Raw genomic sequence first — 288358 nt, forward strand, 5'->3', positions numbered from 1 at the left:
ATCATGGTTGTGTTTTGTTTCGTCTTTCATTCAAAGGAGTTTTGTCTTTGTTCGTGTTCTTGATTTAAAATATTTATGAGTTGGCGAAACTGAGTTAATATTTGAATTTCGAAATTGGAATCGAAGTGTAAACTGTGAAACTTGAAAAAAATATGGCTGTGTTTTGTTTCATCTTTCAATAGAAGGAGTGTTTATTGTTTGAGTTCTTGATTTAAAATATTTTTAATTCGCGAAACTGAGCTGATTGATGTTTGAATTTCGAATTTGGAATCGAAGTTTTAAACGGTTTGAATGTTTAAAAACTCCGCGCTTGTTATGGATCGCTTGTGAGCTGTGCGGGCGCATTCTTTCGGGGTGTCAAATGTATTAGTGATTGTTTCGCGGAATCACAATTCGCTTAAGGTTGGCAAACGTTTAGAACATAATAAAAACAAATCCTTATTTTTACATGTGAAAAAAGGAATAGACAGATACTTAGATTGCATGTCAAAACATTCCCAAGTATTATTTATAAATATTAGGAAGACGCAAGGCATTGTAGAAAATACAGTTTTTACTACAAGAGCAACATTCGTGATTATTTTCAATGCGACAAAATCGCATTCCTACAACGTATACCTATTTGTACCACGTTTTTTCGTACTCAACTTAGCGTAACGATCATGTATCAATTTACTACTATTATTAAGGAAAACTTCATTTGGCAATACATACATTTTCAATAAAATCTATTTAGACCTAATTTATTGTTAATTATAAATAAAGTAAATAAAATTAATAATATACCTATGTAATATTTTGTTGGTATTTTCGCGAAAAACGACTGTTGCTTTTTTACCACATTGCCAAATAGAGGTACATAAATAAAACATTGAGATTTGAGATGCTACTATAGATTTGTTTCATAGTATACAAATAAAACAAAATGGTTCAATTGCAATGCGATAAGTACATTTCATCAATAAGTGTTATAATTTACCTACATACAATACAAATAAAGTTATGCATTATACAAGTACCAAACCAGTTTCAAAATGTTCGCGTCAGCAGCCCTACAGATCATAGCCGTATCACGTACCGCGACATAGCGATACCGCGCGTGATTGTATGCGCAGTAATGAGACCCTCTCGGTTTATAATTAAGCGTTTGTCCGTTTATACAATGTGCTATACTATCATTTTGCATGAGTGTTGGGGAAATTTTACTTTCAATAACAACGTGATATGGGTTAAATGTAGGAAAAACTTATCGTATTTTATTAGCTGGTTACTGCGCCAGAAGGGGGGTTGTTAGAATAAGTTGATGCCAATTATGAAAAAGTAACTTCGTAAACTGAAATACAACAGAAAATGCTCGATTAAAGCTGAGAGAGCCCGCACTACAACGGAAGGGCACAAGAGTTATACTCTTTCTTTTTTGCGATTTTGTTTTGTCATGTCATGTTTTTGTTAAATAAAGTTATTCTTTTCTAACAATTAACATTAACCAATTTATATTTATCCAATGTACCTACTACATGATGCAATGAATAATGAATTATGAACATTGCTAAGAGGAAAATAAAGAATGTTATAATAATTTTTGTACTGCTTTTTTTGTGTGTGCTATAAAGTTATTAAATAAATTAATAGTAGTCCTAATCACTGATTCTAAATAGTTCGATTATCTTTAAATTATTATCAGAAACCCAATCGAGCGGCATCGTAAGCTTTGCTAGTGCAATATAAGTGATTAAGTGCCAGTAATAACAGTTTGTGAGAGAAAATAATGCTCCCTGACCCCAACTATGGATGATAACCCTTGATTCTAAATGCAGCTGCTGTTTCACTAGTGTAATTCCATATTTACAATGTCATTTTAATGTGTAAATTAATGAATTTTAAATTGTTCCTACCTACTATGACACTAAGGCCGCCACGCGTCGCCGCCGCTGTCAAATTCTGTAGAAAAAATTGAGGGCCAGACACTTCTCCGCTCTGCTCCGCTTTGGTGGAAACCGGGCCTTATTATCTAGTCACAAACTTAGCCTCTACTATGGCTACTAAATAACAGATGAACATAGTCAAATATTTCTAAATACTCGTGGTATTGACTCTAACATTTGCCCCCAATGGAATTCGAACCCGCTAAGTTCTCCTACTGACATCGTATCATTGATTGTTACACGAACCACCTGGTGCCAGGCCAGGCGACTATCATAAAGTAGATTTTAGTGGTAATCATGTTTTTACACACACGTCATTAAGTTTTTACATTAAGGATTATTTTCTTCATGTTTTTACATTAAGGACTTATGAACTTTACAATATCTCTATGAACTAGTCTTTTTGTTTAATAAATACATTGTCTGACAGCAACATCTCTTATCTCAGTACCTATTAAACGTTTAAAATAACATACAAACGCCCATAAATCTCTATATTGTTTACGTGTGCTATCTTCATGCTTATAATTAGAGAAATTATTAGCGAACATGTACCTAATTATAATATTTATTGCTAACTGCGACTTGTACTGCTTGTTTGCGCATCAGACTATACATTTTCATTGGAAAATTGTCTCTATTACCAGGAGATAAGATACACTGTGTTTAGCTTGATTTGCTGTAGTTTGTAGCTCCTACTGATGGACCAAGATAGCAAAGTGAAACTCTGTTTTAGCAGTTTCCTGTGAAAGCGTAGGATATTCTGTACCATTCGGAACTTATCTTAATCTTAACTAAGAATGAGTTATTAATTTCACAATTTTACGAAAACATTTAATGCTGCATGCAATGAAAACATTTAAGCATTTAATACAGTGTCTAGACAAACCTCAAGAGGATTCGAGACACTATTTAAATCAAAGATGTAACGGCTAAATAATGTAATAATAAATAAATAAAATAATGTTAATTTAATCTCCTTCATTTAAACTCCGGTTTAACTCTGAGTCATCGGAGAATTGAACAATTAACTGATCCATTCTAAGGGTTAAGGGGGGTGAAGTCTTACAATTAAGATATACTCGACTCTATCCGTTTCATCTACTCTAGCAATGCAAGCATGTGTAACAGAGACAAATAGACGTACCTACTTATAGAGTGCAATATCCTCTTGCAGAATACTATGTATATCAGCCAAATATTTTTCTTTATGTATGGTTCTAGCATTGACCTACATATAAAGGGTTTATTTATTGATCTTTATGTATTAAAGAAACATACAGCCTTATTTTAATGCATAACTTCAAACGAAATTATTTTTTGTCGGCATCGTTTGTCATATTTTAAAATAAATCAATTTTATGATCGGCAGATTCATAATTTTTCATGAGCAAGCTATACTTTCTATCAAGAAAATTGACTGCACATTTCTATGTCTCGAAGTTGACTGATTAGTATTTTGCTTTCTTCAACATTACTGCTCTAAACTGCGTTTTATAAGCATAGCATGCGCATGCACATCTCACTGATCTAAAAAACCGTCCGTCCCAGTTGACTATTGGAGGGTAGAAGACATTTCTGTTATGTTGATGCTGATCTGAAGATAATATGACATAACTGTATTAAATTATTGGTAGTATCTGATTTTGTGCCGTTTGTTAAGTGCTGAAAATTCTACATAATTTTAACATACTTGTACATCATGCCTTAAACCTCAACATACTCGTAAGTATCTTCCAAAAGAAGCTTCTGGAATCTCTAATTTTTGAATCGGTAGATAAATGATCTCATCTTTGTATTTCGAAATCAATAGGTATACCAAATTATGCACGAACTTTCATATAAGTTAAGGTAATAAATAGCAAACATAAAATTACTATCATTTAGCAGTAAAATACAAATAGTCATAATTATGTAATGTGATATAAATGGTGTCGCTTCCGTATAAACATGTGATAAATCATTTAATATCATAAGTATCCATTAATTACTATGAATGAAACTAAACACTGTGTAAACAAGTATCATATTACATTACTTCATCCATCCATGTTTACTGGTTTGGGTTAGCAAGCACCAATTTGTTATCAGGAAAAAGGAAAGGAGTTAATGAATATTATGGGGTTTTGTCCAGTCTAAAAAACAGTTAATTAAAAAAGGCCTAACTCTACCTACTCAAATAAGAACGTTTTGGTTGAGCTTCCGAGCTATATTTTTGTTCTAAGGTTTTTTTTTTTCGGGTTTTTGTGTTTACCAACAGCAAATTGTCAATATATGTAATTTTCTCGCAGATGCATGCACAATTGCATTAAAAATATGCAACAAATAAATAAAAACATATTACTAGACAGATAATAGACCATTCACAGTTTGCGGTCAGCCTTCTTGTGTGGGAGTACATTATTAATTCAAAAATGCGATCTACAAATCTTACATTTAACCAACTTTCTCCATGTTAACTTCAGCATTTAAACAAATAGGTATTCTACTTGCATAACTCAAATGATTCATACCAAAGAAAGTAAAAAAAGTATTAGATTTCACACACAAATGCGTTTCGTTGCGTCACAGTAGATGAATAAAATAAGAATCACGTGGGCTGCGTTCCAAATTCGTTTCAGATGTCGATCGTTTCCAAAATAAGACTTAATAAAAGCGGATCAAATGGAGACTACGGAGAGCGGGAACCATGGACAATTTGTAGGATATAAATCTTCCTTTTTTAAAGAATAGGGAAACAAAAAGTGGAATAGTTAATAATTAACTTTAAAAAAAAATAAAACCGACTTCAAATGCGTGAACACAAAAAAAACTAAAAATTGCGTATAAAAAAGTTCATCCCCAATTTTCCACCCTTGGGGGTTGTTTTTTCTATTATTAAATTTAAATGGGACCACCCTTGAGGTATTACCTATACGCCGAAAAAAGATTTGTTCAAATCGGTTCATAATTGGCGGAGTTATCGCGTAACAAACATAGAAAAAAAAAAAAAACATACGGGTCGAATTGAGAACCTCCTCCTTTTTTTGAAGTCGGTTGAAAAAGTAAGTAAGTTCCACTTTCCAAGTTTTTATGTGGCATCCCGGTTGATGAAAATAAACACAAAAAAAAACATACGGGTCGAATTGAGAACCTCCTCCTTTTTTTGAAGTCGGTTGAAAAGGAACTGTATTGGACATGCTGTCGGGAATGTTGGGGGAAAATTTGATGATGATGATGCGTTTTAAATGTGAGCACTTTAATTCGGTTCTATAATAATAACTTAACAATAACAATATGGTCTTGCTCTTAAGTCCTAAATCTCTAGTATTTTTGAGGGTGTAAATTTTTTTAACTAGACGGCACTCCTACTCGTAATATTACAACTACATTACTATCCGTTCGCTTTAAGTTTGCCGCTGGCGATATGACGTCCCTCGAAGGGAAGCGTCTATAACTTTAACAAACTATATTTAAAATATTGTGTATTTGCGTAAAATAAGACACATTAATTGCGTTTAATCACTAACTAATTGCTTTTAATCGCGGTTGGGGGAGGGGACGCATTCCACGGACCGGCAAACTTAGCGCAAACGGGTAGTAGATCGTGTATTATTGCAGTCATCTGTAGATTCAGCGTCAAATATTTATGACACCTAAAGTAGAAGAAAGAAGTTCGCAACACGTCTTTGTTACAATTGATTAATTGAAAAGGTGGTGTTGTCAACTTTTTGACCACTTTGAGAGTGACAAACTATTTGACGTTGACTGTACATTCTGAGGGCCTAGTGTGAGTTTGCATCAAACGCTCTCACTAGTGAGCGCGTCAAAAAATGACATTAAATGTATGAAGGATTGCACAGCGCCCCTAGCAGGAAACGTTCAAAAACTAAAATTTTCATACATTTTGTAAACGCGCTCACTAGGTAGCGCGTTTGATGTAAACTCACACTCATCCCACTGAACTTCTTCTCTAAAGAGAATTTGAAGACCTTTGTCCCAGTTTTCCATCTCAGTTAATGTTAAACGTCTGGGTTAGTACATCGAATGGGAAATGGCGGACGTGCCTCATAGCAGCTCAATAAATAACTCCCGGTTCTTCTGTCGGTGGCCTTTTTACCTTTAAAGTATTTAACCACTCGGACGGATTTATTGCTGCGAGTTTTTTTATCTGTGCCAGCATCTTCGTGGTCTGTCTAGGCTGACTGCATACTAGTGCTTCCTGGGAACGTAGGTTTATGAAATTGACAAGTCCGATAAAACGTGCAGAACTCGATACAAAGTCAAGCATAAATTAAAGAATGTGACTTGACACACCTGGATATTCATCCAACAAGGGTCACGTATATCAATTCCTCTGTTGGGACAGTTATGGGATCAATTTTAGTAGCTTTTATGCAGAATAGTAGTAATCTTGATAGCTTGTTTAATTTTTGGTCAGTTTTTTTTAATAAACGAGTAACATCATCATTCTATTGGTCATTACATACATACTGAAGTTCTGAATTGGGTAGATAGTTAAGTATAATTTTAAAAAGATTTCAATTCTAGCTGCATAATACGTATGTGAAATTATGGTTTAACTCATAGAAAAGTGCTTCGCTATAAGTTAAACTCATCACTTACCATCAGGTGAGATACAGGCCAAGAGCTTCCTCGTAGTGGATAAAAAAAAACATTATTTTTATCCAATAGATAGACCAACTAAAAGTTGTATCATCGTTCAAATGTGCACTTAAGTCGTCGACCGAGTGTGCTCCCCGCCTACTTAGTTCAAGCAACTCTATCCGACAAATTGAGTGACCTCCTGTGCATGTAGCCCTTTACAGCTTTTTCAAGTCCTTTTGGTCCTTTATATTATTAAGTAGGTACTGTTCAACTATCTTCAGCATCAGACTAACCAAGTTCTTAGATCCCATAAACAATATACAAACCAAACGCCATATAAGTAATCGTTTGCACGTGCACTTATCTCGACTACTAACACCCGTATTCACAAACGATGCTTGCTTAAGTGAAGCAGAAAATCGAAGGCACAGCGTTGAATAGAGCTCTGAGCTTGGTTCGTGTGTCACCCTGTGCGTCCACGCGCACTATGAGACCTCATAGTAATGTTTGTGAATACGGGCGCTAGTGTCTCAAAACAAAATGTTTTGTGCCAGTGTGCTCCCCGCCTAGTTCAAGCAACTCTATCCGACAAATTACTCCGGCGCAAGTAGCCCACTCTGTATATGGCGTATTGAATGGGCCACAATAATGCCACCTCGGCTACGGTCAGTGTAACGACGTTCGCCATTGATGAACTGACCGCTAGGGAAAGTGCTGATCCAATGTTAATTAATCAAATGACATAAACCTGTAATATTAGGATTAAATAACATAATGCCCCTGATTCGTCAGGTCTATTGATAAAAAAAGAAATAGGCCTTAATACATAGATTGCGTGGGACGTCCACCCACAAGGTGGACCGACGACTTGATAAAGGTAGCAGGAATTCGCTGGATGCAGGCCGCTGCCAACCGTGCGATGTGAAAGTTATGGGGGAAGCCTATGTTTAGCAGGGACGTCCTGTGGCTGAAATGATGATGATGACATAGATTTCTAGTTTATTAGGCTACACTATACTACTAATATAATAATGTAAAGAGAAAAGATTTTATTGTTTGTTTGTATTTAATAAAGACTCTAAAACTACTAGATCGATTTGAAAAATTATTTCTTTTTTCTAATAAGTTAACGTAAACTTAATGAGATATTAGTCCGGCACATATTCTTAGAAATATAAAAATTAACGCCTCAACGGGGTTTCCGCATGATAGCCGAATTTCAACAGCACATGTTAAGTAGATATTAATCACTAATTAATGGATTGCTAAAATATGCTAATGCAAGCATTAATAATAATTAAAAACGTCGAATAAAACATAAAAAAACAGATAACACATCGCTGTTAACGAACAGTTAACTAACACCTCGTTTAAATTTCACTTTAAAAACTTCTACAGTTAGTCGTTGTGCCATAGAAATGATAATTTTGACAGGTGATGATAACGCTTCAATTTGGACCCGATTGATGACTAAAACCCTGTGTTTATTGATGTAACTTCAAGATAACACGTCATTAGACCAATAAAATGATTGTTACAGTAATTACTGCTAAGTCCGTAACACATACCATATCGGTCATTCCAAAGCATACCAGCACAGTGGAACGTAACAAAAGGAAAGCCACTTTATGTAACGACTTACCAAAGTTACCGAATAGTGATAGATAATCTGTGGCCGCTCTTTACATGACAATTGTGATATTGACATGAGCGTGATCATTATGATAGTGCCCATTGATCTTTTGAAAGTGAATTATGACTGGCGTGTCTCAAGTTTGGCACTTGTGTTTGATCACGGAGGCGGTAAAGCGTGGATATTATGTTTCATATCTTTTTGTTGTCATCGTTTTATTGCAAATAACTACGAGTATAACGAAAGTATGTTCATAGTAGGGTCAGGCTTTACTTCAAACAACAAAAATATAGGATTTCCCATTCATTTATTTATATGAGTAAATTACACTTATGTTTTTGCACCTACGCAGGACTTGTCGTTTAACGCAAAAATAAATAGAAATATTAACTACCTGTATGATAGGACATATCATGACATGATACCAGAATGATAAAGATTGATACAATTAAATATGATACCCAAAATTATACACATAGAACAAGTGTCTTATAATCCTCTCCAATTGTTCCAGATTATGTTCCGCGGCGGCGTCGTGGGCGGGTTGGACGCGCGTCGCGACGCAGCGCTCGCGCGCGTGCTCGTTCGCTTACAAGCGCGCGCTCGCGGGCTGCTCGCGCGCAGGCGAGCGCAGCGCTTGCGCACGCAGCACACCGCCGCTCGCTGCGTGCAGCGGAACGTGCGAGCGTTCCTCGCCGTTCGCGACTGGCCCTGGTGGCGGCTGCTCGTTCGCGTTACGCCCCTGCTCGCCGTGCATCGGACCGAGCATAGGCTTAAGCAAGCTCAGGTATGTGTACCTTTTATTATATGCTCATGGTTAAAGCTCACATCTGCAGCGAAACGGCATCAGTGTAGGACTGCCAATTCGAATAGTTTATCCCAGATTCGTCGTCAGACTATTATGATGAACACACTCCTGTCCCAATTAAGCTATATTATTATGTTTAGTTTACTATAGGGGTTACCGGAAGGTTTAACGTTATGGATGAACCGATCCTTTATCTAAATCAGTTTGACATGAAGTGACCTGTGTAGGCGAATAACAATGTAAATGACCCAAAATGAATGAACTGAGACATAAAGTCAAATGTTAAAACAAATAGGCTAGAAAGAATTCAACTCAATATTTATCAACAGTTTACTCCTCCACTCCTAGCTCCACTGATAACCTTCGAATTGTGCCGAATTACCAAATAGGTCCACATTTCGTAACCCGAAATTGAGAGAACTCGGTCACAGGTTATCCTATGTTCGAGCACAATGTGCGTGTCGCATCACGAGTTGTTTCCTGCTAGAGATGTTCTGGTTTTATCGATTATTCGATGATCATGATTACTTAGTGATTGTAATCGAGTTTTGCTCAAAAATAGTTGTGACAGTTGTGTCTTAGCCAGAAATGAAATATGTAATAGGTAGGATATATTAACTCAAACTTTTTCACTTAAATTATTAGGATTAGGATATCTAATACATTACTTACGTACAATTTCCGGGAGAAATACATATAAATTACTCGTATTAATTAATTTTGCTTTTACTGTAAACGTAAAACATTGTAAAAATATGCGTTATATTATCATCCATTAATCGTTACGGTAAAAGGTTTTCTTCCGCATTCCACATTCTTCATCAAAGAAACGAACATCCCTACTTCCTGTCCAGTTAATAGGCCATCGACCCACCATCCAGTGATACGGCAAGAACGTAGTCCAAGGGTCGAATCTTAAAGCGTTTCACACCACGAGTGATTCGGACCACGCGCACGGTGTGAATCGCCCAAGAACTTTTTGTAGCGTGGTATAGTCTCATGTACATAAGTACAGTACATATTCTAAGGTATGGGTGAGAATTGACCCATTATAACAGATTCTTCTTAGTAGGGGGAGGCCGCGATGCTATGGGGATATTGGGTGGAGGTACTCAACCGGGTATAAGATATTATCCTCCTGTACATTAATTAATCTGCCGCGCTTCAGTTATTCCCGAAATTCACTCTTAGGCTCCCCTACCATTTCTGCGGCGATTCGCACCGCGCGCGCGCTCGGTCCTAATCACTCGTGGTGTGAAACGCAAGACCCCAAGGGTCTTAACTATTATTTAATGATGCTTCTTAATGATATACTTAGGAACTTATCTGCTGTGAGAACACCTCTCGATGTGCTGATAAAGCTGTGTACATTACAACGGCACATCAACATAATCACTGTAGCATCTTATGTAGTTACAATAGGATCTATTTTGCAATAAAAATTTATAAGCTGATGTGCTGTCTACTGTCAGTTTGAAATTAATTGTAGTAGTTTCACACTAAACATGTGAACGCGAACATTCGCTGTCTTCACGATAACGAAAACAATTTCATTGAATAGATATTATTAGCAGGTGTAAAAAGTAGTGAAATATAACTTTTTATACAAATTAATAAATAATTTATCGTTTCATGTTCATTGTTTATGTTTCATACTTACGATTTATACTTATAACAGCTACTTAAATGTGTTATTCGCTTCTGACTTTTATAATAAGTGAAAAATATTAATCTATGACATTGAACGGAAAGAAATTTGGGATCCTTACAAATAAAACAACAAAAACAATTCCTCCTATTTAATTTATTTATTAAAGATAATCTAAAAATGGCCTATGGAGATCCAGATAGGTGTAAATTATTTGGATATGAGAAGAACGATTGCTTCATTCGTTAGTAATTGAATTTATTTTTAATAAATCTCTAACAGGTAATAATAAATTATACTTTCAAATAATTAACTTCAAAAATCTTTAACAAGTTCGTTTTCATGTACCTTTATACATATAAGATTAATAAATTTCTGTAATAGTGACGTACGGGAATAACCTAATGAATGATACATAATTTCATACCACGAGTTTTTCATACTTTTAATTAATCAAATTAATTGTGTCACATTTGATTCTTTTATCTCAGAGCACACACAAAACGACAATACGTTTCTTCTCCATATCAAAAGTTAAATGTTACTAGGGAATGCCTTACTCAACTGCAACAAAACTATAAAAATACAGCAATACTATAGAAAATAGGTAATGTTGGTATCTCTCTTGAGATCATACCCATATGAATTGACAAAAACGTATGAAATCCTCAGCAAGAGAGAAACTCACACGTAATGATATATTTTGCGGATTTCTTTCTTTTCTTGTTTTTTATTTTGTGGTGTACAATAAAGTACTTAATAATCTATTTATCTATTCAATTATTGCCCATAGCAAATCATAAACAAGCACGATCTTGCGCAGCTGTGACGTTTCTAACGTATTTTCTATTCTTCCGGCGACAAATATACCGTGAGTGTGAGATAATTTTAGAGCACTTCCAAGAAAGTTGTAATGAGACGCTTTGCACTTTTTAATGGACCGGGCTTCGGATGCAATGGCATTCATGCTAATTAATTTCAAAATTATATTTAAAAGGTTATATGTATACTCATATACTTTGACCGTGGCTCTGTTAGCTTTTCCCATCTCTTCTTCACTATATTGCAATACTTTTGTAGCTAAGATCTAGAGCCTATAATTGTAGCAATTAAATGATAAATTGAATTGCCCAAAAAAAAGTAGAGTCATTAGAAACTAAAATCCGGGCCTTTTCAAGGCGAGAGTGAATAGGCACTTATGTACCATTTATGTATCATCAAATACCTGCCTTGTTATGCATAAAAAAAACGCAATGAAGAAAATAGGAGAATTTATAAGCTAAGCATTGCCCTCTCTGAAAAACAAAGCGGATGGAATAAAAAATAACATAATGCGTAGATTTAGATTTTCACATGCGTAGCAAGTAAATCTTTAAAAAAGTTTCTTATATGCAACTAATTTATTGTATCCCAACAATGTGTCATAATTGTTACCATTAATGTGCTATGTTGTCATTTGTCAACATCTTGACGACTTGCAGACGCGAGCCTTAATTCCTTTCCTGCTATCGTTTACTCGTACAACTTAATTGGACGCTTAAGTAAGCGCGCCAACCTCTACAACTTATTAAAGAAAGTTCTACACGATTTTTAATTGCGAGAAAAACTATAGGTTTTGCGCTTAGCTCAGTCAGTGCCTTTTTTTTATGTGATAGGAAGCAAACGAGCAGACGGATCACCTGATGGTAAGTGATTACCGTCGCCCATAGACACCCGCAGGCCCAGGGGCGTTACAGGTGCGTTGCCGGCCTTTAAGGTGAAGATACGCTCTCCTCTTGAAAGCTTGCAGGTCGTATCCGTCCGGAAACACCGCAGACGACAGTCCATTCCACAGTTTGGTTGTACGGGGCAGGAAGTTTCTAGAGAAACGTACTGTTGTGGACTGCCAACCATCTAAGTGATGGGGGTGGAAGTGCTGTCGGGAATAAGTCCGGATAATTCTTCGGAGCACTCCCCGTGATACATGCGATAGAAGATGCACAGTGAGGATACATCTCTACGCAGCGCCAAGGGGTCAAGCCGATCCGAAATGTCCTGGCAGTCAACTATTCGAGCTGCTCTCCGTTCAATGCGGTCCAGAGGGAGAAGCTGGTACTGGGGCGCACCTGCCCAAAGATGAGAACAGTATTCCATATGAGGCCGAACCTGCGCCTGAGGTGAGGAGCGGCACGGGAGGGTGTTTTTTGTCAACGTCAAACATCAGCGTGACTTCAGCTCTTCTTCAGATTTATTGAACTGGCTATCTTACCTCTAACTGCCGGAACACAACAATGCTGTTAACATTATTGTTATGGCGACAGACTTAGGTAAGATGGTGGTAGCTAGCCAGGCGGACTTAGAACAAGCCCTGCCACCAACCAAATGCTCTGTCACGTCATAATACATATGTCAATGTCACGCCTCCCGTGCTGCTCCCATACGCCAGACACTGACAGAGTTGAGCTCCTAGACTATAAATCGGCGTTTTTCTTACGTTTCATATTTCTTTGGTTCCTTGTTAACGTGAGCTTAGGGCTTAGTTCATCATCATTTGATCTACATGATGTCCACAGCTGAACATAGAAAATTGCCCTCCAGTTGGTAGCGGCCTGCATCCAGCACTTTCCTGTAACCTTTATAATGCTTAGTGCAGCATAATCTTTATTTTCAATTGCTAAATTAACTGATTTGTTATTGACTTCAGCATTTGAAAATAAGCCTCAGATGAAACGTTTTGGCACAATACGTAGACAGAAATCACAGCGATGACACTAATCATGGATTGTAAATTTAATAAATGAGTTTACAAACAGGACAATGAATATTTTAATTTAACCCGTCTTCATACTTCTCGTTGTTTAATTTAGAAATTAGTTTTCCCACCGCTGCAACTCCTGTGTAGCCAGAATCTACAACTTGACCGCCAATAAAAATCCAACCAGTGAAGGTCAAGTTTTGTCCCGGAAAGTTAAACTGTCATTGGACCCGCAACGACATTACCTAAACTAAAGATATCTGCAAAATATGCGCTGGTTTTTCTTTAATCAAGTAAGTACAGGAAGAAGTTAGTTTACAACTACTAGTCGTGTTGGGTGGTTCTTTATGCTTCGAATCAACAAGTTTTCTAAAGCGACTTAGTTGAGAATGAAATGTTCCTAGATAACGTGGAAGTGTAAGTTTTTTACTCGCTCGAGGCAAAGGCGTGCACAACCGGTAGGCTTCGTAATACGTTGCATGGGTAAGTACGAGATGTAATCAGCCTTAAATAACCACAGCAGTGTAATCCTGAAGGGATTTATATGGGACGTGATTTGTCAGTTGCGAATGTCATTGTTATTTTTTTATAGTGTCATTTGTTTCTGCAATTGCCTGTAGAAAGTAAATTTTGAACTGACAAATAGTGTTATGTGAAGGTTATTTCTGATTGTTTTTATAGTGTAATTGATTAGATTCTGCCCGAGGAATTGCCCCAGTACATTTTGGACGACAGAAAGTCTTGATTACCTACTTAGTCAACTTATGGATATAAAATATACCTACTTAGTACCAAATATTTTATTTATTATGATGGGGTCTCTAAGCATATTACTTTTTACATTGTTATACAAAAAGAACAATATTATTAATTAACTCTTTGACAAAATTAAAATAGCTCTACATATAATAATTTAGCTAAGAAAACACTTCAATATTTCTCACAAACAGATACACACCTGGCAAATAACATCATATTATTATGTATACACCTACAATGTTCAAGTAATTGATCACACGAAACGTCCACGAAGCAGTTATTGTTGCTGTCAGTTTGATAAAGTGATTTGACCGACTATTTCTAAACCAGTCGTTATTATACGTTTACAAGTAGATCGGTCGCCGAGCGGTTAAAATAGACCGGTAGTCTATTGTCAACCACATAAGTGTGTCATCCAATGTATCGATTATATGTATGCTTGTTGTGGAAAAGTCCCACCTATGACTTAGTTCAAAAGGCTATTTTATTGCTTAGCATAGACACAAATGACTATATTGAGCAAGCAAAATAATTTGTTGGCTTCAAACAAATAATAAAAACTAGATCTCAAGAATTATGGGATTCTTCTCTCGTGATCATTTGAATCTAGACTCGTCCTTCTCAAGCTTGTGTATTGATGTGTGGTACTCTCCCCACCAAGAAGGTGGTGCCTATCTAAGTATCTACTAAAACCTGATGATGTCATTGGTAGATTAAAGATGGAACCCCAGAGGCTAGTAGAGCTAACGGGACTATTCCCATTTCCCATCTCTCGTTCCCACCGCGCGCTGCAACTCCTGTGTAGCCAGGATATACAGCTTGGCCGCCATAAAAACCCAACCAGTGAAGGTCAAGTTTGTCCCGGGGGAAAGTTAAACGGTCTTTGGACCCGCAACGAAATTAATCAGAAGTGGCTAATACCTAGAGCTAGACACATGGGTCAAAATCATGTTTTGGCGACTATGTTTTGTTAAGTGATATCAAGCGCCGTCCTGCTTCAAGAGGAGTAGAACCTCTTCCCGTTTTTGCAGCTTAACTTTAATTCATATCTGCAAAACCTGTAGGATGCTGAAATAAATCCGATAAAGGTAAAAATCGCTTCATGTAAATCCCATCTCGAATGACCACCCAGTAGAGCTTTTTCTCATAACACTTACTTCTACCTACCGTCGAGCTGTTAACTACCTCCGACGACGCGTTGAATATCAAGCAGTAAAAAGTTTCTAAACGAAGAAAATTGCATTTCCATACATGAAATTATAAACATTATTGCTTTAGGCTATAAATGAAGCTGCTTATTGCTGGAAGTGTAAGCTCGTTCGTTCTTTAATGACCATTATTTAAAATGGATGTATTGACAAACAAATAAACTCGTAGATATGACTGTAGACCTTTAATATCTGGCTATTCTCAAACAGACAAAGTTATGTTATTACATAAGAATAACACAACGATACGCCATCGGATAAAAATTTAATGATATATGAGTTTCAATTAAAACGATCAGTAAAAGAAATCGACATGGATGTTTGTTGTTAATTTATTTTCACTCCAATGTCCGTATTACAAAACAGCTGTCAGAATTAGATGCAATCTCAGTCCTTAGATTTTGTCCCTGTGTTTGGTCTGAAAATTTCAAATTCAAATTCAAATTCAAATTATTTATTTGCTCAAAAAATAGGGTAAATACATAAGTGGTGTTGGAAGTTTATTAAAAGTGCATTCCTATTTGGCTAATGTCAGTTAGCATGCAATTAAAATTCAACTAAAATCCTGAAACTATGCTGACTGAACTGAGTTTTGAGCTTAACCCTGTAACGGACCTATGACAACATTTGCGCATGACCGTCAGTTTTCACACCATGACGTCACAAAGTGATTTTCCCTGAAAGTATTTGTTATCAATCATTGCAAGTCAACGAGTTAATATGGCGGCCGCAAAAAATCACCGGCGCGTGCCACACCATCCATCATTGCTAATTAGGTATTGAATAAAGATATATTCAAAATTGTTGTGTACAAACAATGTTCATAGTACAAGGAAAACAGACAGCTCACTGGATGTTCGAATGCCAAAAGCGTAGTAAATAAAATTTATTGAGCAGCTAAGCAGTGTTTACTGATTAATGTCAATTATTAAAGTAATACATATAATTGTCAAAAAATCAAATGCCTGGTACAAGTTAGATCTAATCTAAATTTAAATATCTTATTCAGTTATTGATCTTTAGATGGCAACTAAGAAATATTGTTTCTGTAGTATTCTGTAGAACTTTTTAGGGAGAGAATAAAATTCACATTTAGATTAATATGACTTACGACAATAACAAGACTTTTAATTAAAGCTTGTGTTAAAAGGACNTGTGTTAGTAGTTTGTTTTTAAGATCATTAAAAACATCTAATTATCTCTTCTTTCCATCGATAATAACTAAATATCACTTTGTAACACGGCGCGCCCTTTTATTTACTTCGAGCGACAAACGCCGAGCCTGCCACTACGTCACAGCGAGGGGACTACGCGCGCGCGCAGCCGGTTTACCCTGCCCCGAGACCCCGCACGCCGCCGCGTACGTCACACGCGCTCACCAGCTGGCTATAAAAGGCGTGCGAGCCGGCCTAGAAGTCAGGCTCGTTACACCGTACTCGCCGNGGGTTAAAGTTTTATTACTTCTTAAGGGTTTGCTAAAGCGAATTAACCCACAAGACCCAATAAGTCCACCCACAAGATGGACCGACGACCTCATAAAGGTAGCGGGAAGGCGCTGGATGCAGGCCGCCACCAACCGGCCATTGTGGAAATCATTGGGGGAGGCCTATGTTCAACTGGACGTCCTATGGCTAAAATGATCAAGATGATGATGATGAAAGCGAATAAAGGGCTAATAGCTTGGGTAGTTCATCGTAGATATAATCCTTTCCTTTTCGATGCTTCTGTTAGTTATATTAACAGATTGTAGTCATAATACATACTCGTATACATGGATGATTGTGTTATACTTTCATTATAATACTTAATGGAATTACTGCTTTCAAAACGTGAATTAGAACTGGCCCCATAGCAGACATTTTCCTACATCTAAAGGCCTTTTAAAATATATATTGGTTATGGCTATTGGAGCGGGTACCACTTTCCATACATTTTTGCCCATCATCCTTTAACTATTCCTAAGTCTAAATATAGGTATGTACATGGCTGTTCTATATGTGCTGTGGTAAGCTACTTGTAATAAATTAATCATAAAAGAGAAATTGTTTTGTCAATATGTGTATCGAATTGGAATATAAAAACTGGACTCATAAGGAATATAAAATATGTAGAAACGTACTCGTACACACTTAAACTACTCGTAATTTTGAATTTCAACATTTGCAATTTTATTGTTTCCTGCACTAGTTTTTATAGATTAAACAATATTATTTATTGTAAGTTTATGTAATATTCATGTTTCTGCTATTAGGTTAGAGCGGCCGTTTTTGCTTAAACGTAATATTTTAATTTAATTAAAGTGAAATACTCATTTATTCATGTTTTTATCGTGTTAACGTGGTAACATGCATGTGTAAGTATATTAGTATGCCACCTTTGGTCCTGTTTCTCTAATTAACTAATACAAGTTTATGAAAGTCGATTTCGATGTCGAAAATCGCCTAATATAAAACTCGAAATGGATACCTATCGATCCCGAATGCTACATTGTCCATAAAAACAATTTATAATTGCTAATACTCGTAATTCCCTAGATGTTTTCATTTTGTAGTCATTAAATTGATAAAATCTAAAACTCTCCATTTCAATTACCCAAATTACCTAAAAAATATAAGAATTAAATTAATTAAGACTTTTATCTTAACATCTCTGTATCTTCATAACATTAGTTATGTTTGAAATCTCCCAAATTACGCCCACAACCACATCATGTGTTAATTTTAAGGCCGGTTGTACACGCTAAGAAAAGTCGCCGGGCCTACGCAAGAATTTGTGTCGTTTCTACACTTGAACCGTGTACATTGCTCTGCCGCTGACCAAGAAATAAAAGGCTAGTTTCCTAAAAAAACTTTTAATCTGTCAATTATATTATAAAAAAAGATTGGACACATATTTTTTACTTGTCAATAAAAAAAGTTGAAGTTCTGCTTGACGTCACGAAGACTACACTTTTAAGCACTTCTTGACGTCACAGGCTTCTTCTTTGGAACTTTGGCACGCTTTATCTCTTTACATTTTCAACAGTTTGACAAAGTGAAAAATACGTGTCGAGTATTTTTTGATAAGTTAACTGACGAACTAATTTAAACTCTTGCTTTTTTGTTACCCAGAAACATCCCAACCATGTTTCTGGGTAACATTCGTCGCGTTGCAACGCGCAGTGTGTAACAAATTTTCATAGCTAGGTCCGACGAAATTCTTGTCTTGTCTGCGACAAACACTATTAAATTTCTCAGCGTGTACAAGAAGCCTAATGGTTTATTTATGATAATGAACTTGATCCCATTTCCTCCTCTTTTTGGAGTCATAACGCACTGGGAGGAGAGATGTCGCGTCACTCTCACGTTCTTTGAAGAGGGATCAATTCAAAAAAGTCCCACCCACGTAGGTAGTTATTATTGTTTTGTTTCTGTTGTGGGACTGAAATTATTGTGATTGTTTTGTCAATTAAGTATCCGTGAGTAAATTGAAAATAGTAGAAAGAATGTATAATAATATTGTGTAAAAGTTTTATACAAATTAATTTCCAATAGAAGTAAACAGGAGCTCTATTTGTAGATTCTAAGTTCTCTTATTGATCTTAAAAATCATCCAATTTATTCGCTGACTAACTTTTCGACAAATCGGACTGCAAGTCTGTAATTTAACATAATTTTATGTCACCTAGATAGTCTTTCACTGAAAGACAATTCTTGTCTCAATTTAAGCAAAGAAAACAAATGTAGAAAACGTGTCAACCGCACAATTTTCTTATTTTTTCGTATTTTTTGTCTCACTCGATCGCCCCGATGACCGCGACTTGTCGCAAAGTGCCGCTAATAGGCGCGATTTCCGCGCCATTGCGTGCGGCGCGTGCGCCGATGCGTCTGCGATCGTCTCCATTAGTCGATTTATGTCACTTTGATAGCTGTTGGATCATTTTTGCTTCATTTCGACGTGAAGATGCGCAGCGATGAATGTTGAAATAAAAGAAACTTGGCGACTCAGTAGTTATAGGTAGATCGAGACACAGTGTATACTGTCTCTGATTTCAGCGGGTGCATTCAGCCGTTGCGCATCTTTTCAGTTATTTAGCAGCTGTAGAATCACTTCATTTACCTAGCTTTAGAGCTCTTTCAAATTAGGCCTTTTGAGCCGGACGTTTTTTTTTATCCACAACGAGGAAGCTCTTGGCCTGTATCTCACTTATACTTACAGTATTTTATCCTGTTTGTCGTGCGTCTGTAGGACACCACACGATCAATTGTATGACAATTGCGTCGGAATAAGATTGACAATTACTAGTAGTTAATGTGCGGTCTTGCAACAAACGTCTGGCTCAAAAAGTCTAATTCGAAAGAACCCTTACTCAGCACAGCTTTGATAAAAATAGGCTAGATATCGGATGGAGCGAGGAATTTGTAGGTACATACAAAACGTGTGCAAGAGTAGTGTCTTTTCATAATAATAACGGGGCTGAAATTGTTAAAGGCTTTTTAACCTGTTCAAATAATCAGTCTTAAAAGTTAATGATTATTAGCTCAGCCTTAGTGCGTCGTTAACCTGAACTGAATTAATTATTCGCTCGCCAAGTATTTAATTTCACAACAGTCCAATTTCTATCTGTGCGCGTGTGCGCGTACGCAGCCGAGATTGCGCTGATAGCGAAAGGCAGTGCAATTGAGAGAAACGCATTACGGAATTATTGCTCGGACGCGTTTCCGGTTGGGCGCGTCAAGGGCTGCCTATTTTAAAGAAAGAAAGAATGAAAAAGAAAACAAATCTAAAAAAAACTTACATTACTAAAATCAGGACGACACCAAAACTCAAAAGTATAAAATTGTTTTCTCAGTATTTGTGGTCTAGATCGAATGCCACCTTTTTGCGGTTTAGTCGCAGAACAGTCGACAGAACATCAGAGTATATCTACATACATTTTTGTTGCAAACTAGCACTTATTACAACTAAATCCTTGATGAAAGTTGATAGCTACATACATTGAGATGTATTTTTATAGACGAACTAGCTTTTGCCCGCGGCTTCACCCGCGTGAAATTTAGTTTGTCACAGATCGTCATCAATTATAGCCTATACGTTATTCTGGATTATAAAGAATAATACTGTAAAGTTTCATCTAAATCCGTTCAATAGTTTTTGCGTGAAAGAGTAACAAACATCCAGACATCCAAACTTTCACATTATAATATTAGGAGGAAGTAGGATAAAGACGAATAAATAAAAAAGTATGGACTCCCATCTAGCCCATACTCTCCCCATCTACACAGAAGAATAAGTTGTAGAACAGTAAAATAATTGTGGAATGTTTGTTGAATGTTCAGATGCATTTTCTGCTCTTTTTTAAATCCATTTTACACCTAGTACATGTGTTTTACGCAGCCCTACTACATCCCAGTAAGAACTTGCCAGGCCTTATTAATAGTGCATCCACAGGTCAGGAGGATGAAAATCGATAGATCATTAGGAAGCTACATCGATTTCATTCCCTTCATGCGCAAGCGCATAATACAGCATAGCAATCAGCTAACATTACATCAGTGCATTATGAAATGGTTACAAAAGATTGGTTATTGTTTTTAGTAGTGTTTATTTGCTTTGAATATTTATCAACTAGGTACCTCCTAGTCTTTATTTATCAATCGTCATCAAGTCATTTAGTTGCCACTGGAGATGGCCCTCTCTAATTTACCAGAGGAAAAAGGCAATTTTTTGTCTACACTCCCTACGCTTGCTTCATAGGTTGGGGAGGCCTGATGTTCGCGTAAATTTCTCTTAGTCGCTATCGTCGTCGTCGTTTCAGCCTAAAGACGTCCACTGCTGGACAAAGGCCTCCCCCAAGGATTTACACAAAGACCGGTCCTGCGCCGCTTGCATCCAAGCACCTCCCGCTTTATTTATTTAGAAACTATACTTGATTTTCCCAATAGCAGCGTTCCATGAGATAGCTCACGGAAAATTTGCGCGAAGGGCGTTAAAATCCGACCCATCGCTCGGGGTCAAGCACATCCTATATCTTAATACCTTCGTGGCCACTAAATAAGAGCTATATTCGCAATACAACTGTCACACTTGACCTGCCATCACCAGCGCTAACGGAACAGTTCCCACGACAACCTCGAACGTTTTTGCCCTCCAGAATAGGTGTTTCGATCGCTGGAACAACGCTAGTTTTATCGCTAAGACCTCGTTGCGTGGAGGTCGCGGTATATCGAGTGGTTCTAGATAGAATAAGAAAGAGGCTGTGTATGAGCTGGTTTTTCTCGTGACTATAGGTCGCTTAGTAAGAGTAAGATCCGGTTTTTAGAACTCCCATCTTTTTGAACTCACTTTTATTGATTTGCACGTATGCTATGATGAAAACCTACTTTTTCATCTTTTCGTATTTTTGTTAGATTACTCATTGATGTTTCAAATATAGGCCTAAGAAAACAATCGTTTAAAAAAGTTATTAACGTGGGCGGACAATGTCATAAATCAAATTGCTATAAAAACTTTCAAAATTTATCGTGGGAAACTGTTACGAGTAACAAAGCTAGGCAAACGCAATAGGCATTTATCAAAACCAAAACAATTAATATCCGACTGATTTCATGAACTTTCCAATTGATTAGAAGTAACATGAAATGAAACTACTACTGTGGCAATGTCAATAGTACGTATATTTACACTAATTAAAATGATAGTTGACAAAAATATGATCGTATTGCTCGAATAATATGTGGAAACTCTTTATAAAGTCACTCGACTCGATAAACTCCATTAAACGTCGAATTTGCTTGACTTTAGTTAATCTGCCTTGTTTTATATCCGCTCTACCGAGTGACGTCCACTCACTCCCTATTTAACGTCGAAAAATGCTCAGTCCCTTAAGTTGTATTGAGTTTTTTACATATAGATACAAATCAAACTATAAATAGCATATTCAATGTAGGTGCATCATTGAGGCTTTTCAAAGTAAGCCACGCCATAGCACAACATACTTTGTCATGGAAATGAGCCATGGCAAATAGAGCGAGAAAAGTGATTTATACATCATGACTGTCGGAAAAGTCTTTGTTGGTGATCATTCATTGCCTGAGTGAGTTGATGATGTGTGAAAAATGGTATTGACTTTTAAACGGAAAACAGATTTTAATAACATAGATGGGTTTTCTCGGGGTTATTGTTGAAATAAATTGTAGATACTGTACTAATGAACTGTTACCAAGAAATTGTGAATTTTAGGCTGAATTGCACCACCTAACTTGAAAGTAACTTTAACGATAACCGGTGTTTTTCGTATGAAGTTTGGCAAATTTTGACGCTTGTTAAATTCAAAGTGAGATGGTTCAGCCTTTAATGCTACAAATCTGTCATGTTAAAAGTTACTGAAAGAATGGGTTTAAAACGAGCTAACCTGTTTAGACTGAAATTCAGAATAATATCTTAAATTTTCATCCAGGAACGATTCTGAAACCAAAAACTACCTACATTTTTAGTGTTATTTCACAGAACACCTGTTTATAAACACGTGATTCAGAAATACAATCCTTAACGGCCAACCGCATATAGCATCGAGTTATTATGTCAGGTACCTAGTAGACATAACTCGCTCGAGTTACATTGTTTCTACTAAGGTTATATTTCACCATCTGATACACCTACCTGACTACTGAACTATGAAAAAGTCATAAAAAAAACCTCACTCATTTATTTTTACAAGTAGGCTTTTAAGACGCACTTTTACACGTTCGTCCTAGTATTAACCCTAAATAAGCCAGTACTGAGAAGAAGCAGCGCAAGAAACTCAGTCACTATTGTCAGCCTCTTTTTCAAATTCTATAACTTCAAATAAGTAAGGAACAAGAAACCTGTCCTTCTAAGCTGAAAAAATAGGCATACCTACATACTAATTTAAGCCATTTCTAGCCTGATGTAATTAATTTGTGTTGTGAACCCCATTGATCATTCAAAAATATCTCAATGCCATTGTCTTTTTACATTGCTTTATGTTAATGTTATATTTCAAGATGGAAAGAATACAAAAACATCTCAAAAGAAGGAGTCATTGTGCAAAACGTTATATCCTGACGTCAAGGTTAACCCAGAGTTCAAGATTATTGTTTTTGCGCTAAAACAAGAGAAATTTGCATATAATCTGATTGTATGCTTTTTACGTAGAGACAAATATTCGTACTCGTACAGTAGGCCAGTAGAATTAAACACAAAAATGATTAACATCGGAAATAATTCCTACTAAAGATTTTAGTGCTTTAATGGCTTCATTAGTTGCCCATAAAGACTCTCCTAGGTTTTCGACTTCGACGGAGTTGTGCTTAAGTGGTGGGGGCCCCCGAAAGGGGCGCTTTTTTGGTTTTCCGGTTATACCGCTTAAAGGACTTACCCTATCGAAAAGTGGTCTTCCTGACGGTTGAAGGGAATTTAATCATGCATTAAATAAGACCAAATTCGCCTCTATTAGTCGTAGAGTGATTTTATATAGTAATTAATAGAGTATTGTAGTTTAGTCTTAATGGGAAACCAATGAAGCCATTAAAGCAATAAAATCTTTTGTAGGAATTATTTCCGATTTAAAATCTAATTCTACTGGCCTAAGTCAGCGTGAAATAGTTCGTAACGCCCATAGTATATTGACCAAAAAGTTGACAATACAACCTTATTCCAAGTAACAAAGACGTGTTGCGAACTTTATGACTACTTCGGGTGTACATATACATGAACACATGTAGTACCTAAACTTTCTTTGGCATTTATACAATTAGTTTAAGGGCTGATTATTTCAATTGCCGGATAACTTTTAACTGCAGAATGAGCTTGGCAATGTTTCAGTAAGTATGGCAAATATGTCAAAAAGTATTTTTTTTTAATCACAACGTATTTATTATATTATCTTCTTCAAAAGATATCCGACGATTGAAAAATCAGCCCTAAAAGTTATACAATTTATGTTACTTTGGAATAATGGATCATGCATGATTCGTGGTAAGAGTAGGTACGACTGGCGTTTGGCGCTATGCGATCTTGGCGCTTTCTGTACGAGTTTTGGCATACAACTGTATTGGCAAATAGTTACCATAGTTCAGCATTGTCGTTAATGTGGCAGAGTTAATTATAGCGAGCTTTTGAACTAGATCGAATCCGAATTGGTTAGAAGGCAACTAACTACATAGAAGACGTACCTATCTATTTTACTCGTAGAAGTATTGAGATCTTTTCTTTAATTCGTTAGAAACAAACATGATACTGCAAGGATTCTTACAAGTGTTTTATGTATACCTACTTTATTTTACACTTTTAATTTATTTTCTAACGCTGCAGTTAATGTTTTCTTGAAAATATCTTCTCTGTCGCTTGAGGGCTAATTTTTCAATCGTTAGATATCTTTTAACTGAAGAATAAACTTGTCATTTTGACATTTTTCCCATACAGAAACTGTCAATGTGTCAAACTTATTCTTCAGTTAAAAGTTGTCCAACGATGAAAAAATCAGCCCTAAGACAAATGAACTTATTTCATGAGCTATTTTAGTAATGTATCTTTCTTTGTATAAAAGGGAAGAATAGTTTCGGAAATACAAACGTTAAACTAATAACATAATTCGAATGTATGATTCATCTGACAACTTTGCTGTTGTTAGAAACCGAAGACAGTCGCAAGACCTTGGAGTTAAATGGCTTTTAGGACACATAATGTTTTTATTTTTAAATACACTATCTAATTCACTGAAGCAATTTAAATACGAATTGGTTTTAAGATATAAGTAAACACGCACGTATTACGTTTTTGCAATTAAATTAAGATATTTTTTCGTCTTTAATTGAATAACAACGTTTAATTATAAAGAAACAAAAAAACATATTTTCACTCGTAAATCTTAGCAAAAATAACAGCAATTAGAAATACATTAATTGTGTATTTTGTAAGAGTTGTAGGTATTTCTGATTCAGATTGTTTAGCAGGCCAGTTGCCAAATCAAAGTCGTATATCATCAAGTGATTTTCTTAGTCAATGTTCTGTGTGTTTGTGTGTAGCAAATTCATTCATGCGATATAAATATTAATTGCCATATAGTACTGCGTCGAAATATCTAGTATATAGTCAAAAGAAATGGTTTAAGTACAGTCGGGTACACATCGGAATATAAATTTTGGTGTAAAATAAGACATATTACACAACTAAATAATATGTCCTGTACCTTGATGTAAGTACTGTCGTCTCAAATACTCGGAGATTCTATTAAACATTGTATGTTTTCCAAATAAAGAAAATAAAATAAAAAATCAAATTTGCCCGTGTAAAACTGCACTCTTTCGGTTTTCTTCCAATAATAGCATTAAATTCAGCTCACTTAAAATTAATGTCTCTATAATTAGTTACCAAAAAACGTGCAACAATAGATCTTTCTGATACACATTACTTAATTTCTTTGGCAAAACCGACTAATTACCGATCAATGCATCATTGCCCGCCTAATCAATTAAATGATTAATTAACAGCATCTCTTCTGTATAATCTGCATCGCATTGCGCTAATGCTGTGTAATATCTCGGCGTTACTCGACTGCGGCAAGAGGTATGCGTTTTTTGCTATGAATGGATATCAGTATTAGCAAGAAGGTTAGGGTTGCAAACACATAAATTAGTTTAGAAACCATATGTGCACATAATTTACACGAGTATCTACGACAAATCTAACAACAATAATAGAAATGAAACGCAATATCTTAAAACCAAATTACATTAAGGACATTAAGGTATACCAACTTCACTTTGAAATATTCACCAGTATAAAATAAACATAACTGATTATTTAATTTGTAACAGCTTTTATAATTTCTGGTTTCGAATTTAATGCTTTCTTACAAGGCGCTAAAGACAGAAACACTATAAAAAAATTGCAATTTGCGGCTATCCGCCATTGCGCCTGTTATTTTGATCTGCTATCGTTTGCACACCTGCCGGGCTAGGATGCGCGCCGTGATAAAATCTTATCGATCATTTTAGACGACAAATGTATGGGCTTATCGCGTAAAATCGATAAAACAGCGTGGTAAACGCTTATCGCGTCGCGCATCGGTGTGGACAGCCCTGCAACTCCGGCGCATCTTCCGCATTGTATGGACAGTGGTATGACACGTCGCTAAGGGTTCGGACAAACCAACGCGATCACAGCGCGATCAGCCGGCGTGCAGCGATGGCGACCAGACCTAAATGCATTGATCGCCATCGCTGCACGCCGGTTGATCGCGCTGTGATCGCGTTGGTTTGTCCGAACCTTAACGAGAACTCATGCTCGCGATCAAGACCAAAACGGAATATGTACGCGATTGCTAACCTGTTCCAGCTACGAATAGCTATCCGTCTTTAGCTAACTATACTTACTAGATTTTATATTGTTTTAAAATCAGTTACTCCGTGATCATGGCGCTTACAACAGTGCGTAAATAAAAAGGTACATACATGGTAGCAGGTTTCGCCCGTGTGAAATTCATATTATCATATTATGTAGATAATTTATGTTATTGTAAGTTGGGTTAGCTACGCCAAATCTCTCTAGCACCAGGCAAGGCACAGTCAGTTGTATCAATTTAACAAAAGGAGAATGTTACTCGTATGTTAAAAGATCAAAAATAAGTTATTGACAAAATTGGAGAAAGTAACATCAATTTTACTTCTAGTTACGCTAACAAGAAGCTAACATAACAATCACAGTCCAAAGAGAACAGCATTACCTACAGCAGGTTATCTAACTTGATAATATTATTATTACTTAATTATTTTTTTTCTTTATTTGGAAACGATGTTCGACTTAAAGTCTTATTACTTTAAGTCGAACATCAAAAATAATGTAGATAGAGTAATAAAAGTAAAAAGGGATGTTTCTTTTTTTTCTCTTTGTGTTGTGTTGTTGTTTATAAATTGTGCTCACTGTGTTCAAATTCATGTCCATTCTATTCTATTCTAATTTCCGAGGAACATTCTCCGCGTTGGGAATTTTCTCAGGAACAGGAACAGCACACTTATTAGCTCTACGCGTGATTTTGCAGTTGGAGAGAGTTGTCTCATCTCTTCGGACTGTGGCACAATATCGCTCGTCTCGTACAATCGACAGCACATACTCCACATCTGTTTCAAAATAGATCTTATTCCAACTGCATAAAACACTACTTGATGTTGTACAAACATAACAAGCCCGGACGCGGTCCGTCGCTCATCTCGATCACACATTGGTTGCTTTCTTGAAGATTGACGTTTTTGTCGTGTTGCTATTCTGTAAGCAATTGTGCGTTAACTCTGGTTGACTTGATAGATCTGTAGGGTTGTCATGTCAATAAGTCAAGAAACTTACCACATAACCACTTACCTTTTTTTTATGCTAGACAAGGCAGGTATTTGTCCGCAATCGCACCTGGTGTTAAGTGAGATGCAGTCTAGGATGGTACATAAACTGCCCTGTAAGTGCCTATTCACTCTCGCCCTGAAAACGCCCGGATTATATAAAAGTAGTTTAGACATCATTAGGAAAATAAGATAGAAAAGGTTGAAATAATGTAACTAAATGCATAACTGAAAAGGTTTCAGTGGGTTAACATTTTTATTTTGTCTGTAACTTCTTTGTAACAACTCTAGTTTTAAGTTTGCGGTTAAATGGCAGTAAACAACCATTTATTGGGTATTCCAGCTATTTACATACCTATGTAGTTAAGAATGTAAGAGAAATCAAATACTAGCGCGACAGTCGATTTTATGTGCGAAGTGGTTAGAGGATGTTGATAGACTCTCAACAAAAAAATTTATGCCATGATGGCCATACAAAATAATTCCTTTTGGTTTAATAGTAGTTTCGCACGGAATTCGTTCGCACGAATGTGCGAATCGTCCCCTTTCAATAATAATTTTTTTTTAGTAGGCGTTTCGCCCGAATGTATTAAAGTATTAAAATCGCGTGCGAATTGACTCCTTTGAGAACTAGTAGTATATATGAGATTATTAGTTCTCGAAGGAATCGATACATATTCGTGTGAACGAATTTCGTGCGAAACAAGTACTAACCCTTCCTTTTTAGCTACCTATTTGTATCTGGCATTAACTTAACATAGTTGTTACTTAACTTAAATACAAAACTAGAATTTTGCGTGTTATGTTATTAGCGTTCGCAGAAATACGAGTAATTACGGTATTTTTATAATTATAATTATTGTATTTCTAACAAATATTTTCTCTTTGTTTACAGGAGGAATTGGAGACGTTGCGTGCCAAATTGGACAAAGTGGAAAACGAGCGAACACATTACAAGAATGAGACGGGAAAACTCGAAACAAAGGTTAGTAGTATCACTGACTTTTCTTGTGCTAGTTGGTGCCAGAATTGACTCCCATTATTGTTTAGAAGCAGTGGTAGAGTGCGGTAATTCAAATTCAAATATTTTATTCAGTACATAGGCCCTTTCCAAGGCACTTATACACGTCCCAAATATAGCTTGCCCTTTGGGACAACATATGGGCTGGTGCTAAGAAGAAGTGGCTGAAGAAACTCAGTCACCTTTTGTCATGTTAAAACAATTTATTGGGACTTATGAAAGAGGAACCATCGTCATAAGTATGTAGCAGTATACTGCTGGATATAGGTCTCCTTAAATTCGCACTATTTACCCTTTCTACGACTTGTCCCATAGACCCTCTACCAGCGACTCCGCAGGTGAAAAACTTAGTCGAGCAAAAATAACATTTTGATGGCTCTACAGATCAGTCATTTAAACAGTAGCCGAAGCGTACCTACTCGATTTTATTCACGAAATGAAAAGTCTTTTTAAATCGATGAAGCATCCACACAGCATGCACTCTAATCTTAGAGCTGAATAACTTCTTTATGCCTGCAACGTCACTGAGGGAGTATAAACCCTGCAGTATACAGGGTGTCACAAAATTAGCACGTCACATTGACACTTGACTGACTACAAGCTAAGACGAATCAAACAAGTCTATTAGGTCCATTTTTTAAAATAACTAAATATGTATCGGTCATATCTCAAAACTTATGAAACTTTTCTACGGACATATTGGGCTTGTTCGATGCGTCTTAGGGCAGCTACCTCCAGTGTCGGTGTGACGTGCTAATATTGGGACACCCTGTATACTTTATTGTATTTACTCTTACCTTATACTCCATTTTCTTATCATGACAATGAAACATAAACAAAATGAAACGAAATGTTAGCTTTAAATATCTGTGACGTGCGAGAAATTCTGCGCCAATTCAATTAAACGACGTGTTATATTTCCATGTTTTAAAGTGCTTTAGTTGTTAATTTAATTGCACGCGTTACGCTCATTAGCGTCCTTCCTGATTTTATCATAAATGATCCATGAGTCTTACTTTATTGTAGCTAACATACACTGTACAGTCAGCTGCTTTTAATTGTAATATTTTTGATAGACATTTGAGTAGGTATGTATAATGCTGTATTATAATTGGCACTACGCCCATAGATTGCCCTCCGGCTTGTACTCGTATGTACGAGCTGTCATTATTTCGTAGATTTCACATTAGTCCCAGTCGTCATAGGTTTAGCTGAGCAAACCTTGTCCAAAAATCTAGTTGACTTAATTTTACAGTAATAGGAAAATAAGTTTCAGGGTAGGAGTTAAGTAGGTATGTGTTCCTAAAGAATTTAAGTTGTGCCCTAGAATGATTGGACGTTATTGTCAATCAAATCAAAAATATTTTATTCAGTTTAGACCACAAGTGGCACTTATAAACGTCAAATATAAAAAAAGAAAAGGTAGCCCTTATAGGGCACTATTGTCAACTACCCAATGTTTACAATGTTCTCTTTAAACATACAAACCTTTTTGGTGTCAAATGTCCACTGTATTTGCTTAAAACAAACTTTTTTCAAGATACAAAATACATCCTAAGCTAAACCGGCCAGCATTTTCAAGCGTTTTCTCACGAAACAGGTTCGAGCTAATTTCGTCATTGTAATCCCATCGGCTCGGGCTGGTTTTTGTCCGAACTGGTTGTTTGCTGAGACAATAAAAAGCCCTTTAATTATGAACTGGCCCAGCGTCCGGTGGCATGAGGTAGGAAGGCACAGAAGACGCACTGATGAGTTTACTTGGTAATTATTTTTTTAATAACTTGAAATATTCGAACTGCCAGTGTCTAAGTAGCTCAGATGGAAGAGCAGTCGAATCGAAAGATCGTTGGTTCGATTCCCACCTTAGGCAGTTCGATTTTTTCAAGTTATTTTAAAAATATTTAGATCGAGAGGCAGTAAGTTTTTAATTACTTTTTAATGATTGTCAGTTGTCACTGACTGTAGATACTTTATTATGAACTACTGAAGCGCCTATTCGAAAAAGCTTGACGCTAGACAAGTAATAGATAACGTAAAGTTCAATTAAAATGGAATGCATTTTTTAGTAAAAATAATTACAAATATTTCAACTGATAAGACGATGTTTAAAAAGTTAAAAATAAATAAATATCCTTAGACATTTTACACTGCGTTTCTAGTCCCAAACTAAGCTTGTACTATGGGTACTAGACAATGGATTTAAACATACTTAAATACTTTTTTTTTATAAATACATACTTATTATACATAGAAAACACCCAGTCCAATACAAACAAATATGTTCATGCACACAAATGTTTGTACTGTGCGGGAATCGAACCCGCTACCTCCGGAATAGTAGTCCGTTTCGAACCACTACACCAAACGGCCGACAAAATGTCTGCCTACTTTTGTCCGTGCCAAAAGCTTTTGTCGATTTTGTGATATTATTATGTTACGTAGAGTCACATGATCTCTTAACTTTTTAATCATATTAATATAAAATAATCTAATTACCAACAATACCAACGACCGTAAAAGGTACAATGTCGAAATAAATAAATAAAATAAAAATATCATTTTTGGGAGTGGGCTCACTGACCATTTTTACGTTGCGGTTCGTTGATCACAAAAACGCAGTTTATTATTCATAGTTGACTTTTAGAGTATTAATGGGAAGTTTTGTTGTCGGTCCAGTTTTCCCACGGGATGCGTGATTATGGGTTACATGATCTGTAGCTTTTTGTAATTAATATTTTGTTCTGAATTACTTATTAGGTAAATCAAGGTTGAATTTATTAGTGCTTAAGCAGGGGTGATGACTTTTGTAGCACCGGTTTGATCTGATCTTGTTGCGTTTCTGTTTTGATGATAATTAATTTATGTTTAAATTAAATTGACAACGTATGTTCTAGAAAGATTGTTTTCTTAATTTTATTTGTTCATTACTGGATCCCGCAAAACTGGATTGCAGTAGGAAAGGGCCCTAATTCGTTTGATGATAGAGCTGAGATCATAATATGATCAGATAGAGAAAAATAATATTATTAAGTACAGGAAGCTGAAAACCTATCTGATATACTTTACATTATAATTTGAAAAAAAAATGGAACTTAATTGAAATCCGATTTGATTAAAGTAGCTGAAAAAAAAAGAAATTGAATCATAATAGAAACCCTTTGAAAGAATATCATTGGTTTAGAATTCAATCTCCACAAATCGATAATCTCATCGATTGAAACAATAGAAACAATGGCAAAGGCAAATGATTACGGCTCATTCGCGAGGAACGGCCCGCCTACCGCCTAGAACTCGTCTAGGTCTCCTTGAGCTGAAGGATACTGGCCGTCCGTGTCACAGTGCCTTTGCGTCTTTTGAGTGTGACACTCAGTAATTAAAAAGTTTAAAAAAATATTTACTCTGTGGTGCTACGCCTTTGCGCGCGAAAATAGTGCAAGCTGTATCCTAAAAAAAGTTTAACTTTGGTTGTACGCCATTGCGTGTTTTGTGGCGTTCTTAAAAAAATACTGATATTTTTTTATTGATTTCGCGCCAAGAAACAACCAGCCAGTGACTTTAAAAATGTATAATTGTGAAACTTGTGTCGGTTATTCCAATTAGCAATGCATGTAAGTGAATAAATAAAAATAATTAATTCTAAGCGCGCGAATTAACAAAAATATTGGACAGTTACTCGCAACAATAGCTTTTTATGATTTTCACCTGGGTATGTCAATAAAATAAATAAATAATGAACTGTAGTTAATAATGATTAACATTCTATTTATAACCAATTGACATGTACCAGAAAGCCTTTTACATAGGTATTTCATTAACATAATAAAATAATGATGTTGTGACATTGTAACTTAAATCTCTTAGCCCAAAATATACAAAATGGACATTTTAGGATGTAGTCCAATGAAGTAAAAACCAATAACTAAATTAGTAATGGCCTTAAAAATTGCCACAAGTTAAAACATCACATGTTCCGTATAAAAAATATAAATATTTACGCTACAACAGTGTCAATGGTTTGTTGTCCATTGCGAAACAACGTAGGTAACGTGGCTGGTTTTATTTTAGCACTGCCTGACCTAGAGAGCTAGAACACCGTAAATAATTTCATCGCGGGTCCTTGACCGTTGGATAGGGATGGGATGTTTTGCAAAATGATGTGCTGGGATGTCGATAAATGTAGACGAATTATATGCATCCGAAAGTAGAAGACAGGACTATTTTCGAAACATGTCGAAACATTGGTATAAAAACAGTAAATTGTACATATTTCCAATAAATTAGAAAGTTCTCTTTATTTCAATCGTTTTAGGTTGACTCCAAATAATTTAAAAAAATATAGATTTGTTGCGTTCTTTTGATGAAAGACTTATTTTTTCAAAGGATTACGACGCCAATCTATTACGCTTACGACGAAATATTTCAATTTTGTACAAATTAGCTAGCAAATAATTTCTTTATCGATACTCTATCGATGACAGCAGACAACACTAGCCGACAAAAATGCGAGGAAATGTTACGAGCCGTTACATAATAAAGCTCACGTAGACTGACGGACCACAGTAAAATGATTCAGTAGGCTTGCAAGAGTATGACCCACTTAAATGACACGGGACGAACTTAAACATTATTGTAGATTCAAACTTTTTATTTGTTGAATATCAACGGTTAGATCAATCAACTGAGGCATACACAATTTATACCTCAGTTGGATCAAGTTTTATATTGTGTTCTTCCATAAAATGTTCCTAAGTAATTACTTAACACGATACTCACAGACTCGCCCCATTTATAAGTTTTATGTTACGAAAAAAGGATCTTAAATCTATTTCAATGCCAAATAAAACATCAAAAATTGCTTCAGTAATTTAGGCGTGAAATGGTCAGAAACAGGGTTATACTTTTGCGTTTATGTTTTTAGCATTATTAAAGTCTTTTTGTATGCGAGTGAACCTACTGCCCCTGCTCTTAGATTATGCACAGTCCGATTTCCACACATTTTTGTTTTTCTTTGTGACAAGTGACTCACTCGCGTCCTCCAAGAACTTTCGTTTATTTTAATGAGCTTCTGAATTGTTATTATTTATTCTGATACAAATAGCTTAATACGAAGTTATTTGGCAAACGTAACTGTTTCAAATTTAAACTTTATTTTTATCTAATCGTACCGCATTTTTAAGATTTGTTTTTTTCTTAACACTCTTGTTTTCAATATTCAGAACTTAGCCAACTTAGTATGATCTTGTTTTATCACTGTTTAAGTCACGTCTTCCTTACAATTGTTGGAACTTACAGCTATACCTACCTACAATCTACATACTTATTTTACCGTAAATGGGCGTGATATTTACATAGGTACTTTCAACTCTAACTGTACCTCAAAATCCAATTTACACCCAAACAAAATAATTGGGACAAGAATTCGAGTTCAGAAACGCTAATTGGATGTGAACGTCTCAATTTTCTTCCGTAAAATGTCTCAACGGATTTTAATCTGTTGATACAAACATGACAATGCTTTCAATATCCAGGTCACTATTTCAATACAATAAACCCTTGAATATACCAAGGAGAAGTCCACGCTTTGATCATAGTTATCCTGTAATTAAATGCTTTAATAACACTGATATAGAGCTAATGACTCAATAGGGACCATATAAAATGTGTCTGTCACTTTTACGAAATGTTTGGTGCGTAAAATGGGCGTTCTTTCAAAATCGAACATCCACACTCCACAGATTAAACGTGCTGATGTTTTTTGGCGGGTAAACATTTCGAAATCAAGTCCACAGATTATGCATTAAGTGTTGAATTTATCCCTTACCATCCAGTTCCAGTGTATCCGAGACCTAACTAAAGGCTTGTTCATTGGCGCTGCAATTTCATTACATTATAATTTTCCTTTGAACGCGCACTTTATTAGTTACGGTCGACACGCGACCTATTTTCGGTGATTTAAACGTCCCGAAATACATTATCCTTGTTTTTCAAACATTGCTTTTCAAAATAATTCGAGCAAATGAATAAAACTCGCACAAATTATGTGTTTTTCATTACTTTTGCTTTTACACGCTTATCAATTTCAAATTCTATTTGCATTTGATTTGCATACATTGTCCGTCACAAAATACCGTGGAAATTCATTGCTTAGTGTAGCGTGACGGTTTTCGCATAATAACAATAAAATACTGACGTTTGCTTTAGTTTTATTATACAATGTAATAGCAGACCAATCAAGTTACATAAAATAATAGGTATATCGGTATTTTTTAAAGTAGATTCGATAATAGTAGACCGATCGAAGTTACGCAATATTTTTAATCGCTCGCCACTTTGCTACTAATACTAAAGACAGGGAGAGCGTGAGACAGTGCAGATAATAACTAGAAAATTACACTATATTGTTGTCTCTGATACGTCGACGGTTTAATGCTAGACGTTTGTGTGGTTATCATTTCATTGCGTATTCTTTACTGCCTTTCTTCTGACTTTATGAGCCGTTAGACGTCCGACATAGCTAATTTCATAGACTCAAGCCCTAACCTGAAGAAACTAGGAACGAAGAAATGGTACACAAAGTAAATTTACGTAAAGTGTGTTATCTCAATTAGCAATTTCACCAGCCTCTCTATCGAGAGGGGATATCTCTACATAGTCCTAAAAAAAGTAAACCCATCAGGACCAGCTGTCGTTGTGTCCTTAGGGTAGGCCTTTGGTTGAAGAAGACGTCCTTTATAGAGGACAGGCAGGGCTCACCCCAACTGTTAGGTCACTTCGGCCATCTCTACCAGCCTAGTGCGGATTCATGGTGATTTTCAATCTCTGTCTCTTTCCAAATCAAATACTGCAAATCTTGTAGCGAGAGCGTGCGAACCATCATTTAATTGTTGTCGCCGATTCTTCACCTTGTGCAATTATTACGTTTCCAAATGAAGTGTAATCGCACATGATTGTACACGTTTAACGACCATGTTTCTTCTCACAGTGATCTTTAGGTTTTGTGTAGTTTCGTTGTTTGATGTGTATTCACACAATGTACGATTAAAAGATATTAAAGATTCTTAAAGAATACTTAACATCTACAGGTACTAATCTAATAATAATAAATAGGTATTTTAAAATGTTACATTTTATCCAACATCACGCTCAAACAATAGGAGCAACGCATCAATGAAAAATGTTGCAAAAACGGGAAAAATTATTCAATTTTCAAGAGTACGAAGTCGCGGGCACATCTAATACTTGTTAAAAACAATTTGTTTTTCAGTATAGCGTGCATATCTAAATGTATCGAAAATTCAGACTTAAAAACTGTGTATTTTCAACTCGTCAGTGAAGGTTATTCGATTCGCAATTGAAACTCGAGTGTCGGACATGACATGTGAATCTTTTGCTTGTATTTTGTGTGGTTATAAAACATCACCGCAACATCTTTGTATGTCATCCGCCATTACGAAACTTAGTAATCGTATTGTAAAGCTTTCTAGACATCAAGAAATGTATGAAATTGTGCTTTTGCTATACAATGAAAAGATTGCGAGTACGTTAGGTTACGCATTATAATCGCTTTCGTTGACTACATCTGACACTTGAGTTACATAATTTTTGGAAACTCATGGTCAATGTAACCATTTGCAAGTTACGAGTATAAGCNGTAAGTATAAGCTGACAAAGGTGATTAAAGGTTCATCAATGCTTTTAAGTTTGATTGCCATCGCTGCACGCCGGCTGATCGCGTTGGTTTGGCTGAACCTTAAGTGTCTTCCGCCACTTTTTCTCAGCAGCAACCGATAGGTATTTTGTCAAAAAGTAGAGCAAGTATTAAGGACATGCATTTTATAAATGCACATAAGAATGCGAAACTCATTCTGCAGATAAAGGACTTATCTTACTGGCAATTGAAACTGAAGATTACAACTTAAAATTTATATTTCTGTATGAGTTTAATCTGCGTAAGATTATGTCACACTCCTTGTAAAATATTACGATCTTAGCCTTAAAGAAAGACTTTTAGTACCGCACATAAACGACATCAAATGACTGTCAATCATTTCTGAAGCTTCCGAGCTGAAAAGTTTAAATGTTGGCAATACGTGACCGGTTGCATCAAGCGCATTGGCAGACCAGACGGCCGGTTATTTATTCGTTGGGCGGGCGTGCGCGCGCGCCGAATCGGGACTCGGGATCGAATAAGGGACTGCGCACATTGTTGGGACGGCAAGAGATACTAAGCATCCCTATAAGCGCACACACACCTACGACAATTTATTATGACACGGTATCCCGATAATGTGCGCCGTCCCTAACTGGGATTAGCTCTCTTGAATTATGTACAAACTTTTTTATGCATCAACTTTACAGCCTTGGCAAGAGGCCATTTGAGCATTACTGTAAATTGTTAAATGTCTTTTACGAACCGAAAAATAATCCACAGATCAAAAATGTCGGGTTAAAAAATCGTAGTGTGAAAATTGTTTCTGTAACATTAGGAATAATACGAAAAAACAACATGTTGGCCAAAATTTGAAAACAGTTATTCATCGTTAAATTAACGACTGAAATAAAAAAAATGGGAGCATATGTCATAACATCTTTGAACAGATTCTAGAATAACTAAAAGCTACTAAACAGAATCTCGGTCAAGTCAATCAAAGCACATTTTTAACTATAAAAATCTGATTTTGTAGGTTACCTAATATTTTCACCAGGCCATGAAAAACGATCAGTGTACTAAATTAGTTAAAAGAAGCCTGTGACTTAGCTCATTTTATTTAGGCTTACCGAAAAATCTAGTATCTTTCAAAAACTTCAATATTTTTGGGACTAAAATAACGCTAGTTAGTCTTTACATTGCGTCGTGATTAGAAAATTTAAAGAGTGTAAAGAAGCTCTAGTAGAGTTGAGTTTAGATTATTTCTACGTAACACTTGCCTATCTAGATCCACTTAAAACGACGTGTCCAGATAATTAAAATAACATAATTTATAATTCTGACGGCTTGTGCAGTGTTTTTGCCAGAAATGTGTGTCCTCCGCATTCATGTTCAGAACATTTACAATATAAAATTTTACGTCAACATTCATGCGTCTTTGGCGAAAATACAGCGAATCACGTCAAAGGCTCATGTTAGTGTAAACGTGAACGGTTTACTCGTATTTACCAGCGTCCAAATTATTTGGATTGACTGCTATCCAACAACTAAGAATTTGATATGTACATAGTAGGTATACGAGAAGCAATCATTGCAAAGCCTACAAATAATTCTTAAAAAATACTTTCAAACCAGAGTAAGTGTTTTTTTTTTTGCCCTAGGTTTAATTTATGATGCGAATTTCTCTCCTTTTTTTAATTCGTTAACAATTATTTAAATTTTTTGTCCAGTAACGTTATTCGTGTCTATCCACAAATACTCTTACCACTAAATAGCTGAATCACAATCTAAAATTATGCAACGATACGTTATAGCCGCTAGTTAAACAATAATACTGAATGCAGTTGAAACCGCTATTTTCCGTGTTTACTGTTGCATAAACCACTGTTTTACTAATCATAAATCGCTAAACAAACAGACCTGCGGCCTTCAGGGTTTCCGGTCCGCTACTCCTGCGCAGCGTCTGGTCTGAACCAATGACATTCTTATCGATGACCTGGTTGCCTCATCGAATGATTAATGAGCTGTCGATGGAAATGCGTTAGTTTGCATTATCGACAATGAGGTGACAATTACAGTAATAATTGTGTAAGTCATTGGTGCATCAGCAAGAGTATCGAATAAATGAGAAAATCAGAAGTTTTAAAGTTTTATTGAACAAAAACAAACGATATTTCTCTCAACCACATCCAAATTCTTGGAATTGGCACTTTATAAAGACAAATCGACATTTCGACCGGCTTTAAATCGAAAGGACATCGTGTGTTTTGTTTGTATAGCGAATAGCGGACGACGAACGTCCAAAATTTTGAAGGTCCAATGCGTGTCACTCTCTCGTGCACTTCGACATCTAAGTAAACCAAAATAGTCGAGCGGCTGAGTCGGCCCGGCGACCGAGATAGCGGCAGTTACTCCGCGGAGCGCTCTCGCGCCGGTTCTATTTCGAAACCATGTCCCGAAGCATCCCGCATCGCCCGCGACAATAATACTGCATCGCGCGTGAAATGGCACTGGACTTTCACCGCGGGAGACACTTCCGCCAATACAGGAAACGCAAGCGAACATCAGCTTAGACGATATGCCGACCGCACCGAACGGCTGCCCTGATGCCGTCAACGGCGTCAGCACATCAACCCAACTCAAACTCCATATTCCAGAACACAACGGCACCAATGGGTCTGTACCCTCAACCAACGGAAATGGAATTCACACAGAAAGAAATGGAGTACTCTCTCCGACTAACGGAGCACTGTCGCCAAATTCCAATGGACCACTATCTCCGCCCATTTTGGATGCGACCCCAAAGAAACCGCCGAAAGCACCGCCAAGTAGACCCATACTGCCGATGAAGAAATCCAAAACGCTGCCTATAAACTTTGACGAGAAAGTTCCACCAAAGACTCCGACCACTCTCTTGAATGGAAAGAAACTTTTTGTCACGAAGACTTTAAATGAGGTGCATACGATTCACCAAAGTCCTCTAGAAAAATCTATTGTGAATCGGTCTCCGAGTCCTTCTTACAGAAGGAGCATATCTTCAGCTTCAGTAGAAACTGGTTCAATAGCAGAATTAGCCAGGCGACATGTACCAAGTAACGTGTTGACTTCACGATCTCCAAGTCCATTGTCATACAGCAGCGTCAGAAGTTCTGCTAGTCAATATTCGACTTGCAGCAGCAATGGAACATTCGTGCCACTCTCGCGTTCTTCGAGTATGAATTCGACTCTTTACAACAGGACACCAACACCACGCAGAATGTACCCTCAATCCTGCGATTTCTCTGAAAGTGTAGATCTTAAAGAACTAAGATCCAAAGAACAGGCGCCAGTTGTATTTGACGCAAACTTGAGCTTCGTTCTTGGCTGCAACAGGCAACCAGTCAGACAAAGGTTTAAGCCAGTAGCAGCGCATTTAGAACAAGGAACTTCATCTAACTACTTGAGCTCGAAGATTGACAACTTTTTGAAGAGAACTGATCATGTCATGGATGAATGGCGAAGACTTGGTCACAAAGATGAACCAGACTTGGATATGTATTACGACGGAAGGAAGAGGAAGGTCGGCCGATCCAAGTCGGCGACAAACATCATGATTAAAGGGTTAACTTTGTTCAGTAGAAGTGGAAGCAGGGCCAGCAGCATATGCCGATCCTCCAGGGGAATATCGGAGGACCGCACTACGGTCTCTGAAATGGACGAGGTTCGTGATTCATTGCACAATCATGTTTATTTCCAGGCGTAAAAACATACGAAATAGTTACGCGATCTTGAAGACACGGCTAATGTGTGCTAATAAATAATAGCCGGCTGTTTGAGATGGTTTTACGCGCTAACGGTGGCGCTTGCGATATACATCGTGCAACGCGCGCGCACTTGAGTCTCTTGCCAAAAGTTTTTTCATTGTTGTTAGTTTACAAATCCGTTAGATTCTTGCTGTCCATCATCAGCCCATTTTTTGTCACTGTCAGTCACTTCGAGGAAGTTCTTATTTCTGTATACTTTTAACTGTGATTCGGTGCGCGTTTGGCAAGCAGTAAGGTTTCTCGTTGCGATTCCGTCAAACCGTGGTGTGCACCGGACGGGCCACCTACTACGGACGTCAATGCGTTCCAATTTTAACCTGTTGTCTGAAATATTGCGTGCTCGTTAATGTTTCATTCATGGGCGTCGTTGATAAATAACGCTTCAATTACCATAATTACTGTCCCGCCGAATGACTGACGCTCGCTACTTTATGGAGGAGTAAGTGATTTTTAAGCAATAAAACCACCGCATTGTTTACCGTTATGGTCTCGTAAAGATCCATGATTGGCAGCTGAGAGATGCATATTGAATAAAATTACAGGTTTATTGATGTTATAGTGAATTATTATGAATTAAATTTGACTTGTAAACACAAAATTATCACGCAAATTATGTGGTTTACCAGGCCAGTAAAGCTATAATAAACACAAATTAAAATCGTATTTCTTTTACGTTGATGACATGATATTGAGAGAAACTTTAAACTCTTCTATATCATGTTTACGATTTCAGAGAAATTCCAGTTTCCAAAATTATAATTATTATTTTTGCACTTTTTCAAAAACATTTCTTGGTATTTTTCCATGTTGTGCGTGATACTATAAATCTTGCCAGTTATGACTCTAGCATGATGATGAAACCTAAAAAACATTTATTTTACATCGCAGTTATTAGTTTAATAAAAATTTGCTAAAACAATTTTATTTCTTTACAGCTCTCTGAGGTGGGGGGTGAGTTGGCTGAGGAGCGAGCGGCGGCTGCGCTTGCGACCGAGCGCGCCGACGCAGAAGCGGCCGAGAGACTGCGCGTCGAGAGGGACAACCGGGACCTCATCACCAACAACCAGAGGCTGCAGCAGGTACTTACCATAGAGTCTACCCTACAAGTTACAATACAAGTTAGTCCTGAAGTGGGAGACGACTTGACTGAGGAGCGAGCGCTGACTGCGCTTGCGATGGAGACTGCGCGTCAAGAGGGACAACCGGGACCTCATCACCAACAACCAGAGGCTGCAGCAGGTACTTAGAGTCCTAGAGTAGAACCTTCGAGTCTACCCATCAGCACAGTATACTGATAGTCCTGAGGTGGAAGGTCAGCGGTGGCTGCGCTTGCGACGGAGCGCGCCGACGCAGAGGCGGCCGAGAGACTGCGCGTCGAGAGAGACAACCGGGACCTCATTACTAACAACCAGAGGCTGCAGCAGGTACTCACCTTAGAGTCTACCCATCAACACAGTATACCTACTGATAGTCCTGAGGTGGAAGGCCAACGGCGGCTGCACTTGCGACGGAGCGCGCCGACGCAGAGGCGGCCGAGAGACTGCGCGTCGAGAGAGACAACCGGGACCTCATCACCAACAACCAGAGGCTGCAGCAGGTACTTAGAGTCCTAGAGTAGAACCTTAGAGTCTACCCATCAGGACAGTATACTGATAGTCCTGAGGTGGAAGGCCAGCGGTGGCTGCGCTTGCGACGGAGCGCACCGACGCAGAGGCGGCCGAGAGACTGCGCGTCGAGAGAGACAACCGGGACCTCATTACTAACAACCAGAGGCTGCAGCAGGTACTTAGAGTCCTAGAGTAGAACCTTAGAGTCTACCCATCAGGACAGTATACTGATAGTCCTGAGGTGGAAGGCCAGCGGTGGCTGCGCTTGCGACGGAGCGCGCCGACGCAGAGGCGGCCGAGAGACTGCGCGTCGAGAGAGACAACCGGGACCTCATTACTAACAACCAGAGGCTGCAGCAGGTACTTAAGAGTCCTAGAGTAGAACCTTAGAGTCTACCCATCAGGACAGTATACTGATAGTCCTGAGGTGGAAGGCCAACGGCGGCTGCGCTCACGACAGAGCGCGCCGACGCAGAGGCGGCCGAGAGACTGCGCGTCGAGAGAGACAACCGGGACCTCATTACTAACAACCAGAGGCTGCAGCAGGTACTTAGAGTCCTAGAGTAGAACCTTAGAGTCTACCCATCAACACAGTATAATAGTCCTGAGGTGGGGGGCGAGCGGTAGCTGCGCTTGCGACGGAGCGCGCCGACGCAGAGGCGGCCGAGAGGCTGCGCGTCGAGAGGAACAACCGGGACCTCATCACCAACAACCAGAGGCTGCAGCAGGTACTTACCTTAGAGTCTACCCATCAGCCCAATGTGGTTGTGTTCCACAGTCGATGAAGCACATGATGTCGTGCCCTGTGTGCCCAACCAACTGCACGCAGGAAGATTTAATGAATGCTGCTGACATCGCCCCTCTTGTAGCGGAGTTTTGGGCGGACACTGTTAGGTTTGTTGTCGACACGACAAGAAGAAGATCAGCCTAGTATAATAATAGTCCTGAATCCTGACTCCGCGTAGAAAGGGACAATAGGGACCTCACCACCAACAATCAGAGGCTGCAGCAGGTACAAAGTGTAGCTACCAGCACAGAATTTATTAAGTAGTCACCACAACAGTGGGTTAAGTGATAACATAGCAACTGACCGCTTTTTATCTCTATTCTAACAGCAAATTTACTTAATAACTATAGGTACTGCTAATGATAGGACAGATTAGGTGTCTGTACTAACTTAAGACAAGTTAATAATTCTTATGTCAATAATGCATAGTGTACGCAGATAATAATATAAATATCTGATGCATTTATTTAAGAAAAAAGGGTTCAAGAGATCGGTCGTGACTTTAATTATTTTAAAAGAACAGAAGAGTTCTATCCTAAATAAACTCTCTAACGACGTCTAAGGAAATAAAATGCTGGTAAGTACGAGCACGGTACTAGTGTTATTCTCAAGTTCAGAATTTAGATGTTACCTAATCGTATGTAGTATGCACGCACATGTTTCGATTGTCTAAATAACTGCAAAAATTAATTTATAAGTAATTGTATGCTTTGAAATTCGTATAATTTGTAAATGAAGTTAGCGGACGCGACTTCAAAAGCAATCGATTGAAAGTAAAAAAATAAAATGTTGTGTTTTGCGCTCACCTATCATCACTGGCGATTAACTTCATATTTATTATTACTTGGTGTAACCCATTGAAAGAAAGGAAAACGTTTATAGCTGGTGACGTCAACTACCGTATTCCTAAACGAGTCCCTGTTTTGTTCCAGGCATCCGAGCGGTTGGAGCTGGAACTCCTGCACTGGCGCTCGGCAGAGAGCGGCGGTGCCGAGCCGTCTGACTCCGAGGGCTCCGAGGCCGACGCTAGCGCCACCGGGGAGAAGTACAAACGAAGGTAACATATTGCTCCATTATGGACTCGCTCGCCGGGTGACTTTAATCGCCATAACTGTTTCGTCACTCATACCAAGTCCCTGGAAATGTATGGTGGTGTACGCACGTAGTGACGTGACAGTGACAAACTTTTTTGTCACCTCCATAGGTACCTACATCTCTATGAGAGTCACCCGTGCGCGCGCTCCCATAATCTTTGATGCAACCAACTTATGACTGAACTATAGTTAGTTACATAAAAACCTTTGGGGAGTTTTATGTAGACAGGTAGACCCATAGTGAATTTCAGACCTTCATGATCATCATCGTCATCCGATCGTTTAATCTCCACTACAGGAGAACGTTCCTCTCTAATTTACCAGAGGCAGATGTAACTGCCGGAACATAACAATATTGTTACTATGCGAAGTCGAACGCACAGCGTTGAATAGCGCTCTGTGATTTGTCCGCGTGTGTGTCACTCCGCCACTCAAGTATTAATAGGTTTTTGGGCCCCTGTGCATCTACGCGCACTGTAAGACCTCATAGTAATGTTTGTGAATACGGGTGTTAATGTTATTGTTAATCTACATGTATCTATCTCCTGTAGATACGAGAGCGCCCACAGAGAGGTGCAGTTGTTGCGCGCGCAGTTGCGTCGCCAGCACGAGGACGACTTGGAGCAGCTGGTCTCCGTCAAGAAGCAACTCGAGAAGAAGGTGAGCTATATGTTGCGGTCTCTGTCTGGTTCTACCGTGAGAGTTGACAGCTGTTCGAGGCGACAATAACCGAACGGTGTCGTGGTCTCCGTCAAGAAGCAGCTCGAGAAGAAGGTGAGCTATATGTTGCTGTCTCTGTCTGTTTTTACCGTGAGAGTTGACAGTTGTTCGAGGCGACGATAGCCGAACGGTGTCGGTGTCGGTCTGGCTGACTCTAGATCTGAGGAACGCTAGTTCGCAGCACGAGGACGACTTGGAGCAGCTTGTCTCCGTCAAGAAGCAGCTCGAGAAGAAGGTGAGCTATATGTTGCTGTTTCTGTCTGGTTCCACCGTGCAACTGCTTGAGCCGACAATAGCCGAACGGTGTCGGGTTCGGACTGGCTAACTCAAGATCTAAGCAACGTTGCCGCGCTGGTTCAAACCACGTCGCCGCTGGACTATTGTGGTGTATCCACTCGTAATGCAAGCATATAATATTTATCTTAGCATGAGTAACTGAACATTCATAAAATTATGCACATTTTTCCATCACTCACGTGTATTTGGCTATTGGCAAACAATTTTAGCCCATCCTGTATATCGTACAAAATCTTGTTAGAATAGTTGTAACATTGCTTACTTACTGCTAATTACGCGTGGAAGAAAAATGTTTAACTTAAAATAATGTAAAAACATATTAGTTTATCAAAAGACGTTTCGTCAAATAACTTACCTTAATAGAAAGTTAATATAACAGCGCACGGAAATTAGTTTCAATAAATAAGCAATAAAATCTGGGGGCACNCCCCCCTAGACAGAACGCACTTTTTGATCGAATCGAAAATCGAATCCGTCAAAACTCCATACAAAAAAGGGGCTTTTCGACCACTTATCGACCGGTTTGCGATTATAATTTGCACTTTGTCTAGACCCACAGAGCATGACACATGCTGAGCGGTGGCCAGTTTTGGTTCTAACTTGTATCTGTTATCTGTTTTTTTTGTTATCTGATTTTGTGTGCTATATTTTAAGTTGGAACCAAATAAATGTTTTTCTTTTTCTTTCTTTCTATATCTTGCTGTCTCTGTCTTACCCATGGGCATACCCAGGAGGCAAGGGAGGGCAACTGTCCCCTTAGAAATCACTTTGAAGGAGCTAAGTCGAACGATCTGACCTAAAAATCGGACTTGTCCCCCCTAGGCCAGAAGCTGGGTATGACGTGACTGTGAAACAGATTCTAACCACTTAGGTCCAGTTTCCTTCAAAGCGGAGAGGAGAGGTGATGTGGAAATAACGAAATCGAAATATTCGAAAATGTAATCACATAATTTGCTTAGCATTTGAATACAAAAGTATTTTCATTTAGAATAATGTAAAAGCATATTAATTTATCAAAAGACGTTGCATATAAATAACTTAATAGAAAGTTAATATAACAGCGCACGGAAATTAGTTTCAATAAATAAGCAATAAAATTCATATTTATTATATAGAAATTGAATCTCTGAAACAGATTTTACAAGTCCAGGAAAATTATTTATGGTATTTCTTGGTAATGTTGTTAATATAAATCCGTAATTCAATATAAAGTCCTAACCAGAAACTTGGCAAGATCATTACTTATATAAATCCTATAGAAATTATAACTGCATTTCTGAGAACGAGATATTTATCGTTTATATTAACAAGCTTGGTAGTTGTTTGTGAATTGGCAAATGCACAGATTAGGATTTAAATAATACAATATTCTAGTTATATTTTGTTTATCCATAGATTTTCCAACAATATTTACGAAAACATTCCTTTCAAATATAGATAGACAAACAGCATTGTGCCAAGTTTTAGTTAGTTCGATTAAAGTTTTAACGATAGCATGAAGCAAACTTTATTATTTTATTATAATATTAGTAGGATATTAGACTTATACCCGTTTTCACCATCAATCCATAATTTTTATGTGATCCCATAGCAACACATAACATTCGAATTTTGTTTTCATATGCGTCACTTAAAATTGGGGATTGATGGAGAAAACAGGCATTAGTGCCTTTTTCCTGTGATTTAGATTTCGGCACGCGTGTGGATCTGATACTAGTAGGTAAGCGTGCGAGTAAAATCACACTGCGGGTTGCACGCAGGACAAATATTTTGTATTATGTTCAGACAATCCGCGTTCCGCGTGCGTGTAGCCCGCGTAATAGGAAAAACATGTATGAAACAATGTAATGCGGGCAGCGTGCTGAAATCCGCATCACAGAAAAACGGCACTAATAACTGGATAAATATCCAGATTTCATGCTAAGTTTTAAGTAGTTAAGTATTTCGTTTAGTCAGGTCTGCAAACTAACTGCAGTCCATTTATGCTGGTTTTCTATATTCAATCCTAATCCAAATCCGTCCGTCAACTGTCAAATTTTAATGTTTTTGTTCAAAATATCTGCGGTTTTCGATGTACTTTTTACATTTTCATATTGTATAATGGTGCGTCCACATTGGGCGAACGGGCTCGCGCGGCACGCTGGTCATCCTGCTCACCCTGCTCTTGAGTGAGCAGGATGTCGAGTTTGCCGCACGAGCCCGTTCGCCCAGTGTGGATGCACCATAAGACTATTTAAACAATATTAATATGTAAACGCATCGAAAATTGTGGATATTTAATCTAAAACTGAATTACCTAATTTGAACAAGGAATGAATATGGGAAAAAATCAATCTAATCAAAATTAAATAAAGGGCGCGTACGAATACTCCTATACCATCGACCACTGCTATGTAGGTTACGCCACCAAGTGCGTTATCTATAAGTACGTAATGTAAGAGACCTATCGCAGATCATCCTTGACGAGCTCGGATGCTGATAGCACGACAAATCTGATATCATCTTAGATATAACTATTTTATAGTTCTTATCGGGGCATGCGGACGTTAAATTCTTTTATTTTTATTTAATTTTATTTTTATTTACTGCGTATTTTGGTGATGTAATTTTTGTATTGTAGTTTTAATAGTTATGGATAACGAGGAAGATACATTATCTCTTGAGGTATGTACACCAAGTGGATGCTAAACTTCTTTTAATATCGGTTATTGTAAGTACTTTTATGAGCCTTACAAAAAAAAAGTATTACAAAAAAGTGAAACCCGGGATGAACAGTGAACATTGGTTTAAAACGTCATTTCCATACTAAATGACAATTTTAACTAGTTTAACTTTTTGTAATAAGGGAAAAAGTTTGCGAATATAAGAAAAACAATAAGTATTTGCTACATATTGGATCCCAGAGACAACGCGAATAGTAATTTCCAACTTATAACAACAATTTTCCGACAATTTCACATTTTCCATCTGTTTTTTCTGTCTTTATATTTTGGCCGCAGTAACCTAACACTAATTATTCCGTGTAATCTCTAAAAACCAAGCAGATAGCGAGTTAACAAAACAAACTGTAATGTCACAACAGCAGTCAGAATGTAATCGCTTCGAGCTGGCTCCCCGCCAAGCGTCTACTATAAATTCTATTAATTTATAGTCAACGATTGTCCCATGTAAAAGTGCAGTAACCTCTCATCTCATCATATTGGGTTTCAAAACTGTTTTAATAATTATAACTGCGAGTATTAATAGATATCTCGTAATATAAACTTTCGAAAAGTTTAAAAAATCTCGTCGAGTAATGCATTTTCAGAATCTAACCAATCTTTCTCAGACTGTAAACTTTTTATCGATACTTAGATAGTTTAGTTGGGCTGATAAAATCAATTTGAAAAAGTATGAAAGTATGCACATTTCATCGATTTGGAATCGACCAACTGTCTGAAATACAAATTATCGGCTGATAAAAAGTCTGCGGGGATTGTATCTTACGGCGCGTTAATTTTGGCGGAATGAAACATTATAAAATATCATCCTTCTGTCTATGTCTACCACAGATAAGGATAGATGCAGCATGTGTCAAAAATTGTATGAAGCCGAGCGTGCCACTTTTTAAACGTCATTAGTGTCATTTTAGCGAATTTTAGTGATTGCCGCAACGTAAAAGTAATCGTATCATCGTACTGCATTCGCATAGTCATCGAAAGATATCGTGCGACTCGATTCGAAAATTTATTAATTCCGATAATACTGATATTTTGTTAAATTTATAGCTAGTCTGACTGTGGATTAAAATAATTTTGTAGCGGTAAACGTTATTCGATATCATTAATTTGCAAATAATATTTTTGTTGTGCCTAATGTTTATGAAAGTAATGATCGTTATTCCATTATGTTAAATAGTACTACTAGTAATTCATACTTAATTCCATACTTTTAAATATCCTAGTAAGTACCTGACCTAGTTACATAAAATAAAGACTATTAACTCAAGCTTTTTATTTTTGATAAAATGTAAAAATGCGTAGTTTTGCCAATACGTTTTGTTTCATAAAGCTAAGTCAGGTACCTAGTTTTGAAGTTATTTCTAAACGACAAAATTCAGATTTCAAAAGATTTTTCTTCATAATTATATTATAAGTACAAAAAATAAGTATTGTGCTTTAGATGAGCCCTATAAAATAACCAAAACAATTAAAAAGGTTTGAATAAAATTGTTCTTCCGCCGTCATTTATAAAAAAGGTAATGGCAAAATTATAGAACTTCCTTAGGCAGATGCCTCTACTCTGTCTATTTGAAAAAGTCTGGCACTAGGGGTTTCCCGGGGGCCCGATACAAAACCAAAAACATCTTTATTTTCCTCTTTAAATAGGTAAATTAATTCTTACAAATCGTCAAATCTCATTATTTTTTTCACCCTACCAGCGTTTCAATACAAAAACTTGTCTGGTGTATGAATACACGGATCAGTGTGTGTCATAAGTTATGAGTAAGTACGGTTCCTTGGGATCGGTATGAGTGCACCACATACAGGGACCATGGTTTTAACTCTTAAGAGTACATCGCAGGATATGTATTAAAAACAATGCTACTTTATACTTCTTCTACTGCTACTTTATTCAAATTAATTATTTGTTACTTGTGCTGTTAATTACAATTCTCAATCCGTAAATCATTTCTTCTTTCTACCGTGTTCGTACTACTGTCCTCGTAAAATCATCGTAACCGATTGTTGTAATCGGATTACATGAACATCACTCGACCATGTATGTCCATTTGGACATATCGGAATGGCACGCTTTGACGATCAACTTGCTGTATCTACTCTAATCCATATCTGTGATGTCTACTGCTGGTTTGTTTTGATTCACTCATTAAATAACAGCTTTTTTGTTTATTCGCAGGTACAAGATGCGTACGAGGAGGTGGAGGAACAGAGGGCCGTGGCTGCCCAATGGAAGCGCAAGTTACAGAAGCTTACCAACGACATGGCCGACCTGAGGTCTCTCCTCGATGAGCAGGTAATGTGGACCTTATTCCAAAGTGTAGGTATATTTGTTCCGAAGCAGTTGGGTTTACCTAGCTGGGGACGTGTGAAAGACTTTTTAAAAGCGTTTTCCAAAAATAAATGGGTTTTATAACTTTTAACTGGTATGATTAAGCCTACAACAATCACTTTCCTTTGCACAATGGAAATCCCTTTGTGTTCGTCAATAAACCGACAGTACCTACGCCAAACGCTCGTTCGAGGATTCCACACTACACAAATTGGACTCGTCTAGCGTAAACCCACCCTAAGGTGAAGCCAGCTTGCCCAGAAGATGCTTGTTCACTCGTGGCTTGAAAGCCTTAGGATTATGACTTTACATGAATTAGGCTGTGTTGCACCACTTTATTTTAACCGTAACAATAACCGGTGCTTTTTGTATCGAGTTTGACAGATTTTTGACGTTTGTCAAAGTTAAAGTAAGATGTTTCAACTCAGCCTTATTCTTTACGCAGCTTAACTAACAGCATATCCTTTCCAGACGTGCCGAAACAACCTCCTCGAGAAGCGGCAGCGCAAATTCGACGCAGAATTGCACGGCGCGCAGGAAGAGCTGAAACGCGAGCGCGCGGCCAAGGAGCGTTTGTCCCGCGAGCGCGACCAAGCGCACGCTGACAAATACGCGCTGGAGCAGAGCCTCTCTGTAAGTTGATCATCATTATCATCGCCATTATTATGATAAAAACTCTACTTCTGGCCATTGATCGTCATCATCATCCTTCCACATCCACGTCCACTGCTAGAAAAAGAAATATACATGCAGGCCCCTCTTTCCCACTGGGCACTCTGGGCACATGCCCAGGGCTCCGAGATCGAGGTTGTCATAAAAGGTCTATCTCCAGGTGAAAGGGGCTTCCTTTGATCCTTATGTGCCCAGGGCCCCTAGTGCTATACATAACACAAGCACCATCATCGGTATTTTATTTTGTAGACAGGCAAAGGGGCTCATCATACTCTATATTTTCTGACGCGGTTTCCACTCCAATCCACCCTGTGACAGCTGTTTCGTCATGAAACGTTTTTGAATTTGGTTTTGAGCTATCCTGTAGTGGCGTCAACCAATCTGCCGTCTGATATCCGAAGTCTGCTGCTATCATCTCATCCCATGACGTCAAGCAGTGCTAAAAACTATAGCACTTTGTGACGTCACGCGGAACTTCAACGCATCATCATTACTTTGTGATTACTTGTTTGTCGGCCGTTTGGTGTAGTGGTTCTAAAACGGACTACTATGCCGAGAGGTCCCGGGGTAGAAATTGAAATGATGAATTTTAATTTCTGTGACAGGTCTGGGTGTTACTATGTATAATATGTATGTATTTAAAAAGTATACATGTAGTATATCCGTTAAGCTAGCACCCATAACACAAGCATATTAATTGCTTACTTTGGGGCTAGATAGCGCTGTGTGAAATTGTCGAAACTTCACGAGCTCTATCCAACGGTATCAATAATAGCTTACAGAATAAATTGGATCTATCCAAAAATTCAGTGTTTCCATCTTCCATACATTTAGTACTATCACAGTCATGGCACTCATCTCTTGATAATATTATAGCAAGTAAAGCCTAAAACTAATCTTATCCACAAATAATTTTAAATAAGATGCAAGTTACGAGTTTATTTAACTGACTTTTTAAGTTTATTATTTAACAAAAAATAAATAACACTTCTAATATTGTGTGGTTGGCATACATTTAGTATGGAAGCTGGAAACATTGAATTTTCGGATAGTTCCAGTTTATTCTGTAACCTATTATTGGTACCGTTTGAAAGAGCTCGTGAAGCACTTTCAGGATCTGTAACCAGTTTTTCAATATCTTGTATAGTTTAGAAATAATCGAATGAGATCACTTATCGTTTCCACCCTGTATAGATTAGTAGGATATTAGACTTATGCCCGTTTTCACCATCAATCCCTTATTTTTAAGTGTAACATAACAGTCGAATTTTGTTTTCATAGGGGTCATTTAAAATTAGGGATTGATGGAGAAAACGGGCATTACTGCCTTTTCCTGTGATTTAGATTTCGGCACGCGTGCGGATCTGATACTGGTAGGTACGCGTGCGAGTAAAATCACACTGCGGGTTGCACGCAGGACAAAGATTTTGTATTATGTGCAGACAATCCGCGTTCCGCGCGCGTGTAGCCCGCGTAATAGGAAAAACATGTATGAAACAATGTAATGCGGGCAGCCGCATGCGTGCGGAAATCCGCATCACAGAAAAAGGGCACTAATAACTGGATAAATATCCAGATTTCATGCTAAGTTTTAAGTAGTTAAGTATTTCGTCTAGTCAGGTCTGCAAACTAACTGCAATCCATTTAACGAACAAAAATCAGTCTAATCAAAATTAAATAAAGGGCGCATACAAATATTCCTATACCATCGACCACTGCTATGTAGGTTACGCCACCAAGTGCGTTATCTATAAGTACGTAATGTAAGAGACCTATCGCAGATCATCCTTGACGAGCTCGGATGCTGATAGCACGACAAATCTGATATGATCTTAGATATAACTATTTTATAGCTCTTATCGGGGCATGCGGACGTTAAATTCTTTTATTTTTATTTAATTTTAGTTTTATTTACTGCATATTTTGGTGATGTAATTTTTGTTTTTAAAAGTTTTGATAGTTATGGATAACGAGGAAGGTACAGTGTCTCTTGAGGTATGTACACCTCATGGATTTTAAACTTCTTAATATTGGTTATAGGTAACTTTTATTAGTCTTATTTCAAAAAGTTAAACCTGGGATGAACAGTGAACACTGCTTTAAAACGTCATTTCCATGCTAAATGTCAATTTTAACTAGAGTTTAACCTTTTGTAAGTAGGTAATAAGGGAAAAAAGTTTGCGAATATCTATATATATAAAAATGAAACCCGTTTCGCGTTGTCACGGCATCACGTGTGAACGGCTGAACCGATTTCGATAATTCTTTTTTTTAAATGTTTGTGGAAGTCCAAGGATGGTTCTTACGGAAAAAAATATTAAGAAAATCTCTACGCTAAGGCGGTACGAAGTTCGCCGGGTCAGCTAGTAAGACAAAAAATAAGTATTTGGTTTGGTACATATTGGATCCCAGAGACAACGCGAATAGTAGTTTCCAACTTATAAAAACAATTTTCTTACAATTTCGCATTTTCCATCTGTTTTCTCTCTTTATATTTTGGCCGCAGTAACCTAACACTAATTATTCCGTGTAATCTCTAAAAACCAGTGGATAGCGAGTTAACAAAACAAACTGTAATGTCACAACAGCAGTCAGAATGTAATCGCTTCGAGCTGGCTCCCCGCCAAGCGTCTACTATAAATTCTATTAATTTATAGTCAACTATTGTCCCATGTAAAAGTGCAGTAACCTCTCATCTCATCATATTAGGTTTCAAAACTGTTTTAATAATTATAACTGCGACAGTTTTAATAGATATCTCGTAATATAAACTTTCGGAAAGTTTAAAAAATCTCGTAAAGTAATGCATTTGCAGAATCTAACCAATCTTTCGCAGATTGCAAACTTTTTATCGATACTTAGATAGTTTGGTCGGGCTGATAAAATCAATTTGAACAAGTATGAAAGTACGCACATTTCATCGATTTGGAATCGACCAATTCCTCAAAAGTACAACTATCGGCTGATAAAAAGTCTGCGGGGATTGTATCTTACGGCGCGTTAATTTTGGCGGAAAGAAACATTATAAAATATCATCCTTCTCTCTATGCCTACCGCTGGTTTGTTTTGTCTCACTCAGAACCTAAATAACAGCTTTTTTGTTTATTCGTAGGTACAAGATGCGTATGAAGAAGTGGAGGAACAGAGGGCCGTGGCTGCTCAATGGAAGCGCAAGTTACAGAAGCTTACAAATGACATGGCCGACCTGAGGTCTCTTCTCGATGAGCAGGTAATGTGGACCTTATTGTGGTAGAGTTTATCTAACTGGGGACGTGTAGAAGCGCTTTTTAAAAGCGTATTGCAAAAATAAATGGGTTTTATAACTTTTTAAGTTGTATGAAGCCTACGAAAATCCTTTGCGCGAAGCAAATCCATTTGTGTTTGTCAAAAAACCGACAATACGCGGAGCAGAGACCACAAAATTTGTGACAGAACCATAGTATAATAATGAGTATTGCGCTCGAAGCGCGCTCGTTCGAGGCTCGTAGTCGGTCCACACTACACGTTTTTGACTCAGATCGTGCTTGGATCCACTAGCGTAGACCCACCTTAAGGTGGCGCGAGTTTGTTCGGAAAATTCATATTGACTCGTGGCTTGAAAGCCTTTAGGATTATGACTTTATACGAATTAGGCTGAGTTGCACCACCTTATTTTAACCGTAACAATAACCGGTGCTTTTTGTATGGAGTTTGACAGATTTTTGACGTTTGTCAAAGTTAAAGTAAGATGTTCCAACTCAGATTCTTTACGCAGCAACTAACAGCATATCCTTTCCAGACGTGCCGAAACAACCTCCTCGAGAAGCGGCAGCGCAAATTCGACGCAGAATTACACGGGGCGCAGGAAGAGCTGAAACGCGAGCGCGCGGCTAAAGAGCGTTTGTCCCGCGAGCGCGACCAAGCGCACGCTGACAAATACGCGCTGGAGCAGAGCCTCTCTGTAAGTCATTGATCATCATCATCATCACCATTATTATTGATCAAAACTCTATTTTTGGCTATTGATCGGCACCATCATCCTTCCACATCCACGTCCACTGCTAGAAAAAGAACTATACATGCAGGCCCCTCTTTCCCACTGGGCACTCTGGGCACATGCCCAGGGCTCCGAGATCGAGGTTGTCATAAAAGGTCTATCTCCAGGTGAAAGGGGCTTCCTTTGATCCTTATGTGCCCAGGGCCCCTAGTGCTATACATAACACAAGCACCATCATCGGTATTTTATTTTGTAGACAGGCAAAGGGGCTCATCATACTCTGTATTTTCTGACGCGGTTTCCACTCCAATCCACCCTGTGACAGCTGTTTCGTCATGAAACGTTTTTGAATTTGGTTTTGAGCTATTCTGTAGTGGCGTCAACCAATCCGCCGTCTGATATCCGAAGTCTGCTGTTATCATCTCATCCCGTGACGTCAAGGAGTGCTTAAAACTATAGCACTTTGTGACGTCACGCGGAACTTCAACGCATCATCATTACTTTGTGATTACTTGTTTGTCGGCCGTTTGGTGTAGTGGTTCTAAAACGGACTACTATGCCGAGAGGTCCCGGGTTCGATTCCCGGCCGGGTAGAAATTGAAATGATGAATTTTAATTTCTGTGACGGGTCTGGGTGTTACTATGTATAATATGTATGTATTTAAAAAGTATATATGTAGTATATCCGTTAAGCTAGCACCCATAACACAAGCATATTAATTGCTTACTTTGGGGCTAGATAGCGCTGTGTGAAATTGTCGAAAGATATTTATTTGTTTTACTTGTTATTTCTGATACTAAGCAAATTGTCTGTTATCGCAGGAAGCTCGGCTTATTTCTGATACTAAGCAAGTTATCTGTTGTATCACAGGAAGCTCGGCTCGAACTCGAGCTGAAGGAAGAGCGGCTGGCGGCGGCTGCTCGTGAACTAGAGGAGCGCGGCGGCGGCGGGGACGAGGTGGCTGCGCTGCGGCGCGCGCGCACCGACCTCGAGCGCCGCGTGCGCGACCAGGAGGAGGAGCTGGACGACCTCGCCGGCCAGATACAGGTCGGTCCCTGCGCACAGCACCGCTCGGCCAGCGCACAGCACAGGAGCGCGGCGCGCGCGCACCGACCTCGAGCGCCGCGTGCGCGACCAGGAGGAGGAGCTGGACGACCTCGCCGGCCAGATACAGGTCGGTCCCTGCGCACAGCACCGCTCGGCCAGCGCACAGCACAGGAGCGCGGCGCGCGCGCACCGACCTCGAGCGCCGCGTGCGCGACCAGGAGGAGGAGCTGGACGACCTCGCCGGCCAGATACAGGTCGGTCCCTGCGCACAGCACCGCTCGGCCAGCGCACAGCACAGCAGGAGCGCGGCGGGGACGAGGTGGCTGCGCTGCGGCGCGCGCGCACCGACCTCAGACCTGGACACAGGAAGGCTTTTGTCCAGCAGTGGACAAACGCTATCCGCACTCTGGCCCCATCCAGGCCTAATGGATAGTCTGGAGAAGATCACGTTTCCTAACTATCCATCCATCCAGTTCCAGATCCACTGAGTAAGAGCCTGCCTATACAAGTTCTCCAGTAAACAATTAGCACTCGAGAACTCTTCTGCATCAATAGGTAGCCATCAGTTCTACATCGAGACAGCGTTCGTGATCCTATACCGTTTAAAAAGTTTGATTTTCTGTTAAAATATTGGACAAAATGTATCATTCTACTACATTGGGCGATGCTTAACATTCTGTTTGTTGTTACAGCTGCTGGAAAGCTCCAAGCTTCGCCTGGAGATGCTGTTAGAACAGCAGCGCAAGGAGGCGCGTCTGGAGGCAGCGGCGCGCGACGACGAAATGGAAGAGACGCGCGCCAACGCCGCCAAGAAGCTCAAGAGTGAGTTACGATCAGATTTTTGTCCCTTTCTTTTCTTCTGGAAGGTTCTAAGCGTCGCTTGGAGATACTTCTAGAGTAGCAGCAAAAGAGGCGCCCATGAAAGCGGGGAGCCACCAAAAAGCTTAAATGTGGGTCACGATCTGGCCTTTGTCTTTTTCTGTCCTTCTGGAATGTTCCAAACGTCACCTGGAGATGCTACTAGAGCAGAAGCGCAAGGAGGCTCGAGAAGACGATCAAGAGTGACTAGGATCAGACCTTTGTCCCTATCTTTTCTTCTGGAAAGTTCCATCTGTCCTTTTCGAAAGTTCCAAGCTTCGCCTGGAGACAATTCTAGAACTACAGCAGCGCAAGGTGCGATGAAAGAGACCGGCGCCAACGCCGCCAAGAAGCTCAAGAGTCAGTTACGATCAGATTTTTGTCCCTTTTTGTCCTTCTGGAAAGTTCCAAGCGTCGCCTGGAGATGTAGTTGGAGCAACAGTAAACTGGCTACATTTATAATACTCTTAACCGCGATATTAATGTGCGTATAATATTGTTCCAGTGCTGGAAAGCCAACTAGAAAGCGAGCATTCGGAGCGAAGCTTACTACTCCGCGAGCGCCACGAGCTGGAGCGAAGACTTGCGGCTCTAGAAGAAGCAGCTCGCGCCGACAGTCATGAACAAGCCGCGCTGGTGCAGCGGCTTAAGAGGTCAGTTATAGTGCTCAAAAATAAGCTGGGTCCTACCATACAAATTGTCATCAGCAACCGGTCATTTTAGTACTTATGGGGAGCAAAAAATGATTTTTGTAAATACGATATTGGTCCTGTAGAATCTACCTTTTTTGTTTGGTCAAATATAAAAAATAATCTTGTAGAAGTCCGTGATGGATGGTACAGTAGTCTTCTGTTTATGGCTTTGGCATAGTGCTGGGAATTCAACTAGAAAATGAGCATTTGGGGTGTAGTCTATTACTGGCAATAGTAACTGAGTTTCTTGCGCTGCTTTTTCTCAGCACTGGACCATTTATTATCCCGAAGCAGTGGTAGGATTAATACTGGGACGTGTAAAAGTGACAATTAAAAGCCTATTTGCAAAAATAAATGATTTTTATGAGCAAACTGAAGCGGATGGCGATTTGTTAATAAATTCTTCTACTTACGTCTACAGGGACCTGAAGAGATACCGCGCACTACTACGTGATGCGCAGACAATGCTAGAACAGAAAGAAAAAGAAGGAGGTGCCAAGGCGCAGATTAGACAGTTGAAGAACCAAGTGAGTACAAAAACAATACGTATTATCATGAAAAAGTGGGTAATAATTACACCAAGCTAATGTAATGCTATCGTTATCTAACAATCAGATTCGTTATGTACTAAATAAGTATAATCGGGTTGTTTAGCCTTTACAAAATTCTTTATTGCGAGCGATTAAGTAGCTTATTATCATCGTTTTATCCACGAAGACGCGCCCCACCAATTTTTAGTCAAGAGAAGCGCGGAGTGCGGGGAGTTTGATCCGAGTATTCCGAGCGACATTATTGAAGTGTGTGTGTGCACTCGTGAATAATTTAGCGTGTATCGATTAACACGCAAACATTAGCGGAAGAACGGGGGCGCGCGTCTTTGTGGATGAATCGATCTCTACGTAGCTGAAAAGTAATCATGTACTTAAAGTCCGATTTTTAATTCGACGGAATTCTGACAGCTGTCATTTTTTGACAATTCAGAGGTAATAAGCCTTTTNACCATTTATTATCCCGAAGCAGTGGTAGGATTAATACTGGGATGTGTAAAAGTGACAATTAAAAGCCTATTTGCAAAAATAAATGAGTTACTCCGCGAGCGAACTGAAGCTGTTGACGATTTGTTAATAAATTCTTCTACTTACGTCTACAGGGACCTGAAGAGATACCGCGCACTACTACGTGACGCGCAGACAATGCTAGAACAGAAAGAAAAAGAAGGAGGTGCCAAGGCGCAGATTAGACAGTTGAAGAACCAAGTGAGTACAAAAACAATACACATTATTATAAAAAAAGTGATTGATAACTACACCAAGCTAATGCTATTGTTATCAAACAATCAGAATCTTTATGTACTAACCATAACCGGGTATAGCACATACAAGTCTTTATGCAAAATTCAAATTCTTTATTGCGAACTAACTTAATACGTAGCTGAAACGTAATCATGTGTCTCATTTGTGACCATTAGGACTAGGATGCGCGCCGCGATAAGCTTTTATCGCGCCATTTTATAGATTTTACACGATAAGCCCATACCTACATATTTGTCGTCTAAAATCATCGATAAGTTTTTATCACGGCGCGCATCCTAGCCCGGCAGAACCATATTAAATAATAAATCATTCCAAATCAACTCGACTCAACTTAGACTCAACCTCCTGTACCTATGTTTAATGGTTCGAGGGCAACAAATATTTTTTTAAATCTGGGGGCACGGCAGTGCCCCCACCAAGTCGAGCAAAAAAGCGGCACGGCCGTACCATCCTTTTCTCGAATAAACATTTACCAATTCAAAAATCTCCAGGTGGAAGACCTAGAGCTAGCGGTGCGTGCGGCGACAAAGGCGAAGCAGACAGCCGAAGCAGAAGCGTCGGAAGCGACCGCAGCGCTCGAGGAAGCGACGCGAGCGAAGAACGACGCGGCAGAACGAGCGCTCACCGCTACACGGGACGCGGCCGCGGCCAGGGCACAGTTGGATGACGCAGAGGAAGAGGCTGCGGAGGTCAGTGTTTGAATATTTTATTTTTGTTCTCCTTTATATTTTTCTTTCTTTGTCTTTTTATTTTTGTATTTCTTCTTTTGCTGTTCCATTTCTCATTTCATTTGGATTCAGCAACATTTTGAACAATAATCAAACGACAAAGTAGTGACTCTGAGCGCTTTTACGTTTAAGCGACTTTAGCAGCGCGATAAACGCGCGACAGACGCGCTGCCGATATTTCATGTCTGCCTTCACATTATAAAAACGCCGCTGCCGCACTGCTGTCGCACTTCTGACGCCCTAATGTGAAAGCGTATAGACGACTTTTTGGTCTAAGAACTAATGTCCAATTTAATTTATAGCCTGACCAGGAACATAAAAACCCTCGCCATGTTGCGGAAAATTAATGGTACTAATTTCTTTTAATGGCAACAGTAACTGAAAACTTCATTGACATGTCACCTTGCATGTCAGTTTATTGTTGTCATAGTGTAAACAAACTTTATTTTAAANTGACTATCGATTGGCAATTTTTAAAATTCGATTTTCCGGAAAAATTCCCTATGTCCACTTTAATGCCATTTCGATCCACCGTGCGCTGTGTGAAATTGTCCAAAGATTTATTTATTTATTATTTATTTATTTATTTTTCATTCTTTGTCTTTTTATTTCTGTTCTCTTCTTCTTTTGCTGTTCCATTTCTCATTTCATTTGGATTCAGCAACATTTTGAACAATAATCAAACGACAAAGTAGTGACTCTGAGCGCTTTTACGTTTAAGCGACTTTAGCAGCGCAATAAACGCGCGACAGACGCGCTGCCGATATTTCATGTCTGCCTTCACATTATAAAAACGCCGCTGCCGCACTGCTGTCGCACTTCTGACGCCCTAATGTGAAAGCGTATAGACGACTTTTTGGTCTAAGAACTAATGTCGAATTTAATTTACTTTATTTTCTTTTGCAGCTGCTCAAGAAATACCGGTCAAGCGCGAACGCTTTATGCGCTGCCCAAGCGGAGGCCCGTGAGGCCAGCGCGCGTGCTGAGGCCGCGTCAGAGGAGGCCCGTCAGGCCAAGGAACGCCTCAACGAGCTGACGGCGCGCCTCACCGCCGCCGAGGCGGGCCACACGCTGGGACAGCACGAGGCCGAGCGCCGGCTGGAGATGAGAAACAAGGTCAGTGTGAATGGCAGGAGACAGCTTTTGTGGGTTGTAGGAGCGAGGGCGCGTTGGAGGCCTGTCAGGTCAAGGAGTGACTCATTCACTGGCAGGAGATAAGGAATATAGTGAGTGAGTGGAGACATCCTCTGTTGTTTGAACTATAGGAGCGAGAGAGTATCGGAGGCCTGTCAGGGCAAGGAGTGCCGCGAAAATTTTGAACGGCTTACCACATGACTCAACTTTCGGAATAGTTGCACGGCTAGTCGCAGACCACCATTTTATCGTCCTGTATGTAATGAGAAACACTCAAGAAACTGAATACTTACAAGTGTATTAGTATTTTTTTCAAGTTTTTTTTTAATAAAGTAAATTTTAATAAAGGCAACCTATAGCAGCACTTAGATTAAGTTCAAAAAACGTTGTAAAGATTGTTTTAGCATGTGTCTTGGTTGTCCTATTAAATAAATAAATTATGTCAACCATCCCTGCAACGAAACTCCTTGTCCCCAGGAGCTGGAATCAAGCCTAGAGCTAGAAGCGACAGCGCGCGCGCGCCTGGAGGGGCAGCTGGCGCGCCTGCGCGACGCGCACGAGCAACTCGCGGCCGAGCTGGGCGCGGCGCGCGCGCGCGACCACCACGCCGCCGACGAGCTGCGCAAGCTCACCCGCCAGCTCAGGTACGAACTCACCAGGTAGCTCCGGTGACTAAAAGGGGACCTACCAACGAAATAAGGAAGCTAACCAGGCAGCTCAGATAGGCACGTAACTATAGCTTTTAGTGTGAAGGGATCCAGTCTCCAGTATTCTGTAGTAGTCTTAGTCTGCGGGCACGAAACTGGCGACGGCCGAGCGATGGCGGGACGACGCGTCGGCGATGAGGAGTATTATTGCGACAACCCCGCGTGTTTTGTGCGCGTCACCATATACTATCCATGTTGTTGCATGCATCGCAGCCGCTCAGGCGTCGCGTCGCCCCGCCATGGCCAGTCTCGTGCCCGTAAACTTAGGATCCAGCAGCAAGACGACCGTCAGCTTGTAACTGAAGGAGGACCCATCGCGCTGATGAACTAAGGAAGCTCACCCGGCAGCTCAGGTACGTACTCACCAGGTAGCTCAAGTAGCTATAGCTCCAGCAGCAAGGCGACCGTCAGCTTGTGACTGAAGGGGAACCTATTGCACCCACAAACTTAGGAAGCTTAGGTAGCTACAGCGCGCGCGCGCCTGGAGGGGCAGCTGGCGCGCCTGCGCGACGCGCACGAGCAGCTGGCGGCCGAGCTGGGCGCGGCGCGCGCGCGCGACCACCACGCCGCCGACGAGCTGCGCAAGCTCACCCGCCAGCTCAGGTACGAAGTTATAGCTTGCAGTGTGAAGGTATCCAGTCTCCAGTATTCTATAGTAGTCTTTAGATCCTGAAGCAAGACAACCATCCGCCTGTGACTGAATGGAGACCTATCGCGCCGACGACGAAGTAAGGAAGCTCACCCGCCAGCTCAGGTACGAACTCGCCAGGTAGCTCAGGTAGCTCTGGCTCGTAGTATAAAAGGATCCAGCAGCGAGACGACCGTCTACTTGTAACTGAAGGAGAACCCATCGCGCTGATGAAATAAGGTAGCTATAGTGCCCCCGCTCACACTGGAGGAACGGCTGACGTCACGAGCAACTCGCGGCCGAGCTGGGCGCGGCGCGCGCGCGCGACCACCACGCCGCCGACGAGCTGCGCAAGCTCACCCGACAGCTCAGGTACGAAGCTATAGAAAGAAAGAAAGAAAGAAAAAAGAGAAGTATTTATTCGATGATTTCGATGCAAGTACAAAATAAAATAACAAATAGATATAATAAAACCAAACAGTAAGGTACATGCACCAAAATGGCATCTGCTCAGTATAAACCGTGACGGCAGAGAGCGCGTCACGACGAGCGTTAGTAAAGCTCGGTCTGTGAGCCCAAGCTACCCATCCTTATCGCTCGCGCGTAATTATGCTGCTGTCGCGCTCGCACACTCACTGCGGGCGCTCGTCGCACAGTCGCGACAGCAACATAATTACGCGCGAGCGATAAGGATGGGTAGCTTGGGGTCATTGGACAAAATTCTACGTGCTCGCAGACCAGACTATAGTGTGAAGATATCCAGTCTTCAGTATTCTATAGTAGTCTGGATTCAGCAGCAAGGCGACCGTCCACTTGTAACTGAAGGAAGACCCATCGCTTTGATGAACTAAGGAAGCTCACGAGACAGTTCAGGTAGCTATGGCTCGTAGTATGGAAGCATCCAGCAGCTAGGCGACCGTCAGCTTTTGACTAAAGTGGGATCTATCGCGCTGACGAATTAAGGAAGCTCACGAGACAGTTCAGGTAGCTATGGCTCGTAGTATGAAAGGATCCAGCAGCAAGACGACCGTCAGCTTCTGATTAAAAAGGGACAATCGCACAAGTGCACGAGGCAGCAGGCTTAGGTAGCTATAGTGCCCCCGCTCTCGCTAGAAGCAAAAGCGCGCGCGCCTGCGCGACGCGCACGAGCAATTCGCGGCCGACGAGCTGCGCAAGCTCAGGTATGAACAAGAATACGCTATACAGGGTGTAAAAAATACCAACCTACGATTACTACTTATACACCAGTCGGCCTAGGATGCGCGCCAAAATCATCGATAAGTTTTTATCAAGGCGCGCATCGTAGCCCGACAGACCACCCCTTTAACTATAAAAAGTTATAAAATATGATTTATAGGTTGTTAACTACAACCTTCGCAGCTCACTGTTCCAAGAGGAGAACTAGTTCACAATGGAATAAAAGAAAGATTTGTTAATAATTATCAACAACTGAGTGAACAACAACCTATTGCAGTTTGCTACTGCCCGTCTCACAGAATCTTCTCATCATCTCTTATTATTATTACAGAGAGCTAACCCACCACCACCCATGGTTCTTCCTGCCTCACGGCGTACGAACCGAATCTCGGGAGAGGCGCGGGTACTTGCTCTGGGCTCTTTTCCCCGGGCGCTTAATTTGCTTGACTCCCTACAAAAGACAATGCCGGAAATTGGCGTCTTTTTTTTTCGCGCGGCCATCGACCAAACCTTGTTTTTTGATTACAAAANAGTTTCGTACCTGCACACTTAGGATCCAGCAGCAAGGCGACCAGCTTCTGATTAAAGGAAGACCAATCGCGCCGACGAAGTAAGGCAAGTCACGACTCACGAGGCAGCTCAGGTACGTAGCTATAGCTAGTAGTGTGAAGGGATCCAATCTTCAGTATTCTATAATAGTCTTTGAATCCAGCAACAAGGTGACTATCTGCTTGTAACTGGAAGGAGGACCCATCGCTTTGATGAACTAAAGAAGCTCACAAAACAGTTCAGGTAGCTATGGCTCGTAGTATGGAAGCATCCAGCAGCAAGGCGACCGTCAGCTTGTGACTGAAGGGGGACCTATCGCGCCCACAAACTTAGGAAGCTCACGAGACAGTTCAGGTAGATATGGCTCGTAGAATGGAAGGATCCAGCGGAAAAAGGCGACCGTCAGCTTCTGATTAAAGAGGGACCTATTGCGCTGTGCACTTCCTTAGTTAGCTGTTAGCAACTTAGGCAGCTATAGTGCTCCCGCTCACGCTGAAGGAACGGCTGACGTCACGAGCAGCACTGGAGGGACAGCTGACGTCACGAGCAGCTGGCGGCCGCCGACGAGCTGCGCAAGCTCTCCCGCCAGCTCAGGTACGAACAAGAATACGCTATACACTGTATAGTATACAGGGTGTAAAAAGTACCAACTTACGATTACGGTTTACAGAATACAGAAAAAAAATGGATACTTTTCTATTCTTTCGACGTCGTGATAAGCGTTTATCGCGCCATTTTATCAATTTAACGCGATAAGCCCATACATTTTGACGTCTAAAATCATCGATAAGATTTTATCACAGCGCGGCAGAACTATACTACATACTCGGACTGTTCGGAATAAAAATTGAGTCACAGCTACTACATACTCGGACTGTTCGGAATAAAAATTGAGTCACAGCACAACGCAAGTGTGTACCGATTAGGTACCTAAAATGCATGCGAATATAAATAAAATACACATGTAATTTACTATCAAAAATTATATGATTTATAGGTTGTTAGTTAACTACAACCTTCGCAGGCCTCGTAGCTCACCTGCTCCTCTTACTAGTTCACAATGGAATAAAAGAAAGATTTGTTAATATTTATCAACAACTGAGTGAACAACAACCCATTGCAGTTTGCTACTGCCCGTCTCACAGAATCTTCTCATCATCTCTTATTATTATTACAGAGAGCTAACCCACCACCACCCATGGTTCTTCCTGCCTCACGGCGTACGAACCGAATCTCGGGAGAGCGCGCGGGTACTTGCTCTGGGCTCTTTTCCCCGTGCGCTTTGCTTGACTCCCTACAAAATCTGATCCATGTCCCTTCTCATAGTCAATTCTCCCCCCTTATTACAGAGAGCTAAAAGAAGAGAACTCGGCCCTCAACGCCAAGCTAAGCGAGGCGGCCCGCGCTAAGGCAGCGGCCGAGGGCGCGGCGGCGGCGGCGGCGGCTGACGCGGCGGCGGCGCGGGACGAGGCGCGCCTCGCTGCCCGGCGCGCCACGGCCTTACAAGAAGCCATCGCTGGAGACCTGTCTAGCCCTGGTGACTCTAGGGACACGGATAGGTGAGTTTTTGTCCTTTCTTTAACGCCTATTCAAAAACGGTGCTTGCTTAAATGAAGCAGCAAACAGCGTTGAAGAGCTCTGTGATTGGTTCGTGTGTCACCCTGTGCATCCACGTGCACTGTGAGACATCATAGTAATGTTTGTGAATGCGGGCGTAATAATATGTAGCTTGTACAGACGACAGCACGTCAAAGTAAACACTAGGGTTTTTATTATCCCTTCAAGCCTCGCAAATCGAGACCAAATAGAAATCAATTGTTACGCGGTCTTATGCGACCACTTGGGGTTTAATAGATTACGTGTGAACACTATAAACTTTTAACACTCTTTACATTTTAGTTCACATAAGTCCAATCATCTACATTTGAGGCTGGTTCCTGGGAAAGGTTAATGATTACCGCAAAAAAAAAATATCGCGCATTTTATCGATTTTATGCGATAGGCCATTAATTTGCCGTCTACAAACATCGATAAGATTTTATCACGGGGCATAATAGTCCGGCTGAGTAATATTATGTATGTCTGTAACGTGAATGTCTGTTTCCAGCGACAACGACAGCTACAGCTCCGACGAGTCGATCGGCACGTTCCTGGCCAACCACAAGCTCAGTCCCTCGGCGCCCTCGCGCAACAGTCTCCACCTTGACTCGCAGAAGTAAGCGATACTTTTTATTAAAGCCTGGTCCATAAGCACGTAGAATCCCGTCCAATGACCCCAAGCTACCCATCCTTATCGCTCGCGCGTAATTATATTGCTGTCGCGACTGTGCAACGCGCGCCCGCAGTGTGCGAGCGCGACAGCAACATAATTACGCCCCTAGCGGCTGCTTTCTTCTTAAATCTTCTTAGATTTATTGGACGCACTCGCTAGCGAGCACACCTAACCTATCGTAAACTCATGGTTGCATTAAGTATTTTATTTTTGTGTCTATTGAATACTTACCTATCACTTAGTAGTTAGTGTTATCAAATGCTTAAAACCGTCGTATTTTCTCTTAATATACCTTCATTACGGTTGTCTTTTGAAGAAATCAGTAGCTATGCCACGCCCACTTCTTTGTTTAGCTACAGAATCATGTTTGGGTTATAGTGAGAACACCTACCGGAGTATACCTGGCAAGACATTCGTTGTCCTCAAAAACATTTCCTTTTTCAGATCTCAGAGCCCCGAAGGCCGCGGCTCGCGCGCCAGCGTCAGCTCCGGCTCGAAGCCGATAAGCCCGAGCAAGGAGTCGTTCGCATAACAGCCGCCCGCCGCCGCCGGCGCCGAGCCCGGCCCCGGCCCCGGCCTGCTCGCCGGCGCGCTGCCGCTGCTATGCGCCGTGCTGTGCGCGCGCCCTCGCCCGCACGAACCGCGCCAAATCCAAGACTGAATTTTAAAAAACAAAACGTCAGCTGTCACACCGACAGCGCTCTTGGCGGGAAAAACTAGTGACGTGCGAACTACCGCGAGTGGTGTCGATACGAGTGTTTTGTTTAACCCCACGCGAAGTGTTTTGATCGCTACGACTGTACACCGATTAACTTTAACTTTATTAGACACTCTTTTCAATAACCATGTATACCGATGGCTCCTAAATTAGACTGCTCAATATACACGTTTATAAAATAGAGGCTACGCAAAATTTTACATGTTTTTATACAGCTTTTATCGACGTTTCGTACGTTTGCTACAAGTTTGATATAGACGTTTTATAGGTATGGCGCTAGTGTCGGCCAATAATAATGTGAAAAATGTATGCATTCCAAAATATTCTCCATGATCGTGAACTTTTGGCTCTGCACGTGTTGCGCCCGCGCCGCGACGCAGGCTCGTCCCTACGACACAGGTCACTGGCACCATTCATACTAGGCTTCGACGATAATTTATTTAGTTTAGAAATGTTAGAGAATTCATTTGTATGCACTTAATGTCGCGCTGCGTTCAGTCAGTATTTAGACGGCCTAGTGGCGGGTAACTTACAAAATAATGTTAGGCCCTTTGTTATTTAGTTAGCTAACTTTTGTAAATAACTAGATGGCATATACATTTTATTATTTAATTGTAATATTTGTGTGATCAGACTGTTATTCTATGATTTATTTGTTACAAGTGAGTTGTTGCTTTATAGTAGACATTCAATACATATCTGTTAGGTAATAGATTTTTTTAATTATTGTCAAATATCATTCGTTATCGGTTTGTTTTGCCGTAACTATGAAGTAATTAGCGAATCTGTATTCTCTATAAAATATATTCCTTGTAATTATTCTAACTTGATTATCCTTAAAATCATAATATTTATTCCTATATAATAATATTATCTGTGTCTGTAACCGCGTATAAAATTGACTATCTTATTATGTGTACTGTACGATAATGTGATGAAACGTTACTGAATTCACTACTGGTTGTAAAATGAAATATTTAATAAAGTAACAGAAAAAATATTTTGTTGTTTTCTGTCGTCAATTTTCCTGGTCAGGGCTGGGTAATACATTATTTTCTTCTTCTTCTTCTTCTTTTCAGCCAAATGACGTCCACTGCTGGACAAAGGCCTCCCCCAAGGTTTTCCACAATGAACGGTCCTGCGCTGCCCGCATCCAGGCTCTTCCCGCGACCTTTACCAGATCGTCGGTCCACCTAGTAGGAGGCCTGCCCACGCTACGTCTTCCAGCCCGTGGTCGCTTACTATGGGCCTCATAAGAAGGCTCAAGGTCACCCAAAGGGCGATGGAGCGGGCTATGCTCGGAGTTTCCCTGCGTGATCGAATCAGAAATGAGGAGATCCGCAGGAGAACCAAAGTAACATTATTTTACACATTGAAAATGAATTAATGCAAACTTCAATTTAGATGAAACAACATATTACCACAGAATAATAATAAGTACTACGTACAGAAGTTTTACTACTACGAAGGTATTTAAAAAAATGTATGCTCAATGTCATTCACAATATGGTGTAATTTAGCCTGTCTCAAGAGTCAAGCACCATTTTGTTGACAAACGTCAGTGATCGGCACTGCGCCGAAGCTATAGGGCTGACTTCGGTAAAATGATGTGACGTGAGGTGCCAAACTGCGGAAAATGGCGGAGGAAATAATGATTTAGCATGAATTATCATGAATAATATTAACTACTTATTTACCTCTCAGTGTCTTGAGGCAACTTAAAAAAGTACATTCTGTGTTTTTATTATTATTTAGGCAGTTAAATACTGCACAGTATTTAGTACACCTTCTTCCATCATACACAAAAATACGCGTGCGTGAGTCAATGTTCGCTCGTATGTGAGATGTGAGGCCTTGTCGAATATTATCCTGTAGGTGGGCCATCGTGCGTGTTTTGTTTTCGATGTAAACTCACGGAGATGAACAGGCCTTATTACCGACAAAACTCGAAAGGAGAGAAAGTAAAAATAATTATAAATTAATTATAAATTAAATTAGATATCTCAAAGAGCCAGTGTAGTTACTGAACTAACACAAAAATGTTGATGACTTAGGGCTCCTTTAATATAATAAAAAAATAATTTTTAAACTAAACATTTCAATTTTAGTTACTATCCGTTCGCACAAGTTTGCCGCTGGCGATATGACGTCACTCGAAGAGAAGCGTCTATAACTTTATCAAACTATATTTAAAATATTTTTTATTTATTATTATTGATAAAAATTGTGTATTTGTGTAAAATAAGACACATTAATTGCGTTTAATCGCGGTTGGGGAGGGGACGCGCATTCCACGGACCGGCAAACTTAGCGCGAACGGGTAGTATATACCCTTTATTAATCTAAGGTTATACCACAGATATAATTTTATACATATTAATATAGTGTTTTAGTAAACACTATGATAAAAATCAAGGGAAAAAGTAAAACATATGTACGTACATGTACATAGTATTAGTAGGCTTATAAAAAAATATAATTTCAATACTCACCACCATGTAAGAGTCCTTTTAAAAAACTTAATTTACAATACTACCTAGTTCTGTACATCAATAAGATTTGGTATATACTCAATACTGTTTACTTTAACGTATTAACACAACAAATCTTTTCTTATAAAGAAAAATACCATATTTGTTTGTCATCAACCTCGGAATCTGTTAAACTCTACTTTTAACAATTCTTTTACTAATTACTGGTATCAACAACCACTGCAATTAATTACAACTTTTTGGAAATTTATCAAAAATTTAAATTTTACATCAAATGTAAATAAGGGTGAAAATTATTATTCTACAAAATCACATGTTTTCTTTTTCTTTATAAACTTAAAAACAGAGAAGTGCAGAAATGAGATTAAACACTATATCGAGAGATTACACTTCCCTAATACCAAATTTTACAATACTGGCGCATCAACTGCTAACAAACTACAGAAATTCAAAATAGGCCGTCGACACGTTTGGGGTCGCGAGAGTAGGTACCACTGTCGCGGATCGCGGTATGCCTGAGGTGATATCATTCATAAGCATACAATTATATCATTCATACGCAACTCGGTCAAAATTATCTTTCATGCCAACAATCCCAACTGAAAAAATAAAATCTTCTGTTTTAGACGGGACTTTATTAATCTAGGCTCATGGGTTACAATTTTTTTAATTGATGGTATTCAGCCCAGCAAGAGCCGAAGCATAATGGTACATTGCAGAATGTGCATTTCACTGTTACCATTGTGCGCCGGCCTGCAGCAGTGCATCGCACACATCTGAGCTGTTTATGTTTATTCTTACCGGGCATTTTGCCTGTGTGGGCAGGAAAATGGTCCGCCACCTGAAGCCGTCTTACGTTTTTGTCCAAATCTGGAGATGCTGGAGTTAAAGGGTTGACTGGGGTCTCCTTACTAGAGAAATGTTCCAAAAGACCGAGGGCCACTTCCACACGAAATTCCCTGTGTGTAAGTGGTCTGGGCATAGGATTTTTGGTGTATATTATGAAAGTGTTCAAAAGGCTGGTATTTAACAGCCTTTTGAACACTTTCATATACCATTTCTGTCCCCTCTTCCTCTCCAAGAGGTACATGGACAGCTTCTGGTCCTTGGAGTCCGCCCCGCCCATATATTTGTTATATTCAAGTATGGTATTGGGTTTTAAAATGCTTTTTTTGTCCACTTGCTTAGTAGGCGACGGAGACTGTAGATCATTGTGGTAGGTCGACATCACGGTGACTAGTTTGACGTCTTTCCAGGCGATCAAACTAATATCACCGCAATGCCGAGCCACCTGTTGGCCTCGCAGCATGCGCTTTTCGTTAAGGTTTTTGATGTCATCGGGAACATTCATCAGGCGACGATTCATAGTTCCGATGACATCCGTGTGCCTCCTTTTTAAAAACCTGGTCAAGGATAATCGGTTATACCAATTATCCACGACTAGTGTGTGTCCGACGTCTAAGTATCCATCCATGAGTTCTAGAACGACCTTGGCGGTGCAGTTCGTGAACCCATGGGTGGATTCTGTTAACATTGAAGAACTTTTACCTGCGTAAAGTAAGCACTTTAGCTGGTATCCAGATGTTGCCTCACAAAGTTCGAAGGATTTAATCCCGAACCGGGCTGCCTTAGTCCGGATACACTGTGCCCAGCTAAGCCGACCCTTCCAGAGTAGCAGCGATTCATCCAGTCTAAGGTGCTTACTAGGAGTATAGATTTCCCTAAATTTCTTATTGCAATGTTTAATAATGGAAGAAATTTTTAATTTTTTTTTCTCATATGATGACAAGCTGGGATCATTCCTTTCATTATCCACGAAATGCAAGAATCGCGTTATTGCGAAAAATCGATGTTTCGACATGACTTTTCGCAATTTAGGCATTTCGAGGATCCCTGTCGTCCAATAATCTACCATTTTTGCCCTGTGACACAGAGACATTAGAATAAGTAAAGCAAAATACCTGTACATTTCTGAAACTGTGGTGTCGGTCCAGTTCAGATTTTTTGGAAGACCGTGTTCAGACATAGTCATAGAACTGATAATTTGCCATGCATATCGATTTGTCTCCCTTACAATTTCTGTCATAATTCTTTCGTCCCAAACTTCCATAAATAATTGCGCTGGGTCTTGAGGCCCCACCATCGGGCCAGGTGAGCGCAAGTATGTTTCCTCTTGGCCGGAAAACGAAGAAAAATCTTTAGACCAAGAGAAAACATCCAGGCCTTCACACTCTTGACCCACTGGAGGTTGCTCAAGACTCTCAACCAGCCCGTCACTATCTTCACCTATAGCTGCATCCTCGCATGCTCCATGCTCTTGAGCCACGGCAGGTGTCTCAAGTTCCTCATCCACCCCATTACCAATCACTCTATCCTTGCACCCATCACCTTCTCCCAGCATCCTAATGTTGTACTTCTCTCCCTCATCGTCTTCGTCAGACTCAACCTCGCTGCCAGAGTCCACCAGTGTTCGCTTATTGCTGGATCCCAGAGAGTGACGAGCCTTCTTGCGAGGAGAGCCAGAAGAGGGTGTTGCTCTCTAATAAAAGGAAAGTTAAAATGTACTTATTTTGTAACAATTCTCAATGATGATTGTAATGTTTTGAGTCAGTATTGCAGATTGCATTAATAAAACTAAAATGTTGCAGGATGGAAATTAGATCCACATACAACAGCATAAAGTATATCTCAATGCTGATGAGGTGGACAGGATTTTGGACAGACGTAATTAGAAACCCTATGAACAGACTTTACAATATATAAACACAACCTGTAATACTACTTCCAAGTTCCAACATATTGTAATGACTTACCTTTTTCACTGCTTCGTTCTGTTTTTCCTTCTTGTCACTATTTAGTTCTGGCTTTGATGATGCTGGCAGTGGAAGCGCGTCGGGCACCTGAGAGGCAGGATCTAAAATAAAAGTGTTGTTTAATTATCATAAATTAATATAATATTATATTTACATAATTATGTATAAATTATGAACTTAAAATAAAAACATTTATCAACTATTGGTCTGACAGACCATTCGCGCCTACGTATTCTTGAAATAATTCGTAAAAGAAATCTATTTTTAAAAATAAAAAAATACTCAAACCCACCAGAAAATCCGACTAGTCCCACTTTGCTGTCTACTATCTGGTAGTTGGAGATATCTTCGTCGGATCTTATGACCTCCGTCGATGGAGTGAACTTAACAACTTCTGCACTATATAAAACAAAAGAACATAATTACTTAAGGTGTACATCGTAGTTATTCTATTCTATAGTTAGCAGGAGGAACTTCCGGTGTGGCGGGAGTTAAAGGGCACTTTATGCGCTCAGGCGAATTATTTCCCTTTTTCCTGAAAGCAATTTTCAAATTAAAAGTGAATTTACACCTTAAACATTAAAATTCACTAAATGACAATAATGTTATTTAGGTTAGGTTAATGTTAAAGAGTTCTTACTTAATTTTCGGGGGTGGGGCGTCAGGCAACATAAAACGTCCCACTTCTTTTTTTTCTTGCTGTGCAAGGCGCTTCGTTCTCTGCTCCGTGAAACGAACTTTGGGGGCATTCTTTTCTATTTTTTTGTTTTGTTTTATTTTTTTCATTTCTTCAGCCATCGAACTAAAATAAAAAAACTTTATAAAGGCATGTATGAACACTACAAAAAAAAAAACAATAAAAGATTACATACATTGGTTGCACTGGATTAAGGATGCTTGGACTTGGTGTTGGAGATCTAAAATAAATAATTTTATTATTATTCTCATACACTTATTACGTCAATCACTAAAATATTACATTTTGTCAGAAAACCACTTAGTATGCATTATAAAAAGCCATTAAATAAAGTAAAACAATTTCACGTTGACATATACAAACATTCGCATTTATAATATTAAATATATAATAGAAAATAAATAATTATTTATTTGCCACAACACGGTTACATTAATCCTTCAAGCTCCGCGAATCTAGACACAATAGATAATCAATTGTTAGGACATTAACCGCTTGAGTCCCAGACGGCATTAATTAATGTCATAACAATTGATTATCTATTGTGTCTAGATTCGCGGGCCTTGAAGGATTAATTAATGCCGTCTGGGACTCAATCGGTTAATGTTTAAGCTTTCTTTTAGGCTCATTAACAAATAATACTGTTCATTTACTACCGCACTGTTGCTAAAATCGGTCAGAGGGTAGGGTAGTAGAGCGAAAGTAGTTTTCACTTGACAGCACTGAGTGTTAACTTTAGAAAATGATTGAAATTTTATCACAACTACCTATGTAATTTCTACAAAATTGAAACGAAAAGGCACACAGATTTTGGAATAAAATAAAACCACAAGCCATTGTGGTGTACAAGCCACAACAAACAAACAAACCACAAACAAAGCGAAAGCGTGGTTATATTAAACTGAATAAAAATACTGAAAAACTGACTGGTTCCAAACACAGATTATGTAGAGGTTCCAAAATACTGAACTGTCCTATGCATGACATTGACAGTGGGTAGAGATGGGTAGTGGGTAAAAACCCATTTCACCCGATTGGGTTAAAACTGGGTGATTTGGGTAAAAACCCGGTTTTTACCCATTATCACCCATTCTGGTGGGTGAAAACAAAAATAGCGTTTTTTAAAAGTGAGAAGTGGTATTTGTTGCTAAGGGGGCGTTCTAGTGTTACGTAATTATTAATTTTCTTATTAATTTGCAAATAATATTCTTATTGTGAGTATATCAAAGTAATGATCGTTATTCCATTATGTTAAATAGTACTACTAGTAATTCATACTTAATTTCATACTTTTAAATATCCTAGTACCTGACCTTGTTTCATAAAATAAAGACTAACTCAAGCTTTTTATTTTTAATAAATGTAAAACTGCGTAGTTTTGCCAATACGTTTAGTATCATAAAGCTAAGTCAGGTACCTAGTTTTGAAGATATTTCTAAACGACTTAGTTTAAATTATTTTCTGTGGGCGGTTGATCAAACTAATGTTTTTTAAAGGATTTAAAAATATTGCTATTAATAAAATAATGCAAAACCATACTGATAATGTGACTTTTGGTTAGTGAAGGATTGGTGTTAAAATTTTGTGATTTTATCATTATTTCTCTGATAACTATTTCCGATATTTTTTATTTCCTGTATTAAAAACAATGCTACTTTATACTTCTTCTACTGCTACTTTATTCTAATACTAGCTTTCCGCCCGCGGCTTCGCCCGCGTGGAATTTTGTCTGTCACAGAAAAACTTTATCGCGCGCGTCCCTGTTTCAAAAACCGGGATAAAAACTATCCTTTGTTCTTTCCCGGGACTCAAACTATCTCTATGCCAAATTTCATCAAAATCGGTTGCGAGGTTTAAGCGGGAAAGCGTAACAGACAGACAGACAGACAGACAGACAGACAGAGTTACTTTCGCATTTATAATATTAGTTGGGATAATTATTTGTTACTTGTGCTGTTAATTAAAATTCTCAATCCGTAAATAATTTCTTCTTTCTACCGTGTTCGTACTACTGTTCTCGTAAAATCATCGTAACCGATTGTTGTAATCGAAATACAATTAACAACGTGAACATCACTCGAGCATGTATGTCCATTTGGACATATCGGAATGGCACGCTTCATAGAGTTATTAACCCAGGAGTAGCAGCGCGCGTTTATTTCCATACAAAAAATTTCGCCATTTCCTGAGGGGGACGAGGTAATGACATTTGTGTAACAGCTGATGGCGCTGGGACACTATCGATATTTTTGTCGATGAGAATCATTGCTCTATGGTTCATAGTCTATGGTTTTTGTTTTAAATAATATGAATTAATTTATTATCATAAGGAAGATTCAATGTTTCAGATCTCTATTTACAGGAAAATACGCAGAAGTTTGGCATTTCTTCCTTAGCACCAATACGAATTGTGAAGTTTATGAGTTACATGAAAAAAAAAACTAACAAGCCATTTATTTATGCAAGTAGGGCTTTTAAAAAGCAATTTAAAACCGTCCTAGTATTAACCCTACCACCATTACCCTACTACCCATGAAATAGGTACCTAATATTTATACAGCGTGTAACCTTTTGATATCCCATTACTTTAAGGGTTTATTCTGTACATAAAAATAATTTATAATGTCCAAGAATCATGTGTCCCAAAATGCATATTTTCGAAGATATCATCATTTTTAGTTCTTAAACTGTCACCGCTATGACTGGTTTTTATAATTGCGACGTTTAAATAATTACACTAGTACAGACCACAGTACAGTAAGTGTAACCGTTCCAATGCAATATGCGCTTTTATTTTGTAGGAGATAAAGACGATTTTTAAGTCAACATGTCGTGAGGTTTATTCTTCGTTTGTATTATTCATAATTTAAAAGAAATGTAACGGTGTTTTACATAATAGTCGTATTTTTGGCGAATGAATTTGCATGAAAAATGAAAAAGAAATAATGAATTGAAAAATATTAAATATGCCATTCGATCCTATTATGTGGTCGTATTAATACCCTAGAGTTATGGGATATCAAAAAGAAATATTTAATTATTTATATGTTTAACTTCTGATTTGGTTTGTGAATTAGCTATTTCGAAGAATTTACTAGGAGATTTAAATCAGGAGATAGCAATACTACAGTCCACACTAAAAAGAGAGGTCGGCCCACAGAGAGCGAGATAGAGATAAGTAGGTATTTGACTCAAGTTTTTGTTCCAAGTCTGGCCTCCATTTTTATCTTTAGCTTCATGGGAGCGGAGTGGCGATGAGCAAATAAGGGAATCTGATTGGTTATTCAAAAACTTTTCTGCTCCGCTCTGCCTTAGTGTAAACCGGACCTTAGAGGATGAACAGGAGGTGGTATTTGGAGTATTAATTCTCTTTCAATATTCAATATTGAATTTCGACGTTGAGAAGGGTAGCTCAACGTCGAAATTCAACTTTAAAAGATGGTATGGAACTCTGTTTCAATTTTCTTTTGTTCGGTTTATACGTAAAATTATTTACAGGAGAAGTGCGACTCTTACATTTTTCTAACAATACAATCACCAAGTCGATGTCGATATCGATATTTCATATTGTGCTGTACCACACTAAAATTTCCGCTGGGTGGCCAGCGTATTGAAATAAAAATGTACACTTTTGGGTTACCAAACACTGACCGTACTATGTAATAATGAAATAGGCAGATTCGACGAACATTATTTTATTGTATTAATACAAACGTTTGGACATAGGATTTATTTACATTAATTAATTAGTATATTGACCAAATAAAAAAAAACTTTCTTTTCCAAATACTTACTTCCTGCCAATAGGTAGGCAGTATCAAATTTTTAACATAGAATTTCGATTATATTCGTAAGTACACTATTCTTAAAAATATTACAAAATTAGGAATTTGTGCTTTCCAGTGGCAACACTTCTTGAAATTTAGTTTTTTGCAAATTTAGTGTATTAATTAATGTAAAATAAATAAAATAATATTTACTGATGGAAGGTAATATTGTCCTTTTCAAGATTTGAAGTTTCAGATATCTTTTTACAATAAAATACACTGCAATTCACCATTTTTGTCTCAGCACGTTACTCATCAATAGTGACATTTGGAATATGTCATTGGTGGCGCTGCAACTAGTTTTTATAAACTGAGTGAACCACTGGTCCACTCACATTGCTAGAGGGGATTGCCTGTCAGTTCCACTCCTGGGTTAATAACTCTATGGCACGCTTTGACGAACAACTTGCTGTATCTACTCTAATCCATATCTGTGTCCAAAATACTGAACTGTCCTATCCATGACATTGACAGTGCAGCGCCACCGTCAATACCGGATCGCTGGTTCCGATTTTTGTGGATTTTTGCCATGTTGGAAACCATTTAGTTGAACGATGGTAGCGCCCCCCTGTCATTGAGTTTGGTGGGACCACAGATATCTGTGGGTGGGACAGTTCAGTGTGGGTCATCTATAATCTGTGCCAAATCTGCTACGCCCCCAATGTCGTGTCAAATGAGTGAGTGAAATACATTTTGCTTATTTCCAGTAGTTCTAATTTTTTGGATTAAAACTGTGATTAAAACGGTTAAATGAACGTTTATAATCGGTTCAATTTTGTGGAATTTAATTGTGATATAAATTCAAGATTTTTCAAAGGATAACTCTCGGTGCAGTCAAGTAAAAACTACTTTCGGTCTATCGATTTTCAGAAACGGTGCGGTAGTAAATGAACAGTATTATTTGTTATTGAGCCTATAAGAAAGCTTAAATACCATCAAAATGACTGACTCAAAGTATTTCACTACCACCAAGAAAGGGGAGATCTTTGAGTTGAAGTCGGAACTAAATAGTGACAAGAAGGAAAAAAAGAAAGAAGCAGTGAAAAAGGTAACTCTACAATAATGTTGAAAGTAGTAGGTATTACAGTTTGTGTTTCTATTGTAAAGTCTGTTCATAAGGTTTGTAATATGTCTGTCCATAATGCTGCCCACCTCATCAGCATTGAGATATATTTTATTAATCTAAGACTTTAGGTTGTTGTAGGTGGATTTATTTTCCATCCTGCAACATGTTCTGATTACTTTAAACAACCTATTTATTTTTACACAACCCCTGTTCCAGAATATACTTAGTTGTAGTACCTTACTAAGAAGTTGTATTATGCAATCTACAATACTGACTCAAAACTTTACAAAGTGAAACAATCATTGTTGAGAATTGTGCAAAATACATTAAATTCTTATGTTAAATTGTTTATACGAATAATGTAATTGGTACTACCATTCTATTCATAAATACATTAACCAGGGTCTAAACCTAAACCAATAAACTTTTATTAGAGATTTAACATTTATTCATTAGGTCCTGTGGTCAACCTCAATTCATCGTCCCATCTTTTTGCTTTGCAATGAGGGCTATCGTTTTTATACTTAACAGTTGGCACCCCTGGCGATTGACAGGACCTTACTCTACAGTGGAGCCATCTTGATGAGTGCAAATGCGATAGTCCTCCTATCACTTAAGCACTCACCAGTTGGTGCCACTGTCTTCGCTACTAGCAAGTGACAGGACCTTACTCTGTCGCTAACTGGTGAGCGCTAAAACGATAGCCCTCATTAGCTAAAACTAACTACTAAACAAAACTCATTTTAGGTCATAGCATCCATGACAGTTGGTAAAGATGTCTCTGCTCTATTCCCCGATGTTGTCAACTGCATGCAAACAGACAACTTGGAGTTGAAGAAGCTTGTCTATTTGTATTTGATGAACTACGCCAAGTCTCAGCCCGACATGGCTATAATGGCCGTTAACACTTTTGTCAAGGTACGTATTTGCTTCTATATTATTATAATATTGATTATTTCTTATTTGTTGGGTTATTCAGTGCATTTATATTTTAGAGATAATAGTTTTTAAAAGAAATATTTTATTTCAATTTAAAGACATCAACACTAAAACAGTAATTTTAGTATACATGCAGTGAAATAGCCCTACAAATGCTTACACATTTTTAACAGAAAAATATTTGTTTTAAAATATTTTTATTGATATTGTTAAATGTTTTTGCATGAACGAAAAAATTTACGAGTTGAACTGAATGTAGGCTGGTGAAAATGGGCTCATACATGAGTAGTAATTCTTTGCCGTATAAATATGAGCTTAGTGATAATTCTAATTAACATACTAAAGTCGATAACATTACTATGAAGTAGTAGTGTAGTCATTTGTGTGTGACTTGTCTTTTTTATCGTTTTAATGTCCACTATATAATGATGGCTGGAAGGATCTACCAACATACCAGCTTGTTAAGGTAAATTAATGATCCAAAGAACCAATCAGCTCATTCATCTGTAGATTTACACATTTATTGTCTAAACAAAACCTAAAAGACACCTGCTAGGACTCCAATTAAAGCACTAGGAACAAATTTGAAATAATTATGACGTTTTCCTGCATGTATTTAGGTATGCATGACTGAAACACAAATTCTATTGAAATAATTGAATTCATCACTAGCACAGTAAAGATGTGTAAATCTACACTAAATTACTATTATTAAAAATGTATTTAAATAAATCAATATAAATAAAATATAACAAAACATCCATGCCTCATTTATCCAAAATAGAAGCACAAAGGCTAACTATATTCATACTATCTCATGCTGTAGAAACTCTCTAATCATAAAAGCGATCAGTTAAATTTAAACTGTTACTAAATACTGTGCTATTTGAGATAAAGCTTAATTTTGAGCAGTATATTGCAATACATCCCAGAATAGCGGGTTTCTACGTTTAACTGTGACCAGAAAGTTAAGAAACCCCATTCGTTGAGTGAGTGTAAATGCGTAGTGCCTGTTTCCTAACTTCCTGGGCTATGCCTGCTTCTAGTGCAAACTGCTTCAGTATTATTGATGTATTGCTTCTCTTTCTTTTTATACTCGTACCGAATGCAAACCACGTTGAACGCTCCAGGACTGCGAGGATTCGAACCCGTTGATACGGGCGCTGGCAGTCCGGACGATGGGTTGCATTCGAGTGGACAAGATCACGGAGTACCTGTGTGAGCCTCTCCGCAAGTGCCTTAAGGATGAAGACCCGTATGTCAGGAAGACGGCGGCGGTGTGTGTGGCGAAGTTATACGACATATCGTCCAGTATGGTAGAAGATCAGGTTAGTTGGATTTTAATTAGAAAAATAAAATAATTTGCATGTTTTAAAGTGGATGCTTCCAGGAGAAATTGGTAAGGGAAATTAATTTAAAGCAGACTTGTGTAAAGCAAGACCGAAAATCGAATATTATCAGCTTTCTTGTCTCCCTCGTACGCCTACAGTTGTCTAGCTGCGTCGCGCCAAGCCGAGACCATTATGATGATTTCACTAATCAATGAGTGAACGTTTTAATACGTTGAGAGAGCAGTAAAGTTCTGTATAGTTATTTTGGCAAACTATGTAGTTTCTTATCTAGAGTTTAATATTAACTCTCAGAAACCAATAGTAATGCGGGCTTTAATTTTCAATTTCCCATATACATGTATAGGTTTTGTCGTAAAAGTGTAAAAGATATTTATGCAAAGTTATTTTCTTAGGGTTTCCTAGACCAGCTGAAGGATCTATTGAGCGACTCCAATCCCATGGTTGTGGCGAACGCCGTCGCCGCGCTGTCGGAGATTAACGAAGCCAGCGTGTCGGGACAACCCCTTGTTGGTAAGTTAATGCTAATATTATCAGAGTGATTAGAATTATAGTCTGGTCCGTGAGCACGTAGAATTTTGTCCAATGACCCCAAGCTACCCATCCTTATCGCTCGCGCGTAATTATGTTGCTATCGCGATAAGGATGGGTAGCTAGGGATTATTGGACAAAATTCTACGTGCTCACGGACGGGGCTTTAGATAGCTTTGAAAATTTTTTGGTTCACAATAAAATAGTATTTGAACCAAATAATCGAATAGGATCTCGGTCGATTTTACCTCGGCCAATGCAGCCATTTTTTTTAGCAATGAGATTGTATTGAATGTTTTGTGTTCTCCGCCATCAAGTTATCTTTTTACATAGCATAGCATGAATCTGCATAGCTCCTGAACTATTAATCCGAATTTGAATAACAAGGTGTTAATCAATTTGTTACCATGGCCCGGGTAACATAGACTACATTTAAAGATGAACGCACTTATCCGAGCCGAAGAGTCGAACTTTTTTTTGTACAGTTCTTTTTTAACTTCTTTTTTATAGATGGCTATTTCATTCTCTTCACGTTTTTCCCAGAAATGAACGCGCCAACGATCAACAAGCTCCTAACTGCCTTGAACGAGTGCACGGAGTGGGGTCAAGTGTTCATCCTGGACGCGCTATCCAACTACTCTCCGCGTGATGCTCGCGAGGCGCATTCTATTTGCGAGCGAATCACGCCTCGCCTGGCCCACGCTAACGCTGCCGTCGTGCTCTCCGCCGTCAAGGTATCCTAGCTATCCAGATGGATAGATTGCAGATGCAAAGCTATCCATCCACTCAACTTAAAGCTCCTGCCATAAACAAGTGTACGGAGTGGGGCCAGGTGTTCATCCTGGACGCACTATCCAACTACTCTCCGCGCGACGCTCGCGAGACGCATTCTATCTGCGAGCGTATTACACCGCGCCTGGCCCACGCTAACGCTGCCCTCGTGCTCTCCGCCGTCAAGGTATCCTGACTATCCATCTGCAGAGCTATCCACCTGACCAGCTCCAGCACCCACTCAGTTTAAAGCTCCTAACTGCCCTTAAACGAGTGCACAGAGTGGCCAGGTGTTCATCCTGGACGCGCTATCCAACTACTCTCCGCGCATTCCATCTGCGAGCGTATCACGCCGCGCCTGGCCCACACTAACGCAGCCGTCGTGCTCTCAGCCGTCAAGGTATCCTAGCTATCCAGCTGACTATCCATATATCCTACCTACTTGTTACACAGCTAGCTGTCCATCTATCACAGCCAGGTATCCAGATGCTCAGAACTGTCTATCTATTCAGCTAGATTATTTATTTTATTTATTTATTATTCATTATTGAGCAATTACATATTTGATCCAAATAGCGTCCTAAATCCTCTTTAAGTTTGTCTAGACACTATTGTTCTCTATTATATTATTATATTATTTCAGCCACAGGACATCCACTGTTGAATATAGGCCTCCCCCAATTCTTTCCACATTGCCCGGTTGGTTGTGAGGTCGTCGGACCACCTCCGCACGTTGCCTCCACTCCAGAACTTTGCTGTCCCATCGGCCGTCAGTTTTGCGTACGATGTGCCCTGCCCATTGCCATTTCAGCTCGCTAATCCGTTATAGCTATGAGCTCAGCTAGATATGAAGTTAGTTATCTTTTTCTTCTGCCCAGGTGCTCATGAAGCTAATGGAGATGGTAGCGGAAGACACGGAGCTGGTCAGCACGCTGTCCCGCAAGCTGGCGCCGCCGCTGGTGACGCTGCTGAGCGCGGAGCCCGAGGTGCAGTACGTGGCGCTGCGGAACATCAACCTCGTGGTCCAGAAGCGCCCCGACATCCTCAAGCACGAGATGAAGGTAAGTGACCTTGGAGATGGTAAAGTCCGGTCGCCGAGCACGCAGAATTTCGTCCAACGATACCAAGCTCAAAATACACACCTCATTTCCCTTCTACTTCAGTGGAAACTATTAGCGAGAAAAATTAAATTAAAACGGGGGTGCGGAGTTTAGCTGGCCAGAGCATCTTCGTACGCGCAGCATTGGGAATTAGCCAGAAATAATAACGATACCGCGAAGTAAAACGAAACAGCGCCATCTCTTGACCAAATCCAGAACTACTTTTAACAGTAGGAAATACCCAATTACCATTATGAATCATTTCAACAGGTCTTCTTTATTAAGTTCTCATTAAAGCCAGAAAATATCCAATGATACCGCCTAATAAAACGCATAAGCGTCAGCGCCATCTCTCGGTCAAATCCAGAACTAACCCACCAGTATATCCGCAGGTGTTCTTCGTGAAGTACAACGACCCTATCTACGTGAAGCTGGAGAAGCTGGACATCATGATCCGCCTGGCCTCGCAGGCGAATATCGCGCAAGTGCTGGGAGAGCTCAAGGAGTATGCTACTGAGGTGGATGTGGATTTCGTGAGGAAGGCTGTGAGAGCCATCGGCAGATGCGCTATCAAGGTGAGAAAGTATACGGTATTATTATTAAGGTAGAAACAGTCTCGTTAAAAAGGTATCTTATCTTGTTTCTTCTTTGGATCCCGTTTCATTCTCGTAGAGGGTGAATTTTGGAAAATCCTATCAGGTTGACTTATGCCCGTTTTCACCATTAATCCCTAATTTTTAAGTGACCCCTTTGAAAACAAAATTCCAGTTAAGTGTTACCATAGGGGTCACTTAAAAATTAGGAATTGATGGTGAAAAGGGGCATTAGTCATATAATAGTAGTATCACATAGTAACGTAGTACCTGCAAAATAAGTTCGAAATGTTGATAGTTTCTATATAGGAAATTGTTCTAAATGACAATTTAATTATTCAGTTAAAAGTTATCCGATGATTGCAAATCGGCCCGAATGGTTGAATCAAACAAACATAAGGGCCAGTTTCACTGGTTCCTGACAAAGCTTCAGATAGTTATCCATAACGTAATAGTTAAAAATAACAGTAAAAACCGATTACTTATTTTCCCAGGTGGAGCCCTCAGCGGAACGGTGCGTATCTACCCTCCTAGAACTGATCCAGACCAAAGTGAACTATGTAGTGCAAGAGGCCATAGTGGTGATCAAGGACATCTTCCGCAAGTACCCCAACAAGTATGAGAGTATCATCAGTACGCTTTGCGAGAACTTGGATACGTTGGACGAACCCGAGGCTAGGGCGTCGATGGTAAGTTTAAATTGCTACTTTTCGACCAAACTTTATCCGAGAATAACTCCTGGTATAACTGGCACATTGACAGTTTCAGTATGGGAAATATGTCATAGCTGACGATTTATTCTGAGATTAATATTTACTTTTGTTGGTCTAATCCACCCTAAGAAATATACAGCATGTAAATAAACCTTGTCTATGTCGAAAGAAAGAGTGATTTTAGTGTTCCAAAGCAGCAGCTTTTATATGGGACGAACGTTAAAAATTAATCGCGTTCATACTTAATGACTGATCCTTTGTTCCAATTTGTATGTAAATAATCACTACTATAATTGTGAGGATTCTGAATCTAGAACATTTTTGATTAGATAAAATAGCGCCATTTTAAATACCCTTTTTCTAGCCAGTCATTTCGTGACTATCTGCTATGAAATACTACTAGTGTTTTCTGTCTCCTCAACAGGTGTGGATCGTGGGCGAGTACGCCGAGCGTATTGACAACGCAGACGAATTGCTCGACTCCTTCCTAGAGGGCTTCCACGATGAAAACGCTCAGGTAAATTGACGATTACATTTCGTTTATTAACAGTAATATTTGACAGGATGTGAACAACAAACAAACCTACAATATACAATAGGTTTTTTTCCACAATTTCTAGCTAGTGGTAAATAAGGTGAATAACTTGCGGCTCCTTCTCATTGGACTCCAGAGGACACCCATCAGGTTTTCGGCTGGATTACACCATCTTCGTTAGTTTCAGCCGAAAGATGTCCACTGCTGGATAAAGGCCTTCTCCAAGGTTTTCCACAAAAACCGGACATGCGCCGCCCACATCCAGGCACCTCCCGCGACCTTCACAAGATCAGATCGTCGGTCCACCTAGTGGGAAGCCTGCCCACACTACGTTTCCGGCTCGTGCTCCAACGTGCACCATCTTACATTAAATTTAACAATTACGTCAAAAGTCGCGGTTTAAATAAGATGGTGCAACTCAGCCTTAGTGCTTTCTGGCGAAGTATTCCCTGACGAAAAAAAAGGTTGATGATGATAATGATGATATTATTGGTGCGTGTCGCAGGTCCAGCTGCAATTGCTGACGGCAGTGGTGAAGCTGTTCTTGAAGCGGCCTGCAGATACGCAAGAGTTGGTACAGCACGTCCTCAGCCTCGCAACGCAAGATGCCGACAACCCAGACCTCAGGTAAGGCCTTCTTTACAAGCTCTCAGATCCAATTTCATGTTCAAGACCGAACGCGATGGAGGACTGTTGTGGACACTCTGCCCCATCTAGGGGACATAAAACCTTAAATCAAGTAAGTCAAGATCCAATTTCAGGCACATAAGTTCATTGTGACTTCCTCAAACGGTTTATAAAATCGCTGGCTACGGCTGGGATATCCTTGGATTTTTTATTCAATGCCATCCAGTTCTATGCAGCTGAAACTTTCTAGCTCTTAGCCTAGGCGCAGACCATCGATCTGTATGAAAGTGCGCACATTACACCGATTTGGTATCGGCCGATTCTTCATACAAATTAGAATCGGGCCCAACTATCGGCCAGCTAAAAATCGGTGGTCTGCGCCTAGTCTTAATTTAACCTTATAAAATCTTTAAGTTACGTAGATTTATTTTAACCGAATAGGTCCATATTGGGTAGTATTGAGTACTCATGACATAAGAACAGTGTTTTTACCTTGTTGTTTTTTCTAGGGACCGCGGCTTCATCTACTGGCGTCTGCTATCCACGGACCCGGCGGCGGCCAAGGAGGTGGTTCTGGCCGACAAGCCGCTCATCTCCGAAGAGACTGACTTGCTGGAGCCCACGCTGTTGGATGAGCTGATCTGTCACATCAGCTCCCTGGCGTCTGTGTACCATAAGCCGCCTACAGCGTTTGTTGAAGGTACGTTGGAAGAGGTCAGGTGTGATCATAACCATAACTTTTTTTTCTATTAGAGGTTGCACAAACGTACACTTTTTGTTGCCGTTACCATCACAGGACACTCAGTCGTTGTATCGTTTGTATGTTTTGTTTGACGTTCCTTTGTCATTGAACAACTTGAAGCGTGTATTTATTTATTTTTAAGTAAATCATTACTTAAAATCTTTATTGCACACGCATAATAAATATCGGTACAACAGGCGAGCTTAATGCCATGTGTGTGACACTGCTTGTCTGGTTCTAGTGGTATATCTAGATACATTTGATTGATATATTTCTCAATAATTGAAGATTGTGTCCAATGGTATAGTAAGATAATGACATACTTAGAATTTTATTATTTATCCTACTAAGTTTAAATCTGTTGTCGCCAGGACGCGGCGCGGGCGTTCGCAAGTCGCTGCCGGCGCGCGGTGCGTCATCCGGCGAAGCGGCGGCCGCGTTGCCTACTGTCATACCCAACCAGGTAAGTTAATTATTAGGAAAAAGAAAAATAAAATACTCTATGATGTACCCGGCGGGTCCATAGTTTAATATGTAAATGGAACTGTTCAGTTTCGTTTCATTTTAAGGCCCGGTCTGTGAGCACGTAGAATTTTGTTCAATGACCCCAAACTACCAATCCTTATCGCTCGCGCGTAATTATATTGCTGTCGCGACTGTGCGACGTGCGCCCGCAGTGAGTGTGCGAGTGCGACAGCAACATAATTACGTGCGAGCGANGCGTCAAACGGCGTAAACGCTCTTAAATCAAGTAAGTCAAGATCCAATTTCAGGTACATAAGTTCATTGCGACTTCCTCAAACTGTTTATGAAATCGCTGGCTACGGCGGCGATATCCTTGGATTTTTTATTCAATGCCATCCAGTTCTATGCAGCTAGAACTTTCTAGCTCTTAGCCTAGGCGCAGACCATCATTTTTAGTTGACCGATAGTTGGATCAGGCTGTTAATCAGTACGGAGATGTATGAAAGTGCACACATTACACCGATTTGGTATCGGCCGATTCTTCATACAAATTAGAATCGGGCCCAACTATCGGCCAACTAGAAATCGGCGGTCTGCGCCTAGGCTAAGCTGACGCTTAAATCAATGCATCCAAATCTGAAACCTAAGTTCTTAGGACTAACACGTAATTAAAAAAAGCGAAAAAGCCATGATATAAGATTGCTGGCTACAACGTAGTGATATTCTTGTACAATCTTTACTAAGCTCCATCCATTTCCATCCATGCAATTAAAGTTTGCTTACTAGCTAATCCTATAATATATTTAAATCCAAAACAAAAAATAGGCCCATTATGAAGTTTTCTTATACAGGGTGTCCCAAATACATACATACATAGGGGGTGATTTGGGTAGCTCTAGTGATGCTCTACCTCTGGGTTTCGGCTTGACACTACTTTTTGGGAAATCCTGTATAGTTAGTTTCTTCTTCTTACATACTTTGTTTTTTCCCCAGGGATCGCGGTTTCATCTACTGGCGTCTGTTATCCACGGACCCGGCGGCAGCTAAAGAAGTGGTTCTGGCCGACAAGCCGCTCATCTCCGAAGAGACCGACTTGCTGGAGCCCACGCTGTTGGATGAGCTGATCTGCCACATCAGCTCCCTGGCGTCTGTGTACCATAAGCCGCCTACAGCGTTTGTTGAAGGTACGTTGGAAGAGGTCAGGTGTTACCATAGTTATTGTCTGTCTAATCAAACTTATATATTTCTTATGAGAAGAAAGTTCTTTAAACCTGTTATGTGTAACGAGATGTGCCCGAGGCTCATGAAGGCTGTAGTCGGCAAACGTAGATATATTTTTATTTATAAAAATTGAATCAATGAGCGTACTTATTACACAGTTCTTAATATAGTCATGTTAAAAATGTCATAGCGGGATTAGACGAGACTATGACCACCACTCAATTCCACTGATAGACAATTTGCAGCTCCTGTGTACCCAAAACCTACAGTACGTCCTTGTTATAAAACCGTTTTCTTAGCGGTCTCAGAACTCTTTAACATTCCCCAGTCATTCGACGGGTTGTCCAACCCTGTACATTGAAATGTTTGTCCTAATTTTGTCTTGTCGCCAGGACGAGGCGCGGGCGTTCGCAAGTCGCTGCCGGCGCGCGGTGCCTCATCCGGCGAAGCGGCGGCCGCGTTGCCTACTGTCATACCCAACCAGGTTAGTTAATTATTAGGAAAAAGCAAAATAAAATACTCTATATGTACCCGGCGGGTCCATAGTTTAATATGTAAATGGAACTGTTCAGTTTCGTTTCATTTTAAGGCCCGGTCTGTGAGCACGTAGAATTTTGTTCAATGACCCCAAGCTACCCATCCTTATCGCTCGCGCGTAATTATATTGCTGTCGCGACTGTGCGACGTGCGTCCGCAGTGAGTGTGCGAGTGCGACAGCAACATAATTACGCGCGAGCGATAAGGATGGGTAGCTTGGGGTCATTGGACAAAATTCTACGTGCTCACAGACCAGACTATACAATGTTAAACTAAATTATTGATATATCTTCATTGTTAACACATAATCCCATGTTTGTTTAACGTTATTCCCAGGAGTCTCTGATCGGCGACCTACTGTCGATGGACATCGGCGCGCCCGCGCCCGCGCCCGCTCCCGCCGCAAGCGCTGACCTGTTAGCTGGAGGCCTCGACGTTCTTGTAAGTTATTCACCACTCACGAAGCTAATGAGGGCTATCGTTTTTATACTCAACAGTTGGCACCCCTGGCGATTGACAGGACCTTACTCTACAGTGGCGCCATCTTGATGAGTGCAAATGCGATAGTCCTCCTACCACTTTCGCGCTCATCAGTTGGCGCCACTGTCTTCGCTACTAGCAAGTGACAGGACCTTACTCTACAGAGGCGCCAACTGGTGACCGCTAAAACGATAGCCCTCATTGAAAAAGTGTAAAGTCCGGTTGCCGAGCAGATAGAATCTCGTACAATGACCCCAAGCTACCCATCCTTATCGATTGCGCGTAATTGTATTGCAGTCGCGCTCGCACACTCTGCGGCCGCCCGTCGCACAGTCGCAACAGCAATATAACGCGCGAGCGATAAGGATGTGTAGCTTGGGTTCTTTGGACGAAATTCTATCAGCTCGGCGACCGGACTTTAAAACGCACTTTAGTTCGAGTAGCAAACCTGATTTCTGAAAGTTTTTGCGCCTGAGTCAAAGGGCTCGAATCATTCCGAAGTTTAAATACTAGGCTCACTTCAGTTTGTGCAGATTTATGCGATTGTTATCAGGCAATCATTAGCAAAATCGCTCGTACTACTCTTAAATTTTAAAACAAATGCTTGTATTCGTTCATTCACAACAGACTTTTTATAATTAATGGGTTTAATCAATTTGATATCTCAAACTTTCGTATTTAATGTACTTAATTGATATTACCTTAGCTGGGCGGTCCGGCGGCTGACACGAGCGCATCGGCCAATACAACGGGATTGCTAGGCGACATATTCGGCGTGTCGGCGACGCCCGCCTCCTACACGCCGCCCAAGCAGTGCTGGCTGCCCGCCGACAAGGGAAAAGGTACGTAAACAGGGAACTATGGATCTTCTTACTGTCGTGTCGACAACAAACCTACACAGCGTCAGCCCAAAACTCCGCCACAAGAATGGCGTTGTCAGTAGCCTTCATTAAATCTTCCTGCTGCAGTTGTTTGGGTACGCAGGGCACGATATCATGTGCTTCGTCGACTGGGGAACAAAACCACACTTGCACTCCAAGTTTGAGGTATCCAAGAATGGGGATTCTTGGATGGCTCAAACTTGGAGTGCATGGTGGGGACCATCAGAAAAAAAATCGTAAAAAGTGTGTGTCCCCCGTCCTTCATGACGATCGGTCAAAAGAGAAATGCAGGTCATAACCTGATAAAGCGTGAGAGAACTAATCCTCCCTTTGACTAGTCATGAAGTTAGCTTCTTCTTCTTTTTTTTTTTCTTTTCGTGTCGACAACAAACCTACACAGTGTCAGCCCAAAACTCCGCCACAAGAGTGGCGTTCTCAGTAGCACTCATCAAATCCTCCTGAGTGCAGTTGCTTGGGCACTCAGGGCATGACATCAGGTGCTTCATCGACTGGGGAACAAAACCGCACCTGCACTCCATGTTTAAGCCATCCAAGAATCCCCACCTGGCCAGATTGTCCTTACTACGGCCAAACTGCGTCCGAAGTCTATTCTATTACTAAAGTTAGCTTCATTATCACAAATACATTGTTGGTGTGTACGATTTATGAGATTCGTGATAAGAATGTTTTAAAAAGGCACGATATAGTTGTTATTTCAAAAAATTACATCGCTCGCTTGGCTACTTCGTCGTACCAGCATTTGATTTAGATATTCATCTAATTCTAGAAGAATGGTATCACTGTTTTCGGGCAAAGAATTTGTATGTGTATGTCATATTATTAAATTTGGTAATTTTGTTCTCAGGACTGGAAATCTGGGGCAGCTTCGGCCGGCAGAACGGCCAGCCGCGCATGGAGATGACGTTCACCAACAAAGCCATGCAGGCCATGAGCGGGTTCGCCATACAGCTCAACAAAAACAGGTTAGCATTCATTCATCTGAGGCAGAGTTGCACCACCTTATTTTAACCATAACAATCTCAATAACCGACGCTTTAAATATGGAATTTGACAGATTTTTAGTTAAAACTTGTGTTCCTCAAGTTCGCGCATAGTGTAACTAAAGTCCAGTCGCCGAGCAGGTAGAATTTCCCCAAGCTATCCTATCGCCCGCGCGTAATCATATTGCTGTCGCGCTCGCACACTCACTGTGGCCGCCCGTCGCACATTTGCGACAGCAATATAAAGAGGGCTATCGTTTTTATACTTAACAGTTGGCACCCATGGCGATTGACAGGACCTTACTCTCAGTAGCGCCATCTCGATGAGTGCAAATGCGATAGTCCTACCACTTTAGCGCTCACCAGTTGGTGCCACTGTCTTCGCTACTAGCAAGTGACAGGACCTTACTCTACAGTGGCGCTAACTGGTGAGCGCTAAAACGATAGCCCTCATTACGCGCGAGCGATAAGGATGGGTACCCTGGGGTCATTGGACGAAATTGGCGACCGGACTTTATGCTATATCGCTTCACCTGAGCACATAATCACGTAATAATTTATTGATGCGTTTGCGCAGCTTCGGCGTGTACCCAGTAGGCGGGTTAGCAGTGGGCGCGCTGGCGGCGGGCGCGAGCGCCGAGGCCGCGCTGCCGCTCGCCACCACCGGGCCGGTGCAGCGGATGGAGCCGCTCAACAACCTGCAGGTAACACACCACCACCACTCCACCCCCCTTCCCCCTTCATTAGTTTCTGTAGGTTATGACACGCTCGGCATACGCGGTAGTGCGGTATTCATTAGTTTCTGCAGATTAATTTGAAGTCTTTTCATCGATAAAATTGTCCATGGATTGCGCCCTTAAGGTTTGATCACTACAAGCCCGGACACACTGTATATTCTATATTATCTACATTATATAAAACTTTATTAATTATTCTATGTACGCAATGATATANTCCCCACCATCAGAAAAACGATCAAAAGAGAGATGCAGGTTATGGCGTGAGAGAACTAATCCTCCCTGCCCTTTTGTCTGAGAGTCCTACGCTTGGACATGAGCTCCCCTGGCTTACCTGGAATTCTTTGAATAAACTTCGGACGCAGGTCGGCCGTAGTAAGGACAATCTGTTCAGGGAACTATCGATATCACGGCTTTAGATTAAAAAATGCAGACTTGGTATTTGGAATAAAATACGTCAATTTGACTCGATTTGACTAGTTATGAAGTTAGCTTCATTATCACAAATACATTGTTGGTGTGTACGATTTATGAGATTCTTGATAAGAATGTTAAAAAAAGGCACGATATATTGGTATTTCTAAAAATTACATCGCTCGCATGACTGCTTCGTCGTACCAGCATGTGATTTAGGTATTCATCTAATTCTAGAAGAATGGTATCACTGTTTTCGGGCAAATAATTTGTATGTGTATGTCATATTATTAAATTTGATCAGTAAAATATTTAACTTTATGCTCTGAATGATTGAGTCTGATGTCGAATCAGCGGTGCACGGTAAAACCAAAACTGGTTTTGTGACATCGTCAATGGTCATTATTGATGTTTGGAAATACTATATAACTTGTTTTAAATAAATAAATAAATGATAATTTTGTTCTCAGGCCTGGAAATCTGGGGCAGCTTCGGCCGGCAGAACGGCCAGCCGCGCATGGAGATGACGTTCACCAACAAAGCCATGCAGGCCATGAGCGGGTTCGCCATACAGCTCAACAAAAACAGGTTAGCATTTACCCATCTTTGTGGGTTTTTGTTAAAAAAAAAAATAATTGCATTAAGATCTTATTTATGACCATCAAAATGATTTATTGTTATCGATATTTATTTCTTCAGAACTTGAATGAAACTTCAGATAATTAATTATCCACCATAATATCGTCAGTTAGACAAATATCGTGACAAATACCGTACATTTCTGAGTAAATATCCAGAATGGTAGAATGTTCATGTTTTTCCCACTACTAATAATACCTAGGTTGAATATGCGAAAGCATATTCTTTAGAGTCGTAGTGCATTTTTTACACCTGTACCGCCGTATACCTGTGACTGCGTCACATAAAAATCGCTCTGAGACTAATCCTGCGTTCTATACAATTTGAATCATGAAATTGCGCTGTACGGTGTACATATTGTATTACACTCAAATCATTCCGTCAGCAATTCCGCCGTTTGTACGTTCTAATTCCGTTCAATAAATCAGTGCTTTCATCGCATTCATAGCAATCACACGTCATTCTTAGCATTAGCATAACATTGTAATTTACGACATATAGCAATAAACTCTTAACTATCTCAATCTCCAGTAATTCATTTAGCATTCTTTAGATGTACTTCTCTCACGGTACATCTAAATGGTCCTTCGAGCAGCGGTATCTGCGGGACCTCTCGTGTCGTGATAATTATTTCGTCAAGTGAGGAACCGTGGATTTATCAGTGACAAGTTAGCAGTGATCAGTGAGTGATCAATATCATCAGCGAGTGATCAGCTCGCTTAGCATCAGCAGCAGCGAGTGTTCAGCTCGCCTACTACAACAACAGCAGCATAAAGGTTCAACAAGCAGGGCACTTGGACAGCGCGTCATCATCGTCAGGTCGCGCCCAGTACCTATCAACATCAAGCAAGCATCCAGCATCAGCATCAGAAGCACATTATCAAGTAAGATCTTTCCAATAGCTTACTTTCACACTTCTGTCTATCATTATCAGCAGCAATGGAGGTTGAAGAAATATATCTAGCACAAGTTGAAATAAATGAAGCAATCAATAAAATACTTACCAACTACAAAAAAGACGGCCCCGACCGTAAAACAGCAGACTACTTCAAACGGCGTTTAGATACATTGGAAGCATATTGGGTAGACTATGAGCACAATCATGATAGGTTATGTACAGAAGCAAGCAGGAGTCATGCCTATTTTATCAATAAAGAATACGAGCAAACATTGGGAAAGTATAATACTATAAAAACTTTGTTTAATCAGCAGTATCAAGAACTAATGAGAACAAAAATCTCAACAGCAAGTACCTCAGGTATTCAAGCACGAGCACAGCAGGATAGGAAAGCAACAGAAGAAGATCATTCAGGTCAGTCAGTAGGACAGCAGTTACCAAGCAGTCAATCAGNCCATTCAGATCATTCAGCAGAGCAACAACAGCAATCAGAGGAAAAGCAAGTTCAGTACAAACATCAGGGGTCATCCAGCAAGCTAGATGAAATGTTGAAAAAACAAACAGCAAACTTCAGAGCTTTTATCAGAACAGTTGCTAGCATTGACATAGACAACATGTCGGACAAATGGGAGCTTGAAGACGCCCTAAAATCATTGCAATCACGATGGGTGACTATCGATTGCTTACATTGGGAGATCGACAGCGAGCAAAACGGACAAGATGATTCATACGAGAGACTTTACACAAAGTATGAGATAAAATACACCGAATTAAAGAAATCAATTAACACAAAATTATGGTCTGTCTCACACAGAGATAAATCAACTCCCTTATTAGACATTCCTATATTTAACGGGTACTATAATCAGTGGGTATCATTCAAAGATTTATTTCAAGAAGCAATACATAACAACCCTTCACTATCCAATGCACAGAAAATGCAGTTTCTTAAAAGCAAAGTGAAAGGTGAAGCCGAGAGATTGATACAGCATTTGCAAATTAGTTCAGAAAACTACAATATATGTTGGGATATATTAAATCACCGATATAATAACAAAAAACTTTTGTTCACATCATACATTAATATACTTCTTGGTATGCCAAATATTCAGCAACAATCATTTATTTCTATCAAAAAGATGCATGACGTCACATTAGAATGCCTTCATTCTATCAAAAATTTAGGCATAAACATCAGCACTTGGGATCCGATATTGGTCCATCTACTAACTCAGAAGTTAGACTCTGAATCTTATAACGACTATGTTGAATACATAAAAAATCCACGTGACCTTCCAAGCTTACAAGAATTATTAGATTATCTCGAAACCAAGTTTACTTCTTTAGAAACAGCAAGACGTAAGCAAGAGCCAAAAACATCTCCTCAGTATTTCCACAAACAGCAGCCAGCATCAAACATCATGAAAAAACCCTATTTTTCCTTTAATCATTCGTATAACAACGCAACAAAACCTTGGCAAAATACAATTCACACGTGTCCACTTTGTAAAAATCATCATGGACTTTATAATTGCAACAGATTCTTGGAAATGAACAACGACATGAAATTAAAAACCATTCGCAATTTGCAAGTGTGTGTTAACTGTTTATTCGATCACAATGGAAATAAATGCAAATCATTAAAGCGATGCCGCATTTGCGAAAGCAATCACAATTCTTTGTTACACGATGCCTTTACAAAGCCGAAGCCGACGACGGCCTGTGGGAATGCAACTCATGCAAAACCGACGCGACAATTTCAACATAATATGGATGCCGCGTCACATGTTTCACAAGAAAATACTTCCAAAATATTATTGGCAACAGCAAAAATGAATGTTTTATCAGCAGATGGTACTTATGTAACCTTGAGAGCTCTAATTGATCAAGGGTCACAAATATCATTGATTACAGAACACGCAGCACAAAAACTGGGGTTGAAACGACAGAAATGTAGTGGAGTTATTTTTGGAGTTGGACAAACAGAAAATAGCTGCAAGGGCATGTTAGAAATTACATGTTCATCTCTTGTCAGTGATTACTCATTTAACGTCGAGGTTTTAATCATGAACAATCTCGTGAAGCATTTACCAAGCAAATCTTTTAGCAATCCATCATGGTCACACATAGCAAACATCAACTTGGCCGATCCTGAATTTAACATCAGTCGTCCTGTTGATTTATTATTGGGAGCAGAGGTTTATTCGAAAATAATGATGGCCGGAATGCTAAAAGGAACAAATGCAAACCAGCCAATAGCACAACAGACTCATTTAGGTTGGTTACTGTGTGGTAGCATCAAAACTTATCAATGTAACGTCGTGTTGAACAATTTAGAAGACATCAAGCAGTTTTGGGAAGTAGAAGACATTAATACAGCATCCAATTTATCAAACGAAGATCAAAATTGTATTTCTTATTATAAGGAAACAACAAACAGATTGCCAGATGGCCGATACGAGGTCATGTTACCTCTTAGCAGCGACATAAATGAAAAATTAGGAGCATCCAAGCACATAGCAACAGCTCAATTTCTAAATTTGGAAAGAAAATTTCGTAGAGAGTCAGTTTTAGCTACTGAGTATAAATTATTCTTCAAAGAATACGAGCAATTACATCATATGGAACGAGCATTAAGCACTGACATCATAGAGTGCTATCTACCACACCACTGTGTACAACGAGAGAGCAGCACTACTACAAAATACAGAGCAGTATTCAACGCATCATCAAAAACTTCAACAGGTTACAGTCTAAACGACTTAATGTCTACAGGACCTAACCTATAGCAAGACTTGCAAATGTTAATCCTTAAATTCAGAAAATATCCTTACGGTTTCACAGCAGACATCGAGAAGATGTACAGGCAGATTAACATAGCAGAAGAACATCAAAAATATCAAAAAGTTGTTTGGAGAGAAGAAGAAGATCAACCTATTCAAATATACAAATTAACTACAGTAACATACGGGACAAAAGCTGCCCCTTTCTTAGCTATGATGACATTAAAACAACTAGCATCTGATGAACGTGACTCTTTTCCAAAAGCAGCTCAGGTTGTGGAAGAGTCATTTTACATGGACGACTTGGTCCATGGAGCTTACACATTGAACGACGGTAAACAATTGATACAAGATGTACACTCATTACTTAAAAAAGGTGGCTTTAACTTGAGAAAATGGTCATCTAATAATCGAGATATTTTAGAAAACATTGAAAACGATAGTGAGAAACAAAATATGTTTAACTTCAAGTCTCAAAATAAAGCAAAAATATTAGGCCTATTTTGGGACCCGACAACAGATAAATTCATGTTTGACATCAATATAAATCAATCAATATGCAAACCAACCAAAAGACAGCTGTTATCCGAAATATCAAAGATTTTTGACCCTCTTGGTTGGCTGGCACCAGTAACAACAAAACTCAAATTAATGTTTCAAAAAGTTTATATCCTCGGACTGGAATGGGATGAGGAGATTCCGAATGATATAGCAAGCGAGTGGGATAAACTGCAAAAAGAAATCATTATCATAAACGATTACGATATACCACGGTGGATCGGGTGCAACGAGCATGACGTCATTCAATTACACGGCTTCTGTGACGCATCGTCGCAAGCTTACGCCTGCGTAATTTACGCCAAACTAAAAAATCAACAAAAGGCTATCATTATCGCAGCAAAATCGAAACTTATACCTACCTCAAAACAACTGACTATACCACAATTGGAGCTCTGTGCAGCAGACCTACTAGCAAAATTAATGACAAAAGTTTTGGAGAGTTTAGATCAACATAAAATTGAAATTTTTGGTTGGAGCGACTCTAAAGTCGTATTAGCATGGCTACAGAATCCAAGCAACAAATGGAAACAGTTTGTGATGAATAGAGTGAAAAATGTCACCAAAGTTATACCTACCAATTGTTGGCGTTACGTAAAGTCAGCTGAGAACCCCGCTGACTTAGCAAGCAGAGGTCAATTTCCTTCACAACTGAAAGAAAACACTTTATGGATTAATGGCCCGAATTGGCTACCTACGTATCAAAGCGAGGAAGTTAGCAACCAAGAGATATTTATTACACACGAAGAGGAGAAGAAAGCACAGCAAAGCAACGTCGTAACACAACCTGAAACAGATGAATCAATTATTAAGCAATTATTAGCAAAGTACAGCTCATTACCACGCATCATTCGAATTGTAGCATGGATAATGAGAATTATTAGCAAAGAAAAACAAAAGCAGACCTACTTAACACTAAATGAATTAAAACAAGCACAGTTATTAATTATCAATCACATACAAAGCGAAGCATTTAAAGAAGAAATGAGCAACTTAGAAGCAAATAAAAATGTTTCACAAAAAAGCAAAATATCAAAACTAAAACCTTACCTGGATGAAAATAACATCCTGCGAGTCGGAGGAAGATTAGCTAATGCAAATATTAACACTGAAATGAAACATCCAATTATAATACCAGGAGGGACGCGGTTATCAGAACTCATCATAGATCACACTCATAAACTGACGTTCCACGGAGGAGCACAGTTAACAAACGCCGTCATCAGACAAAAATATTGGATTGTAGGCGGAAACAGATTGACAAAGAAACAAATACGCTTATGTGTAACTTGCAGAAAAAACGATCCAAGCAAACACAATCAAGTTATGGGCGATTTACCATCAGCTCGCAGCAACCCCTCAAGACCTTTCTATCATACAGGAGTCGATTACACAGGGCATGTTTTCATCAAATCAAACAAAGGTCGAGGGACGAAAACCACTAAGGGCTACGTAGCGGTTTTCGTTTGTATGGCCACGAAGGCCGTTCATTTGGAACTTGTTTCCGATTTAACGTCTTCAGCTTTTCTCGCGGCGCTAAAAAGAATGGCGGCTAGAAAAGGAACACCAGGCCATTTATACAGTGATCAGGGGACATGTTTCATCAAAGCAAATCGAGTTTTACAAGAAGAGCACATAGAACAATTACAGTCAAATCAAGATTTTATGACAGAGATTACTGAATTGGGTATACATTGGCATTTTAATGCTCCATCTTGGCCCTCAGCCGGCGGCCTGTGGGAGGCTGCGGTTAAGAGCCTAAAGTATCATCTGAAACGCGTGGTTGGTGACCAAAGGCTAACCTACGAAGAATACAGCACAATATTGGCTCAACTGGAGGCCTGTCTGAATTCAAGGCCATTATGTTCGCTATCAGAAGATCCTGATGATCTGAACTTTTTGACACCATCGCATTTTTTGACTAATGGCCCTACATTGTCACTTTAAGACACAGAAACTGATTTACGCACTCGGTGGCATTTAGCACAAAAAACATTTGAAGACATATGGAAAAGATGGCGTACTGAATATCTAACCCAATTAACACTACGCAGTAAATGGACACGACCGCAGAAAAATATCGACTTAAACGACATAGTTATAATCCACGACGCAAATCTTCCATCCGGAAAGTGGGCCCTGGGTCGGGTTGTTGAACTTCACCCTGGTGCCGACGGCTATGTTCGAGTTGTGACCCTAAAAACAAAAAATGGTTATCTAAAAAGACCAATTGTCAAAGTATCAGTACTGCCAACTAATCCAGAGACATCTAATACAGAGCAAGTAAGCAAAACACTAATTAGCAAGGAGACCGCCGCCGACAACAAACAAGAAACAAAATGCAAACAAACAAAAAAGGGAATGTGCCTAGCAACAATGATAATGTCTATGTTATTGTTATTTGTAACAATCTTTACGCCAGCAGAAGGCAAATACAATATAACATCACTATCAAACAACAAAAGTTTATATTTTGACAAAATAACCAGCATGTATCTTATAAGAGATGATTGGAAATTAATTGTATATTTTGACATGGACCCATACTGGGACGGTACCCTAGCATTTTCTAAACATTTAAAGTACCTTGAAAACATATGCATGTGTATAAGAACGGAATCCCATTGTGAAGCTATCATGTTACAACTACGTCACGGCGACTTTGAACTGGCGTACTACAACCACATGTTGCTAAATCAGCATTTCAGAGTTCATTCACGCCGCAGACGTGGCATTNCTATAGTCAGCAATTCTTCGGAATGACTTTTGACACTACTAAAGTTTCCCACATCCTTCACAATGTTCTAAATCTGCTTAGGATGTCTTTATGTTTGAGTAATTGTTCCCGATAGTAACTTTCTTTAAGATTTTTAATTATTGAATTACAGGTGTTTCTATATGCTACATAGTCCAAACGAGCCTGCACATCATCCGGGTGCTGTTTCATTTTTTTGTGAAGCAAATTTCTACGCCGAATTGATTTAATTACATTATTACTTATAAGAGATGATTGGAAATTAATTGTATATTTTGACATGGACCCATACTGGGACGGTACCCTAGCATTTTCTAAACATTTAAAGTACCTTAAAAACATATGTATGTGTATAAGAACGGAATCCCATTGTGAAGCTATCATGTTACAACTACGTCACGGCGACTCGGAACTAGCGTACTATAACCACATGTTGCTTAATCAGCATTTCGGAGTTCATTCACGCCGCCGACGTGGCATTATAAATGCAATCGGCAATATAGCAAATAGTTTGTTCGGAGTACTAGACGACCGTTTCGCAGAAAAATATGAGCACGACATTGGACTAATAAGAAAAAATCAGAAACATCTAGCTACTTTGTGGAAAGACCAGACTTCAATAGTAGAAGCTGAGTTTAATCTCCTCAAAAGAACAAGAGATTTCTCGAAATTTACAATAATATAAACACGTTGAAAACTAAGCTACAAAATATATCTAACATTAACGACTTTACTTTACTATCAATAATAACTAACAACATGCTCGTGAATCTCAAACAAATGCAAGACACCATTTTGAACACTCTTACCGACATTTACAATGGAAAAATCAATTTGCATCTACTGAGACCTGATCAACTTAGCAATGAGCTTCACATCATTTCAAGCAAACTACCAAGTGACTTATCCTTACCTGTTGATACTGCTGACCTAACAACAATGTATAAACTACTGAAGATAAAAACAAAAATAACAAAGAAATTCGTACTATTTGAAATAAAGATACCACTTATAAACAGAGATAAATACGACATCTTCAGACTTATACCTATACCTAAGCAATTTAATAAAACAATGACGTATCTTAAACCTGTAACTGAATATGCTGCAGTTAACTTACAGAGAGATGCTTTACTTTCCCTATCTGAAAACGACTTAAACACCTGCTTGCATTTAGACGCTGAAACCAGTTTATGTTATCTGAAACGCCCAATTTATCATATAAAAAGCGACGAAAGCTTGTGTGAGACTCAGCAAGATTCTAGAACATGTCAGATCACAACAACCTTCTGCCTAAACAAATGGGAAGAATTAAACAAAAAGAACACTTATTTCTATTTTTGTTGTGATGACTGTACTCTACAGCTGATGTGCGGGGATCAAGTTACTACACTTCAACTCAAGTTCGCCGGCTTGCTGATAGTGAGCTACGGTTGCATTATAAAATCCAAGGACTTTATTATTTATTCACATAGACAAGATGAGAGTAGCATGAACATTAAAGCAGATATAGACTCTATTGACATAGCACCAATAAATCACATCATCAACTTACCAATAGATAGAATAATCCCGCCCAATACAACAGATAATGAGGAAAATATCCAAAAATCACAAATTGAGGAAATTCGTAAACAACTCGAGACTATGAAGCAAACAGAACCTTTGAGTGACGACATATCTAATCATGACATTCATCATTATGCGGCCATCTACGTCGTCTTCACCGTGCTGGCAGCCGGAGGAGCAGCGCTGGCCTGGCGGCGCTGGCGCCGACGCGCGCGCGCGCCCCCACCGCAGCAGCAGCAGTGTTGTGTTAGTGAAAGTGTTTCTTATAGCAAAAATGGGCAATCTAGTGATAAAGCAAAGTGTAGTGAAGTGAAAGACAAACCTATTCATTCGCACAAATCGAAAAAGGACCACGGCACGTCGCCGGTGCTCCGCTCGGTACTCACTATCTCCGATGATAGTACATAGATTAAGCTATTATTAATTATAAAACATAACAAAATGTCCTATCATCTTGTAACTAGATTTAATTCACTTTCCATTTCATTAACATCATCATCATTTTAATCTCTTTTACATCTTTCTCCCTCGGGAGCATGTACGGTGTACATATTGTATTACACTCAAATCATTCCGTCAGCAATTCCGCCGTTTGTACGTTCTAATTCNACTACGGCATAAGTAGCTAGTACACAGTCGGAAACTTCTTAGGTAAAATCTTTGTAACAAAATAGCACTTATACGCCCGTCACGAGCGATGCCTGCTTATGAGAAGCAGCAAATCGAACGCACAGCGTTGAATAGATCTCTGTGATTGGTTCGTGTGTCACCCTGTGCGTCCACGCGCACTGTGTGACCTCATAGTAATGTTTGTAAATGTACGGGCGTTAAACTGTGGTTAAACTAAATAATATGCCACAGTGTTTAGCGTTAGGTTGATATGTCCTTACAATATATTTATTGAAAACGTCACCGTCTCTCAAAGTACCCTTCGTCAGCAATATCCAAATCCGGGTTAATGTCCAATATAATATTAAGCTGGAAATTGACATGACGCGTTTATTAACGCCGCGAAGGTATAATTTTGAATAAACGTAAAAAGGGTGTAAAATTTTTTGAGCCTTTTACGTCCACCAGATCGTTAGACCACCAAAAGTCCTTCAGCGACTATTAGCCACAAAATATTATTATATCTTGAACATACTTATTTCCAATTTATCTAGCATGACCTTATACGCTTGTACTATGAAACTCTCAAAATCTAAAAAGAGACAATAGTTTTAACTAATTTCTTAATTCTGTTCGATTTTTTACTGAAACGTCTCTACTAATGTACTTTTATTGAAACGTCTAACTTTCAGAAAGAAAGAAAGAAAGAAACATTTATTTTAAGGACTTTCAACTTTCTAGATAAAACTCTATCAGGAACAAACTTCAGGCTTGGACACAGTAAAATGAAAAGAGAATACACAAATTATACAGTGGTGCACACAATCAAATGAAAAGACAATATACATAGGCCGTGGTTGAGTAACTTTAAAGTATTCTTTTATACTATTTTGTACTTAAGTACGTTGCACATTATAGCGAGGATCCTTGCTCAAAGCGAGACGGTACGGCCCCTTACGTGTACTAGAAACAATTACTTGACGCAAAGGCAGTGTAGACTGTAGGTACACCGTATAAGTATGAATAGAGCTGCTAGACTAGGTTTTGGCGTGAGATTGGCATTAGGACTTCGGTGTGCAGTAAGTAAATGAAGTTGTAAATACTCAAAAATCCATAGATCATAAAATCGATGCAATTCCTATCTATATGAAAATTAAACATTGGCTAACGGCGCCTGCGTGAAAAGCTCGGGAATGTATTTTTTCTCATATTTATGCATTTTTTTTTATTTCGGGCAATCTCACAGAATATAACGAACGAACGAACAAGGCAGTTATTTGACCACAATCGCACCTGATGTTAAGTGGGATGCAGTCTAGCTCCGGATATAAAAGCAGGTTTTTCATATAAATTACAAAAAAGACGCCGTTTAAAAAATATTACAGCACGCAGTTTTATCTTCCTCCTGAAAAATTACTTCTTTTACACTTAAGAGGTTTTCACTCTAAGGCGGCGATAATGAGTCTAATGAGCATTATGTGTCTCAAAAGAGCAAAGCTCAAAAAGCTCCAATTTGAGCGTAATGAGTGATTCAATAGATACTTTCCATTATAGTGGATTGTCTCTATGTCTTGGACGAATAATCTATGTACATACATTATGCCTGCGGTGGATCGTCTAATCAAAATAATCTCATGGATTAGACTCGTGTGAATGCTCTATTCATTTTAAAGACGTGTATCTGTACTAATATTATAAATGCGAAAGTAACTGTCTGTCTGTTTGTCTTGCTTTCACGCCTACACCACTGAACCGATTTTGATGAAATTTGACATAAGGATCGTTTGAGTCCCGGGAAAAGACATAGGATGGTTTTTATCCCGGTTTTTGAAACATGGACGCGCGTGATAAAGTTTTTCTGTGTCAGACGAAATTCCACGCTAGTGCTCTATAAGACGTGTGTTTGAAATAAATTATTTTTTTCCGAAATAATGATATGGGATGGAATCTGTGAATCGTGCCATCTTGAAAAATGTAATAATTTTATATCACCGCGATATTTTTTCTCCATCCAAAATCAGGCATCAGCAAATTGGCTTTGTTACTACCTTTTGTACAAGAGGAACATTCTCAGAATTCGTGCCTGACAAAAATCTTTCGCGGGAAAATCCCAACAATTAAATTCGGTCGCCATCTTTTTCTTTTCAAACACTGTCTTTTATGTGTGTCAAAACTAATTAGATGCCCCGCCGGCGCAGCCCTTGAAACAATAGGGTTGGCACTGGGCGCGAACAACGGCGTTGTTTACTTTTGTGCAAACCCTCGGACGGAGTTCTTTTTGTTATTCAGATTGCGATTGGAATTAATAATAGTCCATCACGTTGTTATGGAATTTATAAAGCGTTTTGTTTAAAAACAGAAATGTATGCATCCCCACATAAAAAATCATGATGTCACATACAAAACAAATAAGAAAATAATTCAAAAATTCACAAATTTTACTGTAATGACATGCAAGAATGGCGACATATTACTCATGTTCACATTAGACATTGCGTATGTTTTCTGCGCAGCAAAGTGAGGACCTTTTTAACACCTACATTAACAACTACATACATTCACCTACTTAGCAAAAAAACTTTACCGTCAAAATAGCTACCTTTCTAGGCAATGAGGGCTATCGTTTTAGTGCTCACCAGTTAGCGCCACTGTAGAGTAAGGTCCTGTCACTAGCTAGTAGCGAAGACAGTGGCGCCAACTTGTGAGCGCTAAAGTGGTAGGAGGACTATCGTATTTGCACTCATCAAGATGGCGTCACTGTAGAGTAAGGTCCTGTCAATCGCCAGGGGTGCCAACTGTTAAGTATAAAAACGATAGCCCTCATTCATGGCATATTCTGCATCATCATCATCATATTTTCAGACGTCCTCTCTGCTGAACATAGGCCTCCCCCAATGATTTTCACAATGACCGGTTGGTAGCGGCTTGCTTCCTACCTGCTACTTTTATGAAAGCGCAGCATAGGACGTCCACCCACAAGGTGGACCGACTTCCTCATAAAAGGTATTCTGTATCTGGGCTTATTCTACTTTTCCCCGTTGCTTCCCGGAGCTTATAATGGGGAATAATGAACTAAAAACTTCATTAATCCCCATTACGTTAAAAATAAAATCCTAATATAACGGGGATTAATGAACTTTTTAGTTCATTATTCCCCGTTATAAGCTTCAATTGGCGTTAACGGGGATTGTCAATGGGAAATAGTGGAATAAGCCTGTTTCTGTATCTTTTTTTACGAATTAGATGAAAATACCTCAGTACATGTACCTTGAGGAAAAATGTCGCGAAGCTTGTGACCAGCGAAGTGTGGATAATATAATTGACTCGACAGGCGCTAATGTACGCCTCCATTAACACCTAATCTTGCTAAATTAACTAATAATTACTTAACGCCTCTGGGATCAGGGCTGGAGGGTGACCTGGTCCTGGGTTTGAATTCCAGAGGGATCAAATTAAGTGAAACTTATTATTTATTCCTATTACATTAATTAATAAATAAATTCTTTATTGAATAACTTATATGACAGTTTAAACTCTAGGCTAATCTTATGTTATTAAATAGTAGTTTTCAGAGTAAAGTAATAGTTCAGAATTTTACTAAAAGTCAAGCTAACCATCGTCGTAAAATTGTACTAACTACGGATAAAAAACTAGCCCTAAGTGACTTTGTTTACTAATCTACTTCTTCTATTCTGTTACAGCGGTATCACAAATTAACAAAACTGGACTTAATATACACCTACTAATAAACATTCTAAATGTACCGGTATCTTACGTTGGTTTCATCATCTCAGCCATAGGACGTCCACTTCTGAACATAGGCCTCCCCCAATGCTTTCCATGTTGCCCGGTTGATAGCGGCCTGCGTCCAGCGCTTTCCTGCTACCTTTATGATGTCGTCGGTTTACCTCACGACATATACATTCATGATGACGTAGTTTTACGGCACTAAAAACAAACAGCCATAAATCAGTAACTGGAACGACTAGATTTTGAATAACGCCCTAAAGGGCAATATCAAACTGCTTTCAGCATTACGGCGTACATTATTGGCTGAAATAAATAAATAAATGAAATGGACTTACAATTAGCTCTGGATGTTATTATTGAGCAATTAAACTGAGTTAATAAGATATTTGCAAATCGCTGAAATGGTTAAGGTGTTGTTTCGTTTTAGGTAACACTTAAAAAAACATTTTTTGTAGTCTGCTTAAAATAATGTTAGTAGGCAAATTAGGAACTGTGCAATATTATAACAATTTTAATAAAAATGAATAAAATGCGAATGCGAATTCCTGTGTACGAGCATTTGATATAAATAAATAAAGTTAGTATAAGTAATCTTGATACCTAACATTTTCACCAGTGGACGTCCACCTGTAGCTGAAAATGTAATGATGATGATGGAATAACATAGTGAAAAGTAAATAAAAACGCACTTAGGTAAGTAAATACATATTTAAGTAATTTTCAGTATTATTTCTACAATATCTCACTTCCTGAATATTGTGTAGGTACTTACCTACTGTAAAAAAAAACGATTGCAAGGAACAACACAAAATCAAAACCATAAACTCTCCCGAAATACACTAGGCTGAGTTGCACCATCTTATTTTAACTTTAACAAACGTCAAAAATCTGTCAAACTCCATACAAAAAACACCGGTTAATGTCATTGTTACGGTTAAAGTTAGGTGGTGCAACTCGGCCTTAATGAAACAAAATCAAACAAATGTGAAACCAACTTAAATCTGGTAGATACACTTCAGCGTTTCGCCTTAAGCTAATTGAACTTGTTCGGCCCTGGTAGATACTAAACTGGAGTTTATAACTATTATAATAGCAGAGGGATTAATTATTTTAATTGAATGAGTTAGTATTCGTTACGCACCCTCTAGGGGCCAATAAAACTGCAGTTTATCGTTTCGTTTGTTGAGTAACTCCAGAGAATTTCTTTTAAGATAGACTGAAAAGGGTCGTGATTGTATAATAAATTACTTGTCGTTGATTGTATAAAATTAGTCTGAATAGTTTTGCCCGTTTTCGAAACATAGATCATTGATGCTCTATTCTTATTAGCCGTAGTTTGATTGGTATACAGCCTAAAGCTTTCTTTAATATTTTATCTATCTTGAAATCGGTTCTTGTGATTTCCGCGTTTATAGAAAAAATCGAACAAATTCGTCAGCTTTATAATATTAAAAATAGATAGATTGTTAAAGATAGATTTTACAGTTGCATTAAACTATTACTTACTCAACATTTTGATAAATTAATAATTGAAAACTGTTTTACGTTCTAAAACGCTCCGAATTCAAACATGCAGTGCATTGCATTGCACATTAAACGTGAAAGTTATACCTACTTTGAAAAGGATTAATCTTCAAATATCTTAATAACAGTTTCAATGAAAACCAGTGACGCAGTTGATAGTCGCCTGTATTAAAATTAATGTGGTCTTTAAATGTTGATAAATGCCCTAGCCCACGCGTTTCATGCAAAATCATAAATCTTCCATTAGCACTAAAATCTTTTAGTTTGAGAACACTCAGCTAATTTATTCCCTGGCATGCCTTTCTATTCCACAAAGTTTATAAACGGATTTTAGAAGTAATCATTCATAATATCTTATCGCTTTATTATAAAAAATGGCTGAACCATTCCCTGAATTTAATAACTGTTGATTGAAAGAAATGGACGCCCACTGGCTTTGTTCAAATATAATTCTGAGGCGAGTAAAGATTCCGTGGCTCTTTGTTTACTCATTCCTACAGAACCTTTGGGCTAGGGAAGGTCAGTGTTGTTTTTTGATAAATGATAATCGACTAATCGTATCAACATTCGATTTAGTCTATTTCTTACAACGCAGGGACACACTTAACCTTCACTGGTTGGGTTTTTATTGACGGTCAAGCTGTAGATCCTGGCTACACAGGAGTTGCAGCGGTGGGAACGAGAGGTGGGAATAGTCCCGTTACCAGCAGCCCCACTAGATAAAGTTACCAACGTGTAATTTGGAAGTCAGTTCACACCGGCGTTTTTCTATTTGTACTTAGTTACTTCGATCCATGAAGCGATTTCGTAAAACTGACACGAATGTTACTTTGTCTAGGCCTTTCGTTTTACTTTTCAGATATGGTGAAATAGACCCTGGGAGATACGCTAGACCCAATGGCTACTTATAATTTAGGCAACAAACGATAGGAGGGTTATAGTAGCCAGCCAGTTGACGCCAATTTTAGTACCTCTATTTCAGGTTCTAGTGATTCTGGCACTCGCAAGTGCCGCCAACTTCTTTGATCTTGGAATAATCTTTTAATCGATTTATTTTTTAAATTCTTAGCGATTAGAGTCGCTTCTCAAACTTATTTTATCTCGATTCATTTTTATCGAGTCGATTGACTCGACTCTGAAGCTTCTCACCCCATCCCTAGTTTGATATTAGAACTATTCTTTCAATACATCGCTGTTTGCTTTTGCCCTCGCATTTACTTTGTAACAAATAGCCTGTTAAGTGCCTTTCTTGTGTACGCACACAATCCATCAGAGTATTGACCACGATTCCAGTGATAATGGCTATTTTAAGGAAAATCTACGGTTAAGGATAAAAGCTTAGAATTTACATTGTACGTGATACATATTAAAAGAGCCCAAAGACTATGGTGTTTTTTGATTTGAGGCAATGTGTGTGATAAAAACTTTTTCACGCAGATTAAGCCTGCCTAAAACAAACGGAAAAATATTTTTATCACTTTATTCTCCCAAATATTGTTCCTTTTATGCCCTCCGTAGCAAGTGGACAGATTCGCAACTGGACAGAGTACAGTCGTGATCAATGAAATATAGGTAGTCACTCATGTGATAAGTAGTTCTAATAATATAAGCTGCTTCTGTAACAATTTCGTTCACTACGTCCAAAAAATGTTTTATACGTTAATAAAAATAACGTAAACGTTGATCCTATATTAATATTTATTGTAAGAACACATCAATATTAATTTAATGTCAGTTTCAAGTTTTACCGATTACCAGGGATAAAATGATTAATTTTATCGGATACTAAGGTCGCCGACTACTGTCTTTTTATCAGCCGCTAGTTAGGTCGGCTTCTAATTTTATTTAATTATCGGCCTAAAAATAGTTTCAGGTCTACGGGGACTCTAAAATAAATAAATTTGATAAAAGGGATAATAATGTCATATCAGTTGATTTATATGTTCTATTTCTAAAACACTGTAAAAAAATCAGCAAGAAAATAAAAATAAAACAATAGATCTCTCTAATAAATTTTTATTCAGGACGAAATGTTCACATAAGATGGATTAAATCTAGACAGTATCTTACACATTTGGATTTAACAATTTCTTTCATAGACTACATAAAAATATTTATTGCTATTTATAATATGTAAGCGTAATCACAAACCTATATTAAAATTAAAACTTAAGAAATATGTACAGACGACAGCATATAAAGATGAACACTGTCCAGTTCTTATGTAGTTGGAATATGTGCGACTTTGCAATGAAAATGTAAAGTCTAATATGCTGTTGACTGTACTGGAAAATCTCAATGCGAGCAGGTCAAAATACCACTGATTTTAAATAGTAATGTCCTTATTTATACAGTTCAAAATTCATTGATGCCATGTGTCTTTGTGGTAGTAGTAGGGACTATTTCGGTTTCTAAATTATCGGCTCATCATATCGTAATGTTTTGTTAAATCAAACTATAACTTAACAAATAATACCTACTGAAATCTGAACCTTGGAGCACTGGCAAGAATGCTTTTCAGGAAAACTGCAATTGCGGCATCGGGTCGCTAAATAATGAGCGAGTGGCAAACCGGAGTATTTTATTTTCACCTTTAAAAACAAGGGAAAAGGGATCAAAATATTATGACTACATCTCAAACATTTAAACCGATATGAAGAACCGTTAACTTTAACTCCAATTCACTAGAATAACCGTTAGAGTAAGCTGATTTTATCCCATACAAAATCGCGCTAAAGTTTTCAACAACTCTATCCCATATACACCAAAGTTCATTATAAATTCTGTAACGGCAAAACTAACTGTTCCTCTGTTAAGTAAATATCGTCTATACAAACAAAACATATATTTGACGGCGCGTTTCCATTTTTAATAATATTCTAACAATTTAATTTAAGCATTGAGTTGCAAAAATAAAAGTAATTCTATTGATTTTTCTGACACTTAGGNTTATTATTGTTTTTATAAACGAATTAAATCAACAGAATCGAGAAAAGGAGGTGCAAAAGCTAAAATTACAGAAGTGGTCGAAGAAAAAGACAACGAATTACAAGAAGAAGCAAAACCGAAGCCTTTGATTGAAATAGTAGAAACACAAGATAAAAAACCAATGATAGAAGAAGTTGAACCCAAATCTGAAGAAACTAGTGAATTTATAGTAAGAACAGGTATTGAGAAGGATGGTGATCTTATAATAGATCATGACAAAAAGCTAATAACTAATCCGCTCAAGGAAAATGAACCTGTAAATAATGCTGATGATAAACCAATTGATGCAACAGAAGAAACAAAGCCAAGTAAGAAAGTTTTAAAGAAGATATCAATTGAAGAAATACCTAAAACTGAATCTGTAGCTGTCCCTGTTACGGAAATACCACTGGATAGTGATAATCAGACTAAAGACGAAATAAAAGAAAAGGATAAGGGAAATGAAGGCTCGCAAGATAACAAAGAAGAAAAACATGAAATTAGTAATGTTGATACAAAATCTGAAGAACGAAGACGTAGTGGTATGTAATATTCTTCGAGGTACTTGTAATCAAACCCAACCAACATTTATGGCGTACCATTATTGCTAAAAATAGTCATATCCCTAGAATACTTATACACAACACAACGGTATATTTTGAACACTACAATGAAATTTTCCTCGGTATTTAGCTAGCTTGACTCTATTTTTTAAATGTGAATTTGTGTGGGTATGATCACGAACTGTTAAACATAGTCTTTTTTCTGGGACCAGTCCAATACAGCGACGGCGATGGAGTGGCCCTCATCAACTACATGCACCGCATGAACACCGACGAAGGAGATGACGAGGATTTGGAACCCAGTGCTGAAGACTTGGAGATCTTCGCCGAGCTCGACCGGGAGCAGGAAGAGCGGCAGGCCAGGATCGACAGAGGGGAGCCGGCTGTGGATCCTATGGTAGCTAATAATCTTCATTTATTAGGTCATGCAGTCTCTGGTGCAGGAGAACGATTCTCTCTAATTTACCAGTAGTAAATGGAGGATTTCGCTGAATACCACAAATTGTTGTTCCTCCATCAGAGCGGAACAGGACCGCCTCCATTCTTCCTGTGGATGTCGCTTACGACATCCACGAGTATTGGAGAAAATATGCTAACATCAGGGCTCCCTCATCTGTCTGGCCAGTGTGGGGAGTGTAGGCTAAATCCTCAATTTCATCTGGAAAATTGCAGAGGGACTGTCATTTACAATTACAAGACTTTCACAATAATATTTTGTCGTCATTTCAATTAATTTCGTCAACGCAATTTTTAGAAACTCTACGACAAGAAGACGATGGACGCATTCTATAAAGCGGAAGAGCGTGTGCCCGCGCATGCAGTGAAGGATAAGATCATGTACACCACGTACAAGCACGACAACGCGTTCGACAGGATCGCTCTGAGCCAGCTCACCGCTGGGGACAGACCAGGTACTTCACTTTACCACACAGATTTTAGGAATGCGAAAAATTACCTTTCAGGAGAGTAAACTGAGCAGGTAGTAGTGGACCGACGATCTGGTGAAGAATGTTGCGGAAGTATCAGAAAATACGGGCAGCGTAGAACCGGGCTTTGTGAACATCTTTGGGTGAGGCCTTTGTCCAGCAGTGGACGTCATTTGGCTGAAACGAACGAACGAACTAAACTGAGTAGGTGTGTACCTTTAAACAGTCTCCCTAAATAGAGGCCTAGTTATGTACTTACTATCTATTACGAAATAGAAGTTGTTCCACCCTTTACACCAAGAGGTTGTAAAGGCTAACCTATCGACTGCAAAATTAATTTAATTTTAATCTTACCTATTCCAGATGAAAAGAAAGTGAAGCTCACATACGTCCCCGGGGCGGTTCTGTACGAGTATCTTGACCAGAAACCCTGCGCCGAACTGGACTACGAGATTGGTGAAGAGAAAGTGGATTCAGGACGTACGTATTTTGCTCATTAAAAATACACCGGACTGTTAGTTTTCCTCTAGAGTATGAAATTGTCACTCTTGTCATTATTGGTACTGGTTTCTCATTCGTTATCATTAATTTCCATTACGTCTTTAATGCGAGTGGCACTTGTTGATATAATCTTGATTTTTGAATAGACAGTATCTTTGTATTTTCTTGCCCCAGCTTCATCGGGAGAAACAGAGTCCATACACATACTCAGTGACACTGACACCAATTCTGAAGATGAAGCCCTAGAACTTAAACCAAAGCCAAGCACATCCAAATCTAATAGACCATCCACTGCAGCTGTTAGAAACACTAACAACAGCCAAGCTAAAACTGAAGATAAAAAATCACCCAGAGATGATAAAGATAAGGGTAATCACACTTCTGCTAAATCTGGAAGATTCGTTCCCGCTGGAAGTAGCCAGAGCACTCCTGGTAAGAGGGAGAAAGGTGAAGACTTCAAGGCAAAGAAAAGAGATGGTGACTTCAAAAATGATCCCGAAGATAGAGGTCCTGATGCAGGAATTAAAGAAAATGATGAAAATGCAAATGTTACGACTGATAAGCGTTAGTACCTTGAAAATTATGTGGAGTTTTGTTACCTAGAAAAAATAATTAAAAGACCTACGTAAATGTTACCAGTAAAACTAAGCAGTAGGCCCTACTGCTTAGTACTGCATTTACATTTTAGTACAAACAGGTTCAATTTTACTTATATTGCATCATTCATTCAACGCATCCATTTAATAAAACCTTAATTACGTAAAAAATGGTCAATCATCACTGTCAATTTGATGATCTTGCAGAAGATGCTCCAAAGACTGAAGCTCTATCGTCATCGTACGAGACGATGCTGAACGTGGACCGCGAGGAGGCGAAGCAGTCCATCATCAACACCATCAATTCTTACGAGGATGAGAGGTTCCCTTCGCAAGGTAATGTTAACATATTAGGTATAGTTTACTTTTATGATATGGGGAAAGTAAACGGTAGTTAATAAAGGGATGCAATGCGATGTAGTATTTAAAAGTACCTACTTGTCTTTTTCATCCACTATTCTGCAGCAATAAAGATCATTTCCTTAACTTCTTACTATAGCTATTTAGATAGTGATTTTTAATCCAATAAAATGATGATGATGATGACATTCTTTTCCCAGGTGTAGACCGCTCGGACATGGTATCGGACGCTCGCATCGAGCAGTCAGTCGCCTCTGAGATCCTGGACAGAACCTTGCAGTACGAGGAGCGTTCCTACTTCCAGCAGTACGACGTGCTGACCAGCCAGGCCGGGAATATAGACAACAAGACCAACGCCATTATTGAACAGATATCCGACCAGTTTGATAACGAGTATTCTGTAAGTAGTCGTTAGCATCCGTTCAATACATAATTTAATCCATGTCTCACGGCTATAGGTCTTTGCGCTGTACTTCGCTCCCTACAAATTTTCTCTTATCTATTCCTTCTCATTGTTAATTCTCCCTCTTCTGAGGTTTTACACTGCAAATATTCTTCTAATAGTGGTTTCTACTTCTCCCAGTTGCCCGAAGTGTCTCGCATCCTCGAAGTCCACATGGACGCGGCAGAACAAAGATGGCGGGCGGGGGAGTTTCTGCACTACATCGCCGTCAGCCCAGCCGAGTCAGTTGCTGACCCAGACGACACAGAAGTGACCCTGGTCCCCAGTCACGATACGTCTCTAGAGGATACATTGACAGATGAAAACGTCAACCGAATGGAAGCCATCACAGAGTGCAACGACTCAGGAATCGGAAATGAAAAGTCTATTGTTGGAGACGATGATGATAATAGTACTAATACTGACGGAAGAGCTAATGATTTTCCAAATAATGACAGCGGAGTTTCTGATACTGAGAGAACTGATAATAATGGCACTCTATCAAGCGATGAAAGGAATGAAAGGGATAATGATTCTTCGACAAATGTTTCAAGTTATAACAAAACCGATGAAGACAAAGATGTAGCTGAAGACAGTTCAGTAGCAGACGACTCCAAAATCGAAGATTACCAATCAGTTCTCGATGAAAGTGACATTGGTAACGATAAAGTGAACGATGTTTCGACGGAATGCGAGGAGATGTTTGAAGATTGCGAAGAGATGGGCGATTCGAACGATGGAAAAGACGAATTCGATCTGATAAGCGAGAATTACTCTCTAGAAATGAAGCTAGCTCTAGGGATTCATAAGGATTTGTAAGTTATTTATTAGAAGTCAACTGATGATCTCACAATTACGATTACGATCCAATCTAGCAAAATACCGTCTTTATCGCCCTTATTCCTCACAAAATAAGATCAATTTGATGCTGTCACAGAATAGCACTCTCTCAAGAAGTATCNCTATCAAATGCAATTGAGGCGCCTCTATGCCAGGGTTTTTATGTTCCTGGTCAGGCTATAGAAAACATTTTTTGCTTGCTTATCGTGGCAACGATTTTGAAGAAACCTTCAATACCACAAACACAAATAGCATAACAGTAGTTCTACACTGTTCTAAATAGTTATTTCATTTATTATAGTTGTAAAAAACATCTAATTAACAAATAACTGCTCATAAAAAAGTGTCAATTGTTTGGATCATAATAAAAAGCAATCAAATGGCTGCACAGTTTATAAAGAAAGAAACATTTATTGCAATGGACATCACAAAAGACAAAAGAGGTAAAAAAAAAGAAAATTCTAGATGCATTTAACTTGGAAATATGTTTTAAAAAGTAGTATAAAGACCATACCTGTCTTTAAAGAATCTCGCGACATCCCCTGCTTCTTCATTGTCATCTTGCAGAGTCTTCAGCAAATTATCCAAACTGTTTTTTGCTCCCTTCAAATCATCGGCGATAACATTTTGTACAGCCCCATATATGACTTTATATTGCTTACTGCAGACTTTACTCTTACTTCTATGATCTTCGATAAGTATATCTATGTTAGTATTGTTGAAGTCTTCGCAAACAGTGTCTAGAATTTTAACCAAGTCAAAATCATTGTTAGTTGATAACATGTAGGTAATAACATCAAAATGTATAGCTATAGCCTCGTACGGTCTTCTTTTGAATATCCGGCTGATATAATTTATGTCCGAATCAAGTTTTTTTGCCTCTTCTTCAGTGTAACCGTTGTTTATATCGTTTGCTTTTAAATTTTCTATAGCTACTGCAAGTTTGTTGGTCATAGCTGTGATTCTAGTCAGATAGGTCATTGAAATGAATTGTTTTTTGTTTATTTCATTGAACAATCTGTACGAAGGGTCGGTTTCGTCAATTTTGTAGTTGAGAACGCTATCGACAGTCTTCTGCAGTTTTTCTTCTAAAGAATCAGGTGTAGTGTCTTCGTCCGGTAAAACTGTTTGGTTCTTGATGGATATGTTTGAGAGAAAGCTGCTGAGTTCTGAAGCTTTATTGAATGCAGCTTCGAAGCTGCTCGTCAAGTTTTGTGCTGGGAGCGTGTAGAATATGTATTGCTGTAATGAAATTAAATACAATGACTTAATATTTTGATTTTTACTTTTGGGCTATTTTGCAAAAACGTTATGTAGAAATACATTTTCAGAACGTATACAGTTGGTAAGATTTTTTCCTACCAGCTGTGCTACCAGCAACAGATTCATTGAGATACTTATATTAAGGTTCAGAACTTTCTAAAATACCTAGATAGACAGTTAACAGTTTTCTAAGGGTATAAAGGTCCACACTCATTGGTGTCGTGTCTTATAGTATTTTCAAGAATTTTGGGTTAAAAAGTACCACACAAGTTGCACTTATTGACAGGCACACTCAAATGTAATAATTAATTACTATTTGGTGTTTGTTTTCAAAATCAAATAAGTTTAATTAAACACATTCGACAATCCCGTCAACTCACCGGTTTGGCCACGACGTCCANTCTTTAATGGAAAATCGTAATATTTAGGAATAATAATTAACTGTAGTAATTTAAATAATTAATAAAAACTACACTTTTTAAATAATTTTGAATATTTATGACAAAAAACTGTAGCAAAAAAAATATTTTAGCTAATATATACTTTACTTCACCGTGTCTATTTTCCGACACTACACCTTTTAAAAATGTTTGTCCAATTTTAAATTATCGCAACACTGAAGTTTATTAATAAGTACTCGTACTTTAGAGATGGTACGATTATACAAACACCACTAGATTAAAGTTTACCAATCGTAAATACAATAAATGCTTCTTAAAATTAAGTTTTTATTTATTTTACTTTGCTTATACAACCCTGACGCTTGAGCTGTGAGGTAGATCAATTCTGAACACAAAAAAATTGCGCTCTTGTGAGCGTAGTAGTAAGGTGCGATTTCGAATGCACCATGTGCGTTGGATATTTTGCATTATTATTATTACCGTTAAAATGTCGGCATCTGATCCTACACAAAGGAGTGCAATTTCTGTTGCTACTATTATGTATTCTGTGGTACCACGGAACACGATGCGCCTGCCGGATTGAACTCGCACACACCGCTTCACGTGCTTATAGATAGATAGATCTATAGATATTTAAATGTTGCCTTGTGATAATCAATTAACTTAGTTTCGCTAATTAGATGTTGCACATTGTTTACATTCATGCTTAGCTCAAATGCATAATCCAATCCTGGTTTTATGACTTAGATAATTATTCACGCTTCTTGCTATAAATTTATTAAGTGAATGCTATTGTACTAAATATGGCCCTAATGCATACGCCGATCCTAGTTTTATGCTTTGCACATGCTTTTGTTATGAACTTTATTAATTAGACGCAATTGTTTAGTTTTCAATTAAGTTTAGATCATAAGCATAAACCGATCCTTGTTTTGTGTTCTAATTGAATTACTCACGCTTTTGTAATAAAGTTTATCAAGTAAATACAATTGTATAGTTTACCATTGGATCCGGCTCAAATGCATATACCGATCCTCAGTTTTGCTTCAAATGTTAAAATGACGCTTTGCCATNGCTTGTCATCGCATACCCTAGATGAAAATACATTTTTTTTTCTGTCGGCGTATTGCTATTTTTTAGATCGACACAAGAAGTACCTTTCGGAAGAGACACATTTAAAGATCAGTAACTGCAATGGTTGCTCCATACCTTGGCAGGTTTCACTCTTAATGTGAAGCAAAGACTAGACAACTTTTTTGTTATTTACCTGACTCATAAATCCGTAGTCGAAGTAGGAGTTGAGCAAAGCGGCAACGAATTCCGGCAGCTTGTCGAACAGGATGTATAAGCCGGTAGACTTGGTGAACCCAACCATTTGGAGCAGGTTTGAATCTGGTTCTGTGGAGTTACAAAATAATAATTAAGACAGATTCATAGATACTCTTTGTTAGTTGTAGGATTGACCCACAAGTGACAGTAGGTATTAAAGTATTTCAAAAAGTACGGCACCACTGAGGCGACCTTAAAACTTGTTGCCATGTTTCAGTAGTGAAGGTCATAATATGAAATACAGAGGGTCTAAAGACGAAATAAAAATATGCAAGGAAAACAGAGCTAAGTATCCAAAATTATGACAATTGAAAGCTATGTATCGATTTTTAAGGCCAGGCAAGCCTGCAGTTTTCACATGACTCTCACTTGGCATAGCCCTCCCAGTGAACGCCGACGCCCAATGGAAGGTCTCGTGACGATACACTCGCAAGCGCATCTAATAAATCTTACCGTTGACTTCTTTAAAGTAAGTTAGAAAATCTCCAGCCACGTTATCAAGAACCACCGACACAGTTTGGAAGGAGTACTTAAGCGCAGTCCTCGGTAAGTTATAGATTTACACTTGCTAATTTATTTATTAAATCTTACCGTTGACTTCCCTGAAGAAAGTTAGTAGATCTCCAGGGGGGGGTAATGGTCAGTGTTGGTCTCGGTGGGGAGTGATTTTGCCAGGAATCACTCTTCTATAAAAAGCTGAGAATACCGGTAGCGTATGTCTAAGAGGAGCTAGACAAAAATGCGCGCACTGTCAAGTCTTAATGCAAACGTCCCCGCCGGCTCTAGGCTGCCGTCGCGGCCTAGAACTGGGCCCACATACTATCGCCTTTGTGGGTCGTCCCCTCCGGGCAATGTTACTGACTTAGGTGCTCCATCATCATCCACCGATCATAGACTGTAACAGCAATTGCAAAGGACGAAAAGCGAGACTTCAGCGCTATAACTGAAAACTTGGCTAGGGGAAACTAACCCCGAAGAAAAAATTACAACTAAACCATGGAAGCAAAACAAAAAGAGAAATTACCCCAGGAGGGTACCAGCTGTGCTGGAGAATCCCTCCCCGAGCCTAGCTCGGGCTGCCCTACGTATTCTGGGGGGGGCAACGTTTTGCCACAAGTGGATCTCACGAACGACGACTTAACGGAGAGAAGAAAGGAACAACCAAACAAGTCAGCACAAAAACCCACGCTTATTCAGCAAACATTCCACAAGAGTATGTTCATAAAGACTCGCTCGAACTCAGTTGGTTCAATACCGCGTAACATCAATGACACTCAAACAGAAGACCAGCCATCTGAAAGCCCAATACTGACAAGCCATAATAACGACTGGCAAAGAGATAGAGTCCCTGCAGCCAAACGGAAAAGAATAGAGACCAGTCCTCAGCAAACTCAGAATCCTAACAAGAAGGCAAACAGTGTGACCTACACAGTCCCAACCCACAACCAGTTTGAAATACTAGCAGAGCCAGAAGAGCTGACAAACGCAGAAATGACAAAACTACAAAAACCAGAACCGATATTCGTAACTGGGGTAATCAACATCAACTCGCTAAAAGAATTGCTTAGCAGTATTCCCACCAATGTTGAATATACAATGACGACACTAAGAGCAGGACATATAGTTAAAATAATGCCGAAAAATATTGACATGTACAAAATAATAAGAGAAAAATTTATTGACGAAAATGTAAGCCACTACACATATAGATTAAAATGTGAAAGAGCATACAGGGTTGTACTTCGTGGCCTGCACCCATCCGAGGATACATCAGATATTGCCTTAGAGTTGGAAAAACTAGGACATGACGTGAGGCAAGTGGTTAAGGTCCTCCACAGAACTACCAAAGAAGCTCTTCCTCTTTTCTATGTAGACCTAGAGCCTAAACAAAACAATAAAGACATTTTCCAGGTAAAGATGCTCAATAACATGAAGGTAACATTTGAAACACCCTACAAGAAAAGGGAAGTCATCCAGTGTAAGAGATGCCAAAGATTCGGACACTCCAAGAACCAATGCTTCAGACCTTTTAGATGCGTCAAATGTGGGCACGACCACCCAACAAGCACATGTAAAAAAAGTCGAGACACAGAAGCAACATGCGCTAACTGCCAGGAAAACCATCCTGCTAGCTACAGAGGCTGCTCAAAATACAAACAGTATAAAGAACAAATTCTAAAGCTGAACCAAAGAACAGGAGAAATTAAACCACACAAAACCTACAATGATAATGGTCACCAATTTACCAAAGTCGCTGATGACAGGCAACCAACTGGATTAAAACAATTCATTCCTAATAAAAACCCGACAGCGGATCGTAAGTTCGACCTAATAGATGAGACATTCCCTGCAATTGGTCCTGACTGGCACAGGAACAAAGCACCTCAAACTCCTAAAACAAAATCAAAAAGACCCTTCAAATCATTTGCCGAAGTTGTGAAAGCAAGAAATACCGAAGAAAAATCGGAGGCAGCCCATTCGACAGCAGGACTAGAAAACTTAGAAATAATAATTGACAGAATGTTTACCAAATTTCAAATAATCATGACTAACATGATGGACAGCATGATGAATCGTATGATACAACTATTTAGCAGCCTCCTACAGCCAAAATAAACCAAAAAATGCGAATTATGACATGGAACGCCAACGGGCTCACAGAGCGTAGACAAGAACTAGAGACATTCCTCAATACAGAAAATATAAGTATAGCACTAATATCTGAAACAAGGTTAACCACAAAAAGCCACATCTCCATTGATAACTACAATGTTTATACCACTAATCACCCATCCGGCCGGGCACATGGAGGATCGGCGGTCATAGTTAGGTCAAACATAAAGCACTACCCAATTGAAGAATTCTGCACGGAAAAAATTCAAGCATCACAGATTAAGCTCTGTGACACTAAGGCGGAAATGACTATATCATCAATCTACTGCCCCCCTCGCCACACTATAACAAATGAAAACTACAAGGAATATATAAGTACACTAGGCAGCCGCTTTATTAGTGGAGGCGATTGGAATGCGAAACACACATATTGGGGTTCCCGTCTAATCAACCCGAAAGGAAGACAGCTTTACCGAACTCTGGGAGACCTCAACCTTGAGTGCATCTCCTCGGGCGAACCCTCTTATTGGCCCACAGATCAAGCCAGAATTCCCGACTTGCTGGACTTTTTTGTGTTTAAGGGACTGTCAAGTAACAACATGAGCGCTGAAAATGTTATAGACCTCTCCTCTGACCATACTCCGGTTATTCTCAACATAGACTGCAAGGCTATCCTAACAGAAGTACCGAACAAAATCCATAACAGAAACACCAATTGGGAAGACTACGAAACCAGGATAACCTCAGAAGTGAACCTCAGGGTCCCCCTTAAGACTATCGAAGACATAGAATCTGCCGTGGAGACTTTGAACAGGATAATACACACTGCTGTAATTGAATCTACACCACTACGTAAAGCATACAGTCCAAAAGAGCATATATACCCAGCTGGTATAAGAAATAAAATCCAAGAACGACGCAGACTCCGTAGGATCTGGCATAGCTCTAGATATCCCAGTGACAAGACTGCTTTTAACAGAGCATCCGCAGAAGTTAAATCGCTGATAAAAGATATGAGAAGCACCAACTTACAGTCGTATCTTAGCAAGCTGACTGCTACTAGCGACACCAACTACTCCCTGTGGAAGGCNTTGGCCTCGCAGCCGGCGAGCTGCGTGTGCGTGCCGTCGCGGTCGTGGTCGTAGTGCATGGACCCGTTGTTGATCATCGCTGAGATGTATGGGTGTTGATGCTGGAAGGTACAATAAATAAATATCCTTAGACATTTTACACTGCGCCATCAAGTCCCGAACTAAGCAAAGCTAGTACTATCTTCTAAGAGACCCCCTCACTAGCATCTTTCAAGTCATCATAGCATCGTCGGTCGTCACGTCAGCGCCTGCGCTTTACAACACCGTTACGATGACCCTGCTGCTATTATAAAATGGAGGATTTGGCTTAGCCTAGGCGCAGACCACCAACTTTTTGTCGGGCATTTAATCAGTATGGGCATGTATGGAAGTCCGCATATTACACCGATTTGATTTTCATACAAATTAAAATGGAGCCCAACTATCGGCCGACTGAATTTGTTGACCGGTGGTTTGCGCCTAGACTAAGAGTAAGAGTACACGGTCTCTCTAATTTAGCAGATGAAAATAGATGAGTATTACAATGATTGAATGAGCCACGATAGCCAAATGGTGAAGGGGTTGGCCTGGCCCACTCGATATCCTAGGAACGCGGGAACGAATCCCGTTGCCACTCGACTATCGTGGTGAGACTTGTAACACAAGCACATTCAGTTTAGCATGGTGATTTGTATTGCACAAATTACTAATATTCCCAAATATGGAAGGCAACCTCAAAGCTTAAGCGCCCCAAAAGCCAAATAACGCCCATTTGCATTCGACCGGGAACATGGGCGCGTTCGGACTTGGAAAAAGCCAACACCTTTGCTGACCACTTACACAAAGTCTTCCAGCCATTGCCAAGCTGTGATACGGACCATGACAGCATGATTGAGGATAGTCTTGGAGCAGCTACACAGTTATGTCTGCCGTTGAAAAGTGTCACACCCAAGGAACTGATCACAGAGATCCGTCGTCTTAAGAACTGCAAGGCTCCTGGATACGACCAGATTGATGCAACACTCCTGAAACACCTCCCGAAAAAAGGTATCATGTTCATCGTAGCCATATTCAATGCGTGCCTAAGATTGTCAGTTTTTCCTAGTCAGTGGAAAATAGCACAAGTGGTAATGATATTGAAGCCAGGCAAAGCACCTCAGGAGGTGTCGTCTTATCGACCAATAAGCTTACTCCCATTAATTGGCAAACTATTGGAAAAAATTATCCTCAATAGACTGCGAGAACACCTCCAGGATATCATACCTAAGCACCAGTTCGGCTTTAGGGAAGGCCACGGCACAATCGAACAGATTCATCGCTTGGTCGATATAATAAGCAGAGCTCTGGAAAACAAAAAATACTGTTCAGCTATCTTCCTAGACATAAGCCAGGCGTTCGACAGGGTCTGGCACAATGGACTTCTGTACAAAATAAAACATTCACTGCCTCACTCGTTCTTTCTCATCATCCAGTCGTACCTTAAGCAGAGATGTTTCGAAGTCAAATACAATGAAGAGTTGTCTGCAATGCACAAGATTGAATCTGGGGTGCCTCAGGGTAGCATTCTTGGACCTGTACTTTACCTGATTTACACATCCGACTTGCCAGCTGCAGATAGCTTGACTACTACAGCCACATATGCCGATGATACTGCCCTCCTATCAGTCCATGAAAATCCTGAAATTGCCTCAGAGAATCTCCAGACACACTTGTCTCAAATCGAAGAATGGTTTGGCAAATGGCGTATTAAAGCAAATACAGACAAATCGGTGCATGTTACGTACACACTTAGAAGAGACACCTGCCCACCTGTGAAACTGTATAACGGGGAAGTTCCGCAATCGGACAATGCGAGGTATCTGGGAATGCATCTCGACCGCAGACTAACGTGGCAAAAACATATATGGACAAAGCGCAAACAATTAGATCTCAAAATCAGAGGTATGTACTGGCTTATTGGACGCGAATCACAGTTAACCAACAGCTGCAAAATGTCAATATACAAAAGCATTATCAGGCCAATCTGGACCTACGGGATCCAACTATGGGGTTCAGCAAGTCACAGCAACATAGAAATACTCGAAAGGTTCCAGAGCAAAACCATTAGAGGCATTTACCTCCCTATGTCAGTAACAAGATTATGTACATGGATATCAAGCTGGATACAGTGAAACAGCAAATTGAAAAGTACAGTAAAAGTTACCAACTGAGACTGGATAGTCACAGAAACGAACTCGCCTCTCAACTGCAAGGAACTGGCAGTCTCCACTTTTCTAGACTGAAGAGACATAGCATTCAAAACCTAGCGAAAAGATTCGCAGTGAAAGAATAAGAGATGACTCACTGGACTAGTCTCTTACTGAACGCATCAAGAACCGGATTGAAATCGGACAGATAATTGGATTATTGTTTCGCGGAAACAGATTGCCAAGTAGCAGATTAGAAAAGGAAAAAAAAAAAAAACTTCACTTTTGAAATGTACATTTACAGGTTAAAATACAATAAATTCAGTGACTCGATCCTTATGTTTCGAATAAATAAGAGATTTCATCCTACTAATGAAGACGTTCAAGGGATATAGAGAAGGGGGAGACTACATTTACTGGTCGAGACGCCCGTGATGCTGTAGCCACTTATTTATTTTTGTTAATGGGCGTGGCTACATCTTTACGTAGCCACGCCCATTAACGAAAATGAATACCTCTGTATACGCCTGCTGCGCCCACGCGAACGTAAATGAATCGTGAGTAAAATCTACGTTCATTTCGATAGTTTTATTGTTTGTAGCCTATGAGATATTTGGATTTTGTAATGTATTAGCTTTTATATCACTTCACAATCCCAACTAATATCCCAACTAATATTATAAATGCGAAAGTAACTCTGTCTGTCTGTCTGTCTGTTACGTTTTCCCGCTTAAACCTCGCAACCGATTTTGATGAAATTTGGCATAGAGATAGTTTGAGTCCCGGGAAAGAACATAGGATAGTTTTTATCCCGGTTTTTGAAACAGGGACGCGCGCGATAAAGTTTTTCTGTGACAGACAAAATTCCACGCGGGCGAAGCCGCGGGCGGAAAGCTAGTGTTTTATAAAGATCCGACCATTTTCTCCGTAAAGAAGTGAAGTCCATATCCACAACTTCATCGCGATTAGGGCTTGTTATAGGGCACATTTCTAGTTTTTCGATTCGAAACCAGCAAAAGCTGACAAAAATATGCAGGCTCGCAGCGTCAGGAAGGTTGTCTATGTGGCGCGGGAACAATGACATCTACACGAACTCTCAAAGGATTACTGCCTATAATAATATTAGCGGCCGCCCGCGACAACGTACGCGTGGATCCCGTTTTACACCTTCATCTATCTTACACGTTTTAGATTTTTTCATACAAATGTTTTTCCCGCTAACTCCCGTTCCCGTGGGAATTTTGCAATATCCTGTTGTAACTAAGCTTTAAGTTTACTAAGGTATCTGCATACCAAATTTCAAGCGTCCAACTTAAGCGGTTTAGATTTTTCATACAAAAGTATTTTTGGGAACTTCGGGAATTCCTTTCTTAGTGCACCTCTACGGTACCTAAGCTACGTCTCTTCCAAATTTCAAGTGCCTACGTTTAGGCGTTTAGGCTGTGCGTTGATATGTCAGTCAGTCAGTTAGTCAGTTTCTCCTTTTATAAATTTAGATTCACTACAATATCTTACCTGTGAATGTTGCGGGTTCAGCAGCCTGGCAGGCACTTGCATCTGCGCGGCGGGCAGCGGCGGGCGCGCCGCGGGCCTGCGCGGGCGCACCGTGCGCACCGGCGTGCGTACCAACGTCACGCCAGGGCTGCTCAGCGCCTGGTTCAGGATCCGCGGCGGCGCCGGCCGGGTGGGCGTGCCCTGGAAAATGGAGGTAGTAAGTCAGTTTTGGAGAATTAAACTCATAGCAGACTTATCAACTCTGAAAGGGATCAATACTGTATCACCTTACGCGCGATGTCCATTGTGAGGCGAGGCGTTTACATTACGGTGCGGATAAGTGTGCGTTGTAGTAGTTTTATACAAAGAATACTGACCGCGTCGAGTTGATACGGTTATGTTATGATCCCTTTCCAGGTTGATAAATGTGCGACGACCTTCAGTCGAATAGCAGTTTGGTTTTGAGCGAGGTTGTTTTTTCTAGTGGGTCGCTTGTTGATACTACGTCTTCCAGTGCGTGGCCGTCACTTGAAAGCATTTTTGTCCCAACGGCTATGAGTGCGAGTATGTGCCCCATCCGCTGTCACATACATTATTGGCGTCACATACATTTATATTGGCAATTCTGATGGCTATGTAACCGAAACCAAAATTATCGAACTTTGGTTTTCCTATGGATCTCCACATTTCTGATTCGATCACGCAGGGAAACTCAAAGCATAGCCCGCTCCATCGCCCTTTGGGTAACCTTGACTTCTAATGAGGCCCATAGTAAGGAACCACATCTCCCGTCTGCTTAATTTACTTTATTGTCCCGAGAAAGTTAAATTGACTGCAGACACTAACAAGAATGCTGCAGCTACAGCTACTGCAGGTGGATTTGCTGCTGCTGTAGTGATCAGTAATACTCACAACCTGCTGTTGTTGTTGCTGGTAATATGATGAAGTATACTCACAGCCTGGTTGATGTAGGCCGCGTGCATCACCACCTGCTGGTGCGGTATCTGCTGCGGCTGCATGTGCTGCTGCTGCAGCTGGTGCTGAAACTGTTGCTGCTACAGCTGCTGCAAGTGGATCTGTTGCTGCAAGTGCTGGATGAGCTGCGGCGACGCCTGAGAGAGCTGCTGCTGCTGTTGTTGTTGCTGGTAATGTGACGAAGTATACTCACAGCCTGGTTGATGTAGGCCGCGTGCATCACCACCTGCTGGTGCGGTATCTGCTGCGGCTGCATGTGCTGCTGCTGCAGATGGCGCTGCAGCTGCTGCAAGTGGATCTGTTGCTGCAGGTGCTGGATGAGCTGCAGCGACGCCCGCGAGAGCTGCTGCTGCTGTTGTTGCTGCTAATGTGATGAAGTATACTCACAGCCTGATTGATGTAAGCCGCGTGCATCACCACCTGCTGGTGCGGTATCTGCTGCGGCTGCATGTGCTGCTGCTGCAGCTGGTGCTGTAACTGTTGCTGCTGCTGCTGCAGCTGCTGCAGGTGTATCTGCTGCTGGTGCTGCTGCTGCAGGTGCTGGATGAGCTGCGGCGACGCCCGCGAGAGCTGCTGCTGCTGTTGTTGCTGCTATTAATGTGAAAGACACATTATTATTGTGTTAAACAAAATTATTATTTCACAATCAAATAGACCACAAAATTTCAGCATTTAACATGGATACATTTAGTCTCAATCTGTGTTTACAAGGGCCTTGCAGTATGCGGGTAATTTGATTGTCGTTTCGAGTAGCCGACGTATACAATTTACGACCCAAAAAGCTGTCCACATCATCGCACTGAAAGAAATCTCCTTATCATCAAATATACTCCTCACACCATTTATCATCATCATTCCAGCCACAGGACGTCTACATATAGGAACATAGGCCACCTCTAATGCCATCCAACGCCTTCCTACTTTTATGATTCACCTTGTGGGCGACTTATGCTGGCCCATTGCAATTTTAGCTTGGTAAGTCGTTGGGCTATGTCAGCGACTTTGTTTACGGATCTTCTCATTTCTGATCGATCTTGTAACGAAACACCGGTCATACAATTACAAGTATTCAACTGTATTCTATATCGATGACGAAGACTATGAAGAGTGCGTGCGCATATTGCTAGTCAGAAATGACTTACATACAAACAATTAAGCTCTTTAATAAATTACCTCAAACTGTTGTAGAACTGCCCATTCATAAATTCAAAGCACATAAATATTAAAAGTACTTGAATGTAAAAGGGCTACTATAAAGTCGATTATTATTTAAAAGATAAAAATGTTTGGGATGCTTAACTGGTTAGCTCGCATAAATATAAGTATGTATGTATATTTTAAAGACTGTAATGTGTAGTAAACCCTTGAAAAAGAGGCTGACAAGTGACTGAGTTTCTTGCGCTGATTTTTCTCAGCACTGGCCCATTTATTGTCCTGAAGCAGTGGTAGGGTTAATACACTGGGATGTGTAAAAGTGCTTTTTAAAAGCCTACTTGCATAAATAAATAAGTTTAAACACTATTAGCAAGTAATACTAACGGTTTGCTGCGGGGCATGTTGCGGGGGCGGCGGGGGCGGAGGTGGCGGCTGCGGCGGGGGCTGCTGCGCCGGGTGGATGACGGTGGGCTGCGACAGAACATGCGCCGGCGTCACCAACTGCTGTTATAAGAACTCTATGCACTCTATGGTTTCGAATTTGGAATGAAATGGTTTTTAAATTATGTCACATGTGATGAAAAACTTTGAGGCAGTCTCTATGAGTGTAAGCAAAAGACAATAATGCCCATAGGGGAAGAAAGGAGGGTGTAACTTAAATGTTTCAATTGAGTTCATACTAATTTTTAGGGGAACAAAGGAGGTGTAACTTAAATGTTTCAATTGAGTTCATTCATACTAATTTAATTTTAAATGTTTATGTTGAAAAAATTTGCCTGAAACTAACAATTTTAATAAACATGTAAGCTTTGCCTAAGGCCTATGGGTGAGCAATACAACGTGACATTATTTACGTACACCATTCCTTCCAGATTAAGCTGATTTGTTACATGTACATAATTTAGTTATTTGCACCATTATTTATATTAAAAATCACAGAATTGTAACTATAACATGCAATTTTCTTTCATTCCACGTAATAATATACAAGGCGTCCCATAATCGCAACAGGGATGATAATGATACATATTGGTCCATTTTAGAGATATTTGACGAGATATAGTATACTCAAATAATCAAAGGACAATGACCAAAAGTGGTCCAAATGTCCACCACTAATGAGACCTATATTAGCTTATAGTCCATCCAATACAGATTAACTTTCAGTATGGGGCGAAAAAAATTAAGGTGTCAGTAAAAAGTTATGACTGTTTGAAAAATTGAAGTAGTTTACGCGCTAATCTGAGGAACTACTGGCCCGATTTGAAAAATTCTTTTTGTTATGGATAGCCCATTTATCAAGGATGGTTTTAGGATAAATAACATCACCCTACAACCAATAGGGGCGGAGCAGTAAAGACAAATGTTGTAAAAATGGGAAATATTATTCAAACTATTTTCACGCGTACAAAGTCGTAGGACTCGTAGGCACTGCTATCATAATCTATATATATATAAAAGAAAGTCGTGTTAGTTACTTCGCTTATAACTCAAGAACGGCTGAACCGATTTAGCTGAAAATTGTCAGGGAGGTAGTTTAGAGCCAGGAGAAGGACATAGGATACTTTTTATCCCGTTCGAAATTAAAAAAAAGTCTGCTTATTTATTGCCATTAAGGCGGAACAAAGTTCGCCGGGTCAGCTAGTATTTAATAAAATTCATCTATAACCCCGCGCCACATGCGACATGACATAACATGCGTAGATTAGTCCAAAATGTGCAATGGATATAATGATATCAAGAACATTTTTGGATGAATAGGTAAAAAACAGACTTTTCATTCAGTCATAACTTTTTACTGACAGCATATTTTTGATTGCAGTTTGGTTATAATGAATCAGTATTTAGTAGACTATTTTACTACATAGGTCTCGTTACTGGTGGACATTTGGACCACATTCCATACATTTTTGGTCATTGTCCTTTGAGTTTTAATCTTACATTTTTAATAAAATCAGAAATACAGAACTGACAGAGTGGCTTAAATAGTAAACATTGCAGCTGTAGTTAATTTATAAATCAACTCCTGTTTTTTATGAAAACAGGATTTTTCCGCATTTTTTCAGCACATTTTTTCCTGATGCATATTATATGAAGCCATACAGAAAAATCGCTGCAATAAATATAAACAGATATTTTTTTCCTCCATAATGAACACCTGTATAATTATGCATTGATTGTAGTGCATAGCCCCCAACAGTAATATAAGTTATGTACAAGTAAAAGTGCTTTTTTTAAGCCTATTTACAGAAATAAATGAGTTTTAGTTTTAGTTTTAAAGAGTTTTTTAATGAGTTTTAATTTATCTAGGTATCAAAAACAAACTTGTGACATAAAAAGCCAAAGGTTGTTTAAAAACAAGCTAATTTTGCCTCCCTAAGTTAAACACAAAAAATTGTTAGTTCACAACAATTATTTAGCAAAAGTAATTTGTTTTGGGACACTGTATTTACATTTAAATTAATCTGAAGTATGCCAGTCAGTCAGTAGAATAAGTATTATGAACATTGACACCACTGAGAAACATAAGCTAAGCTATTTAGTACTCTAGAAAAGAAATGGAAAAAAGATAATATTTACAAAAACTACTCAACCACATCCACATAACAATATTTGTTTAAAAAATAAAAGATCCCCATATAAAATACCAATCATACAAATAGGTTAATGAGGTCAAACATTAAAATGTGTTATCCCAATTTTATAAAAAAATCAATATAAATATGAACAAAATATGTATTAATAAACAATATGTATTAGTAGGCCTTTTTAACTTCACAAAGACGGTTAGTAGCACAAAACATGTTTAAATATTGACCCAGTATTGGAAAGCTATGAAGCGAATATTATTTAGATTCTCCAAATAAATCTAATAATGCTAAAGTATTTTGAATCACTTTGATTAATAATATTATCACAAATAATTTAAAATGCAATCATTACTTCCATCATTACGTTTGATTATTGTCCAAAGATATTAAAAAAATAAAACAAAAAAGTCTAACTATTGTCGCCCGAACTAGTCAAGTAGTTTCATGCTAAGCATAAAATTAAATGAAGGAAGTTCTACTGTTAAGGTCTATAATCCTAAAGTGCATTATAACATAATTGCTGGTTATATTTTATATGTAATACACAATGATTGAGCCAACAGACATACATGTTGAGGGCGCTGTGGAGATGACTGTTGCATCAAAGATGCGTCAATGATCTGTTGAGCCTGTTGCAACACAACCTGAGCATCCACAGGTAAATCGGATGTGTAGTAAACCTACAAATAAATATTCCATAAAGAATATACTGCTATCAAGTGCAATCATTTGCATACATTTCTCACTTACATTATTTTATAATACAGCCAATTCTTATACTGAAAGAATAATTATATTTTCCCTTAAAATTTAAGTTAACAAGCAATCTACACAAACTTGATCATAAAAAATCATGATTAAGTAACAAGTAGAGCTGATATTTGTAACAAGCATGTTTATTTTTATGCATACTTCGTAACACAGAATAAAGGAACATTTGAAGGATGACACAGCATCATTTATTCTTAAATACAAATGATTTGGACTATAAATAAATGACATAGATTCCTTCTATCTTCATTTGTTACTTTAAAATAAAGGTTTATTACATAATTTTACACGAGGGCAGACAAATGCCAGCCCTGCTTTGAACTACATGAAAAATAACTAAGACTTACTTGATGTCTATGTAGGGCCTGTTGTTGTGGATGTTGTTGGTTCTGCTGCTGTTGCTGTTGTTGTTGTTGAAACTCAGGTCTCGGAGGAGGTGGAGGCGGGGGCTCATGCCTGATGATGTATTGTTGTTGATATTGCAAGCCATCACCAACAACAAGCTGTTGTTGCACTCCTTCACTCACTATGATATCATTAGGCTGGTCGGCTTGTTGTACCACAACCTATACAAAATAATAATGACGTATTTATAAAAAAACCTATCGGGTAAACACTCTAGTAGGTACATACTATGTTTGCAACTGTCTTTAAATAAGTTTCAGGTTCAAGGCATAGTGAAATAAATCAACATCGAATCGAATAACCATACTAAATCCTGAAATACCTACATCTTCTGTTTCAAGGTGAAAAAGTCAACTCAGAAGGAAAACAACAGGTCTCCTTCTCACAAATACATTTGTTTCATATAAGCCAAGATTTGCTGATAACAGGGACATGTTATATCTGAATTGAGATTACTTGCAGTAGGTTTATTTTGAATAACATAGTTTTGAGTAACTGAGTTTGTTCCGGCGTTTCTTCTCAGCACTTGCCATATGTTTGTCTCGAAGCGCTGGTAGGGCCCAAAAGATAAGGAGACATGTAAAGTGCCCCATAAGGGCTACCTTTTTCTTTTTTTATTATTTTCTATTGACGTTCATAAGTGCCACTTGTGGTCTAAACTGAATAAATATTTTTGATTTTGATAGACAGCTGAATTATTTATACTTACCTGCTGTTGAGCATATTGTTGTTCATCTTGGTTAACTATAATTCCATCCAAGCATATGTTTGGACAGTATCTTTGAAGATCCTCTAATGTGAATGATTGCCCTTGTCCAACTATCTGGTAAAACTGAGCCATTGCAAACACTTAGCCTAAAATAAAGGAACTGTAAATGCATAGAAACTTATTAATACTCATTGACAGTTTTGGCTGACCACCCTGTTATGTACCTATAAAACAGATGATCACTGCTCTAGAAATATTATCTTGGATTACCAATTCAGTAGGTATATTTGGATGGACTTGTTTACTTGAATGGAAGTGATTTTACTGATTATTTCAAGAAAAATTTCGTACTACTCGCACAGTTACGTTTTGTTTACAACATACCAAACTTCAATACATGGCTTGGTTACACCTAATCACTATGTATTTCCACCAAAACCATTTACTTTCAATTCTTCAAAAGGATGGACACTGGATCGAAGTTACGACGAACCTTTACGTTGCGATGACAGTTATTATGCCATATACCCTGAACACAGTACACCTTTACAATGACTCCGTGGACCGTACGAACACTTCAATGGCGACGACCCGACCATCGCCTTTTTATCACTTATTTTTTAAACGTAGTAAACATGTTTCTAGTTATGATAACACATAAAGAACAAGAAGGGAAGGTTCTCTGATACCGTTTACACGAATTTATCGAAATGGATTCGATTCATTTGAACCAACCTAAATAGTATTCAAGGCGAAGATTTCACACCTAGTAAGAAAATCGTTTGAACTTGCTTCTTACCAATATTTACTAGGGACATTTTAGATGTCGTTTGTATACATTTTAAACGAATTTTTAGCATCAAAAAGTAGATTTTTTAACTCAAACGCCAAATCTAGAAGCAATTTACATTATGGCGTGTGTGTCACTTTTTTACGATTATGTTTTTTTTCTGGTGGTGTTGCAGCAGTTGCACCTACCATTTGGAGCTGTGTAGCAATATCTAAAATACAATCAGGATTTAGTAGTTTTTAATAATGAAAGGAGTGTTGTCGATTGTTTGAAAGTATTGTTCAAAATACAAAATAGCGGGCTGGAAACTTTTTGAAATGTTGAACTTGAACTTGATGAGTGAAACCAAAACAAATCCAAAAGTTTAAACAATTTTCTTCCATTAAAGAGTGTTCTTGCGTTGCGTTGCCACGGCCACTCCTCTATTTCCTCTTGAAGCTCATCTGTGAATATAAATAATTAGACTTTATAGATTCAAGAGTAAAAAGTTGTAAAAGAATTGAAAATAATTTTCTTAATTGAATATAAAAATATTTTTTTTATTGAATGATCAATGATAATCGATTGGACATCACTATCTTTTTACTCGATTATATCTAGATTGGCTTAATAAGCCTGAAGCAGGTCCGTAACACTACATTAAAGAGAATTAAAAAAAAAGTGATCTGTCTAATGTCTAATCTGTGATCATCATCACTGAAGTCGAAAATTAGAAAATTCATGTGTTGTATTCTATTTTATTGGCATTGCGCTTTTCGTATGATTCTTGATTTGTCTTTAATTTAGCCGTTGTAAAGTCATCCTTTGCAGTTAAGGACTTGCAGGCATATTTGTTTCTTCATATTGACGTTTGACTGCCGTCCTCATTACTCGTGCAAATGGATGATTCTGTGATTTCTCCAGGTAAACTTTTATCACTACACTTTTGAAATAACCCTTTTGGTTTAGTTTGAATCACGGTAATTTGTTTTAGGAAATAAGATGGCTGATTCCGCTTCGGAAAGTGACTCTAGTTCACTTGACGGCGGCGCAATGCTCCCTCCGAGCACTATTTCGCGTGATCAGTTACAGAAAAGGATTGAATCTCTGCAGCAACAAAATAGGTAATAAAGTTTATCATCATCTTCGTAGTACAATTAAAATATTGTTTATTAAGATATCATGTAACCACATAAGCTGTTGAAGTACCTACATATTCAAACTAGAATCTAATTATTGTTAAACTATCAGTCCTAGTGTTATCAAATATATTTTATTTACAGAGTTCTCAAGGTGGAAGTAGATACCTATAAACTTCGAGTCAAAGCATTGCAGGAAGAGAATCGAGCTTTGAGACAGGCTTCAGTTTCTATAGTGAGTATATTTTGCAATGGTGGATCTGCATTGTGATAGGTTTGGTTGCAGGATTCCCCAAAGAAAACTATCCTCAGTTGTTTTTATGAGTTAGAATACCTAAATTGTGTAATTGTCTAAAATTGCCTTGGACATAAATATAGGTTATTTAATTTTGTCTAAAAAAATTACAATAGGAAATGAATTGGAAGCCCATAACTTCTCAAATAAGATTTTGTAATATCTTCATTCATACTTTTGGTAACAAATATTTCAGCATTTTCAAGGCGACCTATTATATATTTTTTTTTAATTTTCAATATTTTTTTGTGGCTGCACTGTTAGAATTACTTTCAGTACTCTATAATTTTTATTTTATATGGCACATTATCAAACCAGTTTTTATACAAAAATCTTTGTTTTCTACAGCAAGCTAAAGCTGAGCAAGAAGAGGAATACATTTCCAATACATTGTTGAAAAAAATTCAAGCATTAAAGAAAGAGAAGGAAACATTAGCACATCACTATGAAAGGGAAGAGGAGTGTCTTACTAATGATCTCTCAAGAAAATTAAACCAGGTAGGTATTATTTTTTAATCAGTTTAATTATTTGATTAAAATTGGGAAGAAATTCATTTACATTGTGCATTTTAATCAAGGCTAAGACATAAGAATGCAAAATGCATAATTATTCTCTCTTTTTTATAGTTGCGGCAAGAGAAATGTCGCCTTGAACAAACACTTGAGCAAGAGCAGGAATGTCTAGTGAACAAACTAATGAGAAAAATTGAGAAACTTGAAGCAGAGACACTTGCAAAGCAAACCAATTTAGAAAGACTCCGAAGAGAAAAGGTATATGAACTGAACATAACAGCATAGTTATTTGCAATATACATATTAATTGATCACTAGTAAAAACTTCATTTTTCTTCATTCAGTAAAACTACTATTTCAATAATACTTTTTTTAAAGTTATAAATTATATTTATTTTAAAATATCGCTAACACAAGAGAAAGTTGGTTATTTTAGACTTTGACTGAATTAAAAAAATATTTATGTACATTACAGGTCGAGTTAGAAAACACTTTAGAACAAGAGCAAGAAGCTCTGGTGAATAGGCTATGGAAAAGAATGGATAAGCTTGAAGCAGAAAAAAGGTCTCTTCAAATTAGGTTGGATCAGCCTGTGTCGGACCCAGCCAGTCCTAGGTATGTTAAATATTTATCAACACAATACTTGAACACTACAGCCATTCCTTTCATAGCAAAAACGTTAAATAGGTAGTTTTAATACATAATAAACATATTGGCATTACATAATAAGTGTTCACTGTTAGATAACATTATATGGGTTAACAATTTTTATTTTTTATTGAGTACATAATTAGTATGACACATGGAAATAGTACTTGTGTGTGGTCCACATCAATCACTTGTTTTTTCAGGGACATTAGTAATGGAGACACTGCATCCAATCTTAGCAATCATATTCAAACATTGCGCTCAGAGGTTGTCAAGTTAAGGTAATTAATCTTTGTTTTGTTTAATTAAAAATATAAATAATTATTATGCTTATTTTAATATTTGTTTCTTTTTTTCGTATTCAGGAACCAATTGGCTGTATCACAGAATGAGAATAAGGAGAAGATGCATCGTTTCGCCTTAGAAGAGAAGCATATCAGGGAAGAAAATCTCCGCCTGCAACGGAAACTACAGCAGGAGGTTGAACGTCGTGAAGCGCTGTGTCGGCATCTCTCTGAAAGTGAATCGTCGCTTGAAATGGAGGAGGAGAGACAGTTCAATGAAGCATTGAGTGTGAGTTTTTTTTAAGAAATAACTCTATTACTTTTATGAGAAACTACGCGGCACACGACTTATTTGCACCGATTGCGTAAACCAAATTAATGAATGCGTCATGGAATGACCCATGTAGAAGGATTGAAATGCGTTTTTTCAGGAACTTAGGGCTGATTTTTCAATCATCGGATAACTTTTAACTGAAGAATAAGTTTGACACATTGACAGATTCAGTATGGGAAATATCTAGCTCTTCCNAAAAATATGTCAAAATGACAAGCTTGTTCTTCAGTTAAATAATATCTGACGATTGAAAAATCAGCCCTTAATTTAATTGGGGAGTTGTTGGTACAACATTAAAATCATCATTTCTAAGATGCAACTTCTTTATTTATGCTTCATTCTAGACCTGAAAACGGATAAATTTTTCAACTGGATGTGAAAATCGATAAATCTTGAAAATCCATCTTTAATATTTGTCAGTCAGTACAGTTCGCGACCTGATGACGACATAGTCCCTATTGCTGTATAAAATCTACGGGACAGTCGCGTTTTGACTGCTCATTAATAGAATGTCAATTAACTATCTTATTGTTGAGGGTTGACGTATGTTTCTTGTACAGTCAGCGTCAAATAGTTCGTGACACCCAAAGTAGCCAAAAATGTCGTAACACGTCTTTGTTACAGTAGGGATACGCTAGGTGTGCTCGCTAGCGACTGCGTCAAAAACAGACATTAAAATATATGACAGACTGAACAGCGTCTCTAGCGGCTACTTTGAAGAACTAAAATCTTTATAGAATTTTTGACGCACTCGCTAGCGAGCACACCTAACGTAAACTCATGGTAAGTAGTAAGCACACAGATTGTCTTATTAACTTTCTGGTCACTGAGTGTTACGAACTTTTTGACGCTGACTGTAACATGACATCCCCAACCTGTCTGGCCAAATCTTCCATTTATTAGAGAGAGTCGTGCTCCTTCATTAGTTAGAGAGTTACGCCCGTATTAACAAACGATGTTTGCTTAAGTGAAACAGCAAATCGAACGCACAGCGTTGAATAGAGCTCTGTGATTGGCTCGTGTGTCACCCTGTGGTTCCACGCGCACTGTGAGACCTCAAAGTAATGTTTGTGAATACGGGTGTTAGAGACTAATTAATGCTGTATGTTGGTTGACGGCAGGCGCGGTCCCGCAGCGTGTCGTCGCCGGGCGGGTCGCGGCCGCTGTCGCCGTACGCGCCGCCGCTGCTGCCCGGCACCGGATTGCCGCGGCCCTCGATGCATCTCAACTCGCAGGTTTGTACACTATACCAATATACATAGACATTTATCTGCTTAATCCCAACTAATATTATAAATGCGAAAGTAACTCTGTCTGTCTGTCTGTCTGTCTGTCTGTCTGTCTGTCTGTCTGTCTGTCTGTCTGTCTGTCTGTTACGCTTTCCCGCTTAAACCTCGCAACCGATTTTGATGAAATTTGGCATAGAGATAGTTTGAGTCCCGGGAAAGAACATAGGATAGTTTTTATCCCGGTTTTTGAAACAGGGTAAACGCGCGCGATAAAGTTTTTCTGTGACAGACAAAATTCCACGCGGGCGAAGCCGCGGGCGGAAAGCTAGTTACTTAAATAAAACTGGAATCTATATCTATAAAACCGAAAGGTAACTGACTCACTCACTCATCATGAACTCTCAGAAACTACAACGTATACGACTAATACTAGAAGATTCCTCCATGTGTTTACTTGATTATAATTTGGTGAATACCGGCATACAGACTTGTTTGCTTGGTAAATCTAGTTTAGAGCTTCACTTCGTAGCCTTATGCCGTTTTCACCATCCATTAATAAATTTCTTTATTGAAACTTTGTTTTCATAGGGGTCACTTAAATAATTTTTAAGTGACCCCTATAAAAACAAAGTTCCGGTTATGTGTTACTATAGGGGTCACTTAAAAATTAGGGATTGATGGTGAAAACGGGCATTTAACAATTAGGGATTGATAACGAAAACGGGCATTAGTCTACAGCCTGGTCGATGTTTTCGCGATTGAAAAATCCACCAGATGGCAATACGTAGACTCGAGGTCCAAATGCTGCATGATTGGTTATTTTTGACATGACATTGACAGATATGTCAAAATCCACCAATCATGCAGCATTTGGACCTCCCGTCTACGTATTGCCATCTGGCGGATTTTTCAATCGCGAAAACCCTCATTTCCGCCTACCATTCGCAGTCGCGGCGACCCAGCGACCGGTTCGTGAAGCCCGCAGTGCCCAGTATGGGCGGGCTGGGCCGCGCGCCGCCGCTGGAGCCGCCCGCGGCCCTGCTGCCGCTGGCCGCGCCCGCGCCGCCCCTGCTGCAGCCCTCCAGCCCCATGGACACCTCCTCCAAGGACTAAGCGCTTCCACATCTAGCCTAGGCGCAGACCATCGATCAGTGGCGGCGTAGCATAGGTTGGCACCCGGGGCGGCACCCGCCGTCATAATATAAATAAATAAAATAAATAAATCTTTGGACAATTTCACACAGCGCCAGCTAGCCCCAAAGTAAGCAACTTAATGCTTGTGTTATGGGTGCTAGCTTAACGGATATACTACTTATATACTTTTTTTTTTAATACATAAATATTATACATAGTCACACCCAGACCCGTCACACAAAATAAAATTCATCATTCCAATTTCTGCCCGGCCGGGAATCGAACCCGGGACCTCTCGGCATAGTAGTCCGATCTGAACCACTACACCAAACGGCCGACAAAAAAATTATAGCTTAAGGCACCCCAGAATGGCACCCCCCCCTGTCATGACATCACGACCGTCCTTGCCATGTAGATGCGCCAGTGAGTACTAATCTGCGCGACTTTGTCACCCCCTGATGCTTGGCACCCGGGGCGGACCGCCCCCACCGCCCCCCCCTTACGCCGCTACTGCCATCGATTTATCTTCACCCGATAGTTTAGTCGGGCAGTTAATCAGTATGTGTCAGGAAATGCGCACACTACACCGATTCGATTTGGCCGATTCTTCATACAATTCAAAATCGGGCACAACTATCGGCCAAAAATCGGTGGTCTGAGCCTAGTCTTAGGCGATTTAGCAGCGCAACAGACGCGCTGCCGAAAATTTCATACTATGTGACAGCGGATGCATGCCTTTACATTATAAAAACGCTGCAGTCGCGCTACTAAACGCCCTAATGTGAAAGAGCTCTAAGGAAGCGCGGGCGCCGCGGTGTGACGTGACACTCCACGGTAAAAATACTGCCTTCCGCCATGCGACGAATTCTTTGTAATCGACCCGTCGACTGATATTTTGGTCGAGGTGATATTTGGTACTTTACGAAAATTCTGTCGGCACTGTTTTAGTCGAGACTAATCTAGTAATTTTATGGGCATCTATTTTTGACGTTGAGTGTCCGGCGGCGTTGACACTGATGATGGACTCGTCCGTTGATTGCGTGAAAAATTATGGATTAAAAAATTCTGAACCACCCAGTTTTTAGCAGGCGCGGTGTGCGGTAATGTTTTTCGATTATTATTTTAGTTTTGTGCATGATTTTATATTTGTTACAAGTATTTACTAATATAAATCTAGAATCCTTTAATGCCCTACTAAAATATCTGTAGCTTTATCATATTATACACATAATCTTCTCTCTTTAATACTGAAGGTGTTGCAATCTATAAACGGCACGCAGGAGCCCAATTCAACATTACTAATTAGATTAGTTTTATAAAGACATTGGTGTGGAATTGTTACTATGCGAGGAAAGTCGAAATTAATTTATTAAAATTTAAATTGATAAAGAGAATTGGGTCATTAGATTTGTCTAGCCACGCTGCTAAAAACGGGTGGTTCAATTTGCGCCCGATTCGCGTTTTGCCCGCGCGGCGTAACTATGGAAACGCGAAGGCCGAGTCTGCAACGAACCGCATGAGGGGCCGACCTATGAGCACGGATCCTCGACTGAGCGTCAGGTATCGGCGACCTTGAGGCGTTGTCCGCTAGTGGTCGACGTCAATCGAGTGAGGTGACGTTATCGATATCGTAACAGTTCAACATTCTTTTTCATCATGTTGCCAGCTTGGTCAAATCAATCCGCTTTTGGACTATTTCTCGCATCGCCTATCTCTATTTTTTTCTTTATTAACTAAGAAACTGAACTTAAAAAGCTGACAGTGTTGTTTCATTTTACTATGCATCCAAGTGAGAAACTTAAAAGATTGAATGAGCTTGCTGGTTGATTTCACTAGAAGGGGGATGCGATCTATCTATAAATGAACCAAAACTGTTTAATGCAATCAAATTGTATTATAGTATTTGATTATGTTCCGCCACTTTGCTCGATTGCTACTCGATTACTCGCGGACAGTATACGCGATTTAGTAGACTGGTGATCTCGATCGTCCCTTGGACTGAGTTTGGAGTCATCGGCCCTCGTGTAAATCAATTTTGAGGTTCGAACTCGGCATGTTAGATATTGTCTCTCTATTTGTGATGGTAAAACGTAATTAGGGCGAATTGAGATTATTGTATAAAATATTAGTACTCGAGTTCGTCTTTTATCCTCTTACTTTATTCATGTAAATTTTTTGGAATATTGTGATCGATTTAACGAGGGCCGATGGTAAAGAAAGCTTTACTGTGTGAAGGTTAATTGATATTGGCTAAGTGTTTTTTTTGTTTGATGAGAAATTTTAAATTTAAATGCTTTGGAAATGAGATTTTGTGAACTACTGCTAAGCAGCCCGAGACATTATCACTGGTATTTGCAATGTATTTACAACGATAGTCGTGCTCCTATGTCGTTGCGTCCTCGAACAGGTATGCAATTCTTTATCTGTTTTATCAGTTAATACACTGGCAATTAAAAGATAGATACTATTTCATAATCTAATATTTAATAATTCAGGGCTTATAGTAAGTGTGGGGATAAGATTTCATATTTCTATCCGGTCGTTATAAATCATTATGTTAAGTTTCTGTGTACATGTTGATTTTGTTGTTGAATGAAAAGATAGAATTAGGAATGGTCTTGTTTTGTGTGAGTTAGGTAGGTGGACTAGCATTTAAAGTTGGCGACGATGAGTCGGTCACCTTAGGTGTAAAGAATTGCCTGCCTGTTTAGTGCACACGCTCACTGCCCTCCGTATTGGCACGCTCAGTCCCTCCTACTACAGCTCACGCGAGCGTCAATTTAACTTTACTGTTAACATAGTTGTAAAAGTAAGCCTATCCTGATTGTGAATGATGTTATTGTAACAGGTAATGGGCGTTTGCGGTCGATGTACCGATATTGTAACATTCGATTAGGATAGTCATAGCTAGTTCTGACATAAATGATGTTTGAGATGTATCCAGGCTTCAAAAATTGCGGCAGTGGGTTTTTATTATTATAGGCTGTGTAAATTCACCCGCGAGAGGTGTAAGGATCGAAGTTATGATTGTAATCTATTCGATATATCACTCTCTGGGTCCCTCTCACTACTTCCATGCGATGTTCGTAGGGTAGGATGTATGATATGTTGAATGTTGCGCCCTCAAGGGCGGATTGTTGTATTCGATGCACTTATGGGAGTAGTGAAAGAACCCTTGGATTCAATTCAATTATGCAAATTTTCACTTAAACATTATATTTTTTTTCAATGTTATAATAAAAAAGTATATTATGCATTAATAATTTTGTCTTTTATTTGCATCGAAGCGTCCTGTCATGCATTGACTGCTAATGCACTTATGTTAATCAAATTGAAAAAGTAATATAGACTCGAAGATAATTCGTGTTTAATGTTAAGCTAGCTGAGCCGTACTACATAAGTTGCATAAGCTGTGAAAAAGTGTCCAGATGAGTGGTGCGAGAATGTTTAGCGGGCTCTTACTATCAGTCGATAAGTAGGTAAAGGTGCAATAAAACTGGCCCAATACAGTTTCCACTAGAGATGCGTTTTGCGAAGCACAATAATTTTGACAGAGCACGCGTATTTATAATAATAATTGAAAGCTTAACATAAAAATAGAAATACGCGTATGCTGTCAAAATTGTGCTCAAGTTCAAGTTCTGATAAATGACATAGCAAAAAATAAAATATCTACATAGGTATAAAATACAAAATAAATATACTCTCGTCATCTAGTGTTTTCTAGCAACTGCGTCTACAATCCTGCCAATAAAAGCCGCCATATAGTCTAATTTTACCTATGACACGTGCCGAAAATATTAAAGCTAGGTAATTCAAAATTGATACCTATTGAATAAATTTTTTGAGAACCAACTTTGTAAAAGCATTGCTAAATGTCGACTAGGTTTGTCGCCATTCGGCAACTTCAATGGATATGGAATAATCGAGTTTTACACACGCATCGTAAAACTAAGCAAACCGTGCTTTGGCTAGAAAAAGGTATATTTGTCTTCGACTGGACTACAGGTAAAGTGATTTGCATAATGCCCCCCACGACGAGTTTCGCTTATTAAAATATTTTATTATAGTGTATGAGTAGATAAGTCGTACAAAAAATATAACAGCCGCTGTGTCTATCTATAACGCGAAGAAGTGCATACTTACAATGACCGATCGGTTAGGATTAATTTATGAATTACCTATACATACTACCTAGGTACTTAGATCACATTTTATTTTGTATCAATTTCTTAGTACATTTGGGATTTTTTTTGAACTATTTTATTCTTTGATAAAATTGAATATCAACTAGGTAACTTAGGTATCTACTTATCTCTGAAGCTATGTCTAATAAAGACATAGTTCTATACGTACCTACCTTATTATAAGTCTACTTACCAAGTATGGTAGTTAGTTGAATTGAACATTTTTGAATTCTATTCTAACTTATCTCTATGTTACGTTCTTTATTAGTTTAACTTGTTTTAATTTTATTGAAGCTACATAGTACGTTATCTTGCTGGTATGTAGTCGTACAGGTATTTGGTCTACGAAAAAGAATGTTTGTCCAAACGGTTTAACACCAATAAACTGTATTTTTTACCAAATCCAATATTTAAATGTTTCGGATACAAAGTCAAATAAACGCTTGAAATTAGATTCAAATAGAAACGTAGACCGCTGGCCGAGGCGAGCTCGTCGTAAAGCTTGTTTGAGTAAGACGAACGCTTGGCGAGCGTATTGATCCTTCCAATAATTATTGAACACGTTTCATGTCACCATGTTTAAGAACATGTTCAAACAAAAGTGGACGAGTGTGGCGGATACGGCGACGACTCTTGTTTGTAAGTTTACGTACATAATCGTAAAGTAGAGGCAGGCAGTAGGTAGAGCTAACAGAAAACGCGAGTCGGAACAACGCTCGCTGCCGCACTATATGGGGCTGTAATTTTTATATTTTAAGGTTCTGTACATTTTATAACATCTGTACGTTTAAAATTTATAATAACTTAAAAAAATCAAAATCAATTACGCCTATCCTGTCAGGATTTTAAACATTACCTACGTTTAGAAACTTAAAAGTTAAAACCTTTGAATTTAGTAACATGTTACATGAAAAGATGTGGAACATAAAAAGATTGAGATGATAAATACGTATAAGTACGTTTTTTTTCGAGAAATTAATAATAATTTTATTTACCTATTTTGATAGAAAGTAAAATATATTTGAATTGCTTTTTTCCAAAATTACTTTTCAATGAGGAACCCTAAAGTATACCTACGTTATGTAGGTAGGTGTACATCTGGGCTAGTAAAATGTCCAACGTACGTAAGTAAATGTTGATTTTCTTTCTATATGTTAATTTTAGCACTGTAATATTTATTAGTAGTGTGTTAAATATTAACAACTTGGTGAATATTTGGTAGAAAATAATGTCTATTTAGGGTAATATAATACTTTATTAGCAGCTGCAGGTTTGAAATACGAATTTTTCAGTTAGCTATGAAAACAAAATTTTCCAAAATTTAAAACGATGAAACTGCATTAAAACCGCACCTTATTAACGTGTAGGTGATAAAAAATGTAGCATTTCATTTTTACAAACAATGATGCGAGTGACTGATGATCGAGTAACTTTACATAAGTTGCATGCTCGGGTAGATAAAAATTTAGTGAGAGCATAAAAATTTGTGAGTGCCAACGGTATATTGTACGCTATCGCTAAACTCACCATATCAGTCGGCTCTCGGCTCAGATTTATTTTTATAATCCTTGGACACCAATTAAACGTGGTCGCCGACGTGATCTCGTAGGTCATAAATGACGGCCATTCAACAATCCACGGAAGCCAGATATGGCACGAGATGACGAGACTAAATAGTATTTACGCCGAGGTGTTAATTTCAGGAGGTTAGAGTAGCGTGAATTTTATTTATATGAAAAGTTAATTCATGCCCTGCTAGCACGTAGTGTGTAAACGGTGGAGTTAGCATGGGGCTCCGAACAAACAAGCCGCGAAGAACGCGCGGGCGCGGCCGATGCCTGCGACCGAGACACTTTTTATAATTCGGTATACAATTACCTAGTACTTCGCACACTATTCACCAGCGACTGGATCTTTTAGATCTATTTATTAGTATTTTCTACTTTCTTTCGTCTATTATTAAAAACTAGCTGTGCCCGCGACTTCGTACGCGTGAAAACCCGTTTTCGCAACATTTTTCATTATTGCTCTGCTCCTATTGATCGTAGCGTGATGTTGTATAGCCTACTATAGCCTTCCTCGATAAATGGGCTATCTAACACTGAAAGAACTTTTCAAATCGGACCAGTAGTTCCGGAGATTAGCGCGTTCAAGTAAACAAACAATTTATAATATTAGTATAGATAAGACATGTTTAGATTGCCTTACATAAGAATTACTTATTTTCTAAAGCTTTTAGCTTAGCTTAGAAAACTTAAAATAAAGCCCAGTGATCCGGATGATAGACATGAGAATGTAAGTGTAAGTATCAGCTTATTAGAACCATAATAGAACTGTAGTTATGAATGTGCCATACATCAAAAGTACAAATATTCCAAAAAGCTTTTGGAGTTTTAAGCAAGATCTAAAAAGGATTTTTGTTCAAACAAGTGGACAGGATATATAGTTCAGTAGTTTCTAAGAAGGGACTGAGTTTAAATAGTCGCAGTTTGTCGACTTAAAAGGCTTTTCTATCGCCCGCCTCTCCTGTGTGGGGGTATGTTTCAATGAATATCTGAGAATTTGCATAAGTTTTCTTGTAGATTAACATTAGCTGTTTTAAATGATAGTCTAGTCTAGTACATTGAAAAAAGCTATGCAATGTAATATTATTATGTACCTTACTCGTAGGTATAACGATCAGTGTTTGATATTATCAAGAACTTTCAAATAATATAACGCCACATATTTCGGTTTTTATCCCCCCACAATTTAAATGTCTAATTAAGTATAAGTGCATGATTATTTGTTACAATTATACGATATGTATTGTTTTAAAACAGATAGAGGCATATTAATTATATCCGTTGCCTGGAACATTTTCATAGTAAATAGTACTTCGATACCTACAAGAGCATTGCTATTGCATAAGCTTTATTAACCCTAGAAGCTTACCTAAGCTTACCCACCTAATAGATGTGAATTTAGCTATTAATTCCTCAGTTTGACTTATTATCATACAATTATTAAAATAATGGGCATTCAAAATATTTTTATTCAAGGTATACCTAACGCTCGCTATGGGAGTTCATTTGGACGAGGTAAAATACTGACAGGGTACCTAGAGTGCACTCATTGTACCGATCGGTTATAACGGTCGAGTCGATGTTTAAAAATGAAACATTTCTGTGGAGAGCGTTGAGCCCGCCGTTGTTTGAGGTTTCCTTAACCAATTAGCACCCGCGCGGACCGTAACTGGGTGAGGTGAGGCGGCGCTGGAATGCTGGCTAGCTCTCCTCCGGTGGTGCATCATCCTGCCTATATCGACTGGCTTTTATTATTCAAGAAACACACAAGCAGAAAAGTATTTGTTTTTCAGAACTCATTTTGATAAAACAGCGATGGCAATTCCGTGTCTCTTCATTTAGAGTAGGCGCACACCGTTGATTTTTCGTCGGCCGATAGTTTAGTCGGGCAGTTGATCAGTATGGGCATGTATGGGAGTGCGCACACTACGCCGATTCGATTTGGCCGATTTTTCATACAAATTAAAATCGGGCACAACTATCGGCCAAATATAATCAACGGTGTGCGCCTACACTTAGTCATAAAAATTTTAAAAAAGTTAAAAGTTTTTATACTTTTAAAACTTTAATTATTAATCGTAGTTTTGTTCTTACCTCGCGTAACTTGATTAGGAAATAAAGGTCAAAGATATGTGCTAACTTTCAGAATACCATAACATCCCTAATGTTTGCATCTCAAACCCCCTAACAACAAATAATGTTAAAAAATAGGAGTTGAAATAATTTCTAGATTGTATATGTACCATTCTATTACTAATGCACCAAATTAAAACAAGCAGCATAACCAGAAAACAGTACACCGGTACTACATAATTAATTATTATTTTATATTTGCTACGACAAAAAACGTAACGCGTAGATGTCTTTTGTATGGAAAGTAGCTGCGTTACGAGGGACAATTTTTGGGTGCCTATTCTAAATATTTTTCGATATCTTTTTAAGACAAAATTATGACATAGAAAGGATATTTACATGCAAATTATTCATTATTTGTTACAAATAATATCTTTTAAAGCCATATCAATTAAAATAAAAAAATATATTAAAAGTCCTTCAAAAAATGTTGTGCAAAATCTAATAAACCAAAAACAGTAACAAGTAAAGAACTATAAAATGTACCTAGTCAGATCTATAAAAAAGTGGAAGAAATCAAGAGCATTTCTAAAAGAAACGCCTCAAAAAGCTGCGCAGGAGTCCGTCGACAGAGCGTGCCGTCTGCTACCAATCAGTTTATTTGTCAATATGGTAGAGGCGGGGCTTCGGTTGACTAACGTATTCAAACCACCCGTTCTCAAGAAGGCTTTAGAGCAGTCTTCATAAGATCGATTTTCCGTTATCTTTACTATAGGACCTGCTTTGAATCGCCAATGAAATGTGATTCTTATGAACAAAATTTAAGACTGAATTTAGTGAATGAGGAGAAGGTATACATGCTAATGAAGTGTAGTGCGGTCGAGTTTGCGGTAGTTGCTCACGGAGTTGGCACGCAAGCACTGATTTGTGATGTGACAAACAGGGGTGCCCAATTTCAGATAATATTTGGCCATTAACTTTATTGACTCATAATAATTAATCAAACATGAACTGTTTGTAACAAGTTTTATAACACGACAGTGAGAAACGTGCAGTGAATTAAATACTTTAGATTGTTAAATGTGCTTGTGAAAGTGGATAAAATTGTGGACAAATCGAATCCTGAAGATAGGTAAGTTTTGTAAAATAGAAAATATTTTTTTCACTATATTATGTCCATACAGTTCCCTGCAGCAGTTCTGAATCACACGTCTCATGTGATCTAGATGTCAAAACTATAGTACATTATAATTACAAATAGTACTTATTTATCTGTTAATGTTATTTAATTTTTAACTACTTTTGTATGTAGGTACAATGAGACTAATTGCTAATACATCTTCCATGCATGTTATGTTATTATTATTTTAAAGGTTTAGAAAGAAAGAGAGAAAAATTGTTTATTTCGTTCAAACATAGTAAACATTGTTTACTTAGATTATCGTGAACTATAAAATGTACCTAGCTTTACCTACCTACCTACCTACCTTTGTGCATAGACACTACAGATCCCTACTTATCTTTTGTAAGATTTTCATCCAGATCCTATTAAAGTTTTAAGGATATTTAAGTAAGTTCCAGTTCTAGGGATATGCTTAATTTCACACTAGCTTGCACATCTAGCTATCACGTCCATGAGATACCTACAGCCTCACAGCCTGGTGACAGACAAACAAACATTGGAGTCTTCTTACTCTTTGGGTACGGAACTCTAAAAAGGTGTAAAAGTTTATTGAAACAAAAAGGGTTTATTCTACTGTTCTAATGCAACATGCAACCACTTTTCCTACAGGATCAATGGACGAAGTTGGCAAATCAAATTCCCAAAAAAATTACGAGTACATCCCCTAAATAACTGATTTGATAATTTGTATGGAATGGAAAACTTTATTTTAAACTAGCTTTTGCCCGCGGCTTCACCCGCGTGAAATTTAGTGTCACAAATCGGCATAAATTATAGCCTATATGTTAATCTGGGTTATAAACAATTAGTATTATAACTGCAAAGTTTCAACAAAAACCGTTCAGTAGTTTTTGCATGAAAGAGTTACAAACATCCAGACATCCATACAAACTATCGCCTTTATAATATTGGTAGGATAGGATAGTAGGATATTTGAACTTCGGTCTCTTGGGAAAAGTTGTTGCATTTGAGCAATAGAATCTGTCTACCCTTTTTGTTTGATCAAGTACAAAACTAAAATGAATATAAATTGTAGGATTACGAAGATAAAAAAAGAAAACTTAAGTGGTATATTAAAATCCTATTAACAAACCATAGCGCTGATATTTTTTATGCAGATCAAAGAAGAAGTTGCAACTGCAATCGCACCTGATGTTCATGTAAGTGAGAATACAGTCTAGGATGGTTCATACCTGCCCTGTAAGTGCCTATTCACTCTCGCCTTAAAGCCTATACACACACACTTACCTAGATATCGAATAATGAGTAATTATGATAACTTACAACCAACTCTTAATACAAAATATTGTGGGCCGTTAATGCAGAAATACTCTTATGGTGTAATATCATAAAACTAGCTTAGCTTTCAGTCGGTACAATGTTGTTCTCTTTCAACGAACAAACAACAACAAGCCAAAGTTTACGACCATAAAAGTTAGTTGAAATAAAATGAACATGTACACTTTGTTAAACCGTAAATGACCGAGCTGGTATTTAAATTTGATAAAACGAGGCCAGCCAAACCTTTAAGTTAATATTGGCCTACCTTTAAGATTTAAGATTGGCGTCATAAAACGTAAGACAAATTGATTAAAATTAATTTAAGTGAACATACACAAGTACCGCGAAATAGAGACACATAATTTTAGGTCTTTTGCACTCAATATTTTCACCATCATAAGAAATTATGCTATAGGTAAACCCCCTTATACACCGCATTTCTTGGTTAAACTTGTTTCATTGATAATTACAACTGAACCCTTGATAGATTACTTAGTTTAAAAAATTAGATTGTCAGATGATAACTTGCATATCTTACTGTTATGTTTAGGTAACATTATAATTGTTAGGTACATTATAACTTCGTCCACACAGCAGGTAATTTAGTAATTTCTACTTATCCCAATGGCTTAGTACATGTATGTTAAGGACATTATACGAAATAATAAATCAAACCTGAAATTTACTTTTCATGTCTTATTCTACTGGCCTATAAGCGATTTGTTTGATGCATAATGCGGTGCGTTTTTGAGAGCTGCGTAGTAAAAGTGGAAAAGACGCTTTTAGAACATTAAAAAACAGCAAGAGTAAAGAAAAACCAAATTGTTATGAATTGAAGGAAATGTTGGTTCATGATGGTCAAAAAGTTTATTGAGCTTTAGGTAAAAAGCTTACTTTGCTTTTACATCTTTAAAAGATGATCTGGTGATATGAAGATATTATTATGAAAAAAAATTGACTTTTTCGGGCATGAGTCAAACAGAGCCAAAGGCTCATTATGGAGAGAAAATTCATTATTCTTATCTTCAGAGTGCAGTAGTTTAGACTATAGACAACTTAGTGCTAACATTAGAGCCGAATGCGAAATTTTTGCAGCAGTATGAGCTTTCGACATTTACCAATCTGCCACTGAAGATTTCAAAAAAGTCTTGGATAAATTACACACCCGCGGCTTACGTGACAGTCAGTGGCAGTGGCGCGGATTGTTACACACCGCTGAAATAAAATTGCATTGTAAATAAATACATATTCACACAAAAAGCCTATGTAAATTGTTTCCTTTTTACATTATTTATTTAAAACTTAAGCAAATAAAACATAAGGCAGACGTAATGCGACTATATTGTTTTGTAGCAAAAACCTACGACCCTTAAATTCTACGATTAAAAAATTTTGAAGAGCGTATTGATATTGGCTGTTATAATACAATTTTATTAATTGCGTTGTCCAAAGAAGAAACCGAAGAAAGTAAATTAATGACTGAAGAAAATTAATTTATGCCTGAAAACTGTCTTACTAAACTAATCCACTTTGGATAAAATTTAAAATGTCGTTTAGTTTAATCGCGGACTTTGAATTCACGAAAAATTGTAGCCCATATGAATTTTATTACTTTAAACTTCGCATTCATCGCAAATGGCAGTGACCCGAGTTCGGCAATAAATTAGTAAAAAATGTATGATAACTCGTAGTTTAAAAATGTCGTAAAATGTGCAAAGTATTTTTTCAGGTTCAATTTTCATTCAATTATATCAAAACACGGTTATCCTTCTATCTGTCTGAAGAAGATTAAGCAAAATACATTTTTTTTAAATATTTTAGACAACTACGAGCTAGACTTTATTCAATTTACTATAAATTGTAAAGTTCTAGATTAATTAAAAAAGATTGATTAATCACGAAAGTTAATGACAATCTATGACGATAGACGGACTTTGTCAGTCAGTTACTTTTTCACTTAAAACTAAATAGAAACCTACTGGATGTTAAATAGCATAATACAAAGAGAATTTACAATCTAAATAAAATTGGTTGGGCTTTTTATCAAAATCTTAGTGAATAAACTCGCAGGTAAAAGTTAGTATTATTAGGTAGATACGAATTGTGGCAATAATTTTTGATTGGACTTAAATTAAAAATAGCTTTGGCCAGGTGGTCAGCGAATCGCACGCGCAGTGCCGCAGTAAAATAAAATAAATGTATCACACGTAGGCGCGACTATACCGATCATGTGAAGAAATCCTCATTCTAATTAAGTCGGCTGCGGCTGTACTGAAGCGGGTGAATAACTACCTAAGTAGTTAATCGTATTAATTAATATGAAATTGGGATCCACAGTGACATTATTGTTTCAGGTGCATGGTTTTTCCTTTATTTCAATGTATATGTAATACAAAGTTTAAGGCAAAGCAAGTAAAATTATTGGATAGGTGTAAATAATAAATATTACGATGTTAATCAGTATCTAGTATCTAGAAAGAATAAGAAAAGTCTAGGAAAGCTAGCAACGTAGAACTCTTTAAATACCGGAAGTCTTGATACTTCTTTACCATGTATTAATTTGAAATTTTCATGAATATGCGGTCAATATTTGTGTAGCAAAGTAGGTACCTACCATCGATTCTTTAAATTAATTAATTAATGTTGATTTGTTGATGAGGCAATGTGTTATTAAACGGTCATCATAGGTTTATACCATACGTGCATACGAACCGCATAATTAATTTGAATTTAAAACTTGGTATGTAGTCTACTTTTATAAACTTATTTAATAACTTTGTCTTAACTGGACGTTATGAAATAGTTATTATTGATAGCACGACATAAGTAATTTAATAAGTACATTTTGATACAAAATCATACATAATAATGACATGCTCAACCTTTATTAGAGGCGTGACTGTGGGATGACGTCATCGCAAAAGCATTTTTCTATGGATCCATGTAAATAAGTGTTTACCAATAATCTAGGCAATATGCGATATGGTACAGCGACCCACAATAACTGCAAGGGATTAGTGAGTGTTCGGACAAAGCGTCGCCGGCGCAGGTTCCGCGCCGAGTGCGCATCGGCCGCGTCCGGTTCGCCACAAAGCCCTACAATAAACTTTTACAGCTCACATAAAACCCTGACTTTTTAACCCAAGTTATTTGAATTAATATCAATTCGGAGTTTCTCAATGGGCTTTACTCGTCGAACTTTAAAGTTTTATGACAACCACAGAATTGAGGAATAAAATTTAATTGAAATGTAGCCCCAAAGAACTTTGATTGCGGTTATCAGCTTCCGAATTTGAATATTTACATTGATATTAAAACCCTTGCCACCTAGTCGATTTATAAAATCTATCAAAAGCCGACAGGAGTTAATTGCCTTTGGAATTATTTTTTTAGACAATACCATCTTGTGAAATAGTACTATAATTCGAATTTGACTATAAATTAGTCACACGATTTAGGGAAACTTTCATTCGGATATTCTTAAGTGAGAGAAGTGGCCAGTACCTAATGAATAGAGATGGATCCATGGTAGATATGTATAAAAGGTAGTTCAAGGTTGTAAATTGCTCAAACTTAAGTAGTTTCTGAATTTTATGAAAAATTGAAACAAAAGCAACTTGTGAGCTTCGCGACAGTAGAGACGTAGAAAAGATAAAAGATCCCGAAGCTGCGTCGTTGGTTCGTTCGTTCGTGGCTCCTAGTAAAAATATAATTGTGTGGGCTTTGCAAATGATACCTACTTATACATATTCGTGTAGTTTTCCGCGAAGTTTCCAAGTTAATCGATGTAAGTAGGTAATCAGAATAAATAGTGGCTGGAATATCAATTTTTACGAGAGGCCGAATCTTATAGATCGTCCAGCGTTATTTGTTTTTAGTCTATTGTTTGATTAACATATCAAGGCTGACGTTGAATACATGCCAAGTGATAATGAAAATTCAAGTTTGAAACAACGATGACGCAAGACCATTAAAAATACTTACTTGAGTTTTCGGCATCGTTCCATTTGCATAGCCTTCTTGGCCTTCATTACGCAGCCATTCCGCAAACTTTGAAATTGGAAAAGACAACACTGGTTGTATTGTTTCAATGGTTTCAATATCGGGTTGGTCGGTCTTGCATCTGATCATTAGCACCTCTCGGCTCGCATCGGCCGCGCGCGCGGGAATTGTCCAATATGCCCAGCCATGCGCTGGCTCGGTAGACATAATGCTTACATTTATCAAGCGAACGTCATAAACCTCCAATCACCCGGGTCCCATTCGTGGCAGTCGTCAGAGGCACTTGTTGTTATCTTTGATATTTTATAGGGATCTGTAAAACGTCGGCACTGCACAGCGATTAAGCGACATTCCTCGACCAGGGATCGATTTGAGTTACCTCAAGTGAACCTTGCTCATCACAAGGGTTACCGCGCGGCGATAGATAAAGGACGCCATTACCGGCGCATAATTAAAAGGCAAGAACTATTTACAATGTGTCGGCTGGCACGCTTCGTTTATTTTGTAGCGAGCCTCAATCGATGCCAAGTTAGATCTGAAACCGGGGCCCACACTCGCACATCATATTTAACCTCGCTATTAAAAAGAAAATGTTCGCAATTCATCTATACGACTTAAGTTTAATATTTATACCTCATGGAGTCGTAAAACGATGAATAATGACGTTGCGGACGAGTGGGCTAGCGCTGTAATTACTTTGCTTTTATACATACATGTTGGATGCTTTCTTGTTTAAACTAAAATGTTGTTGGAATACGATAGGGACCTTCATAGTCATTCTCTGAGTCGAACATAAAGCGAATTACAAGTACCATCCTCTCAACAATAAATAACAATATTCAATAAAGTATCCGCATTTAATGTGTCCTCGTACCTTTGAACACATCGCTGTAGCCTATTATGCTGGCTACTTTAAAGTTTTTGTACAAAACAATTTACCATAAGAGACTTGAAAGATACATTTTATAGAAACTAATAAACAACGGAGATTATACTTGCCTATCTAGTTTCCATCATAAAATACATGCAATTTTCAGCAACATGAGGCATCATCATAACATTAAAGTGACGTACCTATCACAAAGAAAATAGTAGAGTTATTATAAACCTCCATGAGGTGACTAGGTATGTATTACCAGCTTGACAGACAAAAAGGTCTTTTCAGGAATAGAATATTTCTTACTTTTCAGCGAATATTTTTTGATTTGTAAAATTTATGCATGCAGGCAGATGTCTACGAAATAAGCTTACGATTTTGTAACAAAACGCCTGAAAATTTGCACTGTTAATATTTTTCATTTTCTATAAATTATAAGAAAAAGGGGCACGTTTCTGATAGAAGATAGTTAAGGTATTGGGACGTTGAACCTACGTAGCCAGCGATAATAGGCACAATAAACACTGCCTGACTCGAAGATCGTGCCTTGGACAAACTCACAATAAAATATCTGGCTTATTTGCATTCAGATTTCGTGATGCTTTCCGTTTGGTTAGTAGAGATTGTGTTTCGTAACACATTGAACTATGTTTGCTTAAAATTATAGTTCGGTAGGCATCGGTGGCCTTGTGTATTTTGTCCCCTTCATTTGATTTTAAAAATACACATTACGCAGAGGTCGGTACTGTAATATCACAAGCAAAGTTCCTGGAAAACTTAAAAAACGTCAGTTTTTATTGCATGAACACACATTTTATTTGTTTGAAGATGCTTGAAAGCTTTCAAGCTCTTTTATTTGGTCTTTTGCGTTACAAGAATTCTAGTCAAAGATCCTTTTGTTCTGATGTAAAGATATGGTATTTATTTGTGCTAGCAACCAGACCAAAATAATGTTCCTAAGTTTACCTTATTTTTTGTAAGTAATATTACTAGGTAGAGCTTTCTTCTCTAGATATTTAGAAATGACGAGATAGCTGTAACACAGAATAGCATAAATGCAGTTTAAAAAGTTATTTATGTATCTCACAATCAGCCAGGGTATGATGCGCACGAGTTTTAAATCTCACTGAAGATTTAAGGTCGATATTTAGTCGTATAAAATCTATAAAATACCTCGATAAAATTATATCGTAGCGAGCATCTTAGCGCTTGGTGTACGAATCACGCTATAAAACTAGCACTATACTTACCATTTTCCTCTTGCTTCAGGATGGCGGCATCGCACATCCTTAGCGCGGTAGAACCGACGGTGGGCGGCGGCGGCGCGCGCGGCGGCCGCGAGCGTGAGGTCTCCGTCGCACTGGATGACAGGGAGCTGTGGGTCAGGTTCCAGACCCTCACCAACGAGATGATAGTCACCAAGAATGGGAGGTGAGGAAATAATTATTATAGACTANAAATAAACTACACATCTAACAACTGCTTAGTTGCTCGTAATGTAACCTGGATAAGAAGATGTGGGTCAGAATCACCAAGAATAGGAGATAATGAGAGAATAAGTATTACAAAATAGTGTTACCCGTACCTACTTCTATTAAAGTGTTCGTTACCTGTAATGTGACTTAGACGGCTGCAGGGAGGTGTGGTGGGAAGATACAAGAAATTGTCATTAAAAAAAAACGTAAGTTTCAAGTACGAGTAAGTAACCAGTTGTTGTTGTTGGAGGATAAGGATCAGATTTCAAAACTTCACATACAAGCACACGAGTAAGTGCTAAATCTTAGTTTAAATTAAATAAAATATTTTTAATCTCTATTCTTTACGAGTCATAGAGCCATATAGAGCATACGGGTTCTAATTCGTACTGCAGTAATTTCCATCATCCGTACGGACGAATGAATTTTTTCTATCAAAGTATTATCAAACAAAGTAGTATATTTAGTCTCAGACTTTAAAAGTTTATGTTACTTATTTAATTTAATTACTTACCTACTAAAGAAAATGGCAAAAAATCTGATGAATATTGCACGAAGCTTTCAGTAACCATAAATCCAAGGATTGTGCCTTGGTTACAAAAACCGTTACCTTTATTATTATGTTATAGTTGGGATTGCTTGAAAATAGTAAATATGTAATTAATCTATTTACTTGCCCAACAAGTAAAAGAGGATCGTCATTTGCGGTAAAAAAACATAATACCTATGTTATCTGTAGGCGAAATCACGGACAAAGCATCTAGTTGGTAGTAAAATTATTTGCAATAAAATATTAACGAAGCAAACATAACTTTAATATAAAAGATAATAAAATACATTGTAACAGAATGAGCACACCTGCATTCCTATTTTATGAAACCAAGTAGGTAGGTTAAGTTGAAGAATTATTATTGTTGTTGAGAAAGATCTCTGTTTGACTGACTGAGCCTTTGCAGATTTTCCTAGTAAAATACTTGGAAAAAATTTCTGCAGGCTTTTTTAAACTACCAAAATTCTATCCTAAAAGACTTAAGACAAAAATAGGCACTACCACTTTAGGTAATTTTTATAAAATATTTGGGAATAACAATTTTACTGTAATAGACATTAACTACAATAGAATCTTTAGTATAAAAAATACATAGTTATTCATCATCATGTACTTACGTAATTTATGAATGATTCAATCATTTAATTTTACAAAAGTCGTAGGTGTTATATTGATCGTGATTACCATAAAATTAATCTTTATGAAGTTTACTAGGACAAGGCAAATTATCTTAATAAAACTTAAGCACTTTTAACTTGTAGATAATTTATTATTATTGGCAGATTATTCAGAATAATAATTGGTAATTTTACTTTAGTTAGGTATTATGCTGTAAAAGGTTTTTCCTCCAAGCAATTTCAGACAACTTTGTTCTGCCATTAGAATTACACAGCTTACCTACAGCCCTTCTTGCGGGTATAAACGAAGAGAAAAGAGAACAATCGATATTTGTTTGTACGATTACATTGAATACNATAGACTATACACATTTGACAACTACCTATTTAGTTGTGCATAATGTGACCTGGACGGACAAGAAGATGTGGGCCAGAATCACCAAGAACGGGAGATAATGAGAGAATAAGTATAGAAAATAGTGTTACTCGTACCTACTTCTATTAAAATGTTCTTTACCAGTAGATAATGTGTTGGGACGACACAAGAAATTGTCATAAAAAAAACGTAAGTTTCAAGTACGAGTAAGTAACCAGTTGTTGTTGTTGGAGGATAAGGATCAGATTTCAAAACTTCACAAACAAGCACACGAGTAAGTGCTAAATCTTAGTTCAAATTAAATAAAATAATTTTAATCTCTATTCTTTACGAGTCGTAGAGCCGAAGCTCTACGGATTCTAATTCGTACTGCAGTGATTTCCATAATCCGTACGGACGAATGAATTTTTTATATCAAAGTATTATTATATTGACAAACAAAGTAGTATACTTAATCTCAGACTTTACAAAGTTTATGTTACTTTTTAATTTAATAACTTACTAAATAAAGTGGCAAAAATCTAAAAAATAGTAAATATGTTATTAATCTATTTAGTTAGTTGCCCAACAAGTAAAAGAGGATCGTCATTTGTGGTATAAAAACATAGTATGTATCTAGGCGAAATCACGGACAAAGCATCTAGTTGGTAGTAAAATTATTTGCAATAAAATATTAACGAAGCAAACATAACTTTAATATAAAAGATAATAAAATACATTGTAACAGAATGAGCACACCTGCATTCCTATTTTATGAAACCAAGTAGGTAGGTTGAGTTGAAGAATAATTATTGTTGTTGAGAAAGATCTTTGTTTGACTGACTGAGCTTAGCCCTTTACAGATTTTCCTAGTAAAATACTTGGAAAAAATTTCTGCAGGCGTTTTTAAACTACCAAAATCTATCCTAACTATAAGACTTAAGACAAAAATAGGCACTACCACTTTAGGTAATTTTTATAAAATATTTGGGAATAACAATTTTACTATAATAGATATTAGGTAGGTACAATAGAATCTTCAGTATAAAAAATACATAGTTATTCATCATGTACGTAATTTATGAATGATTAAATCATTTAATTTTACAAAAGTCGTAGGTGTTATATTGATCGTGATTACCATAAAATTAATCTTTATGAAGTTTACTAGGACAAGGCAAATTATCTTAATAAAACTTAAGCACTTTTAACTTGTAATTTATTATTATTGGCAGATTATTCAGGATAATAATTGGTAATTTTACTTTAGTTAGGTATTATGCTGTAAAAGGTTTTTCCTCCAAGTAATTTCAGACAACTTTGTTCTGCCATTAGAATTACACAGCTTACCTACAGCCCGTAGCCAGAAGGATATCTTAGACTTGTCATGCTCACTAAAATGTCTCTGGGGTAGTGGCGTGTGAGGCGGGTCGTTACATTCCCTATAATATGGTCGAGTGAAGCGATGGCTGGTTCACACGTCATGTCTGTGAACAGGCGCTGCCTTCGGGGACTGGTCAAGGAAAGATATACCTGACATAAAATATATGTATCAAAACGCAACAATTAACCTAGAAATTAGCACGGCACTAAAGAAATATATTCAAAACTGTTACGCGGTCTCGTGCTAGATGGGCGTCTTAAAGGCCACCTTCTATCAACGGGAGCGCGTGGTAAGTAACTTGCTTCTGAATGTATGTAACTTCCTACTTTTTTATATTTTTTATATTTTTAAACCGGCAGACAGTGGTGACTGAGTTTTTTGCGGCGCTTCTTCTCAGCACTTGCCAAATGTTTGTCTCGAAGCGCTGGTAGGGCAAAAAAAGTATGAGACATGTATAGGCTCCTTAAGAGCATTTGACGATTTGCAAGAACTAATTTAATTAGTCTAAACAAATAAAGATAATTTTGATTTTGATTTTTGATTTTGCCCTTCTTGCGGGTATAAATGAAGAGAAAAGAGAACAATCGATATTTGTTTGTACGATTACAATTGCCGCGATTGAATACCTAGTCTCCGAAAGTACTGAACGGATTTGATTCTTACACCATAATCCGTTATCCCTGAAATCAAAATCAAAAATATTTTATTCAATTTAGACCACTAGTGGCACTATCTTTACCCACCATGTGTGTAACCTACTCGTACGTGTGATGAGTTTTCCGCGAATCCGGAAATAACGGTTGCCTGTGACTCGCTTCAAACATGCGTGCGAAACAATTTTAAAAGAAGTCGGTTAAAAATAATAGAAAGCAACTGTCCTTACATTCCTCAGTAAGATTGAAATAATAGTACCTACAAGGCTCGGAATCCCACAGTTATTTCGTGTGTATACGAGTACGCGTGAGTATGTATTTCTCGCATAGGCAGATAGGTATTTTCTTAGGATAGTTTTCATAATCATTATTGAATATGGTTTGGCTAAAACCATAGAATTCTAATGTGTCGTTCGTGCCGGTCTCGAGGTTTCGTTGCCCTTACGCTTTCCCTTGATATAGGCACTTAACCCTAAGATATTTCCAAGCTTCGAAATTTTGTTTTGTTTTTCGTGAAAAATTGCAAAGGCACGAATCGGTTTAAATGAGGGTACGGCCGGTGTGGAAGGCCTGGCCACAACCCAGTGCTAACAGCCGCTGACGGGCGGCTAGTTTTCAGCTATTAACACTGTAGGCTCCACTCATTAACGCAGGGTGGCTAAATGATACGACGTACTGCTCTACCCTGACATGCAGCATGGTCTGACAAGGCTTATTTGTATCATTGTCTTTTATGCACAACTCGTCATCGATGCACTTATGATTCATGCTTTATGTAGTCATAAAATATGTTAAAACTCCAATAAAATAACACTTACTTGCAGGCAAGAATAACGAGATTCCCATATTTTAGGCAGAACAGAAATTCATACAAGCTGAGCTATTGCTCCTGAACCAGGAGGATTTCTGTAACAAGTGTAGTGTAGTTATTTCTGTATTGTAAAATATTTACGTTTTTAAGTAACTAAATAAAATAAATCCAATAAAATTCATAACAATATATTTCGCAAAGAGAGAGAAATATGGAGATAGAGTACATCGACACGAGTTATTGTAGAGCTTTAAAAGCTCTCTAATACTAAATTTTTTATTGAACTGCGCTTTCTACCAGCGCAGTAGATTTTACAACTGAAAGGAATTTTTTAAAACGTAGTATTATTGGTTCCTCAGTATAAACTTATCTAGAAAACACGTTTTTATTGTTTCAGGCGAATGTTTCCAGTGGTGAAGGTGACCGCAAGCGGGCTGGACCCAACGGCCATGTACACAGTATTGCTAGAATTTGTTCAAGTAGATTCACATCGGTGGAAATATGTAAACGGCGAATGGGTAGGTATTTTGCATTTTATGAAAAGTAAGATTCAGAACATTAGGAAGAAGAAATTAGAAGTGGGATAAGGACAAATTTGTTCATTAATTTCTCTATAACTCAAAGCTTAGTGTGGTTAATCGATGTAGAATCTAAAATGAGTACGAAGCCCTGAGTACGTATACTCGTAACTCATATCTAAATTATTTTTGAATTAGATTTGCACTAAATGGGGCAATTCTAAGAAATAGCTTTAATGAATGACGACGCACCTTAGAGTCAACCGTCTATTTATGTGTTTACAATGTTGGTTTTCAAAATACCTACTTATTAATACCTATGTGTTAAACTAGTCATAAATACTAAGATTAGGTAGAGTTGGTATTTTTTATAATCTAATAAGAATTTAATGAATGTTATATATATTTTTATAGATACCTGGAGGTAAAGCCGAAGTGCCGCCTTCTAATGCAATATACATTCATCCAGAGAGCCCTAACTTTGGCGCACATTGGATGAAGGAGCCCATATCATTCGCCAAAGTCAAACTCACTAATAAAACTAATGGGAATGGACAGGTAAGAACACGTCATTAATTTTAATGTTTGAATGCGGTCTGAACTGTGTATGAATAATGTTTCGAGAAAAGTCACTCATCAAATAATGACATAGGAACCGAAAATATACCATACTTACTTAATTGTTTGAACATGATCTTCATTTCGTTACGTAATGAAGCCAAATGATTAATGGGCTGCTCCATATTCACACCGTTCTTTCTAACGTGGTTTGAATAATCAGTTCACAGTATTGACAGAATACTAATTTCCGATAATAGAAACCTGTGATGAGAAGGTGCTATACTGCTACAGTTTCTATGCTACCGCTACTTCATAGAAGCCAGTTCTCACGGTTGAATTTGGTGCGAATGAACATGAGAGCAAACATCAGATGAATCCAGATCCATATGTTGACGGGTCGGTGTGAAATCTGTAGCTTTACCAACTGTTTAGCGGGTGCCTGTACGCACTATCATTTGTAATAATTATTGTCTCTGCGCTATGTTTACATTACACATATTTTATGAGAGCTTCTACTTGAAGAAATTAATTTCTTTCTCTTGTGATTCGCACTAGGGCTAGAAAATGATGTGTGTATATTTTATGTAATCTTTTCTTTTAGATCAATAGACATACTGTTTCTATATGTTATCTATATTTCTCTGCATTGGCATCCAAGCTGATATCGGAATTTGTACCTTTTCTCTACACCGATAGGTAAGTTACTGAAAAAACAAATAAATATTTTGTTAATTTCAGATAATGTTGAACTCTCTACACAAATACGAGCCGAGGGTTCACCTGGTGAAAGTTGGGACAGATCTCAGACGCATCATGACCTACCCATTCCCCGAGACGCAGTTCATCGCAGTAACTGCTTACCAGAATGAGGAGGTCACTTCGCTGAAAATAAAATACAATCCGTTCGCAAAAGCCTTCTTGGATGCCAAGGAAAGGCCTGAGGGATATTATCAAAGGGACTTTGTTGGGACACACTACCCTCAACAAAGTTCATCGCCTCATCAATATCCGCAATGTAAGTAGAATTTGATATTAGTCAAAAAAAATATTGGAACATGGAAAGGGGGAGGCCTATGTTCAGTAGTGGACGTCTTATGGCTGCTGAGATGAAGAATGATGAAAAAATATTAATGATATCATAAAGGATTAATTAGTGTTATTGTTATTTGAAATTGTTGGAATATTTGGATCGTCCGTCTTACAGTCGGTGGATGGTTTGTAGCATCGCAGTCGCTGTACAGCAGCGGCAACGCGGCTTCACGGAGGCCGGCGCCGTACCCGCCGAGACCGCCGTCCCGGCCGAGGACTTTATCTCCGCCCTGTAAGTAGCAAACATCTCAGTCGATCATTCATTCTTACGTAAAAAACAGAAAGAAATAGTTTACAGAGTGTTGAAGATTGACAATATGAACGAAACAACTGGCACCGAACGAAACTGCAAATGCCATAGCAGATTCGGTGGCTCTAAAGCTGTTCTGAATGCTACTTCTGCGTTTTCCAATTATTATGCTATTTAAAGTATAAGTCCTAACTACCTACTTACAATCTCTGCTGGTATTTTAACAGCCAATAACCAGGTCACAATGGATGCAGCTTAGCTGTAAATCTCTTTATAATTTTGAAGTTTTTTAAACTGTTTACTAATTTATTTATTCCTTTTCAGCGACCTACAGCAGTTCCGAGCGGACAGCTGCTGCAGCACCCANTGCGCCCAACAGTAGTAGCTACACTTGGGCTGGCAGCAGTGGCTACTGGAGCTCGGCACAAGGCAGCAGCTCGCCTCAGCCTAACGTTTCTCCTGGACCATACCGCACCCCTCCTCACGCGTACCCTGCGCCTCTTGAATACGCTCCAGCGCCGCCTACAAGCACGGCGGCACCCGCGACTGGGCCAGCTCCTCTGTACCCGTTGCAGTATGAAACCCCGAGTCAACACCACTCCCCGTACTACCAACATGCGTACGCGCCTTACGCTCACCACGCCATTGAAGATATTTCCTACTGGCCGAATAGGTAACATTTTTGATCATGCTTTTCATTAATTGCTGCAAAGAGCACATCTCCCGCTATTTTATCCAGTTCATAAAGTCGAGACTTGTTTTTCATTCGCTTCTGTAACTTTTAATGGCAAATGTTGATAAGAAACTATGCTACAAATAAGAGAAACTGTTTTCTTTAATACGTACATTAGAAGCTTAAAATAATCTTGTAAAAGGCCTAATCAATGAGTCCATTTAAAACTACTAAGAACAATTTCATTCAAATGTATTTTTGTGTTCCAGCTTGAACAGCTACAGCTACCAGCCAACCGAGTATGTGGGTACAGGCGAAATAGCTTACGGTGCAGAAGGCATGTCCTACCCTTCTGGATCCACTCTCGAGACAGGGGGCGAAGGCAGAGGAACACCTCCAAGTTCGGAACATCCACAGCAGGAGAGAGAGTATAAATTCAACGCAGAAGAAGAAAGACACTCCCCTTGCGAGGAGCCCACGATATCTCCACGGTCACCACCACAGTGACTTCTAGTTTCTTAAAAGTAGGAAAAAGGAATAATTTAAAAATATTTTCTGTTGACATGGTACGAGTAATAAGTACCTATTTATGACTTTCATTGCTGTGAGGTATCGTTATGGAGAAGTTTCGTAATGTTGAAAACATTATAGTTCACTGAATGGGATTAAAATATAGACCAAAACTAAAAAGTCGGTGAAGTTTTTTTTTAAATCCATCAAAAAATGGCTGAGAAATTAATTATTTAAATTACCTACATATTTTCGCGGAACTCAAACAGGCGGAGCCGTGACCTGTATAAGTTTAAACCACATTGCCTAGCACCCCTGGCCGCGTTGTTGAGAATGACACTTTATGTCAAGTCTTTTTCTTCTTTTTGTTTAAGGTCTGTCAANCCAGGCCAGACCTGTCAAAAAAGATTACTAAATTTTAATAAGAAATAATCGCTTGAGTGACCCTGGCTGAAATATTAAAAACTACTAGATTTTTTAAAATTGGATCTGTCAACCGGACTGAACCAGGGGTGATTCACTGTTTGTACTCTGAATGAGTGCCGTGACGTCACCGATCAAATGGCGTGAAATATTATGTGCCTTAATAAAATACAGTGTTCTGTTCTGTTGAGAGAGCAGTCTATGATCTTTGCCTATTTTAGTCTATGGTATAAGAAAACTTACCAATTGTCTCTGCTTTATCATCTAGTTTACCTTCTTCATACACCAGCTGGCACCACTTTCTATGGAAATTGGTGATCTGTCAACTTGACATCTTCATAGCGTTTGTGATTTTTGCCGCTTAAACAGCAAAAATTTTCTCTCGTGCGTTTTAAGTATTAAAATAAGTTTGAAACACAGTAAAAAGCACTGTATAGGAAGTGTGATGGAAAGTGTAATGGAAGAAAGTGTAATAGAAGAGAGTGGTGAAGGCGGGAAGTCGAGTTCTGTCGCCCCGGATGGGGGAGAGGCTCGAACATCTTTTTCAGACTCGTCCTCATCGTCTTCGGAAGATGAAAGGTTCGCCTCACCACCGCCAAATAAACGACGGAGGTCAAGTAAGTGTTCAACCTCCCATTCTTATGACCCTCGAGTTGATACCTTGATGACTCAGATGAATTACATCTCCAATTTTGTAGCGCATCACTTGCCCTCTACGTCAAACCTACAAAACAATAATAACTCGCAGGGTAGTGATCATTTTCTCAAAAAACCAATCTCAGCCACTCCGTTATCATTAGGCGAGATTAATATCGGTCATGACGAAAATAAAATAATACCTCAGGCGGATGCTGAACGACTTAAGGAGATTCATAATTTGCAACAGTTTGACTCTCAGGCCTGGAAGGGTATTAGGTATAAAAAAGCATTGCAAACATGTATAGCGGCTCCCGGGTTTATGGGGTTAAAGATTAATGATGAGCTTTGTCACTTTAATAAGACTAAGGACTATTTAGCTTCCACTGAAAACCTTATGGCAGGTTTATCCAATCAGGTCTTGGAACATAGACACCTAATTCAGCAGTCCTTACAGGATGTTTTAGATTGGGCTTCTAAAGACCCCTCAAAGTTAAATGTTGATAATTTATTTGATAAATTTTCCTTAATGTTTGGTCCCGGCTCTGCTATTGCTAAGAACTCTGAAACCACAATGCAAATTATTTGTGGCAAAAGAGCCGAATGTATTGAATTTCGACGTGAGCGCATTTTGAAGGAAATCGGTAATACTAACCTTCGGACAACCTTAAATAAGGTTCCCCCAAGTGCAGAATATCTTTTCAGTCGTGATACATTACAACCTATAATCCAATCCTTGGGTGGGTCACAAATTTGGTTAAACACCCCATCATATTTATCAAACAAAAAGAAAACAAATCCTTTCCATGAACAAGGTTCTTTCAAAAAACCATACACAAATCGATCAACACGCAACAAGAATTATAACTTCAATGCTGATAAAAAATCAAAATATGTTGCTAGAAAGCCCTTTCGCCGCTCAAATAACTCAGAAAATTCCAATACCAATATTACCAATACAAAACAAAATTGACTATTTGGAGGGAAACTTCAGGGGGGGATGCCTAAGGAATCATGTCAAGGTTTGGGAAAAGATGGATGCAAATCATTTCATTCTAAAGATAATTACAAGTTGTCGAATTCCATTCAGGACAAAACCTCCACTCCAGTTTCCTTACAAAAAATTTCAAACAAGGTTCTCAACACAAGTTACTCCGGAGATGACAGCCATGATCAAAGATCTCAAGGAAAAAGAGATATTAGAAACACCTCCTTCCTTAAGCCCAGGCTTCTTTTCAAAGATGTTTTTAGTAAAAAAATCCGATGGTGGAATGAGACCCATTTTCGATCTACGTCGTCTCAATGCTCATGTCGCGACAAAACAGTTTCATCTGGTTTCGCAGACAGATGTCGTGGACTTTCTTCAAGACCACGACTGGTTGGTGAAAATCGACCTTCAGAACGCCTACTTTCATCTGCCAATAGCAGAGGCTCACAGATGTTTCCTTCGAGTGGTCTACAACAAGGAAATCTTACAGCTAACAGCCCTCCCCTTTGGTCTCTCTTCGGCACCGCAGATTTTCTCAGCGGTGTCAAGTTGGGTTGCGGAAACCCTTCGAGCCAGAGGTCTTCGAGTAATTGTATATTTGGACGACTACCTGTTGGTTCATCAGGATCGTTCTGTCTTAATAGCTCAGGTATCAGACACTCTGAGGCTACTAGAAACCTTAGGTTGGCATGTCAATCGCATAAAATCAATTTTAGAGCCAACACAGGAGCTGGAATATCTTGGCCTAACCTGGAATACTCTCAGAAACACCATGACATTACCACTGAAAAAAGTTCTCAAGATAAAGTCACTAATATCTCAAATAAAGATCTTGGATTTAACTTGTACACTCAGACAGGCTCAGAGTCTTTTAGGACTTTTAAACTTTGCAACACTAACAGTCCCCGGAGGACGTCTCCACTCACGCAATATGCAGCTGTTTCTGAGAGGTTTTCAGGAGGGGCGACTGAGGGAGAGAAGAGTTCTACCTCACTCCGTTCAACAAGACCTAGACTGGTGGCTAAGCGCCGTAGACAACAGTTCGAAGCCGTTGCGCCGAAAAGAAGTCACACACTTCTTAACCACAGACGCAGCGGATGCGGGGTGGGGCGCTCAACTCAACGGCCTATACTTAGCGGGAACCTGGACTCCCTATCAGGAAAGATGGCACTCCAATATAAAGGAGATGTACGCAGTATACGGAGCATTATTAAGCCAACAGGGGCGATTGAACGGGGCCCACATTCTGATCCAATCAGACAACCGAACATTAGTGGCATACATCAGAAACGAAGGAGGTACCCGATCTCGGGCCCTCCTCGAATTGACCACCAAGCTCCTCAACCTGACCGAACGGCTCGAAATGACGCTGTCGGCTTGTTACCTGCCAGGAAACCTAAACGGGATAGCAGACCGCCTGTCAAGGGGTCGAGCAGTACCCGAGTGGCATTTACTACCCCAGGCCACGGAGGCCATATTCAGCAAATGGGGCGTCCCAGACATAGACTTATTCGCTTCCAGGACTACGGCAGTGGTTCAAAACTATGTCACTCTGGACTCAAGAGATGGATCCGCAGATTTTTGCGACGCCTTCAGCCGTCTTTGGGATTATCAGCTGGGGTGGGTGTTCCCACCTCCCAGCCTGATCCCACAGGTGTTAGCACACCTGAATCTTGCAAAAGGAACATACATCCTAATAGCACCACAGTGGCATCAGTGCTATTGGCTCCCAGATCTCCGAGCCAGGGCCCTGGAGGCCCCAGTATTAATAGAGAATCTGAGAAAGACCCTAGTGGACCAGACAACAGGTCAGTGTCCTCCCCAGGTAGACAAGCTTTCTCTTCAGGCATGGAGAATTGGGGGTGGAAAGAGCAAATATCCCACTGGGCCATAGAAGAAAGAGATTTATTAAAACGTAGCTGGCGTAACTCTACCTTATCCACTTATAATGCTCCGATCAGAAGATGGATTACTTGGTGTAAATCTCACAACATTGACCCCAATGTACCAACTGGTAACGATGTAGCACGGTTTTTAGCAAATTTATTTTTGAAAGATAAGCTATCCTACAGTACAATACTGTTACACAAATCAGCGGTAGCTACATTTTGTGCAACATCTACAGAAAATATTTCAAAGAATTTTTTTGTCCACCAGATCCTAAAGGCCATTTCACTGACAAGGCCAGATACACCAAGATCACCTGTTTTTGATATTAAATTACTATTTGACTGGTTACAAGCTACACCCTGTTCGGGCACTTTATTTGATGTTTCTCGAAGAACAGCTCTTGTTCTTCTTCTTGCTTCAGGTCGAAGAATTCACGATCTCACTCTTTTGGACATATCACAGGATCACTTCTTTGAAGAATCAAATAAGATCACATTGTGGCCAGTATTTGGATCTAAAACGGACTCAGCCACCCACAGACAGTCTGGATGGACTCTAATTAAGCACCCAAATGATCGCATATGTCCTGTAGTGCATATTAGAGAGCTGCTAGAGATTTCATTTGAACGGAGATCTGAGAGTAATGTGTCAAATTTGTTCATATCCATTACTAGTACAGTAAAGCCTGCTTCCAGAACAAATATCGCAAACTGGATTAGAACTATCTTTAGGGAAGTGAATATTGATGCTTCTCCAGGAAGTATTCGGTCTGCAGTAGCATCTCGAGGTTGGCTGGAAAAGAGACCAGTCGATGAAATCCTCAAAAGAGGTAATTGGAAAAGTGAGCAGACCTTTAAGAAGTATTACTGCAGGGAGGTACAAAGAAATGATAACACATTCTGTGCTGATTTATTATTTCATAATTTTACAAGCATGTAGTTAACTGTTATGCTGTTGTTCAGAAGAAGTTTATTATTATTGTTTCCTAGTTGTTTAAGAAAACATGTCAGAATGTTCTTAATAATGTTACTTTTATCTTATCATAATACTTTATTAATGATTAATGAAAAGAAATTAGATCTCAAGATAATTATCCTAGATAATTTTAGTTACTTATCCTAATCATAGTTAGGTTAAGATGGGAGATGTTGCTATTACCTTACCGTAATAAATCTATTAATGATTAATGAGGATAAGAATTTTGATCTCAAGGAGATATCCTAAATAATTTTAATTACTTAAACCTAAAATGCTGATTAGATTTTGTTTATAAGTTCTTATAATTAGATTGTCTGTTTTCTCATAGAATACACCTAAGAAGTTGTCTTAATTAATTACCTTCTTTTATTTCCTCTCATTCATAATACATTTTATATCACATAGCGTTTGTGCTTGACACCAGCAGATAACAAACAGGTCTCAACAGAACACTGTATTTTATTAAGGCACATAATAGAACTGTTTTGCATTACAACAAAACAGTTATTATGTGTAGAATAAAATACAGTGTTCCAGCAAGGGCTTGCTGGTGTTGGACGACTATGAAGATGTCAAGTTGACAGATCACCAATTTCCATAGAAAGTGGTGCCAGCTGGTGTATGAAGAAGGTAAACTAGATGATAAAGCAGAGACAATTGGTAAGTTTTCTTATACCATAGACTAAAATAGGCAAAGATCATAGACTGCTCTCTCAACAGAACAGAACACTGTATTTTATTCTACACATAATAACTGTTTTGTTGTAATGCAAAACAGTTCTATTTGTTATGCGCAACTGCGTCTTTCCGTTCTATACATGGCCAGAACGCACCCATAGGAAACTGCTCGTGTATATTTTGGAGTGCTCCTTTGTAAATCTGTTCCTACAAACTATACNTTGATGATAAAGCAGAGACAATTGGTAAGTTTTCTTATACCATAGACTAAAATAAGGCAAAGATCATAGACAGCTCTCTCAACAGAACGCTGTGTTTTATTCTACACATAATAACTGTTTTGTTGTAATGCAAAACAGTTCTATTATTATACTATAATCGACTCAGCCAAAATATCAGTCTTCGGAGTTTTGAGGCTACATCAGCTACATGTACATTATGATATTAGCCACAAACAAAACAACCCACAACAACTCATCATAATAAGATTAAGAGATAATTAAAAAACAAATCAATTATTTTCTGCTCTCTGGTTTCAAATGAGAAAGAGGCAAGAAAAGTCAGACTTTTAACACTTTATTAGTTAGGGTCATTCACAAGGTCATTAGTAATCTACAAAAATAAAAACAACTGCATATTTGCATAGTGCCTTTGCCTTTTCCTAAAAAGGAAAGAATCGAATGTCAAATGTCTGTCACTCACTCACACTCAGCTGTCAGACATGTTTAGGGATGCTCGATATTAGATAAACATCGATGTTAACATTGAATCAAAAGTATCGATGTACGATAAATATCGATCAAAAAAATCAATATTTCTAAAACATCGATGTTTTTGGAAACAAATAAAAGTATAAATTATTAGATAAATTAATTACAAAATAAAAGGAGCAAGCACGAAATTTAATCTCGCGTAATTAATCCACTTTTTTCACAAGTTAACCTAAAATTGGAATAATACTGTGAGCAGGTAAGTTACAGCATTTACAGGAGAAAGAAATCATAATATAACACAATAAAAATGTAAATAATTTATTTATTTATTTATTAGGAAAACCAACAGCAACACAAATACTAAATAACATAAAATAAATGAGATCTAAAATTGTGTATCTGCTTAGCCATTTATAGGTAATCTGTATTAGGTAATAATGTTACCTTACCTTTTATTTCGTTTACGAAGTTTCAACAAAAGAAGTTACAAAATCAATAGTAAATCCAATTTGCTTCCGCTTCACAAGTTTACTCACAAAACAGCACCTCACTCATCAAGTGTGTGACAGTGAAGTCAGTGACAGATTTTTTTAATCTCTTGAGAAATAAAAACAAACTTATTCGTACGGCTATGATGGCTTACTCCGATTATTTTGATCAGTGTCATCTTATGACTATGCAACATTTACTATTTACCCTACTGCACGCTAGACGGCAAGACGCGGCGCCCAAAAACATAATTAACGTTTCGATATTTTTATTCAGGTAACGTCGATGTTTCGATAATATCAAAGTCAACACATCGATGTTTTTTTATAGTTAAAAATCGATGTTTTATCAACATCGATGAATACGACCCTACATGTCATATGTCAATTTGTGGTTCTCATTCTGTTTTTTTCCGTGTTTTTTACATAACATAGCCTAAAAGTTTTAGAAATTCATAAATTATTGCACACACAAGCTTTTTCCTGAAACTTTTAGTGTAATGGTAATGGCTTTATGCTCTCGGCATTTTCTGAATTCCCTTAAGCGAACCTATTACGTTAGTTCACGAGGTTTAACAATGACCACCCCAAACCATCAAAAGTTATTAGAGGATATAGAAAAAAATCCATATTATGAAAAATATTCTGCACGTATTGCTGCTCTTCAAAAAACTTCACCGGAAGAATTCATGCAGAGAGTGGAACAACAGCAAAGCACAAAAGAAAGAGAGAAAAAAACTAAATTTGGATCAGTTGATACTAGGTACACAATTATTTTCTATTTATTTAGGCAGTACTCTATATGTAGTCCAGTAGTAGTTTAACATTTTAGTGGTTTCTTTTGAATTCTAAGAATAAAATAAAAATATTTTAAACATTTTCCAGGCAATTCTCATCTGTGTTGAATCCAAAGAGTGCTATTGATAAAGGTGCACAAGCTGCAGAAAAAAAATTAGATGATATTTTCAAAACAGAACTTGTTATGGATAAAGATGCTTCAGAAATTCAGAGTATTTGGGAGGAATACCACAAAAATAAAGAAGTCTTATCTGCTACCATCCCTGGTGATTTATACACAATCATACAGAAAAATATGAAAGAGTATCCAACTTTCCTGTTCCCTTTGCCACGTTCCCAGGGCTATGAGTTCATTATGTGTCAAAGTTACGGTCATACTGTGCATTTTACACCACTTCTTGCTTATCAGGTATTGGTGACTCACTTATAAGTTTCAGATTTATACAGCAAATAAATCCCATCATCATCAACACCTTTCGTGTTTACAGGTCCACAAAGAAAATGCACCCGAGTGCCTGACCACAGTCCACTACACTGAGCTAAAAGACAAAGGCATTGTCCTCATGAGGGGAGAATATGATAAGGTAACTATGAAAAAGAACATGACAAATGCACTAGTCTTCTTAATTAAAGTTTTTTCAATAGTATAATTTATTGCTTCCATTATGAATTTAAAAAAAAATGTTTCAGAATGTTTTGACTGCACAGGAGGCTCAGTGTTTAGCAAACCAGTTTCAAATGTACTACAGCAATAAAGATACAAGGAAACAACTGTTATTAGAAACATTCACAAAGAGCCCCGATACATTCAAACATATGGATTTAGTATCAGAGTTAGAAAACATAACATTAGTTTAAATTCAAAATATGTTAAATAAAAATACAATCATAATTCTTTAAAATTGTTTTTATTACCCTAAACATTAGAAGGTACTTCACATATTTATTACACACAACCTCAATCTTAAGCTATTCATTTAATCTATGTGGATAATATTCATAGTCTGGTGTGTAAGGCAACACAGAGTGCACGGGGGGTGAGGCTGCTGGAGAGCCTGGTGTGTGTGGCGTTTGTGGGGGGGATATGTTTGAATCGGAAGGACTAGATTCATGGTATATGTGCTGAAAGCTTTGACGCCATCCAATTTTAATGTAATCCATTGGGTTTTCTACAATAGTTTCTTTTGGTGTACATGTTCCATCACTACTCAAAATATTTTTCTTTATACAAGATCCTTCACTTTTGCCGGTTTCATATTGTTTTTGCAAGTTTTCAAAATATATATTCTGTAAACTAATTTTAGTTTTATTTATTACATCCTCTTTAATTAGACTTGGTAAATTGCTCCTTAGATATTGAGGGATATCATCCATGAGTTCTTCATATAAATGGTAACCAAAATCTTCAACAGATCTGTTTGTAGATGTGATAGAAGAAAGAGTCTCTTCATTGGTAGAATCTCTTAAAGTGCGAGTCTCTTGTTGAATTGGACTAAACATAATCATGCTGTTGGAAGTATCTTCATTATTCTCAAAGTCACTCTGTCTCAATATGTCAGCTTCTTTCCTTATTGTAGGTGTACTATTGGTACTCTTTGAATCTTTCATAATATTTGTAGGTGATATTACTGGTTTTTGTAAGCCTGCATTCAAAGTACGATCCTCATCAAGTGTAGGTCGAGTAACAGTCTCAGATCTGACTGCTTTGGAGAACATAGTCAAAGTTAAGCGTTTAGATGTAATACAATTATTTTTTTTACCACCAACTTCACAAGTCTGGAGTACCTTTTTGTTTGATAAATCTCTTGAAATTGAACTATTCCGAGACCTCTTCCACAGTTCATCAAGGCACTTGCGTGTTTTCCTCTTCTTTCTTTTAGTGACAACTAATAATGTGTCCATTGTAGTTTTATTCAAGAAAGGTAAGTCTATTTTAATAAATTTATTATATGCACTATAAGTTGTGCTATAAGTCTAACATCAAATAAATTGGATGACACCAGACTACTGTCACTTTTCTTTTTAAATAGCAAAGGAATTATAAAAAAATATTATGAGAAAATTCATAGACAATTAAAATAATATGTTTCTTTTTATAGTTGTAAATCTAGTAGGCACTGTAGGCATAAAAATCACCAAAAATGTTATTTTATTGGAATTCTAAAGAATCTGATAATTATTATCAGTATTAAGTACCTATTTGAAATCTAACCAGCAGAGAAACTCAAAGGACAGCCAGCTGAAAGAAATGGGCTAAAAAAATAAAACAATGGGGTAATTATTATCACATAATAACTATTTATTAAACAATAAACATCTAGACTGTAGCACGGTTAATATTTAAATATGTAATACCATTTAGTATTTGGGTGCTGGTGATCGTCCTTCTTCCTTGGAGTAGTCTCTGATGGGAGAGTAGAACTGTTGAAATTAAAATACAAATCTTAGATGAGCTTGAAAATGCTTAGCATTTAAACATGATTATAATTAAAAAAAATTGTATACTATTTTAAAAAATTGTGCTTTGAAATTATTATTTAATATTTATGTATAAAATTATATGTCCTTTTCTTAATACTTATCTATTTACCTTAAGGGCTTATGGAAGTAAGATAAACCTTTATGAGTAAGTAGGTATAAGGTGAATGATTGTAAGTTACCTATGTGAAAATATTGTTTTGTTTATTTCATGGTTTTAAGATTACATACCCTTTTGTTTAACAAAATTTACAACTGTTTGATCCTGAAAAATATCCAAAGATATACCTTGTATTGCTTGTTCCTGTACTCCTCCCACGGCTCAGGGTTGGACTTCTTGCTCCAGGAGACGTCGGGCGAGCGGAGCGCCAGGCGCGCCAGGTAGAACATGGCCCCGCCGCAGCCCAGCGCCGTGCACACGTACAGCGGGATCAACTGCAACAGCAGACCCCGTGCGTGAGCCCGACAGATTGATAAGAACCAATCGATAGGTACGCATTATAGGTTAATTATGTAAGAACTATGCAGCAGAAATGCAATAAAATAAAAGGAAACTAATCACTTACAGCCTTGTGCTTCTTCAAACTTGCGATGCTGAGACCTTGCATCTTGCTATTATTTTCTTGTAGATGTGTAGATTATTAGCAATCACAAGTGGGATCAACGAAATGAAAAATCACTGCTCTAAAAATTGTGACAGTTTGACATTTATAGTGATGTTATTTAGCAGATTCGTAACATAATGATTAATCGATATAAATATCAATGCACCATTCACTTTGATCTAAACTATACAAAAGGCTGAGTAATTGACGATTATTTAATGATACGGCCCGATCGCGAATTACGGCCCGATCGCGAACGTCGGTCTGCGACCGACGCGGACGAGCCTGGGCTTCGCTCCGCGAAGCCCACACTCGGCCTCGCCGGCACGCGCACCGACGATCGCCAAACGGCTAGAGTACCTTCTGTACTCGCCACTCTGCCCGGTGAAGCTGGAAAAGCTCCTCAAGCTACAAGCGCGCGGCCCTTCAAAAAAAAAAAAAAAAAAAAAAAAATAAGATTATTTAATACTAGCTTTCCACCCGCGGCTTTGCCCGCGTGGAATTTTGTCTGTCACAGAAAAACTTTATCGCTCGCGTCCCTGTTTCAAAAACCGGGATAAAAACTGTCCTATGTCCTTTCCCAGGAGTCAAACTATATCTACCGTTTAGGCGTGAAAGTAAGACAGACAGACAGAGTTACTTTCGCATTTATAATATTAGTATAGTTTAGCAAGCGCTTGCACTGACATATTCATAAGAGGGTCAAATTCATTTTAATAAGTTTCTCATGACCGTAGCCGTATCCACAGAGCATGTAACCGCACATGGCCGTATCATAATTGCCTATAAAATTTTGAATGTTGACATGTTTTTGTTGATTGTGTAGGGCAAAACACGCGCTAGAGACCCGGCTATAAGTCAACAACCGGCATATAGAAATTATTTTAAGAACACCAAATGTAACTTACCGTGATTACCGATCGGTGTGTTCCACAGATATGGATTAGAGTAGATACAGCAAGTTGATCGTCAAAGCGTGCCATTCCGATATGTCCAAATGGACATACATGGTCGAGTGATGTTCATGTAATCCGATTACAACAATCGGTTACGATGATTTTACGAGAACAGTAGTACGAACACANTTCTACACATAATAACTGTTTTGTTGTAATGCAAAACAGTTCTATTTTAATGTATAAAATGTTTCAAATTAAAAATAAAATATCAAATTTATTTCGTCGATGAAACTTCTATCGTGTAATGGAACGCAGAGTTAGTGATGTGCTCAATGTTGTCCATTCGGAATCGATTAAAATTTTGTACTGGCTGGTTTGACTGGAAATTTAGAATAACTCTTTTTATGAGGAATCGGGTCTCCAGCAGCAGGTGTTTTAACACAATCAACAATAACCATCCTTTTTCCTTTTCCTTAGATAGACAATCAATAAAAACATCTCACCATTTAACAAAATTGTTTAACAATTAGAACCAAAACTAAAAACATTGTTTCACATCAACATCATCATCATCATTTCAACCATAGGACGTCCACTGCTGAACATAGGCCTCCCCTAATGCTTTCCACGTTAAATAAATAAATAAATGTAAATAAATATCCTTGGACATTTACACTGCGCTTCTAGTCCAAAACTAAGCGAAACTTGTACTACGGGTACTAAACAACGAATAAAACATACTTAAATACTTTTTTTTTTATAAATACATACATATTATACATAGAAAATACCCAGTCCAATACAAACAAATATGTTCATGCACACAAATTAATGTTTGTACTGTGCGGGAATCGAACCCGCAACCCCCGGAATAGTAGTCCGTTTCAAACCACTACACCAAAGTGCCGACATTGACGTTGATCGATTGGTAGCGGCCTGCCTCCAGCGCTTCCCTGCTACCTTGTCGTCGGCAAAACATTGTTTCACTACACATTTTTGTTTCCATCAAAAATGTTTTTGATTTTCATGCTAGACATATATATGTTACGGTCAAAGTGATAAATGTGAAAATTATGAATAATCGCCGGTTATTATGAATAATTACCGCATGATTTGGTAAATGTGATTAATATGAGGTCATTTATGTGTGTATAAAACTAAATAGGCGGCTTAGGGGTGGCCCAAGGGCCCCCCCCCGCCGCTCCTTAACCTATTTTTCACTTTAAATCAAAACATTATGTTATAGGCATCATGGAAAAGTAATATTATGCAAGAAACATTCCAAACTCATTATGCCAAATTATATTAANCCACTTTCTATGGAAATTGGTGATCTGTCAACTTGACATTTCATAGTCGTCCAACACCAGCAAGCACTTGCTGGAACGCTGTGTTTTATTCTACACATAATAACTGTTTTGTTGTAATGCAAAACAGTTCTATTTTTTTTTTATCTACAATATTAAGAGTAATTTCCCTCCAGAGCCCCGATTACGGTAATTTTTAACGTCAACAATCCAGACACGCTTCTCGATTCTGCGATACGATTGGTCGTTCAACAGCGTACGTCAGCTGTTTTGACCAATCGTATCGCAGAATCAGAAACGCGTCTGAATTGTAGACGTTATAAAAGTTACCGTAATCGGGGCTCTGGTGGCATTACAAAAATTCCACCCTGTATTTTGACTTCACTTGTTAGTATGGGACAAATCTTGCAACTGAATTTACCCACTTGTTACTAGCGTTCTTTTAAAGGAACGCTAGTTTTTACATAAATATTTTTACTAATGTGGGTAGTATAAACAATTTTTATGTGCAACATTTGAAAGATGAGGTGTGTCGCAGTACTGTCCAAGTCTTATAAGTACACTGACGTAAATAACTATAAAGTTTTGGAGCGATTGTTTTGAGATAAATTTATCATGACTGATTTAAGATAAGTGATAGAAAAAGTGAACTCCGTAACAAGTGGGTTAAGACCAGTTCTCCTCAACCGATTGAGCTGCAATTTGGTATACTTATGTAAGTACGATGAAAATGCTATGTTGTGGTACCATTGAGCTGGTCTAATGATGGAGTCAGGAGGCGGCCATAGGAACTCCTAAATGAAACGGCGGAATCGCATCGAATTTGGGTTTGTTGGATTTGTCTTTTCGAGCACATTGGTGCTAAATTGTATTGTAATTGAACCAAGGCTCTGAGATTGAGATACTATAGACTAAGAGCTGATGAACGCCAGACCAACGTCATTTTATAAAAGCTGAAAGTTTGTCAGCGTATGCTCCCAATATAGGTTAGAATGTTGGTGGATTATGAAGTTTGGGTCATCTTGGCTTTGGCAGCTATCCTAAAAAAACTGCCTGGCAAGGAGTTGGAACTGTCAAAACTGTCTGGCTAAAAAGAGGAATAAATTCCATGCGCAATACTAACTTTCGAAATTATTTGAACCTTGCATACAATTATATTTTTCGTTTTATTATAATGTGTTAACGGATTAACGATTAACGTTAACTTGCGTTAAATCTTGCTAAATGTAACGTTTTAACGTTTAACGAAGTTAATTTTTTTATTAACGGTTTAACGATTAACGAAGTTAACTATTTGATTAACGGTGCCCAGCTATGGTTGTTACCAATGGATCCTACTTTAGGATATAATGCATTGAGAGTTAAGACTAGACATGTGGACCATCTAATTACTACTCATTTTGGGATATGTACGTGACATAATTTGCAGGCAACTATTTTAATCATGTGTGCTACAAGTAATGATTACTGGGTCCTATTTGTGANGAACGCTGTGTTTTATCCTACACATAATAACTGTTTTGTTGTAATGCAAAACAGTTCTATTATGGAGAGCCATGAGATGCCATATCATCACCTATTACGGCTCTGTGATCATCACGCTGAAGTCTGCTGAATAAACCCACTCAATTTGATGTAATATTTGAATTAATTATATGAAAATCTTCAAAATCTTCGCTTGTGTCACTTGTGTGATGGCCTCAAGCTCTAATCCATATCTGTGGCCTCAAGTCCTCAACTATCGTTATGCGATCAATAAAAACTAAATGTAGACTGTATGTCTTTGCTTTTTTTCTGTAAAAGAACAAAAAATGCCATCCGTCATCAAATGTCATCGATGTCATTTTCATTCGCTTTTTGCATTGCATTTTTTTTTCATTCATTCTTTGAAAATGCAAGTGTTTGGATTGCGTAGTGCAAGTTGCATAATGAGATTTTAATTAAAACAAATGATTATAGGAGAAGTTTCATGAAATGTCTACTTTACTTAGCGGCGAGGTTATACGTAGTTTAACTGCAAAAAGTAATACACCTTTAGTTTTTCGGGGTTTTGTTAATTGGCCTGTATGCCAATGGGATTCGGAGAAATGGTGCTCGGTGTTTGGCGACAAGGAAATACCTTTTCGATGTCTGAAAAGAGATTTCGTCTCCGACGAGCCCTGTTGGGAGAGGAAGTGCAAGTTGAAATCAATGACGTTCAAAACTTTCGTGGACAGTTTGGAAAGTAGTGATGAATGGATGTATTTTGACTACAAGTATCTCCATCAATGGTTTGGGGCTGATACTGAATTGAACAAGGTATGTAATTTTGTTCATTAACCTGGTAAAATTAGCAAATTATATTTAAGAATCCCTTCCATTGTTACAAATAGATAAGATGATTATTGTTAGGATTTGAATTTTTTTAAATAGGTAAAGTTAGTTAATTTCTTACATTTTAAGTTTCAGGTTTTGATTAGATAACAGTTCCTACTGTAATGTAATTTACATAACATTAACTTTATGCACAGTATTTATTACCTACAGTTTATTTAATATTTCAGAATATAATATTTTTTTATTCTTTTTAAAAACATTTATTAACATAGTACATACTTACAATATTCATCAACCTGAACTAATTTTCAGAAAATTTTTAGTCATCATTTCATACTACATAATTTATAATTGTTGACAGGCAGTTTCATGGAAAGACTTTGGGTACCCTGACAAAGGTGCTGCAGAAACTACACTGTGGGTAGGCAGCCGCGGAGCTCACACTCCGGCCCATCAGGATACGTATGGATTCAACATTGTAGCTCAACTTCATGGCATGTAAGGATTACATACCTACTCAAAATTTAATTTTTATCAGTCTCATATTGAATTGAACCCTTTGGTAAATACTCTGTTAGATTAATATTAAGATAGTACATGTGTACAGTGTTATTTGCTTTGTGTTGTTTTATGCTTGAGTAAATAGTTTGTTTCTTTCAGAAAACGATGGATATTGTTTCCCCCAGAAACTGGTGGATTAAAGCCTACAAGAGTGCCCTATGAAGAGTCCAGTGTTTACAGTGAATTAAACTTCTATTGCCCCAGTAATCTAGATGTTTTCAATGGTATGTAAAAATAAAGATAGTTTAGTTTAGAATGTAAATATCTCAATCTTAATGAATATAATAATTTATAATTAACTTTTAAAAAAAATAAAACCGACTTCAAATGCGTGAACACAAAAAAAAACTAAAAATTGAAAATATTGCGTATAAAAAAGTTCATCTCCAATTTTCCACCCTTGGGGGTGAAATATTTTCTTCAAATTCTCATGAAACCACCCTTTTGATAATACCTATTCAACAAAAAAATAATCGTTCAAATTGATTTATAATCGGCGGAGATATTGCGTATAAAAAAGTTCATCCCCAATTTTCNTTCTACACATAATAACTGTTTTGTTGTAATGCAAAACAGTTCTATTATTTATAGGGCTGCTGCCCATTATCACAAACTAGGTACCTATACCTACCAACATTTTAAAAATACTTCTTCTTTTCCAAACTCTGACGAATGTAATAAATTAAAGTATACTTACATTCGAATTTAAAATGCATGCACTCAAAGTCAACGTTGTAACGTTACCTACGGCTAACAAGCTAAATCCGTATCTCATTAGAAAATTACATAAATTATAGAAAAGTGTTTACTTTGTAAAAGTATTCGTTGAAGAATCAACCCTATGCTACCGTTGTGTAGTATTTTGGACAACTTCATATTTCTCGTCAAACACTTGGCTGTGCTTATGTTCGTTTTTACAATAACAAAAAATTCTCACAGCTCTTTCCTCTATAATTAACGCGATTCAGTTCTGACGAGAACATAATATATCTCTACCATCGGGCTAATGAAATAACTGACTTGAGACTTTTTCTCAGACACACCCGATGATGTTTTAGTCCGAGATTAAGTATCTAGCAGATAATAGGATTTAATTAGCTCATGCTCGCACAAGTCATTTATTTCACAGCTAAATCTGTACAACACAGTGTAAGGAAAACAAAAACGTAAATACATTATTGTAATAGCCGAGTTATACATAGAGCACGTAATAAAAACGATCATTAAACTCCGCCTCTACTATTACAGGCGTCTATTCCCGTCATAAACAGCGTGGCCGCCATCAAAGCTCCTATTGACGCACTAATAATGTGTTTATTGTATATGCAGCTAGACCATCGGAGCGCCCGGCCAGACGCATGCCAAAGTTTTTAGGCTAATATCATTTAGTGCCTATCCGAAAATAGTGGTCCATCGATCAATCAGCCCCGTCAATAGGCGACGGGCTTGCCAAGTGCCAAGACTTGGCTTGCCCATCCGGCAAATACGAGCACATCGATTCATTCTACTCATTCCGAACATTAAAATGCTTGCGATTGTAACGCTCGTAAGATACTATCATGTATCTCCGTTGCTATGCCACTTACACTACAATACACTCTCATAATGTCTGACAATGCTACTAGCTCCACTCGAGCTTAACGTATTCGATTATGGTAGTTTTCTTTGTAGAATACATTAATTTTGTATTGCTCCGGTAGACTGGTTGTCGTCTCACGATTTTGAATTGTTACGTTCTACGTTGTTATTTATTTTTTTCTCCGTCCTTTCCTAGCATTGTAACGTTTATAAATAGCTCATTCAAAAGGCGTTACATTGTATCTACCCATTTGGCTTGTCCTAAAAGTATTTGCAAGCATATTATCAGTAGTGACCTCGTGTGAACAGTTATTGTGTCTATTTAGATGCCATTGGTGAGTGGTACATGCGTAGGTCAGCGTGGTCCCGCCGGAATACAAAGTGCGGATCAGAGTGGCCGCGTGACTAAGCCGCAGGAATTGCCGACGATTGTATGCTAAACAGCCGAGTAGGTATTGCTATAGCATAGTAAAGGGTGTAGTAAGACAACTTCATCCCATTATAGCGTCTAAATTATGCAAGTTACTGCTCGCGGGGACGATAATGCTACACGAATTTTCTATAGTTTCGTTGCCTTTTTCCTTTTTCCTGAATCCACGTTTTTACATTGGCCATTACAACAAACCGTAGCGAGAAAAAAAGTAATTTCTGCGGTTGCATACAATGCCTTTGTGCACGCTCGATTTGAAATTCAGGCTCTACATAAATCAAATTTATTTAACTATTATTTTTACTGTGGCTTTAGCCTCTAAACGAGTCTCGAATCTACATCTATTCGTCTAGTGAATAGGTACACGGGTACAAAACAAGTGTACGCACAAACAACACACCAAATATTGTACATAGCCGGACTAGCTTACTATGATTACACGCATTACGTAAAGCGGAATCGAATTTTACTGATCTTTTGTTGGATAAGTTATCATAAAGTTCAACACGATTGTGCAAAAAATAATTTTACTAGCTTGAGTAAGAAACAAGTAAGATTATGTGTTTATACAATTTATTCTTTATTTTAGGAGTTGAATGTTTAATTTAACATAGGCAAAAAGTTTACTGGAATACAGAGATAGGTAAGTAACAATAAAGAATGGGCTTTAGAAAACTACATCCTCTCTAAATACCTAAGTCGAAGCGTTCAAAACACGTGAGTTAATTGTAAGCCTTAAATGAAAAACTCAGCCAAGGTTGAAAGAAAGTTAAAGAGTTACCTACTACGTCTCCATTCCTTATTATTGAAACAAACTTGTTAAATGACTCTTTTAAGTAACCAAATTGCGATTGCGTAATTGTGCCAGCTGGCGTTGTTTTGACAACAATGTTTAAGTTTATACGCGAAAAGTTCTCTCAATAATGAAAACATTGTTATCTGTATTCATGAAAATAACACTTCAATTGTTTATTAATAGTTTAGCGTTGGAAACTCACGTGTACGTGCTGCGACTGTTACAAATGCGGCAATAAAAAAGGAATAAAACATACGTTTAATCTTTACCTAAAGAATAAAACGATTACCTATGTCAGTTAAAACCATGATAGTATTTTGTAAAATCATAACGTTCTTCACTTGTTCAAACTTCTATGTACAGTAAAAACGAAGAAGACAGCGAGAGGTCACAGGAAAAAGAAAGAAAATATGGAAAAATACACAGATTTATACTTCGATATAATACAGGTTTCTTTCAAATATCTGAGACACATTGTTATCAAAAATTATCATGAACTTTCAGCTGTTTTTTGTTATGTTTTAATCACATGATGTTTTGTGTAGCCGCTTTAGGTATCGCAGTTCTGTTGCTATGTAGGTTAAAAGTAACAGAATATCTAGTAAAACAAACATAATTATCTGACCCGTCTGATGATCCATGTTCCTATGGCAAAAACTTATCACGACTATTTATAAATAAAATCTGTATTATTATTTACCCAATACCGTATTGTTTTGGAAGTAGATTTGTGTGATTTAAACCTTTTTATTTATTATGCCTCAGCTTTCATATTACTATGTACCTATTGAGTCGTTAAAAATTTAGAAAGACCGCGTTGACTTCCTGAAAACATGTTGACAAATAGTATTCTTATGTAAAATGCTAATGTATTGTTTAGGTAGAGTCGCCAGTTGCAGAATAGTACTTATTAAAACTATTTAAAATGCCTTCAGCTTGATCTGCCCGACATTCGTACATGCTTACTTCATCGAAGAGATAAAAAGTGCATAATATTTAATATCGTAGAAACATAGATGGATGGACATAATAGATTCTTTATGCGTATTGCATTTTAAAGTAATATCTGAGTGGTTTCGTCGAATCATACATATTGCAAGTGTAAAGTTATGTGCAATAATGATGACCTATTACTAATTTGTTATTAATAAACATATGCAATCACAAGATAGGTTTTTATATGTTTATGGACTTTATCAATTTCATTTACATGTCAGCCTCTTTAAGCCGACTGATAAATAATTCCTTGTATCAATTTGTATCTTAATTACTCATCGGTCACGTACACACAAGATTTTTAAAACCATCAAATCAAATATTTCATTAATCCACGGTTATGTCCTATTTAATACCTAACCAATATGTAATTTAATCAGATTTTTTCACTGTGTGGCATACACAATACATAAAGCAATTAAAATAAAAAAATCAAATAAACAAACGACACACACACGAAGACACATAATAAGACAAAGAAAAACAAAACAATAACTAATCTATGTTAAAAACAAAAGACAAAACTGTCATGGATGAAAAACTTCTTGATGTGAAAATATAGCTTAGAACTTTTTACTATGATATAAAAACCAAGGCACTGATTTCAGAGGCTACTTCTGTAGTTTGTCAATGTTCTTAGTTTACGATAATTACGAGTACACTCAATAGTTAAGCAGTATCTCTCTGTGAGTTCCATAACGGTATTTTCAAAATTCAATGCGCTAAGCTACCCTCAAATTTTAAAGTTAGCACTACCCACATAATTACATCACAATTTTTCAATACGAACGTGTATATCTTTATCTAGACATAGATAGATTCACTGCATGGGGCTCTATGTGCTCAGGATAAAAAATAGATCAAACAGTTACAGTTCAGCCAAATGACAAAAGTATAACAATTGAGAAGGTAAATAATAAATATTTGGGAGTGAGATCCGAAGGCGGATGCTCGTCACAATGCTCGTGGGTGAGGCCAGGGTTATCCATGATGCCATTTTCATTGGAACAATAAAAAACATAATCAAAATATTTAGTAAATTAGTTATTATTACTAGTTTACTGGTGGCTTAAAGTTGAAAGTTATCTGAAACACCAATACCTACTAGAAATACTACCTAAGTCATTTATAATTTATTCAAACTCTACTATTAATTATCTAAATTAGTTTTATCAAAGACTACCTTTTACTATGCCTTTCAATTATTATATCTATTTTAGATAAAGCTTTAAATGATAGGTATTGTATTGATAAATTAATTTGATAAGCAAATGCCTAATGCCAAATTTTTGCACGTGCCAACCCTGAAAGATTTGTTGACTGCTGCGCACGAGTCGTTCTACGAAGACCTCGGATGCGCAAGACACAAACGCCTGTTTTCAAAACTATACCTTTACTTACTATAACCATTCTCGGAAACATTCACCAATGAACCTTCAAAAGCAAATCAAGCTCTACATTTTTGTTGAAAAATCGCACTTATTACCTACTACATAAGATGCCACAGTGGTTAGCTTGATGTGCTGTGAGCTGAACATTCTGAATGGCCGTTACGACAATTTACAGAATCGTATTGTCAATGCAATGACGACAATTCGGAATCATAAACAGCTGTTGTTCTGATTACAGCAGTACTGTGTTGGTATCAATTAATGGGAGCCGTATGGTAGTCAATCGTCAACGCTTAGGTAGATCATGGGTAATTGATATAGGTTATATTTTATGTGTAATAATGTTAGGTAGATAAGCCCAAGGTATTTAAAATATTTGTATGAGATCATGAAACCATAATTTCCGTTTATTCTCTCAGCCACTAAAATACCTAAAGATTAGGTACATATTTGAACAACATTTTAATTGGAATCCACTTGCTATCTTGTTAAATCTTTTTCTCTTTTTAATAAAACGTCCGTCTTCAAGGAAAGAACTAAGAATAAAACAGATTTTAAGTACCATGAAACTTTTTACTTTGCCTTTTTGTTAAAAGACATCCATTGATGCTCCGACCTCAAATTCACTGAGCACGGCGTGACGGCACCAAGTAAAAAGCCGTGTTTCTTTTCCAAAAACATTTACATAGCAGGTGAATTTAGGTCAAACGTACGCAGATAGGAAATCTAAATGGTCGGTTTATGCGTCTAACTCGTATTATCGGCAAACGTCTGGCGGTTCGCGTCCTTGTAGCGATAGATTATTCGGGCCTAGTGCTGGCTGGTGGTAAGGCACCGTAAAATTAATAGGCAGCATTGAACTTGAACGGAGTGCGTGCGCGGGTGACGTCACCGCGACTCGGGCGCCCCTACCGGCCGCCGGCGCAAACCGACAAGGCCGCCACATAATGCCCAGCAACATCACCTTTACAACCTAAAATATGCTATCAAAAACGACGAACGGACGATACAATTCTTGGAATAATCGAGCGAGAGCGAATGTAAAACCTACGTTGTGTAAAATGATACGAGGAAAATGAAGCATCTCTACATGAAAACGCTAACAGCTGGTAGAATAATAATAAGTTATGTCCATTGAGTCACATCACTAAATAATATCTGAGAGAGGAAAACGTTTAATGTTATTTCACTAGAATGATATAGGAAGTTATTGTACGAGCACATAATGTAATTTCCACACTGGTGTATCTGTGTGGTGAAAAGGTTACTTTACACTTTCTTAGAATTTCTGTAATCGTTAACTGGAGGTTACATACATACCTACTGGATGTAATGTTTACGTATGAGGTATCATTAAATGTGTATTTCATGCATCGTGTGCCAGTAGGCACTACTAACAGCCCTTATCAGCTTCAACTCGTTTCATTTGCGTTTGTAATGAGTAAAGAATTTAGATGCCAAGTAAACTCAACACTACATAACGGAACTTCTAAGACTTAGTTAGGTATATTGAGATTCTAAAGCGACTAGATTCCTGCATGATTATTAGAGATATCCCATAAGAAACGTCTCTACATTTTAGCCAATAAATATCTGACTTCTGGTTATAATAATTGGATTTTTGGTTATCTTAATGATAGATAGTGAAAAACCTAACCAAAGAACTAAAATGTTGTTATTTGTAGCTTTTCATAAGACCAGTTTTTTAACCTCTTCATAACTCTTGGCAACGTTTGATCCATGAAATCGAATAGGTGACGTCACCATTATCGTTATACAGTGTTACTTGGTATTTAGCGGGCTGTCAATCACACCGCAACGTAACACCTTTCTTAGGTCGGAGTTTAAGTCATCAACACATCACTCACACCGCAACGCATCGGCGACTAATTTACTTGCATAACCTTACTTACGATTGGAATTTGCCTTGTTACTCTTGTTACATAGAGAAACCACTATGGTACACTTCCTATATGTATTGGGTAAACTAATTACTAAAGTTTACTACGTTCAATATTTAAATAAATTATCATTTTGCCTATCTAATCACATTTCATGTAGTTTTTTATAATCGCCATTGTGACAGGCGCAACTTAATTAACAGTAATATCAATCAACTCTACAATAAATTGATTAATAATTATCTAAAAGATAATAACCTACTTCAATGGAATTTCTTGATTTATAAGGTGTGTACTTACATTTTACATTATTTTATTCATAATCATTACAAACCAGTTACAAATGAAGTAACTAATCATGTAGGGTCAAACTTGTTTAATTTCCTGCAATTTACAGCTCGTAATCAGGAACCTGTAGTGTCGAGAAACAGGGTCCTGATCTGGAATAAAAATCTAATATAATCGTACTCTAAATGACTCAATATACAGTATGACTAGTAAGATATCACTGAGTAAATCAAATTATCACCAATCAGCTAATAGCGACGTTTGATTAAAATGTAGAGCAAACATTTGAATTTAGATCCTACATAGGTACTACTACTGCTTGTTTCCCCATATCTAAATGTTGGTTTACCAAATCAATCAAACCTCTCGCTCTTTGCGCAAAGAGTCACAGGTCAAATGGAATGCTAAATTTGCTTGTAATATGCGCAAGCGCAAAATTGTAGATGCACTAGCATCAGTTAAATATCCGCGTATCTTGCATAAGTGGCGTGTCATGTACAATCAGCGTCAAAAGTAAACTCGCTGTTTGAGAGTGGACCTTATTTTTGAAGACAAACGAGTGAAATGCTGCCAAAATTTTGGCTCTGACCGTACAACATTTCGCAAGAGCTTACTACGGGACGCGAAAGCCATGACGTAAGCGCAGGCGCAGACCGACCATTGATTAGACCGCGTGAATGTTACGTTACTTAATCCATTCGCCATTCTTGACTATTCGCGTTTTGCGGAATAACTCGCAGCGATGGAGCTTGCAATATTAACCTTTCAGTGTACACGAGTACATACATTTGTAGAGCCATTTTCTTTTAAAGCACGAGCTTAGTTGCTTCTAATAGCCATTAGTAACAAACCCTCACTTTCCCCAGGGTAAAGTACTTCCTAAAATACCATCTAAGATCTCGGCAGTAACTAAACATTATTCTTTGATCGCTTTCCTCTCTATTTATAACTTTTCAATTAAGGTACAGGAATTCTGAAAGCAAAATAGGTAGGTATCAATACTTAATACAGAGTGGGTTCCAAGGCGACGTTGTCAGTAATTAGTGGTTCACAATCTGATGCAATTGCCCGATGTTTCCTTAGCTATCTCTGATTGAATTTCAATGGAAGTAGATACGATTGCCAGGTAATGAAAGGTAAGCTTTGGATGCGTAGCATAATCAAATCGACTGGTTAAAGGTGTTTTAAATAATAGCTGTTTCGTTGATGCGTAAGTAATGAAAACGGGTGTTGGTACATACATCAATATATTTTACTTTTAAATGGAATACGATATCCGCGTTGGGAGTGACAACCGTTACTAAGCTAAAGTTGAAGGCAATGGATCAGAATACGATATAATTTTGCAAACAAATAGCGTGAATGACATTGACACCGGTATTTATATCCCTAGTGGTATAAATTACTCATAATTCAACAATAATAATGTTATACAGTCAATTCTGTATTTTTCAGAGTCAATTTTATTTTCTGTCGATTATATTAACGGCAACTGTACAGAAAGAGGATGGATTTTACATAATTTTTCGCGAAATAGAGCCTGTCTTTCTTGTTGAATCTTTCAGTACTTTTATAAAATTACAAATACCTACTACTGAAATAAATAATAAATTGTTAAACTGTACATAGAGCAAAACAAAATAGCATGTTACTAAAAATTGTTAAATAACGCACAGTTTTGTTTTAATATTTACTTACTTCTTGTTACAGTTTAATTAATGTATATTACAAAGAGACAAATGAAAAATGATTTGTCCAAATATCAAAAGCGTAAATATTAAAATGTTTAGTTCAACGGTGACATGTACAATGTTCAAAATAGCCATTGTGACAATGTCGGAGTAAGAGACCTAACAAACAACTATAGGGCCCAGTTTATAAACAACTCCCTTCATAAACAACTGTTTGCTTTGCCGACAGACCGTTATTTGTTTAGTAATTGATATTCTAAATGTAACTACTTGGACGCTTTATAAATAGCCGCAAACGGAACGTGTAGAGTTACATTATCTAACGAGATAATAATATTTTAATATGCCAATTTACATTTTACGGTCGGCTGAAAAGGCTATAGAGCCTAGAATGTAAAGTATTTTTAATAACTAAAATTCTTGGTTCAATTCCGACACGACACAGAGAGAATTTAAAATATCTCAGTTAAATTCTGGATGAAATCAGATTATCCTGTGTATAAACACGGTGTTTTTTTAAATTGAAAGTAGTTTTGTGATAGTTATGTATTGATCGCAGAACATTTTACAATTAAAGACATCAGAATGTAGTCGGTATGAGATTGGGCATAATCAAAATACCTATCAGCGAGTGGAAACTTGTTTTAATGCCCTTAATGGCTATACTACTTGTCGTTGTAAATTAGGGTCGGTCGATAGGTATATAGAGTCACCCGTCGGCTGATCCCACTTTTAACTTGGCCCACGGTCCCAGTCGCCGGATTGACTTAAAATATTTTTCTTCCGACAACTGAGCAAACTCAAGTGTATTTTTCGAAATGCGTAGATCTTTTATGCACATTGACGTTAGGCACATTGTAGGAAAAAGTACCCAAAAAGTCATAAGCACCAAGTTAAAAGCGGGCCCAATCGACGGTAGAGTCGATATGAACAAGGTATAAATAAATCTGTCGACGAACGGAACTGCGGATAAATCGCTAGGTATACGTGACCAGATCGCCCTATGTGGAAATTCTAGGTGACTGATGGGTGTGTCCTGTAAGGCTGTATTAGGCTTTTATAGTAATTTGGGCACATCAGTCTCTTTCAGCTGAGGCCTGAGAGTGATGGTAGGTCTGAGACGTTATTTGTAAGCCCTCTGTCTCTGTCTTCAGTCAGTGTATTAATAATATTTATTAGCTTAAGACAATATTTTATGTGGCAAATGGATGACCACAACAGTTTTGGTTAAATATTAATTTATACAATACTCCAACAACTATCAGTGCTGAATATCTTTAAAACTAGATAATAAGCAAAAGGTGAATGAAAAATAAAAACAAAACAAAACTAGTCCTTCTAACGCGGCTGGCAACGAATAGTAGAGTGTATTAAAATGCTACGTGATCAAATTGCTTGCCTTTGACATTATAGTGCACACAAAGTCAATTAATAAGTCAGAATGAATCTTGGGAGGTCTCACATCTCATATACGATAACGGAGTTCAATCGGTAGAGACGACTGGAAAAGGACTGATCATTTGCTATTATTACTTGTATAATGGAAATTAAATGATCCATGAAATTTTGGGTACTGCTGAACATTAATAAATTGCAATTAAAAACAAGGGTCGTGAACTGAACTACCTACTGCTACAACACAAAAATGAGGTTGGTCAATGTAATGACAACTATGATAGAGTGATTTATCATGTTTCCATTAATAAAAAATTGCGTTCCAAGTTTTCCATTTATTTTTTTCTTTTTGTTAGTTTTTGTTTCAGATAGGTTTTCCTGTAGGTAAAATTAGTATTGTTCATACGCCTGAATCTGTGACATGATATTAACAAAGATCGGCGCACGCGTCGGATTTCCATGTTGATACGGTTGCAACTGGAGTCGCCGTGAGAATATCACGATGATGACAAAATACGGTAACTTTAGCTCTAGTGAAAGTACTTTTTAAGTTGATAGTCCCTGAATTACTCTTTCCAATTGTAACTCTCATCATACATTATACTGTCCGTCTTTAGAAACATTTCTAACGATTCTTCGATTAAACTTTGAAACGACTTGTAAATTATTTTATTTGCTCTACATAAATAACTAAACTACATTTATGTTTTCTATCTAAATTGAAAATAATACTATCGTTTCATATTGAATGCAAAACTATAAGTAAATTATTATTTATAGACTTCATCATAAGGTGCACTAGGAAAACCGACATTATGATAACATATTAGGTGTCAATGTTATATTTGTTCGCGAATAAATATTATAACTAATTAAACTAAGGAAAATTGCATGGAAATTACACGCTTATTGCAAAAGCTAGCACTAAACAATCGCGGTTAGGAAAATAAATTAATATTTCATAACTAATATACAAAATATTGTTATGAATGTGAAACTATAATTATAATTTTAGTTATGTTATTATGTTATCATTTGTTTCTGACACTAATTTATAATATATTTAATATAAAATATTCAATAACGGTTTTAATTAAAGGATTGGTTTGCCAAATAGGTACGACCAATACAAAAAGTTGTGTATTGTAAATAAAAAGTATTAGTATTGCAATCTCAATTGCAGTCCTCACCTGCCCTAGACGTTTCTTCAATCTACATTGCCATTATTACAATGTTCATTCATTGTAAATCATCATGCGGTGAGGTAAGTATGCTAAAGGGGTACAAGAGCAGGTATGCTTTATCGGTCTAATATACATAATATACCTGATATCGGCAGATATCGACGTGGGCAGTAGCTCGTGATAACATCCTACACACTCACACACTTACGTATGATAACGATATCTTTTTGTTTTCTTTGCAACCGCCGCTTAATCTCCGTTCTTTGTCGCCAAATGGAATTCATTCAGCAGATTGTAGATTTAAAATGTCTATCTAAGTAGGTACTTTCGCAGCCTCTATCTGAATCACAAAAGAATCCTTAAACGATTTTCGCAGATTCATATGCGCTTGAGAGCGAAAATACAAACCAATTTTAAATATGGTTGCTAAAAAAGCTGATTAACTTGAATATAACGAAGGTCCTTACTCCTCATTCTTTCTTGTTTATGCAAGAGCAAGTGAAATGTAATAAAACACGATGATAGTACGTTAACAGTGTTATCAACGGTATAATTACACAGACGGAACAAATTGTTATTGTTTGTTGCAATGTCTGTGGCCTTTTAGTCTAAACTGATACAGACTTTAAATACTTCCCGTTTACTCAATATGTATACTTTTAACTAATATGTTTATTTGTTATCTAGTTGCCTTAATACTCGTACAAACTCTATTTAATTTGAGGGCAAATCATTTGTTTGACAGTTGGGGCATTTTAATTAATTAAAATATTTATCCATTCGTCTTTATTGAATAAAGTGAGTAAACTCATAGGATTATTAGATACGCTATCAATTGTATAATGCTGTCCATATCTAAAGCGCGATAATTTTATCATTGAGAAATTGTAAGCTCACCTTTTTGTTTTAAACAAATGTAATTGCTTTTGCAAACAAATATCTAAAATTAATAAGTAGGTACGTAGGTATGTTTATTATTATTCTACGAAGCACTTATTTGTGTTTAAATTAGTGCTGTTATGTGGCTTCCTAAATAGCACAGATAAAGTGTGTTAGTGCCTACAAAGTAGTGTTTGTGTACTCATTACCAACTACTATATTTGTGTATCATGTGAATCCGTTACGATAACGCAGTGTAACACAAATGTGTGTCTTATCACCGGGCGATAAGAGCTCCAAGAGTAGCTGTGTATTCCACAATAGGTCGAAGTTGAACTCGCCTCGTACTTTTCCTACTCGGTCTAATTTTAAATAATTAATTACTCTTACAACAACGTAGTAAAACTGATTAACAGCCGCTGTAATGTACTCCACTTTGTTAACATTATTTGATGTATGAACTTTGTAATACTCGTATGTAGAGTCGCGTTAAGATTTAATTGAGCTTACAGCGAAGCTTTAGTCGAAAAAAAGAGAATCAAAATAAATAAAATCATCAACAAAAAACAATAGTGACAAAATATGAATGTCACAACAAATAAATTTGGAAATATTTTCAGAATTAGGTAAGAGTATTGTAACTCTACAAAATATAAACAGGCTCATTACATAAACACTCTGTAAACTATCTTGTGACATTATAATAAACGTTATACATGTTTGAATATGTGCCGCAATTATTATTTACAATTAACAATTCGCATTCGAATAAAATATGATAATACGAGGGGAAAAGTATATTTCTTAGAGCTTTAAGAGGCGTAGCCTTCCTGTAAGTTTTTTATTGCCAATTTCAGAGGCTTGTGTTAGCTCTGACGTTGTCCAGTTTTGTCAGATCCGTTTGCCACGCCCCATGGATTTGGACTTTGTCTAAAGTGTGCAATTTGGAGAGAACACTTTTTTTTTCTGTCCAGCCTTTCGACGGGTTCACACTTATTCCAAACTTATTTTTGTGGGTGGCTGCCTTCTCTCTTAAATTTAATCAAATATAATAAACATTTTGTTGTGATATTGGTACATATTTAATTAATGTAGAGTCTTTGAATTATAGTGTGACTCTACAAAATATTATAAATAAGCAAAACAGTTTTGCAGACATCCCAATCCTAAGTTAAATAAGAGAGTTAATGAACCGATAAGTTTTGAAAACGCAAGCACGCACTTGCGCTCTCTGAAGTCATTGCGTTTTTGTCTCGTGTACATTACACTTAATTATCATGTTTATTAATCGTTCTTAAAGGAAGTGTCAATTATTTTTATTCTCCCGTAGAAAAATACTCAGTTATACAACTTACTTCCTATTTTTACAGCGATGTCAAACGCAACACCTGCGTCCTCATGGCACCCAGCTAGCCATTAATGAATTATTTATAATTAACCACGCACATAATTGCAATTCTTACGACATCAACTGCTATGCACAGCTTTCTTATTGTGACAGACTTATAATTTAATTGGGACTCTACATTTGAAGTTCTTCTTCTTCTGCCTCGCCATATCCCGTTATGCGGGGTCGGCTTTCCCGATCTCGGACTCTACATTTTAGGGTCTATATTTTTAACAGCAAATCGTTATAAGTAACGGCTATTTCATTATTATGAAAATGTAACTAGGAACATGGATGGACTAGTTCTTTTATAAAAGCATAATACAAATAGCACACATTATCAAAAGGTAGGAAGAATTTTAGATCTTTATGTTAGTCTAATTTTGAAATTAAACATGCTGTATCCTGGAAATGCGTCACCTAACGGCATTTTGGTGATTACAAGGTAATACGAGTAGAAGTAGTTAATGCATGTGGATACTACAACTTATGTAAAAGTTGGGAAAAAGGTGTCTACATAAAAAACGCTGCTGGTGACTATTTCATTGATTAATGACATGCCACAAAAACTGAATACAGTCAGTTCCTCGATTTCAAAATGTTATTTATTCACGCATTTCGTGAACGTTTATAGTAAGTAACTACCTACTTCACTAGCGTGTCAAAGACGGCTGTTTACTCAGTTGAGATCTCGTCGTAAAAACGTGAATTTTATAGCGTTTTAACATCATTCTTAGAAGACACACTTCAAACACTAGTTGAATGACTTTAAACGAATGTTTGTCCATTTAAAATAGAGACGTTACTATAGATCCTATTGTATGTGTACTTACATAATACGCAGTCCTATAGAGTCATTGGCAGGGGAGACACAGAATAGCTGAACGGAGTTGGCTCAAGATCATGAAAAACAAAAGGAACTATCGGTTTCGGTTCGGGATGGCACAGGTAGCGCTGGCGAGGGCGCCAGAGACAACCTAAATAAAGCAGGCCAGCAGGGAGCAGCCGTCTCGGCGGACGCGGAACGCGCGCACACATAAGCAGAACTCACACCCGCGCAGCGCGCTCACTAGCGCGTCGTGCACGCACACACCCGCACCCAGACGAAAATAAAATCCACTCGTATGCGCCATGCAAATAGGAAGGCGGCCCGTGCACGCGAACCGCCCGAATGAACGAAGATCCTTACGTTTCGTGGCACTGTCGCAAGACGGTCACGGGCGCATCGCAGGCCGCGGGTCACAGCAACGCTCGCTCGGAGATCTCATCCGAGGGAAGGCGCCTTCCGCCACTCCGAACTGGTTTCGTATGTTCGGTATCCGATGGAAAAGTACACGGGCGTGACGTCTACGAACATTCGGCACTCGCGATATCGCGCGCCGGTTCCGCTGCGGTCACTCGGCAGGAAAATCAACGAGCGGAGATTAGCATGAATGATGCGAGGTCATTCGCGACGAGACGGAACGCGTAGAAGTGCGACGTCGGCGCAGGTCGCAGCGCGACTGACGGCGGGCGGCACTACGCGGAGCCGTGCGTAGTGAGTGGCCGTGAGGAGCGGGGACGAGGAAACCCGGCGCGAGTACGGAGCGCCCGGCGGCCGCCCGGGAGCGGGGGAGGGGCGGATTAATCACGTAGTAAGTATGCCCCCCTGGGCCGCCGGCCGCTTGCCCGCGGCGCCGCGATAGAACCTGCGCCCGACCGATACATAAATAAATACTAAATGCAATATGAGCGCTCGTCGTGCCAGACTGAAACCGGACACTTCTCGAGGCGAAATGAATTCCTGCATGAGCGTTGCCACCGAATCTTGGCTGCGAGCGCCAGACTTCGTAAACATGATGCAACCCAGTAAACGCTTGGTGATCAATCAATCCGAGCTGACTTTCATCTACCTCGATCAACTTAGTCGTCGATTTACTCACTATTTCAAAACTTTCCTGTGCTTCTCTTCCGGGATCATAAATAGCGCCCATTCAGCTGGCTTCCTATTCGACTTTCAGAAAACGCAATCTACTCTCAATAACATCTACCAGCAGCAGGGATTTCCCAACACATCTTTAGTGAAAAGGTTTGAAACCGGTTCTTCCACATAGACGACTGGAAGTTGCAGTACACGTTTACGATATTCGAAGACGTTTACGCCGGCTTTTATCGAGTTATCTGCAGATAGACTCTTACGTTGCGCGTGTAAATGGAGGAAAAGAAAACAATTTGTTTCTGCAATTTGCATTGCGATTAGTGCGCAGGTAATTATTTTGTAAACGTATTTCGTTAAGAGCTGAAGGGTGTACCTGCGTTGCTTTATTGGAACAAAACACGGGCTCTATTCAGGTATGCGGCTACAATGAGCAGTAGCCCAAGTGCCCAGGCATATAATCTTTGACCAAACTATTGTGTCGTGAAACGGTTCCTAAGATAAGCCTTAAAAAGAAATGGAGCGGCCCGTAAGGACAAATGGCCCGACTCGGCCTTTGTTACAGGATATATGCTGCACTCAATCTTTATTAACAGTTTGGACGCAGACCTTTTCCCGATATCACCTCGTCGTATCGTGTTAGTATCGTGAATCGTCGTATCGTGAATTACGTGGAGATACGGTAGTAAAAGGGTATGGCTCTGGCCAAGGCTGCGAAAGAAACTTTGACATACCTACCTATGAGTATCTACCATATAGAATCCATTTAGGCTCCTAATTCACAAAATTAAATCTGACACAAAGATTCCATCTTCTTTCCTTGTTAAAAGCAGAAAGATAATACTTAATCGCAACATAACGAAGACTCTACATTTACGAGTACTATTTACTTTCCCCCTAATAACTTCCACTATAAAGCTACAATCAAAAACTCAAGATCAAACTCAGCCGCGAACTGTAAAAGAATTTGATTGAAATAATTGAACCACCGAAGGTACCGGTGAACTCTTCGTGTCTTCGGCAAGGGCCGACGGTCGATTTGCCATGGTCCGCCGCGGAAAAAATATACTTGTTTTTTAACGAGCACAGATCGAAAGCTTTTTCTGCCGTTTATTATGTTGTGTTTAAATCGAATCACATGACGTTGATATTGTTGCGCCGGACGAACAGGTTATATTGACGATTCGTTGGATTATTTTTGGAAGATCAGCATCCCAATGTTTATGTTGGTTTTGAAAAGATTTAGGATTACAAGTGGATTGTTACTGTTGTTGTTGGTAGATACTTTTTCGATGTGTCTGAAATGGTTTTCTGAGAAATGTAGAGTCATATTATTTTAGTATCCACTTAGTTAATTAATTTTAAACATTGTCCGTCGTATCCTATTTTTACTAGATCTGTCATACTTAATTATTTTCTGGCATAAAAATTGCCACATGTCGGTTATTGAGATAGACCGTCTGCACCTATTTTTAGCCACATTTAAGTATCAACTGCAATTCAGTTCATAATAATTAAGCCTTGAGTCATTGTTATGATGTCATTTGTCGGGGAAAACTAGAAATAGACCGGTATTATCTCAATTTAGCTTACGGGATAAATCATTGTTTTTGTCGATTCATTAAATTATATCGAGTTATCAAGTACGTAGCTTTGATCGTGGAACAATGAGAAACCGGTCGTCATTAACATACCAACTCAATTAACAATCGTGCCTTTTACATGTTATTTTGAACTGTTACAATGTGGTGTGTAGACGAAACAGTTTGGTATTGCTCGCTGGTTTGACCTTAAAATATTTTTGCGCTATTCTGTAACGAAGTTCCCATGAACTTGGGTTTTAAGTCTAGATACAGTACCTCTAGTAGGAAAAACTTTCGAGTTCGTTTCGTTGCGTATTCAAAGTGTCATCGAAAAATTTTGTATGAAAAATTAAACAGCGCCCCCTAGGGCGGCTATAATATAGGGGGCGCTGTTTAATTTTTCATACAAAATTTTTCGATGACACTTTGAATACGCAACGAAACGAACTCGAAAGTTTTTCCTACTAGAGGTACTGAACTCTATACATGAATTAATTTACAGTTGTAATTAATCGAATTATCAGCAATTCCAGGAATCGATTGTCAGCTTTATCTGAAACATGAAAAAGATTATACCTTTAATCTAGGTACGTATGTAATACTGTCAATTTTATCAAAATCATAAATAGCGATCATTTTTGTACTATAATAATCATTTAAATAGTAAAGATGTTGATTGAAATGAAATGAAATTATTTATTTGCAGAATGTGGTACATTAGATGTTACATAATGAAATGGAGCAGAACACATTCGCCAGATATGAACCAGCATGCAAATGTTTTACACAAGTAACTAAATTTATTGTAGATAGATTATTGACACGTTGTAGATAAAATAGCAAATAGAGTCCAATGTAGGTACATCTTTATTGCGTCATGGTATCTTTAGTATTTTAAAGATACCATGTATGGTGGTCATTATTTTTAGCTCAGATAGCCATTTTTACCAATAAACTAATTAATTGCATTGTGACTCTACCAAGAGGCGTGCGGGCGTTTATTAATTATAATTACCAAGTAAAGACGACAGCACATTAGTCTACCTACATATACTTAGCTACCTTCATTTATGTTGAAAAGTAGCAAATAGTACATAATTACAACTAGGTATTTGTATGATGCCACAGAAATCTGCTCATGTGCACAGTCATGTGTCTATGTTTGTTTATTTGGTTGAACGCGAAAATTAATTTCAAACCAGTATTTCCTAAGATTTTTAGGAAATACTGGTTTGAAATTAATTTTTTTATGTTTTGATAGTGCATTTAATATCGAAGAAGTATTGCATAGACAGGTCATAACACTACGACCAATAATAGGAGAAAAATGTTGCAAAAACGGGAAAATTTATTCAAACTTTTCAAGCGTACGAATTCACAGGCACAGCTAGACAATCATAACATAATATGCCTACCTTAAAGTAAAACTAATGCCAGCTACTGACTCTACCTTCAAACTGTCTGGTTCAAGCTAAAGAATGGCTCCATGTCTGAAATAAACGACATTCTATACTTGTTTCTGGCGAGTGATTAATTGTTCACATGACATACGGCAGGCGCCTTTTGAATATTTTCACACACCTTAAAGGAATGCCTTAGCAGGTTTTAAAGATGATCCATTCATTTTTCTCACGATGCCGTTAATAAAGGACGGAATGATTGAGAAAACAGCCCTTTTTTATTAAAGATTGCGTATATTATAGTACTCGTAGTAGATAGTTCTTCATATTCGAATTAAGAAATTCGTAATTGCTTTTTGTTCGAATGAAGTTCTCGTAAATCCATAGATTTCTTAGGTTGGGTTTGCACCATCTTACTTTAACTTTGACAAACGTCAAAAATCTGTCAAACTCCATACAAAAAGCGCCGGTTATCGTCACAGTTACCGTTAAAGTTAGGTGGTGCAACTCTGCCTTAGATTAGCTAGAGCCAACAGATTGATAGGCAAAAAACTTTAATATACATTTGTCAAACACTTCTACTTACCTATACGTATCAATAACAAACGATTTAAGTAATTTGAGTGTTCTAATTAACCAATTAAAATAAAATGATGCATTGGCGCTTAAAATCAATTGTCTTCTATGTAATATCATTATAAAACATAAGATAGTTACAAATTAACCACATTCCTAAATTCTTTAAATGTTTGAAGGTGATACACATTACTTGTAACCTAATTGCTTATTTGATTCTCCAATGTCTATGACGGTAAATGCAAGGTAAAATAAACTTGTAAATTAGTCAATTAAAAGCAAAATTCATTAACATTTATTTCTTTTTCGAGTACCTATGTAGGCACAAGGAAATAATCAATCTTTAAAGTACCTAAACAACGACTATCTGCACAACATTGTTAGTTAGTAATTAACCTGTATTAATTACGATTAGAATTTAATGGACAATATACAGTATGTATCCAAAACCACTTCAAAAAAATCTTCTTTGGAGAGGTTTTGGGTTTCCATTTTTCTACCTAATGTTGGTTCCGTAGAAACAATATTATGCTTTTAATTTCACACCCCATAAGTATAGAAAAGCTTCTTACTACATATAAGTTCATTCATAAGTACTTAGGCTGAGTAACTTTGACAAACGTCAAAAACCTGTCAAACTCCATACAAAAAGCAACGGTTATCGTTATAGTTACGGTCAAAGTTAGGTGACGCAACTCAGCCTTAGTATCACTGCAACCTGAAATATTGAAAACCTGAAACATTAGAGCATTGTACCCGTTGGACAAATCCTTGGGGGTAGCCTATGTCCACCAGTGGAGGTAATTTGGTTGAAACGAAACGAAACCCGTTGATTCTAAAATTTCCTGTAGGTATATTCTTTTACTTCTAAGATCAGTAATTTTAGAAGTATTTGTCATTGACATTGTTTTCATAACATTTACTTGAGTTTTTCAGTCAGCCTTGTTTAAGCGCCAAGGGTGAAACTTTTTCCTATAGGTATTTCTACTAATGATCGCCATTAACCATGAAACGGATTAATTAGCCTTACTTATTCAAAGAACAAAGTTTGTAAGTTTGACTAATTGGATCTATGTCATTACACATCTTACAGGCTAAGGTTAGTAGGTAGGCCACTGGTTGTTAGGTTCTAGGTTTGCTTTCCGCAAGGTGCAACTTTAAGAGTTACGAACACTAGCAGTTTTACCTAGAAAATGGACATTTACTATAGAATATGTACAGCAGAATTCAGCAGAGCAGATGCATGGATATTCCAGATATCATTTTACGAGTTGATCAACAAATCAACCCTTTTATTATTTTTTATTTTTTTTAACGAATTCTTAAAGTTACGAAAGTAATGTGACAGACAAGAAGTGACATAAACTACTGAATTAACGGGTTACTGAGTTACTGGGAATTTACCTTAAAGTTTATGCTTAAACGTGACTTCAAATTTATTTTTCGAGTTGTACCTTTCAAGTTATTTCCTTTTATTTGCCTCTGCAGTAAACATTCTTAATCACATTTACTTAAGTTTTTTTTGGGAACTGAGTCTGTGTTTACATGTATGCTTAGTAGATACCTACTAGGATGATTACAAACATAAAAAGTTACATTTTCTAGAAGTGAGGTGTAGCTCTATCTATTGGGAAACTACGAGTAGGTAGGTTAGGTACTAAGCAATATTTCTCTATCGAATGCTGCCAAGTTTTGCTATAGGTAAATCAAATTAAATCCGTGTCAAGCCCTAGTCTAACTAAAGTATATACCCAAGCTAAGTATGTCTACAGCATAGACCAGACATTATCTTTAGCATCGCAGACGTCTGCCGGCCCACGCGCCATCTTTGGATCCATTACCCCCCAATTAGACGACATATTCGACATGACAAAATGTCAATGTGTAGGTATTATCCTGAGAAAAAAGACAAGCAAACCTTTTAATTAGATATCAAGTTTCTAAGCATACACACAGATATAAATTCATTAGATTGCTACATTACGTAATCTACTATATAAAAATAAGTCGGGTTTTCCTCCCTGACGCTATAACTCCAGAACGCACGAACCGATTTCCACGGTTTTGCATTCGTTGGAAAGGTCTCGGGCTCCGTGAGGTTTATAGTAAAGAAAATTCAGGAAAAATTGAAAGGGTATAAAACGGGATCCACGCGTACGAAGTCGCGGGCGGCCGCTAGTTACGTATAGTTTTTGTGAAAAAAACATCACGCTTTTACGTTTTCAGTCTTCATTCCCTGACGTAAAAACCAGATTCTGTAAATAAATCTGCTTACAATTTATGTCCAATTCAATAACGCATCAAAATCGGGTTCACAGTATTCAGGGAATACTCGTTTAAGCCATTTATTGGAAAATACACCCTAATTATTGAAACTGAAATAAAAGGAAAAAACAATTTTCATCGTAATAAATCGTAACAGTGGAAAACATGTAACAGTCCTGCGAAAACTAGATGTTACACAGAAAACCTAATTAGCGCAATTAAATAAAACATTATTTTACTCTTCCATTTCCAGTTAATCCCATGGCTTTTATATGTCATCTATGATAAGGTGAACTTGCCTAAAAGCAGTCTATTTACTCAAGCCTTTGTTTTGTATGAATATTAATAAGTTTACCATAATAAAATTGAGGAGTTTGTTTTGATAAAATAAATTAAGCTGCGTGAAGCAAAATTAGTTTTTCTAAGAAGGTAAGCCTTTGAGCGATCTTTTAATAATATACCTACTTGTAATTACTAAGTCTCATTCAACTTAATTTTAAATCTTAAGGCTGAGTTGCACCACCTAACTTTGACCGTAACTTTGACGATAACCGGTGTTTAGCGGTATGGAGTTTGACAGATTTTTGACGTTTGTTAAAGTCAAAGTAAGATGGAATGTGATAACCGCCTAAGGCTGGGCTGCGCCTTAGGCGGTTATCACATTGCGCCGCGCTCCGCCGCGGAGCGCGTGATTTTCATATAAAAAATCACGCGCGCGGACACGTTGTTAGTGTGAAGTGCCGCGCGTGTTTTCTATACAAACTGAGGTACTTGCATACAATGATTAAATCTGTAGCGCGGCGCATTGTGATAACCGCCTTAAAGTCTTAACTAAAGGAATGGGAGCGGCACGGGAAGAATGACATTGACATATCATGACGTGACAGAGGATACAAATCTGAAGCATGTCTGAAGACTCGCTGACGTTTAACGTCTCAAAAACACCCTCCCGTGCCACTCCCATACCTCAGGCACTGACTGAGCTAAGCGCTACAACTAATTGTTAATTTTAATACCTAAGTGTGATAAGACTTTATAGCTTACTAGCGGCCGCCCGCGACTTCGTACGCGTGGACCCCGTTTTACCCTTAGGGGTGAAGTTTCGAGTTTTTTAGGGTTTACCCGGAAATTATTCAAACTTTTCTCGCTGTAAAAACCTAGATTTCCGCCCGCGGCTTCGCCCGCGTGGAATTTTTGTCTGTCACAGAAAAACCTTATCGCGCGCGATCCTGTTTCAAAAACCGGGATAAAAACTATCCTATGTCCTTTCCCAGGACTCAAACTATCTCTATGCCAAATTTCATCAAAATCCCTTTAGTGGTTTAGGCCTGAAAGCGTGACAGACAGACAGAGTTACTTTCGCATTTATAATATTAGTATAGAAGTATAGATTACCGTGTTAGAAAGTTTTTAAATAATGTTAATAATAAATAACAGTAGCTGAAATCATTACGCTATCTGTGCTAAAATCTCGAAGCATAAACGCGTTAAGCTCGTACGAAAGCTTTTATAGCGGACGTCGCAAGGAAGTTGAAAGCTCGTCGCTAAATCACCGCCTCCCACGACAGTTCATCACACTGCAGCAAATAGACGAGCATACCCGGGTTATTATAGTAAGCTATGCGCCCGCAATATATTAAACGATATGCTTCATGAACAGTTATTTTAGTTCTTGAAGATATATTACTAGAATTGGCGAGATATGGTCTTGAAATTCATTAAATTAAGGAATGCCTGAAAGCTGTATTGCATTTTACTTATTTATGTTTCGTTGCGCTTTGCGCTTTTTAAACCGAGTTTTTAAATAGAGATAGCTATCTGGTAGAGGTAATAAAAATTAATATTAAAGGTGTTGCATTGAGGATGAATTTTTTGCAAGAGACCAATATTTTTCTTTTCTCTTCAGTAGGTAACTATCAACAAAATAAAGACTGTTTGCGAATAGTTTAGATTTTACGATCGTGTTTTGATCGTAGGACGCGTGACATAGTCAGGCCGAAATCACGCCAGGTCACAGCTAAGAATCCAGTAAGTAATATTTTCATAATATAAATATAGATAAGTTTATTACATCAAATTGGGGCCTCCTTTGGTTTTGTTGACTAATTATTAGGTATACATAGTTTTCTTGTATACAAAGGCATTTATTATAGAGGACTTGCAATGAATTCGAAAGACGCTAAATCACCGCCCCTCACGACAGTTCGTCACGCCGAAACAAATAGGCTCCATACCCGGGTTATTATGGTTTGCAACTCGCCCGTCGGCAGTGTCGACACCAGAATATATCAAACGACGCGACTGGGAAATGTTTGGGTTATTTAGAAGCTATAAAAGTACCTACTTGTACTTGTATGGCATTAACACTCTTTTTCTTATTTGACGAACTCTACATACGCAACCTTATTGCCGAAAATACATAATATAAGCTATATGTTTTCAAATCCTCTATATATTTATGTGGTTTTGTAACTGAATCACTTAAGAAACTTTAATAGAATAGAATAACTAAATCTAAAAACTTTTGCCCTTATTTAAAAGTGGCCCTTACATGTCTTATTATTTTATCCTACTAGTGCGCATCGAGACAATTAATAATGTGGCAATTGGTATTGCTGATAAATGTATATTAAAAACTCGTATGCACTAGACGACCTTACAATAACATCAATTTGCTAATAATTCCACATGAGAAATTGTTCAAAACTAATAGATTGATCTTATTTTATTGCAATTGTGTGTACGCCAAATCTCATATCGAGGTCGACACAGATTTGCAATAAATAAAGAAACAAACGACGATCGCATAAAATAATATTACATACGACGGGATTAATAATGGAATGCGAATTGTTTGTTATATCAAAGACAAATTAAATGCGACAAGAGGTAGTTCTGGTACTGCGTCAAGTAGTTCGTAACTAGGGTTGCCAGGTGTCCAACCGTGATGGGTGGGCAACCGATGATGATAGTGAGTACCTAATCATAGTACTCACTCGTGAGCTATGACAATAATTGCACCTGTCCGGCTTTTGGTAAAATATCCGGCCAAATGAAGCACAGAGTTTTTGGACCTGGCAACCCATTAGTGACACCTAAAGCAGCCAAAAAGTTCGCTACAATTCTTGTAATAAGGTTGTGTTGCATCTGTTTTGCCACTGGGTGTCACGAACTATTTGACGTCGACTGTACTATAGGGATAATTTGTCAACAGTAGGCGGCTGGCATGTGCTCGGTTCTGTCTGGGCGACGGCTATTTCGGCGCAAACCTACGCATCGGCGTTTCGTTTCTATTTATTTGCCACATAAATTGCTAAATTATCCGCATCACTGTCTGGATATTTTTGAAGGCGTAAACAAAACGTTAGTGTATTTTTGAAAACGAAACATTTGGGTAGGTATCGAGCGATAATAAATGGCCGACTTGCTCAGCTACAGATGTTTTACGCAAGTATTATTTATGTAGCTTCGTTGATGGTTCTAATAAAAAGTTATTCGTGTTTTTCTATTTTCCTTCATTCTACTTTTTAGTGAATTAAGTGACGTAAGAAACAGAAATAATAAAATTAAAAATACGCATGTCTTTCACAATCTTCTAGTAGACACAGCATTAATGTGTTGTAACAGGAGTAACCGGGAGCTCTTTAGATCTAAGCTATCCGAAACCAATACTACAAATTCAGTGTTTGATTTTATGAAAACAATGAATCTAATCTCGATTACGGCTAGTGTGTAAAAATTAAACATCTCAGCTTTCAATCACCTTTCTCTGCACTAAGACCTTTCTCGTATTACTGGCTTGTTATAAATCTTTAGCGTGTATTTTGTCAACAGCGCCGCGTAACCTACGAATGTGGCAAAAGAAACGAGCCGTTCGGTTTTCATAGTAAACAGTCGGGCCGTGTGAAGAACGTTCTTTCCCAGAAGCACAAAGCACATTGTTCACGACTGAAATAGTTCAAAGCGGTTCATTCTAGCACGAGACGTTACAGTTGCTTCCTTAACCGAATAGTCACAGAGAACGGTTATTTATCATCTTGGAAGATAACGAAGCTTACGCGTTGAATCACTCTTGAATGTAGCGCAACAGGTACTTTGTCTCTTTTAAATAAAGGCCTTTGAGGTATATGCTATAGTAATTAATAAATGGTAACTAATAAGCTTACACATAATTATCATCTTTCCTTTGATCGTATTACACAACTATGAAGTACAGACTTTGTTTGTTTAATTTTTAATACGTCTACTTTACGACTTAGATAACGGGCATATTTACTTGCTACGAAATTCGTAGCATTTTTTTAGATTGGAACATTATTATTCAGGTATCTAAAAGATAAGTACCTTGAGACTAAATAAGTAAGTAACACCCGTAGTAAGATTGTTGATAGTATAAGGATATTTATTTACTGTAGGTACCGTGAACCATACGTGAGCACTTCTCTTTTCTGACACGCGACACATTCTCAGTAGAGCTATTTACAAATAAATAATAGCAACTAAAAACCTTCCCTTCGTACTCAGTCAGCGTAAAAATAAAATAGAATAGACATCCGATAGTCTTCGATAAAGATTTTTCAATTTCAATTTTCTAAATCAATTTTTCTTCGAAACTGTAGCAGTAAACTCAATGTTTATTTTCTTAAGGATTCTTGGAAAAGTCGCTATGTAGTTCACAACCCTTATTAAGCGCGATACCTACTTGAAAAATGTTTTCTTATAAATTGAATTTAAACATCTTCAAAGGTTTCACAATCCACTAGTATTATTATTATCAGTGATAATACCTACTTATTAAATAAATTGTGGCATTAGTTTCGTGAGTGTGGAAAACATTTACTTTATTTTTCGCTCACTTCAAGGTTCACATTAGGTATACATATATGTAAAATGTTTCTGAAATATTGCACCTGGTCTTCTTCTGATGAACTTGGTGTCAGACTTCAAGATCCACTACATTCCTTTAAAAAAAATCAAGTTATTTCAAACCTTTTATTATCCTAACCAAATTAGGAATAATTGAACCCAAGATTGAGTTAGTCCAATTTTAAAAGTAATTTAAAAAAAAAACGGATTAAACAATAAAATTCTAATTTACAATAAAATAATATTTTCATTTTGAATTCCTCGAATCATACTTGAACTAATTAATAGAGCATTAAATTGCTAGTCTGTATCTCTACTAACTAATAATTTAAAATAATATTTTAAAAGAGGCTCTTCAAAACGCGGACGCGTTGTTAATAGTCTAATTAGAAGGTTGTTTGTAATTTAGATAATCAATAAGTTACGTTCTACGATATTTTTGGTTATTTCGATCTACGAATCTGCTATTTTTATCTACGAAATCGCTTCATTAATATTTGGGTACCTTTTTAGAGTTAGCTTAATTTTTTTGTAATCAATGCACAGCACATCATCTTTATTGAAATAAAGCTCCTATTACAATCACACTAGGATACCCCAATATTTAGATTGATGACGTATAAAGCATCTGTGGGCCAGCCAGTGTGACACAATCTTGAGCTATTGACGGCTAAAACTACTCCACATCATTTTAGGTAAAATATACTCGTAGCATGTCATCATTTTAGTTGAAATGCGGTAACTAAATATGAGTACAATGACACAAGATACCACCAGCGTTAAGCTTGATATGCCCCCATTCATAAAGCATCTGTGGGCCGGCCAGCGTGACACAATCCTGAGCTATTGACGGCTAAAACTGCTCTCGTCCCCATAAATCAGCTGATGTGACCACGACGGGGAATACATATTTTTTGTGGCATATTACAACGACATTAGATATTGCCAGTATTAAGTTTGATGTGCCCCCATTTGTTAAGCATCTGTGAGCCGGCCAGCGTGACACAATCCTGAGCTATTGACGGCTAAAACTGCTCTCGCCCCCATAAATCAGCCGACGTGACCACGACGGGGAATGCGACACTCATTACTAGTTATTTTAATTAGGACAACGCACTGGCGAATAGAAATGCGTACGCGCAACAGGGATGTTCCTGTTCATTAATTATTGTAAAATAGAAGTCGTGAGAGTTTGCACGGGAACGAATAATAGTTAATTATAAAAGTAGCTCATTTTGTGAAAACAGGCTTTTAAAAAGCGCTTTTGCACGTCCTTGTATTACTTAAACCCTACTCCCACTGTTGGGCCAATAAGTAGCCCAGTGCTGAGAAGAAGCAGCGCAATAAACTCAGTCAAAACTCAAAAAAATTAAATGTGCCACTATGAGTGATATAGGTATCTTTGTCTTGTTTTAATATACCACATACAAATAAATTTCAAAACATGGTAGCCATACCATTTTTGAAAGCTCAAACATTTTTAAAATAACTCTTCCCAAAAATCCGCTGTAGTTTATCATTTTCAGTTCAAACGAATTAACTGGTCCAAACTGAATCCTAAAGCATCAGTTTTGTTTTTTATTGGCTTATTATAAACATGCCAGTGCGCAGAGCTGGCAGCGCTGCGGCGCATAATCCTGCAAATGTCACGTCAGCAGCGCCGGGAGAGGGCTCAGCGCTAATTAATAGTTCTATTGTTGTGTACATTAATACTAGGAGGCCGAGAGTACCAGCGGATAGTAAAATTAGATGTCTCTACCAGTGCTGTTTAATATTATCCATCGACTCTCTGTGATCATTGGAAAATTAGAAGTGCAAAAAGTACCATCACTCCCAAAAAAACAAAGCCTCAGGGACCCCATTGTTTCATGTATTTAGACATTCTTGTCCAGAAAAAAAAACATGTCAAATGATACCAGTGAGATTTAGCACCGGTAATACTCTACCAAATGTTGATTTTTAAATCGCCTTCTACCATAGCACAGAACTTGACATTCTAAGGCTCAATAACATGCAAGTTCCAGAACTTAGCTGTAGAACTATCTTGAATTTAAATAAACATAAAATAAATCACTATACCTAACACCAAGAACCCTAAGAGCCCATTTTAAACGTCAAGCCAATAGTTGTGAGTGAGGACTATAGTCGTTTTCACGTAAGCCGTAAGATGATCCGTATGACACTTCAAGGTTATCCATTTTACGCATACTACGTAATGCAGAATATTTTTGAAAAAATATTTGTATTTTATTAGCAATATAATAAAAATAAATTAACTACTTGTCTTGAAATATATATTAAAATCTGAGTCTATTGATTATAATTTAATTAAATACGATGTAAAAATATTTTTTATTTAATGTACGCAATGTGTGAAACGGAATAGATTTAGTGCTGGGGTATTTCTTTTGTATGATAAAATCGATTATTTCCGCGGTTCATTAATCAATTGCAGTGAATACTTAGTTATTAAAAACATCACAAAAATCAACTATATTTTTCGATTATTGATTTTAATAAACGCATTGATAATAAATTAATAGTTTTTAATTTAAAGAAACAGAACCAGTACTTTTTAGGAATCGTTTTTTTTAACACGAACCATGAAATTTGAATATTATCAATAAAAAATTGTAACAATAATATTTGTAATTAAAAAAAACATGTTTTTTGTTAAATAACACCTACACAAAATATTTCTCTAAAAGTAGGTTTTACTAACTCTTCGAAAAAAATCGATAGATAAATCGCTATGGTTTAGTTATGTGACATCTCTATATCTTTCAAACTCGAAACGTCATACGGATCATCTTAGGTGAAAAAGACTATAAGAGCACTAATTTCTGTCAGTTGTAATAACCAGATATTAGCTGTAACACATGCACCAAAGTGCACTGCACATAGCTGCCGATGCCAAAATATTTCTACCGAGCGTCATCCTTCACTGTTTTCAAAGGGAGAAATGCCGCTCCGCCTACAGTCTGTTTAATTAATGAACGTAGCAAGTTTGAAATGACTTGTTGATGCATTGATTTAGCTATTACTATGCGAAACAATTATTATTAGGATATAGCTACGTTAGATAAGGGCTGTGCATGTCTAGGATCAACGTAGTGATAACTATTACTGAAGATATCACTGAATATCGGTATCAAAATCGCGTATCTCAGCAACTGCATCGATGATGAATTAAGTTCGTGACGTGTGGACTAAAAAGGGTTTGTTTTAACAAGCTTTAGCTTACAAAAATTCTCATCATCAAAATCCGACGTCTCGTCGGCAGCAATTTTTGTAAGCTCTCTCCATGCAGTAATTAAGCCAACGTCCTGTTTTTTCGCAGTGTGGAAATTCAATCACTGCATAGCCTTTCCAAGTTAATAGGCTTTATGAACTGTTCCTGTTTTCAGAAACCACGTCATAGATGCCAGCTGAAATGATTTACACAGCATAATATATAAAATCCATTTTTTAACGTAGCAGGGTCATTCCACCGGCCAAGAAAATCACGTGTCCGGGGCCAAAAAGTACCCGAATATCATATTATTTTAGTAACAAATATTTTTATCTAATAGTATAACTTTGGTTCTTGTTGTTAAACCACAGAGATAGTTAATAATAGTTAATTAAGTAATTTAAAAAAAATCGTAAGTCGTCAAAAATTGATTACCACGACGTGTCCGCGCTCCCGATTTCANTTCTACACATAATAACTGTTTTGTTGTAATGCAAAACAGTTCTATTATTACACACGAATTTTAGAAAATAAAAACAAAACTGCTAACACGACGGTTCATATTCCCGCCAAGAAGTTCCACTGTCAAGTCATTGGCATTTTAGTTTTGATTCCATCTCCATCTACGTTCTCCATTTTTCATCATCACAGCACAGGGTAATAGGACACACTACTTTGTTTGCAAGACCTACTACCCTACATCCTAATAGGGCAGTAGGACAAGCATGGACAAGCGTTGATCCACAGAGCACATAATAGGGTTGATCACTGTTGGTTGATCATCATCATCAAGCGTCGAGCAAATAAACCACAAAATAAACAAACAATTTTTGGTCAAGTACTAAATCGTGTACTAATTTATTATAATACATTCTGGGAATCACCATCATCACGATAAAAGTTGCATGAAATTATCAGACCTCAGAGAGGAAATAATGACAAACAATAGAACTGCTCTTATCAACAAATTGACCGAGCAAACTTATCTATTGTAAAGTAGGACAAAGAAGTCCCACAGTGAGTAGCTGTTTAATTCTATTGATTATTCTTATTATTTTGAGCATGGGGCGGTTGAAAATTATGTTAAATTATCACCATTGTTCTGAAACTTGTATTGTTCTAATAATAATTATTTACTGAAACTGAAACTCGTATTATTCCAATAATATTTTAGCTGCTGAACGGATGTAAGATGCAGCCCTTGACATGTGCCCTACTTAAAATTATTGCAACACAATTTAATTGATTAAAAGCGCAGTGCTGCACAATAACTTGTTCAGTTTGTGTTTGATCATGTTTGATGTTCTTCGGCTTCCCTCACGCTCCAGTTTGTGCTCCAGTGCTCAGTGTGTCCCAAGCACGTCCCAAGTTTGAATTACGCGCTGTGTCGTATTTCTTTGACAGAAGTCAAAATCCTGCCTGACAGAGACAGATGTTGGACAGCTGATTGCGGGAAGTAAACAAACGATTTCTTAGATTAAAATATGAATAATTGTGTTAATTGACTGTTTAATAAATTTATTTGTAAATGTGCATGCGTTATTAGTGCATCGAACTTAGCTACTGAATATTTTACATTGGAACAATGAGTTATATTTGGAAAGAAGATGAACTAACCTGCAAACCATTAGATACGTACAGTGAAATTTCGATGTTCTTGGAAAACCCTCCTCCTTGGCGAACTTTGTGTAAAGAGATACAACCGCACAGCAAGCGGTTGATAAGGAATGTGGATATCAAGAGTGATGTACGGAAGGACGTGAGTAGAGTATTCCAGGATGGACCGGAAACATTCTGTCATTTTGATCCGGACGCGGAAGAAGTCGAAAGGCACGACGAGTCAAGTTTGCCAAAAACACTTGTTTGCCACGACATGGCAAACGGATATCATGATGATAGGTATAAAATAAACCTAAATAAATTTTAATATTAATAATGTAATGTATTAATAATACATTTAACTTTTTCACAACAATAAAAAAGTATTTATGTTGGCTTAACGTTGGTACTTACTACTTTCCATGTTATTAGGAAGCTTGCACACGATCCGATAATCCGAAAAAATTACGTGCGCGTTGATAACTATTGTAGTACCTATAAAAATTAAGTTTTAAGAAGCGTTTTACTTTTTATTGGCAAGAGATTTGTTTTTATTTTGATTTTATGTATTTTTTAGCATCATCGATGGCACGGGTCGTTATGATGCGTATACATTTTACAACTGGGCCGGCATAGATATATTTTGTTACTTCAGTCATCACTTGGTCACAATTCCTCCCTTGGGATGGATCAATGTGGGTCACGCGCACGGCGTCAAAGTGATTGGTAGGTATGTTTTTGTAGGTAGATTTCCACTGGGTGTTCATTCTTATTAACGATGTTTACAAACATTTTAATTCAGATTTAATGATCGTGCCTTTCGTTCACACGTACGCAGTACGCACTCTACGCACACACAGAATAAAGACGTTCACATAATAAGTAAAATGATAATTTAATAAAATTGTTATACAAGTTAAAGGTCTAAAAAAACAAAACAAACAGAAGTTTTAAGATAAAATTAAAACCATCTTACTTGGCGTCTTTTCACCACAATAATGCTGGTCCTTTCCAATTTATCGCCCATGACCAGTAAGGCGCTCGGAGGCGCGGTGATGATCAATTTTTGCACTGGCAAAGTGGATATCTACCTACCCATGTATTGAGTGCAATTTGAATGTTTTTTCAATTGTGAACGAGTTAATTATAATTAGTTAATTGTAATTATTTTTACAGGCACACTTATTACTGAATGGTCTGATGGTATAGAATTCTGGGATCAAGTACTTGCTTCTGAATCAGAGTATAAAAACTTCGCAAGTACATTAGTAGCTATTGCTAAAACACTTAAATTTGATGGTTGGCTGCTAAATGTTGAAAACAAGGTTTGTAACTGATGGGTTACCATTGTTAAAATATCGAAAGCATTCATAACACCTAACTACTTTAGTAGGTAATTATCTGTAATATAAAAAAGAATCGCAAAATGTGTTGGTAAGCACTTAAATCAACAACGCCTGGACCAATTTTACCAATTCTTTTTTTTAATGTTCGTTGAAATCCAAGAATGGTTTTTACGGCGAGAAAAGTTCGAATAATTTCCGGAAAACCCCTAAAAAAACTCGAACTGCACCCCTAAGGGGATAAAACGGGATCCACGCTTAAGATGTCGCGGGCGGCCGCTAGTTTGAAATAAAAATTTCACTAAACTCTTGCATTGTTTAAAAAAATACGTAACTTGAAAATTATCATTTCAGATAGCGAAGCCCGACATTCTGCTGGAGTTTGTGAAGCACCTGCATACAATTTTACATCAAGAATTAACAGACCCAGTGCTGATTTGGTATGATAGCGTTACTATCGAAGGTCACCTCAACTGGCAAAATGCCCTCAATCACAAAAACAGGTAAAAATTATCTTTATTTATTATAATATTTTTGATGCTCCTAATCATTATATACAGGGTGTTAGGTAAATGGGTATATGAGCCGACACTAGCCCATGTTAACATGGGCATATAAATGGTATGGTGAAGTCAGAAAATTGATATCTTCATTTTAATTATTTAAATTTTCATACAAATCGGATTTTATAAAATTTATTTTGTATGAAAATAAAAAAAAATAATAGTACGAGAGCCCACGACCAAAACCATGTGTCATAGCAATACGGCAAAAACCCTATAAAATCGTTAGATTGTATGATTCTGAACCCGACTAGGTGTGTAGTAACGGTCGAAAGTGTAGCAACTGAGTGGGAGGCCATTTCTGCTGTGTCAAAAAAAAAGACAGTCGGTATTATAGCAATACGTCTGATAGTGAAAATGTACATAGATTTTATAATTGTATTACGAAAAAGTTTGTTTTCAGACATTTTGCTGAATACGGATAATTATTTTTTTAACTTTTCGTATTGCTGCCATGATTACCAAAAACCTGTTTTCAGACACTTTAAGTGTATCAAAAAGTTGTATGATAGTTCTACACATAATAACTGTTTTGTTGTAATGCAAAACAGTTCTATTTTTAGCACTTGAAGATGCCAATATTTTACCTATCTTTTGATTTGAATTTAATTAGTTTGTTTTTACTTAAAAACCTTTCTCACTCTAAAAACTGAGTCACCAGCTTCCTGCTTAGAAAGTCTCCACAGTCTGTATGGATTTTAATAACATAATTACACATCAAAATATTATATAGGAGTAGATAACGCGGACAAATTCGCGGGCTTAAGCTAGTCTACAGAAACCCAGTTCCTCATTGACAGAAAAACCGATACGTTACCCCGATTTTTTTTAAATCTACAATATAAAATAAAACCTTGCTGCGTTGACTTAAGAAGCATTATACAAATACAAATTGAGTGTAAATATTTTTTTCTTTTGCTCCTAGATTTAAAGGTGAAAGCAATCCCGAACTTCGGTGGCGAACTGTACAAACCCATTCATAATTTCCTATCCATTGAACTTTGAAACGAAAGCCTTAGGAGGTCGAATAACTCCTCCATACTTCGCTGTAAGAATAGGCCTTTGAAAGTTCAAAGAAAAAGCTCTTGAGGATTTTATCTTTTGCGATTAAAATAGAGGCAGTGAAAATCATTTAATGAAATAGGTACATAAAAATCTACAATTTCTAAAAAGCGAAAGGTCACTCATTGACTGACTCACTCATCACAAAATCTCAGAAACTACAAATACTAGAAGTCTCAAAGCATGGAGATTCCTTTTAGAATGTAGGTGCCGATAAGACGGGATTTTTCAAATTCAACTCCTAAGTCGCGGGCAGCCGCTAGTAATTTATAAAGGTAAAACTACGCCATTGTCTCTTAATCACATAGCTTTTTTGTATGGATCTTTACATAATTGTGTGCTCTACCTTCAGCCTGATCTTATCTTTCCATGAAGTAAGATGCAGACAAAAATCTACCCTGGTTCAGTTAAAAAAAATGTTCGTCATCGGTTAGCTGCTTCCTTGACATTGCATATCCCTCAGTCATTTACAAATCAACCGCTATGCGTAGACATGCTCAATTAAACCAAACGTAATATGTTAATGTGCGTCCACACCGGGTGCATGGGCTCGCGAGGCGCGCTTGACATCCTGCTCACTCAAGAGCAGAGTGAGCAGGATATCGAGTGTGGACGAAACTTTAGAATATAATATACAGTGTGAGTCACGTTAAAGTGTACATATGAAAATAGATAAAACTAGACCTATTTTTATCGACAAAAAAGAGGTCAAAAAATTTTGAGATTTTTTTTTATTTTTTTATAGAATTTTTTTTCTTCCAATTACTTATTGTAAAGAAAACGTAATAACTTTTAAACTAAGCGGTATATCCTAATAAAATAAAAACAGTAANGAGAGTATGGCCAGCGCTAATAATTCATTTGCGCTTCATTTCCAGTTCCACTTCGATTTAATTTCATTCCGTTCCAGCAGCAGCAGCTTAAATACAAAATTGTGCATCAAATAACGTTTTGTTTTGAAGTTTTGTATCAATAGTGTTAATGGTTGTGCGCTAAGTTCTTTATGCATTGGTAAGTGAGTAAATTATTTTTTAAATCCACTGTTTTAAGAAGGTGAAACTCAGATCGTTTGATAAATTTAATTTTGTGTATAGGATAATGGAAGAACGACGCAGGTGCACTACAGTGCGGCAGTTAGAAGTCATAATAGAATTTTTGGAAGGCAATCGAGACCTTGCTCTTGGCCGGGCGAGGTCCAAGGAAGCAAGGGAAGTTGCTGCCCGACTGTGGCAAGAGTGCGCCGAAGTGCTGAATTCTTTGGGGCCTGCGAGAACAGGAAAGGAGTGGTCAAGGGTGTGTATAGTAGGCCAAATTCTTAGATTAATAAAGCGACAAATTATAATACATTTGTGTGTTGCATTATTTATACTGAAATGAAAATTGAAATATTTCAGGTATGGAATGATCAAACAACAAAAGTCAGAGCAAAACTTTTTAAAATTAATGCAAGTCAAACAGCCACTGGAGAGGGACCTAGCAGTGCACCCACACTGACCCCTCTAGAGGAAAAAGTAGCCAATATAATAGGCAGACCCCTGCCTAAGGTGGCTAAAAATCACTCCATCGTGAGTAATGTTGATACCTAATACTTCTAATATAATTATTTTACTTCTTTTAATCATTTCTTTTTAAGCTTTATTTATTGTACTTCCTACCTATTTCAGGATGATGACATTATAGAAAATGAGGAGGTGATAGAAATTGAATTTGGAGAAAATGAAAGTTCACCTTCGTCAATGTTAGTATCACAGATTCAGTTGGACATTAAATAAAATATATACTTTTATGCAAAACAAGGCACATATTTGACTGCGCCACACATGATGTTAAGTGAGATTGAAATACTATGTTTATTCATTTTCAGCGATCACTCATATTATCAAGATCCTTTAAAAGAGGCACCTGCGGCAGATGAAGATCTTAGTGAATATTCGCCTCAGGAAATACCAGACTCGCCAGTGTCAGGTATGCAGTAGGTATTTATTATACAGGGTATGGTATTGAAAAACAACAGCCATCTCAGGGGTGGTAGTACATCATCATCATTTCAGCCGTAGGACGTCCACTGCTGAACATAGGCCTCCCCTAATGCTTTCCACGTTGATCGATTGGTAGCGGCCTGCATCCAGCACTTTCCTGCTACCTTTACGATGTCGTCGATCCACCTTATAGGTGGACGTCCCACGCTGCATTTTCCGGTACGCGGCCTCCATTCCAGAACCTTGCTGCCTCATCGGCCGTCAGTTCTGCGTACTATGTGCCCTGCCCATTGCCACTTCAGCTTGCACACATGAAAGGTAGTACACATGAAAGTAATCACAAGTATTAAGAGCCATTTTACATTTTTGTGCGAATTTCTAAGATTTTGGAAGCATGAATTACTATCTTAAGCAACACCCAGAGATTATTTAATAACTGCGAAAGATAGGTCAATCCTTGGTGTTGACCATTAATGAAACGGATTTACTAAAACTCTTTTGCTTAATTCACAGTGCCCCATCTCCCACATTCTACACATAATAACTGTTTTGTTGTAATGCAAAACAGTTCTATTTTTGATCGGTGTCAAATCGGAGTTTTTGGTGCGGGGTACGCGGGTGTTGCTCGCGGCGTGAAGGTCAAACGCCCAAGGTCATTGAGGACTCTAATCGCCTTGACATGGTATAACAAATGCTAATTAGTGGTTTTCTCGACAATTTTCAATTATCATCAATAAATTCTTTTAAAGCAGTGGTTCTTAACCTTTAAGTCATGAGGGACCATTTTACCAAATTCCTGTCTTGTCAGGGACCACCTCATAATCGTTCAAAATCAGTTTGACTGCAAAAATCTGTTAAAAGTAGTTTTAACCAAAGTGTGCAAGTACACTTCGTGGACCACTTGGAATGTCTCCAGGGACCACCAGTGGTCCGCGGACCACTGGTTAAGAACCAACTGTTTTAAAGACTAGCGAACCGCACGGGCGCCCAGCTTCCACCGCACCGACTCCAAAATATCAATCATGATCATAAAAAGTTGTCCTACCTAATTCAAATTCAAATTCAAATCTTTATTGCGTACTAAGTGACAATTTTTGTAATGGTGGAAATTACATACACATGGGCTTAAGACTTAGTGACCTAGGNTTGATTCTTTTAATTGTTTTAATATAAGGTGTGATGCTAAGGTAAAGCACGCATGTTGGACCCCAAAAAAGTCAGCCCGGCGGGTCTGTAAGGTGACCCATAATCTCAGTGGATGTCTGGTATCTGCCCGGGCCGCGATGCAGAGGCCCGGCAAGAAAGACCTGAAAGCCCGAGAGCGATCCATAGACTGAGCTGCGAACGAATGTCGCAAGTTACTTAGGACCACAGATATGGACATTAACTCGGGGGCTCCGTTTCATTGGGCTCCGGTGGACACCGTCGGGTGTCAGTGGGTAGGCACCAACTCAGGGGCGCGCGAGTCCCATCTACCCACAAAAACCCTGGCATAGAGGCGCGTCAATTGCATTTGATAGTGCAACACTGAGTACAGTCGTACCTGTGTTAAATTAATAGCCTAACTTTATGTATCAGGATCTCTAATCCATATCTGTGATCAGGATTAAGGATTACGGGCTAATTTGATATTTTCCTAAATTAACGAAAAAATATTATTATAGGTAACCTGGTTTAAATAAATTAAATGAAACCATCAATCGAGCTAGTAGGATTTATTTTATTATTCATCAATAATCAAATTCAGAACTTGAATATTCAACTGCAATGGTTGCTCATGAACGCTTCAAACTCGGTACTTCTTTCCCAATTCCATAAAATTCAACACTTGGAAAGTGACAATTTTTTTTAAAATAGGTAGTTGAAACAAACCACAGCTAATTTTAATGGACTGTACCTACTATGCGATAAACATGTCAGTCAATTTGACAATCTTTGTCGGAAACATTATTCAATGAAAATATTATCCGAACCCTTAGTATTTCTCTTCGACAAATATTTTAACACATTGTGAACCACTTTTCTTTCACGACTATAAAAAGATTTTAGCAATTTAATTCACAAAATCAATTGTAAAGTAAAGACATCACTATTTGCATTTCTGAACTGTCATTGTCTATGATTGATTTGTCTATGCCTGTATCGCAAATCGGAAGCCATTAAAACCANTATTCGGTATTCCCTTACGTTAAATGAGTCTCCCATAGCGGTGTTCCTAGACATAAATTCTGCATATGATAATGTTCTTTTATCTGTTTTAAAAACTAAGTTAAATGCGTTAAAAGTGCCCCATTTGCTATGTAATTTTATTTTAAAGATTTTATCTCAGCGGTGTTTAATACTTCCGGTCGCCGACTCAGAAACAAAGCGCTCAGTGTGGAGAGGATTACCTCAAGGGTCTGTGTTAAGCCCCCTTCTATATAATATATACACGTATGATCTAGCTTCATCTTTAGGCAATAATATAAAAATACTTCAGTACGCAGACGACTTATTACTTTATCAATCTAGCCCGTCTGTAGGGCAAACTCAAAACCTATTACAGAACTCTCTTAATCTGCTTAAAATCTGGATGGATGAAAATGGTATGAATTTATCAGTAGCTAAAAGCGCTGTAGTTATTTTTTCTCGTATGCGCAATCCTACTCCTTTTCAGTTGTACTATGTTAATAATGTTATTCCTATTCTCAATGAATACAAGTTTCTGGGTGTAATCCTTGATTCAAAACTTACCGGAGTTCCTCATTGTAACTTTGTTTCCAACAAGTGTGAAAAACTTCTTAATATGCTAAGATGCCTTTCAGGCGTCTGGTGGGGAGCTCATCCTTTTTCTATGAAATTGATATATAACGCATTAGAACGCTGTGTTTTATTCTACACATAATAACTGTTTTGTTGTAATGCAAAACAGTTCTATTATGAGACACCGCTCTTTAAAGGCAAAAACACATTGTTTATCATTATAAATAAATAATACCAAGATAAATAATTAGTCCCTAGATAATAATTTCGGATTTAAAGTTACGCACGCACGCGCACGCCACGCCTCATGAATCAAGCATCATCATGAGTCATGATTAGAGATGGGTAGTGGGTAAAAACCCATTTCACCCGATTGGGTTTAAACTGGGTGATTTGGGTAAAAACCCGGTTTTTACCCATTATCACCCATTCTGGTGGGTGAAAACAAAAATAGCGTTTTTTTAAAGTGAGAAGAACGCTGTGTTTTATTCTACACATAATAACTGTTTTGTTGTAATGCAAAACAGTTCTATTTCTGTTTTAAGATCAAGATATTTTCCACAAAGATGTCACTTGTATCATTCTTAAAGTACCATAGACAATTTGCAACAGAGGAGGTTCATATCAATTTTATAGCTCATTGCTCTTGTCGTGTTTATTATTACTTTTCTCTATGTTATAACCTTTGCATTACCTTGTTCTTTGTGACAGTAACGCAATAAATCGGTAAAATAGTGTTGACACTGGCTGTCACTTTTGACTGGCAGTTTTTTTAGGATTTTAGAGCGGCAAAAACGTAAATAAATGTACAAACTGCATGTTAAAAAACAAATTACCAAAAAATATTACGACTTGTCGCGATAAATAAGCCTCATAAGTTATTTGAAACACGATTTCATTTACTTTCAACATTTATTTTAGGTCAAAATGGGCACTGAGTGTAATCAACATCCAACTTTTCATTTTCCTTTTAAACCTTATTCGATTCAGGAAAAGTTTATGAAGGAACTATATTTTACAATAGATAATAACAAAGCTGGAGTTTTCGAAAGTCCTACTGGTACTGTAAGTATTCTCTGACTTGTTAATTGTCTTTTAAAAACACCTGTATTTACGAATGTAATATTTTCCTTTTTCATTAAGTTAAAACTCAAAATAATGCACATTTGCAGGGTAAATCACTAAGTATTTGTTGTTCAGCGTTGCAATGGTTAAAAGACTACAATGAAAAAGTTATTGTTGACTTAGAACGTGAAATAAATCAACTGAAAATTGAAGTTTCCAATAGTACAAGTAAGATTCTGTTTGTTTTATCTTTATTTCTATTAATAAATTTATTAAATCAGGCAAGATTTTAAAAGCCTTTGAATTTCAATTTTATTCAGATTAGTTGACCTAAGAACTTGAAAATGATTACAGGTAATGATGATTGGCTCCAAGAAGAGTACAATAAAATACAGAAAAACCAAACTTTGAGCTCAATGCAACTAAAACTGGATAAAATAAAAAAGAGAAATGAGCAGCTGCTTGAAATGAAAAGGCGAGTTGCAAAACAAAAATTAAAAATTAGTTCCAAAACTAATGATTATTTCCACAATTCACAAAAAATTAAGAAGGAAGTAGAAGAGAATAAAGAGAATGTTCTAGAAGATGTAGTTAGTGAGGATAATGACTTGGTTCTTGAAGAATTTGAGGAAAAAGATGATGAGTCTGATAATGAAGAAATTGCTGAAGAAGATGAACATAATAAGAAGGTGAAATTAAAGTATTAAACTATAAATTGTAACTGAATTTAAACCTAATGTTTGTAAGACTGGTAGGCACTATTTGTGCCAATTTCATTTAAAGCTTAATGTTACATATTTTTAGATGTTTTTGGATTTTTGCTCATTAGTATAGTGTTAAAAATTGTCATCAACAAGAATGCCTTTTAAACCCAAGCATTTTATACTAGTTCATCACAACATTTCTGTACTTAAGTTAATTCTTGGTTTTAGTAACTTCCATCATGTTTTACTTATTCACATTTCTTTCTCTATGTTTTAGATATACATCAGCAGTAGAACACATAGCCAGTTATCTCAGTTTGTGGGAGAAATCAAAAGGACAGTATTCAAAGATGATACAAGGGTGGTCACTCTTGCTTCAAGGCAACATTATTGTATCAACCCTGAAGTCACAAAGCTCAAAAACGTGAACTTGATAAATGAGAGGTATTGATGAATTAATAAAATTCTTTTGATCAAGATTTGGCACTTATGAAATCAAAAGGTCTAGCCTAGAAAAGGTTCTAGGCTAGATTGAAGATAGATGATGGAGGCATCATCATTATTTGAATTTGAATCATCATCATTTCAGCCATAGGACGTCCACTGCTGAACATAGGCCTCTCCTGATGCTTTCCACGTTGATTGATTGGAAACGGTCTTGAGTCCAGCGCTTCCCTGCATGCGCTTTCTTTACATATCTTTTGGTACCAATTGTACATGACACTACAATTTTCATTCTCAAACTTAAAAAGGCCCAATACGAAATTGATGACCTACTAGCTCTTCAAGACAAAACACTCAATTTAGAAAGTAGGTGGATTTTTCTTTTACTTACCTTGCATAAACTTTCAGATGCCTTGATATGCAGAAATCGAAGACCAAGTCAACGTCAGTGGGTGATGACGGCAAAGTGTTAAAGAAGACCAAAACAAGATCATGTGCAAGTTGTCCCTTCTACAATCAGAATAACATAACCCAACTGAAGGAGAGAATCCTGACTGATATTATGGACATGGAAGACCTGGTCAAATGTGCGAAAGAACTGAAGGCGTGTCCGTATTACGCTAGCAGAGCAGCGTTAGATGATGCTGAGGTAATTCCTAGATTATTGTGGGATTACTCCAAAAATTTTTTCCGAAATTTCGAATGTTGCCATCTCTTTCACGCAAAGCAAGATGCTACCATGAGCGACGGTGACAAACAGACGCGAAATTACGTAATTACCGTTCTGGAGTAGCCCTGCAGTTCCAACTTTTGCCATAATCTAACTAAATTCACATAAAATCTGTATAAACAAAATACTGATTTTTATGTGATTTTAGTTAAGTCTGATGATAGATATCTTCCTAAAAGATCATCATCGGGCTATTCGCTTTTATACGAAATCCATGGGAAGAACGTTGTTAGTGGCCCGATTCTACTCTGCTGGAACCACACAGCCGTTAATCACAATTAAAACAAAACTTTCAGGTAGCACTAGTCAGTCATGCAGGCATAGTCAGTTCTGGGGCCAGGTCTGGAATGTCTCTCAAATTACAAGACAATGTGCTAATAATGGACGAAGCTCACGGGCTGGCTGCAGCATTAGAGAACGCGCATTGTGCTCCCGTGTCCGCTAAGCACCTGTCTTCTGTGAAAACGTTCCTGCAACTGTACATTAATAAGTACGGATCGAGGTTGTCAAGCAAGAATTTGCTGACGTTGAATCAACTGGGTTACGTTGTTGGGAAATTACTAGGTAAGGTATTTATCTTCTTCTTTGTCGTGTCGGCAACAAACCTACACAGAGTTTCGTTGTCAGTAGCATTCATTAAATCTTCCTGCGTGCAGTCAGTTGTTTGGGCACGCAGGGCACGACATCATGTGCTTCATCGACTGGGGAACACAACCACACTTGCACTCCAAGTTTTTTTTTTATCAAAAAAGTTTTTAACGAGTAATTAATTGCACTGTTTCTGGTACGTTGCAGGTATAGTAACAAAACCTAATCAAGAAAAAAGTCAAGACACTCCTACAATACTCACTTTAGAAGATTTTGTCATAAAGGCAGATATAGATCATCTAAATTTGACTCCTCTAATAGAACTATGCAGAAAATCAAGGCTGCCACCAAAACTACATGGGTTCTCTATGAGATACACTCCACAAATGTTAGAAGAGGAATTTAAGAAAGCAGCACCATCCAAGAAGAGTTCTTTAGAGAGCTTTCTGCAGAATATTTCTAAGAAAAAGGATGGGAATTTAGAAAATAATACTGAAGAGAAAGAATGTGAATCAACACCAAGAGTGCAGGTAAAATTTAGAAAATTCAGTATTGAATTTAGTCTGTCACAGAAAGGTTTTATCCCTCGTGTATCCCACTTTCAAAAACCGGGATAAAAAAACACCCGTGTTTTTTCCGCGGATCCAAATTATCTATACCTTTAGTCAAAATCTGTTTAAAGTCTGGTCGCTGAGCACGTAGAATTTTGTCCAATGACCCCAAGCTACCTATCCTTATCGCTCGCGCGTAATTATATTGCTGTCGCGACTGTGCGACGGGCGCCCGCAGTGAGTGTTCGAGCGCGACAGCAATATAATTACGCGCGATCGATAAGGATAGGTAGCTTGGGGTCATTGGACAAAATTATAGGTGCTCCGCGACCAGACTATAGTCGTTCAAATGTGAAAAGATAGACAGACATAAACAATGTATAGTTACTTTCACATTTATAATATTTATTAGTAAGGATAGCATTCAAATTAAAGAATCTTCATTGTCTCGAAAGAAACTTTATCAGCAGATCAGCATTTAAGTTTGTTAAATTCTCCTAATTCCAGACCCAATCAGAAACATCGCCTGGTACAGGTTTGTACGCCATTCTGGACTTCCTACAAATGCTGTGTGAACGCTCGGAGAATGGAAGAGTGTTGGTGCAGAAAGGAGATGAATTAACTGGCAACCTGAAGTACCTTCTGCTGAACCCGGCCGAACACTTCGTTGAAGTCGTGAAGCAGTGTCGGTCTGTGAGTATTATAATTTTAAGGTTATTATCATTATTTTGTTTAAAAATGTCTAGATAAAATATGTACCTGATTTAAGTCGCGCAACCAGAGTTGAGGCAATCAACACAAGTAAAAGAGAGTAGGTACTTGAACTAACTTAATATTTTAATACAAAAAACACAGCGCGGCGAGCATATACAGATACATAAACTTTCTCAGCTTGACCGGTTGACTGGTAGAGAATGCCACCCGGAATTAAGTCCGCCACTGTACAGTGGTTTTTGTGCAACAAGTATAAATAAATAAACACAAACAAATCTCATCTTTTGTTGATTGCCTCAACTCGTTGCGCGACCTATACTCGTGTGAGGTTCAACTTTTCGATTACTGTTCCATAGCATTTTTAATTCTTAGCTGCTAATAATTCCTTGAACTGTATCACATCATATTACAATGAAATAATATTACTGCTGCATTATTTTACATTTTATTTACCCCTATATTTTACAGGTAATCGTAGCTGGTGGTACAATGGAACCCATATCGGAATTCCTACGGCTCCTCACCGGAGATTCCAAGCAGACTGATGACGTCAACATAGTCAAATGCGACCACGTGGTCTCCCCAGAGAATGTTATAGCAATTTGTATGTCAAAAGGACCTACTAATGTTGGCTTGAACTTTTCGTATGAACGGCGCGGGTCAGGTGAACTGGTAAGTATTTATTGGAGCACATATTATGTATCTCGCAAGATGTGCCTTTGACACGTTCAAATGAAATGGTTTTTGAGTTAAGAGGCGGTCAAAAGTGGCTCCAAATGGTTCGTGTAATATTACACACGGTGCTGCTCGCCAGTTCTGTTACTTGAACTTGGCTTGACACGCTACCGCGTGTCTAGATATACGCTCGTCATTTAGGAGCACAACCCTCTCTATTTTGCCAGAGGCCTACACTCCCTATGCTGAAATCAAATCATTTATTCACTACTTAGGCCCTTCGTAAGTTTCGTTTGGTAATCACTTTGGACTACTGATGAGACGTAATTCTGTGCTTTATTTCATCGAATTAAGATTGAAAATTGTCGTCCACAGTTGAACGAAGTCGGCCGTATCCTCAGAAACGTTTGCAACATAGTGCCAGGGGGCGTGGTTTGTTTCCTACCCTCGTATTCCTACGAGCAAAGCGTCTACGACCATTTGAAGAAGGCAGGTGTAATTGACGCTATTTGTAAGAAGAAGACTGTGTTTAGGGAGCCTAAGTCTGCTGCCGAAGTAGATCAGGTAAGCAGAAAATAGCTCTTATTACATACACAATAAGAATAGAGTTTTACCTTGTGACCTAATTCACGTATTTTGACAGTCAAGATCTCGCTGACGTTCATAAGTCGTCCTATTGAAAAACAGTTCTAAATCCGTATTCACAAGGGTCATTTTCGATAGAACGATTACTCGATAGGATCACAACTCAGCGATTTGTTGTCATTGAAGTTTTGTTACATGAATAAGGCTACTGGTCTGCATTGTCTATTCACCATACTACATTTAGGAGAATCCCATCTTATATTTTTGGTATTTCTAATTAGTAAGTATTTCTTTCAGGTTTTAAGTAAATATGCCACGGCAGTTAAGAAGAAAAGTGGTGATCAAAATGGAGCCTTATTGTTGAGTGTCGTTGGAGGCAAGTTGAGTGAAGGGTTGAACTTTAGGTAAGCATAAAAATAGCAGCTGTAACACATTGTTTTATTATGACTAACTAATGCATGTGAGACATAAATCAAAGTAGAAATCCTTTTAAAAGCGGATAAGATCGTAGATCCAACTGATATAGCACTTTGTGGGCTTATTGTTAGTTTTCTAAAATAAATGTCTTATGACCATAATATTCTCGAAACCTTCACTAGACTCGAGTGCGAGGTCTGCCTACATTGTTTTTTGGTATGTGGTTTTTTTATGCAATAAAAGGCAGCCTTTTTTTTGACAATTGACAGCAATCACATCTGCTGTTATGTGAGATACCGTCTAGGGTGATAAATACCTACCCAGTCTATTCTCACTCGCCTTGAAGAAGTCCAAGGCATATAGCGTTAGGAATATACATCATCTATACTTATAATAAATCTGTAGAGAGATCAATTCTGTACATGAAATATATTTTCAAAATAACTATCAGGGGGTGATTAATGGTCGATACTGATGCCAAAAATGCAATCAGTAAAATTTTTGTCTGTCTGTCTGTCCGTCTGTATGTTCCTTATAGAAACAAAAACTACTCGACGGATTTTAACGAAACTTGGTACAATTATTCTTCGTACTCCTGGGCAGGTTATAGTATCCCACGGAAACGGGAATTAGCGGGAAAATCCTTTTGTATAAAAAATCTAAACCGCTTAAGGGGCCGTCCATATATTACGTCATTCTAAATTAGGGGGGGGGGGGGTTGGCTTGCGGAGTTCGGTAAACGATAGATAGATTGTAGGGGGGGGGGGGGCTAAAATCTGAAAAAATCGATGACGTAATTTATGGACGGCCCCTAAGTTAGACGCTTGAAATTTGGCATGCAGGTATCTTAGTAAATTTAAAGCTTAGTCACAACAGGATATTGCAAAATTCCCACGGGAAAGGGAGTTAGCGGGAAAAAACATTTGTATGAAAAAATCTAAACCGCGTAAGATAGATGAAGGGGGTAAAACGGGATCCACGCGTACGAAGTCGCGGGCGGCCGCTAGTAATGTAATGATTTTATAAACTTCTTATTTCCCAGTGACGACCTCGGCCGCTGCGTCATAGTGGTGGGAATGCCGTATCCCAACAGCAAGTCGGCCGAACTGCAGGAAAAGATGAGCTACCTTAACAGAACCGTCGGCGCGGGCGCAGGAAACTTGTATTACGAGAGCTTGTGCATGAAGGCCGTTAACCAGTGTATAGGTGAGTAGAATTTTCTTAGTGGTCTTATTACATTTAGGCCCGATTCGACCAAACTTTAATCCGAGAACAACTCCTGGTATAACTGGCACATTGATAGTTTCAGTATGGGAAATATGTCAAAACGACAAGTTTATTCTGAGATTAAGAGTAGGCGCACACCGTTGATTTTTAGTTGGCCGATAGTTGTGCCCGATTTTAATTTGTATGAAGAATCGGCCAAATCGAATCGGCGTAGTGTGCGCACTCCCATACATGCCCATACTGATCAACTGCCCGACTAAACTATCGGCCGATGAAAAATCAACGGTGTGCGCCTACTCTAATATTTACTCTTGTTTGGTCGAATCCACCCTTAGACTAAAGACTTTTGGTCGGCCTAGCTTGGTCGGCTTCTAATTTGTATGAGCAATCAGCCGATACCAAATAGGTGTAACGTGCGTACTTCCATACATGTTCATACTGATTTATAACGCGACTATTATGTAGCACATGAGAACTTACATACAGTAGTGTTATGGTTTATGGTACCCGAACGTTTAACATAATATAATTACATGGACTCGTTTCGGCCCCGGATTCGCTGGCGGATTTAGGTCCGTCATAAAAAATCTTTAGAGGTCGCGCGTCCCCCGATAAAAATAATTCTGAAAAACTGGAGCTACCACCAGGATTTACCAAAATCAATAGCACAATCATTTAAATTTTAAACACTAACAAATAGTAATTTTTATAAAACATATATACCGTAAGACAAGTCAGTAAGATTGAAATTACGACGGATTGAAACATTCTAGGTAGAGCAGTGCGGCACGCGAATGACTACGCGTCCGTCCTGCTACTAGACGAACGGTATTCGAGGCCTCAGACTATGAACGCGCTGCCTTCTTTTGTACAAGTAAGTTAGATAAGTTAGGAGTTCCCAAACTTATTTTGTCTATTGCTCACTTTTAGAATAAATTATTTTTAGCGCCCTATTTTTTCACCTACTTAAAAACCACTATAGATGAAATTACAAATCGCTCCCCAAACATCTACACAACGCCCCGATTTTTCTGGGTCTCTTACGCGTTTTCATCATCAATCCCTAATTTTAAGTGACCCCTATGGTAACAACGGGCATTTTGTTTTCATAGGGGTCCCTTAAAATTAGGAATTGATGGTGAAAACGGGCATTACCCCTTTAGGCCTGCAGTGCCGACAAAGCGGCGTTATCGCCCACTTTGGGAAAGGCTGAGTTAGAATATAATAACACCGTTCTGTTAAAAACACGTAAATGCCTGATTACGTTGATTTATTTAGTTATTAAACACCGTATATTAAAGTAGTAGGATTAAAAAAACACTTTTCGTTTTCAGAAATCACTTTTGGATAACTGCACGTTCGGGAAAGCTTTTGGCAGTATAGGAAAGTTCTTCGCGAAACATAAAGACAATAAGAAATAATGAAATTAAATAATACTCACTATGTAAAATAAAATCTTATTTATTTCTTAATATCTGTTTTCATTTTATGGGGTCATCTATTGACTGACAGCTTATTTTTCCTTAGGTACTCCATCCACTCTTCTATCGTAAAGAGAACTATGGGATAAATATGCGAACATCGGACCTCCGCAACCCGTCTTGCAAGCGTAGGAAATGTAAACAAAATCCTCCATTTTCATTTCGTAATGTAGAGAAGCACACTTATCAAACCGGAGAGGGAACATCTCCATATCGCTTTTCGCCTCGCTGTCAACCGCGATAAGTGTGCGTTGCAGTTCAGTACGAAGTTTCATATAAAGTAAGTTTCATCAAAACACGGTCAGCTTCGCGTTGAAACGGTTATGATCCGTTACTTACTTAACGGATTGATAAGTGTGCATCGTCCTTACTGCTTTAGGCTAATGGTAAGTCTTGTTTAGCACCTAATCATTCAACACTTGCGGTAAAGTCGTCGCACTAGGTCCCGCGAAGTAATAGTTGAAGTTATTGTTAGTCGGCTCTATATTGAACTCCGCTACTATAGCCCCGCGCGCCGAAGCTAAAGGACCGAAGCCAGCCGCCGGGTATACAAGCGATGAAGTCCCGATTATGAGGCACACGTCACATTTGGATATTGCTTCGTCTGGAATAAAAAGGGATAGGTTAAGTCATTGGCAGCCCCCCCACTAAAGTACGGTCAACGAGAAGCGATATCGAATGTAAACAAACCCAATGTCATGGGTGAACCCGTCTGACTTTGACATAAATTTTGGCGGGAGAACGAGACATTACGACAAATACACAAAATGGGAAGAGACAGAATATATTGTCAACTCGACAGTCGTATCGACCTTTTGTATCGCTGCTAGTTGGCCGTACTTTAGGTAGATTGACGATCTGGTGAAGGTCTCTGGAAGAACCTGGATGCGGGCTGGATGAAGGCCTTTGTCCAGCTGTGGACGTCATTTGGCAAAGGAACTTTCATAACTTATGAAGGACAGTTGGCCAGTAATTGGTAGTGGAAGGTTAATGTTTGATGATTGAATGATTTATTTGGACTAGTTGCAAGGCAGTGGTATCCGTAACATACACTCGACAGGAAATAAATCGCACCACCCGCGACGCGAACTTTAAAGATTTTCTTTTGACACAATAATGGTGCCCCAACAATATTGGTGTTATTTGAAAGCCCAATAAATATCCTTAAAGAAAAACACATTTAATTTCTTAATAAATGATTAACATATACCATACATGTGACTTGAAAAAAGACCTCACTTTGGGCTCACCTCTGGGATCAATTAGACCAAACTTTATGGTTATAAAACCAAATAATGATCACACGTGTCCTCTTTAGCAGATGGATAGCGATTAATCCCAACTTAACAGTTTTATAGTCATAAAAAATTTCTATAGCGTAACTACCTATTTTTTGAAGAAGTGACTCTGGATCCTTGTAAAGACACATTTTTGGGGTAAAAACCTTTCCTTTAATAAAATGAAGTTTAGAACTAGGCTTTTAAATGGTGCCAATATTGGTGGGAAGTAGGGATGCATACGTTTGAAAATGCTTGTCGCGGGTGGTGCGATTTATTTGCTGACGAGTGTATATTGTCTTGTCATAAGGTCTTACGGTTTTTCAGTAGGTAGGTTCTACTAACACAGTTAATTAAGGTTCATATTATAATCTTACCAGCCTTTTCAAACACCGCCGTTTCCAAACTCTCGCCAAACCACACAATGTGTGGTCGTAATAGACCATTGCAGTTTGTTTTTTTGCAGTATGGTAGAGATTTTATAGGAATCTTTGAATCCACGACATCTTTTCCTGGCGCTCCTTTATTAGCTAGTGCCTAAAAACGATCGCAAAATAAAAATAATTCTACAGAATTTTCGCTGTTTTCTAAAAATTATTGTTCAAACGATCTTATACCCGGTCGAGTTAACTGGCGGGCCAAACGCGGAGGGTGTGCGGGAGAGTAGCATTTTTTATTTATACTTTTGCACAAAAAACTGTACAGTGGCGGACTTAATGCCAGGTGGCATTCTCTGCCAGTCAACGAAGCATCAGCAATTCTAGCGAAGTGCGCAGTTAGCACGAACGGGTTGTACCTAGTTAGAATCTGAATAGTATTAGAATCTGTATGCCCATAGGCAAGTCTAGTAGAAGTAAATTATCCCAACTAATATTATAAATGCGAAAGTAACTCTGTCTGTCTGTCTGTTACGCTTTCCCGCTTAAACCTCGCAACCGATTTTGATGAAATTTGGCATAGAGATAGTTTGAGTCCCGGGAAAGAACATAGGATAGTTTTTATCCCGGTTTTTGAAACAGGGACGCGCGCGATAAAGTTTTTCTGTGACAGACAAAATTCCACGCGGGCGAAGCCGCGGGCGGAAAGCTAGTTTGATAATAAGTAAAGAACACGCCGGTAAAAGATACAACCTCACAAATAGGGTTGTCGTTATTCACCAACACCTCATTGCACTTGGTGCATCGTGTCTTGAACAAACTGCCATGAAGTTCCACCAAGTTCTTGGTTCCGGCCCGGGCATGCAAACCGTCCACATTTTGAGTGACTACGGTTATCGTTTTTGCCTGTCCATTCTTGGCTTCATACTTAGCTATTGCTATGTGGCCCTAAAACAGACTAAGAAATAAGATCTTTACTTACTAAAGCTCGGTCTGTGAGCACGTAGAATTTTGTCCAATGACCCCAAGCTATCCATCCTTATCGCTCGCGCGTAATTATTATTGTTGTCGCAACTGTGCGACGGGCGCCCGCAGTGAGTGTGCGAGCGCGAGAGCAACATAATGAGGGCTATCGTTTTAGCGCTCACCAGTTAGCGCCACTGTAGAGTAAGGTCCTGTCACTTGTTAGTAGCGAAGACAGTGGCACCAACTGGTGAGCGCTAAAGTGGTAGGAGGACTATCGCATTTGCACTCATCAAGATGGCGCCACTGTAGAGTAAGGTCCTGTCAATCGCCAGGGGTGCCAACTGTTAAGTATAAAAACGATAGCCCTCATTACGCGCGAGCTATAAGTATGGGTAGTTTGGGGTCATTGGACAAAATTCTACGTGCTCGCAGACCAGACTATAGTCTGAAATAAGCAATTATTGGCAGTTTCATCATCATCGTTCGTTCGTTTCAGCCAAATGACGTCCACTGCTGGACAAAGGCCTTCCCCAAGTATTTCGGCAACGACCGGTCCTGCGCCCGCCCGCATTCAGGTATCATCATTATGATCCATGATCGTTACAGTGCCCTTCTTGGTCTGTGAATATGCGCCATCTTGTGTAGTGTGATTTAGGAGCTGTGCCTTGTTCATAAAATCAATATAAATACCGCATTTGGTTGAGCTTTTGCCGCCACCTCTCTTCTATGGTGGTAGAACTCCCACACCAAGCTAGGGTTCTCGTTAAACGCCTCAGGAGTGGCCAGGGATGCAGCTGAGTACCTTCTCCAATAACCACCACGCCCGCGGAAGGTCGGTATACCAGACTCTGAACTGATACCTGCCCCGGACAAAAAGGCTATATTTTTAGCAGTCTTGAGATCTTGCTTGAATTTGGCTATATCGCCTGAATTGCGTATTAGGGATTTAGCGTGTGTGTGCAATACTGTATTCTTCTGGATTTTTGTGATGCTAATCATTGACGATGGATGGACTGTGAAATGACAACCATAAACATAAAAATTGTCGTCCAGAAATAAATCTCAATTTTGGCGAAATGTTTTATCAGTGAAAAAGGTTGTATAACTTTAAAGAAGTAAAGAAAAACTTAAAAACAAGATTAACAATTTATTCCTAACATAAATATATTTACAATACATTTACAAATGCTTATTGCACTACATTATCACATTGTATAAAAATAAACATTTAAATATACATGCTGTTACTTCATACTTCTAAACTTTGTAAAATATTAATATTTGTAAACACCTAATTTTATTCTTTTTAGTCTTCCAAAGCTAAAGGCAAAGTGGTTCCGCAAGGTCCTTCAAAATAGTAGTGGAAGTCAGGAGTGGCTGGTGTGGGTTCCAGGTTAAACTCTGCGACTATGGCGCCCCTGGCGGCGGCTTGCGGAGCGAACATTGCCGCTGGGTAGACCACTGATGACGTGCCAACCACTAGGCAGACGTCACAGGATTCCATTACCTTACCTGAAATTAAAATTAGGAATTACTTACATCCGGATTAGGACTATATTATTATATTTTTTGTAAATTGTTGAAGTAGGTACGTTTACAGACTATTAGATCGCTTTCACATTTATGCGACTTTAGCAGCGCGACAAACGCGCGAAAGACGCGCTGCCGATAATTTCATACAATGTGATACATGCCTTCACATTATAAAAACGCCGCTGCCGCGCTTTTCACGCCCTATTGTGAAAGTGGCCCTAGACAGGCTGTTCTAAGTCATGATATTGCTCACTAAGATTGTGATTCTTCTTTTACATGGTATGATATTATTCTGCTGCTGTAATCCTGTGTAGCCAAGATCTACAGATATACTCTAGAAGAGTGGCAGGTATATGTATGAAGTCTTTGGGTACACAAGGTACATGGTAACTTACCAGCTTTTTCCAATACATCATGTTCCAAATTCTCTCCAAACCATACTATATGTGGCCTTAAGAGGCCGTTACAATTTGACTTTTTACAGTGTGGCAAGGACTTTAAAGGAATATTAGAGCCAACCACATCCATGTCTGGGGCTCCTTTGTCTGCTAATGCCTGTAAAATCAAATATTATGTTAGCATTATTTATTTGTACAGCCAAGGAACTTACATAATAACAAGGTTTTATAATGGTAACCCATAGAAAATGATGCAGATTGTAATAAGGTATTTCTGCCTTATTAAAATAATTTTAGGTAAAGCTAAATAAAATTGTGCATTGTGGAAAACCTTGGAGGAGGCCTTTGTCCAGCAGTGGACGTCATTTGGCTGAAACGAACGAACGAACGAAAAGCTAAAAAACAAGATAGAAGCTTGGACAATAAAGCAAATGTTTCTAAATGGATCTAAACTAAAAAAAGGTTTTACCTCACAAATAGGGCTGTCTGTGTTCACCAACACTTCTCTGCATTTTGTACAGCGAGTTTTGTAGAGGTTACCATGAAGTTCCAGTAAATTCTTGCTGCCAGCACGAGCATGTAGGTTGTCAACATTCTGAGTTATCACCGTTATTGTCTTATCTGATCCATGTTTCGCTTCAAAGTTTGCAATGGCTATGTGACCCTGAAGTAATAAAATATGTAATTTAAAACATTCATCATTGTATTTCAATGCCTTTACTCATACAGTATAGACATACTTTTTTTTACTGATTTTCATTCTGGTCTAGTATTAATGACCCTAACTGGTGGTTATTAAATAGAATCTCTTCTCTTTTCTGTATTCTAACCACAACAAATGGTGGTGTTTGTGAATTAAACTTCTAATTCTGATTTCTAGATTTAGTAATGATCTTTACCCGATTAGGTTGAGCCTTAGCAGCCACCTCTCGTCTGTAGTGATAAAATTCCCAAACCAAACTTGGATTGTTGTTGAACGCTCCCGGAGTCGCCAGTGAAGACGCCTGGTACTTCCTCCAGTAGCCACCAGCTCCTCTAAACGTAGGTATACCAGACTCCGCACTAATACCGGCTCCAGAGAGAAAAACGACGTTCTTAGCTGACCTCAAAGCCTCCTTAAATTTTGCCATATCACTTGACTGTCGGACTGCCATGATGCTCGGAATAAAAGCTACAAGATTTCTGCGAAGTGGTTGCAGAATACTTATGCACATAATTTATGAGGTTAAGATAAAGGAATAGATGATTTTTCCGCAGAAAAATTGAGAAAAATGCCGATTGTTGACAAAATTGTTGAATAATTAGACGTCAACTTGACAGTTGTTGACAATGACATTTTGACATTGACGTACGCTCCGTTCCGAATCCAATGGACTGTATTTTTTATATTTTGAAAATTTTTATTCCAAAATTATTTTGTTTGGTTGCTTCCTTTTTAACTTTTGCTACCAAAATGTTGATAAACTGTAGGTAAATATTTTTCTGCGATGCTAATTTACTGTGGGCCACAGTTCCAGCTACCCAGTTCTGAATTTCTGAAATTAAGAGCGAGTCTTATCAAATTATGGTGATTCTTTGTGATAGATAGAGACAAAATGACCGGAAATGGGCAGCTAGAACAGTGGCGCATAGTAGGAACATACAAAACTAAAATTTTAATTTTAAGTTCCCTTCAAAACTTGATGCCAGTGCAGCGTAGCATGGGTTGGCACCCGGGGCGGTACACAATTAAAGTTGGGTATACATTTATAGCGGGGGGCTAAAGCACCCCCGCGTGTGCCCCCCATGATTTTTTGGTACCGATTCGAAGATGAAAGATGTACGAATGATGAATGCAGATGCGGCAGCGAGTACTAATTTGCGCAACTGTTGTCACCCCTTGATGCTTGGCACCCGGGGCGGACCGTGCTTGAATGATACCTAACATAAATTACGGCCGTATCTTTTCAAGTTGTTTGTAGAGCTTTGTTTTTATCCACTCCATAATAATGTATGGGATTGCAAACCTGAGTAACAACTCGCTCCTTTTTACTCGTTAATCTTTCATAGTACCTAAAAGTAATTTGGCTGAAACGAAAAGTAATTTGAAGAAGGCAATCGACATTTTCCTATGGCTAAAAAGGGTTTTGTCTTAAAAAAGTACCTACCTAAGTTAGCAAAGTTTATTGTATGTAGAGCATTTGTAGAATTCTGGAGCAGTCGGGTAAAAACATAGCGAAATAAAATAAGTTAAATACCCACTTGTACCCTCAAAGGTAGAGTTCTGTCTCTTTAGCATAAGTGATATAGGTACGAAACATAAGAACCTCAACAACCTCGGAGAAAATGGCTTTTTGAATTATGGTAGCAATTTTCTCAAACGCCAGCCAGTTACTGAAATAACTGTAATTCTTATGAGTAATATGAACAATTATTTTGCGAATTTTGTCTCTGAATCTTTCTTGTCGCCTTTACATAATAACAAACAATGCACTTCTGGAACTAAGTTAAATTAGCTAAGTGGGTAGGTACCTATAAGTAGTTTTAATTTCCGTAACAATTCAAAATACGTAAGAGTTGTAGATTTACTTCGGCATCTTTTCCAATGAAGTACATTATGTTTGTTTTTACTGACACAAACAATATTATGTATTGAATTGATGTTGATGTTTTTTTTCTAATTCGTATTTCAATCGATAGAATAGGTTTCTGAAATAGCACATGCCTACATTAGTTATCACCGGCCGCTACCAGAGCTATTGAAACAAAATACCCAAAATAGAGTCATCAAAAATTACTCTACGCATAAAAATATACTGTAATTTGATTAAAACAACAATTAAGGATCTAATGACATTTCTTTTAAAGTTAAAATCTTCGATAACAAAGTTCTTAATTCGTCCTTTTAATTACCTACTCTTTCCTTTGATGTTTTTTTTCGTTAAAACAGGCCATGGAATCAAACGGAAGCGAAAGGTGAAATTACTTCCGCAATTTATTGTCGAAAAAGCTAGTTATGGAAGTTACAGGAAGAGATTTAATTTAGAAAGCTTTGGATTCTATTTAGCCCACTTTGTAAAAATGTAGGTGGGTTAGGTAATGACAAAAAAGTAAAAAACCAATGGAAAATAGTTCCAAATGAGATTATTGAGGTGCTTCTTTTTGCCGTTATTATAATATAATAAATAAATAATAAATAAATAATCCTTGGACATTTTACACTGCGCCTCTAGTCCCAAACTTAGCAAAGCTTGTACTATGGGTACTAGACGACGGGATAAACATACTTATATACTTTTTTTTTGTAAAAACATACATATTATACATAGAAAACACCCAGACCCGTCACAGAAATTATAATTCATCATTTCAATTTCTGCCCGGCCGGGAATCGAACCCGGGACCTCTCGGCATAGTAGTCCGTTCTGAACCACTACACCAAACGGCCGACAAGTGGCATCTGCCTCATTGGCGTGTCGACAACAAATCAATACAGTGTCAGCCCAAAACTCCGCTACAAGAGTAGCGTTTTGTCAGTATCATTCATTAAATCTTTCTCCGTGCAGTTTTGGGCACTCAGGGGACGACATCATGTGCTTCATCGACTGGGGAACAAAACCGCACCTGCATTCCAAGTTTGAGCCATCCAAGAATCCCCACCTGAACAGATTGTCCTTACTACTTACGGCCGACCTGCGTTCGAAGTGGCAAGTGGCATAAAGAAGTGGTATTCATTTAAAAGCGGTAATACGACAAAAAGATTAGACACAAAGTTCCTATTTATAAAAACACAGAAATTTTTTTATTCGTCGTATTTATTTATTTACGGCCGTTTGGTGTAGTGGTTCGAAACGGACTACTATTCCGGAGGTAGCGGGTTCGATTCCCGCACAGTACATTTGTGTGCATAACCATATTTGTTTGTATTGAACTGGGTGTTTTCTATGTATAATAAGTATGTATTTCCAAAAAAAAGTATTTAAGTAGGTATGTTTGTATCCGTTGTCTAGTACCTACCCATAGTATTGCTAAGTATAGCATTGCTTAGTTTGGGACTAGAAGCGCAGTGTAAAACGTCCAAGGATATTTATTTATTTATTTATTTATTACTTATTTTACCTACTTACAAATCACAAATGATCAAGATCAATTCTAGTAGATTAGAAATATAAAGTCACAATTTGATTTCGATAAACTCGATTGGTTCGTACGTTTGAAAGTGTACCTTGTAAAGTGTAGGTACTTACGTACCTATATCTGAGGCAGTTACCTTTCTCAGAAGCATGAATGGACGGACATGGGTAGGGTACATTGACGTAGGTGCGAGAATTTATTATTCCTGCTTTCTATTCAACAAGTTCGTTGGCAGACCTCCTCCCCATTTTTATTCTTGTAGAGGTGATTAGACGTATATTAATTATTCCACTATGGAACTCTATTTATAGATACCTATTACATTAGGTCTTAGACAACAATCTAGCTTAATTAATTTGATTAAGGCCTGGATTGAATACAGGAGAGTCCTGAAATACAATATTTCGAACTAAATTATGCCTAACTTAATTAATTAAATATAGATGGAGAATAAATTGCTCGTCATAATAATCAAAGCAAGTTACCTCTACGTGACTTCGTATCCAAAGAAAGGCAAAGTAAAAGTTGCAGAATTTCTTAAGAAGTTACAACGTGTAGAGAAGGGTCTATTTATCTTATTTTTAATTAGCGCTCCAAAAGGCAAATTAGCAACGAGCACAAAGGGTTTAATCTCCCTAAGAGAGAGGGAACTGCGTTGCAAGTTTCTTTCCACGGATTCTGAGCACGCGGTCACTGCGGTATACTTAGACCAACACCTGTATGCTTGTGAACGAAGCCATTGACGTCATGGGGCCACGCATGCGTGCTCCCGAGAGCGGCCATAGTGTAGTACGACGTCAGATCGCGGCATTCTGGTCTCGAAGTCGGACTGTATCGCGGCAACTCAGCAAACTTCAGCGCGGGAAACCAACCACCGGTAAGTAACATAATAATAATTACGCAGATTTACGGCGTGCGTCGGCCGCTAGGAAATTGATTTTAAAACGAAGAGGTTTTTTGCTAAGGATATGCGGTTTGGAGATGGATGTTTTTATGTTTTGCCCGTTTTATTGGGACGCGGCTGTTTCGGCGGCGCGTGTGACGTTTTTTATTGTTGGGGATAAATATTGCGTGTTTATGCTTATGTACTTAAACAGATATTATATTAGAAGCTTAAAATACAAGCCAGTTTTTCATCTGCGGCAGAAAAGTCTGACAGAAAGTTTTTTATAAAACTTATTTGCCTAAAATTTTACGCGATATTAAAGTATGCAGACTTCGGCGGTACATAATTGCTTAGCCGATTAAAGTGATTTAGGGAGCAATTAAGAAAAACACTTATCTTATGATATTAATTTCGCAGTTGGGTTGAACATAAAAAGTTACATTTAGGTTACAAAAAACATGATAAGTAGCGATGTAACTCAAGATAATCTTCGGCCGCTTAGCAAATGTTTCAACGTTTTTCTTATCGAAAAACAAGCCAGCTATTAATATTTCAGAGGCTTCTTAGAAGCTTAGCCTTAGTGTTAACTTGACACCAACTGTAAACATGTTTACAACTTGTAAAGTTAATTTAAATTCATTGAAGTCGCTCGTTACGCCCGCGGGCCGGTCCAAGTTGGCCAAGAAACTTTTGAATTATTTACGTTCTTGCCTAGGGATTAGGAATTCGTAGAATTCCTATTTCAAGTTGCGAATGCGACTTAGCAAAGGGAATGGCATATTAGGATTGAAATATTCGTTAGTACTTACTGTTAGAGTTTTCTCATGGTCGTGCTTTCAACAGTATACTAAGTACTCGTATTTTTAAGTTTACGTGGATATTCAGGATAGTAAGTCGTTAGAAAACTAAATAGATTCAGAGATCACCCTGTACAAATATAATATCTATGTGACGAAAAACATTTTACATAGTTTGATTTGCGGTTGATTCCTATTGGATTATATTAAAGAATTTTATTCTTTAAATTTCATCCCAGTGGGAATCATCCCAAATATTAAAATGTTATACAGATGTTTCGTCGAAAATAATACGACAAAAAATAAAAATTGTTGGGTTAACCTCGATTAACTAAAGCAGGTATCTGGCAGGGAATTCTCTGGAGTGCAACCAACCGAGTGTATATTGTGCTTGCACATACAATATTTATTCAAAACTAGTCAACTTTCACGTACAAAAGTTATTCAACACTGAAAAATCAAATATTTTCTTTATTCGCTGAATAAATAACATAACCGAGCGTACTTTTGAATGAAACGAAATCTTTTGTTAAAGATGCCACACAGATATTAAAAACATTACATATCTATCGGTCGAACAAAATACTATAGTTTGTGAATCTTATGCAACAGATAAAACGTAATACATTACTTAAATCATCCATCCACTTTTAGTTTTAGTGAAACAAAACATTACAATAAACGGGTGCTAAGGGCGCCCGGGCGATAGTGTTAAAAGTTTAGAATAAACCGTAGCAAGGCGACTACGAATGTAGCACCGTAGTCTCGTAGTCCGTAGCGTCTGTTACCAACTGTACTGAACAATCGTTTTATTAGTTCTATGTTTGGAATACAAATGATCAGTTGCCTTCACACGAGTTCACACGACTGTAGGTAATGTTTTTTACTTAAGGTATTTTACGTGTTTCCTCGATTTTTGAGACCTATTTCTTCTAACCAACCGTAAGCGATTAGTATTTTGAGTTGGATGTTGAAATCTTATTCTAGCAACAATACAAGATTCGATAATGACGATGTATAGGAGTTTAATTACTTGTAACCAAGGATAGCTCAAAGTGTTTCGGGTCGGATGGTAAATTCTTCACTCAGAACAAATATAGTGTGTTCTAAACATTCGACTAGTCGTGCATCACTATGTTCTGTGCCGTGCATCGTAACAGTATATTCAGTTTTACATATCTACAAGTATAAAACAAACTGGTCTTTTGAATGCCCATTTCCATTCAGCGGTCGCCATTGTGAGTAGATTGGCCACTCCCGCGCAGATTGAGGTATAATAAACCACAGACGAGAATGGCCCAGTTGTGTGCGAATAGATGTAACAAATGAGTTCATTGTGTGTTTAGAGAGAGCTATAAACATAAATTGCGTCCTTGAGATTTTAAATTATACGTATTTTAAATTATATTACGAAAATTAAAGTGATTTTAGCGGTCGATATAAAATTGTGAAGAAACACCAAAAAATACTTTTTTGCTTTTTTAAAATAAAACGGTTTCTTTCTTGATTTATTATTTTACGCTGTACCTACATACCTACCTAAATGTTTTAGGAATAATTTTGAGTAGGTGTATTGAATCTGTCAAGCATAGCTGAATCAGCTGAATTTTGAAAAGAAAATCAATTTCTTTACTTGAAATTAAACAAAGTTTTGGCTTTGGTTTTGTTATTGATTTAACTGTATAAAATCATCTTTAAGTACACAATACTTTGCGTTCAAAGAAGGCGTGTAGATTCCACGGTAAAAATAGTCGATAAAGCCTTCCCGTTTTGCATTTCTGGCAGACAGGTGCTTAAGGTAGTACAAAGGGGAGATTAAGGGCTTAGCCGAGTTGTGGGAGGCTGATAAAGAGCTAGCTCATCTCTTATAGCCCTTATAGTTCGTGAGCGATAGAGAACTTTATTCAATTATTTTCGTGTGTTGGCTACCTTTTAGTAAAAGGTAGGTCTATTAGGTTATTTTTAAAACAACAATGGAAGTACCATTTGAGTTGAATAGGGTTTTATCAAAAATCTTTTTTGTATAGAGAATTGTTTTTTCTGATACATTTTTGGATCTCTGTATAAGTTTGTTGCAAACTCAACTCTATTATAACTACATAACCACAGTGTTTAGTTTGATTTACTGACGTCTGTTCCTATTTAATATTGTATGCCTTACCAATGGCTTGCTATTAACAATTCACACGATAGAAAAAGATGAAAAATGCCCTTTAAATAATTATATTTCTAAATACAAAAACAACCTCGGCTAGACTAAAAACTCTGCCAACTCGAGTTTCACAAATTAAGGTTAAATACAAAAAAAGTAATAACTAAAATAAATTTTCGCTAAACGTTGTTTTTCTGTGCCCGTCTTTAAATCTAATTTGAGCTAGATAATCTAGAACGCTCAACATTTTATCCCAGGAGAATACGTCAAGGAGTTTATTTATATTATCTTGAGGTTGCTTAGGCCGGACAGTCGAGCACAAAGGCTTTTAATCTCAGTTTAGATGAAAGTGGTTAATCAATGTGTAACAGGGCATGTCGTTCTAGCGACTGGCTCTCCGAGATTGCCCCGCCTGTGTGAGCGTGAATAAGTATTCTTTTTTATTTTTTCGTGACTTTTATCGTTTGCGACTCCAACGTTCCGTCGTTTCAGATTATGTTTCCTTCATTACTCGTTTACAGTCAAACAGAAATAAGCATATACGTAACTCTTGAAGTCTCAGATGAACATTATTTTCAATTGAGTTTTTACTTTTTTGCTGTGACGTATATTTTTTATTCATTCACAATACGTAATAATTTATGCTTGTAGGTTTGGTTTTGGTGATATCGTTCGTTTCAGCCGAAAGACGTCCACTGCTGGACAAATGCCTTCCCCAAGGATTTCACACAAAGACCGGTCCTGCGGCGCTCGCATCCAGACACCTCCCGCGACCTTCACCAGATCGTCGGTCCACCTAGTGGAGGCCTGCCCGCGTTACGTCTTCCGGCTCGTGGTCGCCACTCAAGAACTTTCCTGCCCCAGCGGCCATCAGCTCTACGAGCTATAATATTTGGTGATATAATCATAATTAATTAGCATCATCATTAAAAGTTCTCACTGCAGGAGCACAACTCTTTTGATGATTCAAAAACAGTTTTCTTGTGATCTATATCTTTAAAACTTTGTAACAGATACTAGTGACCCAGTAAACAAGCTTAGGTTTAATTTTAAAAGCTCAAAATAGACTAGCATCGCATGACCCGCATAAAATATAGCGCAAAATCAGTTTTCCACTCGTTGCAGAAAAATTTCCCCCTGTTTTTCTTATGGCTCAGACCCGAGAAACACTCCGGAGATTCTAAATCTCTGTTTATTTTCATTGGACGTTCGATTTTAAAAGCAAACTCAGCGGTGATCAGTTTGACAATATTATAAAAGATGGCTTTGAAATCTTCTATCTATACTTATAATAAATCTGTAGAGAGATCAATTCTGTACATGAAATATATTTTCAAAATAACTATCAGGGGGTGATTAGTGATCGATACTGATGCCAAAAATGCAATCAGTAAAATTTTTGTCTGTCTGTCTGTCTGTCAGTCTGTCTGTATGTTCCTTATAGAAACAAAAACTACTCGACGGATTTTAATGAAACTTGGTACAATTATTCCTCATACTCCTGGGCGGGATCCCACGGGATCAGGAATTAGCGGGAAAATCCTTTTGTATGAAAAATCTAAACCGCTTAAGTTAGACGCTTGAAATTTGGCATGTAGGTACCTTAGTAAACTTAAAGCTTAGTTACAACAAGGAATTCTCGAAATTCCCACGGGAACGGGAATTAGCGGGAAAATACTTTTGAATGAAAAATCTAAACCACTTAAGTTAGACGCTTGAAATTTGGCATGCAGGTACCTTAGTAAACTTAAAGCTTAGTTACAACAGGATATTGCAAAATTCCCACGGGGATGGGAGTTAGCGGGAAAATCCTTTTGTATGAAAAATCTAAACCGCTTAAGTTAGACGCTTGAAATTTGGCATGCAGGTCCCTTAGTAAACTTAAAGCTTAGTTACAACAGGATATTGCGAAATTCCCACGGGAACGAGAGTTAGCGGGAAAAAACATTTGTATGAAAAAATCTAAACCGCGTAAGATAGATGAAGGGGGTAAAACGGGATCCACGCGTACGAAGTCGCGGGTGGCCGCTTGTTCCGAATAAAGTAGGTATAATTTCATTTGTACAAGAATACCTACTTATTGCACTAACTCTAAATTTTTTCTTATAAGTAATTTGAATACAAGTACCTTTACCTAACAACAGGTACGATTGCGCTCAAATACCTGCCTTGTCCTGTCTAAAAAAAAGAAACGTTACACAGCATAAGCACAGAGGAACAATTTCATATTGCAATGTATATAGAGGAAACATTTGTGGTAAGAAACGCTAAAATTATGTCCTTTTCGTGTATTGAATTTTTGCTATCCTGAAAATATAAACGAAGATGATCCTCGTACCTATGTAGAGAATGAAATTCCGTCAAATAAATTCGTATCAAAAACTATCTTCAGAAACGTGTTACGACTACAACAGGCCGACGCGTGCTAACGAAATTACGGGCTTTCCAAAAATCACGTGCTAAGTCAGCCCTGGAACAAAAAATACACGTTCATCTGAAAATATTGAGGGTAATATGACACGTGAGGGCCTAAGGAAGGTATAGAGTTTGGCAGAGTTAAAGTGTAATAAAAAGGGTTGTGTCACATTACGTTTTCTAAATTGAATTTGAATCCTACCTACGTTACCTAGCTGTTGGAAGAAAGTTAAATTTGTTCAAGCGTGTAATATTTTCAATATTTTTGTCATCGCAACGGTTTAGGTATCGCATATTATTTGTGTTTATCTTAAAAAGGAATAAACTCTGAAAGTTGTTTTAGGTTCGAGTCTGAAACTTCTTTTGCGGATATGAAATCTTTCTTCATCGTAGTGCGCACTCGCTAAAATAATATTTTGTATATCTGAAAGTGTTGTGAATGCTTATACTAAAACGTTTGTTTTTATTTGTATAGAGAACAATAGTGTCTAGACAAACCTAAAAAGGATTTAGGACGCTATTTGGATCAAATATGTAATTGCTCAATAATGAATAATAAATAAATAATAATAATAATAAAATCCACTTTTTATTATTCGCCAATACGACACAGTTCTCCTTGTTGTAAATATTTTTGTTGTCAAAAACTGAAATCTAACGTGCTTTATTGTTGCAAATAAAAAAAATATCTGTGTATTAAATCGATGCAGGTTAGTAGATGACAAAAAACATACGGGTCGAATTGAGAACCTCCTCCTTTTTTTGAAGTCCGTCGAAAATAACGATTGTTGAGAAACAAAGTGAAAATAAAACCTCCTCTTTTTTTTAAGTCGTCCCATTTTTATAATAGAACTTTTCCCACAATAAACTCCGTATCAATCCCAGCCATCCTCTCCATCTTAGGAACAGTTACGATCGATCACTTCCAATCGAACGCCTGTACAAACACCCATCGGCACTCAAACTGGTGTAATGTATCTGATCAAGTGCTTCGTGAAGCACAGCTCGAGCAGTATCGTATGTTTACTGAACGGTACAGTCAGAGCGATAGAGATTTAAAAGGATATTATCACACCTAGATAGAAATCAAGGCTAGTCAAATGTAGGTCTTTTGATAAAAAAAAAAACGCTAACAACTAGCTACTTACGATTATAGTTAGTATATCTCAAAGTAGGTAATCGGCCGACCTTTTTGAATGATTCACATTCATGTCGTTTGTTGACGAAAATATGTAGTAGCTTACGTTGATCTGGATACAATCTCTTCCCTTATATTTTTTTTATCAAAGGCTTCAAAAGGTAGCAGACAAACAGAAGACTTATAAGGTTTACTCATAGGTACAAGAGTTGTGTAGATTAATCTTACTTAAATATGCCAAAATTTTCGTGAAGCTGCCGAAGTGCCGATAGCGGCGATCTCTGAGGCGTTAATGTAATCTAATTTTACGAAGTTAGCACAAGATATCTATCAAACCGCAGGACACAATTAACTTAAAGAATAAAACTTAATCCCAACTAATATTATAAATGCGAAAGTAACTCTGTCTGTCTGTCTGTCTGTCTGTCTGTCTGTCTGTTACGCTTTCCCGCTTAAACCTCGCAACCGATTTTGATGAAATTTGGCATAGAGATAGTTTGAGTCCCGGGAAAGAACATAGGATAGTTTTTATCCCGGTTTTTGAAACAGGGACGCGCGCGATAAAGTTTTTCTGTGACAGACAAAATTCCACGCGGGCGAAGCCGCGGGCGGAAAGCTAGTTAATTATAAAACTCACACGAAGAGTGAGAAGACTTATTTTTTAAATTGCTTCCTTTTTTTTCCTTCACCTTCATTTTTTTACTCCCCGCTAGCCATACACGAATAAAATATACTACGGAATTGTGCGTCATTCATTATACAAATTTTTGCGAACCTTTTATGACTGTACTATAATTAGAATTTAATCAATGCTTTCTTGCTAAATTCGTTTATATGGACTCGCAGGATATTATCCTTGTCTAAATCTTCATAATATTTCTTGGAACAGTCTTTCATCTTCGGAAGAAGGTATCCTTAGACCTTTTTGTGCCAAATTACCAGATAATTGGACTGTTCTCTAACATACTGAATAGTGAGATATAATATAATATACGAAAGAAAGAAATTATTGTAAGTTCCTTTGCATACTACTTAAATTTTTAATATAACCCACATAGAACCGAAGACCTTAAAATATACCTCGTTGGTATATAATGTTTATTTAACCAGGTTAGTTTTAATAGGATATAATATAAATGAAAGATCAATAGGTCTACCTTTTACGAAATTAATTGCGTGTCTTGTTCAGATGAGACTTTACCCAATTTTCTTTATTGACTAGATCTCTCAATTGAAGTGGCTATACAATTTTATTTATTGGTATACTTAGGTACTATGCTAAAATTACTAATAGCAGCTTATTGTATTACCTACTCGTAAGTGCTAAGAGGATATAATATGGTTCTTTAAAGAGATGTAAAACCATTTTCCATATACGAGTACCTATAATTTACCTACTAAACAAAAAGTGTTAATAATAACTTTAAATATTCTAACAAAATCGGTAATTTTTCAGTATTTGACTTATGATTTCAGAGTAAGAGAGAATTTTCCCTTGTTCTGTTATTTTAATTCTGAATATCACTTAGTACTTACTTAGTATCGAGGCAAATAAAACTAGATACTTGACTTGAGGCACATCAGTGGAGGGCGCTATTGAACTTCAGCATTTTCCCTCGGGGAGGCTCTAAAGGTAATCTCAGATGCAAATCGAGCGATAAGAACCGTTATTCCGCCCCTTCTCGCGAAAACTGCTAGCTACCTTTATCTTGGTAGTTAAGTCTACCTATTTTAAGGTAAGCAAAAAAAGAATGCCAATGTCTGAGGAACTTTGATGATTCTTTTCTTTTATTACGCCCGTATTCACAAACATTACTATGAGGTCTCACAGTGCGCATGAACGCAAAGGGTGACGTATGAACCAATCACAGAGCTCTGTTAAACGCTGTGCGTTTGATTTGTTGCTTCACTTAAGCAAGCATCGCAGCATCGTTTGTGAAGACGGGCGTTAATTTGTTAGGAGTAGGCTGTCCTTTGTAATATGTTTTTTTTTGCCACTAAACCATATCAGTAGTTACCACGTTTTTTTATACAAACTTTAACAATTATAATGTTTTAGAGTTATCTCTGTGATATACTTGTACCTATCTTCCAAAAATCCAAACTATATTCGTTATTGAAACAAGCAAACGATTTCACAAATGTAGGTATAACATGGATGCAACCATTCTCATCTCCTGAAATGCTTACGCTAAATATAGCTTTAGTGTTATGCTGTATCTGCATGTATCTACTCAAATTCCGCTGGTTTACCAACATTTGAACATTCCATATCCAGAGAAACCACAGAATTCCCCGGCGTTATTGCATGCAAATGGAAAACACGACAGGCTCTCTGATTCTGAAGTGGATTTTCATTTGCGAACTTCATCCATACTATTATAGAGTACATCGGAGTCGTTTAGAAGAAAAAAGCGAGATTTGCTTTTAAAAAGTTGTAATTAACTTATAGAAGTTGACAAAAGTTGGTATTGAGTTTGGCTGTCGAGTGCAGATCTATCGATTGCAGGCGTTGAACCTTTAAACTGAGAACTATTGAATATATTATACCTATACCTAGGAAAAATAGGCTTCAATAATTAAATTTAATTATGGGCCAAAAATGTAATAAAATTAATTACCTATTACAAGGGCTTATAATGTTTCTGATACAAAAATCTACGACTCAGCAAAAAGTGAATTAATGTGCTTGTGCTACCTGTTTGATTATGAAGAAAAAATAATTTAAATTCAAAATATTTATTGCTTACATTGTAATGGTGTAAATTACATAATATACAGGAGCTTAAAAACTTAGTTACCTGAGTGGTATCGCAATAGAGTAGGTGGCTATTTAAACATTAATGGTATTAATATTGATTAACTATAATAAGTAATATTATTAAACAACTTATAACATGACTATAATCTAAGTAGGATTAAGGTTGATAACTAATTAACTGACTACAGTAGTTGGTTACTATAATATTTTTTATTATCTATTGTTAGGTATTCATTAATTGAATAAAAACATTTGGAAAGAAGCGTTTAACATTAGGTGCCTAATATTAAAAATATTTCTGGTACCGCGTGGATGGAATTACGTTACCCACAATCAGTTACGATTTTCAGAATATTATCGTAATTTTAATATGAGACATAAATATTAACTCGTTTTGTTTTTAATTACTTACTTGCCTGTGCTGTCAGTCAAGAATTCATTTGAAACCCAGACGGTTTTCAAGATATTTACCTCTGTACTATTAGACTGGATTTTAATTGAAACTTTAGAATAGAGTTACGACCCATTCAACGACTGAAAATTAAATTTTAACTGCTGGAAATTCTAAATAAGCGAGTATGCACTAAAGGCGGAGTTGTACTCGTAAGTTTATGGTTTATGTGCATTAAAGTTGTAAGCCGAATGAAGATAGGTAAATAGTAAATATATTCCAAAAATAAAAAAACTGGATTTTGAATAAATAAGTAGGTATCTTAAGCTAAGCTACGTATTTTCTTATCTCTCTTAGGCTTATTTACTAGTGATATTAAAAGGAGTAGGTACTTTGAAAATTATAAATAACTTGAAAAAATCGAACTGCCTAAGGCGGGAAGGAGTAGGTACGCCGCTCTACAGCTCATTTACTAGTTTTCAGAAATATAGGTAACACTCGGTATTATCAGTATTATTTTAGGTTTAAATTGATATCTTATTTATTTTACCCTGAATGTTATCCAAATCGTGTATTTCACCTGTGATTAGGAGATAGTACCATCCGGAGTGCCTCATCTACTCGTAACACTGCATTTACTAACTAAAACAGTAGCGAACTAGTAGTAATAGTTCTCCTAACTTTGTCACCAACTTGATATTCTTAGGAAGTAGCTCCAAAAATAATAAAGGCATAAAATCTTGCGTCCACGTGAATCACAGCAAACCAAAGCAACCTCCAGCCGATTACCAGGATGTATTGCGGTTTCACGTGCCGTCACTCACTGGGTCGTGCCGAGCCCGAAGTAGGTCACCAGAACGCTCACCGGGCGAAATGGGAACGCGTCGATGTCCTGGCTTTATAGTTCGTTCATTCCCTGACCTATCAACGAAGAATCACTCGCCGAAAACATAGAACCTAGCTTTTTAGCCATCAAAAATAACAGTTCTTTGGATCACGTTCACGATTCTGTAAAAAATGTCATAGATATCTTCACTTTCAGCATGTTCGTTGACATTAAACAGCATTAGTGCCGAAATTAAACTTGGAAATAAGCTACTCCTGAGGAGTAGCTCCTCCACCTTTTCTCGACATGACGATGACAAATTTTTGATTGACATGCGGAAATTGAGGCTGTACGAGCCATTTTACAACCGGATATGCCTGTTGCATATGATGAACAGTGGAGAGAAATATGCTTATGGCTCGCGAGTTTGGAAGTTTGTGACATGCGTGTTTGCGATTTTTGCGACACGCGTGTTGCAAAGATTATGGCGTTGTTATAGTAGCATAATAGTTTTAGTTGGAAATATTTGAGGCTTTGTCATACCTTGCTCAAAGTACTTACTGTGGTTTGCGTGCAGCATGAGCGTCACAATTATTGGACGTGTTTTATGATGTTTATTTCACGCGACTTGCAAGTTTTTTCGCACACTAAACCCGCGAGTGTCATCAATCTACAATTTAACGTTACAGAATTTAAATTAAATTTTACTTATCCTTTAACGTTGCAATTTAACTGAAACTTTGTTGAAACTTTCTCTTTAAAAGCAGATATATGAATGTAGATTGGATGTAGCCAAACTGGGTCACCAGCACAGGCTCTGCCGGGCGAACCGGGAGCTTAAATCTATAACGTTGCCACTTGATGGCATAATAGAATTTTAATGGACTCCAATGCTAAAAGTGAAATCGACTCCTGATTACAGAATTGGGGGAGTTTTTCCATCATAATTAAAACTTTGGCACTTCTTCCATTTATTGACTCAGCGGGAACGTAATTGCTAAGCGTTTAAATGATGGCGCGCGTAATTTTGATCAGTTTTATGGATTTTATTAGTTTTTCGATGTTTTAAAATACATGGCTAGGAGGTTGTACGCTTTTTCATCCAGCTACTGCCAATCATTCTGAGATATTTGGTGCATCGGTAATGTAACACTTTTCATCGATTCTGCCACTATGTAGCTTTTGCTGGGTAGTTTCCTTATTTAAGTTGTTATTTTCCATTATGAGTAAATCGATATTCCAGACTGCAATCATGCGGCTTTTAAAGTGATTGCGGTGCACACCTCCACCTCATGAATACGAGTATTATTCATGTTTATAACTACCAGGTAATAACAGCAAAAGAAGTAGGTAGGTAGAAGCTAGGGGGCTAAAATTCACTTGCAATTTACTAAGTAGATGAGGTTCCGGCACGAATACGTGCGTTCGCATCATTCATCTATGTATATGCACGTCACTAGCACTGTCTTAACCCTAAATCGGTTTAAGTTTTTCAATGTTTTTGGACTTCAATACAAGGTAATAAAGTTCAAAATAATGTTATACCTTTTTCAAAATAAATTGTATTATCATTGGTGGTGGAGGGTTACTTCATTGAAATGAGGTCAAACTTTTGAATTAGATTGAATAACCTTTGAAAGGACGGTGACTTGCGAATTACCAGCTCCTAATATTTATATTTACTTAGGTGACCGAGTTTTGATGAATGCCTCAGGACATTGCGTAGTAATATAATAATAAGAATGAGCTGTATTTTGCTAGGTATTAAGTTTCATATTATAAATTCGATTAACCTACTTTAAACCGTTGTTAGTCTGAGTAAAAGCGCAAACTAAAACGAAGCGATTCTTCATTTTAATATTTATATTGTGTGGTAAAAGGTAAAAATGAACTATAGTGGCTGGATTATGTAAATACTTGATAGATTATACCGCTCTGAATAGTTTTTACATCATTTGTACTATAACAACAAAATCAGTCATCAAATCAAATAGATAGTTGGGGCCGTGTCAAATTATCCAATTTTCTGCTTAAACGGTTATCTAACTTATCAATAAACTTATAAAAGAACCTCAAATATTTCGTGGCACGTGTTGTTTTTTGTGCCCGTCGTGAAAGAAAAACAGGATAAAAATGAAAAAGTATTTGCTTTCCTTTTACCTTCACTCCACATGAAATTTATTATCAAATGATAATCTCATTTGCTCCATTCATCTATCATTGTTATTTTTCTGATAGCTTTGATTATCTGGAAATATTTCTTGGAGGAAGATAATAATTCTAAAGACGAATTAATGGTTATTTAAAGAATCAACAAGTTGTGAATGATTGCTCCAAATATTACGATTTATTTGCTTGTCACGTGGTTAATGTTTAGATTTATTATTCTTATCTCTCTTTGGATGTGGTATATTTTTAAAGGAAAATACAAGGTAAGTATTGCGTCTTTGTACGATAATATTACATCAAGGAAGAGGTATGGATTACGCTCGTACAATCGATATCTTAGGCCGCATTGCTATGTCTTCAGACGGTCGTGTACTCGATTGATTTCCTTCACGATGTGCTTCCTATTTTGTTATAAGTAAATATATTTATTTTTCATACAGTTACAAGACGTCCACTGCTGAAAATAGGCCTCCCCCAATGATTTCCACATCGCAGGTTAGTAGCGGCATCCAGCACCTTCTTTCTACCATTATGTAGTCGTTTGTTCACCTTGTGTGTGGACGTCTCACGCTGTTTTCCGGTACGTATGGCCTCCACTCCAGAACCTTGCATCAGCTATCAGTTGAGCGTAGGTAGGTACTATGTGCCCTGCCTATTGCTACTTCAGCTTGCTAATCCATCGGGGTAAGTATGTCAGCGACTTTTGTTCGTTTACGGATCTCCTCATTTCTTTTATTTTTACTACGACGATTTTTGACCGCAACATTGGAATTGACTCCAAATGATAAATCAACTTTGGATTCCAATCGTTCAGCTATCCTAAAACAAATTTCAGATAATTTAATACTCAAAGATGAAAATTAAACTGGACGAACAACTTTTACCATCTCCCCGTTGTTAAAAGTAGGTAACGAATGAATGAATAATATTTATTTTCGAACATATTTTGCGTCTTTAGATGGCGGTGGTTACGCCATAAAAAGGACCAATTTCATCTACTCCAAATACCTGTTTTAGTAGGTAACCTATTAGGTTTTGTTTTTACTTCAAAGTAACCGTATACCATACTATACTTAGATTTACGGCGACACTAAATCACAGGTGAGGTTGCGGCTGGACCCTAGAGGACAGCCCAGGGCCAGCCATGCAGAAACAGGCATGAAAAAGGTATAAGGTTACTAACTAACTGAGAATTTATTATACCCTTGGATAATTCAGTGTTTCCAAAATGCAGCTTTGTAAAACCATTCCCTCCGTGTATGTTATTTTAAGAAAAATACACGTATTTCCAAATACATTTACACGTACATCAAAATAAGCAATCATGTGCGCTGACAGACTTTTGATGAACACTTTAGAATTTATAATCGTTCGTTTTCAAGCAAGATTTAGGCCTACACAATAATTTATTCTTCATCATCATCATCATCTCAGCCATATAGGAAGTTCACTGCTGAACATAGGCCTAGGAACATAGCGTGAGACGTCCACCCACAAGGTGGACCGACGACATCATAAAGGTAGCAGGAAAAGCGCTGGACGCAGGCCGCTACCAACCGGGTAACATGGAAAGCATTGGGGATTTTATTCTTATGTCTTATTTATAGTTTGGTAAAAAGATGTAGATCAGACGAGGGTGCGACAGTTTGTTAGCTGACGACAACTTGTATACATCTACTGTAGAGATTCTCTCAAGCAATTTACTTTTCTTGAAACTCCGAACATCACCTATCAGGTTACCCTCTAAATTACCTCAAAGTTAATTTTAGACCAGTAAGTGCCGCTAGCACGAAAGCCTTCGATTCGTTTGCGTATTCGACCAGCCTTCCATTTCTACGATAACGTGACAATCTCGATTGTCGAAACTACTTTTAGTTTCGTGCTACCATTTCTTATATTAAGTCTACTTTACGTCGCGTTCATAGGGGCGCTGTTTAAGTTTTCATACTAAGGTTGTATCATCTTACTTTAAACTTGACAAAGGTCAAAAATCTGTCAAATTCCATACAAAAAAACACCGGTAATCGTTAAAATAACGGTTAAAATAAGGTGGTGTAACTTAGCCTAAATCTTTTGATGGCGATCCGAATACGCAAACGATTCGAAGTCGAAAGCTTTTTATGCTAGAGGTACAGGTTGGTTATTATAACGCCCAACAAAGTTATAACTACGCGAAAAGTAATTCCACTTTGTCATTCCTATTCCCACTGGAGTGGTCGTCCTTGGTGGTAAGGAATGTTTATTCCTTATCCAAATACTGACTGACAATGTTTGTCTGAGACGTTACAGCTACGGCGATAATTGCAACGTGTACGAGGTTTTTCTCTTGCGTTTATAAATGAACACAGGCGTAATTTTGAAACATTTGCTTTGCAATATTAATGTACGACCGTAAATGGATTTTCAGCCGAAAAAGAAATCAAAAACGAAGCTTTGGCTTCAGTCTCATTTTCAACCGAAAACGAAAATGATTTAGGCCGGGTTGCTATAGCAAATCATATTTAATCAATCCCTCTCCAAATATGTCATTTAACTGTCAAATTTCAATTCGTTTTCGATCAAATATCCAAAATTTTTGATGCTTTTACATTTTCAAATTGTTTATAATATTATAGTCTTGTAAACAATATGAAATATGTAAATACTTCGAAAACCGTAGATATTTTGACCGAAAACCGACCGAAAATGGCCGAAAACGAATATTCGGTCGGTCACTAGCAATAATACTGAAATATGATACCTAAGCTAATTTTAGTACTGAGACTGCCTATCAGGCAAATTAGCATCTTTTGTTAGCAAAAGTTTTTGTTCTCCTTAGAATTAAAGGTAGATATTTGCCAGCACATCGCATTGTTGTTTTCATTTTTAAAGCTTATTGTTTGTAACAATTAAATCTTGGCAAAAGTTATTTTGAGACACACATACACAGTATACTTTTAACCTTTTCTTCTTTTGATGTTATACTATTATAGTACTAAATAGTGAACCTGACTAACAAAATCGCAAAATGATTCTACAGTTCATACAGTCAAAGGATCAAGATCACGTGTTGCGCGTCTTTTAAACGCCCAATCTGTGACAAAACTACTCAGACGCATTCAGTTTGATCATTTCACCAAAAGGACTCCGCTTTTGTAAATGTTTGTGGTTAGGACCCTTGGGTTTGAAGTTGAAGTCCTGATAAATTAATCTACATAGTATCGAATTAAGTAAAGAGGCAGGCAGTTGAGAAATACCTTGACAATATTAGGGCAATGTTTAATTTAGACTTGCTAACTATTTCCCTTGTGGATTAATTGTTAGATGCGATAACTGACATTGTTTTTTCAGAACAAAATGGCGTGGCTGTATGCTTACAAGATGGCGGTGCTCGCGTTGAGCTTATCTCAAGTGCTGGCTGCACCCACTCCTCAGCATGCAGGTAAGTCATCGATATAAGAATATTTGCTAGATGTGGAGAAGTTTGTACCTCAGAGTTACGAGTCGGTATTTGGTCAATTATCAGATTCTTGGTTACCGGCCATAAATACTAATAAACACCTTAGCTTAAAGGGAAAACACTACTTACTTTGGGTACCGCATTATTCAGCCACCTTTGAGGATTCAAATTTTAAGTATGTATACTTTTTAAAATATTATCGTCTTTTGTGTGATGGATGAGGGATAAATGCAGTATAAAACGACTGACTGCAGTATTCTTCGCTAAGTGTACAGTTATACACGTTTAGGTAAATACATAACTCCTGCCCTTTCAATAAAGTGGGTGCGACTCGGGGAGTGAATTACCGTTGATTAGTAAAATAAATAAATATTCACGAAGGTACAGCTGCAGACAAACGATGACATAGCAAAGTATACACTGTGGTAAACAACTTGTAAAGTGTATGTAATAGGTGATATTTTGAAGCAGAGGTATAGGCAGAGAATACAGTTATACTGTAAAAATAACAGATTAATGTATAAGGGTATGCCTTCCCTAGGGATTTCAGATAATATTAATTGGTTTTTTCTTTATGATCTCTGGATTAATTGATAGGATTTGGCGGGCAATATAGAGTCGGATCAAACAATTTACGTGTAATAAATTAGTTAGTACATAGTGACAAGTATTGGAATAATTAATAATATTCAATACAAAACATTCCTTAGTACAACTAATATTAATTTGTGCCAATACTAGTAAATAGGTACACGTTTACCTCATGACATAATTTAGTCCTGTCTGAGTAGTAGGTACAGGTAATCAACAGTATATTGGATTAATTGTGATTGTGTCGGTATCACATAATTTATAGAATGATTTCAAACGTTAGGTTATCTTTTAGCATAGATATAACTTCCAAATTACAGCAGAAGCAGTTTATGAAGTGAACTCAGAAGTGAAACACCATGTTTGTTAATCAAAAATATGTGTTGTATCTATGTACTGAAATTTCAAGTTTGCGTTAAGAAACTCTGGGGGATTGTTAAACCCCCTTCCGACCCTACCCAGGGAGTTTGAAAGATAAACTATTATACAAACATTGCTTAGATTCTTCTCTCAAATGTAAAGTTTACTGTACAAGTTTCATGGTATGAACGTAGGGCTTGTTTTGCTGCTTTTAGGAAACATTCGTATGTGTACCTTGTCTGTAGGACTGAATGTATGGATTAAGTTTTTAGTCAAACTATAATTGTCTATCACATTAAATTACGAATATTTTCTGTCAACCCTTCCCTACTCATGTGACATTCAATAAAAAATTTGAATTTAAATGCCATAAATAAATGGTAATTACCTAACTGGATTTATTCCTACGAAAAACATAAATAGGTTTCAATCGCTTTGAAGAGTAATTACATTGATATTACTTAAAACGTGTGGGCGTTGATCTTACTTCAGAGGAAATACTTTTTAGTCAAGGATATCTATCTATACTTATAATATATCTGTAGAGAGGTCATTTCTGTACATGAAATATATGTATTTTCAAAATAACTATCGGGGGTGATTAGTGATCGATACTGATGCCAAAAATGCAATCAGTAAAATTTTTGTCTGTCTGTCTGTATGTTCCTTATAGAAACAAAAACTACTCGACGGATTTTAACGAAACTTGGTACAATTATTCTTCATACTCCTGGGCAGGTTATAGGATACTTAGGAATTCCCACGGGAACGGGCATTAGCGGGAAAATCCTTTTGTATGAAAAATCTAAACCGCTTAAGTTAGACGCTTGAAATTTGGCAAGCAAGTAGCTTAGTAAACTTAAAGCTTAGTTATAGCAGGATATTGCAAAATTCCTACGGGAACGGGAATTAGCGAGAAAAAACATTTGTATGAAAAAATCTAAGCCACGTAAGATAGACGCTTGAAATTTGGCATGCAGGTACCTTAGTAAACTTAAAGCTTAGTTACAACAGGATATTGCAAAATTCCCACGGGAACTGGAATTAGCGGGAAATTCCTTTTGTATGACTGACTTACTGACATACCCACGCACAGCCTAAACAGCTAAACGTAGGCACTTGAAATTTATAAGGGACGTAGCTTAGGTACCGTAGAGGAGACACTAAGAAAGGAATTCCCGAAATTCCCACAGGAACAGGAATTACCGGGAAAATCCTTTTGTATGAAAAATCTAAACCGCTTAAGTTAGACGCTTGAAATTTGGCATGCAGGTCCCTTAATAAACTCAAAGCTTAGTTACAACAGGATATTGCGAAATTCTAACGGGAACGGGAGTTAGCGGGAAAAAACATTTGTATGAAAAAATCTAAACCGCGTAAGATATATGAAGAGGGTAAAACGGGATCCACGCGTACGAAGTCGCGGGCGGCCGCTAGTTAATAATAAGAAACAAAAATACCAATGGGACCGAAAGTAATTTGTAAAAAGAAATATACATTCGAATATTTCTTTTAAGACCGAATTCAGTACACGTGACTAATTTTACTAAACGAATCCTTTTGAACCTTCGGGATTTCTCAAGTTTCGGATTTAATTTGGAGCCCAATTGTAATGTACATTGTTACCGCTAGGGATTACCTACCCACTTCTACTTTCTTTTAACGAGAGGTTAAAACAAATAAAACTAAGTAGAAGATTATGCGTAAATATTTTGAATGGGGTTGGCTAGCCGTATAAGTTATAGTGCACCTACTAGAAAAACGTTTTATTTAAAATGGTACCGAAATTTACTCAGTGGAATTCCTGTACCAATTTAATATCATTTACCAGTGTATCTAATGTAAACATTATTTTCGTCAAGTAAAAAGGTCCCTTTACTTATACGACTTTTTTATTAATTATATTAATAAACGCAATGAATCATTTGAGTTGTAACAATCCTAGCGCTAAACTTTATGAACGACGAGTACCTGAATCTGTAAAGGCTTAATCTGAATAATACAACCCATTTACTTTATGAATTTAATGGTAAACTTTCAGGAGTCAATGAATTCCATACCTAGCTTGGTCAGACATATCCCCCACTTCATCTCGTATATCCCTGTAACTTTCTAAGTCATTAAAAAAAGATATCGCCTCATGGAAATTTCATATCTTCCTCTCTTTTTCGTTTATTTAAACGCTATACGCCGGATAATTTGCGTAAATCCAGTCACTTATTTTACGTAACTGCGACGCAACATCATTTCCCCTTCGGACCCCGACCTTGCCTCGTGGGGTGCTCTTGACATTGAAAACAAATCCTTTTTGATGTAAATGTTACGTTGTTACAGACAGTCAAATGCCGACTTACGTAAGAGTGTAGTTACGTCGTTTTACCTACATATTGTAGACGTAAACTTTGAGTGTAATGTTACTTATTAGATGTAACAATACGTAACTTTTATTTATATTTGAAAATATTATAACCTTTTTCTTGAAAATGTTACGTTGTTACAGACAGCGAAATGTTGACTTACGTAACAATGTAGATACATCGTTTTTCCTAACGACCGAAGTGTTGTAGAAGTGAACTTTGAATGTAATGTTACTTATTAGATGTAGCTTTAATTTAAATTCTAAACTTTGTAGTTAAGACGTTAAAACTCTTTGTAACTTTACTGGGTGATTCTTAGGGTTTGTGTCCAATGATTTTGGCAGTAGGAGTAGCATGGGATTTAAAATTAATAGATGACAGAAAAGATTTTAAATTAAATGAAAACAATGCTTATTGTGTCTACAGAATAAAACCGTTAACCGAACCTTTTTTAGAATTCATAAAATGATCTATTAAACATTCTTGATTAATGAATTCCTCAGTAATATTGAGAACACATACCTAATAACATATAAGATGAAGTTAATAATGAAGTAAACACAATAATAATGATATTTGGCGTAGCGGTAGAGAACCGTTTAAGTATGTTCATATTATTATCCATTGCTTGCATGGCAAGCTTTATTTTGCTCGGGAAGATATTTAATATTTAGCCTATTTCTCTATGCACGTTCATAATCTTATTTCCTAGTTGACAGGAACCTGTAAGGCCTACACATAGGTAGGTAATTGGCAATCTCCTCCCACATGCAGGCATAATTGCAGCCTTTGAAGGGACGAGCAGGCATAAAGATCCCCTTGTAACTGGAGAAAACGTTTGTAGTCGTTTATACTAGGAAAAATGGGTACACTGCTCTTTAGGTTAAATGATATGCTGCTCTCTCAAAGGTTCTTGTTACTAAACATTCAGAACTCTACTCAATATCATTTCAGTTACTGATTAGCATAAATATAGTTCAACCTTTCAAATGATTTTTGAGGCTTGAGGTTGAATCTTCAACAAATTAAGTCTCCATCTACGAGTATAATTGAGATAGAATCTAGTATTAAGCTTCGCTCTCAGCCTCTTATTATGAAAAGAAAACTCCATTTATAGCTGAATGTCAATATTTTGCCAGTTACGATTAAGTTAAGGTTTCTTTAAAATTAAAAGTAGCCAACAGTTTAAACGATTCTTTCACTGTTTTTGCATTTATTTTATGAATAAGAACGCTAAAGTTTCAAAGGATAAGATTGAGACATGTCTGCTACTTGAATATTGAAGCTTTTATCAAAGGTAAACGATACTTCGTTTGTGAAAAAGGTCAGTGACACGAAACTTTCTTATTAAACGAAAACAAACACACGTGTATTTCACTTGAAGAGAAACGCTTGAGCATACTTTATTTACCTTTGTTGAGGTGGATTTATTACTCAATTTACTGCCACAAGTAACAAAGTACAGTCGTCAGCACATCAATCTACCACAAAATGTTGACTTTGCTCAAGGGACGTTGAACTTTACATCTTTAGTTTTAGGCTCACAATCAATTCAAGAAATTGCATACAAGAGGTTTTTGCTTATCAGACTATACAACAAGTAGCTGAATCTCTAAGTACAACAGCATGTACTTAGATAGTAGACGCAAAAAATAACAACAGTAAAAACTTCAGTAACTTCTGGAAGAAACAAAAAAAAATAAGAAAAAATGTTTTTGGGCCTTAAACCACTTAAAACAAATAATAATAAGTAATCATAAAAACTTTTGAATTAGAGACTAGGTCTTAGACTAGGGAGTTAGCAAGTTTTACAAATATACGGCTAAACTTTCTGAGTTTAAAGCCAATCATTTATTAATTTCATTTACATTAATTTGTTTGGGTTTTAAGTTTAAGCATCGCAATTTTGTCGAAAAGCGACTAGAAAATTTGTTTCAATTCGGATTTTGAAGTAAACCATGTACTTAAAATCAGTTTGCCTTGTTATTCTATGGTTATCTTTCCACCATAAGAACACCGCAATCTCGCATGTTTATTGTTTAGTTCATTAATAGAATAAACATTGAATGTGTCTTTAAATAGCGGGTGACAACCATTGAAATAGTAGTTTTTCAAAGCAGGACTGTGTAAAAGCAAAACTGGGGCAAACTCGGCTAACGAGATGGAAAAACACGAGTGTGTTATCATATTGTATGTGTATGAATGAATGAAGTTCTATAATTTAGAAAACTCTATGGATGATTCCCTGTGGGCTAATTCAAATGCATTTGTCGAGAGTAGAAATCGTCTGTCAAATAATTTTCTAGTAATCAATTTTGAACTGATTTTCAAGGCAATACAGTTGAAAATTGAATAACAAAGCCAGACTACGCCTAATGTCAGATCAGCCGATGGTAGATGCCAAATTTCCAATATCGCGTACGAAGACGGAGAACTTTGTCAATATAGTGGTACATAAGGGTCATAATTAGTGGATGCCGACGATTTTCGCGCTGTCATCTCAACGACAGCCCACCCTTGTCGTTAGAGCAGTCGACTGGATAGAAAGCATTGAATTAACATGGTGATTGATAAACTAGGTGCAAATAAGCATAGGTATTTTATAACCACAGAATGCTTTTTGCTTAAATTTGAAAATAAAGGATATTGTTCTGCGTCCATACATCGTTCGCCCCAAGACCCCCAAGCAATGAAATAATGATTTTTATATGTGAAATTACTTAACGATTGTCACCTTATACTCCACTAGCTTTTCGCTCGCGGCTTCGCGCGCGTGGCCTACATTAGGTACCTACATATTTTACGGAACCCTATTATTTTCCAAAATAAAATTTAGCCTGTTACTCGTGGATAATGTAGCTTTCGAATGGTGAAAGAATTTAATAAAAACGGTCCAATAGTTTTTGAGTCTATTCATTACAACCAAACAAACAAAGTTTTCCTCTTTATAATATTAGTGTAGATACTTAAAGCACGGATAAGCGGGAGATTCGTTACAATAGGAAAAATGCTTCAGATTTTGAGGTTATTAGCATAACAGAAGTACATTTGTGGGCTAATTCAAATGCATTTGTCGAGAGTAGAAATCGTCTGTCAAATAATTTTCTAGTAATCAATTTTGAACTGATTGTCAAGGTAATACAGTTGAAAATTGAATAACAAAGCCAGACTACGCCTAATGTCAGATCAGCCGATGGTAGATGCCAAATTTCCAATATCGCGTACGAAGACGGAGAACTTTGTCAATATAGTGGTACATAAGGGTCATAATTAGTGGATGCCGACGATTTTCGCGCTGTCATCTCAACGACTGCCCACCCTTGTCGTTAGAGCAGTCGACTGGATAGAAAGCATGGAATTAACATGGTGATTGATAAACTAGGTGCAAATAAGCATAGGTATTTTATAACCACAGAATGCTTTTTGCTTAAATTTGAAAATAAAGGATATTGTTCTGCGTCCATACATCGTTCGCCCCAAGACCCCCAAGCAATGAAATAATGATTTTTATATGTGAAATTACTTAACGATTGTCACCTTATACTCCACTAGCTTTTCGCTCGCGGCTTCGCGCGCGTGGCCTACATTAGGTACCTACATATTTTACGGAACCCTATTATTTTCCAAAATAAAATTTAGCCTGTTACTCGTGGATAATGTAGCTTTCGAATGGTGAAAGAATTTAATAAAAACGGTCCAATAGTTTTTGAGTCTATTCATTACAACCAAACAAACAAAGTTTTCCTCTTTATAATATTAGTGTAGATACTTAAAGCACGGATAAGCGGGAGATTCGTTACAATAGGAAAAATGCTTCAGATTTTGAGGTTATTAGCATAACAGAAGTAGGTAGGTACATTTCCATTTTCTATCTTCTATAGGGACCTACTTATAATAAATCTGTAGAGAGGTCAACTCTGTACATGAAATATATTTTCAAAATAACTATCAGGGGGTGATACTGATGCCAAAAATGCAATCAGTAAAATTTTTGTCTGTCTCTCTTGTCCCGTTCCCGTGGGAATTAATTTACTAAAGTACCTACGTGCGAAATTTAAAGCGTCTAACTTAAGCGGTTTAGATTTTTAATACAAAAGGATTTTCCCGCTAATTCATGTTCCCGTGAGAATTCCTAAGTATAGGGGAACCTGTTGAACCTTGGACAGAGTTGTACCTAAAACAATTGTATATATTTTTTAAATTATGCGGTTTTATGAAAAGTTGTCTAGGGTATTACATACGTTATTTGTCAACATTAACGTGAAGTTAGCTAAGATTCGCAGACGCCGTGCAAGTACAAGAAAAAATGGTAATTTAATATTTTACACTGACGCAGTGAGATTTTGGAGGTTTACTTCATGTCAATTTATGAAAAATGTTGCATGTTTGACAAAACGGTTATAGTTAGAACATAATCTTTATATATCTAGCTACTGGACGATATGAGTTTCAGATCCTAAGCTCAAATGGAAGTGGGTTTATTATGCTTATTAAGTGAAGTAGTCGTAATGTTGTACCTTGACCACCCAACTAGCGATGTACCTTGGTCACTGATTTTCATTACGTTTTAATGAGAATTTTATTGTAATAAAAAAAACATATTATACTGTTAAAGAAACAATGCCCCGAAGACCTCAAAACAGCAATTTAAAGTCAGTTTTTGATATATATTTTTTTTAAATTTCTATTGTTTTTTAAATTTACGTTTAATGTATCTTCATATGACTTTTTTAAGATTATTTTTGTTGATAAAGCGGTTTTAATGGATATTTGGCTAGAATTTAAGTTAAATGATAAGAAATAAAAAAACTAGATTGCAAGTTAAAGCCACTCCAGCGCGTATTTTGTCCTACACGACATAACATATCAACATTCAACAAAATTTTCTAGAAAAAATGTTGAATATTGACATATTTTTGTTGATTGTGTAAGGCTAAACATGGACTGGAGAGCCGGCTTAAANAATCTTGTCCAGAATTCTTAAGGCAAAAGAACATCAAGACCTCTATGGCTAACAATAGTATATCTTATGCAGAGGCTTCCAAAATACACCCACCTGTCTCAAAATCATATGCTGATGTTTTAACATCTAAAGCTAGCCCTTCAACATCATTTATTAGGCATGTGGATAAGAATGTAAATAGTAATGTAAATAATAATGTATCATATAAAAAAACAGTCTTTATGAAACCAAGGTCAGCTCCACAATTAACCAAGGGTTATGATCAAGAGGCTCATAATGCCCTTATCAGAGATTTTGCTATACCTACTCCTTCAAATGGCTGTGCTCTAACCTCAGAAAAAGAACAAGATTTACATAACAATCAACAATTTACTCTAATTAATTTAATTATTTCATTAATTAAAATAACTCAATCCAACCCATCACCGTCCCACGCTGCTAATATAATTGATAAATGTTTAGAAGTAGTTAAAAATGGATTCGCTGGCAACAGTGCTGCAGTGGAATAGCCGCAGCATTATTAACAAAAAGTCAGATTTAATTTATTTATTGAACAAGTTCGAGCCCTCTGTCTTTGCCTTGGCAGAGACATGGCTCAAACCAATGTACAGTTTTAAAATAAAAGGTTATTCAGTAGTAAGAGATGATCGACCTGATGGCTATGGTGGTGCTGCATTACTAATAAAAAATAGCCTACCATTCACCTCAATCTCTCTTCCTGCTCACAATGTAAATATGTCTATAGTAGCTGTAAATGTAAATAATGTATGTTTTGTGTCTGTATATATTCCCTATCCTTCATCTGATATTTTCAGTGTGTTAAATGATATTTTTTCCATGTTACCTAGACCTTATATAGTTTTAGGTGACTTTAACTCACACCATCAGTCCTGGGGTTGTACATATACTAATAGTCATGGAGAGGAACTAACAGATTTATTGGATTCACACAACCTATTTGTCTTAAATTCTGGTGCTCCAACACGTCGTTCACAGCCTAACCAAAGTAGCAGTGCAGTAGATCTATCTATTTGTACTCCAAATCTTGCTCCTTTATTGACCTGGGAGGTTTTAATGTCATCCTTTGGTAGCGATCATTACCCCATAGCTATTCATTTCCCTAATTTTAAAGTTTCCGTCTCCAAACAGATATCTAGATCTCCCTTTAACCTACCCAATAGCCATGATAGTGATCTTTGGACGAAATATAGAAGTAGTGTAGTAAATAGGTTTTCTTCTCTCCCAAGCATCGACCCTGGTAACGAAACGGCTTGTGCTGAAGGTCTAGCGCATGTTTTAATAGAGGCTGCTAAAGAAGTCTTCCCCGTAAAAAATAATTCACCACGTAAAATACCTTCTCCTCCGTGGTGGGACAGTGCATGTACAGAGGCTGTTAGGCAAAGGAAAATAGCAGAGAAAAATTATAGTAATGATATGTCAGATTCAAATTTCCAATTATTGTCCAAAGCTATTGCAGATACCCGTAAACTGTTCAAGAACAAAAAGTTTGAGAGTTGGAGAAAATTTTGTTCTTCTGTCTCTCCAAATACTCCGTCCACTGTTGTGTGGAGTTCCATCCGGAGATTTAGATCCGCCTTTTCAGAAAATAGTAATAGTAGTATTCCTGAAACCTTAGTAAATGATTTTTTAGACAAATTGGCACCTCCTTGGGTAGCTCAGGAGTTGATTCAGTGTCCTACCTACTTGCCTGTCTCCCCAGAATCTACTGGCCTAACCTCACCTTTCACTCTACATGAGCTTAAAGCCATTGTCAATAACACACATGACTCCGCTCCTGGACTAGATAACATACCATATTCATTTTTCTCCAATGTCAATGACAATGTTCTTGAGTATTATTTACAAATAATCAATTCCAGTATGATGACAGGTAATATTCCCCCATCTTGGAAATGTCAACTAGTGTTGCCATTTTTAAAACCGGGTAAAAATCGTTCCGATGCATCCTCTTACCGGCCTATAGCGTTGTCATCTGTTTTAATCAAACTTGCGGAACATCTGGTTAAAAATAGATTGGAGTGGTATATTGAAAGTAATAAATACTTGGCTAGCAGTCAATATGGATTCAGGAAGGCCAGGAGTACTGTTGATAGTTTAAGCTTACTTATTTCAGATATTAGATTATCCTTGTCCGAGAATGAGTCATTGTTAGCTGCTTTTCTTGACATCCATTCTGCATACGATAACGTTATTTTACAGATTCTAAAAACAAAACTTGAGAAATTGAATGTACCGCAAATTTTTTCTAATTTTATTATTAACATTTTATCGGATCGTCGTATTAGTTTACCATTTGTAGATACTGATCGCTCTGTATGGAGAGGATTACCACAGGGCTCGGTTCTCAGCCCTCTTCTATACAATATCTACACTTACGACCTAGAACCAGCGCTAGGTAATACTATCAAAATTCTTCAATATGCCGACGATCTGTTACTGTATTGTGCTGATAAATCACCTACAGTTGCTAAATCTGTATTAAGTTCCTCACTAGTCTTATTAAGCAAATGGATGGATGACAACGGCTTACAAATCTCAACTTACAAAAGTGCAGTCATGTTATTCTCTCGTATGCGCTCACCCCCACTTATAGAAGTACTTTATAATAATCAAATTATTCCTTTAGTAGATCATTTTAAATATCTAGGTGTTATATTAGATTCGAAGCTCACTGGTACTCCACATTGTAATTATGTTATCACTAAATGTGAGAAACTCTTAAATATGCTTAGATGTCTTTCTGGCGTGTGGTGGGGAGCCCACCCTTTTTCCATGAAATTACTCTACAATGCGCTTATTAGGAGTATATTAGACTATGGGACCTTCGTTTTAGAACCTGGCAGTGTTACATCTTTTAAAAAACTGGATAAAATTCAATATAAAGCTTTGAGATTGATAACTGGAGCTATGCGGTCTAGTCCGATTAACGCCCTCCAAGTTGAAACATGTGAACCTCCATTAAGCTTAAGACGACAGTTTTTGTCTGACAAGTTTTTGTTCAGAATTATTCAGTTTTCTAACCACCCCCTTATGGCCAAACTTCAATCCCTCTCTGAAATAATAAATACATCTAGTTATTGGAGCCACAAATCTATTCCCTGCTTGGTTACTAGTTACCTAAAGTTTCAGTCTCTATCGTCCCCAACCCACAGATCTGACAATCTCCCTCTTTTTAGTTCCAGTTATGAATCACTTTCCTTTGCACTTAATGTTTTTTATGATCTATTTGATAAAAATGATCCCAACATTAGAATTCACTTTAATTATGTTATTGACACAACATTTAATGATTTCCATTTAATTTTTTCTGATGCATCAAAACATACTGCTGCAGACTGTGTTGGTATAGGAATTTATCATTCACAGTATAAAATTGTACAAAAAGTAAAAATGCCACCAGAAACTTCTGTTTTTACTGGAGAGTGTCTTGGACTTTTAAAAGCTGTTGAATATGTGAAACTAATGAAATTAAAGAAAACTGTTATTTTTACGGACTCCATGAGTGCTTTGCAAGCTCTAAATAAATTTCCGTTTCATCTAAAATATCAATACCCAGTAATTTTTGAAATAAGACGTATGGTATATGACTGCTTTAATAATGGACTTGTCATTAACTTTGCTTGGATCCCTGGCCACAAGGGAATAACAGGAAATGAAATATCAGACCGTTTAGCGAATGATGCGGTGCAGTGCGGTGATGTTTTTCCCTATAAAAACTATCCTCATGATCTTCAGTCTTTGCCTAATATATATCTAATGAAAAAGTGGATTACTAATTGGGAGTTATCATGCCAAACCAAAGGTAGATTTTATGTAAAGATACAACCCAATATACCTGTGAAACCGTGGTATCATAATGCGAAGTTTAGCAAGACAATAACATCTATTTTAATACGATTAAGGCTAGGTCACACATGCACTCCTGCTCACCTTGCTAGACTTCGTATTGTGAGAGACCCTATGTGTGAATGTGGGGTTGATATTGCTGACGTAAATCATATATTTTTCTCTTGCACTTTGTACGACAGATCTTTCTTTCTGGATGGTTTAATTTCTTCCCATGTTCCCTTCCCGACCAGCATTACCCAACTTCTCCTTTCTTCCGATTTTACAGTATACAAAACATTAGCTTCATTTATTATTTTAAACAATATCAAACTTTAATTTTGTATGTATATATTATATAAATTAAAAAAAAAAAAAAAAAAAAAGTGTAATATATTGTAAATTAATGTATATTAATCTAATGTTATCCTACTACATTCCACTCTCCTGATCACTTTCTTCTCTCCGTCCGTATTTTTTCTTTCCTTAACCGTTTCCCCGTTTTTACTCGACAAATGGCAACACACAAGCCGTGTAAAGCCAACAACGGGAAAAAAAAAAAAAAAAAAAGAACACAATTCTTTAAACATCATTTTAAAATATTTTATATGTCATAATATTGTATAAATAATCTTTGAAAATAATGCACAAGTTTATGTAATCGAACGTAGAACGGAACGTATCAAACGTTCCGTTCCGTAATAGCGGGGATTTTTTTTGAAAATAAAAATCTCCCACCCTTTGATGTCGTGAAATTGCGCCGTGCGCAAGCGCAGATGTGACGAACCTTTTCTTTCTAGAGTCGCATCTGTCACAACACAACCACAGCCAGTTTATTTACGTGCTCTGCATTTATTGAGTTGCCTTGGTTACTGGTTACGCAGTGTACCGTACACTTGTGTTGGACTACATTTCTCTAAAGTTAATTAACTGTTAAGGTATGTAGATATGTTTTAATACTTCCATTAAACGAAAATAGACTGTAGATTAATGTTTTAGAGTACTTAATGTGGCACTGCCTGCCAAGTGTGTGTACTTTTTCTGACGTTAATACGCAGTATCCGTATGTCTATAACCATAAAGTTCAAATTGGCATGAAGTAATGTTTGATAGGTACATTAACATAACATTGATTGCAAAGACGTTTCAAAACACAGTGTTCAAGGACATTGTTTTGTTTGCTTAACATCACAGAATACCTAACTTTGATATGTATCAATTTCCAATCTTCTGCACTGCGATTCTGAATGCGCGCGAAATACCTACTTGCAAAAATCTTTTAGTTCATATAAAAATCTTTAACATTGGAGTTATAGTCCGATGGTCAAGTGGTAAGAGTGAGGCTCTCAAATCTGAAGTAATTGGTTCGATTCCTAGGTGGATTACATAAGTAAATTGTGATTAAAAAGAAAGCTTCGGCTGCTTTGAATTTGAAAGCATGTTCAGAGCTAAAAAAAATTGTTTATAAGTTGGGTTTTGGAATTATTACTTAAGTGTCAACTACCAATATAGCTACCAACCCAATTTAGTACTCAGTCGTCTTAATTTATTGTGACCTTTCAAGCAAAAGTTATTTTGTATTATCTTACTCGTATCAAATGTCCTTATTTGATAACTTATCGATTTGTCGCGCCTGTGTAAGTACTTACGTACATTATGTAAATAATACTTACTGCCTCAGATATATGTTTTTTTATTCCCGCAAAAGTATGTTCCAGAAAATACATTGAATATACCGCCATGTAATGTTTTAACAGCGACATCTCTTATTGACAAATAACAACCAATGTTAAGTTAATGGTGCCCCGTGCCAGCCATCAAGGTAGGGTACTTATGGTACTTGTTGGAACATGTGATTTCTTTAAAGGTGTAATTGCGACTAAAATAAAACTGGCGGGCTCAGCCGCCGACACATACAAGGAACAGTATAACTATTGTTTTCTATTGTTGATTGTATTGGGCAATGATGTGGGAACGCAGGACGCTACTGTTCATTCGTGGAGTTAATTTATTACTCTGATTAATGTGTACCTACAGTACTCATGGTTTTGCATGGTAAAGTGGGGGACATCAAGAAAATAACGTGAATCGTTACAAATAGTGGGGATAACGGGAAAATAACGACAACTAGTGGGGCCAACGGGAAAAATAACCGCTTTAATATTTTCAGATATTCAGCCGTGCCTATCCCAAAAAAATAGTCGTCGTCGTTTTAGTCAAATGACGTCCACTGCTGGACAAAGGCCTAAAGTTTTTCATTGAACGGTCCTGTGCTGCCCGCATATAGGCTCTTCCCGCGACCTTCACCAGATCGTCGGTCCACCTAGTAGGAGGCCTGCCCACGCTACGTCTTCCAGCCCGTGGTCTACACTCGAGAACTTTTCTGCCCCAATAAATAAGAAAAAAATAGTAAATCTACTTAATTTATGACACTAATCACACCTTGGTATGAGGGTTCGGACCTGAAAAATAGCTCGCCAATGCTTTCAGCCCCCTAGACAAGTTGCACTTTTTGATCGAATCGAAAATTGAATTCGTCAAAGCTCCACACAAAAAAAGGCATTTTTTTGACTGCTTTGCGATTATCATTTGCACTTTGTCTAGACCCACAGATGGATTTCCTTTTCAAAGGGCTTCTGCTGGGGACTGCAGTGGTGGTGGCGGCTGTGACGGTCGCCTACGAGTTGTGGCAGTATCGGAACGTGCCCAGGCAGTATCAAGCACACGGCGAGCGGAGGCGTAGAGACGACTAACAAGTAGGTGTGCGCTGTGCCTTAGGCCCAGACCAGACGGTGAAACGCAACTGCAACGAAACTGCAACTTTGTGATGATTCTGATGAATGAAACTGAAAGTTTCAAACAGGTCGCGTCATGTGTGGTCTCTCAACGGACGCTATGGCAGAAACTTAGATGCAACTCAAAAGTAACTAGCAGTTGCAGTTTCGTTTCACCGTCTGTTCTGGGCCTTAGTTGCAGACAGCGGGATTGCAATAAATATGCTATTGCTTATTGACACTGAAAATCATGGATATTAACTTAACTATCGTCACAAGTGGGGGCAAAGTGAGACATTTAACCCTAAAATGATATCTCATTTGCCACTAGAAGTGGGGACATGTGAGTCGTTGTATTTTTTCAATGAGGGTTTTCGCGTATGAAAAATCCGCCAGATGGCAATACGCAGACGCGAGGTCCAAATGCTGCATGATTGGTTATTTTTGACATGACATTGACAGATATGTCAAAATCCACCAATCACGCAGCAGTCAGACCCCACATCCACGTCCCGACATCTAGCGGATCTTTCATTCGCGAAAACCCTCATTTCCAGTGGCTGAGAGCTGGGGAATAACCGGGCCCGTTAAATAAAAAAATCAACTGATATAAGAATAAGTGATTTTTTTTTACCTTTCAGAATCCACTGGTTGGATCACGATGTCTTCTCTCTCGCACCTCAAGCAAGCAAAATGTTTTGATTATTATTTTAAGTCTTAGATATTATTGCACTTTATATTCAATGTGTTTATTTCTCATAATACTGGTTACAGACATGTGTCAAGAAGAGTTCTTCACAAAAACATTGATGTTGTATAATGAGGGTTTTCGCGAATGAAAGATCCGCTAGATGGCGGGACGTGGATGTGGGGTCTGACTGCTGCGTGATTGGTGGATTTTGACATATCTGTCAATGTCATGTCTAAAATAACCAATCATGCAGCATTTGGACCTCGCGTCTACGTATTGCCATCTGGCGGATTTTTCATTTGCGAAAACCCTCATTGGTAAGTTGTTTGAGCGTTATGTTATATGGTATTATACATGGTACTAAACGAAACTTTCGTCCATTATGTCGCTATCTTTGCAAAAAATATTCCAAAAATATTTGCAAAACGCAAATGGGAAGTCTTAATTGCAGAGTAAAACTTTTCAAGACATTTATAGCAACACCATGAAACATCTTGCCACGTGCCTGTGACCTGCATTAGATTTTTATGTATACTTACAGGCAGGCTGAGTAGAGCTTAGAAATTGTTCTCAAGTTACTGTTGTACATTTTCCATAATTTAATATTTATTAAGATGTATAAAACTTGACATTATTTATGGAGCATACTAGAAATAAGTTCCGTATTACTATTAGATAAATTAATTAGAAAATATGCTCATAAGTTTCACCAAAAATTTTAGAATAGTATTATTATTATTGTGATGATGGGAAAAATTATGATAAATTATTATTTTAAATATTGCAATGAATTTATTGTTATAATTTTGTAATCTTTAATTATTTACGTATTCATTAAAATAATACAATATTAAAAATTCTTTTTTTACAACAATTAGTCTTCTTAGGTTGCACCATTTAATTTTAACCAAAAATCTGTCAAACTCCATACAAAAAACACCGGTTATCGTTATATTTATGGTCAAAGTTAGGTGGTGCAACTCAGCCTAAGAGGTAGAGGGTACATTTTAAAAGAAAACTCGGTATAATGTGAACATTCTATTATATTTTTGCCTCAGAATATATTTACACTGGGTTCACTCCCCGCGTCTATCCTAAGCGAATAAAAATACAATATCTTAAAAGCTATGACATGTTAAAAAAAACTTATATTAAAATGCACTTTGAATTTCTCATGGCAATATGGACTTTATCACACTGCGATAAGGAGCATAAATGTACATCGAATTCAATTAATAAAATAAAATACTTAACATGAATGAACTGTCTTTGGGTAATTGATTTGTCAGTCCCAGAATCCCTCACCGGAGGTACATTTTAAAGCGCGGGGGTAAATGGGGTATAAGTGTCATTTGTCACTAGTGGGGGCTGCAGGGAAAAACCATAGCTGAATTTGAAGACAGCAGTTTATGGTACCATACCTGACCAATTAAATGACAAAAAAAAAATGCAACTTAACTATCCGTCTCTCTCGCCCACTATGAAATGCTAGCGTGAATGAAAGAGACGATTATAGTTGAAATACTTTACAGTTTTAGACTATAGGGTCTATGGAATATAGTCCGGTGTACATTTATGATTCTTTCGCCAGTTAATTACGCGACCATCTTCCTATTTCGGATGTATAATTGTTCGGCTTTATAACTTGATTTTCACATAGAACAATTACCTAACATTAATATAGCCATCTCTCTCACACACACTAACATTCCTGTGCGAGTCAAGAGAGACAGTATGAGAGAATACTAGGTGTATATTCAAGAAATATCAAGTAGGTATTGTATTTTCTATACATAATTAAATTTGTCATATTTTAAACCATTTTTATAGCTGGTAACACTGCTAAATTTGTTCAATGGCACAACATTTACCAAGGAAGATAGCCGCCAATTTTAAAATTAAAAACGCAAATTCCAATCTCACATTGATTCAAAACAACTAATCCAAAAAACAACGCAACCCATTGCTCTTAGGGTCATTTTAGGCACCAAGTTGTGTGACCACACGCAAGAGAATCTTTCGGACAACAGTGAAAACTGATAACCCATGATATGGGTTATTCTCAATTGCCCCTAATAGGGACTAATGGGAATTTAATTATAAATATGTCTCAGTGTCTCAGCGATATAGACGATCAAACTATGAAATACCAGATTTCACAAGCAAGAGAGACTGGGTCATTTTTGTAAATTTCCCAGATGCCCCCAGTTAGGGTGGCAACTGGGAATAACCCAATAATTTGATACAAGCTATTATGTACCTTAATTACCTCTCTTTTTAAGTAGTAACTAGTTTTCACTACAATCCGAAGCGAAAAAGAAATACAAAATTAAATGCTAAAATTAGGGAATTACAAAAAACAAAGTCTTTTTTACAGTTATACCAGGCGCGTGTGACCGAAACGCAACATATCGCCGTCTCGCTTGCACTCCCGTCGGCGTGCAGTGTTGGAAGTGTTTATAATGAATGTCTCGTCAGTCTTATTCATTAGCAAATGATCTAAAGCCTGGTCCGTGAGCACGTAGAATTTTGTCCAATGACCCCAAGCTACCCATACTTATCGCTCGCGCGTAATTATGTTGTTGTCGCGCTCGCACACTCACTGCGGGCGCCCGTCGCACAGTCGCGACAGCAATATAATTACGCGCGAGCGATAAGGATGGGTAGCGTGGGGTCATTGGACAAAATTCTACGTGCTCACAGACCGGGCTTTACTCAACACTGACATTTACCAAAGCTTTCCTCTTTTCAAGATGCCCCCCGATAGACAAGTCTCCACCAAGGATTTCCACTAAGACCGGTCCTATAGCAAAACCATCCTAGATTTTTTAAAGAAATGTAAAAAATGATTTGAAGTGGGAACCAAACCTCTTTGTAGTTGTTTCTAGTGTACTTATTTCTAGTTAATACCAATGTCGAGTGATTATTGTTACAGCATTTGCAACGGATTTAAAAAACATGGGTGTTTTATTTCTATTATTTTGATATGCATTCACTAGTTATTCTGTTATCTTTTTAAGAGGTAGTCCGTCCACTGTTCTAGCAATTTCCACTTAACTTTAGTTGATGTTTGATTGCCAAAACCCAAGAAATAAAATTTTGACAACGCTAAATGTGACTTATAGATGATTTCTCAATAATAGTAACCGTGATGAAAGAATTACTTCGTCAGAATTATATCTCATAGAAGTTTAATAACCTATGATAAAACACTTAGTAAATGTCAATGTATGAACAATCAATACATATTGAAATCCCTCTAACACTCCACTCCGACAAATTAGAAAATAATTCAAAAAAATACCTACACTAAGGCGTCTCTAGACGCCAATTAAAAAAAATATCAACGCCAGTAGTGTAATAGAGTTGATTAGTTACATAACTTAAATCCATATACTTTTTTAATATATTTTGAAAGTTTTTTTTTGTTTTTTGAACCAAAAATTTTTTATTTTTGGTTCAAAAAATCAAAAAGTTTTTTTACATTAAAAAATGGAGAGAATTTAAAGATGGCCGCGACAACCGCACAAGATATTACGTGAACCGACACGATTTTTAAATTCAGAAGCACTACGCATCACATTTTGTAAAACAAAACTTGTGTTTTTTCTTAGTTTTCGTGAAAAATTTATTCAAAATATTCTATACACACACACAATGTAAAAATAGAAAGATTTTTTTAATTTAATCAAATCAAATCATATTGCACGACACTTAAACATTATTAATAATAATTTTAAAGACAAAATAGTTATATTCGTCTGTTTTAAAGCCAATTACTTAAAAATTAATTTAACTGTTATCAACGACTAGTTTTATTACACAAAATAGATGCGTAATGTGCAAATGCATTATTATTTTAAATTTATTCATAATTTTATTATTAATCATCTTTGACACAATTTTTTTTATCAGGTGACAGGTGTACTTTTTTCGGCGTAAAGTTAAAAATTTAAACGAAAAAAGAAATGCATAGAAATACTATACTATTATAAAGGCAGTAGGTATTCATACCATAAAATATAGCTGGATAGAAATATTTGGATCTAAAAAATACACCAATACAGTCAGCGTTCGTGACACCCAAAGTGGCCAAAATTCTGACACATCTTATTCCAATTGTAACAAAGACGTGTTGCGAACTTTTTGGCCACTTTGGCACCGACCACACGTTGAAACGCAACTGCAACGAAATTGCAACTTCTAGTTACTTTTGAGTTACATCTAAGTTTCTGCCATAGATTCCGTTGAGAGACCACACATGACGCGACCAGTTTGACCAGTTCAAATCGGTTTCAAACTGGTTGCGTCATGTGTGGTCTCTCAACGGACGCTATGGCAGAAACTTAGATGCAACTCAAAAGTAACTAGAAGTTGCAGTTTCGTTGCAATTGCGTTTCACCGTGTGTTCTGGGCCTTTGGGTGTCACGAACTACTTGACGGCTGACAGAAGTGTCAATTTTATAATACCCAAAGTAATACCAACTTTTTGGTAGAGCGTTCAAGATCTGTGCTGGCTGAATAGTAATTAGGTTCCGAAAACCTATTATAACACTTGTTATAAATATAAAAATCTTCACATTATAACTGTTGTGGAAAAGCATATTATATTGGCATATTATAAAAAAATAGAATACTATACTATACATATTATATTCAACATCGATGTGGCTGTGTATTAAAAATACTGCTTTGAGTCTTGTGTATTTACCAATTATTGCTTTATGTAAAATCAAGTTATAATTCGAATACAAAACAAAATAGTATTTCGCTTTGGTTAGTTCAGTCTAGCCATAGAGAAGTTTTTTAGTCGAATTGATAGATATTTTAATACCATAGACAAGGTACAGTCAGCGTCAAATAGTTTGTGACACCCAAAGTGGCCAAAAGTGTGGACAACACAACCTTATTCCAATGTAACAAATGGCAATGCCAGATTTTGTATGGAAGGTGGCGTCTTTTTTTTTCCGCGCGGCCATCGACCAAACTTTATTTTTTGATTACAAAATAGTGTAATAAACCAAACTTATTATGGCATGTATACCTCTAAACTCAGTCTGAACTGAGTTACGAGCATTAGAAGTTTGATGATTTTCATACTAGATTTGCTTTTTGCGCGCAAGTTTTGTAAGAAATTGCAACAAATTATTGCGCTATTTTTTTATTGCGCTGATTCTGCTGCATACTGATGTCTNTAAGAAATTGCAACAAATTATTGCGCTATTTTTTTATTGCGCTGATTCTGCTGCATACTGATGTCTGGAGCCTTTAATGGATGGTATTGTTTGTTTACACACACAATGTCACTATTTTGTTGCAATTTCTTACAAAACTTGCGCGCAAAAAGCAAATCTAGTATGAAAATCATCAAATTTCTAATGCTCGTAACTCAGTTCAGACTGAGTTTAGAGGTATACATGTCATAGTAAGTTTGGTTTATTACACTATTTTGTGACCAAAAAACAAGATTTGGTCGATGGCCGCGCGAAAAAAAAGACGCCAATTTCCGGCATTGTTTTTTGTGTCGCGAACTTTTTGGCTACTTTGGGTGTCACGAAGTACCTATTTGACGCTGACTGAACCATGTAATGAGGGTTTTCGCGATTGAAAAATCCGCCAGATGGCAATACGTAGACGCGAGGTCCAAATGCTGCGTGATTGGTGGATTTTGACATATCTGTCAATATCACATCAAAAAAACCAACCATGCAGAATTTGGACCTCGCGTCTACGTATTGCCATCTGGCGGATTTTTCAATCGCGAAAACCCTCATTACGTGATTTTTCAGGACTTCCAAAAATAACAATCGTTGTTAAAATGATTGTTTTCAGAGACAAAATAACTTTGATGTTTTTAATAAGAAGATTCTTGCATAAAAAAAATAACAGCACCATCTAGTCCCAAACTAAGCAAAGCTTGTACTATGGGCCAGCCATCGGATATACACATACAAATACATTTTATGTAAGCATACATAATAGTTACCTAATATGTATTTTCATGTCTGAACAAAATACAAGGCAGATTTTGAAAAATTACTAATTTTCGACCATAAGAGTAGATACGGTTCAAAACATACAGAGCCTCATTTAAACAATAAGCGAATTTTTGTCTATTATATTTTTGACGTATTACATTAATATTGTACTCAAAATACAGACATGCTGCGCGATTTGCGACTTAGCAGCCTACAGAACAAAGCTCAATTTCTTTTCAAGCATGATTGATTTCAACAAACAATCACTGGAGAAAATCTATGAGGGCATTTGGCGGAAAAAAGCGCTTTACGTTAGCGTAAAGCGCTGTCCCTGCTAAAAAAGTAGTAAAAACACGTCACTATTGAAGTTAGCAAACGTGTCCTCAGCAAAAACTGTCGTAGCGATAGCCATTTTGCTTGCAGGCGCTTTTTTCTGCCATACGTCCTATGACTGTTTTGAGCTTTGTTCAAAAACGGACCTTGTTAGTACTGCCTTAAAATTTTAAATAGCTTGTACTTTAAATTGCTACTATAAATCTATCAAATCACAACGACGCGTTAAATAAATATGTTTAACAAATATACATTCCTTTAGTCGAATTGGAGCAGACTAGTCAATAATTATCACAAAACAATATTTTTTTCTTTCTCTTAAAATGTCAATGGTCGGTGGGTTTTACAATTTAGTTTTACGGTTTGATTTTGTAACAAATATTTTCGCCAGCGAATTGATTTGGGATTATATTACTAAATTGATGAAGCTGAGTTATTAGCAATACCGGATCGCTGATTCCGATTTCTGCCGCGTTGGAAAACACAGAATTCTCATTTGGAGGAAGGCGCTGGTTACTTCTATACAGGGTGTTAGGTAAATGGGTATATGAGCCGACACTAGCCCATGTTAACATGGGCATATAAATGGTATGGTGAAGTCAGAAAATTGATATCTACATTTTAATTATTTAAATTTTCATACAAATCGGATTTTATAAAATTTATTTTGTATGACAATTAAAAAAAAGTTAATGATGATATCAAATTTCTGACTTCACCATACCANGAAGTCAGAAAATTGATATCTACATTTTAATTATTTAAATTTTCATACAAATCGGATTTTATAAAATTTATTTTGTATGACAATTAAAAAAAAGTTAATGATGATATCAAATTTCTGACTTCACCATACCATTTATATGCCCATGTTAACATGGGCTAGTGTCGGCTCATATACCCATTTACCTAACACCCTGTAGATCCAAAATACTGAACTGTCCTATCTGTGACATTGACAGGGGGCGCCACCGTCAATACCGGATGGCTGGTTCCGATTTTTGCCTCGTTGGGAAACACATTATTTGCAGAAGGGCGCTGGTTATTACCTTTCTTTGCCATTTGACGTTTCAAAATCGTTCAACTATGTCTGGCCTGTCTGGTTATGTCGTCAACGTAGATACCTAGTGGGTGCGTCGCGTCGCATCGCATCGCAATTTACTCGCGCAGTTTGAGCGCGTGATCCTTGATGGCGCCACCGTCGCCTTCGGACACGAAGCGTTTGCGGCCCCTGGAAAGGGATGAAAAAAATGTAAAAAGACTAGTCATAATAATAAAGGACAGTTCTTGCAACTCACGAAGGCGAGTGAGCTTTTTTTTTATCCACAACGAGGAAGCTCTTGGCCTGTATCTCACTTGATGGTAAGTGATGATCAGGCCGAAGGTGGAAGCGAGCTTCACCCGGAATACTCAACCACGGAGGAACTGGCTATCTTACCTCTAACTGCCGGAACACAACAATGCTGTTAACATTGTTGTTATGGCGACAGACTTAGGTAAGATGGTGGTATCTAGCCAGGCGGACTTAGAACAAGCCCTACCACCAACCAAACCGAACAGAAAAATCTGCCCCCACTGGGAATCTAACCCGGGACCTCTGCGTCTGAAGCAGGTGGTCCTACCACTAGACCACAGAGGCGGAGAGCTTGACTTATGAGTACGTGTACATCAGCGTTGCCAGACGTCCCGATTTTGGCGGGACGTCCCGATTTTTAAATCAAATTTAAATGTCCCGCGCGGGACAGGCTCGGTCCCGCTTTTCGGAGAGAACTCGACCGTACGTGGCGTACGTACTAAATCTGATTTAAAATATTATTTTTATTGTTAAAATACATTTTCTATAGCTACTTTTGCTATCTATTGTCACGTAAACGTAATTTTAAGTCAAATAAAAAGATAAATATTTGAAAACCTTTGATTATTATACGTTTTTTTACTATGTCCCGCTTCTGACGGAAGAATCCCGCTATTTTCACTCAAAAAAGTACCAAAGTCCCGACTTGGCGAAAAAAAAAACTGGCAACGCTGGTGTACATGCACATAACGATCTGTCAAAACTTTAGAAAAACGAACAGTAGCGAGCCACCATGTAAAGCTTACTCACTTTTGTGAATTGCAACAACTATACGAATATGTAATATGTAATACTCAAAATAATTACTATGGCATATACCACCGTGCCTACTAAACCTGCATCGCGGTGTCAGTTCTATTCCCATTATAAAACTGAGATGGTAAACGATACTTTTAAGCTTGTAAGCGCTTTGGACCTGCATCGTAAGCTTACAAGTGTTTTGCATCAATAAATAAATACGCGTATGGTGCGCTAGATGGCGACACAGTAGCTCCTTGTAGCAGTCAGCCCTACCGCATCGGCACAGTGCCGATCATTGACATATGTAAACGAAACGGTGCTCGATTCTGCGACGTGCTAAATTACACCATATTGTTGACGACATTCAGTAGACATTTGCCTTCGCGAAGAAAACTTTCTGTACTTATTACTAGAGATGAAACGGATAGTGGTTTGGCCGGATACCGGATACCGGATATCCGGCCAGCTGCTAGGCCGGATAGCCGGATATCCGGCGGCCGGATAGTTGGCCCATTGTCTCGTTGCATGTCGTGACGAGTATAGCGCCGCACAGGTGCTTTGAACGCGATCAGTGGGTCTATTAGTAGACTAGACTAATCACACTTTTCGAAAATCGAATCCGTCCGAATAGAATATCAGATTTTGCCACTTGTCTAAGGGGCAGATCAATTCAATTTCGGTTGCAATAGTGAGTGTGTGATTGAATAGCGAAAATTTAATTAGTTGCATAATCATCAGACCATCAGTGAAAAAAAAATCGCCTATTTTATTTGGCAATATTTCGACATTAACAGATATTTACTATTTAATTTATGTATTCGTCAAAACCAATTTATTTTTCTGGGCTATTCACTCTAGAATAGCCCAGAAAAATTGGTTTTGAAAGGCCTTAATATGGTTTTTAGGGTTCCGTAGCTAAATGGCAAAAAACGGAACCCTTATAGATTCGTCATGTCTGTCTGTCCGTCCGTCCGTCCGTCTGTCCGTCCGTATGTCNGCGGACGCGAAGTCGACTGGTGGCTTGCGACGCGGAGGGAGGAAGGTAGCGGGAAAGGCGACGCCAAAGGTGGCGTGATTTTAGAAATATTTCAAAATGAAAATTTATTACGTCTGAGAGACGTATAGGTCGGTAGTTAAAGGTATAAAAGCCGTCATTATTGTAAGCCATTTTATTGATATTTACCTCAAAGATTAATGTATTTCATTTTAATAATAGGAAATTGTCGTAGGTTTTTAATATCCGGTATCCGGCCGGATAGTGAGTTACTATCCGGTATCCGGCCGGATAGTAAATTTAGGCCGGATATCCGGCCTACCGGATAGTTACCGGATATCCGTTTCATCTCTACTTATTACCTTCTTATTATTATTGTGTTCCTGCCGGAGGATTTCTCCAGAGTTCCTCCTTGAGCAGATAAACAAACACGCCTAGTGTCGGTATGTCTCTCTCCCTCTCTCTCTTCCTTTTTCTCCCTCTCACTATCACCCCTTTTCCCTCTCTCTATCACCCCTTTTCCCTCTCACTATCACCCCTTTTCCCTCTCTCTATCACCCCTTTTCCCTCTCACTATCACCCCTTTTCCCTCTCTCTATCACCCCTTTTCCCTCTCACTATCACCCCTTTTCCCTCTCACTATCACCCCTTTTCCCTCTCTCTATCACCCCTTTTCCCTCTCACTATCACCCCTTTTCCCTCTCACTATCACCCCTTTTCCCTCTCTCTCCCCCCTTTTATCCCTCTCTCACCCCTTTTCTCCCTCTCGCTCCCAATGCTCACCTTGTGGGCGCGCGCTTGAGCACGTGGTCGCCGAGCCGGAACTTGCGCTGGCAGCGCTCCATGAAGCGGTCCAGCATTATGTACGCCAGCGGCACGTCCAGCACTATGTCCGACATATCCTCCAGGACCCGCTCCCTCTAGACTCTAGCTAGGATGTCGATGTCGCCCTCTAGATGTCGATGTCGCCTTCTAGATGTCGATGTCGCCCTGTAGATGTCGATGTCGCCCTGTAGATGTCGATGTCGCCCTGTAGATGTCGATGTCGCCCTGTAGATGTCGATGTCGCCCTGTAGATGTCGATGTCGCCCTGTAGATGTCGATGTCGCCCTGTAGATGTCGCCACACGTCTCCCAATGCTCACCTTGTGGGCGCGCGCTTGAGCACGTGGTCGCCGAGCCGGAACTTGCGCTGGCAGCGCTCCATGAAGCGGTCCAGCATTATGTACGCCAGCGGCACGTCCAGCACTATGTCCGACATATCCTCCAGGACCCGCTCCCTCTAGACTCTAGCTAGGATGTCGATGTCGCCCTGATGTCGCCCTGTAGATGTCGCCACACGTCTCCCAATGCTCACCTTGTGGGCGCGCGCTTGAGCACGTGGTCGCCGAGCCGGAACTTGCGCTGGCAGCGCTCCATGAAGCGGTCCAGCATTATGTACGCCAGCGGCACGTCCAGCACTATGTCCGACATATCCTCCAGGACCCGCTCCCTCTAGACTCTAGCTAGGATGTCGATGTCGCCCTCTAGATGTCGATGTCGCCCTGTAGATGTCGCCACACGTCTCCCAATGCTCACCTTGTGGGCGCGCGCTTGAGCACGTGGTCGCCGAGCCGGAACTTGCGCTGGCAGCGCTCCATGAAGCGGTCCAGCATTATGTACGCCAGCGGCACGTCCAGCACTATGTCCGACATATCCTCCAGAACCCGGAGAAAGCCCTGGAAAATCAAAGATTATTTGTAAAGAAGATTAAAAAAAACCCTCGCCATGTAGCGGATAAATAATGGAACTAATATTATAAAGATGTAAAGTTTGTGTTTGTACATTTGTTGAATTGTAAGGGGTAATCTCGGGATTTACTGAACCGATTTTAAAAATTCATTCAACAATAGAAAGCCACATTATTGCTGAGTGTCATAGGTTATATAAAAACCGAAAAATTCCACGCAGGCGAAGCCGCGGGTGGAAAGCTAGTCTATATACATATAAAAGAAAGTCGTGTTAGTTACACCACTTATAACTCAAGAACCGATTTAGCTGAAAATTGTCAGGGAGTTAGTTTAGAGCCAGGAGAAGGACATAGGATACTTTTTATCCCATTCGAAATTTAAAAAAAAGTCTGCTTATTTATTGCCATTAAGGCGGAACAAAGTTCGCCGGGTCAGCTAGTTTCTTATAAATGGTAAAAGTAACAGAACACGTCAGTAATTTTTTTTGTTGAGAAAACCAACAGCGTATTTATTTATATTTACATATCTTAGTTTGGCTAAAAACTAGCAGCAGCCTTATCAACGCAAATGGAGTTACAAAATGAACCGTTAATGTCTATAATTCCAGAAATATTTCTTTTCTTGCAATAAGACTTGCATCTCATGTCTCGTGCGGATTATTATAAAAAGATAAACACCTGTTAAACACTTTTATAAATTGTCATTTAGTATGGAAATGGAAATGATGCTAACCAACGTTCAATGAGTATGTATTTAACTTATTGTGTGTGGCCTTATTACAGGCCCTTTTGTCCGTCCGATTAATATTAAATTAAAATTAAAAATTGTTTATGGACAAAAAGTTTTATAAAATATTTGTGCGGAGGCTTCCCAGTAAGTAATCAGAGAGACTTGTGTTGGGAATGTCTCGCATCTTTCCAAACGGTAAACAAAATTACATAGCTTTATGCAAAATACAATTTGTAGATATTGGACATATACAAGGAAAAACCTATTGGACACATTATTTTTCGTTTTCTTTCATAATTAAATAATAACAGGGCTACATCGAGTTGAAATGGCCGTTCTGAAAATTTTACAGAATTTAGCTATCTGCAAACAAGAGTTATTTAAGTAGTAAGGATGATGACTCACCCGATCCATCTGGTCGGGACTGACTATGACGCAGCGCCTCAACTCAGCAAGGAACGTGCATAACTGCTCTTCGACACTGGAGTTTATGGACTCCACAGCCAGTAGGACGGTCTGGAAAGAAATAACTATAATATTAATACATATTCTTATAGCTATACAGGTATATATTATAGATAGGTAGGTATTCTTATAGACATAGGTTGTCTGGAAGAGATCACTTCATAGCGATAAGACCGCCTAATTGTATCTTGTGTGTTGCTTTTCTTCTGTTATGTTATTTGTTTGGTGTGCAATAAAGTGTATTTATTATCATTATTTTTATTTATACTTATGTGTATCACGATGAGTCTTCTAATGCCATCGGTTTTTTAATGATATTCACGGGCCTGAACCAAGTGAATACCAATTCAATATAACTTAAATATAAAACTTATTATTATTACTATTACAGGGTGTTAGGTAAATGGGTATAAGAGCCGACACTAGCCCATGTTAACATGGGCATATAAATGGTATGGTGAAGTCAGAAAATTGATATCGTAATTTTAATTACTTTAATTTTCATACAAATCGGATTTTATAATATTTATTTTGTATAAAAATTAAAAAAATTAAAATGATGATATCAAATTTCTGACTTCACCATACNAGAAAATTGATATCGTAATTTTAATTACTTTAATTTTCATACAAATCGGATTTTATAATATTTATTTTGTATAAAAATTAAAAAAATTAAAATGATGATATCAAATTTCTGACTTCACCATACCATTTATATGCCCATGTTAACATGGGCTAGTGTCGGCTCATATACCCATTTACCTAACACCCTGTATAGCTCGCAGAATTGCTAAAATCAAGTGGCAGTGGGCGGGGCACATAGCTCGTAGAGACGATGGCCGTTGGGGCAGAAAAGTTGTCGAGTGGCGACCACGGCACAAACCACGGGCTGGAAGACGTAGCGAGGGGAAAATTCCGATCGAATTTTTTCACTGTAGAAAAAAATCCTGGAATATTTTTTTTTCTTGTATAAAAATTTCCGCACGCCTTTATCTGTTCTCTATTTCTTTTTGACGCACGCAAAATTTCGTAGTCTTTCATTTTACTAGGGGCAAAACTTCTTATTCGTTGGTGACCCTGTTTGTAATTTTTTATTAGCTTGACGGTCAGAGAGCATCAGCGCGCGAAATTCTAAAACCAACCTCACTGAAGGGTAAAATTTCGTATCGACAAAAATAAACATGAAAATAAAAATATTCCATACAAAATTTCAAACAAGGTCACAACAAACGAATAAGAAATTTTGCGAGAGTTAAAAATAAATACAGATAAAAAAGGCGTTAAAAAAAATTCGCAAGTATCGTTTGTGTGGGCGTTAGTCCCCTCAGGCCTATTTTAAATATTGGAATGTATGCCTATGGATTCTATAGGCATAGATCAGCAGGACTGACCTACGCCCTTTCAAGAGAAATCTTGTTTCTGTGAAGAAAGTCACAATACTTAGCTAGTTGCATGGACTAGTATATAAGAAACGGAAAAAATCAAATAGAACCGCGAGTCAGTGGACATACAACGCCATCTGTTGGCGTAATAGATAAACGTGACAACACAGGATGCTGAAGTACATTTTATGTATTAATGCTAAATGTATTTATTTATATAATTCACTGTGGACTGTATGTATGAATAAGAACTTTATGCTTGACTATCGTGTAGAAAGAAAAATGGCTTTGGAGCTCTTTCAAATTAAAAGTTTTGGAGACGGACGTTTGATCCCTTTCCCAGTTGATAAATCTCTTCTCCGCTCGTACCATTTCCAACGAGCGAAGCGGAAGAGATTTATTTATTCGATTCGAGATTATAGCCTGACCAGGAACATAAAAACCCTGGCATAGAGGCGCGTCAATTGCATTTGATAGTGCAACACTGAGTACAGTCGTACCCGTGTTAAATTAATAGGCTCACTTTATGTATCAGGATTCAGGATTACGGGCTAATTTGATATTTTCATAAATTAACGAAAAAATATTATTATAGGTAACCTGGTTTAAATAAATTAAATGAAACCATCAATCGAGCTAGTAGGATTTATTTTATTATTCGTCAAGAATCAAATTCAGAACTTGAATATTCATGCAATGTTTCCTCATGAACGTTTCAAACTCGGTACTTCTGTCCCAATTCCATAAAATTCAACACTTAGAAAGTGACAAAAATTTTTAAAATAGGTAGTTGAAACAAACCACAGCTAATTTTCATAGTGGACTGTACTATGCGATAAACATGTCAGTCAATTTGACAACCTTTGTCGGAAACATTATTCAATGAAAATATTGTCCGAATCTTAGTATTTCTCTTCGACAAATACTTTAAAACATTGTGAACCACTTTTCTTTCACGACTATAAAAAGATTTTAGCAATTTACTTCACAAAATCAATTCGCACATTTAAAATAAAGTTTGTTTACACTTTGACAGCAATAGACTGACATGCAAGGTGACATGTCAATGAAGTTTTCAGTTACTGTTGCCATTAAAAGAAATTAGTACCATTAGTTTTCCGCAACATGGCGAGGGTTTTTATGTTCCTGGTCGGGCTATAACTTATTTATTAGGATGTGGCAATAATGAAATGTGATTGGTTATTCAAAACACGTCTCCGCTGCACTCTGCCTTGGTGGAAACCGGGCCACAGGTAGACTAAATGACCTGATGAAGAACTGAACTCTAAAAGAACATGATAGTTACCTCGTAGACTAGCTCGTGATGGAAGTGTGGCACTTCCAGCTCCCTCACGCATCGCACGGCTTCGGCCAGCTCGCCGGAAGTCAGGTACTCTTTGAGAAGCAGCTGGATTTGACGGATCAGAGACTTGACTGGCCTGGAAACAGATAATAATCATTAGTGGCTGACTATGGTGAATTTTTAGCGCTGCTTTTTAGGGTTCCGTAGTCCTGACAAGGAACCCTTATAGTTTCGATATGTCTGTCTGTCTGTCCGAGGTTTTGCTTGGAAACTATTGGCACTAGGGAGCTGTGATTTTGTGGAGGTATGTATATTAAAATATTAATCCCCCTTCCCTCTAAAAACTAAACTGTCGGCTTTAAAAATCTGGAAAAATTCGTAATGATACTGCTTTTCATGAGCTTTCAAGGAAAACTATAGCGGTTAAGATACATTAGTTAGTTTAAGAGTAATAGTCATTTAACTCATCTGTTATACAATTTCTTAACTAGTGAAAATTCCTCAGAAGAAAATATTAAAATGACTTTAGATGAAGTAATTGCTTGCTTCTGAAATGTCTTGTGTTAACGACGGACAACTACGGAACCCTACACTGCGCGTGGCACGAAACGCACTTGGCTATTTTTTTTTATATGCAGGACAAGGCAGGTATTTGACCACAATCGCACCTGGTGTTAAGTGAGATGCAGTGTAGGATGGTACATATCTGCCCTGTAAGTGCCTATTCACTCTCGCCTTGAAAAGGCCCGGATTATAGTGTTCAGGAAAAGACAGCAAACAAAAACAAACTTGATCTTCACTGGTTGGGTTATTGGCGGTCAAGCTGTAGATCCTGGCTACACAGGAGTTGCAGCGTGAACGTGGGAATAGTCCCGTATCTTACGATATTGGTTACGACAAGACTCGAACCGTGTACTGACCTGATTCCACCACCGACCCCCCAGATGTTATCCAACCGCACCAGCCCTTGGTTCATGGATAACAGTGTCTCGGCTCTATGGATCGCTTGCCTGGAACAATAACAAACAATTAGTCTTATAATATATCAACTAAACGACTAGTATTATATTGTATTACATAGGGATGTTTCCTGGGTCAAAAAGCAAGAGTTTTAATTAGTCCGTCAGTTAACTTATCAAAAAATACTCTACACGTATTTTTCACTTTTTCAAACTAATGAAAATTTAAAGAGATAAAGCGCGCCAAAGTTCATAAGAAGAGGCCCGTGACGTCAATGTGTGCATAAAAGTGCCGCACGTTGTGACGTCGTGCAGAACTTCAAAGCACCATAACTATGTAATTATTTGTTAAATTGACAAATATAAATATATGTGTGCAATATTTTTTGATATTAAACATGACGGACTAAAAAATTTTTTTTAGGAAACTAGCCTGTTCTACTAGTTCGCGAATGTATCTCCTATTCACTAGTACAGTCAGTGCCAAATAGTTGGTGACAGCCACAGATATGGATTAGAGTAGATACAGCAAGTTGATCGTCAAAGCGTGCCATTCCGATATGTCCAAATGGACATACATGGTCGAGTGATGTTCATGTAATCCGATTACAACAATCGGTTACGATGATTTTACGAGGACAGTAGTATGAACACGGTAGAAAGAAGAAATTATTTACGGATTGAGAATTGTAATTAACAGCACAAGTAACAAATAATTAATTAGAATAAAGTAGCAGTAGAAGAAGTATAAAGTAGCATTGTTTTTAATACATATCCTGCGATGTACTCTTAAGAGTTAAAACCATGGTCCCTGTATGTGGTGCACTCATACCGATCCCAAGGAACCGTACTTACTCATAACAATAAGACACACACTGATGCATGTATTCATGCACTTGACAAATTTATGTCTTGAAACGCTGGTAGGGTAAAAAAAATAACGAGATTTGACGATTTGTAAGAATTAATTTATTTTAAAAAGGTAAATAAAGATGATTTTGGTTTTGTATTTAACAAATTATCAGTTTTATCGGAATTATTATTATTTATTGTTAAGTTTTATTAAACCTCGAAGAAATAAAATTTCTCCGGTGTTGACGGCTGACTCACGGGCCTAGGCCAAGTGAGCTGCGTTTGCTGGATTGGAGTTTTGGGTGTTGTCGTCCTGCAAGAACTTCCGAACTATGCGGCACGTGTTAAGAATAGCGGCTTTCTGCATTGGTAAATATTATTAATTAATTAATTTTCGAATCGAGTCGCACGATATCATTCGATGACTTTGCAAATGCAGTACGATGATACGATTACTTTTACGTTGCGGCAATCACTAAAATTCGCTAAAATGACACTAATGACGTTTAAAAAGTGGCACGCTCGGCTTCATACAATTTTTGACACATGCTTCATCTATCCATATCTGTGGTGACAGCAAAAATGGTCAAAAAGCTGACAACACAACCTTATCCCAATCGTAACAAAGACGTACACATACAACACATTCTATATCATGCGCGCCAGTTCTACTCCCGTTCATACGAATCTAGCACCAATCTATAGTGCAATAAGGTCCCACGCCCACCAAATATCGCCACAATAATCTAGCTCTTATACACTTCTACATAAGGTCGCAACTCGCCTGGTAGTCATCTCCACGCCCACACCAACTCTCACCACTTCAATTTAGCACTTATTAAGAATGTATTAAGGTCGCAACTCGCCTGGCATGCGTGTTTATCTCCACATCTCACTCTGTTCGCCCGCTACTCTAATCTAACCTCTATTAACTACTAAATAAGGTCGCAACCCGCTAGGTACTCATCTCCACGCCCACACCTACTCTTACCACTCCAATCTAGCACTTATAGAGAATGTATTAAGGTTCAAACTCGTCTGACGTGCGTTCGCCCGCTACTCCAATCTAACCTCTATTAACCACTAAATAAGGTCGCAACTCGCCTGGTAGCCATCTCCACGCCCACACCAACTCTCACCACTCCAATCTAGCACTTATTAAGAATGTATTAAGGTCGCAACTCGCCTGGCATTCGTGTTTATCTCCACATCTCACTCTGTTCGCCCGCTACTCCAATCTAACCTCTATTAACTACTAAATAAGGTCGCAACTTGCCTGGCTGTCATCTCCACGCCTACCAACTCTCACGACTCCAATCTAGCACTTAAACACTATGCAATATGGTCGCAACTCGCCTGTCACTCATCTCCACAGTTCTCCCTACTTCTTTGTCAAGCAATCTAGCATCTACTATACACTACTACATAAGGTCGCAACTCGCCTGGTAGTCATCTCCACAGTTCTCCCTACTTTGTCACAGCAATGTAAACCCTATGCACTAATAAATAAGGTCGCAACTCGCCTGGCGTGCGTGTTCAGCTCAGCCGCTGCCAGCGACTGCACAAACCGCGGCGGTAGGCAGTCGTCGGCCACGCAGCGCGCTATGAAGTTTGACAGCAAGACAGCGGCGTCCGGCGTATCCAGCACCAAGTCCGGAAGCTTGTCCAGTAGCCTTTCGAACGCTGGAATGATACAGGGTGTTATATGAAATTAAATTTATTTTATTTATAAATATTAATCATTTGACTATTTATTTGACATCATTCAACTTTTTTTTAAAGACACTTCATTCTGGTTTTAAATTAATTTATATAAACTAGCGACCCGCCCCAGCTTCGCACGGGTGCTAAGCATACACCATTCCCTATCTATTAAAAAAAACGCATCAAATCCGTTGCGTAGTTTTGAAGTTCTAAGCATACATATGGACAAACAGCGGAAAGCGACTTTGTTTTATACCATGTAGTGGTAAATGGAAACCAGGGTTCGAAAATATCCGATATTTATTATAAATATCAAAATATCGGATATTTATGATATATATCCGATATATATCAACTTTGATATATATCAATTTTGTATGAAAGCCATAGTATTATTTTATTGCATTATTCATGAATACTATTGCATATGTGTTACATAAACATGTTTTTAATGTTTTTAAAACTTAAAATCAGATAAATAAAGCAAAAACATAAAATATCTTTGAAATACGGCCAAATCACCTAAAAAAATAAAAATCTTATGTCAAAAAGTACAAATACAGTAACAAATTTTAAAAGTTGATATATATCATCAAAACCGGCTTGATATATATCGGATATATATCCGATATATATCTTGATATATATCCCTTGATATATATCCTCGAACCCTGATGGAAACATACAATCAAATTTTTCCTCTTTATTTATAATAAAAATAGTGTATAGTGTAGAAACTCACCATAACCAATGTCTTTCGCTGAAAACACCCTCCCGTACAGATCTGAGATGAGGACAGACGCCATCTCACAATGCGACGGCTTGTGGTCCAACGCGATCTCAACTATCATCTCGCACACCTGTGGAATAAGAATAATCATCAGGCCATCAGGTGAGATACAGGGCAAGAGCTTCCTCGTTGTGGATAAAAAAAAATCATCAGGTAATTAAGTCTCCATTGTAGGAGTACGACTCTATAGGGTGGAATTTTGTAATGCCACCTGGAGGGAAAGTACTCTTAATATTGAAGATAGAAAATTTTAGTCAAAGAAAACATTTCTTTATTTTTTAAAAGCAAGAAAACTGCATTCAAATATTTCCTTACTTTTGCTTGCGAGTGTATGTATTCTATCAACTACAGAACCCTATGTGGCGTAAGTACACTATGCGGAAAATGGCAATGCCAGATTTTGTATGGAAGGTGGCGTCTTTTTTTTTCGCGCGGCCATCGACCAAACTTTGTTTTTGGATTACAAAATAGTGTAATAAACCAAACTTACTATGGCATGTATACCTCTAAACTCAGTCTGAACTGAGTTACGAGCATTAGAAGTTTGATGATTTACATACTAGATTTGCTTTTTGCGCGCAAGTTTTGTAAGAAATTGCAACCAAATATTGCGTTATTTTTTTTTGGCACTGATTCTACTCCACACTCATGTCTGGAGCCTTTAATGGATGGTATTGTTTGTTTACACATAAAATGTCACTATTTTGTTGCAATTTCTTACAAAACATGCGCGCAAAAAGCAAATCTAGTATGTAAATTATAAACTTCTAATGCTCGTAACTCAGTTCAGACTGAGTTTAGAGGTATACATGTCATAGTAAGTTTGGTTTATTACACTATTTTATATCCAAAAAACATGGTTTGGTCGATGGCCGCGCAAAAAAAAAGACGCCAATTTCCGGCATTGTCTTTTACCGAGACGAAGCGCTAGATCGCACACTGAAGTATGGGCGAGGCATGGGTTCGGGAAGAAGAAAGTAACCGAAATGATGTTCACACTATTAATCTTGGCCAATTTCAGTGTATGTACTTGTAAATTCAAATATTTTATTCGGTACTGGAGTACCTGTATGTACGTACATAGTCAATTGTAAAAAGTACATAGGCCCTTTCCAGGGCACTTGTACACGTCCCAAATACAGCTTGCCCTACCACCACTTCGGGACAACATGGGCTGGTGCTGAGAAGATGTGGCGGAAGAAACTCAGTCACCTTTGTCAGCCTCTTTTTCAATAAAATACAGTAATTTATAGTTAACATGACAGGCATTAATTGCGCCATAAGAAGTCCACATACCAAGTGACTCCGTTTCGCGGTGACAAACTCCAGGAAGTCTTCACAGGCGGCGTTGGTGTCGCCATGCTCGAAGTACTCCAGGATAACCGGCTCCGATTTGTGCTGGAACAAAGATATTATATTTTAAAAGTTTATTTGGTTGGGATAGGGGAGATTTTGCAGTTTTGGTAGGTCCCTTTCAGGGCGCTAATAAAGTCTCAATACATAAATACATAAACACTGGGACAGAAAAGTTCTCGAGTAGCGACCGCGGGACGGAAGACGTAGTGTGGGCAGGTCCCCCACTAGGTGGACCGACGATCTGATGCTGACGGTCACGGGAGGTGCCTATTTATTTATTTAATATTATCCGGCAGACAGTGGTGACTGAGTTTGTTGCGGCGCTTCTTCTCAGCACTTGCCAAATGTTGGTCTCGAAGCGCTGGTAGGGTAAAAAGATTATGAGACATGTAGAGGCTCCTTAAGAGCAAAATGACGATTTGTAAGAACTATTTATTAGTCTAAACAAATAAAGAAATTTTGACTTTGACTTTGCCTGGATGCGCGCGGCGCAGGACCGGTCGTCGTTGAAATCCTTTGTCCAACAGTGGACAGCGATTTGGCTGAAACGAACGAACGAATTTTTGAAACAACAAAGTTTAAGTATCTAAACTCATTTTTTCCCTTTGAAACGAACAATGGGTATTCTGACGCCAAAAATTGGCATCAACCAAGAATAAAAAACTTTGAAACTCATCGGCAATCCATACAGCACGAATCTCTGCGGGGTCAGTGACAATCTCATTCTGTATGCAAACTGCATTATTGGATGCATGTGCAACATTTTGATGCGAAATACCTAAAAAAATATATGTTTTTTTGTTGCAATGTTTGAAAAGGATCGTACAGATACATCTGAGGGCTTAGTGTGACTTTACATAAAAAATGTCCTCACTTTTAAAACTTTTTTTTTGAAAGTTTCCGCTAGGGGCGCTGTACAATCCGTCATACATTTAATGTCTTTTTTACGCGCTCACTAGTGACGCCGTTTGATTTAAACTCACACTAAGACTAGGCGCAGACCACCGATTTTTAGTTGGCCGATAGTCGTGCCAGATTTAAAATTGTATGAAGAATCGGCCAAATCAAATCGGTGTAATGTGCGCACTTCCATGCCCATACTGATCAACTGCCCGACTAAACTATCGGCCGACGAAAAATCGATGGTCTGCGCCTAGACTAAGCCATCTGATGATGATATGCGGTCTCAAATGTGTCACCTGTCACTCAAAAGCTGAACGGTTTGCGATTCAAATGAAGTCACAAACTGACGCCGGCGCACGTAAACATATTCTACGATGCAGTCTGGCAACGGGTCGGGATGTAGTACAAATGAAACGGCCAGGTCAAGAGGAACGACAATTTTTATGTCGCAAAAATTGTCTCGTAAGTTAACCCTCGTGATAAGCTAAATATTACAAGTATGCTTGTGTTACGAGTGAGTGCCACTATAATACCATAATAGTTCAGAAGCGACGAGGTTCAAAGCAGAGTTTCAGGGATCTCGAGTCAACGAGCGAGTCCGACATTTATTATAAAAAAAAAACGACAGAACACAGTTTATACCATTTTGGAATTATTTGTATTTTATACTAGTTGTCTGGTAGTCTGGTACCC

At 37.8% G+C, this 288358-nt stretch overlaps 17 protein-coding genes and 1 long non-coding RNA gene across 24 annotated transcripts in view; 11 read left to right on the forward strand and 7 right to left on the reverse strand.

Annotated features, from left to right (window-relative positions):
- The first annotated feature begins 38701 nt into the window (after window positions 1–38701).
- On the forward strand, window positions 38702–67158 carry LOC114350481 (Myosin heavy chain-like). Of its 2 annotated transcripts, none has more exons than XM_028301308.1 (16): window positions 38702–40006; window positions 41045–41188; window positions 43436–43560; window positions 44149–44257; window positions 53451–53567; window positions 54117–54278; window positions 55186–55362; window positions 56055–56184; window positions 56726–56873; window positions 57334–57439; window positions 58717–58914; window positions 59860–60069; window positions 60565–60731; window positions 64518–64727; window positions 65276–65383; window positions 65885–67158. In XM_028301308.1, exons 1-16 carry the CDS (start codon window positions 38885–38887, stop codon window positions 65970–65972), a joined length of 3321 nt encoding a protein of 1106 aa, XP_028157109.1. In that variant the 5' UTR covers window positions 38702–38884; the 3' UTR covers window positions 65973–67158. The 2 variants fall into 2 exon arrangements, with proteins under 2 accessions (XP_028157109.1, XP_028157108.1); XM_028301307.1 differs by lacking the exon at window positions 57334–57439 and adding an exon at window positions 58063–58168.
- Window positions 67159–68854: 1696 nt separating this feature from the next.
- On the reverse strand, window positions 68855–76278 carry LOC114350515 (piggyBac transposable element-derived protein 4-like). Of its 3 annotated transcripts, none has more exons than XM_028301350.1 (6): window positions 76141–76278; window positions 72336–72380; window positions 72104–72265; window positions 71756–71862; window positions 71464–71564; window positions 68855–71189 (listed from the first exon to the last, which is right to left on the reverse strand). In XM_028301350.1, exons 1-6 carry the CDS (start codon window positions 76218–76220, stop codon window positions 69306–69308), a joined length of 2379 nt encoding a protein of 792 aa, XP_028157151.1. In that variant the 5' UTR covers window positions 76221–76278; the 3' UTR covers window positions 68855–69305. The 3 variants fall into 3 exon arrangements, with proteins under 3 accessions (XP_028157151.1, XP_028157152.1, XP_028157153.1); XM_028301351.1 differs by lacking the exon at window positions 76141–76278 and adding an exon at window positions 72817–73008; XM_028301352.1 differs by lacking the exon at window positions 76141–76278 and adding an exon at window positions 72928–72998.
- Window positions 76279–76655: 377 nt separating this feature from the next.
- LOC114350488 (AP-1 complex subunit beta-1-like) lies at window positions 76656–92652 on the forward strand. The gene is made up of 19 exons (XM_028301315.1): window positions 76656–77035; window positions 77801–77971; window positions 79123–79320; window positions 79737–79854; window positions 80416–80606; window positions 81522–81704; window positions 82136–82318; window positions 82831–83025; window positions 83474–83566; window positions 84090–84211; window positions 84721–84911; window positions 85325–85416; window positions 87513–87617; window positions 88363–88498; window positions 89403–89520; window positions 90116–90318; window positions 91160–91277; window positions 92231–92411; window positions 92575–92652. Exons 1-19 carry the CDS (start codon window positions 76928–76930, stop codon window positions 92650–92652), a joined length of 2784 nt encoding a protein of 927 aa, XP_028157116.1. The 5' UTR covers window positions 76656–76927.
- A 7161-nt stretch (window positions 92653–99813) lies between these two features.
- On the forward strand, window positions 99814–113080 carry LOC114350489 (uncharacterized). The gene is made up of 9 exons (XM_028301316.1): window positions 99814–100291; window positions 108759–109283; window positions 109517–109701; window positions 110059–110215; window positions 110594–110710; window positions 110906–111295; window positions 111535–111663; window positions 111888–112087; window positions 112271–113080. The coding sequence occupies exons 1-9, from the start codon at window positions 99814–99816 to the stop codon at window positions 112946–112948; spliced, it is 2859 nt and encodes a 952-aa protein (XP_028157117.1). The 3' UTR covers window positions 112949–113080.
- Window positions 113081–113458: 378 nt separating this feature from the next.
- On the reverse strand, window positions 113459–116401 carry LOC114350490 (uncharacterized). Its single transcript, XM_028301317.1, has 5 exons — window positions 116332–116401; window positions 115901–116031; window positions 115791–115858; window positions 114613–114634; window positions 113459–114211 (listed from the first exon to the last, which is right to left on the reverse strand). The coding sequence occupies exons 1-5, from the start codon at window positions 116399–116401 to the stop codon at window positions 113459–113461; spliced, it is 1044 nt and encodes a 347-aa protein (XP_028157118.1).
- A 6420-nt stretch (window positions 116402–122821) lies between these two features.
- On the reverse strand, window positions 122822–130900 carry LOC114350491 (transcription factor SPT20 homolog). Its single transcript, XM_028301318.1, has 8 exons — window positions 130731–130900; window positions 129932–130091; window positions 129165–129383; window positions 128616–128726; window positions 125840–125959; window positions 124688–124891; window positions 123347–123526; window positions 122822–122890 (listed from the first exon to the last, which is right to left on the reverse strand). Exons 2-8 carry the CDS (start codon window positions 130061–130063, stop codon window positions 122822–122824), a joined length of 1035 nt encoding a protein of 344 aa, XP_028157119.1. The 5' UTR covers window positions 130064–130091; window positions 130731–130900.
- Window positions 130901–131379: 479 nt separating this feature from the next.
- On the forward strand, window positions 131380–136351 carry LOC114350504 (coiled-coil domain-containing protein 6). The gene is made up of 10 exons (XM_028301335.1): window positions 131380–131624; window positions 131695–131824; window positions 131984–132074; window positions 132483–132632; window positions 132762–132905; window positions 133123–133262; window positions 133499–133576; window positions 133661–133868; window positions 135035–135148; window positions 136091–136351. The coding sequence occupies exons 1-10, from the start codon at window positions 131600–131602 to the stop codon at window positions 136253–136255; spliced, it is 1245 nt and encodes a 414-aa protein (XP_028157136.1). The 5' UTR covers window positions 131380–131599; the 3' UTR covers window positions 136256–136351.
- Window positions 136352–145003: 8652 nt separating this feature from the next.
- byn (T-domain transcriptional activator brachyenteron) lies at window positions 145004–161267 on the forward strand. Of its 2 annotated transcripts, none has more exons than XM_028301324.1 (8): window positions 145004–145233; window positions 152714–152875; window positions 157687–157807; window positions 158222–158365; window positions 159107–159383; window positions 159573–159689; window positions 160032–160380; window positions 160650–161267. In XM_028301324.1, exons 2-8 carry the CDS (start codon window positions 152715–152717, stop codon window positions 160885–160887), a joined length of 1407 nt encoding a protein of 468 aa, XP_028157125.1. In that variant the 5' UTR covers window positions 145004–145233; window position 152714; the 3' UTR covers window positions 160888–161267. The 2 variants fall into 2 exon arrangements, with proteins under 2 accessions (XP_028157125.1, XP_028157126.1); XM_028301325.1 differs by having other exon boundaries at window positions 159591–159689.
- A 6788-nt stretch (window positions 161268–168055) lies between these two features.
- On the forward strand, window positions 168056–169384 carry LOC114350498 (ATP synthase mitochondrial F1 complex assembly factor 1). Its single transcript, XM_028301326.1, has 4 exons — window positions 168056–168447; window positions 168570–168891; window positions 168971–169066; window positions 169173–169384. The coding sequence occupies exons 1-4, from the start codon at window positions 168185–168187 to the stop codon at window positions 169338–169340; spliced, it is 849 nt and encodes a 282-aa protein (XP_028157127.1). The 5' UTR covers window positions 168056–168184; the 3' UTR covers window positions 169341–169384.
- Window positions 169385–170757: 1373 nt separating this feature from the next.
- ND-MLRQ (NADH dehydrogenase (ubiquinone) MLRQ subunit) lies at window positions 170758–171706 on the reverse strand. Its single transcript, XM_028301327.1, has 3 exons — window positions 171527–171706; window positions 171249–171395; window positions 170758–170903 (listed from the first exon to the last, which is right to left on the reverse strand). Exons 1-3 carry the CDS (start codon window positions 171566–171568, stop codon window positions 170841–170843), a joined length of 252 nt encoding a protein of 83 aa, XP_028157128.1. The 5' UTR covers window positions 171569–171706; the 3' UTR covers window positions 170758–170840.
- A 3576-nt stretch (window positions 171707–175282) lies between these two features.
- Window positions 175283–178027, forward strand: LOC114350492 (HSPB1-associated protein 1-like). The gene is made up of 4 exons (XM_028301319.1): window positions 175283–176069; window positions 176449–176585; window positions 176748–176872; window positions 177978–178027. The coding sequence occupies exons 1-4, from the start codon at window positions 175746–175748 to the stop codon at window positions 178025–178027; spliced, it is 636 nt and encodes a 211-aa protein (XP_028157120.1). The 5' UTR covers window positions 175283–175745.
- Window positions 178028–206870: 28843 nt separating this feature from the next.
- LOC114350493 (cytosolic endo-beta-N-acetylglucosaminidase) lies at window positions 206871–209850 on the forward strand. The gene is made up of 4 exons (XM_028301320.1): window positions 206871–208300; window positions 208578–208726; window positions 209177–209325; window positions 209698–209850. Exons 1-4 carry the CDS (start codon window positions 207987–207989, stop codon window positions 209848–209850), a joined length of 765 nt encoding a protein of 254 aa, XP_028157121.1. The 5' UTR covers window positions 206871–207986.
- Window positions 209851–211807: 1957 nt separating this feature from the next.
- Window positions 211808–212981, forward strand: LOC114350519 (uncharacterized). 2 transcript variants are annotated; one of them, XM_028301355.1, is made up of 5 exons: window positions 211808–211979; window positions 212063–212261; window positions 212363–212533; window positions 212633–212706; window positions 212833–212981. In XM_028301355.1, the coding sequence occupies exons 1-5, from the start codon at window positions 211972–211974 to the stop codon at window positions 212942–212944; spliced, it is 564 nt and encodes a 187-aa protein (XP_028157156.1). In that variant the 5' UTR covers window positions 211808–211971; the 3' UTR covers window positions 212945–212981. The 2 variants fall into 2 exon arrangements, with proteins under 2 accessions (XP_028157156.1, XP_028157158.1); XM_028301357.1 differs by having other exon boundaries at window positions 211808–211983; window positions 212833–212976.
- A 3456-nt stretch (window positions 212982–216437) lies between these two features.
- On the forward strand, window positions 216438–224823 carry LOC114350507 (ATP-dependent DNA helicase DDX11). The gene is made up of 14 exons (XM_028301339.1): window positions 216438–216754; window positions 216862–216982; window positions 217109–217443; window positions 217736–217902; window positions 218311–218551; window positions 218929–219196; window positions 219428–219750; window positions 220279–220464; window positions 220954–221157; window positions 221536–221724; window positions 222043–222149; window positions 223205–223368; window positions 224163–224263; window positions 224724–224823. The coding sequence occupies exons 1-14, from the start codon at window positions 216617–216619 to the stop codon at window positions 224808–224810; spliced, it is 2631 nt and encodes an 876-aa protein (XP_028157140.1). The 5' UTR covers window positions 216438–216616; the 3' UTR covers window positions 224811–224823.
- A 107-nt stretch (window positions 224824–224930) lies between these two features.
- Window positions 224931–228489, reverse strand: LOC114350495 (NAD-dependent protein deacylase sirtuin-5, mitochondrial-like). Its single transcript, XM_028301321.1, has 4 exons — window positions 228181–228489; window positions 227278–227472; window positions 226525–226684; window positions 224931–225474 (listed from the first exon to the last, which is right to left on the reverse strand). Exons 1-4 carry the CDS (start codon window positions 228487–228489, stop codon window positions 225275–225277), a joined length of 864 nt encoding a protein of 287 aa, XP_028157122.1. The 3' UTR covers window positions 224931–225274.
- A 128-nt stretch (window positions 228490–228617) lies between these two features.
- LOC114350509 (NAD-dependent protein deacylase-like) lies at window positions 228618–230749 on the reverse strand. Its single transcript, XM_028301341.1, has 4 exons — window positions 230321–230749; window positions 229891–230085; window positions 229419–229578; window positions 228618–229002 (listed from the first exon to the last, which is right to left on the reverse strand). Exons 1-4 carry the CDS (start codon window positions 230633–230635, stop codon window positions 228797–228799), a joined length of 876 nt encoding a protein of 291 aa, XP_028157142.1. The 5' UTR covers window positions 230636–230749; the 3' UTR covers window positions 228618–228796.
- A 32664-nt stretch (window positions 230750–263413) lies between these two features.
- LOC114350479 (uncharacterized) lies at window positions 263414–266271 on the forward strand. The gene is made up of 3 exons (XR_003655700.1): window positions 263414–263563; window positions 265230–265381; window positions 266041–266271. It is a non-coding gene; the product is annotated as an uncharacterized LOC114350479 (long non-coding RNA).
- A 7053-nt stretch (window positions 266272–273324) lies between these two features.
- The window catches only part of LOC114350520 (Programmed cell death 4), a 36311-nt gene continuing 21277 nt past the window's right edge, over window positions 273325–288358 (reverse strand). For both annotated transcript variants that reach the window (XM_028301359.1, XM_028301358.1), the window contains 8 exons: window positions 286703–286804; window positions 285359–285476; window positions 284436–284595; window positions 282022–282111; window positions 281105–281237; window positions 278354–278464; window positions 277068–277207; window positions 273325–273632 (listed from right to left, as the gene is read on the reverse strand). In XM_028301359.1, the coding sequence (XP_028157160.1) occupies window positions 273560–273632; window positions 277068–277207; window positions 278354–278464; window positions 281105–281237; window positions 282022–282111; window positions 284436–284595; window positions 285359–285476; window positions 286703–286804 (927 nt within the window). In that variant the 3' untranslated portion in view covers window positions 273325–273559. The remainder of the gene's footprint in view (window positions 273633–277067; window positions 277208–278353; window positions 278465–281104; window positions 281238–282021; window positions 282112–284435; window positions 284596–285358; window positions 285477–286702; window positions 286805–288358) is intronic.

Source organism: Ostrinia furnacalis, unplaced genomic scaffold, assembly GCF_004193835.3.
Source record: "Ostrinia furnacalis isolate ACB-3 unplaced genomic scaffold, ASM419383v2 OfSCF0912, whole genome shotgun sequence".
NCBI classification, from domain to species: Eukaryota; Metazoa; Arthropoda; class Insecta; order Lepidoptera; family Crambidae; genus Ostrinia; species Ostrinia furnacalis.

Bases quoted from the DNA above. Each gene is read 5' to 3' on its own strand.
- LOC114350495 (XM_028301321.1), bottom strand. From the start codon at position 228,489: ATGATTAGCATCACAAAAATCCAGAAGAATACAGTATTGCACACACAC. The intron at 226,685-227,277 runs GTTGTATCTTTT...GATCGTTTTTAG, and splicing joins ACGACAACCCTATTTGTGAG to GCACTAGCTAATAAAGGAGC. The intron at 225,475-226,524 runs GTAAGATTATAA...TTTTTATTCCAG, and splicing joins GGCGGTGTTTGAAAAGGCTG to ACGAAGCAATATCCAAATGT.
- LOC114350509 (XM_028301341.1), bottom strand. From the start codon at position 230,635: ATGTGCATAAGTATTCTGCAACCACTTCGCAGAAATCTTGTAGCTTTT. The intron at 230,086-230,320 runs GTAAAGATCATT...TTATTACTTCAG, and splicing joins CTAAGGCTCAACCTAATCGG to GGTCACATAGCCATTGCAAA. The intron at 229,579-229,890 runs GTAAAACCTTTT...TTGATTTTACAG, and splicing joins CAGACAGCCCTATTTGTGAG to GCATTAGCAGACAAAGGAGC.
- LOC114350504 (XM_028301335.1), top strand. From the start codon at position 131,600: ATGGATGATTCTGTGATTTCTCCAG. The intron at 131,825-131,983 runs GTAATAAAGTTT...TTTTATTTACAG, and splicing joins TCTCTGCAGCAACAAAATAG to AGTTCTCAAGGTGGAAGTAG. The intron at 132,906-133,122 runs GTATATGAACTG...TGTACATTACAG, and splicing joins AAAGACTCCGAAGAGAAAAG to GTCGAGTTAGAAAACACTTT.
- LOC114350491 (XM_028301318.1), bottom strand. From the start codon at position 130,063: ATGGCTCAGTTTTACCAGATAGTTGGACAAGGGCAATCATTCACATTA. The intron at 128,727-129,164 runs GTAAGTCTTAGT...ATTTATTTGTAG, and splicing joins AGGCCCTACATAGACATCAA to GTTTACTACACATCCGATTT. The intron at 122,891-123,346 runs GTAAGATATTGT...CGCGCCACATAG, and splicing joins TGAACCCGCAACATTCACAG to ACAACCTTCCTGACGCTGCG.
- LOC114350489 (XM_028301316.1), top strand. From the start codon at position 99,814: ATGAACATTAAAGCAGATATAGACTCTATTGACATAGCACCAATAAAT. The intron at 100,292-108,758 runs GTACATAGATTA...TTAAATCAACAG, and splicing joins ACTCACTATCTCCGATGATA to AATCGAGAAAAGGAGGTGCA. The intron at 110,711-110,905 runs GTACGTATTTTG...TTCTTGCCCCAG, and splicing joins AGAGAAAGTGGATTCAGGAC to CTTCATCGGGAGAAACAGAG.
- ND-MLRQ (XM_028301327.1), bottom strand. From the start codon at position 171,568: ATGCAAGGTCTCAGCATCGCAAGTTTGAAGAAGCACAAGGCT. The intron at 171,396-171,526 runs GTAAGTGATTAG...CTGCTGTTGCAG, and splicing joins GTTTGAAGAAGCACAAGGCT to TTGATCCCGCTGTACGTGTG. The intron at 170,904-171,248 runs GTATATCTTTGG...TAATTTCAACAG, and splicing joins ACAGGAACAAGCAATACAAG to TTCTACTCTCCCATCAGAGA.
- LOC114350498 (XM_028301326.1), top strand. From the start codon at position 168,185: ATGGTAATGGCTTTATGCTCTCGGCATTTTCTGAATTCCCTTAAGCGA. The intron at 168,892-168,970 runs GTATTGGTGACT...TCGTGTTTACAG, and splicing joins CACCACTTCTTGCTTATCAG to GTCCACAAAGAAAATGCACC. The intron at 169,067-169,172 runs GTAACTATGAAA...AAAATGTTTCAG, and splicing joins TGAGGGGAGAATATGATAAG to AATGTTTTGACTGCACAGGA.
- LOC114350493 (XM_028301320.1), top strand. From the start codon at position 207,987: ATGAGTTATATTTGGAAAGAAGATGAACTAACCTGCAAACCATTAGAT. The intron at 208,301-208,577 runs GTATAAAATAAA...TGTATTTTTTAG, and splicing joins AACGGATATCATGATGATAG to CATCATCGATGGCACGGGTC. The intron at 209,326-209,697 runs GTTTGTAACTGA...TTATCATTTCAG, and splicing joins TGCTAAATGTTGAAAACAAG to ATAGCGAAGCCCGACATTCT.
- LOC114350481 (XM_028301308.1), top strand. From the start codon at position 38,885: ATGCCGACCGCACCGAACGGCTGCCCTGATGCCGTCAACGGCGTCAGC. The intron at 54,279-55,185 runs GTAAGTCATTGA...GTTGTATCACAG, and splicing joins CGCTGGAGCAGAGCCTCTCT to GAAGCTCGGCTCGAACTCGA. The intron at 65,384-65,884 runs GTAAGCGATACT...TTCCTTTTTCAG, and splicing joins CTCCACCTTGACTCGCAGAA to ATCTCAGAGCCCCGAAGGCC.
- LOC114350519 (XM_028301355.1), top strand. The intron at 212,534-212,632 runs GTGAGTAATGTT...TACCTATTTCAG, and splicing joins TGGCTAAAAATCACTCCATC to GATGATGACATTATAGAAAA. The intron at 212,707-212,832 runs GTTAGTATCACA...ATTCATTTTCAG, and splicing joins GAAAGTTCACCTTCGTCAAT to CGATCACTCATATTATCAAG.
- LOC114350492 (XM_028301319.1), top strand. From the start codon at position 175,746: ATGTCTACTTTACTTAGCGGCGAGGTTATACGTAGTTTAACTGCAAAA. The intron at 176,586-176,747 runs GTAAGGATTACA...TGTTTCTTTCAG, and splicing joins GTAGCTCAACTTCATGGCAT to AAAACGATGGATATTGTTTC. The intron at 176,873-177,977 runs GTATGTAAAAAT...TTGTATATGCAG, and splicing joins TAATCTAGATGTTTTCAATG to CTAGACCATCGGAGCGCCCG.
- LOC114350488 (XM_028301315.1), top strand. From the start codon at position 76,928: ATGACTGACTCAAAGTATTTCACTACCACCAAGAAAGGGGAGATCTTT. The intron at 79,321-79,736 runs GTTAGTTGGATT...TTATTTTCTTAG, and splicing joins CCAGTATGGTAGAAGATCAG to GGTTTCCTAGACCAGCTGAA. The intron at 87,618-88,362 runs GTAAGTTATTCA...ATATTACCTTAG, and splicing joins CTGGAGGCCTCGACGTTCTT to CTGGGCGGTCCGGCGGCTGA.
- LOC114350507 (XM_028301339.1), top strand. From the start codon at position 216,617: ATGGGCACTGAGTGTAATCAACATCCAACTTTTCATTTTCCTTTTAAA. The intron at 219,197-219,427 runs GTAAGGTATTTA...GGTACGTTGCAG, and splicing joins CGTTGTTGGGAAATTACTAG to GTATAGTAACAAAACCTAAT. The intron at 224,264-224,723 runs GTAAGTTAGATA...TTTCGTTTTCAG, and splicing joins CGCTGCCTTCTTTTGTACAA to AAATCACTTTTGGATAACTG.
- LOC114350515 (XM_028301350.1), bottom strand. From the start codon at position 76,220: ATGGTGAATTGCAGTGTATTTTATTGTAAAAAGATATCTGAAACTTCA. The intron at 72,381-76,140 runs GTAAATATTATT...TATTTATTTTAG, and splicing joins GACAATATTACCTTCCATCA to ATCTCCAACACCAAGTCCAA. The intron at 71,863-72,103 runs GTAAGAACTCTT...TGTTTTATATAG, and splicing joins GCCCCACCCCCGAAAATTAA to TGCAGAAGTTGTTAAGTTCA.